Genomic DNA, 288,358 nt, shown 5'->3' on the forward strand with positions numbered 1-288,358 from the left:
CCATTTTGTCCTCATAACCTAACTTGTTCATTTTAAAACTACATTACATGACAGAATTTCCCAGCACATCTAATACAATAGACAAAGACTGTATTCTCTATAAAGACATGATTAACTCAGGAACTGCTGACTTTACTGACTTTCCCCTAACTTGCAACATAGTATAATTTGAAGGCCACGAGAACACAGTAGTAATGAAATGTTCTATTCATAAGAGACCTTGCACCTGGACATGAGGCCCGATATCACTGACTGTGTAAAATGACGCTCAAGCCCCCCTTTCCACCGAGTAAACCTCATGCTGGGAAAGATGGCGCCTGAGCCTTCTGTCCACACCCTTGTCCAGAACAATACCACCTCCCGGTGGGAGGACACCTAGCTGGTCACTCAAACCCCTGAGCCAATTAATAATATTGGTGGGTGGACACGAAGTTAGTCACATAATGTTTAATCCAATCAATGATGTTTATTTGTTATTATCTGATATTCAATGATGATGTCATTTTGCTTTTAAAAAGATCTGCACAACTGTTTTCCAACCAGATTGTATTAAATTTTCTGAAGTGCTTTTAACCTGAACTCCATGTGTCAGTGTGAGCTTACTTCTGCGTATACGCAATTTAATCATCTCAGATTTGGACAGGAACAGATAGACATTTAAACATATTTGTTTATTTCTAAATTAATCCACATCAATTTGGCGCATCCAACGTGGGGCATCGGGCTATGTCTGGCCGGTGAGCCGTCCTAAGGAAGATGCTGTTGGACGGGGGAATCCTGGGGGTAGGAAGGGAGACTGATCACCTCCAAGTACACGGTAGAGACTTCTGCAGAGCCACCGGTATGTTCCGGCCCCTTTGATTGACCCGTCCACGTGTCTGTGACTGCTTCCCGGGAGGACATCAAAGACAGGTAATATCTTGCCCGGTGTCTCGTTACTCATTTGTTTACCTGCATTTTAGTCTATCTGTTGCCTGGGTGTGTTTGAATTGTTTGCCTGTTTCCCCATTTTGAGATAAAGGGGGGGTGGACCTGCAGGGGATTTGCCTGGGGTTCTGTCTTGCTTGTTTTCCCCTTTTTGGGATAAAGGGGGGTGGACCTGAGGGGACTTGCCTGGGTCTTCGGTTTGTCTGTTTATCTGTTTGTATTTTACCTCTTTTGGGATAAAGGGGGGTGGACCTGAGGGGATTTGCCTAGGTCTTCTGTTGCCTGTTTTACCTCTTTTAGGAACCACGGTGCTGTGGTTGTAAGGAAAAAGGGGGGTTGACCCGTGGATGTGTTCCTGGGGGGTCTTCTTTGCCTGTTTACTTCTTTTAGGAGCCTCGTGGCTGTGGCTGTAAGGAAAAAGAAGTTTGTGGAACTGTGGGATCTGTGTAGAATCATAGTTTCCTGTGATCCAATTTTGTGTCACTTTGATAGCCTAGCTAGCTTCACTGTGCGCGTTCGGACTATCCAGCTCTAGTTGAGTTGGGGACGTCCTGACCCGGACCCTTCGGCTCTAGTTGAGCTGAAGGTCCACTGATTATTTAATTGTGGTAGGAGACTTAGCCTTGTGGCAGGGGACTTTGTTTCCTGGGGGAATTCAGGCAGGCATTGCTTGTTTTTCGCATCACGTGGTAGTGAGACTTATAAAGTGGGTTTTATAGGGGCACTACGGGAGTGAGGATAGACGTGGCCACATTCTTGTGGACTGCAGATTAGAGGGAGGCTGACGGAACTCGGACCGGTGTCAGTTGTTTTCCGTGGCCGCTGGTAGTGAGACTTATGAAAGTCGTTCTCCGAGCGGGGACACTACGAGGTTGAGAAAGGTGACTTTGGAGTAAGCACATGTAGAAGGAAAGGGATTATTGTTGATTTCATTTGAACTGTAATGCATGCACTGTATTTCAATTGTATTGTTGTCTTGTCTGTTTTATTAGGAGTCTCATGAACTCCTGTGTCTGTCTCTAAGGATTTTTCCTTGCCTTTTCCCTTTTCTATACTTCCTATATTATTATTCTATCCTCTCCTATTTCTATTGTGAGAGAAGTGATTGGTCACACACTTCTCACCTCCAATTAGTGACTAGTCTACGTTTTGGGAAGACGCACTGGGGGGGACCCACCCCTCTCGAGTGTCAGTCCACCATTGTAGACACTGTTTAAAACCTTTTCCCCCTATATCTGGGACGCCTGTATAGGAGGGGAATGGAACAGGGTTAGAAAAGCCCAATAAGGGCTGGCTAGCGCGTGTGATCTAGTTGAAGATAGAGATTGCTAAAGTGTGTAAAATTGCTGTGCCTTCATGTGGTAGATTACTGACAGAGAAGAAAGCAAGCTTACTGGTACAGAGTAACAATGCTATTCAGCAGGAAGGTAGGGTTGAGGAAGAACTAGATCACAAAGGGTTAAGAATGTATGTATATTATAATAATTGTTTTTGTATTTTGTGTTAGCCATTACCCTGGTAGAGGGTGGGGGTTTTGTATTGAGTTTCACTGAAGAGTATTAAATGTTGTGTTTTTGTGTCTCTTTGCTTTTGCAATAATTGTAACGTAACTGTCTTTCCAGCGCTGACATGGTTAAAAAACTTCATGCTGGCTCTCTCCTTGCCTTCTGTGAGACGCGAGGGGGGGAGAGGGAGGGGTGACATTCCTGGTTTTTCAGTTCTGCGTTCAGTAAAATTATTCAGAAACTAATAAGATTTAGCAATGGGACAAAGTATTTTCTCCAAGACTGTTGTATAAGATAAGGAGTCAGGGATGTAGCTCAGTGTTTATTACAAAGGTTAGGAAAGTGAATCTGATGCAGGAATAGAGAATTATTTGGACGAGTTAAAAATGTAAAGGCAAGTGTGATTTGTTGCATTGCTATGCAATGTGGATAGAGGGAATATGCAAAGTTGTTAAGCTAGATTGTGAAGAGGAAAAGTGATTAATGGCTGTAGGTATATTGTTTGCATTCCGTGAGTTTATTTATTTATTTTATTTATTTATTTATTTTCCGCCCGTGTATTGTGTCATGCTCATCCTATCTTAAAGACATGCTGTCTTCCTTAATTCCCATATATTATGAACAAAAAGGTTACGGTTACTAGGATTATCCTGCTATTAGTTTCCCTGTGTCAGGAAGGTGTCTGTGACAAGTATTGGTTAATATGTAGATAGAATATATATGTCTATCGTTTCACGTATATGTAACAAGTGTGTTTTAGCTTTGTGTACAAAGATTGATAACATGCTGAAAGAAGGGTTATCTTAAAGAACATTTACTAAAAGAAAGTTCTAATAAACCAAGATTTCTTGAACAAATGAATAAGCCAAGTTTAAAGACTGACTAACATAATTTTTGTTGTAAGCCCAGATATTTTATTATTGCATATGCATAGGAATTGAGACTTTGGGCATTATAGTATATTAATTCTAGATCTGTTACTAGCAGCAAGTGCTTAGCCTTATGCCTATCCCACGCATGCTTAAAACACTTCTACTGAGTTAACCTCTACCACTCCAGTTGGAAGGCTATTCCATGCATCCACTACCCTCTCAGTAATGTAATACTTCCTGATATTATTTTTAAACCTTGGTCCCTCTATTTTTGAGACTATGTCCTCTTGTTATGGTAGTTTTCCTTCTTTTAAATATAGTCTCCACTTTTACTGTGTTGTTTCCCTTTATGTATTTAAAAATGCTTTTATCATATTTCCCCTGTCTCGTCTTTTCACCAAGCTATACCTGTCAAGATCCTTTAACCTTTCCTGGTGAATTTTACCCTGCAATCCATGAACCAGTTTAGTAGCCCTTCTTTGAACTCTCTCTAAGGTATCCATATCCTTCTGAAGATATGGTCTCCAGTACTGTATCCAGTACTCTAAGTGAGGTCCCACCAGTGTTCTGTACAATGGCATGAGCATTTCCCTCTTCCTACTGCTAATACCTCTCCCTATGCAACCAAGCATTCTACTAGCATTTTCCGCTGCTCTATTACATTGTACATTGTCATCAACAGCCAGAAACTGGAGAACAAGAAATGTGAATTAATGTATAGCCATTTATAAGCTTAACAAAATCTCCATTATCTTTTCCATTTATTTTGCAGAAGGCAATGTTATTTGTCTATTTTGTATGTTTTAAAAATACATTATCAGTGAAGAGTAGAATAAATTTTATCCCATTTACGAGACATAAAATTGTGATAATGTATATTTGTGATATAAGTAGAAATTACATTTTGAGATGTTAGATATAAATTATTAAATTAAGAACTAGAGTCAGGGATAGCGTCTGTCTCCGCGGGCACAAGACCCCGTGTGGAGAAGTGGTGGGCAAGCCATCATGGGCCACCCATGGGAGTGAAACGTTCGAGGCTTGTGGAGACAAGATGAGCATGTTAGCCTTTTATTATTTTTCTCTAGGGAAAGCATAGGGCCAGTTAATAGTTGTTGTACATGGGCTATTTGCAGCCTCCATTGCATTTCTACCTAGTCTTGATTTCTGATGTCTCCTCCATTGCTACATCACCTGTCTGCTCCCTTACCTGCCCACCCCCGCTTATTCCTCCCACCGATCCCTCCCCTTCATCTGCAGTCCCCCACTTTCTCCTCCTACTCCTCCCTCTACTCCACCTTCTCCTCCTCCTACTCCTCCTTCCTGCTCTTACTCCTCCCCCTCTTCCTACTCCTTTCTCTACTCCACTTTCTCCTCCTACCCCTTCCTCTACTCCACCTTCTCCTCTCTCCTCCTACTTCTCCTCTTCTCCTCCTCCTACTCCTTCCTCTACTCCACCTTCTCCTCTCTCCTCCTACTTCTCCTCTACTCCTCCTCCTACTCCTCCCTCTACTCCACCTTCTCCTCTCTCCTCCTACTTCTCCTCTACTCCTCCTCCTACTCCTCCCTCTACTCCACCTTCTCCTACTCCTTCTTCCTGCTCTTACTCCTCCTTCTTCTTCCTACTCCTCCCTCTACTCCACCTTCTCCTCCTCCTACTCCTTCTTCCTGCTCTTACTCCTCCTTCTTCTTCCTACTCCTCCCTCTACTCCACTTTCTCCTCCTACTCCTCCCTCTACTCCACCTTCTCCTCTCTCCTCCTACTTCCCCTCTACTCCTCCTCCTACTCCTCCCTCTACTCCACTTTCTCCTTACACTCCACCTTCTCCTCTCTCCTCCTACTTCTCCTCTACTCCTCCTTCTCCTCCTCCTACTCCACCTTCTTCCCTCTCACTCTATCCGCTACTCATTCTTCCATCTCCCCACCACCATATCTGTATCCTTTATATGCTTCCTCCCTTCTTATTCCTTACCAATTTCCTCCACTCATAGACGACTCTGCCTCTACCTGACAACATTATATTTTGAAGAAAAGTTGCTCTGGCCACTCTTCCGCCACTTCCCAGGGGGGAATACCACACTAACGAAAAATTAAAATTATTCAGACATGAAAGAACTGTTTTGGGCACTCTCAAGGAAATAGTGCGGTCCTGACCCAGATTCCCATGGAAGTAAGACACCTGTAAGGGAGGTGGCTGTCCCTCATGTTTTTTCTACACTAAGTCCCCAGAAATCTCATGAAAGGAACCTGACTCATTAGAACAAAACATGAACATTCAACTTACAGATCTCTACAGAGGGGGGTCAGCAAGAGAACTGTGAATAGAAAGACAAATACCCCCCCAATCTCACACAGAAATAGGTGAGGAAACCTCTTCTACTGCTCCTTATGGTTGCTTTGAACAGATGAAAGAAGAAACAAGACACCTTTCAACAGAGCATGCAGTAGCTTTACCAGATCCTGACTCCACTCTGTTTGCGGATAAAGAGGAAAGGTACCATACTGGATTTGCTGTTGCTACAGAAGATCAGGTACGTCAAGCACCTTCACTTTCCTCACTCACATCTGCTCAAGACGCTGAATTGACAGCCTTCTCAGTGGCATACAAAATGCCTGAAGGAAGACATGCCAATATCTACACTGACTCAAGACATGCCCTGGGTGCAGCACATTATTTTGGATCAATCTGGAAGATAAGAAGCACCACTCAGCTGACTAAAAACTGCCAACCAAGCCACAAGTGCACCAAGGGAAGTGGACGGAAGGGTGTCCGCTAAAGAAACTTCTATACTCACCATGTAGATCCTACCCACAGATTTCAAGCTTCTGAAAGAATGACAAGCAGCTGCTGACCCTGAAGAAATACAAAGCTGGAAAAACAGAAAGGGGCAACCCTTGAAGACGGGCTGTACTCCAACGCTCTTAAGCTCTGTTTACCCAAAAACATGTACTGGGCAGTGAGCCCATGGAACTTTATACCTATCCAAGACCCTCATGAACTCTTTGATCTCTAAAATACCCCTAAGCACCTAGCTAACTCTCAATATCCCTTTCAAGAATCCAGATGACAAAGAGCTACTGGGTCAAATATGCACTAGTTATCATAGACATTTTGTCAGGATGGCCAGAAGCCTAGCCGGTCATCAATGTGACAACCAAGACCATATACCCAATAGTGCATTGTGAAAGTTGCAGAGATCACTCAGTGGATTCATTGTTCCAGATTCAAGACTCTCTCTGCAACATGAGAAGTGACATTTGTTGATTTTGACACACTTTTGACTCTAAAGAAAAAAATGACTTGTTAAATAAAAAGATACCAGCAAGTAGGTGTTTGATGGCCATAATAATGCCTGACCACCTGCCATCGATGGAAAGCCGAGGACCCCAAAAGGAGACCTCGTGAAGCTGAAGGGATCCAAATGCCAAGCTTCCTCAGGATTATTTGCCCATCCTGAGTTTGTGGTGATATTAATATTGACTAAATGATCCGAGTCCACCTACGCTGATGTAGCGTGGGACAGGTTTAATACTACACCCTAGCCAAGGTTATTATGTCAATACACATAATACATGACAAGGTACTCTTGACACACCACATTCATGCTTCAGAACATAAAAAGGAGCACCCCTCTAAAGGGAAAGTTTGATTGATATATATATATATATATATTGATGCCATAGGTGTGCCAAGGGGGGTACCAGATGATTTTGCAGTAAAAGGAAAGTTTGAGTCCATTTTCCCAACCGTCACTGCTAATAATAATAATAATATTTTGATTTGCATTTATTATACCTATTGCAACCAACAACGTTTACCTGTCACCATGACTACTTGTGCCTATATTCCAGATAACACAAGTCCATATGGTAATGTAAGCTTGTCTATTTATGATGTCCCTCTGAAGAACTAAGAAGACTTTAAGAACCGTTACTTCATAGGGTTTCTGTGCCTTGGGTTAACACGTCTTCCTGATACTAACTTAATAAAGTTTTTATCTCTTAGAATATTAACATTTCATAGGGGGGACTGATGTAGAATTATTAAAAATCTTTATTGAACTTGTATTGAATTATTGTACTAACTCCATTTTAACTGCATACTGTGAATCCTCCATTTTGTCCTCCTAACCTGACTTCTTCAATCCTCCATTTTGTCCTCATAACCTAACTTGTTCATTTTAAAACTACATTACATGACAGAATTTCCCAGCACATCTAATACAATAGACAAAGACTGTATTCTCTATAAAGACATGATTAACTCAGGAACTGCTGACTTTACTGACTTTCCCCTAACTTGCAACATAGTATAATTTGAAGGCCACGAGAACACAGTAGTAATGAAATGTTCTATTCATAAGAGACCTTGCACCTGGACATGAGGCCCGATATCACTGACTGTGTAAAATGACGCTCAAGCCCCCCTTTCCACCGAGTAAACCTCATGCTGGGAAAGATGGCGCCTGAGCCTTCTGTCCACACCCTTGTCCAGAACAATACCACCTCCCGGTGGGAGGACACCTAGCTGGTCACTCAAACCCCTGAGCCAATTAATAATATTGGTGGGTGGACACGAAGTTAGTCACATAATGTTTAATCCAATCAATGATGTTTATTTGTTATTATCTGATATTCAATGATGATGTCATTTTGCTTTTAAAAAGATCTGCACAACTGTTTTCCAACCAGATTGTATTAAATTTTCTGAAGTGCTTTTAACCTGAACTCCATGTGTCAGTGTGAGCTTACTTCTGCGTATACGCAATTTAATCATCTCAGATTTGGACAGGAACAGATAGACATTTAAACATATTTGTTTATTTCTAAATTAATCCACATCAGCAGTACCGAATGATTTGTGGATGGAGATCGTCTATACCATTCTAAAACGGTCAACACTGAAGGATCTTCTGGAGGTGAGAAGGATAGCGGCACGTAACAAGAAAAAAGTTACCCTTTTGCCAAACTGATATATGAGAACCGAACTGGCAGCACTTTGGATAAACCTGCAAGCGAAATGAGCAAATTCGAAAGGGAACTACAGTTTTAGCTACCCTTCTATGGAGAGAACCCTTTGACAGAAATTCTTACATGAACCACGTAAGAAGTCCAGGGATTTGAACTAAAAAGACCGAACAATGACACATGAAAGGACCCAGGCAGTAACCACCGCTCAAGAAGCATTATGGGGCGTTCAAGAGTTACGTGGAGGCAGAGAAAGACAACAATGCCTTCCTCCAAAACTTTGAGATATAATGTAACTTACACCGGATCAGCCCTGAGGATTGGGTTACGCTTCTGGCAGGCAGACTGTCGGCTAGAGCAGTCAAAGCATACCGAACAGTCCCAGGACATTCAGGACTATGTTTGCATTAAGGCGGTTATACTAGACAGGTATGCCATCACTCTGGAGGCATACCACAGGCGGTTCAGAGAACTCAATAAAAGCAAAGAAGGACTCTCATGTTGTGTGGGCATGCTGGCTACACAGAGCCCCCCGGGTATGGGTACGAGCCCACCAAGAGATCACCATGGAGGAACTTTTGCAGCTGGTGCTACTGGAGCAATTTTTCAATGGACTGGCTCCAGAGATCCAGGAATTGATACAGGATTGCAACGCCACCAACATTACTGAAGCAGAGAGGTGGGCAGACGAATGCCTAAATGCCCAGCCAAGGATCTATTCTCAACCAGCTTTACCCACTCCAGGACTGAAGATGCAACCCAGAAGAGAGGTACCTTCTTAGTCATTGAACACCTGGAACTCTTTTCAACCACACAATCTCACAAAATCCGGCAAAGATGGTACCGTTGCCTGTCCCACTTCCCTACCAACTAGACGAATGGCGTTTGGGAGATAGATCTACTGACTGGGGGTAGCAGTCTCTCCCTAAAAACCAGGGGAAGCATTTGTCGGTGTTCGCACAGGAACCCCCAAAAGTTGACCGGCCCTTGCCCTCATTTCTCTGGAACTGTTTTGGGACATTATCTCGTGGCAGATCAAAACTTTACCCAAATGGCGTTTCCATTCTACCAAATGAATATGAGTGCTATTTGGACAACTTGGGAACTCCGATCCGAGCTATTTGGGGATATAAAACTTGTGGGGTTCCTGTGAATTATGAATATGTTTTTGGGGTGTTTTATTTATTTTTCCTTTAGTTTCCTGTAACTGAGAAATAATTGAGTTACCGAGTTTTGACTCAATTATCTCCCAGACACTGGGACACCTGGTAGGGGCTTGTGTATATTTTTGTTTGTGCTGAATAAATCTATTATACTCCGAGAACTGTGTGTCGTCCAGTTACTGGGGAGTAGTGATGTGCATGGGCAAAAAAATTGGTTTGGTTTGGTTTTGAAATTCGGTTAAGTAAAAAAAATGAGTCTGTTTTGGCAATTCGGACCAATGGCATTCGGTTTGGCACTTTGGAACGTAAGTATCCTAATGGCATGAAATTCATACAAATGTACATTCAGAACTAAATGAATTGCACATGTCTATTGCTCATTTCATTGGACAGGGAATAGTGAAACCGGATTTGGCAAGCAAGCATTACATTGCAAAAAAGGAATTAGCTTGTTGGTCAAGATTATTGTCATCATTCACGTAATTTTCCCTCCCTCTCTCTTGTTTTGCCACTCTTTAGAAATCACTTTGCCACTTCGGAGCTTCGGCACTTCCAAATTACCGAACATTGTCACTTCGGAACTTCGGCAAATTGCACGTCTACTGGGGTGGAAGAGAGCTATTCACTTCACAGCGCCTTATTTCAAAGTTACGGTCTTCACAGATCCACCGGAGGAAAAGTACTTGTCAGGACTAGCGCACCGCTACATAAACCCCCATTATTTTTGCCTAGATTAGGTGTTTAAAAAAAACCTAAAAAAATGAAGACAATCTGTGAGCTTTAAAGTTGCTGTTTAGTGGATGAGTGAGTGCGCTGGATCTTGTTTATTTTATAAATTGGCTCCAGCAGCACCCCATTTATGCATGCTTAGCTGAGGGCAGCCCCCCCCCCCCCCCGGTTTTACACATTTAAATAATAAAAAAAAAAAATATATATATATATACACACATTACACACGATCCAGCGCACTCCCTCATCCACTAGACTAAAAAAAACTAATATAATCTGTGAGCTTTGAAGTTGCTGTTAAGTGGATGAGTGAGTGTGCTGGATCTTGTGTATTGTATGAATTGGCCCCAGCAGCACCCCATGTATGCGTGTTCAGGTGAGTGCAGCCCCCTGGTTTCATATATATATATATATAGATATATATATATAGATATATATATATAGATATATATATAGATATATATATATAGATATATAGATAGATAGATAGATAGATAGATAGATAGATAGATAGATAGAAAGGCTGAGCCTGTGGGCGGGGATATTGCTATAAATACACAGGTCGCTCCGTCCTCTCGGCTGAGACTGTCTGGTTCACCCCACCCACGACTCCCTTTATTAAACCATTTAAATTGGTGGGCCCTCTTTTTACAGGCCTACCCGAATGTCGGTTTCAGCACACCACAACCGACTTGTGCACCACTAACATAACTTGGCTTATTGTCCTCGACCAAAAATATATATAGCACTCCTACTCACAGTCTTATCACCCGGTGCTCAATAGCGCTAAAACGTATACTAGATAAGAAAAATCAGCACTCCCAGAGTTTCATAAAAAAAGGATTACTGTACTTGAAGTAAAGAAGAATCTTTTTTGGAATCCTATGGTGCTGGCATTTCTTTCTATTTTGTGTTGCTGAACACAAGGTATTTATTATTATATTTAAGAAGGAGTGCAAAGCTGAAAAGACTGTTAAACAAATATATATTATATTTATGTATAAACATTATTTATATATAATTTTATTTATTATATATTAGGGGACTGACTGACAACTCTGGCAGAAATACCAGATCATTTAATGTTAAATCCCTATATTTGCCTCTGTAGCTTTCCAAAACCCACATAAAACATGTACATGGGGGCGGGAGGGGGGGATACTGTTGTAAAACAGAAACTTCACTGAAAATAAATACAAGTGATTTAAAACAGTAAAACATATGACGATGATATCATCAGTGAAAGTGCATCTTTTGTGTAAAAAATGCAAAACAAATATATGGACACTAAATTTGGCCAGGATTTGTGACTAAGTGGCTACTAAAAAATATGTGCATGCCTGATTTTGAATATCATGGGTTGTATACCCTTGTAAATAGTATGCAATTACAGTGGTAATTTTCATTTATGGGCTGTCATATGGTCTCTAAGGGAATATAGGCCCAGCAAACAAATCTGGAAATTGCAAGTGTAAAAATTGTAATGGGCACTGTGACAGTAGTCACAGTCCCTGAGATTGGAAGATAGACAATATATGTAGGTCCCCATCTTCCTCTTGTGTTTTGGTCACCCTGTGCCCAGTATTAGTGCAGGGTATGCTTAATGTATTGCTTGTCTGTGCCTCACCCCCTCCCCCTTTCTCCTGTCCCATTGTTTCTCCAGCAGGGCGTGGTCCCAGGGACACTGCCAGACTAGTTTAAACTAGCTGCTTTGTCCCACCTCAATCTCCCATCGGGCCTTGCTATTGTCTGACCCCACCCTTTCTTGTACTTCATGCACCCTATTGTTTGTAAATGAGGCTGTTGGGGGCTTAAAATGTGTGTGCTATGTCTAGTAAAGGAGTTGCTGTGTTAACCTTCACCATGTGTCGTCTGGTGTTTGGGGAAAGGCATATAATCTGCTGATGGAAAGGTTGTCCAGGGCTACATACACAGTAGCCTGGTCCAGGGTGGAAAAGGCCCTCAGTGATCCCAGATAAGCCTCTGTGACTGGATCTGAAGTGCTCCAAGGTCCCTGATAAATAAGAGGTAACAGACTTGGCGGAGGTACTCGGTTGGAGTACTGGAGCTCCGTTACAGGCACGTTTTTTATTTGACCTGGTAAATTTCCAAAGCACCATGAAACATGTACATGGCGGGCATCATTGTACTCATGGGACCTCACAGCATACAAATATGTATGTTTTATTGCAGTAAAAGCCAACAGTATTATAGCATTTGCTGTTAAAATGCCATGCAGAACAAAATGTCATAATTTCTAACACATTTTCTATAGTTTATTCACATTAAATTATATATCATACATAAATATTTAATGTGTAATGAAATCCATGATTCTCCTGAACAAAATTATATATAATAAGTGTGGGTACACTTTATATGAAAGAGGTACATTATGATTAAACAGACATCTAGCTCAAATTCTAGGTTTTGCTTTGGTCAGAACTTTTCCTCCGTCCATAAAGGGTTACATCCTAAATGGCAGAGAATTGAGCAGTGAGACTGCAGATGCATTATCTATACACACAAACTGCTTCACTATGCTAAATTGTTTTGGTGACAATAGTGTCCCTTTAATGTTCACTCTCGGTAGATGGAGTAGGCTGTGACTATTTCCTAATGTTTTTGTTTCTGTATTTCTCTTTCATTTCTCCCTCACTTATGGTCCTTTTATCAGGCTGGTTATTTGTTGATATTCTCCATTAGAATAATAGCAATGTAAATAATTATCTTGATATGTCCCAATAAAAATAAATATACTTATATATCTATACTAATAAAATACTGACAGCCACATGTGTCCCTGCAAGCTTACTAGCAGACTAGACGAGGGGCAGATACCAACATCAGTCATAATAACAAAAATACCAAAATACCCAACATAGATATAAATAAATAAACCGCAACAAGATATTGGCCGGGACTGTTTGATCTCACCACTACGGAACTAACTCCTTGCGACTCTCCAAATAATTTAGCAATTTTGCCTAACCTGACAACTTTTATTTCTTTTTGCTTATCTTTGTGTTTCTAATTGTTCACGTACCAGTAAATGTCACTAGCTAACTACCTGTCAGACACACACAAGATCTTCCCATCAGGTTACATACCTCACTCCTTCCCCCCCCCCCCCCCCCAGTCTGCCCTAAGCGGAAACAAGATGGCACATCACCTTAAACGGCAGACAGACGGGGTTACAACACACCCATTACCTAGATACCTCCCAAGCTATATAACTATCTAACGATAACAGAGGGAAGAGAACACCGCAGAACGATACACTGCATTACTTAGCCCAACACCTCTGGGAAAAGCTGATTAAAGCATAGGCGGATTAACCCCACAGCACACATACTAACAGAGCAGACAACACCAACTAGCTTGACACACGCCAGGTATCATAAGGCCCCTCCACAGCCATTGTCAGGAGCGTATCTTTAGTACACATTGGCCACTCTACGGCTATTATCATTACCCTGCTACAACATGTGTACCTATTTCATGTAGTTAACTTAATGATGGTTAGCATATTATACTTAACAAATAATAAATGTGCAACCTCTCAGATATGCCACTGAATGTTTTGAAATTGCTCACAGTCGCTGTCGTGGCACTGCAAGCATGTATGTAACCAAATGCACAAGAAAAATAAAGAATTAAAAAATATATATATATATATATATAATAAATAAATACATATACATTACTGCTTGTCCTCCTTGTTTCTCTATTGGATACTTTTTCTCACTTGATCTGTGAACAGTGTGGTGGGCAAATGCACCAGTGTACTGCAACATAGAAACATAGAATGCCCATCTAGTCTGGCCAATATTTAAAAATACTTTTAATTAGTCCCTGGCCTTATCTTAAGTCTAGGATAGCCTTATGCCTATCTCACGCATGCTTAAACTCCCTCACTGTGTTAACCTCTATACTTCAGCTGGAAGGCTATTCCATGCATCCACTACCCTCTCAGTAAAGTAATGCTTCCTATTAAACCTTTGCCCCTCTAATTTAAGACTATGTCCTCTTGTTGTGGTAGTTGTTCTTCTTTTAAATATAGTCTCCTCCTTTACTGTGTTGATTCCCTTTATGTATTTAAATGTATCTATCATATCCCCCTGTCTCCTCTTTCCTCCAAGCTATACAAGTTAAGATCCTTTAACCTTTCCTGGTAAGTTTTAGCCTGCAATCCATGAACCAGCTTAGTAGCCCTTCTCTGAACTCTTTCTAGAGTATCAATATCTTTCTGAAGATATGGTCTCCAGTACTGCGTACAATACTTCAAGTGAGGTCTCATCAGTGTTCTGTACAATGGCATGAGCACTTCTCTCTTTCTACTGCTAATACCTCTCCCTATACAATCAATCATTCTGCTAGCATTTCAAGCTGCTCTATTACATTGTATTCCTACCTTTAAGTCATCTGAAACAATTACTCCTAAATCTCTTTCTTCAGATGTTGAGGTTAGTAGGGTATCAAATACTTTGCCGTTGGGTATTTATGTCCAAGGTGCATTATCTTGCACTTCTCCACATTAAATGTCAGTTGCCACAGCGCTAACCATTTTTCTATTTTTCTAACCATTTTTCTAGTTTACCTAAATCATTTGCCATTTGGCTTATCCCTTCTGGAACATCAACCCTGTTACATATCTTAGTATCATCAACAACAAAAAATACCTTACCATCAAGACCTTCTGCAATATCACTAATAAAAATATTAAAGTACAGATCCCTGAGGCACCCCACTGGTAACTAGACCTTGCTTCGAATATACTCTGTTGACAACAACCCTCTTTTGCCTGTCATTTAGCCACTGCCTAACCAATTCAACAATATTGGAATCCAAACTTAAAGATTACAGTTTATTGATGAGCCTTCTATGTGGAACAGTGTCAAAGGTCTAACTGAAATCTAGGTAGTTACCCAATCAAAAAAATCAATAAGATTAGTTTGGCATGATCTCCCTTAGAAAGATGTTGTCTCTGATCTTGAAATCCATGTGATTTTAGATGTTCAACAATCCTATCTTTTAACATGGTTTACATCACTATCCCCACTACTGAAGTAAGGCTTACTGGCGTATAGTTGCCCAGACCCCAGAGGAGTCGTTGCTCCTCCCTACTACCTTTCTTGTGAACATTCGCTAATTTCCAATCTTCTGGGTCTACTCCTGTTAACAATAATTGGTTAAATATAACCGTTAATGGTTTTGCTAGTACACCACTAAGCTCTTTTAATAACTTTGTGTGTATCGCATCAGGCCCCATCAACTTATTTATCTTTACTTTTGACAGTTGAAATAGAACCTCTTCCTCTTTAAACTCACATGGAACAAATGACTAAGTTGTCCTTTTTCCTAACTGAGGTTTCTTTCCTTCATTTTCATCTGTAAATACTGAACAAAAATATTCATTGAGGCAATCAGCAAGACCTTTATCCTCTTCTACATACCTTCCTTCTTTTGTTTTTAATCTAACTAATCCTTGTTTTACTTTCCTTTTCTCATTTATGTATCTAAAAATATGTTATATCTCCCTTTTTTTACGGACTGTGCTATTTTCTCTTCTGTGTGTGCTTTAGAGGCTCTTATAACTTGCTTAGCCTCTTTCTGCCTAATCTCATAGATCTGTCTGTCTTCCACAGGGATATGTCTCTGGCTAACATAGTGTTGCTCCTGAAACCTGGCAAAGATCCACTGCTCCCTAACATTACAGACCCATATCACGCATTAACCACGATGTGAAGATATTCGCAAAAATCCTGGCAGATAGACTGAACACCCTACTAGCAAAACTAATAAATGCTGACCAAGGTGGCTTTATACCGGACAGGCAACTGTTCGAAAAGGGGTTGCCCACAGTCACCCCTTCTGTTCGTCCTATCCTTAGGACCCCTCTTACAGGCTTTACACAAACACCCGAATGTTCAGGGGGTAGTAGTTTGTGGCCAGGATTTTCTAGTCTCAGCGTACGCTGATGATGTACTGTTGACCTTGACGAAACAGAGTACCTCCATGGAGGCAGTCATGGATATTCTCACTCGATTTGGACTATATCTGGGTACAAAACGAACATGACCAAATCTAGCGCTCTCCCGATAGGGATGTCTGCAGAGGACACGGCATCTTTGCACGAGGCTCACTCTATACAGATAGCCAAAAGATCGATCTCATACCTGGGAACCCAACTGATGGCCACACCCCACTGAATTATATGAATTAAACTACCCCCTTCTATAGAAAGTCCAACTAGGGACATGGAGAATTGGATGGAGAAGCCTATCTCTTGGATTGGCTTAATCCATTCCATTAAAATGAACATATTACTGAGATTACTTCACCAATTCCAAGCTTTACCTCTACCAGTGCTAAAGCTGGGTTGGCACCCCTTAAAAAAGCGATCTGCATATTTATCTGGCATAACAAGAGACACAGGGTGTCGCGAAATGTATTGTACAGTCCGAAACGACTGGGAAGTCTGGGATTGCCAAATTTATACTTCTATTATTTGGCAGCACAATTAGAACAAGTAGCCATGTGCACGCCCCCTTGGAGGGAAGTGGGTAGATCTCGAGTCACTTCTGATGGTAGCAGACCTTATGTGGGTACCAAAAGGAATTCTGGCCTATGATATGGACAACTTGCCCAGCCATATTAAACTCCCTTCGGCTGTCGGATGCTTCAGCTCAGTAATATAGCCTGACCTCCTCTCCCTCAGATGTTTTTGACCTTACATCCCCTTAGTGTATGACTGGCATTAAAGAAACATTCTAAGAACCATAACCACTACAAATTGCAGTACAGGTTATTGTGCCAGAAATGCCCTGGTACATTCATTGTGGGTAGTCAAATTGTTTTGGAATGGTTTGACTTCTTATCAGGGGTCTTTCATTTGCCATTCCCCACCACCACTACCAACGTGGTAGAGCTGGAAGTTGATGCACTATACTCTTTAGCTGCATAGCAGTGGTGAGCTTGCAACAATGAGTTAGCTACTGCAGGGCCTAGCTCTGGCGAGTAAGTTAATATTCCTGCTTGAAACAGGGACCAGTGGACACCAGTTAACAGGTTCTAAAATATGTCGACTACTAACCAAAGGAGTGCCAAAGCACACTTGGCACAATACCCACTACAGCAGGCTGTATTGGCCATTGTGCCTAGAATGTTGCTATAATATTTGCTGAACAATCATTTTTATTTTTTTATAAGAAGATTAATCCGGCTTCATTTCTGTACAATACACACAGTTTGGGATCAGGTTTGAAGGACAGTTTTTCAATACAGAAGTCAAATGAGAGATTAGGATCTAATCAAATATAGAAATAATTATATGAAATCACCGTGACTACAGTGATTTACTAGTTTAAGCATTTTGAGCTGTGAACAGAATAACATTGTAAACGGTTTTGTCATTATTTACAAAAATCTTTACATTTAAATTTAAATAATCGATCTTTCAGCCTTGAGAAATCATCCTTCATGTTGTGAGAACTTCAAGAACTTGCATCGATGATGGTGTCATCTGTGTCCATGTGAACAGTAGCTAAATATATACAATGCATATATAGGTCCCCCTAGGCCCCTAGGGAAGGGGGAGCATGACTAATGCCCATGTATTGTGGGCTGTAATTATGTGGTACACAATGCTGCAAGTTTGGGAAGGAATTTAAGTCCAATTTGAATTGGTTGGGACTGAGATGGTAATATGGGTCAGCAGTGAAGTGGAGCTAATGACAGGAATGTTTGCAACTTGGTTTCTGTCTTCTTGGACACGTTCTAGGTTTAAAATAATCCCTAGTCTCATCAGCATTGTAGCTGTGAAGCTACTTGGATTTAGCATGGAAGTACCTATTGTAGTGTAATCAAACATTGTATGCCTCATAAAAGCAAATTAAACAAAATGGCTGGGACAATGCATACAAATTCAATACAGACCTTTCCCACTCAGAGGTGATGATGGAGGCATCAGAAAACTGAATCTTGGGCAGTAAAACCCTGAATCATTATAATTATTAGCCACAAATCTCTCAGGCACTTTTAAACTGCATCCGACCATGTATACCATTTAGGTGAGCAACAGCTTTTAGCAGCCTGCACACAAGGTTACTGATTCAGCATGTGCAGTGTCTGATGAGGGTCATGACCTGACGTCAACATAAGTTTATCAGAACAGAGAGAAACACCCGAGGAGGGCTAACTGCAGACAGGAGGGACTTAAAAGAGCCAGCAGGCAGTAGGAAGCCCTGGAGGAGGGTGTCAGTTTGCAGTTGAAGATGAGCCTGGTTTATTGTGTAAGTATCGAGCTAGAAATATGCATCCTTTGTCACATTGTAAAACAAGGCAGATGGGGGTCTTAAAAGTGTGACTTTCTTTGTCACTAAGAAATAACATTTATCTGAGTGTTTAAATTATGGTGTTAATATGTGATTGATTATGTACTCTCTGTGTGTATCTGAGATTATATGCCTATATGTATATGTGCGGTAATTTGCCCGTGTGTCTCTGTGTAAGATTTTGAATGTGTATGTCTGTGTATACAGTTGTGCTCAAAAGTTTGCATACCCTTGGAGAAATTGTACAGAAAACCTGAGTGAGCAGGCAAAACACATTTCTTTCATTTCTTATGGGATTCATATTTAACTGTAGGTTATAACAGAATGGCACAATCATAAAACAAAACATGACAATAAAGGAAAAAAATGAATTGACCCCTGTTCAAAAGTCTGCATACCCTTAGTTCTTAATGCTGTGTATTGCCCCCTTAAGCACCAATGACAGCATTCAGTTTTTTTTAAAAGTTGTCTATGAGGCCCCTAATTCTTACAGGTGGTATAGCTGCCCATTCGCCTTGGCAAAATGTCATCAGGTCATACAGTCTTTGGTCGTCTTGCAGGAACTGCACGTTTGAGATCTCTGCAGAGTGGCTAGATAATGATGATATTAAGGTCAGGAGACTGTGATGGCCACTTCAGAACAATCACTTTTTTCCTGCTGTAACCAATGGAGGGTCAACTTGGCCTTGTGCTTAGGGTCATTGTCATGCTTGAAAGTCCAAGAGTGTCCCATATGCAGCTTTCGTGCAGAAGAATGCAGATTGCCTGCCGGTATTTTCTGATTACATGCTGCATTCATCTTGCCATCAATTTTCACAAGATTCCCCGTGTCTTTAGAGCTCACACACTCCCAAAACATCAATGAGTCACCACCATGCTTCACAGTGGGGATGATATTATTTTTACTATAGACCTTGCTCATCCCTCTCCAAACATAGCGCTTATGGTTGTGACCATAAAGCTCTATTTTGGTCTCGTCACTCCAAATAACAGTGTGCCAAAGGCTGTGAGACGTTTCAAGGTGTTGTCGGGCATATTGTAACTGGACTTTTTTGTGGCATCAACCCAGGGAGCTGGCAACTCGACCATGCAGCTCATTTTTTGTTCAGTTATCGTTTTATTGTGCTTCTTTTAAAAAAAAAAAACAAACAAAAAAAAAACAGTCTTTTTCCAGAGCAGCCTGTATTTATCTTGAGGTTACTTGTGGGTTTTTCTTTGTATCCTGAATAATTATTCTGGCAGTTGTGGCTGAAATCTTTCTTGGTCTACTTGACCTTGGCTTGGTATCAAGAGATCCCCAAATCTTCCACTTCCCAAATCTTCCACTTCTTAATAAGTGATTGCATTTTCAAGGCTTTGAATATCTTTTTATATCTTTTTCCTTCTTTATAAAGTTCAATTACCTTGTTACGCAGGTCCTTTGACAGTTCTTTTCTGCTCCCCATGGCTCAGTATCTAGCCTGCTCAGTGCATCCACGTGAGCGTTAACAAAATCATTAACTGTTTATACACCGACACGAAGTGCAATTTATAAAGCCACAGGTGTGGGCAATTAACCTTTAATTTCTATTTTAACCTGTGTGTCACCTTGTGTGTCTGAAACAATGCCAAACATTCAAGGGTATGTTTGGGTGCTTTCTGTAATCATTATGATTTAAAAAGGAGCCAAACAACTATGTGATAATAAATGGCTTCATATGATCACTATCCTTCATTAAAATATAATTTTTTGCATGATCAGTCATATTTTCAAAATCTGTGCCAAAATGTCACAATTTCTGCCATAGTATGTAAACTTTAAAGCACAACTATATCTTTATGTGTCTATTATATATTTCTGTTTGAATATTTTTGTGAATGTGTTTCCTTAATCACTTATACTGAACCATTTTCCTTCTGCCGTAAATGTACTAATTTCAATACTGAGTAATCATTTAAATATTTTTTTCCATTTTTAAAAATATATTCTATATAAAGCCTTTAAATTTGAGTCATATTAAATCTGGAGTGGCCTTTTTACAATGGAAAGTGGTGCATAATCTTGATCAGTGGTGACCCTAGGACGAATACATGGGGGCACATAAGATACCACAGTCAAAACTGGGGGGCACAAATTATTTCCACAATTAAATTATATAAGTAGTGGTTGCAGGGGTAATAGCGGCTGTAGTTGGTAAAGGGGAGGGATATGTGCTGTAGTGGGTCACAGGGACAATCCTGGGGTCACGGACTCCTGGATGCAAGAATATTTTTGGCTCCCCCGGTGGGTGTGGCTATATTGCTAATTCCTCCCCTTCACAAACATAACACGTCTAACTACACCCATTTTCCAATGAAACCACTCCACCTCTTTGGGCCTCCCAACTTCACTAGGTCACATGTCATCCCATTCCTACAGTTCCAGCTTTGCCCCCCAAAAGCTTATCAATGCCATATTTGTGCCCAGCTTCCTAGTGCCATCTTTGTCTCAAAATAGCTTATTCATGCCATATGTGTAACAAAATAGCTAATCGGTGTCATCTCTCTGTCCCAATATAGCTAATCAGTGGAATTTGCATGCCCCACTGCATAAGGTGAGAGTAAAGGGGGCACATATGAATTGGATCACAGCTGACCTCATTAAAATGTACCAGTTTCGGGATTCACTGTGGTCAAAGTTCAAGCTTACTGGCTCTATGAACGATCACTATGCATATATACAATGGCAAAATATATGCACAAAACAAGCAAAATTGGCCAAGGCCCAATATTTCTGTGAAAATATGAATAACAACATATCAAACCCAAGAAACCTTTAGAAAGTCAGAAATAAATTACAAACTCCCCAAATATATTCCCTCCACTGTTAAAGTGGATAACCAAACCCTGCAACTAATCTTAGATGTAGCAAATGCCTTTAACAATTATTTTGTCGGATGCTCCACCACCCTGATTGCCAAGCTAATAAATGACACACATCCTGAAACTACAAATGTGGATCAGGCCCCACTAAATTTGCAAAGACCCAATATAGAGAAGTTCAATTTTAGACCTGTACATATTAGTGTCATTAAGAAACACCTTAATAATCTAAAAATTAAAAACCAGTCTGGACCTGATCAAATACCAGCAATGCTATTAAAACTCAGTGCGCCGGTAATTGCTAAACCCGTCAAAACCCTAATTAACGATTCCTTGGTGTCTGGATGAGAGAAGTGTCTATCTATAAAAGTGGTGACACTATTTTGGTTTCTTAATATAGCCCAATATCATTGCCCCCAGTATTGTCAAAAATCTTAGAAAAATGCGTCCATACGCAACTATGTGAGAATTACAAAAATCACAAAATAACAAAAATCAAACTATCTGACCCTGGATCACTCAGGTTTTCCCCGGATCACTACTCTACAACTGCCCTCTTAAAATATGCAATGACATCCAAACTGGCAAGAACAACGAGCCCTAACTGGAGCTATTTTACTTGATTTTGCAAAAGCCTTTGACAAAGTAGATCACAACCAGTGATGTCCCGAACGGTTCGCTGGCGAATAGTTCGTGGCGAACATAGCGTGTTCGCGTTCGCCACGGACGGCGAACATATACGATGTTCGGTCCGCCCCCTATTAGTCATCATTGAGTAAACTTTGACCCTGTACCTCACAGTCAGCAGACACATTCCAGCCAATCAGCAGCAGACCCTCCCTCCCACCTCCTAGACAGCATACAATTTAGATTAATTCTGAAGCTGCATTTTTTTTTCTTATTTTTTTTTGTGTTTGTGTTTATTATACATTATCCTCCATAGCCAGTAACCTGTGTTTATTATACATTATCCCCCATAGCCAGTAACCTGTGTTTATTATACATTATCCCCCCATAGCCAGTAACTTGTGTTTATTATACATTATCCCCCATAGCCAGTAACCTGTGTTTATTATACATTATCCCCATAGCCAGTAACCTGTGTTTATTATACATTATCCCCCATAGCCAGTAACCTGTGTTTATTATACATTATCCCCCATAGCCAGTAATCTGTGTTTATTATACATTATCCCCCCATAGCCAGTAACCTGTGTTTATTATACATTATCCCCCATAGCCAGTAACCTGTGTGTATTATACATTATCCCCCATAGCCAGTAACCTGTGTTTATTATACATTATCCCCCATAGCCAGTAACCTGTGTTTATTATACATTATCCCCCCATAGCCAGTAACCGGTGTTTATTATACATTATCCCCGCATAGCCAGTAACCTGTGTTTATTATACATTATCCCCCCATAGCCAGTAACCTGTGTTTATTATACATTATCCCCCATAGCCAGTAACCTGTGTTTATTATACATTATCCTCCCATAGTCAGTAACCTGTGTTTATTATACATTATCCTCCCCATAGCCAGTAACCTGGGTTTATAATACATTATCCCTCCATAGCCAGTAACCTGTGTTTACTATACATTATACCCCCATAGCCAGTAACCTGTGTTTATTATACATTATCCCCCATAGTCATTTATCGTTGGACCTAGGCAGCATGATGTCTTAGGCCGGCCCAGATAGTGAGTGAATAATATAATGTATATGTTCAGAAACATATTAGTAATATATGTAAATCGGGTTCATGCAAAGAGGGTGAAAATGTATTAAAGAAAAACACACTTATTGCATCAAATTTACAAAGCCAAACTTTTAAAAGCTTTCCTCATTTCTTTCTCGGGATGAGGAATATATCGGTTGTAGACTGAGGATTTCCATCTGCCCAATCTTTTAATAATATGCACTGGAGTGTCAGTGTTGAAGGAGACCGAAGCTGCCCCTATTCTAAATGAAAGACCCGAGACATGGATACAACCCAATATTAGGAGTAGTGTTCTGATGTAGAAGATGAATTTAGCCGTAGTCAGAGGGATTCAGTGAGAGTAGTGGTGAAATGTGTGTGGCATGACTGAGTGTGGGTAAGTACGAGTCAAGTATTTTAACTGGGCACTAGTTCTAGGTGGGATAAAGTGGTATAGCAGATGGATGAGTAGTTTGGTTCGTTTTAGAGGTTTGTAGAAAAAGTGTATAGTGATCATGATTTTAGCAGTGTAGCTGCTGCGAATTTAATAGGGAAATCGATAGCTAGGCTAGTGTATTCAGTGTCCACTACAGTCCTGAAGGACTCATCTGATCTCTGCTGTAAGGACAGCACCCCAAAAAGCCCTTTTTAGGGCTAGAACATCAGTCTGCTTTTTTTTTTTCTGTGTAATCTAATTTCAGTTGCCTGCCTGCCAGCGTGTGTGTCAGGCTCACAGCGTATACTGTGCCCACTTGCCCAGTGCCACCACTCATATCTGGTGTCACAATAGCTTGCATTTAAAAAAAAACAAAACTTTTTTGACTGTAATATAATAGCAGTCAGTTTCCTTCACACGTGTGCGTTTCAGGGCCTGCCAGGGCACAGTGTCACACCAGTGCAACTCATATCTGGTGTAACAGTAGTGTACATTTAAAAAAAAATAAAAATACAGGGGGCTTGTTGTCACCTTTCGGGAACCCTTGGTGTTGTACGTGGCTGGGTGGAGGAAGAGACCTTCAATGACATCAGTGAGGACAAGGAACGGGACATGGCTAGCTTGGTATCCAACCTTGTGCAAATGGGGAGTTTGCGGTTGTGCAAATGGACTGTTTGCGGTTGTTTGGGGTGCGTTAAACGGGGAGTTTGGTCTGTCACTGTGAAGCGGGCGTAACCCTTACACTACCTGATCGATACAACATCATACCTGATGTTTAAAGCACGTTATTCCAAACAATTTAGGAATGTTAGGTGATTTATGCCCTTTATGGATTAAAACCAGACTCTGCATCAACTATGTAATTTTCCATGGGAGTTTTGCCATGGATCCCCCTCCGGCATGCCACAGTCCAGGTGTTAGTCCCCTTGAAACAACTTTTCCATCACTATTGTGGCCAAAAAGAGTCCCTGTGGGTTTTAAAATTCGCGTGCCTATTGAAGTCTATGGCGGTTCGCCCGGTTCGCAAACATTTGTGGAAGTTCGCGTTCGCCATTCGCGAACGGAAAATTTTATGTTCGCGACATCACTAACCACAACATTCTACTGCACAAACTAAAAAAAATCACGTATTGGTGATTGTCCGCTAACCTGGTTTCGGTCATACGAATCAGATCGCTTACAGTATGTGTCCATTTCTGACAGCCACTCCCTCCCTCTCCCCATACTATTCACATTATTTATAAATAGAGATGTCCCGAACAGTTCGCCAGGAACTGTTCGCCAGCGAACATAGCTTGTTCGCAGTCGCTGTGGCGGGCGAACATATGTGATGTTTGGTCCGCCCCCTATTCGTCATGGAGGTGGAAGGGTCTGGGAGGGAGGGTCTGCTGCTGATTGGCTGGAATGTGTCTGCTGACTGTGAGGTACAGGGTCAAAGTTTACTCAATGATGACGAATAGGGGGCGAACTGAACATTGCATATGTTCGCCCGCCGCGGCGACCGCGAACAAGCTATGTTCGTGTCAGGGTACCTGAGGCCTCTACCTCTAAGGGAGGTAGAGACTTGGTGGTTTATCCGTCCAGGCGAGCTGTTTCCTCCGTTCCTCGCGGTTCATCCAGTCACTTAAACACCGGCCGCGAGGAATCCACGTCCTTTTCTAGCAGGACGCTCAATACGTGACGTCATGACGCTATCACGAGCGACCTGTCACTCAAGTGTCCGATATCCAATCGGTACTTGTCAGAGGCGTGATTACCATCCAGAGCCAGGGTATTTAAGCTTACTTCTCACTTCAGCTCATTGCCCTGTCGTGGTTCTAGCTTGTCTAGTCACTCAGTGCTCTGGTATTCTAGTTTGCTCTATTGGTTTTGACTCGGCTCGTTGTACTTCCCTGCTTCTCTGTTTTCCCTTGACCCGGCTTGTCTCTCGCTTATCTGTCTTCTCGTTCCCTCGACCTCGGCTTGTCTCTGACTATTCTTTATTACTCTCGGTACGTTAGTCCGGCCATTCTAAGGCCCGGTATACGTACCTTTCCACTCTTTGTACTCTGCGTGTTGGATCCCTGTCCCGATCCTGACATTACGACAGGGCCAATGGATCCTGCAGGTACAAACAGTCAGCTTGGTTCTTCGGATCCCAGGTTTGACGCCATGGAGCATAGGATGGATCAGATGGCTTTGGCACTACAGGCACTTTTGTCTCGTGCTAGTAATCCACCTGAGGAGACACGTACTCCTTCTATTTCTCCTGCAGTCTCAGGTCTAGAGGTAGCCACTGTAGGTGCTTCTTCCCGTATTACCCCACCAGTACGTTATGGCGGGTCACCGGAGAAGTGTCGTGGTTTTCTAAACCAGATTAGCATCCATTTCGAATTACAACCCCGCTCTTATCCTACAGATAGAGCGAAGGTTGGATTTATTATTACTCTACTCATTGAAAAAGCTTTGAGATGGGCCAATCCTTTATGGGAGAATGATAATCCACTAGTCTATAATTATAATGCCTTTGTAGCTGCGTTTAGAAGAACTTTTGACCCTCCTGGTAGAAAGGTCAATGCAGCTAGATTACTGTTGCGCCTTAGACAGGACAATCGAACACTTGTGGATTATTCACTAGAGTTCAGGTCCTTGGCGGCAGAAATTAAGTGGAACGAACAGGCTTATATAGATGTGTTTCTGAATGGGTTATCAGATGTAATTCTTGACGAGGTTGCTACTAGAGAACTCCCTGAAAATTTGGAGGATTTAATTTCTTTTATATCTCGTATTGATGAACGCTTAAGAGAGAGGCAGAACACTCGAGATAGGACCCGTAGACCCTCCTTTAAACTAGCGCCTACCTTTCAAATTTCTGAGTTCGAGGACTCACGTATTCCTGAACCTATGCAGATAGGCAGTACTCATCTCACAGAGAGGGAGAGACAGTACAGGAGAAGGGAGGGTTTATGTATGTATTGTGGAGTCAGGGGTCATTTACGCCTAAATTGTCCCAATCGTTCGGGAAACGCTCGCACCTAAGTTCCTCTAGAGGACAGGCCTTGGGTGTTTCTACTTTGTCCTCTATTCACAACTACAAAGAGCTCAGGCTTCTGTTACCCGTTTCTTTAAAGTGGGAGAAGGGAGTAGTTAAGACTATGGCACTAATCGATTCTGGAGCTGCTGAGAGCTTTATAGATCAGGGTTTTGCTGCCAAGCATGCTATTCCATCCCAGTTAAAAGAGACACCACTGGCCGTTGAGGCCATCGATGGTAGACCGTTACTTGAGCCTGTTATTTTCCATGAGACCATACCGATTAACTTAACTGTTGGCATCCTACATAGAGAAGACATATCCTTACTGCTCATTTCTTCTCCGTCTATTCCCATAGTTCTGGGGTACTCCTGGTTGAGGAGACATAACCCTATTATTAATTGGGAGTCAGGGGAGATAGTTTCGTGGGGACAGAATTGTCAAGAGAAATGCTTGCGGAAAGTCTCACCTCTCGGCTTAACCAATACATCGGCTAACTCTGACAATCCTACAGAGACACAAATTCCGTCTCAGTACCTAGATTTAAAGGCTGTATTTGACAAAAAGAAAGCCGATACCTTACCCCCACACAGGTCCTTTGATTGCAAAATTAACCTACTCCCTGGTACCATGCCGCCCAGAGGTCATGTATACCCGTTATCTACGAAAGAGAACTCAGTTCTAGAGGAGTATATTCACGAAAATTTAGACAAGGGATTCATTAGAAGGTCCTCCTCCCCTGCCGGGGCTGGATTTTTTTTTGTTAAAAAGAAGGATGGTTCTTTGAGACCTTGTATTGATTATCGAGGCCTAAATAAGATAACCATTAAAAATGCCTACCCGATCCCCTTGATTACCGAACTCTTCGATCGTTTGAAGGGCTCTACAATTTTCACCAAGTTAGACCTCAGAGGGGCATATAACTTGGTGAGAATCCAGCAGGGACATGAGTGGATGACGGCATTCAATACTCGATATGGTCACTATGAATATACTGTTATGCCTTTTGGGTTATGCAATGCACCAGCTGTATTCCAGGATCTGATAAATGAGGTTCTTAGGGAATTTCAGCAAGATTGCGTCATTGTATACCTAGATGATATACTCATTCATTCTAGTGACATTGAGATTCATCACAAGCAAGTCAGGAGGGTTTTGCACAAGCTCCTCCAGCATGGCTTGTACTGCAAGTTGGAGAAATGTAGCTTTGATCAAACCCAGGTAACCTTTCTCGGCTATGTGATCTCTGGGGAGGGATTTAAGATGGATCCGGATAAGCTCCAATCCATCCTAGAGTGGCCTTTACCCAAAGGTCTTAAAGCCGTACAGAGATTTATTGGTTTTTCTAATTATTATAGGCGCTTTATTAAGGGCTATTCTTCCATTATCGCACCTATCACTAACATGACCAAACAGGGGGCTGATACTAAGAATTGGACTACTGAAGCTCTCCTGGCGTTCAAAACTCTCAAGGAGCTTTTCGCTTCCGCTCCAATTTTAGTTCACCCCGACACTTCTCTGCCTTTTTTACTTGAGGTAGACGCATCAGAGACTGGTTTAGGTGCTGTCCTATCTCAAAGGTTGGGTATTGATAAACCATTACATCCATGTGGATTTTTCTCTAAAAAATTGACCGGTACTGAGAGCAGGTATGACATTGGTGACAGAGAATTACTAGCGGTTATCAAGGCTTTGAAAGAGTGGAGACATTTATTGGAAGGTACTTTACATCCTGTTACCATTCTGACAGACCACAAAAACTTGTCTTATATCGGAGAGGCCAAGCGTCTGTCCTCCAGGCAGGCTCGTTGGTCGTTGTTTCTTACCCATTTCAATTACGTTCTGACTTACAGACCTGGGTCTAAGAATTCTAAAGCCGATGCGCTATCTCGCCAATATGAGCCCTCTGCCTCAGTTGAACCACTGTTGTCCTCCATTGTACCCAAATGCAATATTATTGCTAATACCAGTCTCAAAATTCATTCTCCGCTACTTGACCAGATCTTGAAGTCACAACATCTAGCTCCCGGAAACACTCCTGAGGGAAGAAACTTTGTTCCTCCTGAACTTCAACTGGAGCTCTTACAATGCTTTCACGAAAGTAAAATAGCTGGTCATCCTGGTATTCGCAAGACATACTCTCTGATATCCAAGGATTTCTGGTGGCCTTCACTTCGAAAAGATATTGAGGAGTTCGTCGCAGCTTGTGAGACTTGTGCCAAGACTAAACTACCTCATGCATCTCCATGTGGCCTGTTACACCCCTTGGACATTCCTGAGAAACCTTGGTCCTGTTTGTCCATAGACTTTATCGTTGATTTGCCTGCTTCCAAGAGACAGACTGTTATTCTCACGGTGGTGGATAGATTTACTAAGATGGCCCATTTCGTGCCATTACCTAAACTTCCGACTTCTCCTGAATTGGCGGAGATTTTTGCGAGAGAGGTTTTTCGCCTACATGGGATTCCTTCGGAGATTGTTTCTGATAGAGGTTCTCAATTTGTCTCACGTTTCTGGAGATCCTTTTGTTCTCAAATGGGTATCAAATTGAACTTCTCCTCTGCCTATCACCCTCAGTCTAACGGAGCTGCTGAACGTACTAATCAAAAGATCGAACAGTATCTGCGTTGCTTTGTTTCCGAACACCAGGACGATTGGGTCGGTCTGATTCCTTGGGCAGAGTTCGCACACAATAACCTTGTTTGCGATTCAACTCGCTCTAGCCCTTTCTTCATGAACTATGGCTTTCATCCTTCGATTTTTCCTTCGGTTTCCTCTTCTCAGGGGATACCGTCGGTTGATGATCATGTCGCCAACCTGAAGAAATTATGGGATCAGACTCGGCAAATTCTATTACATAGTTCCTCGCTGTTCAAGAAACACGCTGACAAGCATAGAAGAGCGGCTCCTGTTTTTGTTCCTGGGGATAGGGTATGGTTGAGTACTAAGAATATTCGCCTAAAAGTTCCATCTATGAAATTTGCTCCTCGCTACATAGGCCCTTACAGGGTTCTCACTCGTATCAATCCGGTTGCGTATCGCCTTGCTCTGCCACCTGCCTTACGCATTCCTAACTCCTTTCATGTCTCCTTGTTGAAACCTCTTATTTGCAACAAATTCTCCTCTAAGGTCTCCTCACCTCGTCCTGTTCAGGTGGAGGGTCGGGAGGAGTACGAGGTCAGCTCCATCATTGACTCCAGAATTTCAAGGGGAAAATTGCAATATCTGGTCAACTGGAGGGGATATGGTCCTGAGGAGAGGAGTTGGGTACCTCAGGAGGACGTTCATGCTTCTCGCCTTCGCAGAGCATTTCACCTCCGCTTCCCATCTCGCCCCGGTTCATTCCGCCCGGTGGGCGTATCTGAGAGGGGGGGTACTGTCAGGGTACCTGAGGCCTCTACCTCTAAGGGAGGTAGAGACTTGGTGGTTTATCCGTCCAGGCGAGCTGTTTCCTCCGTTCCTCGCGGTTCATCCAGTCACTTAAACACCGGCCGCGAGGAATCCACGTCCTTTTCTAGCAGGACGCTCAATACGTGACGTCATGACGCTATCACGAGCGACCTGTCACTCAAGTGTCCGATATCCAATCGGTACTTGTCAGAGGCGTGATTACCATCCAGAGCCAGGGTATTTAAGCTTACTTCTCACTTCAGCTCATTGCCCTGTCGTGGTTCTAGCTTGTCTAGTCACTCAGTGCTCTGGTATTCTAGTTTGCTCTATTGGTTTTGACTCGGCTCGTTGTACTTCCCTGCTTCTCTGTTTTCCCTTGACCCGGCTTGTCTCTCGCTTATCTGTCTTCTCGTTCCCTCGACCTCGGCTTGTCTCTGACTATTCTTTATTACTCTCGGTACGTTAGTCCGGCCATTCTAAGGCCCGGTATACGTACCTTTCCACTCTTTGTACTCTGCGTGTTGGATCCCTGTCCCGATCCTGACAGTTCGCTGGCGAACAGTTCCCGGCGAACTGTTCGGGACATCTCTATTTATAAATGATCTGCCTAATGTCTGCAAATCTTCACATGTACGCTTAAAATACAGTAATCTATGCAAGCAAATCCGATCTACCCCAGCTTGAGGCTGTGCTCCAAGACCAGTTCACAGAGGTAGAAAAGTGAAAACCTCTTCCTAAACACTGACAAAATTGTCACAATGATCTTTGAACAGTATGTCAGGATTCCAAACTGACAACCAAAATATTGTTCCTTTTATTCTTTTTTAATTGTACAATACCAGTTTTTGAACACTTGTGGCCTCTCTAACCACTAGTCTAACAGTTTCCCTCACCGGCATAGCATGATTATTACTAATGCTATAAGAGGCCACACCCTGCTTCACAAAGTTGACCTTACATTGATTGAAGTTTGTGTTCTCATGCTGACAATACTTCTGATTCTGGCTCCTACTGTGAGATCCTGCTATACTCTGATTACCATTGAACCATCCTGATTTATCCTACTAACCTGCTTTGTTTCCAGTCTACTCTTTTCCATGAAGCTTGGCAACAAAACCTGATCATCAATACCAACCTGCTTTATTCCATCCTGGACTTGTAGCAAACCTACTTTACAATTACCGGAATCTACAAAACCAACTTGGATAAAACACATTTCCCTATAATTTACATCTATCCTAAATAACCCTGTTAGAACTATCTGATAACTGCATTACTGTCTTCAAACAAAATAGACTTATCACCTAAAAGTCTAACTAACCTGCACTCCTAATTCCTTTATAATCTGTTTATTTCTGTCATTTTATATTATATTATATTATATTTGCCTGTAACCTATAATTTCCCTTATACGTTTTCCTTATCTTGACTTACCTGTAATCTCAATTATAGGTTTCCCTGTCACCTAATAACCGGCTTGGGGCAAATTGCCTAACTCTTTATTTCTGATCTTTTCTTATAGGTCAGTGATGGCGAACCTTTTTGAGCACGAGTGCCCAAACTGCAATACATGACAACTTTTTTTTCCTTAAAGTGCCAACACGGCAATTGCGTGTGTGTGTGGGGGTTGCGTGTGTGGGGGGTGCATGTGTGTGGGGGGTGCGTGTGTGGGGTGTGCATGTGTGTGTGGGGGTGCTGTGTGTGTGTGGGGGGGTGTTGTGTGTGTGTATGAGGGGTGCTGTGTGTGTGTGTGTGTGTGAGGGGTGCTGTGTAAGTGTGTGGCGGGTGCTGTGTAAGAGTTTGGGGGGTGCTGTGTGTGGGGGGGTGGGGGGGTGCTGTGTGTGTGGGGGGGGGGGCTGTATGTGTGTGGGGGGGTGCTGTGGGGGGGTGGGGGTGCTGTGTGTGTGTGTGTGTGTGAGAGGGGTGCTGTATGTGTGTGTGTATGAGGGGTAATGTGTGTGTGAGAGGGGTGCTGTGTGGGGGGTAGGGATGCTGGGCGGGAGTAAGGGTGCTGTGGGGATGGTAGGAGTGCTGGGCGGGGGTAGGGGTGCTGTGGGGGGTACGGGTGCTGTGGGGGGGTAGGGGTGCTGTGGGGGGGTAGGGGTGCTGTGGGGGGTAGGGGTGCTGTGGGGGGTAGGGGTATTTCTGGGGGGGTAGGGGTACTGCTGGGGGGTAGGGGTACTGCTGGGGGGTAGGGGTACTGTGTGGGGGGGTAGGGGTGCTGTGGGGGGGTAGGGGTGCTGTGGGGGGTAGGGGTACTTCTGGGGGGGTAGGGGTACTGCTGGGGGGTAGGGGTACTGTGTGGGGGGGTAGGGGTACTGCTGGGGGAAGGGGTGCTGCTGGGGGGAAGGGGTACTGCTGGAGGATAGGGGTACTGCTGGAGGATAGGGGTGCTGGCGGAGGTAGGGGTATTGCTGGGGGGTAGGGGTACTTCTGGGGGGGTAGGGGTACTGCTGAGGGGAAGGGGTGCTGCTGAGGGGAAGGGGTACTGCTGGGGGTAGGGGTACTGCTGGGGGTGGTAGGGGTGCTGCTCGGGGGAGTAGGGGTACTGCTGGGGGATATTGGTGCTGGCGGAGGTAGGGGTACTGATGGGGGGTAAGGGTACTTCTGGGGGGTAAGGGTACTTATGGGGGATAGGGGTACTGCTGGGGGGATAGGGGTGCTGGAGGGGTAGGGGTACTGTTGTGGGGGTAGGGGTACTGCTGTGGGGGGAAGGGGTACTGCTGGGGGGAAGGGGTACTGCTGGGGGTGGTTGGGGTGCTGGGGGGTAAGGGTACTGTTGTGGAGGGTAGGGGTACTGCTGGGGGTGGTAGGGATACTGCTGTGGAGGAGGAGGAGTAGGGGTACTGCTGTGGGGGGAGGGGTACTGCTGGGGGGATAGGGGTACTGCTGGGGGGGTAGGGGTGCGGGTGCTGTGTGTCAGTATCCCCCCCTCCCTCCTTCTTATCTTTAATGAAGTAGGGGGGCGGCACAGCCATCCCTGGTGGTCCGGTGGTGGTAAGCACTGCAGGGGGAGGGATCTGTGAATCAGCTCCCCTGTCGTCTCGCACGATGCTGTGTGGAGCGTTGCCATGGTAACGCTCGGCAACGCTCCACACAGCATCGCGTGGGAGGACAGGGAAGCTGCATCACAGATCCCTCCCCCTGCCTCCCGACCCGGAAACAGAGTAGGCGCCTGCTGTTTCGGGCAGGCAGGTGCCTACTCTGCATTGATGGTGAACCTATGGCCGCGTGCCCACAGAGAGGGCCCGGTGTGCCACCTGTGGCACGCGTGCCATAGGTTCGCCATCACTGTTATAGGTTCTTGTGACAAAACCCACTATTTTGCCTACCCCGGGGCTGTTCTCTTCCCCAGCCCAAGGACGGGTTCCTAGACTTCATTTATGCTTTCTCTGTATTCGGTATAATAAACTACCGAACACTGACCACCCCCTGGCTCATTGAGTACAAAGAAATCGCAGAATTAAGTGCTCTCTCTGTGTGGCTGCTGTTCGTATAACCTAACACCACGTGGTGGAGAAAACAGCAGCCATCTTGTTGCATGAACGCAGGCAGCGAGAACTGGTTGTCGAGTGTCTGGAACTCTAAGACAGACACTCGACGGCCAGAACACTGGTGAAATCCTATGAACGCCTGCTTCTTTCCACGACAAGCAAGGAGAGCGATGTTCGGTAGGTTTGTTCATATGGACCAAACGAACAAACGCTATCTATGAGTCAGGGGAACTGCTTGCCTTTTTGTGCATTTAGAAACTCCCAAAATTGACCGCCTGCTACGGTACTAAAACTATGGTACTACTTAGGGCAGGCGCCTAGTGAGCGGTCGGTCAAAACAATACCCCAGTGGCGATTCGGCTGTGTTAGTGGGATCTGAGCGCTATTTGGACAATGTCACAGTACCTAAATTACACAATTCCCATCTATCCATTAAAACAAAATCAAATAGCACACTGATTGCAGCCCACTCTTTCAAATACTTGGGCATGTTATTAGACCCCAATCTATGTTTTGGCCTCCACATAGAAACACTTGCATCTAAACGTTATCCAAAACTAGGTGCCCTGTAGAGAAACAAAGCCCTACAGTAAAGGAAAAGATTGTCCAGCAAATGCTGATGCCAATCATTGATTATGGGGATGTAGTATAAATAAACTCAATACATTGTATAACTCGTTCTGCCGCTTTATGCTACAATATAATTACATGACCTACCATTGTGACATGCTAAAATAACTAAACTGTTGCTGGAATCCAGACACACCCTTCATCTTTCCAGCCTTGTGTTTAATCCCACTCTACCTGAGCAGAATGCTCTCCCTAGCTGTTCCCACCTCCTATAATATCCGGTACTAGCACTTTATTTAGTCTACCTCAATACAAAAAGAAAGCAGCCAGATCCTCCTTTTTTTTACAGAGCACCACAATTATGGAACAACCTCCCGCACACTTTCAAATCTTGCCCAGGCCTAAAATCCTTTAAGAGATCCCTCTCCACCTATCTCAAAACAGAATGCACATGGCATGGTTGATTATATATTCCCTACCTGTTCTATGTTAAATTTTGTATACATTGTGTATTAATATTGTTTTTGTATTTTATTGTACCTTATTGTATTATTGCAATGTTTTGTGGACCCAGGACATACTTCTCGATGTATCCTTCCTGGTAAAATATTTCATAAATAAATATCTGTCCCAATATAGCTAATCACTGCCACCTCTGTCCCTATATAACTAATCACTGCCATCTCTGTCCAGATATAGCTAATCAGTGCCATCATGGTATTAAAATAGCTCATTCTCTCTGAAAAGGCAGTGTTTGCATGAATATGCCTTAAGACAGGGGTGGGCAATCTGCGGCCCTCCAGATGTTTTGGAATACATCTCCCATAATGCCAATAGTGCCATAATGCTAGCAAAGCATCAAGGGAGATGTAGTCCAAAACATCTGGAGGGCCACAGATTGCCCACCCCTGCCTTAAGGCATATTCAAGGCATATTCATGCAAACACTGCCTTACAGCACTACGGAATGTGATGGCGCAATATAAATAATAATAATTATAATTATACTCACCAGAACAATTACATTAAGCGGTATAGCATAGTATCCCCTTAATAGTACAATTTTTGTGCCAAAATAGCTTATCAGTCCATTGTTATCCCAAAATTGCTACACAGACACACAGGGGCATACCTAGTGCATGTGACTCCTGGGGTGGATCCTATATTTGCCCTCCCTCCAACTTTAAAATGTAAAAAACATCCACAGTGTTTTCAAGAATATTCATTGCACAAATATGTAAATTGTATGATAGAAAGATCCCCTCCAGGCCCCATTAGAAACAATGGAGTCTAACACTCTAGCCCCCATTCACAATATAGTAACATAGCATAGCTCTCTGATACCCAGCTCAAGTTGTCTCTTCTCACCTTAATTACTGTTTCTGGCTGTCTGTTGTGGCCGGCTGGCAGGCTGACTGACTGCTTTGGCCAGATGACAGGTTGAGGTGCTGAGGCTGGCTAACAGGCAGGCCTCTTTCTTCCTCCAGCAGACATCTTTTTGTGTGTCTGCTCATCCCCTCAGTCCTTCTGTGTGCCACTTTGCCCCCCAGACCCTTTGTGTGTCTCTTTCTTCCCCCAGCCCTTTTGTGCTTCTGTTTCTCTCCCAACCTCTGTGTGTGTGTGTGTATCTTTTCCCCCTTCCCATGCCCCTCTGTGTGTTTCTTAGCCCCGTAATGCTTCCATGTTCCACTTTGTCTCAAAAGCCATTCTGTGTGTCGCTTTGTGCCCCCAGCCCCTCTGTGTGTCTCTTTGTCCACCCTCAGCCCCTCTACCTTCAGCCCCTCTGTATGTGTCTCTGTCCTACCTCAGACCCTCTTTATGTATTTTTGCCCCCAGACCCTCTTTGTGCCCCTCAGACCCGTGTGCCTTCTACACCCAGAACCACTGTGTGTCTTCATGTACTTCCTACTCTTTTGCCCTTCTTATTCCCCCTCCCCTCCTGTGCCTTTTTTGCCACATCTCCTCCTGTGCCTTTCTTTTGATCAATCCCCTCCTGTGTCTTTTTTTAACCCCTTCTCCTCCTGTGCCGTTTTTTTGCCCCATCTCCTCCTGTGCCCTCTTTAGTCCCCCTAACCTTCTGTGCTCTTCTTTTGTTCCCATCCCCTCCTGTGCCCTCTTTTGCCCCCTGCACCTTCTGTGCCCTTCTTTTCCCACCTCCCCTCCTGTATGCTCTTTAGACCCTTGCTCAGGAGCCCTCTTTTCCATCCTCCCCTCTTGTGCACTTCTTTTGCTCTCCTCCTGTGCCTAGATTTCCCACCTGGACAGTATTTTACTGGCACAGCAGGTTTTTAAGGTTTCCTGGCCGGTGTTGGTATTGCAATATTACTGGCAATACAAATCACTGTGTGGAGAGAGGCAGGGATAGGAAGCTACATCATTTCCCTCCCTGCTTCTCTCTACTTACTGAATCCACAGGGGAGCAGCTCTGCACTAAAAGTCCAGTCAGCAGCTCAGGTAAGTGAGGGATGAGGGGAGACAAATAGGAGGACAGGCTGTATGGGGACACTGGGATAGATAGGGGCACTAGGAGAGATGGAGAGATGGAAATACCGGTTGAGCTGGGAACACTATGTGCTACTAGAAGACATGGCAATAATGGAAGACATTGGTATTTAGTGATACTGGGAGGCATTGTGGACACTGGGTGACAAAGGGGACACTGGGAGAAATATGGATACTGGTAGACATGTGTAGCTTTTGAGGGGAAATTGTCTCTAGTGTGTACAGGGAGTAGGTTCTGTAGTAGAAGCAGTTGTAATAGGGGCTGGTATAAGTTACTTAGATCAGAGCAAAGAAGCAGTATAGGTGGACAGGAATGCAGACACAGAACATCTAAGAGTGTGTGAATAATGCAAGCTGACGCCAAATTTAAATATGGGCTTTAGAGACTTCAATGAAGCCCTATTAGAAAGACTAGGATAGGGTTGAAACGCGTTAGTGCGGACTTTTGTGGACCTATTTCTTATTAATTTTCTTATATATGTTTGCAATTAAAAGTGTGCAATAAAATTTGGATTATTTATACTTGAAGCTGTCCCTGACCTCTGTTTGGATATAGCAGCCTTACCACCAGTGAAGTGGCAAGCGAGGGAAGACCCTGGAGTATACAGAGGAGCATTCCATTTGAGCCTTTAAGTTTAAGTCAACTGTAAGTGGCTCAGCAGTATATTGTTAAGTTTCATGTTCCCAGTGTTTTATTGTGAAAGGTATTTATTGTGTAATGATCTGTGGAGATATACCTGCATATATCTTTATTGTTCGCACTGCAATTATTAGTTGTGTGGAGTGACACATCAGCAGGGGACTTTGTTTGCACTCCGGCCTCACGTATTAGCAGCTTTTATCTCTATACACTGTTTTCTTGTTTTATACTAGAAGGACGGAGACCAAGTTCTCCCTCCTCCCACCTGGCATCAGTGCATGATAGCCATTGAGAGAGATCTCGATGAAGATTCTGGGTTGGCATGGCACAATCAAAGGGGAGTGATCTCCCCTTTGCCCTCCTGTAGAGAGACTTTATAATCTTATTACTTCCTTTAGGACTCAACCACTGTGCAAATACCACTCCTCTAAGTTCCTCATGAGCCCCAGTCAAAAGTGGCAAGCCTAGTGTATACAAGGAGTAAGGTCCAAAGAGCTATTGAGGGTCAGCAGTGAGAAATTGAATCAGAGAGAATAAAAGCGAAGGACAGGAGATGTGGAAGTGATAGCAGGTGCAGTGGGAGCATGAGAAGGAGCATTGAGGGTTAAAAGGAGCAGTGGGAGGGTGAGAAGGATCATTTGAGACTGATCAAACCGGAGTTTGGGAGTGGACTTTGGAGAGGGTCATTCAATTTTATTTGGGCTCAAACCCCAGATATATTTTGGAACTAGCAATGCCACTCACTGGCCTTAGCAAGCCCTTAGCAAGATGGTGATTGTGTCACGCTCACATAGATTGAGATGGAGCTCAACTGCAGATTTCAATGTAAATAATTGAGGATTCAGAATTAAAGACTATAATATAAGAAATGACAATTCAATATAGAATTTGCTGGTACTGTGTCTTTAATTATTGATTGAAGAAAACATAGGTGCTGTATCTTTAATTGCTCCAATATTTATGAGCGGTTTCTTATTGCCACTTGTACAATTTGAATTGCAATAATTAAAGTAAATGAAGGAATTATAATGAAGATTTAACCAGCAGTGATTTGTTTTAGCTTTATAGTAGGATCCGAAATCAGCTGGAGCCTTAATGGTTAATGAGCGGGTTTACAGCACTAAAGATAGGAGAACTTGAGAGCAGACCGAAGAATGATTGTTTAAGAATCTGAGGTAAAGTTCGTATAAATGATAACTTGGCTTCCAGAGGTTGACGTTGATCCCAGAGTCCCCTCTGGGGAGGTTCCGTGGAAGATAGGTCGAGAGGAGTCCAGGTACTAGCCGTGGTCGAGGGAAGGAGAAGGAGGTTAGTCGAGTATCAGTCCGGTTCGGTACACAGGTAAGTTGCAGAGAAAGGTGGCAGCCGGTTAAATTCCGCGGTACGCTGTTCATTAATCCAGCGTCTGGTGTCTGGCGCGGTCGCATTATGCAGCGTGATGAGACCGCGTCAGAGAGGGGGTGGGGCTACAGTCCGTCAACCCGGAAGAGACAGGAATTACTGGTAACGGTCATGACAGATTGTATTTGGACATTGTTTCCTGCGTTGTTGTCTAGAACTTTTCTTAAATTCTTCTTATATTGTGTTCCCTAAATCACGACCATTTAGGGCAGAGGTAGGCAACCTTTGGCCTACAGGATGTTGTGGACTATTTCTCCTATAATGCGCTTACAGCCATATTGCTGACAAAGTAGTCTATAACATCTGCAGTGCTAAAGGTTGACTACAGCTGATTTAGGGTGTAAGTTGCTTGTGCATTCTTTAACCTAAAGTTCATGACTTTGCATTAATGTACAATAAATGCCATCTGCCATTTGAGTGCCCAGTCCCCCAATCTATCTTAATCTTTCTGCAACAAAATAATATCTTGTTCACAATACCTTACATTGTTTTTTGTCTACTGAAAACACTGACACATGATTTCCAATGCCTATTTCAAGTTAGTTTATAAATAGGTTTACTTAAAGTGGTACCAGAACAGACCACTGAAGGACACCACTATCTTGAAATTGCATGATAACTCTGTAGTTTATATTTAAGACATTATTCTAATTTCTTTTAATTTGGATGCCAGCCTATTGAGTAGAACCATATCATGTGCCTTGGCAAAGTTCAAATAGATACACCGTGCTCCAGCAGAGTACACAAATTATTGCAGATGTATTACTATAAACAGCTGCATGAGGAACTCCACCACAAGGGGGGGCCAAAGCCTATGAGTAAGGACCTCTGGGTCTTAAACACATTAGGCTTTGGCTCTCCCCTGTAGTGCAGTTCCTTATGCCGATGTTGTTTATACTAATAAAGCTGCAATGATTTGTGTAATCTGCTGGAGCATGCTGTTTTTGTGAAAACTCGTCAAGCGTATTCTACGTGTAGAGATTTTTCTATGATTTCTGGCCAGCAGCAGTCATTTGATGAGCATCTCCATTTTTTCTTAATTGAGTTTTTTTGATTTATCCTTTTTTTAAACTCCAAATAGATCACATCGACTGCAACAGCCTGATCTATACCTCTACTTACTTCTTTGTAGAATGCAATTTAGTTAGTTTGACATGATATATGTTTCATAAAACCATGTGGATTTCTGCTATAGACATTGTTGTTTCCAATGAATTCCTGAATATTATTACTTTATAATCTTTAAAATTACTTTCCTAGCCACAGAAGTTAAGCTCACAGGTCTAATATTGCCAGGGAGAGATTTTTAATATAGAAACCACATCGGTCTTTCTCCAATATTCCTATCCAGAAAGAATCCAGAAAGATTAAAAACTGAGGTGCTCTTATTTCTACACTTAGATCTGTAAGTACTCATGGGTTAATGCATTCAGGCCCTGGGGCTTTGTTTACATTAACTTTCTGTTGTTGCTACAGCACCTTTTCTTTTTTTCCCAATTACATTTTTTCTTTACGTTTTTTTGCAGCAATCATATGCATTTATCTTGTAATATAGGTTCCTTCATTATGTATACTGAAAAGAAAAAACTAAAACAAATTAAAATATCTGCATTTTCCTGAATTTCATTTACTAACACACATATCTCTGATTTTAGCGAACCTACACTTTTATCTATGTGGTTGTTTTTTATTTTTTTTATATTTATTGTGACCTTTCAGGTTAGCGTAATACTCCTCCCATGGGCAAAGAAAAAAAATTGTCCTCAGGTACAGGACAACTGTCTCTTATGCAAAAACAGGTGTGGATTATTTACACTGTGCACAAAATCCAAGCAGCAATCAGTTTGGTCATAAATGCAACAAAACAGACATGAAAAGCTACAAACAAAATCCTAGCTCAAATGTGGGAACTTACTACACATAAATAATGTCCCTTACTATTCCAGGGAAATAATCTAACAAAAGCATCAAAATAAACATGGGTTTCACCAACCTTTAGAACTTTAACAAGTGTGCTGCTCTGCACAGCCCTGCTCCCAGCTAATTAGGGCAGGTGAAGGAGTACAGGCTGTGGAGGATTCTGGGTCCTAGATACCTTTCATCTACTACCCTCCCATAGACTCTGTCACATTATGTACTTAGAAAATGTTTAGTGGTTTGTAATGCTCTCTTTAATTATCACATCCATTAGTTGTCCAGAGCTAAGCTTTGCAATGCTTTGCAGCTAGTTGGATCATCGCCTGATCATTTGCAGTCTATGAGTTAAAGTGCCACTGTCACCTTTCACTGAAATTCCAACTCGGTCATGAGATATACAGAGTCAAAGTAGAGGCCTTTTTTTCTCCATCTCAAGGTGGAATCCAAGAGTCAATTCCAACAGCCTGACGGCTACAGGAAATTAGCTGTGTCTATGGAGGATCTCGCGATCTTGTGGGATCCCCCAGAGACCTCAATGCTTTACTCTAATGCATGTGTGAGAGAACAGCAAGGACATCGGATTCTGGTGTTAAAGCTACAGAATTTGAATGCAGCACAAAAAAAGATGTTGGTGCCTGCGAAGGACAGGTTTAGGTAAGTAATCTCAACTTTACCTGCCTCCATTGCCACCGGACCACCAGTGGCGATGTCACCATCAGGGTAAAGTTTCTAGATGGTGACAGTGCCGTTTTAAGCCCTGCACACCTGGACACAGCTCAGATAGAAATCTTCTGGCTCTTCATAAGAAGCAGTGGAGGAGGAGAGCATTGCCCAACAAACACCAGCTAAAATGTCAACCGATTCTAAAACAGTTTGATTTGTTACAATGGACACTCCTGGCACCATAACCACTACAGTGAGTTTAAAGTATATATATATATATATATATATATATATATATATATATAGGATATAAATAAATGTTTACAAATATTATAACATCAACTTTTATTTTGTGCTGACACTGTGACAGCTCTTGCTGAAGTTGTAATGCATGCATAATACTCTTCTATATTTATTTGACCTAAGGTTAAGGTGCCAAGAAAGTTAAGGAAAAGTGCATTTATATTATGCTGATTAAATTAGAAAACCTTAATACAGACAAAAATGAGTAAGAGTAGAGATGAGCTTGGAACTAAACTTTCTTTAGCATAACACATTTATTATTTGTTTATGTTATTTGTTTTTATGTATCGTGCCACCAATGCTTGCAGCATGGTTGTCCTGTAAATCTATGCAGAACCTAAAAATGTCTCTGTTTATCAGAAGAAATACAGGTAATAACTATACCAATATAATTACCAAAATTGTTTTGAAAGCATACTTTCGGAGCCTGTCTAGACAAACATGATTTTATTTCTAAAAGGTAAGCTCTAGTAGGTATAAATAATGGAAAATAAATGGCATACACTTGATGCATACTTTATTTTTGAGATCATTATGAACCTTGTACAAGTGTTCTTTTTGTGACCATTGTAAGGAAGTTGTGCAGAATACTTTGGTTGTATGCATTTGATTGTGTTTATTGTGTTTTTTAAGTATATATTTTTCCCTCTCCGCAGAATGATTACATATTGATTGTAGATGGCCCATTTTTGCTTTTATGTACTATTTCACAACATTTACAGATTTGGTATCATTTGGTTTTATAGCTGAATTATATGTCTAGCATTAAGCTCTGCCATTGTCAAAATTGCCAGTACATTGTCAGCTTTGTGAAACATTTTTTAAACAGATGGGATTTTAATTTGTTTGATTGCTTCTATCTACAAGAGATTTATTTGTACAACAGTCACATTAGATCTGGGAAAATTATGTGAAGCAAGGTTGAAACTATGAAGGAAAAGATGATAACTCTGGTAAAATAAAGTTGCAGGATCTCCCTAATTTCTATACCAATCTATATATTATATTTATACATAGACAGACATACATAGAGATTTATGGTTTGGTTTGGTCAGGTTCCAGAAAAAAATGACATAGAAACATAGAATGTGACGGCAGATAAGAACCATTCGGCCCAATTTTCTAAATACTTTCATTAGTCCCTGGCCTTATCTTATAGTTAGGATAGCCTTATGACTATCCCACACCTGCTTAAACTCCCTCACTGTGTTAACCTCTACCACTTCAGCCGGAAGGCTATTCTATGCATCCACTACCCTCTCGGTAAAGTAATACTTCCTGATATTATTTTTAAACATTTGCCCTTTTTATTTAAGACTATGTCCTCTTGTTGTGGTAGTTTTTCTTATTTTAAATGTAGTCACCTCCTTTACTGTGTTGATTCCCTTTATGTATTTAAATGTTTCTATCATTTCCCCCCTGTCTCGTCTTTCCTCCAAGCTATACATGTTAAGATCCTTTAACCATTCCTGGTAGGTTTCACCTAGCAATCCATGAACTCGTTTAGTAGCCTCTCTCTGAACTCTCTTCAAAGTATCAATATCATTTTGCAGATACAATCTCCAGTACTGCGTACAATACTCCAAGTGAGGTCTCACCAGTGTTCTGTACATGAGCACTTCTCTCTCTCTACTGCTAATACATCTCCCTATACAACCAAGCATTCTGCTAGCATTTACTCCAGCAATATTAAATTTTCTGCCTACCTTTAAGTCATCTGAAATAATTACACCTACATCTATTTCCTCAGATGTTAAGGTTAGTACTGTATCAAATATTCTATACTCTGCCCTTACATTTTTATGTCCAAGATGCATTATCTTGCACTTATCCACATTGAATGTCAGTTGCCAGAGCTCTGATCAGTTTTCCACAACTCTAAATCATTTGCCATTTGGCTTATCCCTCCTGGAACATCAACCCTGTTGCACATTTTTGTATAATCAGCAAGACAACATTCCTTACCATCAAGACCTTCTGCAATATCACTAATAAAAATATTGAAGATAATGGGTCCAAGTATATCTACCTGAGGTACCCCACTGGTGACAAGCCCATGCTTTGAATATACTCCATTACCTACAACCATCTGTTGTCTGCCACTCAGCTACTGCCTTACCCATTCAACAATATTGGAATCCAGGTCCAATATTGCAATTTATTGATAAGCCTTCTATTTGGAACAGTGTCAAAAGCCTTACTGACATCTAGGTAAGCAATATCTACTGCACCACCCTGATCTATTATTTTAGTTACCCAATCAAAAAAAATCAATGCAATTAGTTTGGCATGATCTCCCTGAAGTAAACCCATGTTGTCTCTGATCTTGAAATCCATGTCATTTTACATGTTCAATAATAGATCAGGGTGGATTTCAAGACAAGGACAACATGGGTTTACTTCAGGGAGATCATTCCAAACTAATCTTCCTGTTTGTGGTGTAATCACATTGAACGCTACACCAGACATGTGCGCAGTGTTCATATCCACAAGTGGTGAGATGAACTGAGGGGAGCAGTCAAGGGGAATGACAAGGGTGTGGACTCAAGAAAACATCATGTAGGGAGCTAAAAAGGGATGGAGGGACAAGGGGAGGGGAATCGAAGTATCATATAGGGAGACAGATGGATACACACAAATCACTACAGGCTTTACCACGCAGGCACACTCACAATGCTGCCTAAAACGGAAGGAGCTGAATATGTCCATTGTCAGTGATCAGTGACAATGAACATAGTTTTTGCACAGATTTAACATTAGTCATACCGTAATGGAGTTCTAAGCTGGGTAATTAAACACTTGCACGGAATATCAGATTTCTACCTAAAGGCAGTGTGCTTGCACCATACAGATTACTTTTACCATGACCACTTTTAAGCAGACGTGGTCATAGTGGTTGAAGTACTGCTTTATCCTTGAGAAATCCATAGATTTCCTTCATGCACACACTTTTAAGGTTTTTGCAAGAAATCTGTATTTTTTTATTCTGGACACAGAGATGTATCACACAAAGCAGTTTCACTGGTGTAGATTTTTGGTACCCACACACACCTTCTGTGTCAAAATGATGTGGGTGACATCTTCTGCATCTCTCGAGGTTGCCATGTCTGGCAAGGGAGCATGTTTAAGAACATTACTCTTAAAGGGAAATTACAAGCACCATAACATTTTATATGCATTTTATATCTAATGTAAATGATTGCATGCTTTTAGATGCTCACATTTGTATAGTTTTTGCAAATAAATGCTTTGCATGCTTTGTAATGGATATGTTATGATATGGCTCATTTTCTGTCCCTCTCGGTTGTTTATTACATTATAAATGACAGCAAACATTTCTGTGATTTTTAGTTCAGCTAACAGGTTTCATAGGCAAAAATGACTAAGCTATAATTCCTACAAACCACCGATATGTCCATAAAGTTTGGTAGTGCAGAGATTCATGGAATAAAGTTAGCAATTCCAATTCCAAATCCAATTTAAAAAAAGTATCCTGATTGTCAGAAAATAATCCTGATTTTAACATGCTGTTAAAAGCCTCAAATTAGCTTGCAGATACGAGTTAAAATGTGAGTATATTTTTAATTTGTTTTTTTTTAATTTTTTATTATTTCAGATTGTATGTTTTATGGAAAACATCACAAAAATATATATATACTTTAGAGTGGAAGGATCATGTGCTACTTTTATATACATTTTGTGACTAGGCAGGAGGCCCACAATCTTAATGTTCTCAGTTATGGACTACAGTATTTTGAGCCGACCAGGCTGGCAGATTAAAATGAGTAAACATGATGCCGTAGGCAGTGCCCCATAAGCATGTATAGATCTCTGTGAAGGTGGCCAGACCTATACAGGTATTGTACCTTTTCTTTTCAAAAGTATGCTAACCAGTGCTGCATTTTTCATTGAAATTACATTTAAACTTAATTTTTCATGCAAAAAATAATCACTATAAGGTTGCATTACATTATTGTATCAGTATGTCTGGATTCATACATTTTATGAACTGATAATTTTTTTTTTTTTAAACTATAGAATATGTGTTTACTATCCTTAATTAGAAGTGATGTGAGCTGCATCCATCATCCTATTTATTTATAAGTGCATCCTGAGTGAGCAACTGAAACAGATGTGCTCAATCCTAATAAGATTGTACGTATCTTTTTATATAATGTATTAGCCGTAAACTGCTGAGGTTAAACCCATTTGATTTCTGTCCAGAATCAATATAAATTCAGAAGTATTCAGCCTTTTTTACAGTGAATGGTAATATTTCAGGAGGGATCAGAAGAAATAAAAATGCAGATTTTAATCATTGAAGATAATGTTCTAAGTGGAATACAGGAATGTATGGTCATTTATAACAGTAATAGTGCAAAAAACAATATCACTTCATCACATTATATTACATATACGTTATATATAGACATATACATGGCTGTGTAGGGGTGTTTTTTTAGAATGCAATATATCCAAATATGAACAAATTATCTAGATAAACTACTAAAAACACAAATAAAGAAATTAAAAAGAAGTAATGTGGAATGTGTGTGTCCTCAGGGTAAAATTAATTAAATAACCAGCACCAGAAAATAAAAGGATTAACTAATAGGATTCACATCACCACATAATTTTCATGCTTTATGCAACTGAATGCAGGATTTTAACATTGCTAACTTTTTATATACTATTACGTGAAAACTGTATAAAGAATTAAAGACATCAATTGCCTTGCATTTCTATGGCTGCTGATGACATACACTGAATTAAATTATAAATGCAACACTTTGGTTTTTGCCCCTATTTTTTATGAGCTGTACTCCAAGATCTAAGACTTTTTCTATGTACACAAAAGGCCCATTTCTGTCAAATATTGTTCACAAATCTGTCTAAATATGTGTTAGTGAGCACTTCTCGTTTGCTGAGATAATCCATCCACCTCACAGTTTTGCCATATCAAGATGCTGATTAGACAGCATGATTATTGCAAAGGTGTGCCTTAGGCTGGCCACAATAAAAGGCCACTCTAAAATGTGCAGTTTTATCACACAGCACAATGCCACAGATGTTGCAAGTTTTGAGGGAGCACGCAATGGGCATGCTAATTGCAGGAATGTCCACCAGAGCTATTGCCAGTGAATTGAATGTTCATTTCTCTACCATAAGCCATCTCCAAAGGCGTTCAAGAGAATTTGGCAGTACATCCAACTGGCCTCACAACCGCAGACCACGTGTAACCATACCAGCCCAGGACCTCCACATCCAGCATCTTCCCCTCCAAGATCATGTGAGACCAGTCACCCGGAACGATTCTGCAACAAACGGTTTGCATAACCAAAGAATTTCTGCACAAACTGTGAGAAACCATCTCAGGGAAGCTCATCTGCATGCTCGTCATCCTCAGCGGGGTCTCAACCTGACTGCAGTTCGTCATTGTAACTGACTTGAGTGGGAAAATGCTCACATTCGATGGTGTCTGGCACTTTGGAGAAGTGTTCTCTTCATGTATGAATCCCGGTATTCACTGTACATGGCAGATGGCAGACGTTGTGGATCGAGTAGCCCATGGTGACGGTGAGGTTATGGTATGGGTAGGCGTATGTTATGGGCAACGAACACAGGTGCATTTTATTGATGACATTTTGAATGCACAGAGATACCGTGACAAGATCCTGAAGCCCATTGTTGTGCCATTCATCCACGACCATCACCTCATGTTGCAGCATGATAATGCACGGACCCATGTTGCAAGGATCTGTACACAGTTCCTGGAAGCTGAATACATCCCAGTTCTTGCATGGCCAGTATACTCACCGGACATGTTACCCATTGAACATGTTTGGGATGCTCTGGATCCAGCAACTTCGCACAGCCATTAAAGAAGAGTGGACCAACATTCCACAGGCCACAGTCAACAACCTGATCAACTCTATGTGAAGGAGATGTGTTGCACTCCGTGATATATGTGTGCTGCTTTGCACTCCTCCAGCAAAAAAAAAATATATACTTTGCATGGGTGCAGTCCCGCGTTGAATATATTAAAAAATGAAATATAGGGAGCAATCACAGGTTTCAAAACTTGTGTAAACTCATGACCCAATAAATACAACATTTGCACGGGTTTGGAGATCTGTGAGTGCTCCCTATATTTCATTGTTGTATATATTCAAAGCGGGGATTGCACCCAGGCAAAGTATATATTGGTTTTTTTGCTGGAGGAGTGCCAAGCAGCACACATATATCACGCAGTGCAACACATCTCCTTCGCATAGAGTTGATCAGGCTATAAATATATTTTTTTACTCTTTTCATGCAGCCATTTTACCACCAATTTATGCCAAAAAAATGTTGACAGCTCAGACAGTCCCCCTGCTGGCAGCTCCTAGATTCCTATTGCGGCTATGTGACCATGGTGATCACATGGGCCTGGAGGGCCGGGGTGGCCGGAGCTGCTGCTGAGGGACTGCTGGGGTCTCCGGCAGTCCCCTCCCGACCGTGATCGCCGTGGATCACTGGTCCAGGTAAGTCCAAGGCTCCTATTTGCCGAGGTCATACTAGGTACATCCGTGGTCCTTAAAAAAAGTTTTTTTTGCTGGACATACGTAGTACGTCCACGGTCGTTAAGGTGATATACATAGATATATATATATTTTCATTCTAAGTGGATTTTGATATATATATATATATATATATATGTATATATATATATATATATATATGTATATATATATATATATATAGATAGATATATATCTAAATATACAGTTAGAATAAAATTACATATATATATATATATATATATATACAGTTGTTTTTATTTATTTTTAATTATTTTTGTCTGCCTCTCTGTCATTATAAGATGGAGCGTCTGTCCAAATCTCTCCTCTCTGTGTTAACATTTAAAAGGTACACATATTTATACCTTAGGTGTCTTCATTTTAGGGTTACCGTAGTTCATATATGAAAAAGTAACTTCTTTTACTTTTATTCATTTTAGGACCTCCATTAACTTGGCAAAAATACAAGGCCATAACTAAAGCGTGTACATGTCATGGAAAATTCCCTGACTTAGGACAAGATGGCATCTTAAAGTCTGAACATCTTTATCTATTTAGGTTACCGCAGTATATTATGTACTGAAAGAGTCGTAGCATAGCCTTGAAGCTTGTTTATGCATTATTGTTATTGTATTTCGTCTGGGACAAAATGGCGTAAACATATGATGCACTGAAAGTAGGTAAAAGGTTATTGCTTAAAGAAACATGTATGAAAAACAATATGTTCCATTTCTAACACCTTGTCAGTTTGCAATATCTCTGAAAGACAAAGTACACAGTTTGAGAAATACAATATTTGCATTTGCCCATAACAATATATACACAATATATATAGTTATTATATATATATATATATATATATATATATATATATATATATATATATATAAATGAATGTAGGAACTGCTGGTGGACCCAAGCCCAATGCGAAAAAAGGGGGCTCAGGGGCACCAAGGAAGATTCTATGAGTTTACTTATATGAAAAAAAAAAAAAAAATAAAAAAAAAAAAAAAACACCTTTATTATAGGGTACACATTCCCCAAACGAAATAAAGGAAACTTATAAATGAAGCTAACACATCTACAAAATATATATAAATCGAGGGAGGTAGTAATATATATCAATGAGACAGGAGAGAGTGATCAAGTACCTAAGACCCTTAAACCAGGGGTAACTTATGTATCTGAGAGGTCTGTGCAAAATATAGACACAGCTTGTTGGGGGCTGGAGAAAAAAGCCCTTAGAAGAAATAGTATATACAACTATAACGTTATCAACACTCGATACATTTAGGTAATAAGACTAAGAACATTGTATCAATTGTGTCCAGGACTAGAAAAGTCTTGTTGGATTGATTGCTCAATGTTTTAGTTGTTGGTATCTAGCTCGACTAGCGTGTAACACCACTGTAGTGCCCATTAGAGATCATCAGTCTTATACTGGTGCCAAAAATACACCATATAGACACACTCTTGCTCTTGACTACAGAGTTATTCAACCTGTATCTGCAGATTTGTGTAGAATTATCTACAGACGAGGTAAAAACCAAGTTGCTCAATACAAGGTTGTCTATCCGCTAGAAATCTTATGCAGGTATCATTAGTTCTTATGCAGGCATAATTAAGCTATTGTCTTTCCAGCTTGACTAGCGTGTAACCCCACTGTCGTTCTGATTAGAGATAATAAGTTTTATATTAGTACCAAGAAAGCACCATACAGACACACTATTATTCTTAACCAAAGGGCTATTAAACCTATATCTGCAAATCTGTGTAGAATTATCTACAGACGGGGTCAAAAACCCCAAGTTGCTTAATAAAAGGTTGTCTGTCCGCTGGAAATCTTATGCCGGTATCAATATAACTAATGCAGTCATTATTAAACTATTAAATCTCCAGGGGATTGCAGCACACCCTAGGAATAGTTGCGCTCACACTGGTACTTATGAAGCCAAAGTGCTAAATAGTAGTGCTGAACCTGAAAGAACACGGCCACGAAAATCGAAGACCAGAATCACTCTTAAACTGATATAATCGTCAGACTCCTACATACTCATCTACCTCCCCCCACCTGGTGAACACACACAAAAGTGCTCGGTGATAATTAAAAAAGCATTAACCTAACGCACGTTTCGGCGCTATGCAAGCGCCTTTCTCAAAGGTAAAGGAGACACTGCCGTCGGCTCGTTTTTATAACACATTACTTTCGTCATGTAGCCAATCGGTGGGCGCCCCTATGGGGATACTCTCGCGCCAGAATTCTGATGGGCGGTCTATGTGTTGTAGCTCCGCCTATCCACGTCTTTGTGGGCGTGTGTGAGACTATCGCCCATGTGATCCGAAATTAGCATAACCTAAAAAGGTACATGGGGACGAAATATTTGTGTAGTGTATTGTCTCGATCCTAGAGATCGATCTTAGCCGCTAATTACTACCTCAGCAGATTATAGAGAGGGAGTATACGGGTATTGTTGTCCTTATTGCCCTGCTGTACCCACATTTATGTCTTCAAGTTTTCCCATGTTCCAGGGAACAATATGCTTTCTCGAATGTGGATATGATTAGGGTGCAGTTTACTCTATTAGTAGTAGATGAGACATCCTGACAGAGATACTACTAGGGCATACAACACCATACGATGTACATCTCCCGATATAGAGGTTAATAGATGCTCACTTAAGGAGGATATGATATTAAGTTCGGTCGAGGTGTATAACGGTACCAGAAGCCATCACCATATATGGTTTGAATAGTTCTGTTATCCTCATCTCAGACTCTTATTGTTAGGATAGTATATCTCCATCCTATATGGTCTGTATCTGTATTTATCCTTGGTGATCATCATTGGTCCATCTGCCTCCATTATTAAGTGATGGGAAGTGAATGTACTGGGCTAGTGTCACTTTATGAGTTAGCTTTATGTTAAATAATAGAACCCTGTTGTATCTTAGGTGTTACATGGGTCAAGGGTAAACAAATTCTTATATACATATATACATATTTACAGCAATGGATTTATAAGGGTCATTAGCTAATGAAGGGTGTAAATGTGAAGCCCTCATTAAGTCCTTTTGGAGACAGGGTATCCAGTTTATGGATCCAGTAGCACTCCCTTCTTTTGAGTGCCTGGTCCAGATCACCCCCTCTCCTACCCATAAGAACCTTCTCAATGCCCGCAAATTTGATGCAGCGGGGTGTGTCACTGTGGTGAGATCTCACATGTCTGGCTACTGGAGTGTCTCTATTTGTTGTCACTGAGTGTACGTGTTCCATGATTCTTTTCTTGAATGGGCGTATGGTTTTACCGACATACTTCAACCCGCATTTGCATGTTAGAAGGTATACCATTCCTGACGTATTACAGTTAAAAAACTGTTTTATGGGGATAGTGGTGGTGGCAGTTGAGTCCATGATCGTTTTGGACCCCTTAGCAATAAAGCTGCACGCGACACACCTCCCACACTGATATGTGCCTTGCACCGTAAGCCAATTTTTTGATGTTTGTCTAGATGTGGATAGATGGCTGGGTACCAGTATGTCTTTTATATTTTTCCCCCTTCTGGCCGTGACCGATACTCTAGAGGGGATAATGTCCCTTAGGTGTGGATCTTGTGTCAAGAGTGGCCAGAATCTGCTTAGGATCTTTTTTGCTTCCTCCCAGCCGGCATCATAGGTAGCTATACACCTAATTTGTTTGTCTGTGTCCTTCTTACTTTTCTGTAAAAGAGTTTCTCGGTCACTTTCCAGTGCCCTTTGGTAGGCTTGTTTGAGGCATCTTATAGGGTACCCTCGTTCCCTGAATCTTTCCCTTAGTACCTTGGCTTTAGTCTTGAAATCATCCGTTGATGAACAATTTCTTCTCAGCCTGAGGTATTGTCCCACTGGGATACCTCTTTTCAGAGGGATCGGATGATAACTCTCCCATCTGAGCATATTATTTGTGGAAGTGGGTTTACGGAAGAGGGTAGTGTTGATCTTCAAGGATTTAGTTATTGAGAATGTACAGTCAAGGAAGTTGAGGGCTTGATCACCAAATTCCATGGTGAATTTCAAGTTTATTTTGTTTACATTTAATGTTGTTACAAAGTCCTCAAAGCATTGCTTGGTACCTGTCCATATCACTAGAATATCATCTATGTAACGTTTCCATGCATAGATGAAGTCTGTATATTGTGAGTTTTGTACCGAGAATACCACCTCCTTCTCCCACCAACCCAGGTGCAGGTTGGCATATGCCGGGGCACAAGATGTCCCCATAGCAGTCCCCTGCACCTGGTGGTAGTACTTATCCTTGAATATGAAAAAGTTGTGAGTCAATATGAATCTCAAGAGATTAAGTACAAACTTGGTATGGGTGTCATGTTCGGGACCCCTTTTTTCCAGGAAATAGCCTACATGGTCTAGCCCACTTGAGTGTGGGATAGATGAATATAGGCTCTCTACGTCCAGACTGCAGAGTATAGACCCTCTTGGTACAGTCAATGATTGCAGATATTTCAGGGTATCCTTTGTGTCCTTGAGATACGAGGGTAAGGTTTCTACATATGGTCGTAGGATTTTGTCTACGTATATGCTTCCCTTACTGGTCAGATTGTTCGAGCCTGAAACGATAGGTCTAGCAGTGAGTGTTGCATATTGTTTGTGAATCTTGGGAAGTCCATAGAAGGTTGAAGTTGTTGGATACTTTAAAAAGATGCTACAGTGTTCCTCTTTTGTCAGGATACCATCATCATACGCTTGGTCAAGGAGTTGCTTATACTCCATTTGATATTTGGTTGATGGGTCATTGGAGAGTACTCTGTAGGTCTTCTTGTCTAGGAGAATGTTTTCTATTGTCTGTATGTAATGTGGTTTATTCATTACCACAATATTGCCGCCTTTATCCGCTGGCTTAATAATTATGTTCTCATTCTCTTTTAGGCTGCAGAGTGCCCTCCATTCTGTCCTGGATAGGTTCCCTTTGGGTTGCATCGTGAGCATATCTGTATTGATTGTTTTTATCAAATTTGTGGTAGATTCTACAAACATATCGATATTTTTGTATTCCCTTAGGTTGGGGGTAAATTTGCTTCTGGGTCGCAGGTTTGTATAAGGGGTGGATATGGTGGTATCGTCGTTCTCTTCTAGTAGGGTAACCAGTTCCTGTAGGCATTGGTACTCCCTTAGGTTAAAGCCTAATTCTTTCGCCTTTTTTTCATCTTTGATTTTAAAGAATTTGTGTAGGGCTAGTCTCCTGCCGAACAGATTGACATCTTTTATCCATTCAAAATGATTGAATGGAGGGATCGGCACAAAAGACAGTCCTCTCAACAGTACTTCTGTTTGGGTAGAGGTAAGGGCGATATCTGACAGGTTAACTATTCTCATATCCTTTTTTAGTATCTCCTGCGTGCCCTTCCCCTGTTTCTTGTCAATCTGTAGTTTTGTGTTTCCCCCTCTCGGGGGGGCTGCCCTAAAAAAGTCACGCCTTTTTTGAGGATTCCTTTATTGCCCTGTTGTCTCCTATTGCCACTGGTGGAAGGGGTTGGTTCGCTGTCTGTGTCAGACGTTTCGTATTCAGATGTCTCATAGTTGTCAGAGTCCATCCGTATAGTTTTTTTGAAGCGTCTATACACATTGCCTTTTTTATAATCATCATTATCACGGATGAATTTCCCGTGTTTGCGGCTTTTTATATTTCCCTGATATTTCTTCAGATTTTGTTCTAATCTCTGTTCCTGTGTGCTAAAGGAGGGATCATCTTTGCAGCTTTGTATATCCTCTATAGCGGTCTTTACTTTTTCATTGACCGTTTTTAATCTAGCTGCCTCAAATCTTTGCAGGATATCCATGAATTTCTTAGAACAAGTATCAGCCGCTTCCTCCCATTCTTTTAATAGGGCCGGGTCATCCATTTCTATATTTGGTGTGGTCTGTATTCTTAGTCCCCTCGGTATCATGGACTTACTTTGATATTTTTGTAAAGAGGTTATTTCCCACCCCAGCCTTATCTGTTGTTTACACATATTCGATAAGTTCCTGAATTTTGAGTTTATATTGTCATGTTCAGGCAGGTATGTTACATCTTTATCTGAAAAGACTGATTCCACATCTGTACACCATTGATTCGGTTCTTTGAGTTGAGACAAAAAGTTTGCCATTGCCATATATCATGTACTTAAGAGTTGACACACTGTAGTGGTATTGAAACCTCTATTGGATAGAACGAGTAGTTATAATTGTAAAGAGATAAGCTCCCTGATCAAACAGGGTCTTATTGTGTGTCCATAGAATCTTATGTAGGGGTTAACCCTTAATATCGAAATGAATGTAGGAACTGCTGGTGGACCCAAGCCCAATGCGAAAAAAGGGGGCTCAGGGGCACCAAGGAAGATTCTATGAGTTTACTTATATGAAAATAAAAAACACCTTTATTATAGGGTACACATTCCCCAAACGAAATAAAGGAAACTTATAAATGAAGCTAACACATCTACAAAATATATATAAATCGAGGGAGGTAGTAATATATATCAATGAGACAGGAGAGAGTGATCAAGTACCTAAGACCCTTAAACCAGGGGTAACTTATGTATCTGAGAGGTCTGTGCAAAATATAGACACAGCTTGTTGGGGGCTGGAGAAAAAAGCCCTTAGAAGAAATAGTATATACAACTATAACGTTATCAACACTCGATACATTTAGGTAATAAGACTAAGAACATTGTATCAATTGTGTCCAGGACTAGAAAAGTCTTGTTGGATTGATTGCTCAATGTTTTAGTTGTTGGTATCTAGCTCGACTAGCGTGTAACACCACTGTAGTGCCCATTAGAGATCATCAGTCTTATACTGGTGCCAAAAATACACCATATAGACACACTCTTGCTCTTGACTACAGAGTTATTCAACCTGTATCTGCAGATTTGTGTAGAATTATCTACAGACGAGGTAAAAACCAAGTTGCTCAATACAAGGTTGTCTATCCGCTAGAAATCTTATGCAGGTATCATTAGTTCTTATGCAGGCATAATTAAGCTATTGTCTTTCCAGCTTGACTAGCGTGTAACCCCACTGTCGTTCTGATTAGAGATAATAAGTTTTATATTAGTACCAAGAAAGCACCATACAGACACACTATTATTCTTAACCAAAGGGCTATTAAACCTATATCTGCAAATCTGTGTAGAATTATCTACAGACGGGGTCAAAAACCCCAAGTTGCTTAATAAAAGGTTGTCTGTCCGCTGGAAATCTTATGCCGGTATCAATATAACTAATGCAGTCATTATTAAACTATTAAATCTCCAGGGGATTGCAGCACACCCTAGGAATAGTTGCGCTCACACTGGTACTTATGAAGCCAAAGTGCTAAATAGTAGTGCTGAACCTGAAAGAACACGGCCACGAAAATCGAAGACCAGAATCACTCTTAAACTGATATAATCGTCAGACTCCTACATACTCATCTACCTCCCCCCACCTGGTGAACACACACAAAAGTGCTCGGTGATAATTAAAAAAGCATTAACCTAACGCACGTTTCGGCGCTATGCAAGCGCCTTTCTCAAAGGTAAAGGAGACACTGCCGTCGGCTCGTTTTTATAACACATTACTTTCGTCATGTAGCCAATCGGTGGGCGCCCCTGTGGGGATACTCTCGCGCCAGAATTCTGATGGGCGGTCTATGTGTTGTAGCTCCGCCTATCCACGTCTTTGTGGGCGTGTGTTAGACTATCGCCCATGTGATCCGAAATTAGCATAACCTAAAAAGGTACATGGGGACGAAATATTTGTGTAGTGTATTGTCTCGATCCTAGAGATCGATCTTAGCCGCTAATTACTACCTCAGCAGATTATAGAGAGGGAGTATACGGGTATTGTTGTCCTTATTGCCCTGCTGTACCCACATTTATGTCTTCAAGTTTTCCCATGTTCCAGGGAACAATATGCTTTCTCGAATGTGGATATGATTAGGGTGCAGTTTACTCTATTAGTAGTAGATGAGACATCCTGACAGAGATACTACTAGGGCATACAACACCATACGATGTACATCTCCCGATATAGAGGTTAATAGATGCTCACTTAAGGAGGATATGATATTAAGTTCGGTCGAGGTGTATAACGGTACCAGAAGCCATCACCATATATGGTTTGAATAGTTCTGTTATCCTCATCTCAGACTCTTATTGTTAGGATAGTATATCTCCATCCTATATGGTCTGTATCTGTATTTATCCTTGGTGATCATCATTGGTCCATCTGCCTCCATTATTAAGTGATGGGAAGTGAATGTACTGGGCTAGTGTCACTTTATGAGTTAGCTTTATGTTAAATAATAGAACCCTGTTGTATCTTAGGTGTTACATGGGTCAAGGGTAAACAAATTCTTATATACATATATACATATTTACAGCAATGGATTTATAAGGGTCATTAGCTAATGAAGGGTGTAAATGTGAAGCCCTCATTAAGTCCTTTTGGAGACAGGGTATCCAGTTTATGGATCCAGTAGCACTCCCTTCTTTTGAGTGCCTGGTCCAGATCACCCCCTCTCCTACCCATAAGAACCTTCTCAATGCCCGCAAATTTGATGCAGCGGGGTGTGTCACTGTGGTGAGATCTCACATGTCTGGCTACTGGAGTGTCTCTATTTGTTGTCACTGAGTGTACGTGTTCCATGATTCTTTTCTTGAATGGGCGTATGGTTTTACCGACATACTTCAACCCGCATTTGCATGTTAGAAGGTATACCATTCCTGACGTATTACAGTTAAAAAACTGTTTTATGGGGATAGTGGTGGTGGCAGTTGAGTCCATGATCGTTTTGGACCCCTTAGCAATAAAGCTGCACGCGACACACCTCCCACACTGATATGTGCCTTGCACCGTAAGCCAATTTTTTGATGTTTGTCTAGATGTGGATAGATGGCTGGGTACCAGTATGTCTTTTATATTTTTCCCCCTTCTGGCCGTGACCGATACTCTAGAGGGGATAATGTCCCTTAGGTGTGGATCTTGTGTCAAGAGTGGCCAGAATCTGCTTAGGATCTTTTTTGCTTCCTCCCAGCCGGCATCATAGGTAGCTATACACCTAATTTGTTTGTCTGTGTCCTTCTTACTTTTCTGTAAAAGAGTTTCTCGGTCACTTTCCAGTGCCCTTTGGTAGGCTTGTTTGAGGCATCTTATAGGGTACCCTCGTTCCCTGAATCTTTCCCTTAGTACCTTGGCTTTAGTCTTGAAATCATCCGTTGATGAACAATTTCTTCTCAGCCTGAGGTATTGTCCCACTGGGATACCTCTTTTCAGAGGGATCGGATGATAACTCTCCCATCTGAGCATATTATTTGTGGAAGTGGGTTTACGGAAGAGGGTAGTGTTGATCTTCAAGGATTTAGTTATTGAGAATGTACAGTCAAGGAAGTTGAGGGCTTGATCACCAAATTCCATGGTGAATTTCAAGTTTATTTTGTTTACATTTAATGTTGTTACAAAGTCCTCAAAGCATTGCTTGGTACCTGTCCATATCACTAGAATATCATCTATGTAACGTTTCCATGCATAGATGAAGTCTGTATATTGTGAGTTTTGTACCGAGAATACCACCTCCTTCTCCCACCAACCCAGGTGCAGGTTGGCATATGCCGGGGCACAAGATGTCCCCATAGCAGTCCCCTGCACCTGGTGGTAGTACTTATCCTTGAATATGAAAAAGTTGTGAGTCAATATGAATCTCAAGAGATTAAGTACAAACTTGGTATGGGTGTCATGTTCGGGACCCCTTTTTTCCAGGAAATAGCCTACATGGTCTAGCCCACTTGAGTGTGGGATAGATGAATATAGGCTCTCTACGTCCAGACTGCAGAGTATAGACCCTCTTGGTACAGTCAATGATTGCAGATATTTCAGGGTATCCTTTGTGTCCTTGAGATACGAGGGTAAGGTTTCTACATATGGTCGTACGATTTTGTCTACGTATATGCTTCCCTTACTGGTCAGATTGTTCGAGCCTGAAACGATAGGTCTAGCAGTGAGTGTTGCATATTGTTTGTGAATCTTGGGAAGTCCATAGAAGGTTGAAGTTGTTGGATACTTTAAAAAGATGCTACAGTGTTCCTCTTTTGTCAGGATACCATCATCATACGCTTGGTCAAGGAGTTGCTTATACTCCATTTGATATTTGGTTGATGGGTCATTGGAGAGTACTCTGTAGGTCTTCTTGTCTAGGAGAATGTTTTCTATTGTCTGTATGTAATGTGGTTTATTCATTACCACAATATTGCCGCCTTTATCCGCTGGCTTAATAATTATGTTCTCATTCTCTTTTAGGCTGCAGAGTGCCCTCCATTCTGTCCTGGATAGGTTCCCTTTGGGTTGCATCGTGAGCATATCTGTATTGATTGTTTTTATCAAATTTGTGGTAGATTCTACAAACATATCGATATTTTTGTATTCCCTTAGGTTGGGGGTAAATTTGCTTCTGGGTCGCAGGTTTGTATAAGGGGTGGATATGGTGGTATCGTCGTTCTCTTCTAGTAGGGTAACCAGTTCCTGTAGGCATTGGTACTCCCTTAGGTTAAAGCCTAATTCTTTCGCCTTTTTTTCATCTTTGATTTTAAAGAATTTGTGTAGGGCTAGTCTCCTGCCGAACAGATTGACATCTTTTATCCATTCAAAATGATTGAATGGAGGGATCGGCACAAAAGACAGTCCTCTCAACAGTACTTCTGTTTGGGTAGAGGTAAGGGCGATATCTGACAGGTTAACTATTCTCATATCCTTTTTTAGTATCTCCTGCGTGCCCTTCCCCTGTTTCTTGTCAATCTGTAGTTTTGTGTTTCCCCCTCTCGGGGGGGCTGCCCTAAAAAAGTCACGCCTTTTTTGAGGATTCCTTTATTGCCCTGTTGTCTCCTATTGCCACTGGTGGAAGGGGTTGGTTCGCTGTCTGTGTCAGACGTTTCGTATTCAGATGTCTCATAGTTGTCAGAGTCCATCCGTATAGTTTTTTTGAAGCGTCTATACACATTGCCTTTTTTATAATCATCATTATCACGGATGAATTTCCCGTGTTTGCGGCTTTTTATATTTCCCTGATATTTCTTCAGATTTTGTTCTAATCTCTGTTCCTGTGTGCTAAAGGAGGGATCATCTTTGCAGCTTTGTATATCCTCTATAGCGGTCTTTACTTTTTCATTGACCGTTTTTAATCTAGCTGCCTCAAATCTTTGCAGGATATCCATGAATTTCTTAGAACAAGTATCAGCCGCTTCCTCCCATTCTTTTAATAGGGCCGGGTCATCCATTTCTATATTTGGTGTGGTCTGTATTCTTAGTCCCCTCGGTATCATGGACTTACTTTGATATTTTTGTAAAGAGGTTATTTCCCACCCCAGCCTTATCTGTTGTTTACACATATTCGATAAGTTCCTGAATTTTGAGTTTATATTGTCATGTTCAGGCAGGTATGTTACATCTTTATCTGAAAAGACTGATTCCACATCTGTACACCATTGATTCGGTTCTTTGAGTTGAGACAAAAAGTTTGCCATTGCCATATATCATGTACTTAAGAGTTGACACACTGTAGTGGTATTGAAACCTCTATTGGATAGAACGAGTAGTTATAATTGTAAAGAGATAAGCTCCCTGATCAAACAGGGTCTTATTGTGTGTCCATAGAATCTTATGTAGGGGTTAACCCTTAATATCGAAATGAATGTAGGAACTGCTGGTGGACCCAAGCCCAATGCGAAAAAAGGGGGCTCAGGGGCACCAAGGAAGATTCTATGAGTTTACTTATATGAAAATAAAAAACACCTTTATTATAGGGTACACTTTCCCCAAACGAAATAAAGGAAACTTATAAATGAAGCTAACACATCTACAAAATATATATAAATCGAGGGAGGTAGTAATATATATCAATGAGACAGGAGAGAGTGATCAAGTACCTAAGACCCTTAAACCAGGGGTAACTTATGTATCTGAGAGGTCTGTGCAAAATATAGACACAGCTTGTTGGGGGCTGGAGAAAAAAGCCCTTAGAAGAAATAGTATATACAACTATAACGTTATCAACACTCGATACATTTAGGTAATAAGACTAAGAACATTGTATCAATTGTGTCCAGGACTAGAAAAGTCTTGTTGGATTGATTGCTCAATGTTTTAGTTGTTGGTATCTAGCTCGACTAGCGTGTAACACCACTGTAGTGCCCATTAGAGATCATCAGTCTTATACTGGTGCCAAAAATACACCATATAGACACACTCTTGCTCTTGACTACAGAGTTATTCAACCTGTATCTGCAGATTTGTGTAGAATTATCTACAGACGAGGTAAAAACCAAGTTGCTCAATACAAGGTTGTCTATCCGCTAGAAATCTTATGCAGGTATCATTAGTTCTTATGCAGGCATAATTAAGCTATTGTCTTTCCAGCTTGACTAGCGTGTAACCCCACTGTCGTTCTGATTAGAGATAATAAGTTTTATATTAGTACCAAGAAAGCACCATACAGACACACTATTATTCTTAACCAAAGGGCTATTAAACCTATATCTGCAAATCTGTGTAGAATTATCTACAGACGGGGTCAAAAACCCCAAGTTGCTTAATAAAAGGTTGTCTGTCCGCTGGAAATCTTATGCCGGTATCAATATAACTAATGCAGTCATTATTAAACTATTAAATCTCCAGGGGATTGCAGCACACCCTAGGAATAGTTGCGCTCACACTGGTACTTATGAAGCCAAAGTGCTAAATAGTAGTGCTGAACCTGAAAGAACACGGCCACGAAAATCGAAGACCAGAATCACTCTTAAACTGATATAATCGTCAGACTCCTACATACTCATCTACCTCCCCCCACCTGGTGAACACACACAAAAGTGCTCGGTGATAATTAAAAAAGCATTAACCTAACGCACGTTTCGGCGCTATGCAAGCGCCTTTCTCAAAGGTAAAGGAGACACTGCCGTCGGCTCGTTTTTATAACACATTACTTTCGTCATGTAGCCAATCGGTGGGCGCCCCTATGGGGATACTCTCGCGCCAGAATTCTGATGGGCGGTCTATGTGTTGTAGCTCCGCCTATCCACGTCTTTGTGGGCGTGTGTGAGACTATCGCCCATGTGATCCGAAATTAGCATAACCTAAAAAGGTACATGGGGACGAAATATTTGTGTAGTGTATTGTCTCGATCCTAGAGATCGATCTTAGCCGCTAATTACTACCTCAGCAGATTATAGAGAGGAAGTATACGGGTATTGTTGTCCTTATTGCCCTGCTGTACCCACATTTATGTCTTCAAGTTTTCCCATGTTCCAGGGAACAATATGCTTTCTCGAATGTGGATATGATTAGGGTGCAGTTTACTCTATTAGTAGTAGATGAGACATCCTGACAGAGATACTACTAGGGCATACAACACCATACGATGTACATCTCCCGATATAGAGGTTAATAGATGCTCACTTAAGGAGGATATGATATTAAGTTCGGTCGAGGTGTATAACGGTACCAGAAGCCATCACCATATATGGTTTGAATAGTTCTGTTATCCTCATCTCAGACTCTTATTGTTAGGATAGTATAATCTGCTGAGGTAGTAATTAGCGGCTAAGATCGATCTCTAGGATCGAGACAATACACTACACAAATATTTCGTCCCCATGTACCTTTTTAGGTTATGCTAATTTCGGATCACATGGGCGATAGTCTAACACACGCCCACAAAGACGTGGATAGGCGGAGCTACAACACATAGACCGCCCATCAGAATTCTGGCGCGAGAGTATCCCCATAGGGGCGCCCACCGATTGGCTACATGACGAAAGTAATGTGTTATAAAAACGAGCCGACGGCAGTGTCTCCTTTACCTTTGAGAAAGGCGCTTGCATAGCGCCGAAACGTGCGTTAGGTTAATGCTTTTTTAGTTATCACCGAGCACTTTTGTGTGTGTTCACCAGGTGGGGGGAGGTAGATGAGTATGTAGGAGTCTGACGATTATATCAGTTTAAGAGTGATTCTGGTCTTCGATTTTCGTGGCCGTGTTCTTTCAGGTTCAGCACTACTATTTAGCACTTTGGCTTCATAAGTACCAGTGTGAGCGCAACTATTCCTAGGGTGTGCTGCAATCCCCTGGAGATTTAATAGTTTAATAATGACTGCATTAGTTATATTGATACCGGCATAAGATTTCCAGCGGACAGACAACCTTTTATTAAGCAACTTGGGGTTTTTGACCCCGTCTGTAGATAATTCTACACAGATTTGCAGATATAGGTTTAATAGCCCTTTGGTTAAGAATAATAGTGTGTCTGTATGGTGCTTTCTTGGTACTAATATAAAACTTATTATCTCTAATCAGAACGACAGTGGGGTTACACGCTAGTCAAGCTGGAAAGACAATAGCTTAATTATGCCTGCATAAGAACTAATGATACCTGCATAAGATTTCTAGCGGATAGACAACCTTGTATTGAGCAACTTGGTTTTTACCTCGTCTGTAGATAATTCTACACAAATCTGCAGATACAGGTTGAATAACTCTGTAGTCAAGAGCAAGAGTGTGTCTATATGGTGTATTTTTGGCACCAGTATAAGACTGATGATCTCTAATGGGCACTACAGTGGTGTTACACGCTAGTCGAGCTAGATACCAACAACTAAAACATTGAGCAATCAATCCAACAAGACTTTTCTAGTCCTGGACACAATTGATACAATGTTCTTAGTCTTATTACCTAAATGTATCGAGTGTTGATAACGTTATAGTTGTATATACTATTTCTTCTAAGGGCTTTTTTCTCCAGCCCCCAACAAGCTGTGTCTATATTTTGCACAGACCTCTCAGATACATAAGTTACCCCTGGTTTAAGGGTCTTAGGTACTTGATCACTCTCTCCTGTCTCATTGATATATATTACTACCTCCCTCGATTTATATATATTTTGTAGATGTGTTAGCTTCATTTATAAGTTTCCTTTATTTCGTTTGGGGAATGTGTACCCTATAATAAAGGTGTTTTTTATTTTCATATAAGTAAACTCATAGAATCTTCCTTGGTGCCCCTGAGCCCCCTTTTTTCGCATTGGGCTTGGGTCCACCAGCAGTTCCTACATTCATTTCGATATTAAGGGTTAACCCCTACATAAGATTCTATGGACACACAATAAGACCCTGTTTGATCAGGGAGCTTATCTCTTTACAATTATAACTACTCGTTCTATCCAATAGAGGTTTCAATACCACTACAGTGTGTCAACTCTTAAGTACATGATATATGGCAATGGCAAACTTTTTGTCTCAACTCAAAGAACCGAATCAATGGTGTACAGATGTGGAATCAGTCTTTTCAGATAAAGATGTAACATACCTGCCTGAACATGACAATATAAACTCAAAATTCAGGAACTTATCGAATATGTGTAAACAACAGATAAGGCTGGGGTGGGAAATAACCTCTTTACAAAAATATCAAAGTAAGTCCATGATACCGAGGGGACTAAGAATACAGACCACACCAAATATAGAAATGGATGACCCGGCCCTATTAAAAGAATGGGAGGAAGCGGCTGATACTTGTTCTAAGAAATTCATGGATATCCTGCAAAGATTTGAGGCAGCTAGATTAAAAACGGTCAATGAAAAAGTAAAGACCGCTATAGAGGATATACAAAGCTGCAAAGATGATCCCTCCTTTAGCACACAGGAACAGAGATTAGAACAAAATCTGAAGAAATATCAGGGAAATATAAAAAGCCGCAAACACGGGAAATTCATCCGTGATAATGATGATTATAAAAAAGGCAATGTGTATAGACGCTTCAAAAAAACTATACGGATGGACTCTGACAACTATGAGACATCTGAATACGAAACGTCTGACACAGACAGCGAACCAACCCCTTCCACCAGTGGCAATAGGAGACAACAGGGCAATAAAGGAATTCTCAAATAAGGCGTGACTTTTTTAGGGCAGCCCCCCCGAGAGGGGGAAACACAAAACTACAGATTGACAAGAAACAGGGGAAGGGCACGCAGGAGATACTAAAAAAGGATATGAGAATAGTTAACCTGTCAGATATCGCCCTTACCTCTACCCAAACAGAAGTACTGTTGAGAGGACTGTCTTTTGTGCCGATCCCTCCATTCAATCATTTTGAATGGATAAAAGATGTCAATCTGTTCGGCAGGAGACTAGCCCTACACAAATTCTTTAAAATCAAAGATGAAAAAAAGGCGAAAGAATTAGGCTTTAACCTAAGGGAGTACCAATGCCTACAGGAACTGGTTACCCTACTAGAAGAGAACGACGATACCACCATATCCACCCCTTATACAAACCTGCGACCCAGAAGCAAATTTACCCCCAACCTAAGGGAATACAAAAATATCGATATGTTTGTAGAATCTACCACAAATTTGATAAAAACAATCAATACAGATATGCTCACGATGCAACCCAAAGGGAACCTATCCAGGACAGAATGGAGGGCACTCTGCAGCCTAAAAGAGAATGAGAACATCATTATTAAGCCAGCGGATAAAGGCGGCAATATTGTGGTAATGAATAAACCACATTACATACAGACAATAGAAAACATTCTCCTAGACAAGAAGACCTACAGAGTACTCTCCAATGACCCATCAACCAAATATCAAATGGAGTATAAGCAACTCCTTGACCAAGCGTATGATGATGGTATCCTGACAAAAGAGGAACACTGTAGCATCTTTTTAAAGTATCCAACAACTTCAACCTTCTATGGACTTCCCAAGATTCACAAACAATATGCAACACTCACTGCTAGACCTATCGTTTCAGGCTCGAACAATCTGACCAGTAAGGGAAGCATATACGTAGACAAAATCCTACGACCATATGTAGAAACCTTACCCTCGTATCTCAAGGACACAAAGGATACCCTGAAATATCTGCAATCATTGACTGTACCAAGAGGGTCTATACTCTGCAGTCTGGACGTAGAGAGCCTATATTCATCTATCCCACACTCAAGTGGGCTAGACCATGTAGGCTATTTCCTGGAAAAAAGGGGTCCCGAACATGACACCCATACCAAGTTTGTACTTAATCTCTTGAGATTCATATTGACTCACAACTTTTTCATATTCAAGGATAAGTACTACCACCAGGTGCAGGGGACTGCTATGGGGACATCTTGTGCCCCGGCATATGCCAACCTGCACCTGGGTTGGTGGGAGAAGGAGGTGGTATTCTCGGTACAAAACTCACAATATACAGACTTCATCTATGCATGGAAACGTTACATAGATGATATTCTAGTGATATGGACAGGTACCAAGCAATGCTTTGAGGACTTTGTAACAACATTAAATGTAAACAAAATAAACTTGAAATTCACCATGGAATTTGGTGATCAAGCCCTCAACTTCCTTGACTGTACATTCTCAATAACTAAATCCTTGAAGATCAACACTACCCTCTTCCATAAACCCACTTCCACAAATAATATGCTCAGATGGGAGAGTTATCATCCGATCCCTCTGAAAAGAGGTATCCCAGTGGGACAATACCTCAGGCTGAGAAGAAATTGTTCATCAACGGATGATTTCAAGACTAAAGCCAAGGTACTAAGGGAAAGATTCAGGGAACGAGGGTACCCTATAAGATGCCTCAAACAAGCCTACCAAAGGGCACTGGAAAGTGACCGAGAAACTCTTTTACAGAAAAGTAAGAAGGACACAGACAAACAAATTAGGTGTATAGCTACCTATGATGCCGGCTGGGAGGAAGCAAAAAAGATCCTAAGCAGATTCTGGCCACTCTTGACACAAGATCCACACCTAAGGGACATTATCCCCTCTAGAGTATCGGTCACGGCCAGAAGGGGGAAAAATATAAAAGACATACTGGTACCCAGCCATCTATCCACATCTAGACAAACATCAAAAAATTGGCTTACGGTGCAAGGCACATATCAGTGTGGGAGGTGTGTCGCGTGCAGCTTTATTGCTAAGGGGTCCAAAACGATCATGGACTCAACTGCCACCACCACTATCCCCATAAAACAGTTTTTTAACTGTAATACGTCAGGAATGGTATACCTTCTAACATGCAAATGCGGGTTGAAGTATGTCGGTAAAACCATACGCCCATTCAAGAAAAGAATCATGGAACACGTACACTCAGTGACAACAAATAGAGACACTCCAGTAGCCAGACATGTGAGATCTCACCACAGTGACACACCCCGCTGCATCAAATTTGCGGGCATTGAGAAGGTTCTTATGGGTAGGAGAGGGGGTGATCTGGACCAGGCACTCAAAAGAAGGGAGTGCTACTGGATCCATAAACTGGATACCCTGTCTCCAAAAGGACTTAATGAGGGCTTCACATTTACACCCTTCATTAGCTAATGACCCTTATAAATCCATTGCTGTAAATATGTATATATGTATATAAGAATTTGTTTACCCTTGACCCATGTAACACCTAAGATACAACAGGGTTCTATTATTTAACATAAAGCTAACTCATAAAGTGACACTAGCCCAGTACATTCACTTCCCATCACTTAATAATGGAGGCAGATGGACCAATGATGATCACCAAGGATAAATACAGATACAGACCATATAGGATGGAGATATACTATCCTAACAATAAGAGTCTGAGATGAGGATAACAGAACTATTCAAACCATATATGGTGATGGCTTCTGGTACCGTTATACACCTCGACCGAACTTAATATCATATCCTCCTTAAGTGAGCATCTATTAACCTCTATATCGGGAGATGTACATCGTATGGTGTTGTATGCCCTAGTAGTATCTCTGTCAGGATGTCTCATCTACTACTAATAGAGTAAACTGCACCCTAATCATATCCACATTCGAGAAAGCATATTGTTCCCTGGAACATGGGAAAACTTGAAGACATAAATGTGGGTACAGCAGGGCAATAAGGACAACAATACCCGTATACTCCCTCTCTATAATCTGCTGAGGTAGTAATTAGCGGCTAAGATCGATCTCTAGGATCGAGACAATACACTACACAAATATTTCGTCCCCATGTACCTTTTTAGGTTATGCTAATTTCGGATCACATGGGCGATAGTCTCACACACGCCCACAAAGACGTGGATAGGCGGAGCTACAACACATAGACCGCCCATCAGAATTCTGGCGCGAGAGTATCCCCATAGGGGCGCCCACCGATTGGCTACATGACGAAAGTAATGTGTTATAAAAACGAGCCGACGGCAGTGTCTCCTTTACCTTTGAGAAAGGCGCTTGCATAGCGCCGAAACGTGCGTTAGGTTAATGCTTTTTTAATTATCACCGAGCACTTTTGTGTGTGTTCACCAGGTGGGGGGAGGTAGATGAGTATGTAGGAGTCTGACGATTATATCAGTTTAAGAGTGATTCTGGTCTTCGATTTTCGTGGCCGTGTTCTTTCAGGTTCAGCACTACTATTTAGCACTTTGGCTTCATAAGTACCAGTGTGAGCGCAACTATTCCTAGGGTGTGCTGCAATCCCCTGGAGATTTAATAGTTTAATAATGACTGCATTAGTTATATTGATACCGGCATAAGATTTCCAGCGGACAGACAACCTTTTATTAAGCAACTTGGGGTTTTTGACCCCGTCTGTAGATAATTCTACACAGATTTGCAGATATAGGTTTAATAGCCCTTTGGTTAAGAATAATAGTGTGTCTGTATGGTGCTTTCTTGGTACTAATATAAAACTTATTATCTCTAATCAGAACGACAGTGGGGTTACACGCTAGTCAAGCTGGAAAGACAATAGCTTAATTATGCCTGCATAAGAACTAATGATACCTGCATAAGATTTCTAGCGGATAGACAACCTTGTATTGAGCAACTTGGTTTTTACCTCGTCTGTAGATAATTCTACACAAATCTGCAGATACAGGTTGAATAACTCTGTAGTCAAGAGCAAGAGTGTGTCTATATGGTGTATTTTTGGCACCAGTATAAGACTGATGATCTCTAATGGGCACTACAGTGGTGTTACACGCTAGTCGAGCTAGATACCAACAACTAAAACATTGAGCAATCAATCCAACAAGACTTTTCTAGTCCTGGACACAATTGATACAATGTTCTTAGTCTTATTACCTAAATGTATCGAGTGTTGATAACGTTATAGTTGTATATACTATTTCTTCTAAGGGCTTTTTTCTCCAGCCCCCAACAAGCTGTGTCTATATTTTGCACAGACCTCTCAGATACATAAGTTACCCCTGGTTTAAGGGTCTTAGGTACTTGATCACTCTCTCCTGTCTCATTGATATATATTACTACCTCCCTCGATTTATATATATTTTGTAGATGTGTTAGCTTCATTTATAAGTTTCCTTTATTTCGTTTGGGGAATGTGTACCCTATAATAAAGGTGTTTTTTATTTTCATATAAGTAAACTCATAGAATCTTCCTTGGTGCCCCTGAGCCCCCTTTTTTCGCATTGGGCTTGGGTCCACCAGCAGTTCCTACATTCATTTCGATATTAAGGGTTAACCCCTACATAAGATTCTATGGACACACAATAAGACCCTGTTTGATCAGGGAGCTTATCTCTTTACAATTATAACTACTCGTTCTATCCAATAGAGGTTTCAATACCACTACAGTGTGTCAACTCTTAAGTACATGATATATGGCAATGGCAAACTTTTTGTCTCAACTCAAAGAACCGAATCAATGGTGTACAGATGTGGAATCAGTCTTTTCAGATAAAGATGTAACATACCTGCCTGAACATGACAATATAAACTCAAAATTCAGGAACTTATCGAATATGTGTAAACAACAGATAAGGCTGGGGTGGGAAATAACCTCTTTACAAAAATATCAAAGTAAGTCCATGATACCGAGGGGACTAAGAATACAGACCACACCAAATATAGAAATGGATGACCCGGCCCTATTAAAAGAATGGGAGGAAGCGGCTGATACTTGTTCTAAGAAATTCATGGATATCCTGCAAAGATTTGAGGCAGCTAGATTAAAAACGGTCAATGAAAAAGTAAAGACCGCTATAGAGGATATACAAAGCTGCAAAGATGATCCCTCCTTTAGCACACAGGAACAGAGATTAGAACAAAATCTGAAGAAATATCAGGGAAATATAAAAAGCCGCAAACACGGGAAATTCATCCGTGATAATGATGATTATAAAAAAGGCAATGTGTATAGACGCTTCAAAAAAACTATACGGATGGACTCTGACAACTATGAGACATCTGAATACGAAACGTCTGACACAGACAGCGAACCAACCCCTTCCACCAGTGGCAATAGGAGACAACAGGGCAATAAAGGAATCCTCAAAAAAGGCGTGACTTTTTTAGGGCAGCCCCCCCGAGAGGGGGAAACACAAAACTACAGATTGACAAGAAACAGGGGAAGGGCACGCAGGAGATACTAAAAAAGGATATGAGAATAGTTAACCTGTCAGATATCGCCCTTACCTCTACCCAAACAGAAGTACTGTTGAGAGGACTGTCTTTTGTGCCGATCCCTCCATTCAATCATTTTGAATGGATAAAAGATGTCAATCTGTTCGGCAGGAGACTAGCCCTACACAAATTCTTTAAAATCAAAGATGAAAAAAAGGCGAAAGAATTAGGCTTTAACCTAAGGGAGTACCAATGCCTACAGGAACTGGTTACCCTACTAGAAGAGAACGACGATACCACCATATCCACCCCTTATACAAACCTGCGACCCAGAAGCAAATTTACCCCCAACCTAAGGGAATACAAAAATATCGATATGTTTGTAGAATCTACCACAAATTTGATAAAAACAATCAATACAGATATGCTCACGATGCAACCCAAAGGGAACCTATCCAGGACAGAATGGAGGGCACTCTGCAGCCTAAAAGAGAATGAGAACATCATTATTAAGCCAGCGGATAAAGGCGGCAATATTGTGGTAATGAATAAACCACATTACATACAGACAATAGAAAACATTCTCCTAGACAAGAAGACCTACAGAGTACTCTCCAATGACCCATCAACCAAATATCAAATGGAGTATAAGCAACTTCTTGACCAAGCGTATGATGATGGTATCCTGACAAAAGAGGAACACTGTAGCATCTTTTTAAAGTATCCAACAACTTCAACCTTCTATGGACTTCCCAAGATTCACAAACAATATGCAACACTCACTGCTAGACCTATCGTTTCAGGCTCGAACAATCTGACCAGTAAGGGAAGCATATACGTAGACAAAATCCTACGACCATATGTAGAAACCTTACCCTCGTATCTCAAGGACACAAAGGATACCCTGAAATATCTGCAATCATTGACTGTACCAAGAGGGTCTATACTCTGCAGTCTGGACGTAGAGAGCCTATATTCATCTATCCCACACTCAAGTGGGCTAGACCATGTAGGCTATTTCCTGGAAAAAAGGGGTCCCGAACATGACACCCATACCAAGTTTGTACTTAATCTCTTGAGATTCATATTGACTCACAACTTTTTCATATTCAAGGATAAGTACTACCACCAGGTGCAGGGGACTGCTATGGGGACATCTTGTGCCCCGGCATATGCCAACCTGCACCTGGGTTGGTGGGAGAAGGAGGTGGTATTCTCGGTACAAAACTCACAATATACAGACTTCATCTATGCATGGAAACGTTACATAGATGATATTCTAGTGATATGGACAGGTACCAAGCAATGCTTTGAGGACTTTGTAACAACATTAAATGTAAACAAAATAAACTTGAAATTCACCATGGAATTTGGTGATCAAGCCCTCAACTTCCTTGACTGTACATTCTCAATAACTAAATCCTTGAAGATCAACACTACCCTCTTCCGTAAACCCACTTCCACAAATAATATGCTCAGATGGGAGAGTTATCATCCGATCCCTCTGAAAAGAGGTATCCCAGTGGGACAATACCTCAGGCTGAGAAGAAATTGTTCATCAACGGATGATTTCAAGACTAAAGCCAAGGTACTAAGGGAAAGATTCAGGGAACGAGGGTACCCTATAAGATGCCTCAAACAAGCCTACCAAAGGGCACTGGAAAGTGACCGAGAAACTCTTTTACAGAAAAGTAAGAAGGACACAGACAAACAAATTAGGTGTATAGCTACCTATGATGCCGGCTGGGAGGAAGCAAAAAAGATCCTAAGCAGATTCTGGCCACTCTTGACACAAGATCCACACCTAAGGGACATTATCCCCTCTAGAGTATCGGTCACGGCCAGAAGGGGGAAAAATATAAAAGACATACTGGTACCCAGCCATCTATCCACATCTAGACAAACATCAAAAAATTGGCTTACGGTGCAAGGCACATATCAGTGTGGGAGGTGTGTCGCGTGCAGCTTTATTGCTAAGGGGTCCAAAACGATCATGGACTCAACTGCCACCACCACTATCCCCATAAAACAGTTTTTTAACTGTAATACGTCAGGAATGGTATACCTTCTAACATGCAAATGCGGGTTGAAGTATGTCGGTAAAACCATACGCCCATTCAAGAAAAGAATCATGGAACACGTACACTCAGTGACAACAAATAGAGACACTCCAGTAGCCAGACATGTGAGATCTCACCACAGTGACACACCCCGCTGCATCAAATTTGCGGGCATTGAGAAGGTTCTTATGGGTAGGAGAGGGGGTGATCTGGACCAGGCACTCAAAAGAAGGGAGTGCTACTGGATCCATAAACTGGATACCCTGTCTCCAAAAGGACTTAATGAGGGCTTCACATTTACACCCTTCATTAGCTAATGACCCTTATAAATCCATTGCTGTAAATATGTATATATGTATATAAGAATTTGTTTACCCTTGACCCATGTAACACCTAAGATACAACAGGGTTCTATTATTTAACATAAAGCTAACTCATAAAGTGACACTAGCCCAGTACATTCACTTCCCATCACTTAATAATGGAGGCAGATGGACCAATGATGATCACCAAGGATAAATACAGATACAGACCATATAGGATGGAGATATACTATCCTAACAATAAGAGTCTGAGATGAGGATAACAGAACTATTCAAACCATATATGGTGATGGCTTCTGGTACCGTTATACACCTCGACCGAACTTAATATCATATCCTCCTTAAGTGAGCATCTATTAACCTCTATATCGGGAGATGTACATCGTATGGTGTTGTATGCCCTAGTAGTATCTCTGTCAGGATGTCTCATCTACTACTAATAGAGTAAACTGCACCCTAATCATATCCACATTCGAGAAAGCATATTGTTCCCTGGAACATGGGAAAACTTGAAGACATAAATGTGGGTACAGCAGGGCAATAAGGACAACAATACCCGTATACTCCCTCTCTATAATCTGCTGAGGTAGTAATTAGCGGCTAAGATCGATCTCTAGGATCGAGACAATACACTACACAAATATTTCGTCCCCATGTACCTTTTTAGGTTATGCTAATTTCGGATCACATGGGCGATAGTCTCACACACGCCCACAAAGACGTGGATAGGCGGAGCTACAACACATAGACCGCCCATCAGAATTCTGGCGCGAGAGTATCCCCATAGGGGCGCCCACCGATTGGCTACATGACGAAAGTAATGTGTTATAAAAACGAGCCGACGGCAGTGTCTCCTTTACCTTTGAGAAAGGCGCTTGCATAGCGCCGAAACGTGCGTTAGGTTAATGCTTTTTTAATTATCACCGAGCACTTTTGTGTGTGTTCACCAGGTGGGGGGAGGTAGATGAGTATGTAGGAGTCTGACGATTATATCAGTTTAAGAGTGATTCTGGTCTTCGATTTTCGTGGCCGTGTTCTTTCAGGTTCAGCACTACTATTTAGCACTTTGGCTTCATAAGTACCAGTGTGAGCGCAACTATTCCTAGGGTGTGCTGCAATCCCCTGGAGATTTAATAGTTTAATAATGACTGCATTAGTTATATTGATACCGGCATAAGATTTCCAGCGGACAGACAACCTTTTATTAAGCAACTTGGGGTTTTTGACCCCGTCTGTAGATAATTCTACACAGATTTGCAGATATAGGTTTAATAGCCCTTTGGTTAAGAATAATAGTGTGTCTGTATGGTGCTTTCTTGGTACTAATATAAAACTTATTATCTCTAATCAGAACGACAGTGGGGTTACACGCTAGTCAAGCTGGAAAGACAATAGCTTAATTATGCCTGCATAAGAACTAATGATACCTGCATAAGATTTCTAGCGGATAGACAACCTTGTATTGAGCAACTTGGTTTTTACCTCGTCTGTAGATAATTCTACACAAATCTGCAGATACAGGTTGAATAACTCTGTAGTCAAGAGCAAGAGTGTGTCTATATGGTGTATTTTTGGCACCAGTATAAGACTGATGATCTCTAATGGGCACTACAGTGGTGTTACACGCTAGTCGAGCTAGATACCAACAACTAAAACATTGAGCAATCAATCCAACAAGACTTTTCTAGTCCTGGACACAATTGATACAATGTTCTTAGTCTTATTACCTAAATGTATCGAGTGTTGATAACGTTATAGTTGTATATACTATTTCTTCTAAGGGCTTTTTTCTCCAGCCCCCAACAAGCTGTGTCTATATTTTGCACAGACCTCTCAGATACATAAGTTACCCCTGGTTTAAGGGTCTTAGGTACTTGATCACTCTCTCCTGTCTCATTGATATATATTACTACCTCCCTCGATTTATATATATTTTGTAGATGTGTTAGCTTCATTTATAAGTTTCCTTTATTTCGTTTGGGGAATGTGTACCCTATAATAAAGGTGTTTTTTATTTTCATATAAGTAAACTCATAGAATCTTCCTTGGTGCCCCTGAGCCCCCTTTTTTCGCATTGGGCTTGGGTCCACCAGCAGTTCCTACATTCATTTCGATATTAAGGGTTAACCCCTACATAAGATTCTATGGACACACAATAAGACCCTGTTTGATCAGGGAGCTTATCTCTTTACAATTATAACTATATATATATATATAAAAAAAAAAACAGAAAGTATATATATCCTTAGACGGGATTGTACCGTCCACGCGTTATACAGCAGAGCTCTAATAAGCTCTAGCGTATGTGAGTGGTTTTCCTATAGTTATAACTTATTTTATATTGACTGTACCATACTGTATTGCACTATTATTTGTCTTTCTTTTTTTCCCCTGAGGTTTACTACATTTCCTCGAAGGTTTATGTATGTATAAATTTTAAGGCGCAGTATACGCTACATTTTATCCCATATATATATTTTTTATATATATATATATATATATATATATATATATATATATATATATGTGTGTGTCATTTTATTCTACGTGTATTTTTATATTAATATATTTATATATTAATTAAAAAAATATACTTAGTATGACGTAGTATAGTTATAATATATGTATATATATTTTTTTTAATTTATTAACTATATATTTTTTTTCTTTTACTTTCTTAAAACTTTTTTTTAACTATTTCCACCAGCAGGGGGAATGCCTGTCAGTTCTTTTAGAGCAGTCACATGGCCCCTGGGGGTCCTATATTGGTGATTGGTGTCTAAGAAGAAGATCAATCGCCGGCGGCGATTGGTAAGTACATGGGGAGGGAGAGGAAGGGAGGGTATAGGGTTAATTAAAAAAAAAAAGTTTTGAATTATCTTTTTTTTTCATTTTTTTTTTTACTATTACTGAGTGCCTTGACCCCCTCGAGGCACTCAGTACAGACAAAGCATCGGAAGCTTGCCTGATGGCTTCCGATGCTCTGCCTCACTGCTGGGCTCCACGTGGAGCAACCCGGGGGGAGCGACCACCCATTGTTCTTCCGCGGCTTTAAGGCAGTGAGGGAGATATTGCAGCGATGCCTCAACATTGAGGCATCACTGCAATACCATTAGAGCTGCTGGAAGCGATCATGACACACACACACACAGCACCCTCACACTCACAGCATCCATCACACACACTGCACCCCTCTTATACACGCACTGCACACCTCTCTCACACACACTGCACCCCTCACACACACACAGTGCACCCCTCATGCACACACATACTGCACCACTCACATACACACTACACTCCTCACACACACCCACTGCACCCTTCACTCAGACACCCACTGCACCCCTCACACACACACACACACACACACACACACACACACTACTTTGAAACATATATATATATATATGTATGTATGTATGTATGTATACACTACAGCACCCCTGAAACCAGCACTGCACCCCTCACACACATACTGCATCCCCTGTACATACACTCTCTACAGCCCCTAGCCACACATGCATTACATTACACCACAAACACAAAACAACTTAAACCAACCTTATTACACAATACCACACCACAATCAGCTCACTCTACACACACGCAACCCCACAAGCAAACACATGCACAATACTCTTTTCTGGCCCTTTTGTCTCCTGGTATCCCATTTATAGAGACACCAGAGACAAGTTGCAAGGAAACACAGCGGAAGCATGTTATTAAATTTGCTTGCACTGTGCAGAACAAATACAGGGCCTTTTTCTCATGCTAGAGCTCTTCAGCAGAGCTCTGCGCATGGTCTGCCCTGGAAGAGAATTGAACCAACATGCTCACTTTGAGAGGGGGCGTGCTTGTCATTGGTGCTGACAAAATACTCCCTCTCTGCTCCACCCCCTTGATAGTGGGCCACTGTGATTAAAAAATGCCCGGGCCTAATTTTTTACCCAGTCCGGCCCTGCTGCACATCCAAAGTTATTGGTAATTGTATGCTGAGGTCAAGTTGCACCGTCGGCACATGTGACTTGGCTACGTAATGTGAATTTTGTGTATGTTGAATTCTGTAGTCACCGTGCCTAGAGAACTTCTGACAGACGTAACTGCTTTTCTCTTCAGGCTGAGCTATTTTTTCACCTCTCTCATACACAGAGGTTAGCCCTGCCTCCTCCCAATGCCATCCAATATATTTTAAATACCACACCCTCCATTCCCCTTTATTTCCAACCTTGCTTTCCCCCTCCCCTTGTGGTCTCAAAACATACCCATATGCTATGTGCCCTTTAAATCCTCCAATAAACGGATTCTCTATGAGAAGCCTTTGACTGGACCTTGGCAGGGCTCTGGTACTTGGCGCTCAGCGCTGGATTGAGGTAAGTACATTTTCTTTTAAAACTTTCTGTGAGCGTTTATTATGGGTGACATATTGAATAATGCCATTAGGGCATTATTCTATTTATTACAAAATTGGGTTGGAGAAACACTGTACTAAATCTCCCCATTGGTGTTACTATTTGTTATGTAAATTAAAAACAGGGCAACTCAGTTGTGATCTACATCATATGTGCAGACAGCTAACCAAGGCATTTTAAAGTGCATTTTGTATTTATAAGCAATAATGACATACTTCTAAAGTGATGTTTCGTAATTTCACAGATAAGAGAATGCATTATGCTTCAACTGTAAAACAGATATAAGGAACAAACTTTGTTAAACTGCTATTCCTGTTTGTTCACAGCATGACTTGCTTAGGCCTTAATGTACATTTAATTGCTAATGAAATAGCAATGTATTCTGCTGTACTACTGAGTAGTTTAATGAACAAGCGCAGACAGAATGTAATATCAAACAAGACTTGTGTAATCCAGAGATTAATTTTGTCAATTACTCACTTTTTAATTAAAGGGATACTCTATCTAAGCACCAAAACAACTTTAGCTTTAGAAGTGATTTTTGTGGATAGATCATGTGGTCTAACTGCTAAATTATCTGATGTTTAGGATTTAAATCACTTTGTTTATTCAATCCTAGCCACATCTCCCCTGGCACACACAGCATACCTCCCAAATGTCCATAATTAGGAGAAACACTGGGCCCAAATCTGTCTGTCCCTCTTTTCTTTTCTAACCTCCTTCTTTTGTCAGAGCGCAGTAAATACACAGCAGAAATACTCGCATTATTGTGTCTTAAATTAACAATACATGTGTTTAGAAATCATTCATGTGTACATTGTTCTTATTCTAAATTACAGTTTAATAGCATAAATCATCATTAGTAAATCACCTAAAATTTGTAACAACCTTGCCCTTAGTCACACCTCCAGCCACACACCTAATATTCAAGTGTCCCTCTTTGTCCATTTGAAATCTTGGAAGGAAGAACACAGTCCCTGGCTTCCTTACAGCTCTCTTATTGGTGGTGCTTTATTTTATGTCACACAGCACAGACCTAAGTGGAACTGAGAAGGGGACTTTACATGTCTCTTCTTCTCAGGAGCCCTTTCAAGAACTGCATAATCATTTATGGTGTGGAAATTGTGGAGTAAGAAATAAGTAATAAATGCAGTTTATATGTTATGTGGCTTAGGCAGGGAATGTAGGCATGGGATAGGTAGATGGGAAGTAAAATAGTTTGTAAGTGGGAGCATGCAACGGTTAGCGAGAGTTTCATAGTAGGTGGCAATGGGAAGAGTTAGATGACATAAGACTGATGTCAGGAGATGGTTATATGGTAGGAAGATATGAGGAGCGGCATGTGATCACTAGCTAGGGGGATACTTTACTGGTTGAGAAAGTGTCTATGATAACAAGATTAATATCATTTTTGGCAAGGAGGCAACCAATTAATAGCCAAGGTAGTGGGGTATGAAATGAATGAGCGTACCTAAGGCAGACAGCAATGTACATGGAATTGATAGGGATTTATTCACCGAACAGAGAACTGTAGTGAATAGACAAAGAAATTATAAAATGTATTGCTAAATTGCTGAACAATAATAGATGAACTAGGAAGTGCATGTGATCAGAAAAGGAAGCAGCGTTAACGGAATCAGTCAGTTCTGCAGCTAATGCAAGATAAGTACTGCATATGCAGGACATTATAAAAATAAATTCATATTTTTATATTTAAATGCGTTATACATGTGCTATACACAAATATGCATTTAGTATCCAGTTAGTTTATTTAACACTTACTTGTAAATTTGAAGATTTTTATGTGTCAAAGCTCTTTTCCTCATGGTGGAATGTAGAATTGTATTTCAAGCCTGATATACTGTATGTCCGATATCCAGATACAGTCACATAGATAAGATCTTGATTAAGCTTTTTTTTTAAAGAGATGACTAGGGGCTTGGGGACTACTACCTACCTGGAAGGGGGAAGGGGGCTTGTAGCAGACACAGCTGATATTACAATTGTACAACTGTCTATGTTGGCTGAGATGAATCTAAAGCAGTTACAGATTGACTTAGAGATGGTTGACAAAATGTAGGAGGCAAGGGCACACTATAGGTCAGATAAAATACTAAGCTGATGCATGTCCTCTCCAGGGGAAATAGGGTAATGGATTTGGTCCAAAGACATGCTGTGCGTTCCAGTGGTAGAATGCATAGTATCTAGAACTATAAACATTGTAGCAGGGGCGTTTTAGCCGCAAGGCAAACAAGGCATTTGCCTTGGGCGGCATTTTCCAGGGGGCGGCAAAAAACGCCGCCCCCAAACGCCCAGGGCAAATGCCTTGTTAACCTTGCGGCTAACTGGGCTGCTGGTCGGGCTGATGGGCTGGGCGGGCGGCTGGCGAGGGAGCTCTTCCTCTGAGCGCTCTGCTCAGCTCCCTCGCGCGCCGCAGAGTGAGGCTGGGAGCCAGAATATGACGTCATCTTCCGGCTCCGAGCCTCACTCTGCTGCGCGCGAGGGAGCTGAGCAGAGAGCTCAGAGGAAGAGCTCCCTCGCCAGCCGCCTACCCGTCAACACACGCCCGGCCGGCAGCCACTGGACCACCAGGGAGAAAGAGACCTCCCCCCAGCATTCCCAAAGGTAAGGAGGCTGGGGGGTAGGTTAAATTAATTATATTATATATTATAAATTATTATATTATAATAATATATATATATAATATTATATTATAATATTATATATAATAATATATATATAATATTATATATATCTATAATATAATATTATATATATAATATAATATAATATATTATATATAATATATATATAATATAATATATATATAATATAATATTATATATATATTATATATAATATTATTTTATATATATATATATATATATATATTATAATATTATTTATAATATTATTTTAATATTAATATATTATATATAATATATATATAATATAATATTATATATAATATATATATATAATATTATATATAATATATATATATATATATATAATATTATATTATATATAATATATTATATATAATATTATATTATACATTATTATATTATATATAATATTATATTATATATATTATATATAATATATATATATATATATATATATATATATATATATATATTATATTATATATATTATTATATATTATTATATTATATATATTATATTATATATATTATTATATTATATATAATATATATAATAATATATATAATATAATATATAATATATAATATAATATAATAATATATATAATATATTATATTATATATAATATTATATTATATATATTATTATATTATATATATTATACTATATATATTATATTATATATTATATATATGAGTGTCTGTGTCTGACAGAGAGTGTGTGTGTCTGTTAGTGAGTGTGTGTGTGTGTCTGCTAGTGAGTGTGTGTGTCTGTTAGCTAGTGTATGCGTATCTGTCAGTGAATTTGTGTGTGTGTATTTAGAAGGCGGGACGGGGGGGAAGGGTTGGGTGAGGATGTCACGGGGGGGGGGGGGGGGGGGAGAGGGGCGCCTGAGTTTTGTCCTGCCTAGGGCAGCCTCGCCAGTCCGGCGGCACTCCTTTCACTAATGCAGACTCGCTGAAGGCTGATGGAGGAGGGAGGAGCATGTCTCTGTACCATGCTCCCTCGCGGTTCCCACAATTGCCAGCACAGGAACCGCGAGGGAGCATGGTACAGAGACATGCTCCTCCCTCCTCCATCAGCCTTCAGCGAGTCTGCATTAGTGAAAGGAGTGCCGCCGGTCCGGCGGCTCCAGCGCGGAATGCGGCCGGCCCCAGCCCCACAAGGGGAGGTGGGAAATAAAGAGACACAAGGGGAGGGGGGAAATAAAGAGACACAAGGTGAGGGGGGAAATAAAGAGACACAAGGGGAGGGGGAAATAAAACAGAGGGACACAGGGAAAGGATGGGGGAAAGAGACAGAGGGGGGATAGAGAGATGGTGGAGGGAGGAAAAAGAGACAGGGAGAGAGAGAGAGGAAGGGGGAGAGAGAGGAAGGGGGAGAGAGAGGAAGAGAGACAAAGGGAAAGGGTGGAGAAAGAGACAGAGGGGAAGAGAGAGACAGAGGGAGAAAGGAGAGAGACACACAAGGGGAGGGGAAGAGAGAAACAGAGGGGGAAGGAGAGGGGAACCCCTCTCCCCTGCCAGACAATCTCCCTCCCCCTTCCACAGGCACCGTGCGGGCAGCCGGCAGGGGAGGGAGGGAGAGAAGACCCGGGAGGTCAGCCTGCAGCTCCTCTGCGGCCTTCTCGCACGAGCACAAAGCGTTGCCGCGGTTACCATGGCAATGCTCCGGCTCTCACGAGAGTGAACTCTAGCCCTAGAGCTATGGGCTAGAGTTCACTCTCACCACGAATTCCTGGTGGTCGCAGTGTTGAGAGTGAACTCTAGCCCCATAGACACACTGCCCCCACACACACACCATACACATTTACACACTGCCCCCCATACACACACTGCCCCCACACACACCATACACATTCACACATTGCTTCATACACACACACTGCCTCTATACACACTGCCCCCATGCACACATTGCCCCCCATACACACACACACACATTCACAGCCCCCCATACACACATTTCCCCACACACGCTACGCATTCACACACTACACCCCCCACACACACATACACTGAACCTTTCACACACACTGCACCCCTCACACATTGTACCACTGCTCCTATACCCTACTACAGCCCCATATCCCAGCAAACCCCAGGTAAGTTGTCAAACTGTTCTTAAACGGTTTGACTACTTACTCTGTGAGGGGGTCCCGGCACTCCTTGCACCATAACCACACAGAGAAATGTCATTAATATGTACCATATGTAATGAGCAGATATTGGCCCAGTCTTGTTGCTAGGAAGGTGCATACTCCAGCACAATAACATATTTAAAGTGAAGAGCGCACCCACAGGACTTCAAAGTAAACAAGATAACGTCAATTTTTTACAGTTGTACCCAACATACATTCACCATTTCAGTCCCATTACCAAGCTTTCCTTAATATGTCATGGTAGTTGGACTGAAACATTGATTACATGCAAAGGCACATCTGCTTAAAATAAATCAGCACTTTTGTTTATTTTGAAGCATGAGTGCTTTTTTTAACGTTGGAGTAATAATTTTTAATTTTAAGTTCTCTTTTCTAACTCTGTATTTGCACACTATGCTGGCGCGACGCAATATGGGGCTGGTAAAAAAAAATTTCCAGGGCTGCTTTTAATGCCCAGTCCGGCCCTGGCTTTCGAATTTGTATGTGAAAGGAGTGTCATAATCAGTATCAATATCTCCATTTATTTAAGGATCTAATACTATTTTGTAAACCAGAAGAACTACCAGAACAGAGGTACAGGAGTACAAAATTGACATGTCTTGAATTACCAAGGGTAGCTGGGAAGTACCCTAATTAGTATTACTGAATCATCAGTGGGATTTTTACATTACATATAGTAAATAGTTTGTGGTATCACATGTGTTACATTACACTTATTAAGGTAGATTATATGATCTGTTGCTGAAAGATCTATTATAAAATGGGTCTAGAACTAATTGTCGCTACCATCTAAAATATCAGAATACACAACTATTTTGGTTCTATCAGATACATCAGATACTCTGTTTTTCCCATACTACACTATTAAAGATTTAAAGGGTTTTTCACTAAAGTAAGAATTGTCAGGAATTAAAAAAGTGAATTTCCAATTTAAGGCCAAAGTAGCTAAAGTGGAAATATTTTACAAGTCAGTTATGGTTCCACTTTGAGTACTTTGGCCTCAAATTTGAAATTCACTTTGAATTCATGACCAGTTATCACTTTATTGAATTATCCTATTTATTAATTTGTCTGTTTCTCCATTTACTTATTGCTTGTTTGCACCACTAGTCTTTGCTTGGACTCATGCCCACTATTTGAGGAAAGACAAGGTGGATAATGCCCCAAATGACTAATCCATCAACTAACTTACATTTTTCAGAGTAGTAGCTATTGCAGAGAATGTTCTCTCATAAGCCCAGACATCGTAACTCGATTTTAATAAGCAATCTGTATTTCTGACTCATCAAGTGACCCCAAGGAACAAGCAAAGTAGATGAAACAAATGTATGTCCTATCTCTGATTTCTTCATCTCTCATTGGCCATTTATTTCACATGAGACTGGAAGGATGTATGTAAGGTAACATAAGGTGAGTTAAGGCAGGGGTAAGGCTAATCTCTATTTCTCACCTATGTTAAAAATCTGAACAAGAGCAGATACAGAGCTGAAATATTTGCCTCATGGTGGGCGTAATAATAATGGGATAACTTATTGCAAAAGTAATATAGTCAAACATAAGTTACCTGCAGAAAAAAAAAACAGTGCTCCTACCGTATATACTCGTGTATAAGTCGATCTCATGTATAAGTCGAGTGCAGTTTTGTGACCAACAATTGTGAAATATGCTATGCCTCGTGGATAAGTCGAGGGTAAAACTTGGGGCTATGAAATTCTGTGATTTTTATAATTATATACACACACACTCATACAAACACACACTCTGCATTATATACACACACACTCATACAAACACACACACACTCTGCATTATATAAACACTGTGTGTTTGTGTGAATGCAGAGTGTGTGTTTGTATGAGTGTGTGTGTGTGTGTGTGTGTGTGTATATATAATGCAGAGTGTGTGTGTAGTGTGTGGGGAGGGCATTTTTATTATTTTTAATTTTTTTATTTAAATATTCTAATTTTTTATTTTAATATTATATTTTTTTATTAAATTTTTTTTATTATTCACATTTTTTTTTTTATTCACATTTCTTTTTTTTTGTCCCTGGTGGTCCAGTGGTGTGTAATGTGCAGGAGGGGGGCTGGCAGGAAGCGTTTACTTATCTTTCCTGCAGCTCCTGTCAGCTCCCTTCTCCTGCGTTCTGGTCAGCTCCCCTGTAAGTCTCGCGGTCTGCGTGCCGCGTTGCCACGGTAACCCGTGGCAACGCTCTGACGCCGCGGCTCTTGCGAGATTTACAAGGGAGCTGACCAGAACGCAGGAGAAGGGAGCTGCAAGAAAGGTAAGTAAACGCTTCCTGCCAGCCCCCAACAGGACCGCCGGGCTTGTAATGAGCCCGGCGGTCCTGGTCTGTATTATGGCAATGTAAGTTGCCATAATACAGACATTAACTCAAGTATAAGTCGAGTGGGGGTTTTTCAGCACAAAAAATGTGCGGAAAAACTAGACTTATACTCGAGTATATATGGTACTTAAAGTCAGGAGAAATGCATTCTATATATTACATTTGAAATAAATGTTACACTAAATAAAAATAAATAAGTCATACATCGCAAAATAAAATATATTAAGTGTAAATTGTGTTTATTGTTATGAGACATGGAACATGTAATGCAATTTAATTCAGATTAAAGTGAAAGATCAACTATACTTGGCATTTAATCTAATCTTTCAATTACACATACATGTTTGTCTTACAAAGGTTAACAACTGCAAAGTTGTATCCAATTAGTCACATTTTCAGTTTGTGTTGCATTAGATAAACATGTATTGTGATAGTTTTCATTTTTTAATTTGAAAATAAGCAGTTGTATCATGTAAGATAAACCTTATATCTGTATGGTTCTGACTATCATATATTTTGATGGTAACTCTTGTGGAAACCTTAGTGAATTTAACTTAACAAAATAAACACAAAGTCCTGGTGTGTAGCCCAAAAAAATCCCAACACACTCTAAAACCTGTGTGGTATCCTCTTTGCCCACACAAATATAAGCTATATATATATACAATAGGTGGAGTTGGTTGGTTCTTGGGTAGATGGTACTAGATGATATAGAAATATCTAGTGATGCAAGCTGAAAAAAACAATGGGGATAACCAAATCCTAGTGCAATATTGTCAAATACAGAAATATGAGTAAAGAAGCAATCTCTAGTCTTGTACTCACAAGAATGGAGCCAGTATCACTAGGCTCAATGTGTAGGCATGTGGGGATATTTGTGGGGATACCATTCCCTTTCTGTGCATCTGTTGGTTTCACACCCTCGGGTCCACCTCACAGATCTACTGGACGTCAAGTGAAGTGCAAAAACTATTTTATTGATAACAAAATAAAACAAATAGATAAAATCAATATAAAGTCAGTTTCTGGTAATGAAAGGCGAGTTTTGGCTATCTTAGGCTTCCTCAGATTCTTTTTTCGGACTTCCGTCTTCTCCATATGACGTCAGTCATCGCGGTGGCTCCGTTTGTTCCCATGTCCCTAACTGCCTCCCATTCTTGTGAGTACAAGACTAGAGATTGCTTATTTACTCATATTTCTGTATTTGACAACATTGCACTAGGATTTGGTTATCCACCTTGTTTTTTTCAGCTTGCATCGCTATATATTTCTATATCATCTAGTACCATCTACCCAAGAACCAACCAACTCCGCCTATTGAATGTATGTATATTTCATGAATATACTGAAATTTTGTCACTGGTTGTACACTGAATACAAGTAAAAAACAATCTTACAAACCACTATCTGCAAGCCCAGTAGTAAAATAGAACTCAAAGGTCATATATTTTCTTAATGTAATGATACCTCTAAAGCCAGATTTTATTTGGCTTCAGAATACCCATTTATTTATATGTAAATAGTATGTTCTGGTGAACTGAAAATGGGATTAAAAATTTAGACTATGAATGACAAGTTGACAAATAGGTAAACTAGATGATTTCCCAGCTATTGTATGAAAATCTTTTAATTTGTGAATCATCACTATTCCCTGTTTAATAATGAAACTCATATAGTGTTTTACCCTTAAGCCCGAATGTAAGCTTAAACAAACTGTTGGTTAAAAAAGCTGTTGGTAATATAGTGAAGGTAAGATGATCACATTATATGAAAAGTGTTTATTAAATGGCTAGCATCATATATTTTTAGTAATTTTTCATCACATTTTGGAGTTTGTTTTTTCTGCAAACATGTATAATTGTATTTTTGATGCTAACCATACTACAGTTACTTAAATAGTTACCACATTCTACAAGGTAGCTTTCAAATTAACTGAGAGATATCTGATTTCATTTAGACCCACTTTTTAGAAATAACTTAAAGCCAACATGATAAGTACTGTCTATATATTTTTATATCTTACATTAATAGTACACCTACTACCTCAAAAACTATAATCTGCTATAAATATAAGATGCTGTTTTCAGCATCCACATTTTGCTGAATTGTAAGTGACTCTACACAACATAACTAGTACAGCTAATTGTAGAGGAAATTGCACTAGGGGTCTTTGTCCAAAGTCCCTTCAGCATATGGCAAGCTGTTAAAGAGAAGTTATGCAAAAACTCTTATTAATAAGGACCTGGAATCAAAGCCCTCGCCACTGCTACCACCTTGATAATGAGGAATTTCCACTTCTTCGATATCCATACAAAAGAATGACAATGTGAGCACTGGTCTGAACTGTCCCGAATGCTCACAGAATATTAACTGCTGTCCACATTTGCTATATTACATGATGTGCTTGTTGTTTCACACTGTGCACGGTCTCTAATTCTCACTGCAGCACTAGAACATATAACTTGCGCTGCCTCTGATTGATGGAAGTCACTCTCCTGGTATACAATGTATGGCTTGTGGCTTCCATTAGCAATTTGATTTTCACATATGGGAGGATCAGGACTCTCTTGTTCAAACCTTGCACATTTTTTTCTTTCAAAAATAACAGCTGAATTGCCACTGGAAAATAAATTCAAAAATATGAATTTGGAAAGGTGTCAAAATGTAAATGCATTATATACAAGAGCAAACATAAAAAAAACTGGAACAAGAATAAAATATATAAATTTGTATACAATGGAAGAAATATTTACATAATGCCTGAACAGTCCATAGTCTTGAATAGATAGAAAAGTTCACTACAGATGTAATGCTTCTAGTCTTTTTGCATTAATATGAAAATAAAGATTTTTAAAGTTTAAATTCCCAAAGAAAGCTGTGCAAGATTCACTTATGGACCAGATATATGCCTTGGAGTACGATAATGCTCAGATTTTTTTGACTTCCGTTCCTGTGGGTTTCCATATTTCAATTTGTTTGGTGACATTTTTTGTCTTTTTCTTTTTTTATCTGTGCACCACACTCTTTCACAGTATTCTTCTACCTTCTGAAAATTACTGTACCCAATAAGTTGTAGAAACTCCTTATACCATGGTTTAGAGATATGTGGGATGTTGGTTTGAACTTGACAAGGTATCTTCTGTCCAGTTTCCTCATCCTCTTCTTTATTAAACAGATCATCCACTCGATCTTCTTCCACAACCTCAAGGGTTATTTTTCGAATGATATGTACAAACGTATGTTCAATGGTTTGACAAAAATACACCCCAGCATCTGCCCGATGGAGCTTTAGAAACAGAAGTCCATATTCTGTTTTGATAATTCTCTCATCTGTTTTAACCTAAAATAAATCACAGTAAACTATTAAAAATGATTTCATGCATTGTTAGACACTTAAGACTCAACAAGACAACCTTTACTTCATTATCCATATGACAATATACGCATAAGCTACCCTTTAATAAAATATTAAGAAAATAGTTAATTAAAATTAACTCCTTCTACAACTAGACCTCACTGCTCTGTAGCTAATAAGCCTGTGATCAAACATATTTTTTAACCACCAAATATAAGTTAATTATGGGGTGCAGAACCTAGCTGTTGAATGGACTAGATGCATCTTGACAAGCAGAATTCACCCTTTTACCACACAAAATTGATTATCCACTGCTTACAGCATTATTGCATTTTTGGAAGAACCAGTATTTACAATTTTGGAGTAGCTCTGTTCACATTTGGCAGTTCTGGATTGTGACAGGTCAGTGGCCTACTCAACATTGGTGAGAGGGAGGTGGCCGATCCCTCTGCCCTTGAAATTCCGGATACCTGCAAAATCCACTATAGTTTACACTTGCCTCCCCCACCGGTGAGGATTATCCTGGTAGATATTGCTGGTGTTGATGTGCCCAGCAATCCGTACCATTGACCAAGTTATAGTTGGGAGTGGCAACTACTATATCCTGGCGAACACCAATTGCCACCAGTACTCTGGAAGCTAGCAGTCTTCTGTTCTGATTGGCTAGACTGACTGTTTGCAGACTTTTCCATCACAGTAATGGATACTGGAGGCCGCTTCTGAGCAAAATAAGAGGTATATCCACTCGAGGACAGGTGTGCAAATTTTATGTCATCCAGGAGGACGCAGAAATTGATGCCCCTACTACTATTTAGAGCCGAACTCTCACATCACTGTAGGATCCACATCAGGTGATCAGAGTCTTGCTGATGCAGCAGTTGCCAAAGTAGCCAACAACCCTGACTGACTGGACAGTTACCTACAAATAAGACTGTGGTCATTTGGCTTCTCACTTGATGGGAATTGATTAACCAGAGATCCGTGCCCAGGTCTGAATCTCAGACACATCATTGCTGGAACCTGTCTCCACTGGGCCACACACCAGTAGCCAAGTTAATCAGATTTGCTAATAATTGATGTTGTTTGAAACAGATTAAGACAAAATCATTGCTTAAAGCACAAAACCAAATCAATCTTATAACGGCACTGTCACGAAGAACTATTGAACCACTTTACAAAATATAGAGGCATATAGTAGGTAGCATTTTTATGTTATACTGATTCATTCTTCATTTTTTTTTTGGTGACGGATCCATTTTAAACTATATCGAAATGACTCAAAGCATGAATCACCAACTATGACATTCACTCATTCTGTGGGTGTTTTGCAGAACATTATTTGATTAAAATAACTGCATCAGAGTGTAAAAGAGAGACATATTCTCTGTATTTAATTTTTTTTTTAGCTTTATTTGCTGTTTTCTACATAGTTTTAACTGGTTTCTAAGTGTAAGCTATTGAATGTGATAAAATACCCCTTTGCTTTTACAGTATAAGATAATATGCATTTGTAACACTTATAAAATTAATGCTAATCTGGCTTTATCAATGCTCACCAGGTAAATAAGAGTTGGGTTTCTTAAAGGATCACTATAGGGTCAGGAACACAAACATGTATTCCTGACCCTAAAGTGTTAAAACCACCATCTAGCCCCCCTGGGCCCCTCATGCCTCCATAAATATAGCAACATCTTACTGTATTCAAGCCAGAAGATGTAACTCTGCATGCTGTTTACCTAACAAAAAAAACAAGTTGTCTGCTGATATCATCAGAAGTGGTAGCCTGATCCAATCACAGTGCTTCCCCATAGGATTGGCTGAGACTGACAAGGAGGCAGATCAGGGGCAGGGCCAGCACAATTCAAACACAGCCCTGGCCAATCAGCATCTCCTCATAGAGATTAATTGAATCAATTAATCTCTATGAGGAACGTTCAGTGTCTGCATGCAGAGGGAGGAGATACTGAATGTTTGGATGCATTTTAGGCAGCCATGACCCAGGAAGGATCTCTAACAGCTATCTGAGGAGTGGCCAGTGAAGTTATCACTAGGCTGTAATGTAAACACAGCATTTTCACTAAAAAGACAGTGTTTACAGCAAAAAGCCTGAAGGTAATGTTTCTACTCACCAGAACAAATTCAATAAGCTGTAGTTGTTCTGGTGACTATAATGTCCCTTTAATTTCACATTTAAGAATAGATATTCATTTTAATTAACAGCTACATTAGACAATTTGTATTGTATCCCGTGAACCTGTGTTACATTGTTAGTTTCAGTACTTGCAGAGAAAGGAAACCAAACCAAAATGAAATAGTGCTATATTTTCGACTAGATTGTAGAATTGGTCCAGATAAGAGGTCCTATGCAATATAACTCAGAAAACGGCCATATAATGTAAAAGTCACCATGGTATAATGAGGTCTGTAACATGATTTAAATATATATTATATTGTTACTATATTTTTATTCTGAAATTCTGAAACAGGAAACTAACACATGAATTCACTAACGTGTGAATTGTCAGGAATTCAAAGTGATTTCAGATTGAATTTTAACTTTTAGGTCAAACGATAAAAATAAAAATACATTTCTCATATCTCATATTCTGCTATCAGCTATGCCCTTAGTAAGGCTTATTTGAAATTCACTTTGAATTAATGCAATTTCCCGCTGAAGCTAATAAACCCTGCAAATGTAAAAGCTTTTGGAATAAACAGCACTTCCAAGGAAAAACATATACAATTTTGTACAATGCTAACATAAACATAGAGCTCAGATACAAAAGGACAATCTTGACAGATCAAATATTTCCTTTTGAACCATATGTGGCTGTTTGTTTCAAATAACTAAAAGTTAAGTTCTTTTACCTCTTCTCTTCTTGTTTCATGTGCTTTCTGTACGACCCAGATGACTTTAGACTGTAAGGAGCGCGGCATGCATTCCAAAAGAGTGCTGTTGTGTTCTACACCATATACATTGTGTTCTTCGGTCTTCTCAAAAGTCTCTCCTAAACACAAGTGATTATTAATTTAAACAGACTGCGAGATATAAACATTCAACTTATAAATATGTGCACATTAGATTCAGGAGTTAAAGATAGAGGTAAATGGCTCATTTTTATTTATGTATCAAAGAAAATACGATGCATATGATGCTCACTGCAAGAGTGACCTGGTCATTACTGGCATGGCTGACTGATTACACACATCTTAATAGCACCTTACCATGAAATGGTTGCCCAGAGCACTGTTGCACTGCATTCCCATGACGAACATCTTGTCTTCTAAATCGCCTGTTAAAATTATAAAGGAACACTTTGTTGATCCATACATTTAATTATTGGTCATCGTGTCAAGTGGGGTCAGCACACCAACTGATTTCGCTATCAGTTGGTGTTTAAAAGTAAATGTCAATTGTTAATAGCAGAGTAATTCTAATGCACATAGAAAGTGACAACATCAATCAAACTAAACAAATGCAAACATAACAAGACTCATGCACATATAAATGGTATTTAATTCCCAGAATATCATAATTCAACACTAAAATGCTTTTAACCCTCATGTTTTTGCATTGTTTGTCTTCCTGAATGCATTATTTTGTAAATTAAGGCATACTTATTTCTAGAAATGTTCTTAATAGACTCAATTACAATAACTAAATCTTTAAATAATGTGGTGTAATTTAATGTTTCCTAAAGGATCCACTCAGGCTATAATACCATTATTTTGTACCTAGTGAACAGGATTCACAGAAGATGCATTTTTAAGCCTTATTTTCTTAGCTCTCTCCAATAACATGATTTAACACATTTAATTGATTGTGCTTCCAATCAATAGGCATCTTCATTTAATTAACTGATTGTATGAATACTGTCTGTGGAACCAAGTGTCAAAAACAGAATGTCAGGAACATCTTCTCTTTTATAGACAAATGTAATCCCACATTCACAGGTTTCAGATCAATAAAACAGTAGAAAAGAAAAAAGCATTCACATGGAACAATGGAAATGCTCATCCTCTGACAGATACGCAGAGTCATTTCAGTACGGTAAATAATATTTTGTATTGTGATTGGTATATATATATATATATATATATATATATATATAAATCAGTGTAAATATATTTAATGTAATCAACTGTTTTCAAGTTCTATATAGGCTGGGGTGACATTATATATATATAAATATATATTTGTGGTCATTTACAATAAGCCGTGTTATAGTAATGGTGTAAGTCGGTTGTGGTGTGCTGGAACTGATGTTCAGGTAGGCCTATAAAAGAGGGCCCACCAAGAAGTCTGTGTATTTATATTCCGGGTAACTCCTCCACAATTACAGGCTTTGGCTAATGGCTCAGCCTTCTCATTTGTGGACGTATACAATAAGCCGAGTTATAGTTATGGTGTAAGTCGGTTGTGGTGTGCCGGAAACCGACGTTTGGTAGGCCTGTAAAAGAGGGCAAAATGTTTAACAGTTTAACACTGAATACCTGTTGACATTACATAACCAATACTTAAATGCATGTCTCAATTCCCTCTCAGGTTGAGGGATATATATGGCATATGCAGATGACTCTACCATCCATTAGATGATATGTACTGGGATATTACTAGAGGTAGTAGGAACAGCACATATTCTTTTAGAATGACCTGAAAATGTTAACGGTTGCATTCGAGTAACTTATATATATATAATGTCACCCCAGACTATATAGGACTTGAATACAATTGATTACATTAAATATATTTACACTGATTCACTTACAGGGTTATTTACTAAAGTGAGAATTAACAGGAGTCAATGTCAATTCAAAATGAATTTCAAATTTAAGACCAAAATTGCTGATATGGAAGCATAGCTGACAAGGAGATATTTTTTTCAATTCCATTGCTCTGGCCTTGAATTAGCAATTACCTAACTCACTTTATTTAATAACCCCGTTAGAGTCATAAAGAGACGTGCTGGTGTTCATTAGATATTGTTAGCTTGAACTAATTTTAAAGATTGGTGGTATTCGTCGTGCTCACAGGCTGGCTTCTAAGCATAACTGGATTCAGACAGAGGACTTTTTTTTCCCAGCATAAATGCAAGCTATGTTCGACACTAGGAAAATAGTAGGCATAGATCTGTGAATTTGTGCTGCACACAATAACTCTTTGTCGCTGTTAACAGCTACAAATAGTACAAACAGTAAAATAAATAAAAAATAATACATGTTGGGATATGTGACACCTATAGCATGTATACACATGCAAAGCGTTTAACCCACCCAGTGAAGCAGCTGAGAGAACTGAAAGGGAAAGTAAATGAATAAAGTAGATCAAATTAATAAAGTAAGTTAGATCCTGCTCCTACTATTGCCCTTATGTTGGAAAAAGCTACACTGTTTTTAGTAATTTGTACTTTGACTTTTTATATCCCCATTCAGATGTAATTTTGAAAATGTATTTATATCCAATGCTATGCAAATCACAAAAATAAAATAAAAACAGCGGGAAACTAGAAATCTAACATCTGTATGGCGTTCTCACCTTTTAGATGGTGCTGCCGATGGATAATACCTTGTACAGGAGAGCCCATCCCAAGCACAATAAGAATCTCGAGCTAGACAGCAATCTGCACATGCTGTGCCATACATCTCACAATGATGGATCTTTACTTGCACAACACTAGATCTGGATCCAATGTAAAGTTGTTGCTGTTTAGACAAAAGCATAAACAGTTAAACAGTTAAAAAACAAAAACTTCAATATTTTATTTTCTAGTTAATTGTCTACTGTCTAGTTGTCAAATAAAACTTTTTTTCTTTAGCTTTTCACTATTATTATTATTTATAAATCTCCAGCAAATTCTGCAGTGCAGTACAACAAAAAAACAAGTTGGACGCAATGGAGTGAATTTACACAAGAGGTAGCCAACAAGTAGTTACGACAAGACAAACTGAATGTACAGGAACAAATGCTTCTCAGTACAGAAAATTACTAGTTTAACATTTCTGTTGCAAAAACATTATATACTTTTAGAAATTCACAAGTTATATTCCTGAATACGACTTTTGAGGTAGTGATACTTATCAGTATTCTGTACTGCCAGTTAGTTTGTAAAGTAACAATATATTAAAGTTGTCCTTTAATTGAATAAACCACTGACTAGTATATTAGCCATAAAAGAAAGAGCAAGGGAGTCATTCATAGGAATATATGATGAGTACAATCCACAGTATTCATTTTTTTGGTCAGGGGAGCTGCTGGTTCATTGTGCATGCTAAGTCTTGAATTATGTGCAGATTTATGGCACTAAGAATACAAGCTGAATCATTTTGGTTGATTTATGGATTCGTTTTCTTTTATTTTACCATCTGCTGAGATCCATTTTGTGCAATCATCTGGAGGGATTTAATACTTAGCTTTTGAATGACCTACACAGGGCAGTTTTTTTCCTTTCTTTCCTTTTTTATATATATAATTGAGAACAATAAAATAAACAAAAAATGTATATATATATATATATATATATATATATATATATATAGTACTAGTGCAGTTTTTATGCTAGTGAAAGTATTGTTAATCTTTATCATCTAATATAAGCTAAAAACTAAAACATGTACTTACTCTTTTTGTTGATATTTCCATTGTAATAATAGGAGATGGCTCCTGAAGAAAACAGATAAAATATAGACGAAGAATAATATTTAAAGTGATTTAACAGTAAACAATATTTATAAAATTGGCAGACTAGATGGGCCCAAATGGTTCTTATCTGCCGTCACATTCAATGTTTCTATGTAACAATATATATTTATATATATATTTTAGTTAGTACAATCTAGTTCACTACTCAACAGTAAATGCATATTTGAAATCTCAACACTGTCTATGTTAGTTAACAGACATGTAGACAGTGGGAAAAAAAAACTTTGGCCAAACTATTTTATTGGAAAATAAAAATGTTGGTTTGGTTCGGTTTGTTCAAATTTCATTAACAAAAAAAGATTCAGAAAATCAACTGAACTAAAAGGGCAGAAATATAAATACTATGTACACAACACTGATTTGACATTTGTGGTTAATTTTGAATTCACTTTTATGGTTGTGTACTATAAGGAAAATTGTCAGAAATCCAAAGTAAATTTCAAATGATTATAGAATTAATATAGAATATTCCAGTTGTCACCATCCCAATTGGCTTAATAATATACCAAAAGGCCAACAAATGGAGACTTTTAAGAAACTGCACAAATATGACAGATTTTAAAGAACAAGTACATTTTTAAATAAGAAATTTGAAAACAGACATTACCCTCCTCAATTACTTAATTATTCTGAAGAACAGGTAGAGAGGATAGATAGAACCAAAATTTTACAGAATAACGGAAAAGCTCAAAAAAAGATCAATAAGGATTTTAGCATTTAATTTTTAATGAAATAAAACAATAAGGCACATCTTATTGAGATAATGGTAAGGAAATATTGGACCATTTTAAAACAAGACCAATTTTTAAAAAACATTTTACCGAATAATAGAGATGTCGCGAACATAAAATTTTCCGTTCGCAAATGGCGAACGCAAATTTTTGCAAATGTTCGCGAATGGACGAACCGGGCGAACCGCCATAGACTTCAATGGGCAGGCGAATTTTAAAACCCACAGGGACTTTTTCTGGCCACAATAGTGATGGAAAAGTTGTTTCAAGGGGACTAACACCTGGACTGTGGCATGCCGGAGGGGGATCCATGGCAAAACTCCCATGGAAAATTACATAGTTGATGCAGAGTCTAGTTTTAATCCAAAAAGGGCATAAATCACCTAACATTCCTAAATTGTTTGGAATAAGGTTCTTTAAAACATCAGGTATGATGTTGTATCGATCAGGTAGTGTAAGGGTTACGCCCGCTTCACAGTGACAGACCAAACTCCCCGTTTAACGCACCGCAAATACCAAAAACTGTTGTCAGAGTCAGACACACCAAAAAAATGCCACACTGCTGAGCTCTGCAATGACGGCATTCTGGTGGTGGCAACAGCATGCGTTGATTGGCGTGCTGTCTGGCTGACCCCGGGTGCCGATGCATGCTGTCTGACTGTGCCACTAGCTCCTTGCGACGACCTCCCCCTGCTTCCAACTCATCTCCTCCTCCTCTCTGTCTCCCCATCTGAACTTTCCCCCTGTTCTTCTTCTCTTCTAGCGGGCACCCACGTGACATCCACGGACGCATCGTCATCATCAACCGCTTCACTTGTATCTGACAACTCAGCAAAGGAAGCAGCAGCGTGTACAACATCCTCATCACACTGTACATCCATGTGTGTAATGCTGCCTGACTGAGACATATCCCTGTTATCTACATCCTCTGGCAATAATGCTTGCGCATCACTCATTTCTTCCAACTGATGTGTAAATAACTCCTCTGAGAGATCAAGTGAAGCGGCTGTGGTGCTAGTGTTGGTGGTGGCACAGCCGCCCAGGCTGACATACTCATCTGCGACTCTCCCAATATGGCGGCAGCCGCGTGTCCTCCTGGTACCAACAAAGCATGGCAGGATATTGAGTCTAAGCTGGACAGACTCTTTAATCAATTTTGGAAGCAAATAACAAGCAGGAAGCCCCAACAAGCTCCACCACAGCCACAACAAGCTCCACCACAGCTAAGCAAAGCAGTCCCCATTAAAATCCACCAACGCAAAAGGCGTCGAAAACGGGACCGGAGGCCCCGAAATGCAGAGGCCCAAACAGAAATGCAGAGCCTGCACCATGTCAAGCACTCGCCTCCACCTTAAGCCACCACAATCCCGCAACGGATGTGAAGCACCACCGAGACAGATCCGACCACCCGACAAAACAAGCTTCCACCACCTCAAGCCGCGAACCCGGCACTCAGCCAGAGACTTGCCTTTGTTGTTCCAGGTATCAGGGACTCCCAGGGTCTGCACCTGGCGCCCAGAAGGGATCGGATGAGCACAAGCAGTAAACAGCAGCCTGCCAAGCATGTCCCACTATAGCTGATCCTCCACACCATGCCTTTGATCACATGAACTGCTCTCTGCACATTAACTAATCGTAAAGTAGCAAGCATTTAAACATGTCATTATTTCACCTCCTAAAGAGTTTATTGTCGTAGTTCCTTACATGCCTTTACCTTAACCATTCATGTATTATGTTATTCACTAGTCTCATCTCATGGGGCGACTCACACTTGATTTATAACTAGTGGTGGAGCTGCTGATATAAATACACAGTTGATAACGTGCAAGCTACACCCTAAACATGACAGCCATCTTTCACAACAATGTACTGCTATATACTCATACCCTCAGTGCAACTAGCCATGATATACGCACGTTCAGCCTAGCATGCTCAAATATAACACACTTCTGTCTAAAAAAAAATAAAAAATAAAATAAAAGAATGCAGCTTCCGAATGAATCTAAAATGGATGCTGTCCAGGAGGTGGGAGGGTCTGGTAGGGAGGGTCTGCTGATGATTGGCTGGAATGTGTCTGCTGACTGTGAGGTACAGGGTCAAAGTTTACTCAATGATGAAAAATAGGGGGCGGACCGAACATCGCATATGTTCGCCATCCGTGGCGAACGCGAACAAGCTATGTTCTCCGGGAACTATTCGCCAGCGAACTATTCGGGACATCTCTACTGAATAAACCTCAGATTATTTATAAGAAAACACAAAATCTAAAATCCACCTTAGCCCCTAGCACTTTACCACGTATTAGATCCTCTAAAGAAACATTACTGTAGGTAATAACATTAGTAGTTTTTAAGTGCGGACATTGTAGTACGTGTAAGTTTCAGAAACAAAAAGTAATAGAGTTTGAAAGCACTATTACGAAGGAAGTTTTTAAAATTAAACACTTTATAAACTGTCAAACTAAAAATGTTATTTATTTGCTTGAATGCAAGTGTGGAATACAGTACGTGGGATGCATGATTAGGAAACTACACATCAGGCTTTTAGAACACTTCAATGGCATCAAAAGAATGAATTTAAAACACAGTGTTCCTAAACATTGTATAAGATGTACCCTATGATTTCCAGGATTTTATGTGCATAGGAATTGATGCAATAACCCCCCATTGGAGAGGAGGGGATATAAAAAAAGTTTTGGTCATGAAAGAAACAGAGTGTATTTATAGACTGAAAACCACCTCTCATTTGGGTCTTAATGTGGATTTAGATTTGTTGGTATATATGGATTGAGCTTTTATGTTTATTTATATTTAACAATTTTACTTGTTTTATCACCCTATTTTAGATCATGATGCAGCCTCTTTATTTATTATTTTCATTTTTACATTTGTAATCATTTTTAAAATGATTTGTTTGGAGTTTTAAATTTCTGAAGTCTTTTAATTTTTCCATTGTGATAATTTTTATTTTAAACCTATTTCCCCCCCATTTTTTTAGATTCATATTCGATTTCACATTGTATTTTTTGGATCTGTATGTTTGCTCAGTGGGGTTGTCGCTATGCTTGCCAGTGTACTCATTTACCCACTACAGTAGTTCTTACCGACAATTTGTTTCCTATTATATTGCTATACCAGATGTATTCATGTGGTTTTTCGACTTATGTAAATATTAGAAATTGTACGGTTATGGTGTGTTACTTATACACCTGTTTGCCATCTTATCATCACTATTTGGGGCTGAACTTTAACGCAAAGGGGTCTTAGCCCAGCAGTGGCTGACAAGCTTTCCAACACAATCAGAAGTATTTCTCTTTGTGCCACTACTTTTGTGAGTGTATTAATTGTATTTTATCTGTTTTACTGTGTTATCATATACTTCACTATGTATATATTTTCTTTTTTCTCCATACATGCTTAATTTGAATGTACATATGGTAACTATATACACACATTTGTGACTGTGGCGCCCTCACTGGTATATGTTTTTAACTATACTATTTGTACACTATATTATTGGAATGCATATCTATTAGATTAACAAATGAGAAAACAGCATTAACAATAATTTTATTTTCTGTCATGCTTTTACAATTTACAGAAAAGGGGCAGTACTCCAACATTTTAACTTAAAATGTTATTCCTCAAAAACCTCAAAATAACTAGAGGTTTGTTGACAATGTTGATAAAGATTGACGAATATATTTTACCTTAAAAACTTGAAGTTCTTCAAGGATAACTTCTTCCATTGTCTCAGTGTCTTTATTATAAATAGTGATAACTTTCAGTACTGTACCTTGGTCTAGTAGAAAATAAATTAGGTTGAATGAATACAAGCGAAGGAATGAATTAAGCACACATGTGATACAATTTAGTGCACTTGTGTGGTAAATTTCACCGACATAAAAATAGAACTATTATCTATCATGCATTACATATACAATATGTAAAATGTGATTAAATATAAAACAAAAGGAAAAACACATTAGAGTAATTTATAATTTCAAGTTGCCAGCTGTTCTCTTTGCGTGTGTAGCTCATTGTGTTCTATGACTGTAGTTCTCTATGTACATAACGTTATTTCATAACATGGAATTCAACTAACAGCTGTAACTAAGTTTTACATAATATACCAATACAATTGGTCCTATTCTTAGTCCATTCCAAAATGTAATGATTTTATTTACATTTTCTTAACAAAATCCTTTTGAATATATATTTATATATATATATATATATGTTTAGATATATAATAATTAAACCCTTTTGAGCATTGTGGTTATTCTTTTCCTCACTATCTTCTATGCGTATAAATACTATTAACATTTTAGAGTCCCTGAATATTTTTAGGTTAAAAAAAGCAACCTGAATACATATATATATATATATATATATATATATATATATTCCAAATTTTAACAGATGTTATGACAACATGCATAATACATTTATACAGGTATGATTTAATACATTTTTAATATTTAATTGTTAATACCTCATTCTCATTGACAAATTAGTATAGAAATAGAAAATATTAAATCTAACAAAGTCTATTTTAAATTCCTAGACAGAATAAAATCAAAGAGCTTTCTTGATTTAAAATTTAAAATATCCATATTAATCTGTTCTAATCATACATGAAATTTATTTGAGCATCAGAAACAGCTTTGCTTCACCTAGAAAATATTGATTCTATGAATTTACTGGGTATTGATTACGAGTAAAATTATAGGAGAAAAAGAAGAAAAAGTAAAACTGATATCTGACCAGGGATTTGCAAATTTAAGATTAAAATTTGTTGCTTAATAGTTCCAATTTTGCCTTTAAATTTGCAATATTATTTTTTAAAATTCCCCATATAATGGAGATGTCCAAATGTTTCACAGAATACACAGAATGCGTAAAATTGATACCTGTTCCAAGGAAGAGAACATTGTATGGACCATCTTCAGCCTCAACCCTATCAACCACAATTTTTTTCAGGTTGTACTTTCCATCTGCTTTGACAAGAATCGGTCTTCTATGAACAGGCTTAATAGACTCGTACATGAGTGGATGGCTTCTAGCAAAGCGCAGTGCTTCGTCTGGATAATCTTTTGTAGTACCATAGTGGCCTCCATTCACCTTGCTGGCACACTTAACAAACAAACAATTGAATGTTAGTATTTATACCTTGGATTTCAATGCAAATCTTATGTAAAATAAATAAATAAATAAGAGATCGTTTTGTTTTAGGATAACAATATGTTTACAGTTATGTAAGGGGATATGCAAAATACACTGATTTAGTAGACTACTAACTAAAATGTCTCATAAGTACCCACACAAGAGGAAAAATAATGGAGTTTGTGTCCCCCAGCCCAGGAGGTAACCAGGGGCTGAGGGCCAACAGCACCAAGGTCACCTGTAGTGACCCCTTGGAAAACAGGGAAACCTGAAGGAAGGGATGATAAAGGGAATGATAAAAATAATGTAAGTCCTAACCTTTATTAGTAACTATGAGTAATATTGAAAAAGAATGACTTGTAAAGAATCAATACAATGGATATCAAAGGGATGATATAAGTTTCATAGGAGAGGAGGCTGTGGTAGTCATCCCCTAATTAGAGTAGGGTAAATTATTCACAAAGTGCTACCCAATTGTGATTTATACAATTCCTATAGGGTACAAAAGGGGAACATGAAGGTTGTTACTAGGGAGATTTGAGGTCATCCCTTATTTGTACTCTAAATCCCAGACTGGTAGGAATACCTTGAGGACTGGTTTGGAAACCACTGCTCTATAGGTATAAGTACTATTAGCATATGAAAATCACTGAATGTATTCAAGGTTAAAATAGCAACCTAAGGGTTTTGAACCACTAAACCACTTTCTTTCTCTGCCAGTAGCGCAGTTAAGAAACATATTTATTTTTTTAATTTATTTTTTAACTCAGATATTATATTTTCACATCTAAGTACAAATGGTTTTCTCAAAACTAAAATAATTTCCTGAATATTTAAGGCACTACAGAGGCTCATCAATCAGAAAATGGTCCACAATCAATGGGTGTTTTACAAATGATCCATGTGGTATATATATTTTTTTAATAAATAGTTTGACTTAAGTGTTGTTCTACTGTACATTTACGTATCAACGCTGCATTTATCTAAGCAAGTTACTGTGTTGTACACTGCTCCTTTTGTTTTTGTCTTTCTTTCTACATGGCTACAAAAACTCATCAATGAGCCTTTACATCAAGATCATTCTTAACTTGGTACTCTTTGTAGCCATGTAATTTTAGATTCATTATTTTAAATATAAAAATGGGTGATACTAGGGTGTGATTATCAGAGAAAATACAAATTATGCAAAGCCTTTTCAGAGCTTATGAATTAATTCTACTGACATCCAGACTGATGTACATGGAGATCTCATAGATTAAAACAATCAACCATCATATGGAACTTGATTGCCTTTTGGCATTGTATTAGCTCAATTTGTCATTCCATTCTACTCTGAATCATTTAGCTCAGCTGATGAAGCAAAGAACTAGCATAAAATAATTGCAGGAAGCCAGCTGTTATGTTTTGACAGATTGCACATTTCTTGTAAATTTAGCATGCGATCTGTGGAACAAAGTTGAAAAACACCAACTTACAGAGCCTGGCCTTGGGTAAGGTACTTTTCGCTCATACTTTGTCCAATGGTATTCGGGGCCTTCCTTGTGAGCATAAGGGCCATTAAATGCTTCCCTGATACTGCTCATATGATACACACATATTGCATATCCTTTAAAAATATTGCTGAAAAGACACATTAACGTTGTTTTCATTATTAATGCATATTAATTATGTACACATCAAATGGCATATAACACTTAACATCAATGGTAGTCAAAATAACTAATGAAAGATAGATAAAAGTTCTCTTTACTAACACATTAAGTGATTATGGAGATGACTTACTGATTATGCCAGGCGACAGGATGTTTTTTTTATTTTAGAGTAACAGACATGTCCACACTGCCAGATTTGTTTTTTGTTTTCAAAAAAAGAATTTCTAAAATATTGCTACCTCCATCATATTGCAAGTTGCAGTCACTTTTAAAGTTTTAATATGCAATTATATTAATTAATGGATATGATCCGGTTGATGACAACTTTCTCACAAGGTTAACAATTACCCAATTAGATTTAATGTTGCCTATTACTGCTAGTTGCCAAAGTAATAATACATTTCAACAGGTTCAGAACCCAACTAATCTACTTAAAGGGACAGTATAGTCGCCAGAACAACTACAGCTTAATGGGTCTATAGTATGTTCCCGCAGGCATTGTAATGTAAACACTGCCTTTTTAAAGAAAAGACACTCAAATGGCCACTAGAGGTGCTTCCTGTGTCAGTGTTGCACAATGTTCAGCGTCTCCACACTCTGCATGAAGTAGCTGAACATTCCCCATAGAGATGCATTGATTCAATGTGTCTCTATGAAGAGATGCTAATTGGATAGCACAGTGTTTTGCCTCACATGTGTGATAGTCTCCCAGTGCTTTTCTTTGGAAAAGCTTTGCATTGGCTGAGATTGTCAGTTCTGATAATCTCAGCCAAGGAGGCGGATCGGGGGCAGAGCCAGCACCAATGGACCTGCACTGCACTGGAATAAAGGTAAGTAAATTTACCTTTTACATTAGTGACAAGGGGGTAGGGGCTAAATAGTTATATTACAGTATAGTGACAGTAAAACTTGTTTGTATTCCTGTCACTTTAGTGTTACTTTAATTATATGCACACAAGAATGACAGCCACGGTTCATCAAAAATGTGAGTTGCACAATATGCATGTATTAATGAATGTATATTTTTACTGATATGTACTTTATGTTACTGATAAAACGATATGCATATCATTAAAGTAACACTTCAAGCACCATAATCACTACAGCATCCAGTAGTGCCCTGAACTTCCCTCTCCTCCCTGTTGTAAGAAGTCAAACTATTTTAGAATGCGTTGACTTCTTACCTGAGGCCTGTCAAGCATAGCTTCCTGTCTGCTAGCAGGACATCCTGTTAGTTCTCCTGAGCTAGGACCTGTAGTGCTGATTGCTCTTAGCCAATTAAGTTAAGCCCTGCACCATCAGTTGTGTGTGGAGCAGTGCCAGGCAGAGCCAAAGTAAGAAATTAAACCTTTCTAAAACAGATTGACTACTTACAATGGGTAGGTGCCAGGGCTGTAGTGGTTATCGTGCATAGAGTGTTCCATTAAGGCTATGGTGATAACAGGAAAAATCAGTAGAGTTTCCTTAAAGTTAGATTGTCACATATGCAATATGATAGGACATGTGCACAGAAAGTATTTATATGTTTTATGCTATGTTATCAAGCACGTAGTGATAAAGAACACCATGTGCGATCATGTAAGCATATATATTACCTAATATTTGTTTGTACTTCAGAATTTCTACAGATGTCTAATTTAAAGTGTGCACAGTGATTTTTACCCTGCTAAAAATCAGGCCAAGAATAAAGCCTGCAGGATTTGTAAATCCTTAAGGATCAAATGAAACACTAAGCTACTGTAACCAAATGGTCCCTAACTCATTTGTATCAATGGGGAACCTTCTTATTCAGTATCAATAGTTATTTAAACCATATTGTGCAATAAGTAAGTAAATTAAATATAGTCAATTTTAGGAATAGGATCATTAAAAACTGAATTGTTGTGATGACATTGAGCATAAAAGGCCCTCTAAGGATTAATACATATTTTCGTATACATTATTGGGAACAGGATTGTTATTAGCATACATAGTATAGATAATTTTATAAAATAAAACATGGTAATTTTGAATAAAAATAGAGCTAGGAATTTCAAGCCCATTTTTAATCTTCAGGATTTGAGAATTAGTGTTAAAGTAGCTTGCAGCAGTGGTTATGGTCTATTCATCTAAGCATGCCGATACAGGAACACACTCATTGGTTGGAAGTGCTCCTCTAATGCTCTCAGCCAATTAGCATGCTAACTGGTTTTACATGGCCCAGTACAGCTAAACTAATTGCAAGTGGGTATGCCTGGTGGGATCTAGATAAGTTGTCAAACTATACTATATAGTGGTTATGTTGCTTGGAGAGGACTAGCTTAATGGAGGTTTAGTAAATTAAGTTTAGTGATAGGTGAATAAGGGTTCAAGTTTATGGTTAGGAAATTTGGGTAAGAGCAGTGGTTCCCACACCAGTCCTCAAAGACACCCCTACCAGTCCAGGATTCAGGTGTTTTGTTTTGTTTTCAAAACATTAGACACAACTGGGTAATCCCTAAATCCTGAACTGATAAAGGTGTTTTAAGGACTGGTTTGGGAACAATTGGTTTAGAGAATAAGGTTTAGAAAGGATAGGGACTCCAGATCAATATCCCTTCCCCTTCATATCATGGATGCTGTTACAATATGCCCCAAGAAAGAAGAGTTGATGCAGGGTGCAATGTACTCCATAAATCCTGTAATAATGCTAAATGATGCATTACAACAAAAACAATTATATATAACATAAAAAGAATACAAAAACTAAAACTAAAATGTTTTTATAAACACACTACTATATTTGTCTTGTTAACAATATATATTTTTAAGACACAAACACAAGTAAAGATGTATTGTAATTGTAATTCTCATAACATTCAAGTTAAATTAGTACATTGTGGTTTTCAGAGTTCAGGTGCTAGAATTTATGGTTAAACTACCGGTAGGATTTGCTTAACATGACAATTTTAGCAGAACATCTTGTGTTCATGTGGTAAAAGGCAAAACATATATTTTAGCTTCAAATATTTTATTTGAAGGCCCCTCGTGCCTTTAAACTATTTTATTTTAACTTTAATTATGTACATAAATCCATGGCTCCCACAGACAGGAGATATTAAAGCTAAATTAAATGTCATGTTTGTGAAATAGGACTTTCCACAGTTAATTCACAGATCAATTTCACTGCATCTAAGCGTCGCACTACCCGATCTAATAAATAATATGTGAATAACAAAAATTACATACTAGATATTTGTAAGCTAATTTATCATTTAATTAAAAAAAAAAAAAAGCAAACAGAAATTGTATAAACACACACACACACACACTTGATTGTAACACTTACAGGAAGAGTAATTTAAACTCCAAATGGCCCTGTATCAAAAAGGGTAAAACCAGGGCTGGACTGAGAAGAAAAAAAAAGTGCACGCATGAGGGGTGCAGTATGTGAGGGGATACGGTGTGTGTGTGTGGGAGTAAACAAATTTAAATTTAACAAACTGTATATCCCCCTCCCTTCTAACCTTTGGTCCAGGAGAGGGAACATTACAAGGCAAGTCGTGGTGGTCTGGTGGTGAGTGAACTATATTTGCATATAACATTTTATAGTGAGCACTCACCTTAATAAGGGTAGTGGTATGATAGGAAAAGATTGGGTGCTATATGGAGAAATCTGTTCCACCAGATTCATTAATACATTATTGAAAAAAACAACAAAGCACATTGCACAAAAAAAAAGTATTAAGTAGAAATTTGATAAAAGTAGTACAAGTTAAGTGCAAACAGTATATAAGGCATGCAAATAAAGAATAACATACCTATTGTACATATCAAATTCAAAAATAAGTGCTCAATGAAATAACCCACATTCCCACAATAACATAGGCATACTAACCCAAAGCAGGAGATACAGCAACTCCGACGTTTCGGCAAACAGCCTTCCTCAAGGGGGATGCCTATGTTATTGTGGGTATGTGGGTTATTTCATTGAGCCCTTATTTTTATTTTGATATGTACAATAGGTATGTTATTCTTCATTAGCATGCCTTATATACTGTTCGCACTTTACTTGTACTACTTTTATCAAATTTCTACTTAATAAAATATTTTTTTATGTGCAAGGTTAACTTGGTGTGCTTTGGGTTTTTTCCAATACTGGTGAGTGAACTATAGCCTGCAACTCCTTGGATCTGGTCATAGAATTGCCATGGCAACCCGGAAGCTCCCGTGTCCTCCTCTCTTAATTTCACTGGCTGTGGGCGGTGATGGAGATCTTTGATCTCTCCACCAACACTTATGGTAAACTGCAGAGTCAGCGATTGCATAGTGCCAGCTCTGCATGGGCCAGCAATGGAGATCCTCTGATCTCTCCTGTCAGCTATGGCCCATGACTATCGTGGCCCACCGGGCATATTTTTTTAGCAACACTAACATGGTCATATAGTAAAGTGAGAATTCAAAATGAAAAGCTGAGTTACAGAATTTGTCCGTTTGGCTATTTTGGCCTTAAATTTGAAAGTTACTTGAATTCTCACTTAAGTGAATAACCCTGTGAGAATCATCCCCCTGCTCTGTATTTTTAATGTTATTCTACTGTTACTGTTACTGCACCTATTTGCAATTTATTCACAAACTACAGAAAATAATGACACCCAATAACTTACCTTGTAGTGCTGAATAGAGCAAATATCTTGGGATTCTTACTATCTCTGGTCTGCAGCAAGAAAACATCTTCTGCATTGGGGAAAAAATGAATATGTATTTTATAGACATCCAGGTGTACAAAAAAAATCAAGCCTTTCTTGGAGTCTTAGAATTAGATAGCTGGTTAATTTAGTGATTTAGCATTTATGTCAGAGGTTGAATGATTAGTAAGAGCAGTGCTTCATTGAGAAATGCCATCATTTTCATTAAATCCATTAGCAATGAACCAGACAAGAATTGCTTTAATTATACCAGGGATATTTTCACTAAGTGTATAGTACACCGAGTAAACATTGCTTTGTAGATATATTTTCTATGATGTTTCAAAAATCCAAATACTAATTTACATTAGCCTTGTTTTAATAATTTTGCATAAGCCTTTCAAATGATCATAATCACAAACTTATCAACTTATTTATCCAGGGCTCAACATTTCCACTCACATTCTCACATTTTACGAGTTGAAATTGAGCCCAGACAGGGAGTATGACATGAGCTGTCAGAAGATTTAGTGCAGCCAGGGGGAGCAGGCGCAGATAGTGGCTCTTCTACCTTTCTGCCTGCAGGTTTACAATATTTTTATCGGCCAATGCTGCTGTGAGGGGCTGGCATTGGATTACACACTGACTGCCTTCCAGCATGGCTCCTCACAGTCACAGCACAGGAGAAATCAACAGTATGTGGAGGCTGCTCTGACTCCTGAACTAAGTTAGGGAAGTTAAATTATATGTGTCCAAGTGTATGTGACATATAACCTAGCCCACATATATTTAAATGCATGCACACTGGCACGCACATCAAAATACAAGAACCCTGACACACAAATATTTACATACAAACACACATTTTACATCTGCACACTGATCTTTCACACATATACACTGTTGCAATCAAAAATTACATTCGCCAAGTACACAACTCCAATAATACACGTGCCGAGACTCCATTCTGCAGACAAAATGGGATCTAAAATACATATGTGCTTGTGATGGCAAGTAACTGTAAAGCCTGGCTGGTAGGTCAAGATGTAAAATTTTAAGCCCTGATTTAATAAAAACAAAAAAACAAAACAAAAAAAAAACATGGACCTTAATGGTGACTTTTGCAGATAAATAATTTGAAAAGATTTTCTAACAGATTGTGATCATTTAAAAAGCTTATTCAAAAATATAAAACTTTGACCTTGGAGAACAATCTCAAGGGAATCCTCATATGACAGATCCCAGAAAAATATTCTAATCATATTATTAAAAACAAATGTGTATAGCTTCAACATACACTTGTTAAATGAAGTACAAATTGTTCTAAATCAATTTAGCAAATAATATGTAACTTTTATAAATAGAAAAATTGTCCTATTTATTTAAAGTGACATTCTAAGCAAAATATTCACTAGAGCTCAGTGTAGTGGTTATGCTGCCAAAAGTCTATGGATCATGTTCCCCAGTTTTCTGTTAAACTGTTAGAAAGCATTTTGACAAAAACTAAGACTCCCTCCAGCACCCACAGACTGCGCGCTCTCCACTTCCAAACTATCAATATCAATTATGTCCAAATTGACTGAGAGTTTGGGATGTGTTGGATGTCTGGATGTAGAGTGCATTGGAGCATGTACTGCTTGAACATTTTATATATGTGTGTGCTTGTGTGTGTGTCGATTTTTTACAGGTGTATATACACATAAACATATATGTTAATTTCCTGATGTATCACCTTTTATGTCATACGACACTTACTGATTAAAGAACTGCAAGCGATTTCAACTCATCAAAAAAAAAGTGTAAATGTGTAAAAATACTGTATAGCAAGTCTATGGGGTCTATTCAAAAATGTTAAATTTGCTATAGATAATAAAATAACCTTAATGTGGTATTAATTGTTTTAATTAAAAGTTAATTTTGTTCAATCAATCAAACTAAAAAAAACATTCTAAGTACAATGTGTTTTAAATGTATCTCACTGCAAGAATGAGAATTGTTTACCTAGGGATGTGTAAACAAAGTGTTTTAACTCAGAAATGGCAGAGAAATGAGCAGTGAAACTGGAAGGACATGATCTATATGCCAAAACTACTTCATTAAACTAAAGTTGTTTTGATGACCATAGTGTCCCTTTAAATCAAGTTGTACAGCAGCTGAATTGTAACTGAATGGTTACTGACTGACAGCTACACTTACACAGATCCACTGTAATAAGAAAGGAAGGATATAAATGTATCATATGTAAAAGTTATCAGTGGGTCATAGGTTGGAAAAACCTTATAGCATAAGGGGTGTTGGGGTAATATTTGGTGTAAACTGCTGAATTCAGGCAACTGGACATTGACCGCCTTTCTGTGTGTTTTTATAATACAATATGCTAATATGCTAGATTTGTTTTGTTCAGCTTTTAATAGCAGATATCATCTTTAACACACTACATTATCTTGTATCTTACTGCAACTTTAAGAAGAGATGTATCAGGAAACGCTGAATATGCGCAGTTCATGTAGAAGGGGTTATGCATTTCAGAAAGTATGTGTGACATGCAGAATATTCAATATCAAGAAACAAAGTTAGGTATGTATTATATTGTGTGGTAAACGAACATGTAAGAGAGAGCCTCATGCAAGACACTGATCATAATCTCCTGCATGAGAACAATGAGAAGTGTAATAAGTTTTAATAAAATATATTATCTTTAAAATCATGCAGAAACACAAAAGGGATGCATATATTTCATCTATAATCTCTATTTTGGGGTGATAAAAATGAGCAATAATTAAAAAGATTTTTTCTTACCAAGTTCATCAAAATGTGTATCAATTCCATTTTGTCCTGGAACTGAACAAATTAGTCTAGATTTCAGAAAGGTACTCCACCTATTCACCATCATTCTCTTTCCTCCAACATCATTCTGTAAACACAAACATTATAAGCATAAACAAGAATTGCCATCATTACTTTCATGATATGCTTCTCTACTTATTTAACACACACACACACACACGCTCTGTTAATCTATAAAAACATATGCATTTATTTCTGTCTATTTACAAGGTGTATTCATTCAATTTAGAATACACAAGGTAAATTGTTCCCTCACATCTGTCTTCTACCAGTTCAATGGTGCCACCATTAACTCCATCCCACAGACTTGCTGCTTTGTCATTCTCTTTGATTCTTCTTTACTCCGCTCATTCTTTCAATCTACAAATGATGTTGTTTCTATGTCAAAACCGCAGTTGTAAGTAAAGTGCTCATCCATGATAAAATGATATCCTTCCTTTACTACTACAATCCGCTGCTCATTGACTATTTACAAACGTATTGACCGTTTACAAACTCTAATGAATGTTGCTGCTGTTGACTTGTCTTCCTGATCTTCTATTTCTACAGAACCTCATCCCACTGCCAGTCCTTATATTGATTTCACACTAGGGCTTACCTGCAAAACTATTCACAACATGCCACTTTCTACATATCCTCACTAAAAAATGTGTCCCATCATGGCTCTTCATACATTTACTCCTATCTTGTGTTCTCACTCATACTGGGCTAGTTTCTTTTTTTATTGGTAAAAGAAAAAAAACACACAAAGATTGTAAGCATTGAAAATAACAACAGCAGCCAAAAACTTTTACACACTTTTCTATGGTGAACACTTTTTTGTTCGATGCCTGCATACTACTCATTCTTGCTTATGCTTACCACCAGTTACCATTTTGCAAACCTGGACAAGAAATGTCAAGAAGGTGACATACTACACTGCCATAGCAACTCCACCATGATAATGTAAAAGGCTAACTTAGCACATGGCTATTTTAATTGTGATTGTATGAGCAAGCTGCTTTAGAGTTTATCCACACCTCACTAGCCGAATTTCTCTAACAAAAAGCCCTATATACACCATACATATAAATCAGCTTAAAGTGACACTTTAGTCACCACAACAACTAAAGCTTAATGTCCCTGGTAGCATTTTCACGTAAACACTGCCTTTTCAGATAAAATGCTTACATTGCTCCCTAGGGAGTCACTATCTCACTCTTCATGAAGATGCAGAATTTTCCCCATAGAGATGCACTAATTCAATGCATCTCTATGCATTTGGCTCTGCCACCCATCCTACCTCATTGGCTAAGATTATCAGAATTGCTGATCATGATGATGTCAGCATTTGGCTCTGCCACCCATCCTACCTCATTGGCTAAGATTATCAGAATTGCTGATCTTGATGATGTCAGCCAAGGAGGTGGATTGGCCCCGCACGGCGCTGAAATAAAGGTGAGTTTTATTACCTTTTAAGGTGATTTTGTTTGTGTTCCTGACCCTACAGTGCTTCTTTAAATCTACTAAACCATAAATATATTTTCAATATAGGATGTTTATATGTAGAGTTTGCAGTTATTTACTTGTATTTTCTTCTTTATACTTTAATGAGACAGAAGTACTTTTTATTCAGACAGCACGTTTATCATCTACATCTAGGTGATGAACAATGTTTGGAATCTCAAATTAATCTCCATGAGACATCTTGACAGATGCTTGTTAATACATGTTTAATGTTAAGTATTATAGCATGGAAACTGTCAACAGGACTACATTTGTCAACAGTCATAATAGGCAATTACTGCAAGCACCTTTCTACAAGGATCACTTCTGCTAAGTTTAATTGTGCATTATTTTCTTTAGTTAAGGTTTTATATACTTTTTCTTTTTCTGCATGACATTTGCCTCTTTTTGTTTGCCAAAGGATGAAGTGAAAAATATAATTCCTGACTGTCTTGCGTGTTCTGTAATTCATGGAACAGGCAATGGGGAAAGACATATTTTAGGGGAGTTAGGGGCACCTGAGAGTTTTGCATTAAAGGAACATAAGGAAGGTATTGTTATGGAAGAATCTAACATATCAGGCAACATCAATCAGGAACAAGAATCATAGCACTAAAATCATGAAATAAAACGTATCATTGCATCAGGTAGTGCATCAAAATGGTTACAATACATTTTATGTATAAATTAAAACATAAAAATGATGGACTTGAATGTATGTAAAATATCTCTACATATCAAGTAGAAATATACTTTGTCCTAAATTACATGTTTTCTAATTAAAATATTGAAGAATGATGGGTAAGTAGGAAGAAGACCTTAAAATCTGTTTAAAAGAAATAAAATTAAATTAGCTATTTAATGTTTTACTTACTGCACAGACCCTCCCCACTCTGGAATAAATAGCATGAACTCCATCTCCTTCGACAGCCTTCTCAGTATAAAAGAAGTACACTTTATTGTCATCATTGTCATCATTATCTGGTATCATGTAGGAGCCTACAAACTTTGGTTCTGGGGAAGGAAAATCAGAATCAGATTACTGAACATTGTTATTTGAAACATTTTATTGTTTTTTAAACAAATTTAAAAAAACACAATAGGTGATTACGTAACAAAGCAGGCTAAAACAATATTTCCAAGTTCAAGATCATGAACAGAAATGAAAATAAAATTAATCAAACAAAACATCCAATATTATAAAATAGTCATAATCAGATCCACATAAAACCATAAAGTACATATCAGTTAGTAAATTGAAATTAATGAAAAACAATAGCTTTGTTTTGCATACCTGTAAGGCCACAATGTTGAAAAGAATTTTAAACTTAATTTTCCTTGAATTTGGAGGCCTCAACACTGTCCACTTTAAACATATAGACTAATTTTATTTGGCATAGTGCCAGGTTTAGTTCAGATGAAATCCAGTAATGGTTTCTCTGGAAGCTGAAAATACTATTTGTACGAACCTAGAATGTTTTCAAGGGAATGCAAGGGAAAATATCAGAGATGAACAGCCCTAGGGACAGTCGCACTCATGAAAATAAGTTAGTATCAAGGCAATTTTGTATCTCTTCCTAAAACCCCTTTAACCCCTTAAGGACACATGACGTGTGACATGTCATGATTCCCTTTTATTCCAGAAGTTTGGTCCTTAGGGGTTAATTGAAAATACCCCAAAACCAAAATATAAGTCAGCTCCTTCTCTGCACATATCAAGTAAGTAGAGAAATCCACCAAATCTGTCAGTTAGTTTAGTTAAAGTAGTTTATTTGTCACAGTAAGAATGTCATTTGTCAAAGGGGAGGACAGAGATGTAGTCCATTTGTAAACATTGCTAGTTGGAAGAGCAGGGTACAGGACCAGTCTAATACACACATAAAGTAGGCTGATAGAACAGTTGGCTTAGAAAGTGTTCCAAGCAAGAGAATCCAGTGGATTCCACCTGTCCACCTGCCCATCTGTCTGGGAATAATGACTCCTAAATATTTGATATAATTGACAGAATACTGAAGGTAATTTGTGTTGTAATCGTTGGGCAATAATTGTGTAAATCTTGCTTGAGTGATAGGACAGTAAGAGTCGACCAATTCTGTTTTTTTCCCTGGGTTTGGAAGTAATTTAGTACAGACTTAAGACAAGTTGCTCACTGGAATCTGTTTTGTAGCATTAAAGAGTGCTTTAAGAAAAAGAAGTCGCTTAATATCTTCTGTTATTTAGCACTAAGGCCATCCATGCTGGGTGTTTCCCAAAAAAGATAACCCAACTAATTTCCCTCTCTGTAATCAGGACATTAAGTCGGCCCCTTTTTGATAAACAGGATAGATTTACATCCTGCAACCACTGGACATCCACCTGAGGTCATCCTGTTCCGCTTGGTTATGATTATTGTAATAGAAATGAAAACGTTTTAAGATGTCTAATGTAGCAAAGCAATCATAAGTTCCCACGATTTTGGTAATTTGGAAACTACAAGATTTAAGAGGGGTCAGGCACATTATCAGTTTACTAGTTCTGTTACCCAGTGGTAAAGATTATTTTTTGAATATTATGTATTATTTTTTTCTCTTTCCAAAGAATATGTGTTGAAAGGCCCGTTGGTTTCTAGCTAATGTGTTTTGGTCTCCAGTGATATTACACTTTAACATTTACGTTACCAAACAATTTAATACTTTTTTAATATTATTTGCAAAACTAGGAAATAAAGTCTTTATTTCTAATTTAAATTAAAAAAAATCATCAGATAATATAGAAAATATTAGTATACAATATTAATTGATTAAATAAATATTAATGTTCAATATTGATTGACAAATTAGTTATAATGCATTCCTTTGGCAAACTACTTTTACTGATTAAAACAAAAAAGAAAAACACAGTGGGAGAAATTCAATAATATTCAATAGTCACCTTTTAGAATATGATCTTCATCGTAATCTGTTCGAATCTGTGGTAAATGTCCCATACTTCTAAAAAGAGTGGCATCCTTTCCCCAGAAATCGTTGTAGAGACCACAAAATAACTCCCCACCTAAGAGATAACATTCAGTTAAATGTTCAAATGGAATTTGTTTGGACTCTACATTTGTTCTAGTATAATGTGCACAAATATTTAGCATATTCATTAAGCAGTGTTTTATCCGTCTTTTAACTATAACTATGATTGATCACTAGATGGCAGCCTTGCATTGTTTCCAGTAGCAGAATGCTTCCAAATTAAAAGTGAGCCAAGTCAAATACATACTTAATGTTTATTTTCTCCTCAATGTTATCATTCAAAATATATAATACATTTACCAATAATGCAGATACAATTAAAATTCAAACATATTGAATTTTCACTGATTATCTGTCGTTGTGTGGCAAGTTTTCATTTAAGCAAGTTAAGCTAAAATGAAAGTCATTTTTGGACAAATGACACAATTAAAAAATACATTTAATGTTTTTATTATAATAAATGTTACAATAATGTATATACAGTAACAATGAAACCAATGTATTGATTTTGTTAGTGATTCTGTCTTTGATAATAGTTTTCATTTAAAGTTGTGATACTACACTGCGTGCAGAATTATTAGGCAAATGAGTATTTTGACCACATCATCCTCTTTATGCATGTTGTCTTACTCCAAGCTGTATAGGCTCGAAAGCCTACTACCAATTAAGCATATTAGGTGATGTGCATCTCTGTAATGAGAAGGGGTGTGGTCTAATGACATCAACACCCTATATCAGGTGTGCATAATTATTAGGCAACTTCCTTTCCTTTGGCAAAATGGGTCAAAAGAAGGACTTGACAGGCTCAGAAAAGTCAAAAATAGTGAGATATCTTGCAGAGGGATGCAGCACTCTTAAAATTGCAAAGCTTCTGAAGCGTGATCATCGAACAATCAAGCGTTTCATTCAAAATAGTCAACAGGGTCGCAAGAAGCGTGTGGAGAAACCAAGGCGCAAAATAACTGCCCATGAACTGAGAAAAGTCAAGCGTGCAGCTGCCAAGATGCCACTTGCCACCAGTCTGGCCATATTTCAGAGCTGCAACATCACTAGAGTGCCCGAAAGCACAAGGTGTGCAATACTCAGAGACATGGTCAAGGTAAGAAAGGCTGAAAGACGACCACCACTGAACAAGACACACAAGCTGAAACGTCAAGACTGGGCCAAGAAATATCTCAAGACTGATTTTTCTAAGGTTTTATGGACTGATGAAATGAGAGTGAGTCTTGATGGGCCAGATGGATGGATTGGTAAAGGGCAGAGAGCTCCAGTCTGACTCAGACGCCAGCAAGGTGGAGGTGGAGTACTGGTTTGGGCTGGTATCATCAAAGATGAGCTTGTGGGGCCTTTTCGGGTTGAGGATGGAGTCAAGCTCAACTCCCAGTTTCTGGAAGACACCTTCTTCAAGCAGTGGTACAGGAAGAAGTCTGCATCCTTCAAGAAAAACATCAACATCGTCAAGAGACAATGCTCCATCACACGCGTCCAAGTACTCCACAGCGTGGCTGGCAAGAAAGGGTATAAAAGAAGAAAATCTAATGACATGGCCTCCTTGTACACCTGATCTGAACCCCATTGAGAACCTGTGGTCCATCATCAAATGTGAGATTTACAAGGAGGGAAAACAGTACACCTCTCTGAACAGTGTCTGGGAGGCTGTGGTTGCTGCTGCACGCAATGTTGATGGTGAACAGATCAAAACACTGACAGAATCCATGGATGGCAGGCTTTTGAGTGTCCTTGCAAAGAAAGGTGGCTATATTGGTCACTGATTTGTTTTTGTTATGTTTTTGAATGTCAGAAATGTATATTTGTGAATGTTGAGATGTTATATTGGTTTCACTGGTAAAAATAAATAATTGAAATGGGTATATATTTGTTTTTTGTTAAGTTGCCTAATAATTATGCACAGTAATAGTCACCTGCACACACAGATATCCCCCTAAAATAGCTATAACTAAAAACAAACTAAAAACTACTTCCAAAAATATTCAGCTTTGATATTAATGAGTTTTTTGGGTTCATTGAGAACATGGTTGTTGTTCAATAATAAAATTAATCCTCAAAAATACAACTTGCCTAATAATTCTGCGCTCCCTGTATAGCAGTAATTTCACTAATTTTAAGTACATGTTATTTATCGTATATACCCCTATTTAATTATTTCAATTTCAAAATTCCAAATGTCATAGGTCCATGGTAGGCAAATCGATAATTAAATGTCAATCCAGTCAGGGATGATAGGCATTATTATTATTACTGATTTTTGAAACAACGCTACTCACATTTGTTGTGATAGAAAGTGTATAACAATAACATAAATCTAGAGTTGATGCAATTTTGTATTGCTACCATAAATAAAAAAAAATAAAACACCACTATCAATATCAGGTGTGATATTGATGCTCCACCCCACGGCTCTTTAAGAACAATATCATTGAAAAAAATAAACAATTTATTTTGTTTTTTACTTTCATTTTTTTAATGTCTAAATAAAATAATTTCCTGGCCATATCCATTGCAGCGCAACAATTATTCCTCCTTATTCCTATTAGACAGGAACATAAATAAAAGAAAATGTACCTGTTCTACACCTGCCAGCCTTAGTCTTTTTGTTCCTGTCCAATCCCATTTTCTGACTATTTATACTGTTTATATTGACTTATCTGAGGGTCGGGTCGGGTCGTTATCCTCTGCCCCAAGAAAGTTCATCCTCTCTTCCTTGGGAAGTTTCCATATAGGGCTCCGCGCAAATGTGTACCCCTGAAGAATTCTGACCTTGATTTTTTCTTTGTAAGCCTCCTTCTGTTGCAGACGATTTTGCAACATTTTTTATTCATTTTTTTTTTCTCCTTTACAGCAGTATTAATTATTTCCTTGGTGGTCCTGGCTGCGCATGTGTGGACCGAACAAAAGTGTCATGCCATGTCACGCATGTGCAATTTTTCCCAGTGCATATATTTTAAGTTTTATTTTTCTCCTCTGAGCATGATGATGTCCTCTATGACATACTAGTATGCTTTTTAAGTGTCAAATTAGCATTTTTCCTTGTTGGTGTTATTTTTAGCTTTTATGAATACATTTTGGAAGGGTTTTGTTATATTTTGAAGATGTTTTTGTCTTTTATGCTGGTTTTATCGGTTTTAAAGGAGTAGTGTATTTAAAAGCATATTTTTTAACTTTTTTGATTTTGGACCCTTTTAAAGCAGCTGATTTTATCCTTAAACTTTTTATTATCAGGCGTGCAGATATGAGTTAAATTAATTGGCTTGAACAAATGGTCACAATATGTCATATGTCATATGTCTTTTTCATTAAGAGAGTTATTTCTAGAACCTGTATTTTCAATTGGTCCAAAGCAGTTGTTTAGTGGATATAACTTTTTTTTTTACTTTTATTTAGGATTATCGATCTATAGCCCTTATTGTTTATAGTTGCTTTCCTAGGCAAAGGTTTTTTTTCCCCCTTCCCAGGGTAGAACAGTGGTTTCTGCAGTTTACAATCACTGCGCTGTATGCATGTTTTCAGGTTGGTGTTTATTTGGAGCTTTGATCTATCTGCCATTTTAATAAAGATAATTAATAGTTTAAGCCTTACCTTTGTAACAGACATTTAGTGTCTATTTGACTCATTTTAAGGTTATAACAATCTACAACGAGATATGTGGAATAAAAATGATGTTTTAAAAGGTAAGACAACTGAATGCTTGGAAAATTCAAACTATTATTCAGTGTTATGTGAGAGAAATGGCATTGTGCATTCAGAAAATATTAAAAACAGTAAACATAAATAACAACTTTGTGTGTGCAAACTTGAGATATTACATGCCATCTAACATATTACCCTGCAAAATCTTGATTATTTATGAAAAAAAAATACTTCATTACCAGTAAAGGTCGAAACAACTGAAGAGTCTGGATCATAAGGGCATCTCCCACGTCCTCTCTCTGTTTTCTGTGGCTCAAGATGAAATATGTGCTCCTGCAAACATTACAAGCATATTATTATAAAAACATTCTATCAATCCACTTATTTAATATGTGTGAGGTTTTCCAAGCAAATTGAATTACATCATATGTGGCAAAGTACTCAGTGTAAAGAACCACAACAGGAAAAAGGAAATAAAATATTTGACTAGGGCAGGAAACACATCAGGGGAGATGATGCAAAAGAGACATTGAAGCCAAATAGTGCATATTTTTCAGTTTATTGGAAAACAGGCAAATCATTTTGTTGGGCTTCTAAATTTCTTCAACCCTGCTTACTTGTTTATTAAAAAAAAAAAAAAAAAAAAAAAAAAAGAATATAAACTGGATCCAAAAGAAACGGAATGCAATTGCAATTCTTTACTTCACACTGTTTTGGGTGTCAATGAACAAACATTGCCCAGAATTGTGCTCCATTCTGGAACTCCAGATAACAGATGGTTAGGTCATTACTAGGACTTTTGAATAGCAACATCACATGACTTTTTGACAGCAGGGATTTACAAGAAATAAGTAAATGGTAATTATGTCCTGTAGTATATTACGATCAGGTTTTTGTGTATATTTTACAATGTTCTAGTTTTCATGTATATTAAAGTTATTGTGGATAGGAAAATCTTTGCCTGTAATCCTTCCCCTTGTTTTTTAAAGTTAAAAAAAAAAAATTGAAAAGAAACCAAACCGAAATCAGGAGTTAAATTTTAAAATTCAATTTGGCATGAGGGACATTCAAAAAGGATTAAAACAACATTGATAGGAGCAAATGTAAAATTATGATCAATTACAGCTACAGACTGTAATGAATGCTGCAGCTAGACTGATTTTCCTCTCCTGTCGCTCCTTTCACACCTCTCCCCTCTGTCAGTCCTTACATTGGCTTCCTATAGGAGTCAATTCAAGGTACTAATCCACACCTATAAAGCACTGACCAATTCTAGCCCCTCCTAGATCTCTTCACTGATCCGCAGGTATGCCCCTTCTCGGTTTCTCTGCTCTGCCCGTGACCTTCTCCTGGCCAACTCACGCTTGCAGGATTTGCGTGTGGCTTCTTGTGGGTGGCACCTTTCCTTTGGAATAGCCTGCCTATGACCATCAAGCTCTCCCCTAGTTTTCAATCAAACCTCCCAGAGTCACCTCTACCTCACAAACCTGTCTCTTGCTCTCTCCTAAAAGGCAGCACTCTACTCTCTCCTCCAGCTCTGCTTCACTCCACTCCACCTTGTTTGATTGCTACCTCCTGTCCTGTTGTGTTTTACAACCCACCTCCTATAGACTGTAAGCTCGTTTGAGCAGGGTCCTCTTCAACCTATTGTTCCTGTAAGTTTTTGTAATTGTCTCATTTATTGTTCAATCTCCCCCTTTGATAATATTATAAAGTGCTACGTAATATGCTGGCACTATATAAATACCAGTAATAATAATAATAATAATCTGAATAATAACACAAACATTAGAAATACATCAGTATCTTAACTTCTATATCAGTCTATTATTAGAGATGTGGCTTACCTGTGAACCTTGCATATAATATTTAGGCTATCCTAGCTATAAGATAAGACCAGGGACTAATGAAAATATGGGCAGACTAGATGGGCTGATTGGTTTGTATCTGCCATCACATTCTATGTTTTTAGGTTACTTTAATAACTATGTTTAATAATTTTGGTAATTTGATAAGTCATTTTGAACAAGTACTTTTACTTTTGCACATTTATTGATTAACACAAACTGCACATTTAATTGATACTTGATGCTTTCTTACATAAAATTAACTTTGAATTCATACAACAAAGGAATAAAAGAGTAAGAGTGTTTTTAAAGGCACACTCTGTTCATATGCATTGCTGGGGGCAGGAAGCTTTTGGGGCTGCAGCCCTGCATGTGGGACTCTTTAGCCCTGGATAGACGGGGGCAGCAGGATATTAGCAAGCAGCTGTTTCTCAGTCATTGATATCCTGGAGATCATCACAGATAAAAAGAAGGGGTTAGAGAGAAGTGTGTATGTGTTATGACTTATTCTCATATCTCTGTTAAGTTAGGCTTTTTACTTTGGCCCCAGTTATTTTTTAGAACCTAGCAATGCCCCTGACTCCAGTACCAATGCAACCAGTTTTGGCTTTATTAACATGCTATTTTTTTGTAATGTTAAAATCTGTATAGTTTTTGCACAAAATGTTTTGTGGAATGTTGCACTAGAAGCCTTTCTCTGTAGTCACATCCTCACATGCCAGAGAGATTGCCTGGGTTGTCAGGCAGTCTCCCAAACAGGATCGCTGAATAGTGTAAGTACCTATAGGCTCAGTTGCTCAAAACCATTACAGCGTTCTATGCCACTGCAACGGCTTTTAAGTCCATTTAACGCGGGATGGCATAGAATGCCATAACAGTGTTAAGGGGTCAATAAGGCCAATGTATCAAAAATATTAAAGTTGTATTCGTGCCTGGAGTGTCCCTTTAAGATCTGTCCTTCTAATTCATTTTGGGAGATAGGTTAGAGTATAGGTGAAAACAATTATGGAATAAGGTGTGCATAATGTATGAAAACTGCCCCTACAAACGAAAAGTTTAATTTCATAAAATGATTGCAGATGCAAGTAAATATGATGCAACGCTTGTATGACAGATAATTTTGCAGATGTAATTAACCAAAAACAGCTTGTGACTGCTGCAAGCAGTTTTGGTTTAGGTTAAGTCATTTTATTTCACGTGTGCAATCTGTTCTTATCCACATGTTGGCAATTCAAATTGAACTGAAGGGGAATTATAGTTATGTGATAATATCTATGAGATAACATTATAATTTTGCAGCATTAGATATTTTGGCATTGAAGTCTCCTATGATTACATAACAAAGAGGACATTGTTAACCCATTGAATAAGGTTGATCTAGAGATTAAAAGGATTAAATAACACTCGTAAGATTTACACAACAAAAAATTGAATAAAATCTGCATGGGTTTTTGGTGTAACATTAATATAAGTATGTAAAAAATTAAACTTGAAGTTATGGATAATTATTGGCAAATAAGATACAATCGCACATAAAAAGTTATTTATAGTTTAGGGAGAATAAATCATTGTCCTTCCACTACAAAATCTGAAATAAATAGAAACATGGTTTTTCACGAAAGTGTGAATTGCCTAAAATTGAATGTGAATTTCAAATATCAGGCCAAAATAACCAAACCAAAAAAAAATAGTTGACTCTTTTTTTCAATTCAACTATGCTTCCCTAAAGTGTAATATTCACTTTGAAATCCCAACAATTCATACTTTTGTGACATTCTTTTATTTTGGTGTGCATGGTAAAACAGACAAGTTTGCATAGACATTTTAACACGTGTATAAATGACACAATTAAAGATATGGATGTTACTTATAACATCGATTAGAATGCAGATTTGTATATTAGAAAGAACACGACTAACGGGATAGTCAAGACAGGTACTAAAAATATATTTCTAAATGAATAAACAAAAGTATAGACTTGCTTAACAACTATTATATCACAAAGTGGTCCATCCTAGATATCTCCCTAGGTGTCATAGAACTGACCAAATAAAATAAATAAAAGGGAACAGCAAAATCAAAGGCAATTGTCGTGTGGTGATGTTAGATGCTGCTGAATTCCTGGTAAACCATCCAGCCTATGTCCATTACAGGCTGAACACTGTCCGCTGAGATTGTGGAAATTGTCAGGAGTAGTGGCATAAGTACAGGCAAAAGGCCCAGTGTAGGTTGTTGGTGTTACCCCTCCCAACTCATCTAGCTGTAATGTCGCCATGCTTGTCTTAGGAGCATGTAGGCATGATGCTGGTTTGGAGATCACCTTTCTAAGGGTCTGTCTGCCTATATATATACTATTTTTTTCTATTACTCAGACTCCTTTTTTCCCTCTAAGTTTACTTCTCCTAACTTGATCGGCGGACTAAATTGTGGGAAAATGTACCTCACAGTGTACTGCAAAATATGCAAATAATATAAATATTATGTATATATTTTGCAGTACACTGACTGGCCCACCTTTTGTTTCACCCAAATCATTTTTCCAAAATGTTTGCATGGATAAAACTCATCCAAACCGAAATACTACATAGACAAATCTCATATCAACTGGCACAAAAAAATTTCAGGACAAAATCCTTGAACTGAAACACAATGTTTCACAGATGAAACGTACTTTCAAACATGTTGATATTGCACAAAACTGAAAATGTGTAGCACTATAGAGAACCAGGATATGTGTTCCATATAAATTACGGTGGAGTCAATTATACCTAAATAAAACACAGTACATTTAAATTTATTTAACTCCCCTTAAATTCTAGAATCATGTATATGTGATTTCATGTATCCATGCGAGGAATTGGAGGGTATGTATGGTCTTGATTGAGAAGGGGTACAAAGAGGTGTTTTTGTCTGTATGTGCTTGCATGTGCTTCTGTATGTGCATGTACCAGTGTCTGTATGTCCAAAGGAGCAATTTAGCTACAATGTGAGAGTAATATGGGCAATGTCATGGTAATGTCACAACATATACATGGGGCATAATTGAAAGATCCTGTTTTTCTATCTGTAATGTCATTATTCACTAAATGTTTTTAAACCATTTTCTGTACAATAAAAATAAACATTTTGTTTCCATAAAATCCATAAAATAATGTACTAGTGTGCTATCTAGTCATAGTGATAAAAAATAGTGATGTCGCGAACATGAAATTTTCCATTCGCGAATGGTGAACGCTAACTTCCGCAAATGTCGCGAACGGGCGAACCTGGCGAACCGCCATAGACTTCAATAGGCAGGCGAATTTTAAAACCCACAGGGACTCTTTCTGGCCACAATAGTGATGGAAAAGTTGTTTCAAGGGGATTAACACCTGGACTGTGGCATGCCGGAGGGGGATCCATGGCAAAACTCCCATGGAAAATTACATAGTTGATGCAGAGTCTGGTTTTAATCCATTAAGGGCATAAATCACCTAACATTACTAAATTGTTTGGAATAACGTGCTTTAAAACATCAGGTATGATGTTGTATCGATCAGGTAGTGTAAGGGTTACGCCCGCTTCACAGTGACAGATCAAACTCCCCGTTTAACGCACCGCAAACAACCGCAAACAGTCCATTTGCACAATCGCAAACTCCCCATTTGCACAAGGTTGGATACCAAGCTAGCCATGTCCCGTTCCTTGTCCTCACTGATGTCATTGAAGGTCTCTTCCTCCACCCAGCCACGTACAACACCAAGGGTCCCCGAAAGGTGACAACAAGCCCCCTGTATTTTTTTTTTAAATGTACACTACTGTTACACCAGAAAAAAAAAAAAGCAGACTGATGTTCTAGCCATAAAAAGGGCTTTTTGGAGTGCTGTCCTTACAGCAGAGATCAGATGAGTCCTTCAGGACTGTATTGGACACTGAAACACTAGCCTAGCTATCAATTTCCCTATTAAATCAGCAGCAGCTACACTGTCCCTCCTCTCACTAAGAATGCAGCTTCCGGGGGGCGGGGCCTAGCTGTCATGGAGGAAAGACGCACTTCATGTGAGCTCCCTCAATATCTCACTTTCAGCAGCTATCAACAAGCGAATTTCACCCCAGAAGGGGATGACCCAGCAATGTTGCTCCTACCTGACCGACCCGACATGCTTAATAGCGGTCAGCAACTCAACAGAGTCTTACTTACCTCCGCGTGGCAAGTGTGGCCTGGTGCTCAATGTTTACTCAATGATGACGAATAGGGGGCGGACCGAACATCGCATATGTTCGCCACGTACAACACCAAGGGTCCCTGAAAGGTGACAACAAGCCCCTGTATTTTTTTTTTAAATGTACACTACTGTTACACCAGATATGTGTTGCACTGGTGTGACACTGTGCCCTGGCAGGCCCTGAAACGCACACGTGTGAAGGAAACTGACTGCTATTATATTACAGTGAAAAACGTTTGTTTGTTTTTAAATGCAAGCTATTGTGACACCAGATATGAGTGGTGGCACTGGGACCACCTTAAAAATATTGGATATCGCTAAAAATCATGATCACTATATACTTTTTCTACAAACCTCTAAAACGAACCAAACTACTCATCCATCTGCTATGCCACTTTATCCCACCTAGAACTAGTGCCCAGTTAAAATACTTGACTCTTACTTACCCACACTCAGTCATGCCACACACATTTCACCACTACTCTCACTGAATCCCTCTGACTACGGCTAAATTCATCTTCTACATCAGAACACTACTCCTAATATTGGGTTGTATCCATGTCTCGGGTCTTTCATTTAGAATAGGGGCAACTTCGGTCTCCTTCAACACTGACACTCCAGTGCATATTATTAAAAGATTGGGTAGATGGCAATCCTTAGTCTACAACCGATATATTCCTCATCCCGAGAAAGAAATGAGGAAAGCTTTTAAAAGTTTGGCTTTGTAAATTTGATGCAATAAGTGTGTTTTTCTTTAATACCTTTTCACCCTCTTTGCATGAACCCGATTTACATATATTACTAATATGTTTCTGAACATATATATTATATTATTCACTCACTCACTCACTCTCTGGGCCGGCCTAAGACATCATGCTTCCTAGGTCCAACGATAAATGACTATGGGGGATAATGTATAATAAACACAGGTTACTGGCTATGGGGGGGGTAATGTATAATAAACACATGTTACTGGTTGTGGGGGATAATGTATAATAAACACAGGTTACTGGCTATGGGGGAGATAATGTATAATAAGCACAGGTTACTGACTATGGGGGGGATAATGTATAATAAGCACAGGTTACTGGCTATGGGGGGATAATATATAATAAACACAGGTTACTGGTTGTGGGGGGATAATGTATAATAAACACAGGTTACTGGCTATGGGAGGATAATGTATAATAAACACAGTTTACTGGCTATGGGGGGATAATGTATAATAAACACAAGTTACTGGCTATGGGGGGATAATGTATAATAAACACAGGTTACTGGCTATAGGGGAAAATGTATAATAAACACAGGTTACTGGCTATGGAGGATAATGTATAGTAAACACAAAAAAAAAAATAATACCAAAAAAAAATGAATGCAGCTTCAGAATTAATCTAAATTGTATGCTGTTTAGGAGGTAGGAGGGTCTTGGAGGGAGGGTCTGCTGCTGATTGGCTGGAATGTGTCTGCTGACTGTGAGGTACAGGGTCAAAGTTTACTCAATGAGGACGAATAGGGGGCGGACCGAACATCGCATATGTTTGCCAGAAACTATTCGCCAGCGAACCGTTCGGGACATCTCTAATAAAAAACAAACATGTTAATACAGTAGTTTTTAAAATACTTATTGAAAATGTTTTAACATTTGCGGGTGCAGGGGTTAAAAATACACACCTTGTACATGTCTGCAAATAAGTATTTACTTTCAGTTAGCTTGATAATTTGCCTCTGGGGGTTGAAGGTCAAGTATTGGCTTAAAGAACATTGTTTCCACTCAAAACACTGGCTTAATGCTCACAAATTCAAGAAGTGGTAGAGTCATACATGTTACTCCAATATGATATGAGAGAGCATTCCCCAACACTTAAATGTTAAGTCTAATATTTGACTCTTTGTAAGTACTCTTCTTGAAGAGGTATATGGCAGCATCACCGCCTTTAGACTAGTGATCAGAACTGACCAAATTATTGTCATTGAACAAATGGTACACATATATGGATATGTAAGGGAGTCTTTCAAATATTAAAACTGATTTTATATATAACTTGCCAAGATAATCTTGTTTCCTGTTTTAATATTTTATAACTGTTTCAGTGTAGCTTTTAGAGTAGGGATACTCTAAACGCAAAAACAACTTTAGCATAATGAAGCAGTATTGGTGTATATGTCATATCTCACTGATCAATTCTCTGCCATTTATGAGTTCAGTCAATTTTGCTTCTGATTATGCAGCCCTTATCACACCTCCCCTAACTGTGACTCACAGTCTCCATGACAAAATGGTTTCATTTTCAATCAGAACTGAAAGAACAGTGTGCTTACTTTTTATTTTTTAATCTCCTGCTCTTTTCATTAAACTTTAACCACACACTGAAGACTAAAGGAGACTCTGATAGGCTATTAGTAGAATTGAAATTAAGAGAATCTAAATTAAGCAGGCTGTGAAATAAAAGTTTAAAAATCAGATCTCTTTTACAGGAAATGTTTAGTCAGACTGTCTAAGTCACATGCAGGGAGGTGTGACTAGGGCTGTAAAACACAACGCATACATCAACACAACTCAATTATGCTAAAGTTGTTTTGGTGCTTATAGTGTCTTTTTAAGATAAAAATGTATCTGAAATGATATTGTACATATTCAGTTTAAGTCTATGCATACAGTAATAGTTATAAATATGGCAAAAGGTAGATCAACATCCCTTTAGCATGGCAAAGCATCATGGAAATTGCAGTTCTGGCAATCTGTCATTCACCATCATCCTGTCACCATCTTACTTACAATGCCATTAGCAAATTTGTTTCAGCTTACTACGACAAGATAATTAAGATAAAATTATACCATGTATTTATTCCAGCTTCAATTTGCAAAACAGATAATCCTACAATAATTTGTTAGGAATTCCCCTCAAGAGTTAAAAATAAATAATGAAGAATTCTTGTCTGCTGTGTAATCGCACATGTAAACTGACAGTTTATTTTATGTGCATCTCCAAGGAATGTCATAAAAAAAATTCTGAGCAAACAGCTTTAACCTGCCATGCTATTAGCACCAACCTTGTAACGTTAAAACTGTCATATTCAAGGAAGAAACAAATTGGAAACATTTATAATTTTAAAATCTTTTAAAAGTCATATTCATAAAATGTGTTGCCAGTAACGATATTTCTACATTTCTTAATGTTAATAGAATTAGAATTGGAACTTTTTTATGTTTCAAAACTTTAAAATATGTTTTTAAAATTCTACAAACACACTAAGAATGTCAGAAAACACATCTGAAGTCTGAAGCTGCGTAAGGTATTTGGCTTCAATTAAAATAATATCAAGCATTCCTGTTTTTCTGGCTAAGTGGCTGTCCAAAAGCAGCAAAGAAAATGCTTTAATGATGTAATTCTTGAAAAATGTTCAAGTAACGCCCTGCAGTAAACCATTTAAATGAGGTGCTGATAGAAATAACAATATTTCTTCACTTTATCTTGCTTGTGGTTTACCAGTGCAAATCTTGAAACATTTATTGACAACATTGAAAATATTTATTTAGACTGTTTTATATTGTAGGCTCACGTAGACAGGACCCTTTTCACCTACTGTTTCTGTTTCTCAAACATATTTTGTTAGGAATAATTGTTTGTCTTCTTTTACCTGATGTACTGTATTGTGGAATATGTTGGCACTATTTAGATAATTAAAATTGTAATTGTAGTGATAATATTTACTATAGTAACACATGTCTTCAATTTAATATTTTTGGATAAGTTTAGAATGATTTAATATTTATGGATTACAATTTAAAATTATTATTTTTTCAAAATAATATATCAAAAATATGAATATATCAAAATATTAAAACATGTTTTAAAATATCTGACCATTTGAAAGGTTTATCCAAAAATATTAAATTGGGGACTTAGTTGCTTGAAATGGTCACCTACCTATCTTGTAAGTCACAACTACTTTTTTTTGTTAGCAGCTTATAAATATCACAGTTACTTGCAGTCTTACTAGGGAAATATTCATGCTTTTAGCCTTAGTAGTTTGAATTGCCAAATGCAAGTTCCAATTTTATTGGTGAAAAAAAAAAAAATAAGAACAAAATTCGGCTTATTACAGCTCAGAAGTCAATATGTTCACACTTTGAGATGGCTTGAGGCACCCTGGTTGAAAACCGCCGATATGTAAAACTGAGGTAGATGATCATTCTCTTCAAGCAGCACCATATATTACTAAATTGCTTTTATCACATTCCATTTATATATTTATTTATGTTTGTGATGGAGTAGTAACCCCCTTTTTTTTATACACTACGCCATTCATTTGAAAAAGGAAATGTATTTGTATAGATTGTACACTCAAAGACATTCCGGCTTTGGTAATAATCTTTTAAAATATAATGTTTTCAATAACTAATTTTGTTCCTAAAGTCAGCCATCGTCAAATAAAGAAGGGCACAAGGTGGAATATTTAATGGAAAAGGTGTGATTTCTAAGTCTAATGAATTAGGGAATCATATGTACCCAGCACTCATTTGTACCCCAAAAAAACTTGTGTAGATAAAAAAGTACATCATTGGAATTCAGACGAAATGGTAGAATAAGTTAGGAATATGAAATCCTATATGAAATAACTATAGTCTACTCCATACAAATAATTTGACAGCTTAAATGCCACATGCATTCATTTTTTTTGTTTGTTTTTTATAACAGTTGGTCTCCTTTCAAGGGAGAAGTCTAGCTGATTAGGCCCATTTCAGTTAGAAATTATTTACTTTTATCTACCAGTGCAATCTGCATAGTATTGTAGGTCCTTAAGTGTCATTACCTTAAATTTCATTTTTTATTTTTTTACCATTCAGGAGTGAATTATATAATTATGTCCTCTTAACTATCCTCTTGATTTCATTAAATCTTTTTTTTTCTGCCCATTAATAGGAGTTGAAGCGGCCTTATTTTGGCATTATCAGTTCCGAATTGTTCTCCTACTTATCTTTTTTGTGCTTAGATATATTGAGGAAGAAACTGGTTAAAAAATATGTTTTTGTCTTTTTCTTCTCTGTTTCTCCATTTCTACTTTTATACACATATGATGTGTTCTGGTATCAATTTATTTTGCACATAAACATAGTGTAACTCACTACTGAGTGGCAACACTACTACAATAATAATGAATCTCTTTATAATCTGTTTTTCTTTTTAATGTAATGATAAAAGTTACGTTTAAGGATTTTTCCAACTTTATAATCCGCCATCATTTGAAAGATCACCAACAACAAGCATGCTATGTCTATCCTTCTGTGGTATCTAGTTGGATGGACTTTAATTGCAATTCAGATGGTTTCCAAGAGGAATTCACCATTTCGGACCATCAATGAAGAAAGTGCTCACCATATCTGGTTATGTCTCTTCAGCCACAATACTTGAGGACAGTGATGTGCATGCTGCACAGCAGAGGTATCATCTCCATCCCCACTATTAATCAGGACATAAGATTATCAGGAGAATATAGAGACCGTGTCCAGATTAATACTGGAGTCTGTTTTTTATTATGGTACTTTCAATTAAAATAAGATAATTAAGAGCATATAAAAGAGTTTGGTCCTCATCTTTTTACATGTTGGATACTCATGGGCAGAGACATGTATTTTACAGGTTTACTTTACCACTCAGCATCCAGAGAGAAACAGCAATGTACGGTTCATTTCACAGTGCTGTAAATTGTCAGTGTAAAAATGGTAACCTGACAAGCATCACATCATGGATAATGACCTTATGTCTGTTCTCACTAGGAGTGCAAAAACCAGCCTTTTGTACAAATATCCTAATTATTATAATCTAATATTGATTACAACATATTAGCCTGTTTAAACCCTTGTTAAGCTTTAGATTATAATGAGTATAATGTTTATTGGAGGCATTGTAGGGTCAGACATTGTCGGCAAGGCATTTTGTATCTATTGAATTGCTTTACATTTTCTGTGGTTACATTTTCTCTTTTGAGCATTACAGCTGAATAACACCTCCTAATAGTAACCAAGTAAGTGCCATATTGGTGAAACCAAAGTAACAGTGGTGTTCTAGTATATCAAGACATATATCTACCCTGAAGCATGTTCTTAGTAAATAACCAAATTGATTATCCTGAAAACTTTAAAAGCTAACTTACTATATACTTGGTGCCTGAGGCATTATCGAGTCGTGAATAGCAATAGGTTACCTTACTATCTTTTACTTTATGTTTGTATAATGAGTATACTTAGAGCTTGTGGTTACACATTTTTATAAAAAACAATATCATGAACACTTGCAAAATAATTAATATACATTAAATTCCAATAAACAAGACTTTGTTACAATGTTCTCTCTATCTATCTATCTATCTATATATATATATATGTATATATATATATATATATATATATATATATATATATATATATATTAATCATAAAATTGTGCAATGTATTTTGATCACTAAATGAAAAAAATATATAAAATAAGATGTTAATCAAATTTGACAAATAAAAACACAACAGGTATGGCATCTTCAATTATATAAACATTAAGGTGAGTAAAGAGGAATTTTGTGATTTCAAAATAAAGCATTAATAAGGTCACTTATGATATAAAAAAATAAAATAAGAATGTCACTGCATCCCAGTCAAGTAAATGAGCACTTGAATAAAACAATATTTATTTTTGTGTCAGTGACAGGTGATATCTTCATTACTTGTATCATATTTGTTGCATTTTGATCATCTGTCATTAATTACCATCAATTGAACCTGTTATGATAGATAATGCCTTCCAGATGTACAATGTCAGACTCTAAAATGCTTCCAATAAACACCATAATCATTATAATCCAAAGCCTATCAGGAGTTTAGACAGGCTAATATATTATTGCAGCATTATTTTATTAATATAATTAGGATATTTGACATTTCAGTCAAAAAGTATAACTTGACAGCTGGTTAATTCACTCATTGATGGTCCATTTGACCAAAGGTTACTTCTTCTTAATGTTACTATGCCAAGTTTCAGAAAAGGCCTAAAAAGCCTACTTTTTGGATACTAAATCTACTTCTTTAATATGTGACACCATGTTTAGGTGCTCACAACATAATAAAAGCAAGCTTGTCATTGTGTTATCCAATGAGGTTTTGGAGCATGTATACACTTTGGAACATGTATAGACCTTCTTTATATATTCCTAAGTAAACTTCAACAAAATTAAACAAATTTTAATACAATTACTTAATTAATTCATTAACGATGGGAGCACAAAATTCAAAATACAATAATATAATAAAAATTACTCACACTGGGAACTTACAGCAATTTAATAGGAACAGAAGGCAAAGGTCTGTATGCACACTACAGCATTATAATACAATCAATACCAATGAACTAAATAACTAGTTTGTGGTGCAATTAATTTAATTAAATATAAAAATGCATTTGGTTGATGTCATAGTCCAGATAAATCCTACCTACCCACAAGTCAAGTGGTTTACATTTTCACTACCAAGTTCATCTTGCAATAAATAAATTGGCATAATATCAAATTGAAAAGTGTGATACAGGTGGTCCTCATTTTGCGACCTACTTGTTTTATGATGGCTCACATTTATGACCAAGGGTAAGTGCGAGCCGTTGTGGGGATTTCCTCTTCTGGTGTGTTAGTCTATGTTCGAGGGAGACTTCCCTCAATGCAGCAGAGCAATGAATCCCACTTATCTATGTTCGGGGAAACTTCCCTGAACATAGATGAACGCACCAGAGCAGGGAATCCCTTAACTCCTCACTTACCGACCAATTCGTTCTACGACCGGGTCGTAGGAACGGAACCCGGTCAGTAAGTAAGGAGTGTCTTTACATACAGTGGCTACAACATACACATAGATTAAAACAGCAAATTTTACATAAATGCGGTTTATGGAAAAATTATATAAATTGACATTGTTTACTTTTTATTTCTTTGTTTAAGCTTAGTGGAAATGTTAGTGTGATAAAATCAGACTATCAGATTGAAACAGGGAATATTTAAAACATAACAGACTATCAAATTATGTTTTTAGTTCTCACTGATAAAAAAAATTCTGGTGCTTCTGCAAATGTATTTTACATTTCTATTTACTTTTATACAGAACATGTGACAACAATTGGCAAATGTCCTGTTTGAAGTGAATTCTATAGGGTGTCCAGGAATTCAAGTTTCCTGAAAATGCCTCTACTTCCTGGATGTAGTACCATCAGCAAAACTTGATTTCATCATTAATAGTACATTCTTAATACATTTTTACTTCAGTATTAATGTGGCGGAGAAGGGAAAAATTTGCCAAAAGATCGGGAATGTAATCTATGCACTAGTAGTGAAAAATACCAAAAAAAAATACATCTATTCAGAGTGGGCATGGTAAACATTTTCTAGATGACAGATTTTTGTAAGAGAAACTTAACTATTCTGATTGATGTAATGACTTTTCTTAAGTCAACAAATTAACATACATTCATTTCTATATAAATTTTAAAACAAAACAAGGCATACAATACATAGATAATCTCCCAAATGTTTGATATCTTTCAAATATACCAATATACTGTAATATATATATATGCCATTTTATATATAAACAAAAATGGCATGCATGACAGTATGGCAGGCTTATTCAATGTATGCTATTTTTTCACTAAACTCCCCCTGTCTCACCTAAGTAAAGCATTTTTTAAATTTTAGAAGCTACTTTTTGTATACACAAAAGTATACAGATCAGTACCACTGGTAGCAAGTCAATTATAACTATAATCAATATAGTTTAATTTTATTATTTTTTTTTATCAGTCAACTGTTGAAACGTAAAGTTAACCAACCTCAATTGGTTGTCTATTCCTTTGCTTACATTTATGTCAAATATGTAGAATGCATCAATCATGTTGTTTGTAGCTACAGCTGCACTATTTGTAGATTTAAATCTGGTAGTACCTTTCTACACAACTTATTTTGAAAATATGTAGCTCAACAAGCACATTACACAATCATTGACAAGGCCACTGCAACTGACAAACGGGACAAAAAATAAACAGAACAAGTCTATTTTAACAATGTATATCCACTTTCTTATACATGCACTATATGACTGATGATGTGAAGCTTAAAACTGAAACATTAAAACACTTAAAGGGACACTATAGTCACCAAAACAACTTCAGGTTAATGAATCAGTTTCTGTGTATAAATCATGCCTCTGAAGTTTCACTGCTCAATTATCTGCCATTTAGGAGTGAAATCACGTTGCTTCTGTTAATTCAGCCCTACCCACACCTCCCCTCAGTCACAGCCTACATGAAACCAAAATGGTTCACTTACTTCAGAACATTTTTAACTCCTGCTCTGTAAATTGAACTTTAATCACACACAGCAGGCATCTGCAAAGTCTAGCAAGCTATTAATAGAGCAGTAAATATGAAATTATAAATGAAACAGAATTTTAAGTAAAGGCAGGGTAAACATTAGATGACTCTTTACAGAAAGTGTTTAGGAAGGCTGTGTTAGTCACATGCAGGGAGGTGTGGCTAGGACTGCATAAAGAAAGCAATTTAACTCCTAAATGGCAGAAAATTAAACAATGAGACTGCAGGAAAATGATCTATACACCAAACTTGCTTCATTAAGCTAAAGTAGTTTTGGTAACTATAGTGTCCCTTTAACACTTCCACCCCATAACAACTTCTGCACATTGAGGTTTTTATGGAGGCAGGAGTATCTGGGTGTTGTCTACAAGGGTTAAAGCACTCTGCAATGTTTTAACCCTAAAACAAGCTTCCTTCATCTCTGCAATATAATAAAGGATTACCAGGGCAGTTGATTATAGGCTGAGAATGTCTGCTGGTGCTCTCAGCCTAGCACTGGCCATACTGCTAAACTGTCCTCTTACAGCAGCACAGAGAAAACAGAAGCTGGGGGGAGGGACAGCAAAGAAGACCCAACTTTGAGCTTAAACTATTGAAAACCAAGGTATGATGTGCCCAAACATTCCTGTCCTTATAACAACTATGAGCTGAAGTTGTGATAAGGGTGTGAGTGATCCTTTAAAATGAAAACCATTAAATTATCATAGACAATTAATAGGAAATGTAAAATCAATCAGAAATATGTCCCCCCATAATGAATACCTGAAAACGTAGTCCAACTCTTAAAAATGCACACACTGGATCAAAGGCTCCTGTTCCACATGCCAGAAGATGGGTTTTATTATAATACTGAATAACACGGATAAAATTTGAACATTCACTCTGTAAAAAAAAAAAAAAAGAAAAAAACAACAATAATTCATGAAAATATTCAAGACAGAAAAAAAACCTTTAAAACTCTTAGTCTGGCTTTAAGTCTAAATTAATCCAGTTTTTTTGTTATCCTTTATTGTAAAATGAATACTGGAGAGTCACAATTATCACCCTAATGCTTTCTAATTCATTCCTAAGATAAAGAAATTCAAAATATGCATGAAAAATATACCTTTGTCTCTTAGGAAGCAAAATTCCAGTTTAAAGACTGTTCAGAAGAAATACTGTGCAAATACTAATAGCAAAGCAGGGAAAACTAATATTGACTTAATCCAACTTGAAAAAAACTTGGCTTAGGCTGTCTAAATTATCAATTTAAAACATCAGTTTAAGCTATCTTGAAATGACCTTTATCACCCTTTTGATGGTGCTTGGCTGTCAAGTATTGCCCTTTGACAGCTGATGTTCTGTAATAATGAATAAGAAAAAGTGACTCTCTACCTTTCTCTTTCATGGTTCTTGTATAGTACTCTTATATCCAATTACATCAACAATTAGATGGTTCACTGCTTTCCTGTTACAAACTATAATGAATTTAGATTTTCATAAAAGCACCAATATGATATATGAGGGATGCATATTAGGGTGACCCTTAAAAAGCAAGAAAAAAAACCAAACTGAAATATTGCACTCCACCAAAGAGTTAAGACAAAATATCTTCTCTTTATTAAGTGCCAAAATTGAATCTCACAACATAAAAATAGAGAAAGAAATACAGAAATACAGTTGTTATAAAGTTGTTACTTTTTTCCGGTGCTTGGAAGATGCCGTTAAAGGAGTAATCACAAAAAGCATTTTAGCTTGCCGATTTTTCACTGGTCATTGTTGCAATTAAGTAACTATATATATATATATATAAAATTTTGGAATGACACGCTTTTGGGAGAAAGGGAAGTTCCCCCGAAAGCTTGTCCTTACAAAATTCTGTTAGTCCAATAAAAAAGGTATTACAAGTTACAAATGTTATTCTTTTTTTTTCTTTTTTTACATCTACATCACTGGACTAATACGGTTACACTCTCTACTTTAATATCTATAAAATCCAAATATAAAATATTTTTTGAAAATTATAATTGTGAAATAATTACCTGTTCTCTTCCTTTATTGTAGCACTCAGTTATTTGTTGTTCAGTACTTGGCCAGTGTATCTAAAAAATAAATAAAAAATATGTTTTAAAAAAATACCTAAAATTAATATGCTTTCTTTGGTTAAATAAAATATATGTATTTATTTTACACACATACGGGACAAATTACTAGAGCCGTGTTTATTAACAAAAAAAAACAGTGTCAGAGTAAAGTTGTGCTATAATGGTCCTAACCATGTACCAACATACTAATAGAAATCACACCACTGAAACACCCATTTACACCAAGTTAAAACACATAAATGGTATATTTACTAAACGGAAAAATGGAGCAAACTGAAAATTGAATAGCAACATTTGGTCAACAAGAGCAAAGGTGTGACTATAGTTGAGTTGGAGATACTTTCAAAATGAGTTACACTGCTTTCTATTTGTTCCTTATCTACGTTTAATGAATACACCAAACTTGCTCGTGATCAAAACTGAAACAATTAACATTACCATTTACTGGAACACACATCAGAATTATGTATAGACTGGTGGACTTTCAATTGTTTGGAAATGGCCTTATGACCCTTCCCAGTTTGATGGTCAGCACAGCAACAGTTACTTCTCTAAGATTATTGCTGATGACGTTCCTCTTTGGCATTGTGTTAACACACAACTGAATCCAATACCAGCAAACTCTTAAAACTTAAACTTTTATAAAGATGGTCACACTTAGTGATGATCAGTTTAATCTAGGGCATTTGATTAGCAGCACCTGTCTACTACTTAGACTCTTAATTGCTATGGAAGCAGTAAGGGTGCACTTAATTTTTCACACATGGCTTCTCCATTTTGGCTTTATTTTTGTTAAATAAATCATGACAATGTAATATGTCATGTGTTGTTGTTCATCTGAGGTTATATTTCAACTACTTTTATTGCATGCTTTGAATGGTTTCAACTGCTTTTATTGCAGCAGTATAACTACAAAAACAACAAAAGCCGACGTTTTAGTTTAACCCCTTAAGGACCAAACTTCTGGAATAAAAGGGAATCATGACGTGTCAGACATGTCATGTGTCCTTAAGGGGTTAAACAGGACTTTGCTGAAGACAGCATTGAGAAAAGTCCTATGTGGACCAAACTGTACATATTTGTTTGTTTTTTTTAATTATACTACTGCAATAAGAACAGTTGAAATCATTAATGATTGAGACTCTCGAGTAAGCGTCTTCATTTGTTCATTTGTATTTGATTTTTTGATAAGAGCCTACCACCAGTTAGGGCATTTGTTTGGAACTGACCGGAGTACAGAGCTCCTACTTTATATATATATACATATATATATATATATATATATATATATATATATATATATATATACACATTATTATTATTATTATTATTGCCATTTATATAGCACCAACAGATTCCGTAGCGCTTTACAATATCATGAGAGGGGATTTAGATATAAATAGGACAATTACAAATAAACTTACAGGAACAATAGGTTGAAGAGGACCCTGCTCAATTGAGTTTACATTCTATAGTTGTATTGATAAAAATACAGCTACTGATATCATACCTTGCCTGTGTTCACACATTCTTTGCACTGAACCACAAGGCTGAGGAGTGATGGTTATCAAAAAGAAAGCATTAGGTGATATGGCTACAGGTGATATTTAATTTGGATATTTATATATGTACAGAAAAAGAGCGTGTGAACACAGGCAAGGTATGATATCAGTAGCTGGATTCTTACAACGGTCTCTTAATTGTAAATTTGAAACAGCATGTTTTATGGTGCAGTTTATTTTAAAACACTGTTTTCCTTTGATGAAGAACCAACAACAATAAATGTAGACACATCTCCTTTAACCACGAGCTTGAAAGCCTTATGCAGGGAAATTATTTATGCTGGAGCTGCCAAATTGGGTAAGTTTCTTTAGCTACACGTCTCACTAGTAAATTGCACAGACCTTTTAGAGATCCACGTGTAAGTAGTTTTTGGAGTGCACTCTAGTAAATAGACGTAATGGAGCAAAAGCTATACTTCACTAATAGATAATATAATAAAAATTAAGGTAAATACGTATTTAAGTCAAAATAAATAACCAACTAAATGCATTGTTGTAAGCCCAGTAAAATATAAATTTTGTAACTAGAACACAGGTCTCTATAATAAACAATGACTGGGAAAAAAAAGTTGATGTGAAGGAGTTAGAATATAAATCACATCTTTCATCAGTGCATTCACTATGCTTACACTTTCTCTAATTAGCTTGTTTGTGGGTTTAGCGCCACATTTAAAATTCAATTGATAAGTTATTTAAGCACATAATGATAGATTAATGTTGTTTATATTGCATATTATTTTACATAGCTTGCAGGCAAATCAGAATATCCTAACACAAACCACACCTAGCTCACTGAACATAGATTGCCAGAGCTATCCATCATTCTAGCTAACACCCCCCATTAGAGTATAGATTACAATTTCAGGAATTACCGGTTTCGAGATAATTGTTAGAACAAAACCAAGTATCAAGTGCATATCTGTATTGTTTTAGACCAAGCGTATGTTAAGAATGGAAGTGTTTTGCCAGAAATGAAGTAATTCTATCTATTTAAGTGCAATAACTTTAACCAAACTAAAAGGTATTCAGACTCAAATTCCTCTAATTAATGATGCATTAGGCTTAAATTAAATAAAAGGCCAGCCCTTGACTAAATATGTACTTGTCATAAACAGAGTATAAAGCAATGCTATTAATGTAGTAATAGTTGGAAACTAAATGGCTCAATTATTTTCGAGACACATTCTAGAAAGTGCAAAAAAGAACAACTTCACATTAGTATGTACTAATGCAGTCTGAATTCTCTTAGCAGAATAGCATTTTACTCTGTATACTGATTAGCAATTCCTGTACACTTAAATGGAGGGGTTGCTTATCAGAGAGCAAAGTAAACTTTCTTTGATTAGAGAATCCAACCAAATATGTACTTTATTAGGACATACTTATGTAAATTCTAGCAGGACATTCCTGACTCTGTATAAACAATTCTAAGACAAATTATCATTATTATTATTTTATTATTTATATAGCGCCAGCAAATTCCGTAGCGCTGTACAATGGGATAGATTGATAGAGTGATTGCCAATATAGTATTGTTATTATTCCTGCAGAGGAGATTACAGAATGATTTGCAACAAATATTTATATAATGCTACAACGAAACATTATGGGCAGAAAGCCCCAGTGCTAACAGGCAAATGTAGTTCAGAAATATTTATTTATTTATTTTTGATGAATAATACCATTGTTCAAACTGGGTTACATTCCATTACTTTGAGCAAACAATTGTGAAAGAAAAAAAATATCATCATGTTTTACTCCTGTGATGAACATTAAAACATGGGTATCTGCCAGCAAACATATTATGATTAGGGTATTTCTGGAAAGGAGAACAATTTTCTGATAACATAAAATTGAAAGTAGAATAGCATACAATGCATCTTTGTTTGGAGCAATGAATATAGAAATACAGTGCTTTGCATAAAAAAAGAATTGCCTTTTATATTTCAATAATTTTGCTTGGGTTTCCATCTCAAATTTTAATTGCTTTAATTGGGATTTTTACCATTTGTTTTATACAGTATGTCTACTTTAATGAGATGATGCTTAGTAGAACCAACTTTTGGGGTAAGGCTATACAACTTTGGATCCTGCAAATTTCCACCATTATTTTTAGTAAAATTGTTCAATCCTTGGTTAGGTTGGATTGAACGCTTGCCATTGGCTGGACCATTCTTAAGATTCTTGGTTTTAAATTACTGCAGTGAGCAATTGTCTGATAATGAGATTAGGGTCATTATCCTTCTGTAAAGTGAACTCTTTTCTAGTTGGAGGTGTTCTGCGTATTGAAACAGGCCTGCCTTTAAAATAGACATGCATTTAGGTCAGTTTTCTTAAAGCTCCAATACATGATGGTAGCGGAAATATTGTTCACATTGGGGATGGGGTGTTCAGGGCAATTAGAATTGTTGGCTTGATACAACACAAAAAAAAAATCAAGAAGGCAAATTTTTCTAGGGCCAGAAACACACAAGGAAAGGCCCAGCCAAAGCCAAATCACAATGGAAGACCAAGAGCTGATATGCAGATCCTCGATCGTCCATGCCATTTACACAGGGGATACTGCAGGCTATGCTGGATGCTATGTCTGACAAATTGCTGCAGGAATTGCAAAAATTAGCTGGAGATATCCTCAAAAATTATACGGAATCTGGGCACCAGACCTTGCATGTAGTGGCCCAATTGGATGAGTTTGCAGAGGTACATAATAGCCATCACCCAGAGGCCAAACTGGAGGAGTATAGGCCAAAATGTATTTACAAACTCTGGACATCCCAGGGTTGCACTCACTTATATCACATGTATAAATGAAGGTGTTGAGACCCTTTGCTGAGTTACAAACGTCTTCTCTCCATTTAAAAATGGAATATGCTTTCAAATGTACTCATAATGGTATTTTCCACCTGCTATGAGTATATAAACAGGAATGCACCCACTGACACTCTTGGGTTTATGAAGGTGTGGCACAAAGACCTGGGAATATATTATACACCAAGATAAATCCTTTAGTGTTTACGAAGGACTTACAGCCAGCTCTTCACATTTACAATTGTTGTGAAAAATACAAAACAGACTGTATCTTGTTCCTTCCAGATTGTCTTACATTATTCCAAACTGCTCTAACACTTGCTGGAGATGCCAATAAGCCATAGGTCTTAGCCAGGGTCATGCCCATTAATGGTAGGAAAAATCATCACTGCTTAGCATAAACTTTAGTCCCTCAATGGAAAATTGTTTAAAAATCAAAAATCTATTTCAGGTCTTGATAACAGCACTCTAAGAGACTGCTGAAGGAAATCCACCCAAACTCCACTAGAAAGTGAACTTATCACAAAAAATTCTCTTAATTGGTCATACACAAAAATAGCAAATATGCAGATTGACATGGGCACATCCTCAGAGAAAATCAGCGAGATATGGGATGAATTCCTGGATTAAAGGGAGAGGATTTTGAATTTGTATACAAAGACCAGCACCTTTAAAGATGCTGAAGAATAGTTAATTCCGTATGGCAGCATAGTAATTGTTGTTTGTACATACCAATTCGCCAACCGGTCAAATATTGTTTTTATACACAAAAAACAAGTAAAAAGTAGGCGCTCGTAAAATACTAGTCTCCAATCAATGTAATCTACCTTAAAATGAAGCTGCACCAAAAAATAAGTGTAAAAACTTCTCAAAACACTCTTGTGAATACAAAATCATGATAAGGTGCGCTGTGTCTTTAAGACCCAAGTGATACAAAGTGCAACTAGTGCAATATATTATAATAAAGTGCAAAGTGTTTTAAGTGCATTCAGATGTGTAAACAAATGTTATACATACATATGTCCTCTCGAATTATACATAAAGGAAAAAGAGAGACATAAAAAACACAATAGTGTAAAATCGTTTTAAAAAATATATATAAATAATAAATGCCAGAAGGGTGCACTCACAAACATAGAGCAGAAAGAGCCTGCTCTAGCTTTAACTGCTTCTTCAGATATAGGACTGCATAAACGGAGATACTTCAAAATATTTATTTGCCCAGCACAGCATAGAATAGTCACCTTCCTTCACATCCAAATTTCAAATAAATACAAAGTTCGGTAAAGTGCAGCTTCAGGGTGTCGACTGTTCCCTTTGTTGTGTTTGCTGCTGTGGTTACCGTCTGTATCCGAAAAAACTTCCGGGAGGAGGGACTTCCTTGTATGCGTGACGTAAGGTGCGTAGCTTTGCGTGATGACGCATTTCGCCGTATTCACGGCTTCATCAGATCTGCCTATACATGTCCTATTCGTTCTTTTATACCCATCTCAATGGGTAAACACAGATGGTTGGCAATCAAAGTCCATTACCTTAGCGTTAGTATCAATTAAATACATATATACAAAAAAAACAAATCGTACTTTATTATGTAAAACTTCTTAATTAAAAGTATCTTTATATTACTATACTTGCTTAAAAAAAAACCTTCATAGGTATCATAAAAACCTTATGAACATATTAGAAATGTATTAAAAAACAGGAAAAATTTATATGTTGTTACAAATCACATAATTTCCTAAAGGAATATATTTCAATAGACATGCTTCAAAATGTCTCTTTAAGTATGTCTATTGAAATATATTCCTTTAGGAAATTATGTGATTTGTAACAACATATACATTTTTCCTGTTTTTTAATACATTTCTAATATGTTCATAAGGTTTTTATGATACCTATGAAGGTTTTTTTTTTAAGCAAGTATAGTAATATAAAGATACTTTTAATTAAGAAGTTTTTCATAATAAAGTACGATTAGTTTTTTTTGTATATATGTATTTAATTGATACTAACGCTAAGGTAATGGACTTTGATTGCCAACCATCTGTGTTTACCCATTGAGATGGGTATAAAAGAACGAATAGGACATGTATGGGCAGATCTGATGAAGCCGTGAATACGGTCAAATATTGTTTTTGTCTACTGTGTACATTCTGTTATACCCACCAAAACGCAATAAAAATTGTCAAATTGAAAAAAAAAACAAGTAAAACAAAAAGTATAAAACACACACATAAACTGTCAGCTTCACATTAAACTAAGATTCCAAGAGGATTTGTGCTTTTTAGAAGAATATATTTAGGTAGCACATTGTTTTATTGAAGCTTTTGGTACTTGGCAAAAATTGATGAATATCTTCAATTCTTGTGATTTTTCTACAAGGAGTCCCATGCCAACGCCATTCAAGATGAGACACTTTAGACAGCCAAGACTGTTTAGAAGATTATATTTAGGTAGCACATTGTTTTATTGAAGCTACTGGGACTTGGCAAAAATTGCTGAACATCTTCAATCCTTGTGCTTTTTCTGTGCCATGAGTCCTGTTCCGACCTCATGCAACATGAGCCACTATAGTCAGCCAAACTCCAAGACTAGTCTCCAGGAGCCCATGCTTTAGAGGTTTGAGGCTCCCACTATTTCTTCCCTCTTCAGCATGCCAAGACCACACAACTGGTTCAGATACACAGCTGGTGTATCTTCCGCCACTGCATCAACTGTACTTCAACATGATTCTACGTCCAAAGAACAGAGGACCCAGAAGATCTTCTGGAAGAGGTGGAGGCCAAAATGTGTTTTTGCTTATGGTGGTGTTTGCAAATATGGACTGGTTCAGGAGGATGTCACCTAAACTTTCTGAATAACTAAATATTTCCATTTAACACAAATTGTACTAAATGTTTTAGCTGTAGGTTTCAGTTATTGCATACCTCTTGCATCTCTCACTTTAACTTGTTTATTGTTTTTAAGTAAAAGGTTTGCGAATTTAATACTATTGCCTCAAATAATATCTGAACTTATAAAACATATGCAATTTTGTTAAAAAATACAGTAACATACCATGCAATTATTCATTTATAGATCTCAATTATTTTCGCTACTGTAAAATTCTTCTGAAGACGTCAATGATTGTAACATCTGTTGCACAATTATTGAAATTTGATAACCTCTGACTCATAAAACACTCTTTAAACTGTGAGAGATTAAACATGTTCTACTTCATAGTAAAATCAATACTCTAGAGAAAAGACCTTTACACGAATATTAAAAGGAATGTTTAACTGGACGCCAGAAGAATATGATTAATACGCCTCTAGGTGAGTTAAACGTAATAATTTTCAGTTTTGACATTACCATAATATTAGTATATAACAATACATTTTAATATATTTGAAACAGATGTGCTAATATGTAAAAAGCACATAAAGAATGAAATGTTTCATCATTTTTTTACACCTATAATTGAACATTTTACACAAAATTAATTTGTGCTTTGACATTTCTATTGATTATTAGTGTACAGTTTATTAGTTTTAATGGTTATTGAATATTTAGGCAAACAGACAGGCAGAGAGAGATACATATACTGGCTCCGGCATCAGTATGCGGCGCGTGAGGGAGCTGAAGAGGAAGCACTCAGGGGACAGTGCTCCCTCGCGCGCCGCCTGCCTGCCCGGCGGGTGACATCACTGGACCCCAGGGAATCCCCTCTAAAAAAAATATGTGTGTTAGTGTGAGTGTGTGTGTTAGTGTGAGTATGTGTGTGTGTTAGTGTGAGTGTGTGTGTGTGTGTGTGTTAGTGTTAAAGTGTGTGTGTGTATTAGAGTGTGTGTGTGTGTTAGTGTTAGAGTGTGTGTGTGTGTGTGTGTTAGAGTGTGTGTGTGTGTGTGTGTGTGTGTGTGTGTGTGTTAGTGTTAGAGTGTGTTCTAGTGTTAGAGTGTGTGTGTTTGTTTTAGAGAGTGTGTGTGTTAGTGTTAGAGTGTGTGTGTGTTAGAGTGTGTGTGTTAGAGTGTGTGTGTTAGAGTGTGTGTTAGTGTCAGTGTGTGTGTTAGTGTTATAGTGTGTGTTAGTGTTATAGTGTGTGTTGGTGTTAGAGTGTGTAAGTGAGTGTGTTACTGTGTGTGTCTGTTACTGAGTGTGTTAGTTTGTGTGCGTCTGTTAGTGAGTGTGTGTTTTGTGAGTGTGTATGTGTCTGTCTGTCTGTCAGTGAGTGTGTATGTATGTCTGTCAATGAGTGTGTGTCTGTCAGTAAATGTGTGTGTCTGTTAGCTAGTGTGTTTGCATCTGTTCATGAGAGTGTGTGTGTGTGTCTTAAGTAGTGATGTCACAAACATAAAATTTTCCGTTCGCGAACGGCGAATGCGAACTTCCGCAAATGTTCGCGAACGGGCGAACCGGGCGAACCACCATAGACTTCAATAGGCAGGCGAATTTTAAAACCCACAGGGACTCTTTCTGGCCACAATAGTGATGGAAAAGTTGTTTCAAGGGGACTAACACCTGGACTGTGGCATGTCGGAGGGGGATCCATGGCAAAATTCCCATGTAAAATTACATAGTTGATGCAGAGTCTGGTTTTAATCCGTAAAGGGCACAAATCACCTAACATTCCTAAATTGTTTGGAATAACGTGCTTTAAAACATCAAGTATGATGTTGTATCGATCAGGTAGTGTAAGGGTTACGCCCGCTTCACAGTGACAGACCAAACTCCCCGTTTAACGCACCGCAAACTACCGCAAACAGTCCATTTGCACAACCACAAACTCCCCATTTGCACAAGGTTGGATACCAAGCTAGCCATGTCCCGTTCCTTGTCCTCACTGATGTAATTGAAGGCCTCTTCCTCCACCCAGCCACGTACAACACCAAGGGTCCCCAAAAGGTGACAACAAGCCCCCTGTATTTATTTTTTTAAATGTACACTACTGTTACACCAGAATATAAAAAAAGCAGACTGATGTTCTAGCCCTAAAAAGGGCTTTTTGGGGTGCTGTCCTTACAGCAGAGATCAGATGAGTCCTTCAGGACTGTAGTGGACACTGAATACACTAGCCTAGCTATTGATTTCCCTATTAAATCAGCAGCAGCTACAATGTCCCTCCTCTCACTAAGAATGCAGCTTCCGGGGGGCGGGGCCTAGCTGTCATGGAGGAAAGAAGCACTTTGTGTGAGCTCCCTCAAAATCTCACTTTAAGCAGCTATCAACAAGCGAATTTCACCCCAGAAGGGGAGGACCCAGCTCCTACCTGACGACCCGACATGCTTAATAGTGGTCAGCAACTCGACAGAGTCTTACTTACCTCCGCGTGGTAAGTGTGGCCTGGTGCTCACCGGGCGGGAAAGGCGGCCTATCTCCCGATCCTGGGATGCCCAGGAGCAGCTACTTCCCGGCAGGAGCTCCGTTACCCCCACCCTCGGACCGATGGGGGTTATCCCGGTCCACCCCTGAGAGGCTCTCTGGAGCTAATGGACGCACAGAGCACAGCCGCCCAGGCTGACATACTCATCTGCGACTCTCCCAATATGGCGGCAGCCGCGTGTCCTCCTGGTACCAGCAAAGCATGGCAGGATATTGAGTCTAAGCTGGACAGACTCTTTAATCAATTTTGGAAGCAAATAACAAGCAGGGAGCCCCAACAAGCTCCACCACAGCCCCAACAAGCTCCACCACAGCTAAGCGAAGCAGTCCCCATTAAAATCCACCAACACATAAGGCGTCGAAGACGGGACCGGAGGCACAAACAGAAATGCAGAGCCTGCCCCACGTCAAGCACTCGCCTCTACCTTAAGCCACCACAATCCCCCAATGGACGTGAAGCACCACCGGGACAGTTCCGACCACCCGACAAAACAAGCTTCCAGCACCTCAAGCCGCGAACCCGGCACTCAGCCAGAGACTTGCCTTTGTTGTTCCAGGTATCAAGGACTTCCAGGGTCTGCACCTGGCTCCCATAAGGGATCGGATGAGCACAAGCAGTAAACAGCAGCCTGACAAGCATGTCCCACTATAGCCGATCCTCCACACCATGCCTTTGATCACATGAACTGCTCTCTGCACCTTAACTAATCGTAAAGTAGCAAGCGTTTAACCCCTTAAGGACCAAACTTCTGGACAAAAAGGGAATCATGACATGTCACACATGTCATGTGTCCTTAAGGGGTTAAACATGTTATTATTTCACCTCCTAAAGAGTTTATTGTCGTAGTTCCTTACATGCCTTTACCTTAACCGTTCATGTATTATGTTATTCACTAGTCTCATCTCATGGGGCGACTCACACTTGATTTATAACTAGTGGTGGAGCTGCTGATATAAATACAGAGTTGATAACGTGCAAGCTACACCCTAAACGTGACAGCCATCTTTCACAACAATGTACTGCTATATACTCATACCCTCAGTGCAACTAGCCATGATATACGCACGTTCAGCCTAGCATGAAAAAAAATTATAATAAAAAAAAAAATTGCAGCTTCCAAATGAATCTAAAATGGATGCTGTCCAGGAGGTGGGAGGGTCTGCTGCTGATTGGCTGGAATGTGTCTGCTGACTGTGAGGTACAGGGTCAAAGTTTACTCAATGATGACGAATAGGGGGCGGATGGAACATCGCATATGTTCGCCATCCGTGGCGAACGCGAACAAGCTATGTTCGCCAGGAACTATTCGCCAGCGAACCGCTCGGGACATCACTAGTCTTAAGCACTTACGTTTCTCCAGCGCCGAACTCCCTTGGCACTGTGGATCTCTCTGCCCCGATCCGCCTCTCAGCTCCGAATGCGTGGCAAGAGCCACGCGCGCATTCAAACCGCCCATAGGAAAGCATTACTCGATGTTTTCCTATGGACGTTCAGCATCTTCTCACTATGATTTTCACAGTGAGAATCGCGGAAGCTCCTCTAGCGGCTGTCAATGAGACAGCCACTAGAGGCTGGATTAACCCTCAGTGAAACATAGCAGTTTCTCTGAAACTGCTATGTTTTTAGCTGCAAGGTTAAAACTAGAGGGACCTGGCATCCAGACCACTTGATTGAGCTGATGTGATCTAGGTGTCTGTAGTGGTCCTTTAAGTGTATGTGTACCTGCATGCACTGGCGTACATACTGCGGTCGCAGGGGTCGCAGCCCTGCGACCCCTGCAACCAGGTGCCTGCCGCCATGTGTTGCGGCCCCAACCCGCACAGAGTAAGCGCGCAGGGGCCCACGGATCAGTTTTCGCACCGGGGCCCCATGGGTTGTGTGTACGCCACTGAGCATGGGCTATGATCCAAAAGGATCAGAGACCAGAAGCCATGAACTTCATTTTCGACTTTGTGATTCTCATGGCGCTGGTTCTGGTCTGGAAGATAAACTAATAAAGCCCCCCAAAATCTGCTACGCATCTGCTCTGATTGCAAAATACTACCTAACTCAGCACTTCTAAGCTGCTTATCACATTGACTGCTTTCTTCGAGCTTCACTTAATAGAAGGTTTCAATGCCATATAATTTCTAACTCTCCAAACACAAATCATCATCACATCCTTATTCACAATTCAGATTTTTAGTATGTAGTCAAAGAGCTGTGCTGCACTCAGAGAAATCCCTGGAGCACCATCATTCTGCAGGTCCACCTCCCTGCCACACTAACTATACAAAGAATGAAGAAAAGACTTTACAAGATAATGTACAACATTACTCCATCTTTATTAAAACCCCCAAAGGCTCTGGAGCATAGAAAAAGTTACAACATTTTGGCTATATAAGCCTTACTCATGTAAACATACGAGCTTACATCCAACATATTTAAATACCATCACATATTTCTATTGGTCAGAACACGTGTCTAACATCTTTATGTATTTAAATACACAGGTGTACACACAAGTAACCAAAATACATGTATATCTAAATGACAACAGAGATGGAGTAATTTTGCACATCACCTCGTGGAGCCTGTTCTTCATACTTTGTATTGCTTTGTATTGTTTCTTGGCATATGATGTTTGTTTTAAAGGGACTCTATAGTCACCATATAAAAGCAAGAAACACAGGTCCCCCAGCCTTCCTTCTTGCTTTTATATGAACTTTCATTCATTAAAAAAAAAAAATCGGTGTTTTTATATTAAAAACTTACCTCCGTTCCAGCGCCGAGCTCCCCGCTAGGCCGCGCCCCCTTTTTCGTCAAAATGACGAAATCGCGGGGCCCAATGGGACGGCTTCGCGCTGGACCAATCGCGTTCTTCATAGAGCGGCATTGAATGCCGCCCTATGAAGAACCTGAGCGCTTTACCGCGCATGTGCGCGGAATGCGCGTTCGCGAGCTGAGCTGTCTGACTGACAGCTCAGCTCGCTTTCTAAAATTATCAATAATAATTTAGGGCCCCCACCCGCCCTGTGCGGCGGGTGGGGGCCCTAAAATTATCAATGAGGGGGGGACCTACTGTCCCCACCCCGGCCCCCACCCCTGTGCGGCGGGTGGGGGCCCTAAAATTATCAATGAGGGGGGGACCTACTGTCCCCCCCCGGCCCCCACCCCTGTGCGGCGGGTGGGGGCCCTAAAATTATCAATGAGGGGGGGACCTACTGTCCCCCCCCGGCCCCCACCCCTGTGCGGCGGGTGGGGGCCCTAAAATTATCAATGAGGGGGGGGACCTACTGTCCCCCCCCCCGGCCCCCACCCCTGTGCGGCGGGTGGGGGCCCTAAAATTATCAATGAGGGGGGGACCTACTGTCCCCCCCCGGCCCCCACCCCTGAGCGGCGGGTGGGGGCCCTACAATTATCAATAAGGGGGGGGACCTACTGTCCCCCCCCGGCCCCCACCCCTGTGCGGCGGGTGGGGGCCCTAAAATTATCAATGAGGGGGGGGACCTACTGCCCCCCCCCCCGGCCCCCACCCCTGAGCGGCGGGTGGGGGCCCTAAAATGATCAGTAAGGGGGGGGGACCTACTGTCCCCCCCCGGCCCCCACCCCTGAGCGGCGGGTGGGGGCCCTAAAATGATCAATAAGGGGGGGGGACCTACTGTCCCCCCCCCGGCCCCCACCCCTGAGCGGCGGGTGGGGGCCCTAAAATTATCAATAAGGGGGGGGACCTATTGTCCCCCCCCGGCCCCCACCCCTGAGCGGTGGGTGGGGGCCCTAAATACAAAGGGGGGGGGGGGACCCTAGTTAACCCTCCCCCCCCCCCAAAAAAATATCTCCCTACCTACCCCCCTCACCCTAAAAATAATGAGGGGGGACCATTAACTAAAAACCTGTAAAAAAATGAGATAAAATCAACTTACCATTCGATGTTTTCTTTCTTCTAAAATCTTCTTTCTTCAGCCCCAAAAAAGGCCAAATAAAAATCCATAATAACCGACGCAATTAAAAAAAAAAAAAAAAAAAACCGAGCGCAAAAAAAAATAATCCATCTTCACCCATGGAGGGCTCCGCGCAGACTGAGCTCCGCAGGGCGGGGGAAGGCTTATAAAGCCTTGCCCCGCCCTGCAATTAGGCTAAGAACACTCTGATTGGTGGGTTTAAGCCAATCAGAGTGCTCTTTGTCATTTTACAAGCGTGGGAAAGTTCTTTGGAATTTTCCCACGCTTGTAAAATGACACAGAGCAATGTGATTGGATGGCTTGAAATCCATCCAATCACAGTGCTCTGTGTCATTTTACAAGCGTGGGAAAATTCCAAAGAACTTTCCCACGCTTGTAAAATGACAAAGAGCACTGTGATTGGATGGATTTCAAGCCATCCAATCACAGTGCTCTGTGTCATTTTACAAGCGTGGGAAAATTCCAAAGAACTTTCCCACGCTTGTAAAATGACAAAGAGCACTCTGATTGGCTTAAACCCACCAATCAGAGTGTTCTTAGCCTAATTGCAGGGCGGGGCAAGGCTTTATAAGCCTTCCCCCGCCCTGCGGAGCTCAGTCTGCGCGGAGCCCTCCATGGGTGAAGATGGATTATTTTTTTTGCGCTCGGGTTTTTTTTTTTTTTTTTTTTTTTATTGCGTCGGTTATTATGGATTTTTATTTGGCCTTTTTTGGGGCTGAAGAAAGAAGATTTTAGAAGAAAGAAAACATCGAATGGTAAGTTGATTTTATCTCATTTTTTTTACAGGTTTTTAGTTAATGGTCCCCTCTCATTATTTTTAGGGTGAGGGGGGTAGGTAGGGAGATAAGTTTTTTTTTTTTGGGGGGGGGGGTGGGGAGAGGGTTAACTAGGGTCCCCACCCCCTTTGTATTTAGGGCCCCCACCCACCGCTCAGGGGTGGGGGCCGGGGGGGGGCAGTAGGTCCCCCCCCTTATTGTGAATTTTAGGGCCCCCACCCACCGCTCAGGGGTGGGGGCCGGGGGGGGGGGGGCAGTAGGTCCCCCCCCTTATTGTGAATTTTAGGGCCCCCACCCGCCGCACAGGGGTGGGGGCCGGGGGGGGACAGTAGGTCCCCCCCCTATTGTGAATTTTAGGGCCCCCACCCACCGCTCAGGGGTGGGGGCCGGGGGGGGGGCAGTAGGCCCCCCCCCCCTTATTGTTAATTTTAGGGCCCCCACCCGCCGCACAGGGGTGGGGGCCGGGGGGGGGGCCAGTATGTCCCCCCCCTTATTTTTTATTTTAAGGCCCCCACCCACCGCACAGGGGTGGGGGCCGGGGGAGGACAATAGGTCCCCCCTTATTGATAATTTTAGTGCCCCCACCGGCCGCACAGGGGTGGGGGCCGGGGGGGCAGTATGTGCCACCCTTATTTTTAGGGCCCCCACTCACCGCTCAGGGGTGGGGGCCGGGGGGGGGGGGAGGAGAGTCGGTCCGTTCCCCCCCCCCCCCCCCCCCCTTCAACCACTTTTGTGGCCTGACAGCATCCCTGTGGGTTCGGGCTTCAGCTGTCAGCTGAAGCCACGCCCACAGCAGTGCTGACAGGCTGTCAGCACACAAAGCGCGTTCACAGTGCTTTGTGTGCTGATAGCCCGTCTGATGCATTCACCCAGAATGCATCGGACGAGAGGCCTTTTTAGGGCCTCTGAACTCGGAAGTCCCTCTGGTGGCCGTCTGATTGACTGCAACAAGAGGTGTTCCAAGCTTCCAATGTAAACACTGCATTTTCTCAGAAAATACAGTGCTTACAAGAAAAAGGCTCCGGGTAGCTGTAGCACTCACCTAAACAACCTCATTAAGCTGAAGTTGTTCAGGTGACTATAGTGTCCCTTTAACAATGCTTTGTCAATGCTTATCCCATTGACCCTTAGGTTGCAATTTTGTCACCAAGAGTCTCGAAATAAGCCTTATTAGTATGTTCCTGTATGTTGGTAAAACCTTTGCATAATGCATCTACTGATGTGAAACTTGTTGGTACTAAATAAATACATACAAATATATATATATATATATATATATATATATATATATATATATATATATATATATATTTTTTTTTTTTTTTTTTTTTTATTTACTGCTGTATATATTTGTTTGTTTGATTTTGTTTTTCTTCTGCTGGTGATACAGATTACACATATAGAAAATATTTCAGTGATTTATTAATAACTGAAACTCAATATTGCATATACAATGAAAACACTTATTTGTATGATACATACTTTACAAACTGAAAATGCATGCAAATATTTTCACTATGAGAGGAGATTGGCACCAGAATCATACCCATTATTTTGGCATGTTCAAACATCTTTCCAATTCTTTACAGTTCCAACTACTTGTCAATACATTATCTACACAATAATCATGAATAAAGAAGTACTGTCTGATTTATTCAAATCCAAAGGGGAATACAGAATATGCCATTTTAAGCACGCACAGCCATTATTTATTGTATCTGGAAAATGTTACAAAGTAAGCTGAGAAATAAAATGTATTCATATTACATGCTATCATATATTATTTGTTGGTTGGCCTTGAAGTGCCATTAAAATAAGATCTCTAACTGAAAAAGAATCATTTAACTGGACCTCCTCAGTTCATCAGCATTATTCTTTGTAAGACGTAAGGTCAAACAAAAATATGCCAGAAAAATAATAAAAAGGGTTCTTAACAAGTGATGTGAAAATAGTCAACGTATTAAGATACAGGAAAAAATAAGATTCTTCCAATAAGTAGGTAACAATCAATATTACTCAAAATATATTGAAAATATATCTTAATTCACAGGATATGCTTTCACTAAGCAAATCTTACCTGTCTGTAGTTATCACTGACTTGCTCCAAGCTCAGAGAGTACACAAAATCTTTTCCTCCAACAAACAATCTTTCTTGATATTCATCCAAATTCATGATTCGAAGGTCAAGAAATGGATTTTGGAAAATTGATGTCCTGTTTAAGTCCCAGAGCTCTGAAATACAACCATCACATAAAAACACATTAATATTAAAATGAACGTTACATAACAGCAAATGGATCCAAATAATTTTAAAGAAAAACTGCAAGTTCCACAACCACAGCATCCTATGTTTCTGGAGGTTTGTTGGTGCAATCCTTGTGGTTTGTTTTGTCAAACCTTTTGTGAGCACTCACTTAGGACCAATGACCTCCTCCACTATCGATAATGAGAAAATTAATGTATTTACTAACCATCCACATCTGCATTGCAATGAAAGGTTGTGAGATGTAGGGTGGTTAAGACCAGCATTTGCTGGCAAATGCTTTAAACTTGATAAAGGGAGGAACTCTCAAACGTGTATAAACTTTTTGTTAGTCCAATAAAACCAGTGTTAAAGAAACTGCAATACTTCATTATTTGAATTTTTTTATGTTAGACTAATATGGCAATTAGATAAATAGATAGATAGATAGATATCTATCTATATATCTATATATATATATATATATATATATATATATATATATATATATAGTGTTCAAGTAGAGATTGCAACCATATTAGTCCAGTGCTGAAGATGTAAAAAACAGATACAATTTGTATCTTGTAATACCATTTTATTGGACTAATAAAGAATTTTTTAATGACAAGCTTTTGGGAGAACCTCCCTTTCTCAAGTCTAAAGCATTTCTGAGCAAGACGACACATAGAATTCAAAGACAGTTCATTAACAGATCAAGGAATCTGTTAATGAACTATTTAGGCTCTGTAGTAACCTTCTCTAATATTGTTTTTGCATTTCATTTTCATCCAAATGACCCTGACCAACAAAGCTCTAACTAAAGCCATTCCATTACCTATCCTCACTAATGGCCAAATATACTCCTGCCCACCCCCAAAGATCTAACAATGACCTGCTACTTGCATCTCCTATTCTCACCTCTTCCTAGTCTATACTGCAGGACTTCTCTCGTCCAGCATCAACCCATACTTTCCCCTAGTTTGCCTTCCTTTAAACACTACCTAAAGAAATTTTTGTTCAAATAAGCCTATAACTCAACTCAACTAATGCTCTCCACTTGCCCAATAAATGCCCTCATCTTACTTTATATTAACATCATTCTCACCTTTTTAGCCCCACCTCTTAATAAAACTAATCATTTATTTGCTGTGACCCTTTATAAACAAACTTCTTACAATGTATTGTTTCATTGTATTTTTAAATGTTAATCAAAGCATAGTGAATTTACTGAATTATTCAAAGCATAGCAAATGACCTTGAAAGCATTAATGTTAGTCTAATAACTTCCTTAAGAAAACAGAGCTTTGTGTAAATAAAATATTTGAATTCTGAAGTAACCAGGTTTCAAAGTGGCATTTAAAATTGTTAGATTAACATTGGAAATGGCAAGCATGCTAAATAAATGACCAACTCCAAATAAAACTGCACTCCCCGGTTTCCTTGATTCAATGGCTCATTCTTAAATAATATTATTGTAAGCTTATACTGTGCAATAACTATGTGACTGGACACATAGTTTTAAGGGGACCTTAAATTATAGGTCAGCAAATGCTTTGACAAGGTTAATACCTCAATCTACCCAATCCATTGTATTTAGGTACGCCTAGATGGCTCTTTTTTGTCTTTGATCATCTAAAATAATTAATAATTCTAATGATGCTCAGATGCATGGATAGGTATAGCTCAATGCTTGATGTTTAATTCACTATTGTGCTTCATAAATAATAAAATAATAATGAAAAAATAACAAATAAACAGCATTAATAGTAGATTTTTGTTAAATTGATAACTGGGTTGCAATAGTTAAAATTAAATAGAGTAGTTGGAAAGAAAATATACAATTTGTTATTTTCACTTAAAATTTGGAAATCTTATGTCAACTCAATGATTAGTAATTAACACCAACGCAAGTATTTATTTATTTATTATTTTTGTTTAGTAATATTCTACATTCCAGTGTTGCAAAGCTTCAAAAGCTGAAAAAAAATAAACTGCATATACTTGTCCAGACTCACTGCTTGAGGGTAAGAGACAAACCAGGTTTTCATGGTAATACTTGCTTAGTGACCCACAATTCTACAGATGTAATATATTTCAATGATGTAAACATGTCTCTACTGGTTCTTAAATATATTGAATGAAAAAAAAGTCTCACAATTTTTTTCATACAATCATGAAAACAGACATTCGTGACCCAAGATGACATACACATTCCTGTATGTACTGTAGTGTTCAACTTAGTCATGCTTACTAAACCTTTAATGGATGTTAGCATTAGCCTGCAGTAGCCAGATGTAGCTGCGTTTTGACTGAAGATTCAGTGCAGAACTAGGGTGTTTAGCACTGTAGTTCATTGTAACAGCCATCCTTATCTGAAGATCGGGCCTTTTTAGTAATGGCTGGCTCTTAAAACCAGATGTCTAAAATAATCATCATTATGTTACTGGCATGACTAACAGGTACTTCAGTCAGACAAGAGACAAGAAGAACTAGTTAGTAACAAATCAATTAAGTTCTAGATAGTCATACAGACATCAGGAAGGAGAGCAAAACTGTAAGCAGCCATATTGCAATAGAAAAGCATGATAGTTCAGCAGCCATCAATCATCAAAAGACAAAGATTAAGTAGTATAGACATAAACAAGCCAATATTATAGCCCAATAACAATCTCAGCAGACAGAAGTTTAGAAAGGTAGAGAATCAACAGCCATCTGACTGTAGACATATCTTGTGGACAGGCTACAAAGATAACTTCTGAAGAAAAATGCCTTCCATTTTGTATGCATGATGAGTAATCCTAGTAAGTACACTATGCCTTTACAATCTTCCCTCAGAGCAGTATTAAAAATAAGGTGATATAAGTAGTGTTTAAACCAATTTAGCATTCCTATAAGAAGAATGAAAGTGGAGCTCCATTCCTGTATCCTGCCTAGAGCCCTGTGGAATCTTAATAATTTTCGGTCTTCAATGTCCACTTATGTGCCATACATTCCAGATGCAATGTGAAAAAATGGTAGGTTGTTGTTCAGATGAGGGAGGTCAGCAGAAAGCAGCCATGGTAAGTGAGACAGTGTAGCACTGTCACTGCACGGGCAGTAGTAAAATACTTTTATATATAACATGAATTAAGGCTAAGGAGGAAATCAAATAATTAGTACACTTGTGTATAGTGAGATTTCTCAGGTTCAGCCAAAGAAAATTTTGTTTAGAAGAGCCAACATTCAGCAAGCTAGGGGCTTAATTCATGTGGAATTTAGTCATGAAACTGAAATTTGGCTGTACTGAACACCTCGGCAGCACAAGGGTTAATCATGGAGTAGCTGACCAGACTATTATCCTTGAATGCAGTCGTTAAGAGACTAGTATGTGACATTTCTTTTCATCTTGCATTGCACAGCTGTACCTGTTCCCCATTAGTCTGTCACTGCATCTTCTATAGAAATATATCAACACATGAGAGTAGCACTGTAATTTGATTTTGTTTCAGAACAATGCATTATGTAACTTTTTTGATTCCTTAAGATAATTAATGCATAATGTCAACAATGATATTCCTAATAACAAATGGAATTTGTTATCTCCTTAAGCTCCGTAATCTCACCCCTGGTCACACCCCATAGTTACAGTAAAGAAAGTTTCAATGGGTCATATTATTATTATTATTATTGCAATTTATATAGCGCCAACAGATTCCGTAGTGCTTTACAATATTATGAGAGGGGGGATTTAACTATAAATAGGACTATTACAAGAAAACTTACAGAAACAATAGATTGAAAAATGCTCAAATGAGCTTACAGTCATTTCATTCCTGCAGTCAAAGTGGGGGGTAGGGGAGGAGTGAATGAACGCTACTATCTCACTGTTATCTTACATTAGCATTCCAGAGACTGATACAGATTACTATAGCAGTTTTAAATAATTTTATTTTAGAAATACATGATTTTGTAATACTAAGTGTATTGGGTAATTATGCTCAAAGGCAGATATTTTTTTTATGTGACACACAAGATTACAGGAAAAGGGCTGCACCAATTAGATAAGCAGTACAAATACTAATAGCAATAATAATAATAATACAATACTTTGTATCAACAGGTAGGACAATACAGTGTATAAGGGTCTCACTGAAACAGTGAAAATAACCATAACGCGTTTTGTCTCATCAGACTTTCTCAAATGGTATGTGAAAGTCTGATGAGACGAATCGCTTTATGGTTATTTTGATTGTGTATTTTATTCAATAGAAGGTTTTTTGGTTACAATTTTGTGAAAATTATCTTTTCAATACACATTTATATTTGGAATTTTTACCTGGCTTCCTTTTATCCTCAAGTGACTCCAAGTATATCCTAGGTGGGGATCATACCACCAACGCTGATATCATAGTGCAGTAGACCTGCAGTTTACTTGTGAGCACTTTTTTATTCTGGGTTCATTGCATATTTTATTTTACTGAGAGCACTATTAGTTGTCCTTTTTATATCTTACTCCTGAGTGTTGGACACCATCCCTCTGGAGGACTCCCACCACATATCCTTTAAAGCGGAGATTATACAGCTGTATTCTCTCCACACCAGAGTTAGCTATAGCTCTTTAAAATGTGAGTTGATTGCACATATTTGTTTATTTTGTCCATATTGGCTTGTACATACTGCACCATTGGTTTCCCTTGCTTTTGTTCTACATACAAACGGAATGGTCGGACCACTAAAGGCACTGAGGACTCTACACCCAAAATAAGCACCTTATAAGACATTATTTCTGAGTGAGACTTGAATATTTAGGATTTTTCCTTTCTGTGATCCTATTAGAATCCCACTGTTTCAGTGAGCCCTCATACACTGCATTGTCCACCCTGTTGATACAAAGTATTGTATTATTATTATTATTATTATTATTGCTATTATTATTTTTACTGTTTATCTAATAGGCACATCCATTTTCCTGTAATCTTTTGTGTCACAAGTTCTCTTTTCAGAGGGTTTGAGTGTTACCTTCTGTTGGGCCGCTGCCTACTACACTTTTATTTTATTAGCGCTGACCCTTTTCCATTTTTTCCATCCAGATAATCGTTTTATATTTCATTGCCATTTTCAGTAAAATGCAATGCTTGCAATACCTTCGGGGTCCTTGCAAATACATACAAGCCACTTATATAACCTTTTTTCATTATCTTTTTTGTTACACCAAGAGTAGGTGAGAACAATTGCATTTTTGTTTTTAAAAAGTTGTCTGTACTTCTCCTTAGTTCATATATGTACGTTTTTGTGAAAAACACTGTGCATTGTGCATTCAGGGCCAGCCTTATGGGTGTGCGAGCTGTGGGCAGGCACAGGGCACCATGGAACAGGGAGCGCCATGTGGCCTACACAGTTCGCACATGGCCAGATGACAGGAGGGCAGGGGAGCTTAAACAGGTACCCGGGTGGAGGATTTCCTTATTCTCCACTTAGGTCTATAAAAAAAAAAATTGCGGCAGCAGGGGGGTGGGGGGCTTACCAAGCGACGGGGGCTGGGCTTACGGCTAGGCGAAGATGGGGCTAATACCTACCCGAAGCCCTTGGTAACTGCTGCACAGGAAGAGGGAAGAAGGAAGAAGTCCCTGCTTCCCCAACAACCAACTGCAACTGCCTGTGTGTATGTAACTGAAGCTAAAGTAGAGACTATGTTGTCAAGAAAGACTCAGTGGTGGTAGTGGGGAGAAAAGCAGGGGGTAACCCCTAATAAATTGTAGATATAAGGTAAAGAGATGATAAAGAAAAGTGGAAAATAAAAAACAAAACAAAACACTACAAGCAGGTGTCACCAAAGAGATAAATAGGTAAGTAGTATCTAAGTGGAGTCTTAAACTATTGCATGTGGTTATTAAAACTTAACTTTTAATGTTGCAATATAAAAGTGCACAAAAAGATTTATAGAAATAAAGAAAAATAATTAAAACCAGGAAAAACAGTCCTTATTGAGTATGGGCTTAATAAAATAAGCACCAACAAGGAATATTATAATAACACCGCAGTGGAATCAAGGCAAACCGTATTTCAATCTCCCTCTCGATTGCCACATTAATATGCTCAGATATTTACCTGGCCACCTGTAATCGTTAGAGCTGATGCTGTACTAGCACAGCATACACTAAATTCCTGTCCTAATGTGTTTTACACCCCACCTCCTATAGAATGTAAGCTCGATTGAGCAGGGTCCTCTTCAACCTATTGTTCCCGTAAGTTTATTTGTAATTGTCCTATTTATAGTTAAATCCCCTCTCATAATATTGTAAAGCGCTACGGAATCTGTTGGTGCTATATAAATGGCAATAATAATAATAATAATAATAATAATAATACACTACCATACTCAATAAGGACTGCTCATCCTGGTTTTAATTATTTTTCTTTATTTCTATATATGTTTTTGTGCACGTTTATATTGCAACATTAAAAGTTAAGTTTTAATAACCACATGCAATAGTTTAAGACTCCACTTAGATACTACTTACCTATTTAGCTCTTTGGCGACACCTGCTGGTAGTGTTTGTTTTTGTTTTTTTATTTTCCCCTTTTCTTTATCAGCTCTTTACCTTATATTTTCTGCTTGTGTGTGACAGTCTGCCTGTGTGTGTGACTGTATGCCTGTGTATGACTGTAACTGTGTTTGACTCCAATTGTGTGTGTCGCTGTAGCTGTGCCGTTGTGTGTACCTGATCCTGTATGTGTGACTAGCTACCTTTAACCCCTTAAGGAAACATGACATGTGTTTATTCCAGAAGTTTGGTCCTTAAGGGGTTAACTGAGTGTGTGTGTGCCTATCAGCGTGCGTGAGTGTCTGCATGCCTGTAACCGAGTGTGTATGACTGTCTGCTTGTAATGGAGTATGTGTGGCTGTCTGCTTGTGACTGTGTGTGTGACTGTGAGCCTGTAACTGTTTGAGACTGTCTGCGTTTAACTATGTGTTTGGCTCTGTGACTGTCTGCCTGTAACTGAGCATGTGTGACTGTCTGCTTGTAACTGTTTGTGTGACTGTCTGCCTGTGCCTGTGTGTGTGACTGTATACAGGCAACTTTGTGGGGGGAGGGCGCCGTGAAGACTTTTGACATAGGGTGCATAATGGACTAAGGCCAGCCCTGTGTGCATTCATGTATAAATATAATAAAGATTACGTAATATACTTATAAGTTGAACTATATTCAATTTATTTGAACAATTTGCTTTTGAGGCTTCCCTGACTCAATTTATATCAGTTATTACTCATTAATCACAAAGCAATACCTGTAGCAAACAGGATTCTAAGATTTCAGTCCTCCTGTGTCTGGATTAATGGCAAAGTATCCATTTACTACATCTCTCAGCAACTCTGTAAGTGCATTTAAATAAAAATGTATTACAGTTCCTGTGTTGCAGTCACCACTCATCAACAGATTTTTCCATGGATGACTTAATAGAGCCTCAGGAAAAATGTATTATGGTACGTAATCAACAGTACCTAATCGCTATACCCTGTATAAGTGCCCAATACATCACAGAGGTTTTATAATTAACATAAAATAAAACATATGCATTATCTGTTAAAAACACAAAGTGCAAGCAAGAACATGCATAATAAGTACTCAAAAACAGTACAATATTTAATTTCAATTTAGTGCAATAGCTTCTTTTTTTGTTTTAAATCTTTCTGCTTTTTTTAAGGTATATAGAAGGAGTACAGCACAAGCATAAAGATAGATATAACATTGGTTTACCTAGGTTTCAAAGTGTGCTATAATAAAATACAGTACCAGAGATAAACCAAAGATAGTATAAAGCTAGACTGGCTGAGATTAGCAACCACTCATTGTGTGTTAATGTAGCAGGCATAGTAAATGTGATTGTTTACAACGGAAAAAGAAAGATAAAATAAACATGCAATATACAGGTAGAAGACAAATTCATGCTTAGTAGTTATAAGAGAAGGTGCTTATTTGTTCACCACATGAAGGTTGTCCAGATCTTGTAGAAATTACCCTCAACAAAGAGGCATACACAGTAAGATGCAAGTAAAAACTACAAAGACGGATAAGAAAAGGATGGCCCTAGAGTTGGAGATTGTTCCCATAGTTTGCTATCACCTTATTCCCACACAGGGTAAAGTTGTGGAGATTGCCCAGATTTTGCTGATGGAGGCAAGGAGACAATGCTGGTAACCCAGTGTCTCATCACTCCAGTCCCAGGCCTGATATGGAGCCTTCACCAATGCGCCACTACGTGGATTATATGTAACAGCCAAGTCCCTTTAGATTTATTTGCTGTGGTCTGGTCCATGTTGTGGGTGATGTGATGGGGATGTTCAACTACTACATCTCAGCTCAGGAGGCCCGACTTCTGAGAGGTTATTAAGGATACAGCAGGTTTGCTCTGCGTTGGTTCCTGTGGACTCCTGCCTCATAGCTGCTGATCTCTAATTTGATTGTGTTTATGGCATAGCTTCTGCGATGCTCTCTTGTACAATGTTGCCCGGAACCTATTACAGAGTTGGTCAAATTTAGACAGGATATCCCATTGAAGTATGTTAGGTATTGCTCCACATGGCTGCTTGGCCATTTTGCAGAAATTGAGTACATATTTGATGGAGAGAATGGTCCTTCAATAGGGTTATTGAGGTTAGGGCAGACTCCACTGTGGGTACTGGATATCCCCAATTGGTCCAGGGGGTACAATGGCTTAATTTCAATTTCAGCTGCTTTAATTCGATCTGAGGATCGGTTGCCTACTCCGCCAGTACAGGTGACCAGGCTGCAGTTGCTGACCCACTGAAAATAGGTGAGAAGATGAATATCAACAGGCATTGACGTACCAGAGTGTTTCCATGAGACGGGTCCTGAAAGAAGGCTGTTTATGAGCGTAAAAATAGTATATTAAAGTTTTGCTTAGAGGGCTCAAAATAAATGTGTGTGCTCAGCATGGCAGTAAGGCCCCACCACCGGTTTAAGTTTCCAAGTAGTGTACAATATCAGAGAAAAACAAAACATACAATATTTATTTGCAGTAGGTTTTGCTATCTTGTAACTTCTAGTTTCCAGCTATGTCATTTGCAAAACAGAATATTGAAAATTCCCCCCCCCCCCCCCCCCCCAAATATTTTCAAGAAAAAGAGAAGGCCACAAGACTTAAAAGCTTAAAGAAGAATCATTGGTAAGAATTATATTAATCAATATATTATTCCCCAAGAGATCATCAGGTGACTGTGAACTCTTATTAACAAACTCAAGCAAACTGAGTTTTAAAATAATTCACTGTAAAATTAATTACTAATACATATTAACCTAAAATATTAGGAACATTCAAAAACATTGTCATTTATTGCTTTTCTCAAGTTACTGATAAAAATATGTATTTAAAAGATATTTATGCTTATCAATACATATATCTGTATGCAAACTAAGCTATACTATATAGATAAAACACTTTGCACAGTTTGTGTACTCAGATGGAATCAATAACATGAATAATTGGTAAAAGATCTTTTAAACAAATTACTGTAAAAATATAAATCATCATTATTTCAGATCCCACACACAAAAATTTCCAAACAATTTCAAAGTATTCTTTTTTTTCTTTTGCCAACGTACAGTGAATCAAACAATGAAAAATGCAATTCATTTGCAGACAATTGAAGCCATATAACAAAATGTAAAAAGTGATCCAAAAATGCAGATGAAAAATATAAAAGTATTCTAATGCTTTTATAAAATAAATATGGTATACATATGTAGCAACAGTGTTACAAAATCATTTATATTGTTATGCACTAAAGAAATATATTACTATAATAGTATAATATACACTTTGGTTGCGCAATTATGATACATATATCATAATTTATATTAAGACAAATATTTCAGATTTTCATTTTCTCCTGCATTTTACTCAGTAAAATATGAACTTAAAAAAAGATGCATTGAGAATATTGTCCCTTAGATGCCATTTTCTGCATTTGCACATCCACCTTTTGGACAGCAATGACAGGCTAGACACTCTGCAGCAGAATATTGGACGAATGAATACAGAAGTTCACTTCTGCATTAACCAGGAGGCATGTAAGAGGCTATATTTAAGCACTGAGAGCTCCCCATTTTTTTTTAAAATCACTCAAAAGCAGTTTGACAAAGAAAATGGAGATTGCACAAAGAGACTCTTTGTACCTTAATCATTCCAACAAATCTGTTGTGGTTATATGGCATAACATGCTTATTTTGCCCAAGGGAAGAGATAATTGAAACAATTTCTTTAAAACCACAGTTAATATGCATGATATTGGTAGAAAACACAAAAAGTTAATCACACCTCAAAACTTCCTTAACTATTATTGTTATTATTATTGGTTATTATTTATATAGCGACAGCTTATTCTGCAGCTCTTTACAATAAACTAAAGTGTTATTCCCATAAATAACTGCTTTTGTGAAAATAATGTAGGTTAAAGGATAAGGTCCCAATATGTTTCAAGAGCTCTGTAGCTGGAGGAGAAATTAGTTAGCCTCCATCTATCTCAATTTTGCTAACTTATTTGCGGATGATAAGGGCTTTAATTGAAGAAAACATTCACACCAGGATTTTAGTCAGGGGAGGTCCAGTTAAAATGTCTATTTGTGGGTTGCTGACCATGATGTACTGCACATTTCTGGTTAAATTAAAGTCACTTGCATTTAAGACAGCTGTCTCATTCCAACGCTTGCCTTCGAATGAGACTGTTGTCTCACACTACAGACTGAAAAAACAAGGTAAATATGTTTTTTATTTTCTTATTTACCAGTTTATTCTTTCTTGTGTTTTCCACACCCACCCCATGGTGGACTGTAATCTAACAAATCAATGTATTATTCTTAACAATTATGGAACAGTGCACTGGGCATGCCTGACAGATTTAAACATGTGTAGTTGGAAGATATCACCTTGCAAAATCCTGACAGGGGGAGAAGTGATGGAGTCTGGTTTCTCTCTCCTGCTGCTGCACAATGATGTTCTGTTTCTGTCATTAGTAGACTGGTGCCTACTAAAGTCTTCTGCGGGTATGAGGAAGGGGAGAGACTGAAGAAACTTCCCTAGCTAAGAGGCGTGCCCAACAACGCAATCTGCCCAAGTTTGTAGTAAGTTTATAAACGTTTATTACATACTTTTCAAAGATTTTCTTGCTTTCCATTGGTTTGTATTTTTGTTCAAAATGGTTTGCTTGTTGGTTTAAAAACAAATTGTGAAGCAATGCAATTTTGATGCTTTATTTTATTTTAACCATGGAACTTTCTTTGCTCCAAACATAAAAGTAGCTTTCCTAGGTCAAGTAAATTAAAAAACAAAATTTTATTTTTCTCTTTTCTTATTCAATTTATTTGACCACTTTGGATTTTTGCTGTCTACTTCTTGCTCAATAATTTTATTCAAATTGTTGCCGAGGTATTTAGAATACGTTGAATAATCCAATTCAGTTTACAGGTTATGGGCATCATTAAGAACCACAGATTATATTGAAGCAAAAAGGCAATATCTAAAAAAAAAAAAAAATACGTGAAGTATGATAATGTGGTCAATTTTCAATCACAGGCAGTTAAAGTATCAAGTCACATTTGTTATGAAATGTAAGGGAAATATATGATTTTCATCCTTTATCTCTCTGCCAATATCTCTCTCCAAATAGTTGAGGGAAATAAATGAAAGCCATTCTTACAGATACCAAGCTTTGCAGCAATAAAAAAAGGAAACAATACTCCCATTATTAACCAACTGTATCTAGTGAGGAGCTCCAGAGGAATGAGATAAAGTGAGCCAAAGGTCAACAATTTTTGACTCTCTTTTTTATGATACTGCTTCTGAAAATTTACACAATATATTACTTTACATCATATTACATGAGATACTACTACTACAACGACTACAACTATTATTAATAATAATAATAATAATAATAATAATAATAATAATAATAATAATTCGAGATGTGTGCACAGATGTAAAATGTATACAAGTATGCATAATTATTGTTTTCAAAATAAATTAATAGCTATTAAAATGTAAAGAGTAAATAGAATAGAAATGTGCTCCATAAACATGTACTCTTAATTATAACATATTCATCACAGAAAGTTCAACTTCTCTACTTATTTGTTATGGAGCTCCAAGCAAAGTCCCAGACAAATCCAACAGGCTGGCTTGCTTGGGTAATCATTATATTTGGGAGTTGACTTCGTTTAGTGAAAAGTAGACCCTATAAACTAGATTTGTTGCTTGATAACTACTTTGTGAACCAGTGTTGTAATGGTTTCTTAATCATAATGCTGTGTATAGTGTCCATTAATATTTGATTTAGGGTAGGTGATCGGTTCCTCACCAGATGATAAGGAGAGAATTGGCAGTTTTTGTCTTTGTGAGGACTCCCACGCACCTTTATAAAGGCTTCAGATAATTTTTTGAGGATGTTTTAAATGTATTTATTGTTAAATAACCTCTATAGGCACCCAGACCACCTCAGCTCAATGAAGTGGTCTGGGTGCCAGGTCCCCCCTAGTTTTAACCCTGCAGCTGAAAACATAGCAGTTTCAGGAAAAACTGCTTTGTTTACACTGCACGGTTAATCCAGCCTCTAGTGGCTGTCTCCATGACAGTGTCACGGTAGTGGACCCCAACAAGATTTAGTCCAACATGAGACAAGATAAAGCAGATACATCTTACCGGGCCTTACAATGGCCGGACTCGACGTAGTACAGAGAAGTGACAGAGTCAGGAACGAGCCGAGGTCAAGGAAACAGAGAGACAGCGAAAACAAGAACTAGCCAAGGTCTGGTACACAGGAGTCAGGAAGCCGGCAAACAAGACAAAGCAGGGATAAAGAGAAAAACTGAGTCAGATACAAATCCAAGGTCAAGCACGAAAAAAACACTACTGAACGATACAAGCACTAAAGTGAACTGAAACAGAAACCGTGATAAGGCAGGGAGCTAAGGGAAAGGTGAGTATAAATACCCTAGTGTTCAATTTGATTGGCCCCTGTCATATCCACGCCCCCAAAACGTGAGTGTATGGGGAATGTGGAATGGCATGGGCCAATGGGAGACCGTTTCACATTTCGGCTCCCACTGTCCCTTGAAGAGCGCACCCGAGACGTGCGGCACGCTCTTAGAGCCAGACGGGGCATGTGACCGTCTCTCGCGGTCAGTGCCCGCCTTCCTGTAAACTCCGTCGGATGAGCCGCGCGCAGCTCGTGCAGATGCAGGACCGCACGCGGCGGGAACAGAGGACCTCGGCCGGGAAAAGTCTTATTCCAGAATAAGTTATTTTCAAACATATTTTGTGCTTCTTGGTTACATCATTAGAGAACTTAAGATCCAATATATTTTCTAATTTTATGAATGAGTTGGTGAATAGAAATAAGAATATGAAGTGTGACATTAACGGAATATTAACAACTGAAATAATTTTACTCACAATGAAGAAATGTAGGGCTTCTAGACAACTCAGCCTTAACAAGTTAGGCAGGCATTTTTCTTTTCAGTTTTATGCGTAACAGTGGTTTGAGACATAAATATAAATTATAGTTTTCAAATGCTTAAATCACAGAAATCCATATAGTCTGCTGTGGTCTCAAAAGGCAGTGCAGGATGTTGTGTTTAGACTTTTAGACCTCTTGTATATACATCACATATACGATATTTCGTTAAAAGACAATTCAACATAAAATATGCTTCAATGGATTTTTAAATGGATTTATCTAAACTGCATGCAGCTGTCACCATTTAACCATTTAATCTTCAGCAATTTCATTTCTTGTCTTTAAATACTTTAATTTTTTTTTTACAAATATATAAATCAATGCTTTCCTATGGGATTTTAGCTGACGCTGGATGTACTCATGCAGAGTAAAAGGTTGCCTAATGAAGTGGAAGCACCTCTAGTGGCTATCTTATAGGCAGTCACTACAGGTGGAGCTAGTCCTGCAATGTAATTATTGCAGTTAATCAATAACTGCAATGAGTACAATTGAAGGGTTAGGTGTACAGGGACACAGCACCCTGACCACTTCAATGAGATGAAGTGGTCTGAGTGCCTACAGTGTCCTTTTAAGTCAGTGTATTATTGGTACCCACCACCCTACAAGACTGGTGATGTAAAACAAGAGCTTCTGCCCTCATATATCCTTCCCCCCATTTTAGAGCAAGCGGAGTGATTTCCCAAACCAACTTGTTAACCTTGTGGTATAATGGACCCCATTCAAATTTTAATAGGGTTATGAATGGATCAGTTTTCTTTCTGGTATCTTACTAAGATGACAGTGAGTAAAAGGCAGATGCAACTGAAAAAGTCAAAATGCTGTATCAGAAGAAATATATATTTTTAAATATTATAGTGTGGGGTGCATTCTTTTCTGTTTCCCCTCCCTCATTGGTTTATAACTGCAGCCATTCGCAAAACTCACTGGAGCTATAAAACTATCCCGGAACTTTACTTTGTAGTATACAGCAAGCACAACATGAAGGGAAATCTCTACTCTGCTCCTGCTTCCTTCCTTATCTTTTTATTGTTTTTGAAGCAAGGCCAATTAAAGTTAAAGATCCCATCCATGTCATAATTGCCTCATTACAATGATTATAATGTTAAGCATTATCATAGACCTAACATTTTTATTAAATACATGACTCAAAATGTCAATGTTAACATGTATAAATCCAAGTTCATAAGTATTTAAGTAGACTTAAAGTGTATATGATGTTATGTGCATGCATACAGGATTGTGTTTGTATGGAGAGTAAATTGTACAGTTGTGGAGTGAACACAGACTTGTACTTACACATGCTAACCGGCCATGAAAATATGCCTCAGTGTAATTTAAATCTTGACATTTTGTATATATTTTAGGCCTGGTTAATGTATGTAGCATAGAATCCTAGTCATGATGATTCACTAATTATGTCAGAAATTCAAAGTGAGTTTAACATTTTAGACAAAAATAGCCTAACTGAAAGCATAGCTGGCTTGAAAAATATGTCCAGTTTTGATTTTTCTATTTTGACATAAAATTTCAATTCACTTTGCACTCATGCATTTCACATTTTAGTTTATAATCCTAGAAATGTGTGACTGTTGAGTATATATATTTTGCCAACTCTAGGGCAATAGTAATATTTGACAAGAGGTACCCAGGTAAGAAGTCAAACCATTCTATAACTATTTGACTACTTATAATGGGGGATGGCACCAGGGCACTCTGGGCACCATGACCACTACAACTCACTATAGTGGCTATAGGCTTGGAGTTCAATATATACTGGGTTAAGAAAGATAATGAGTTATTTAACACATTAGAAAATGGTAAGTGAAGCCAGGTCCAGAAAATAAGTTTGCCACTGTAAAATTGCCATGTAGGAAAAGTAAACAGACTGGCAATAGCAAAGCCCTGACAATGGTTTCACTGGTCAGACAGCTCGTCAAGGGGGGCAGAAGCTGGAACAAATTCAATATTAAACAAGGACACCCCACAGACAACACCCCCCACCCCCCTCCCCATGTTGATAGGAGGATTTGTACTCAAATTGAAAGTGGATAAATTAATATTTTAACTACACACACACTCAAGGTATAATGATATTCAATGAAGTGGACAATCGTCAACGTAAAAATCAAGCCACATGAGGCATATTCTACTGTGAATTGGGACCACAGTATTATCTGGGTCCAGAGTATTAAATGGTTAGCATCTTTTAATGCCTCTGTACAACCCAATAATTAACACATCATACCTTCTAACATTTCAAATAGATTAAGAGGGCCACTTTAGTTTTAGGAGTGAAGGACATTTAAGTGATTTATGTGATTTTAAGGGATTTTTCAGAACAAATTAATTTTTGTTTAAATCGATATTACAGCAGAAATGTTGACCAAGAAGATATACGGTAATAGTGTTTAGTTTGATCTGCTAGGTTTTTATTTCCTATGAAGATCATATAGCTCTGGAATCAATTCCTTATAATTTGTTATAGCTATAATGGTGGGTAATTGATTCTGCTTCAGTTCCATTTCCTGTGAATACATTTGTATCTTCTACACATAATAGAAGCTATTCATATGGTGTGAATTAGCTGTGGCTTAATGGTCAACATTCCAATATTCTCCACCTAAAACTGACTATTAATTCCATAAACATATTTGAACAGGCTGAGGGATATTTAGTCATGGAGGCACTATTGAGACTTGCTCGAATTGCAGTTTTACAGTCATTGGACAACTCAATACACATGTCACAGGGTGGATGTTTTTTAGGTTTGATATGGGCTTGTTAGATGTTTCCTTTGGGTATTTAGGGAATGACTATTTTTGCTCTGTAATTTATATGTCAATTTGAAGGTTTTATTCTCTATGTTTCCTCGGGACATTCCAGGAATTACTATTACAATATTTCACTCTGTTCCACATTCAGCTTTCATGAGGTTATATCTTTTACGTTTCCCTGGATTTTAAAAATCTCTTTATAAATATATTGTCAGTATGTTATGCTTACAGTTGGGTGGAATATTTTTATTGTATGTTTTTATTTATCAGAGCAATTACTATTATATATTTTTAAAATATTATAGCGAAAACTAAAATTAATGTGTTGATTTGCCTTCTTGGTCTTGCAATATTTGCAGATAGACAAGTAGTTTGGGAATATTTCATACAACCAGTATACGGTCATTTTACAAATAAGGCAGCAGATACTCTCCAGCCATTCTGCTTAGATAGTTGATTGCTAGATTCACATTCAGCAGCACACCTGACAGTGAATACTTGAGTGCTTTCTTTTCCAGACAACAATCTCCAACTTACAAACATCATCTCAGCTTACATTTAGTGTGATATGTTGTTTTATTTGTTTTTGTTCTTCAACATGAGTACCAGCCACTCACACATCACACAAATATTTTTGGTATTGTTTAAAAAAAATCACTTTCAATATTCCGAGCCTACAGTGAAATATCTGGGTTTTCTATGCTTCACACATTTTTGGGACATTTTGGGACATTTTTTTCTAGCTAAAACCAACAGCTTGCAGTGTTTCACAGGGTAATGTCCATTCCCGAGAACAACTTTTGATGCACAAACATTGATAGGGATAGAATAACCTTTATCTAGAATATGGTTTTCAGAGACTGGGGAGTTTTAGGAAATGAGTCCATTAGTACCACCTTTAGATTTCTGCTTTCATCTCATACCATATATTTTCAGCTTGATTTATTTACAGTGAACCCCATAAAAATGCATGTTGAGACTTTATCTAAAACAAAATAATTGTACTGCCAAACTTTTAGCTGTTCCATCTGCTTATACTTAGCTACTAAGTATTTGATGATACTGGTGTATAGCAAGAGAAATAGTTAAGAGAGATTTAAATAACATATTTTTCTATGTATAAGACTATGTTTTTTTCTAAATTGCATGTGGCTGCCGGCTGGAGCTCCTTTAAAAATCTAATTATTAAGCCAAATACTTACTGTACTTACTCATCACAATTTGAGCACAAAACTTGGCTTCTCGCTGACAGAACACTCAGCTGACTGTTGGGTTCGCTCCTGCAGCATAGGCATAGGCTGTGTTGTACACTTCTGCAACCTGCTGACATACTTAAAGCAGAGGAGGCGCTTCACCATGAATTTGATCAATTGTGACCTCACAGCTACGGACTACAGATAGGAGCCGTAGGGTCAGGCCTTGCCTGGACATCCCACCATAGGGTACTGTGGGCAGAGGGCATCATTGCTGCCAACAGCCAGACCTTGGGAGCGGCCTACCTGAGTGTGAGGGGGCCAGGGACTGTTGGGGACCTCAGTGCTATAGATGTTTAAAATGTGGATTTCTTAATTATGGGCTAAAAAAATATGGGTTGTCTTATACATGGGGGCGTCTTATACACGAAAAAAAATGGTAACTAGCTATTCAAGGCAGTTTAAATAGGGTTCAATACGGTTCAATACGTGACTCTGCAACCAATTAAATTAGGGAATAGATTCTATGAGTTAAATGAGTAAGATAAAAAGATGATAAGCTCAACTTTTAAGGGATAGGACCTTTAGTATTATTACTATTTTCAGACATTATCCTATAAATCAGGCCACCCACGCCACATCAGGTGAAAATATAAGAGACATAAATGTGTTCATTGAAAGAGCTTATTATATTTTTGTTATTCAAGTTTTACCGAGGAGTCTCAGAAGACCTTATCCAGGTGGAATATATATTTGGCTGATATTTAAGAGTCAAGGATTTTTCATACCTTTCAACACTATCCCTTGAACATGCTAAAAGGTGACAAGCTTCTTGCCAACACATCAATATAAAGGGAATATAATTGCTACATCTGGATTTGTTTAGGCTGATTAGAGTAATGCTATGTTAAAATATATGCATTTTGTTAAATATAACCAAAACACCCATAAAGAAACTGGCAGAATTATTTTATGAGTCTACTCTGCTTATTAAATAGCAGTTTTACCATAGACATCAATGAAGGGATTGCTATTCAGTATGCAAAGTAAATCTCTTCTCTGCTAACAGAATCCAGACCATTTTCCAGAAGAAATGCATACTTCCCAAGTGTCCCTATTTCGGAGGGATAGTCCCTGTTGTGGGCCCAGTTCCTTCTTACCCTCTTTTCTTTCTTGGAGCATTTCATTACGGGAGCTCCATATTGTGTCTGAGCTCCACATTAATAATACTCATATGTCTTTAAAACTGCAATACATGTGTTTATAAATCTGTCTGTGTAAATAAGGTACATTTTAGTTGCTTAACCCCTTAAGGACACATGACGTGTGTGACATGGCATGATTCCCTTTTATTCCACAAGTTTGGTCCTTAAGGGGTTAAATTGTTCTTAGTAAGCCACTTAAAATTTCTCAGAATAACCCCACCTCTGGTCAAACCTCCACTCACACTACTAAAATTAAAGTGTCTCTCTTTGTCCATTTGAAATGTTGGGAGGTATGGAAATGTTATTATCTGTAATAATTTTTATGCTCTGTATCCTCTTAGCAGATTAAGAGTTTACTGTACTTACTGAATAGAAATTCCTCCATGGTAGTTTGTGGGAAAACTGCTATTTAAGAGAATCCAGCCCTATATGTTGGGCCACTATGGCCCCAATTTAATATTTTTGGATAAGCTTTTTAAATTATTTAATATTTTATCTTTAATATGGATCATTATATTGAAATATTTTTGATAAATCCCAGCACTCGATGTTCCCGGTCTTTTTGTGCTCCGGTGCACAATCTCCAACCAAAATATATATAGCTAGTAGAGAGCACTATGGAGTCTTGGTAAAGTAAATTCAAACTGCTGCTTTATTAGGCAAACACAGTGATAAACACAATAGTTGACGTTTCAGTCTATGCAGACTTTTTTTTTTTCAAGAAACGTCGACTATTGTGTTTATCACTGTGTTTGCTTAATAAAGCAGCAGTTTGAATCAATTTTACCAAGACTCCAGAGTGCTCTCTACTAGCTATATATATTTTGGTTGGAGATTGTGCACCGGAGCACAAAAAGACCGGGAACATCGAGTGCTGGGACCTGGAAATATATATATATATATATATATATATATATACACACACACATACATACATATATATAAAAATAAATTGTGTTGTATTAAAAGTTTTTGAATACAACACGATTCATTTTTTCAAAAAATCCACTGAGTGCTCTTATTTTTTCTATTTTCTGTATCATCTTATGCTGTGCAGCACCGTAGTTTACTGGATTCTTACTACATTAAAGTAGAGTGACAGATTCCTAATCTTTTTGGTAAATATATATATATATATATATATATATATATATTTGTGTTCGGGCACAAAGGCCGAATAGAGTGATAGAGAGAAAAATAGGAATAGCGTAATACAGAATGGAAAAAGTCGGTTGAGTTGTGCCCAAACCAACAATGCTGGTAGGCCTGTAAAATAAAGAGGGCCCACCCTTAGGGTGTAAAGAAAGGTAGATTCAGTGAATAGAGGGAGTAAAGGGAGGGGACATGCAAAAAGCTAGACCAGGAACAATACAGGGGATGGTGAGGAGTCCCTTTAAAAGGTAAATAAACCCCTCCTACAATTCCAGGCAAAGCCTTAATGCATATATTTCTTTTTTTATATGACATATTTTGGATATTTATATATTTTAAAAAATATATTTTAAAAGTTTCTATTACAAATATAAAGTAATTCTTTAGTGAAGGAAATGCTTAACAAACTAAATGCAGTTCTTTAACACAAAATAAGAGGTATGAGCGATAAACGTGATAATCCTCTGTTTCATATTTTGATAGAAAGTACAGACAGTACAGTAAGTATTTACTCAGTATTTTCTCAGAGTTAAAAACCATAAATAAGTAACAAATGGATACATTTTTGTTATATAGTGTATTAAGGTTGAGATCTGCTTTGAAGGTTCCCCTTTGCAATTCTCAGTAAATTAATGCTATGTCAAGACAGTATGTTATGCATGAATAATCAGAGAACTCTCGATTTCTGTCACAGACCATTTGTTATTTATAAATCATCTACTTACTGAAATAAAGTATTACAATGGTAACTTGTTTTAGCACAATATACTTATAAAAACATCCCCAGAGTATTACTCTCCATAAACGTGCATAATTTTAGAATCTTGATCTTAGTCAGAATAAAATAAATTGTATAAAAATGTATGAAAATGTAAAATGATATGTAAAGGATCCCACGCTGTCTGTGCATATCTAATATTGTCATTATTTGCAAATGCTTTGACAATGAAACTTAGAAAGACTATATCATCCATTCTTCATGGCACTCTATAAAATGTAACATGATTTCCAACTGAACACATTTGTTAAATTACCACTCTACACCCATAAAGCACGTCAACTTGATGAAATAATGTCTGGGTGTAAAGCATCCCATTTAAAAGGCAGGTGGGTGAATGTACGGAGGATACCTTCACATGCTCTACACGAGACATGTGCATGCACAACCAGGCGTGCACAAGGACACCTTCCGATTGTTTTTTTTAATAGGAAGGTCTCTTCAGGGGAAAAAGGAGAGCGCTTGCAAAGGCTGCAGTTCGTAAGAACCACAGCTTTTGCAAGCTCTTTTAAAATATCCACCCAGTGAATACATACATGAAAAATGCATGCATGTATTCATTTGGGGTACATCTACTAAATAGTGATTTAAAATGATTGAAGTGTGGAGTGGTCCTTTAGAGTATTTGTCATAATAGTACCATTATAAAGGTCATTAGGTCGTGCGTGTTATATAATGGTTGTTGCATGCCATGCCAGGAGACTGACTATGCACTGGTATGCGTTATTATTAGAGAGTTATATACTAGGGATATTGTAATTTCACAGTATGGGAATACTATTTGATATAAGGTCCAATGCCAGGTTTAAGTATAAGCAAAATTATTTTACATGTACAACACCTGGACTTTCCAGAGCATGGTATGGAAGGGTCCTGAGGCTCCCTCCATGTATATAGGGGTCCATTGTTTCACAATATTTCACTAGTAATCTATCACAGCAGATCCTGGAGCCTACACTACATAATATGTTCCTGATCTATGAAACGTATCACAGCTCTCTTCTTAAATCAGTAGTTTGTATAAACTAGTTATATATAACTAGTCCTACAATTTGTTCATCATCGCTTAGTGTTTTTTGACACTTAAAATGTAATTCAGCATGAATTTCATTATGGATTTTGTCAATGCAATCATGAGAGCACATCAGCAAGATATAATGAAAAGGTATTTTGTGACAACTCTTTTTTCATATTTATTATCAGTGTCGGGGTGGCTACTGACAAAGAGCACCACTCTCCTGACCACAAGAAAACCTCATCTCCCCCTTGCAAAGATGGCCCCTGTGGTAAATAATCGCTGCTGAACTTTACAAGGACACTATAAACCTGAAATAGAATAAATTACTTACCTTAAATTGTTTCTATATGCACTGAATAGACCATATATCATTTATTCAATGTAAACTAAAAAGATTTACTTGCTTTTCCTCCATTTCAACGCTGCTTCAAAGGTATTACTTTTCCTGTAACACCAACCTTCTTGCTGTCCTCTGCTTTGCCAGTGCCCCACCTCTTTTCTTCATTGTTTTGCCCTTCTTGGGATACATTCCCAAGAAGGGCAAATCTCGTCAATGACATTGGCACACTGGTTCCGTTGACAGTGTCCAAACAGAGTGATTTCGCTCCATTCCTATACTCCCTAGTTAGTGCTAGAAGTGCTGGCTTTGAAGTGTCAATAGCAGCCCAGCACATGCACTGTGATTGTTATGGGAGGAATGCAGAGGTACCTCCTGTGGGAGATGTTTTCTGCTCTCCCTTCCCAGCCAATTCCTTTGCATGCTGTGGCTTTGACTGACAGCTATTTTTAAATAGGTTTCTCTCCTAATCTATACATTTGCTAGCAAAGCTGCTAGAACAATGTATAGATAAAATATTCTGCTCAATCTAATGAGAATGAGAAATAAGTTATTTGGGGCATGACAGGTGCCCTTCAAGGTCTTGGGGGAGAGTATAGACCATCTGGAGGATGAATTATGCTTAGCACACAATTAACTCATTAACCATTTTGCTGCCTGGGAAGAGGAAAGTTCAGGCATGAAGGAAAAATTAGCAGACTTAGAAGATAAGAGCAGCAGGAATAATGTGACAACTTTTTTAGGTGAATAACAGAAGGAGGCTCTCATAACGTTTTTGGTATGAGTACACTGATTATTAAAACCCCTGTCTAATATTATGTAGGTTTCCTTTATGGTGCTAAAACAACTCTGATTCGTCAAGGCGTGGACATATCCTGTTGTGTGTGTCACCAAGATAATAGCAACAGAGCCAGTAAGTTCTGCAAGTTGCGAGGTGGAGCCTCCATGGATCAGATTTGTTGTTCCAGCACATCCCACATATGTTTAATTGGATTGATATCTGGGGAATTTGGAGGACAAGGAAACATCATGACAAGGTAACACAATGAACTCTGTCATGTTACTTAAAGGGAAGCTCCAGTGCCAGGAAAACGATCCGTTTTCCTGGCACTGGAGGGTCCCTCTCCCTCCCACCCACCAATCCCTGGTTACTGAAGGGGTGAAAACCCCTTCAGTCACTTACCTGAGGCAGCGGCGATGTCCCTCGCCGCTGTCTCCTCCTCCGCGACGCTCCTCCCTGTTCTTCCGTCGGCCGGTGGGCGAGACTGATCCCGCCCACCGGCCGAGGAGCCCTAATGCGCATGCGTGGCATTGCCACGCATGCGCATTACGTCTCCCCATAGGAAAGCATTGAAAACGAATTTCAATGCTTTCCTATGGGGATTTGAGCGACGCTGGAGGACCTCACACAGCGTGAGGACGTCCAGCAACGATCTAGCACAGATAATCTGTGCTATAGAGCAGGAAGTTCCCTCTAGTGGCTGTCTAATAGACAGCCACTAGAGGTGGAGTTAACCCTGCAAGGTAACTATTGCAGTTTATAAAAATCTGCAATAATTACACTTTCAGGGTTAGGAGTAGTGGGAGTTGGCACCCAGACCACTCCAATGAGCAGAAGTGGTCTGGGTGCCTGGAGTGTCCCATTAACTAATTTCTGGAGCATGGCAGGGTGCATTATCCTGCTGAAAGAGGCTACTACCATTGCCATGATGTACATGGTCTGCAAAAAATTCTAGATAGTTGGTACATGCAAAAGTATCATCCACATGAATGCCAAGACCTAAGGTTTGCCAGCATGACACTGCCTCTGCTGGCCTGCCTTCTTCCCATTGTGCATCCTCCTGCTGACAATTTTTTTCCCAGGTAAATGACACACATGCAACCAGCAATTCATCTGATCTAAAAGAAAACATGATTCATCAGACCAGGAAGTGTTCTATTGCTCCATGGTCCAATTCTGATGCTCACGTCCCCATTGAAGACACATTTAGTGATAGACAGGGGTCATCATAGACACTCTGACCAGCCTACAGCTACGCAGCCCCATAAGCAGCAAACTGTGATGCACTGTGTGTTCTGACACCTTTATATCATGGCCAGCATTAACTTTTTCAGCAATTTGAGCTACAGTATTCTGTGTGATTGGACCAGGTTAGCTAGCCTTCGCTCCCCAAATGGATCAATGAGTCTTGAGCACCCATGAGCCTGACGCCATTGACCGGTTGTCCTTCTTTCCACCACTTTTGGTAGGTACTAATTGCTGCATACTGGAAACACCCCACAAGACTTGCCCTTTTAAAGATGCTCTGACCCAGGTGTCTAGCCTTCACTATTTGGCCCTTGTCTAAGTTACTCTTTTTGCTTGCCCATATTTCAAGTATACTACATTCACTTCACTTTCTTCCATCAGGTCAGGTGTCAGGTGTCCTTGTAACAATATAATAAATGTTATTAACTGCACCTGTCAGTGGTTTTAAAGCTATGGCTGATCAGCGTACATTTATACACAAAAAAACAGTATGTACCCCAAGAAAATATTTAGGTGTCATAAAAGGTTTAGCTATGGATATGTTAGGGGTCTATGAAGTGTGCATAGTTAGTCAGTTGGTAAACAAAAAGGTATGAAAAATTGATAATAAACTAAATAAATAATATTTAATAATAAACCTAATATCAGCTATAGAAATAATAGCAGTGATGAGCCTTTTAAACACACTCTTGCCTTAGGCCTATTCACATTAAATATAGCTCTGTGAATACAAACACACCCTAAATCTGTTTTGATCTATTTTCACAATTTACCCAGGGTCAGAATATATACATAAACATTCTCTACATATAGAATATGTTAAACCAATAACTCATTATTTAAACATAGACTTAATCAAAACATGCATAGTTGATACAAACAAAACCGTATACGGTTTGTACATAGCTTTAGAAAACTGACTGAAAGAGATAACAACCTGCAAAAGCCAGATGCTGATCCTGCCACTCATGCATTGGCTGAGAGTGTAAGCTGAGAACTCTTGGTCAATGAATGTCTGTGCACAGAAACATGCACATGATTGACATTAGTCAACTTCCATAGTTATGTTACCTCATGCTAATATACACATACTGCAGCTACCATACTCAGCACAACATAAAAGTCTGTATATTCAATGAGGAATCATAGCAACAGACATAAGCACTGTCAAGACATGCAGACATGTTTTTACTGGCTCAATCATCAGTCCTGCAGTATACCTACTTGATATTTGTAATTAGACACAAAAAAATATATATTTCTACAATGTTGTCAGCAAAAACCACCTACCTCAACAATATACTCATGAGTTGAATATGTGTTAATTGTAAAACAAAAAAGGATATTTGTTTAATTTTATGGCAACCTTTTACATTGGTAATAGAACTGGGTAATGCAAATTAAATGCAAAAGAAATAAACTCTCATAAGGAATGTATTTTCATCTATGTCTTTATTATTTATACTATCTATATCTCTTTCAATATTGAAAGGAAAGAAATGGATTAAAGGGACACTCCAGGCACCCAGACCACTTCTGCTCATTGGAGTGGTCTGGGTGCCAACTCCCACTACCCTTAACCCTGCAAGTGTAATTATTGCAGTTTTTTGTAAACTGCAATAATTACATTGCAGGGTTAACTCCTCCCCTAGTGGCTGTCTATTAGACAGCCACTAGAGGGAACTTCCTGGTCCCTAGCACAGGTTTTCTGTGCTAGAGCGTCGCTGGACGTCCTCACGCTGTGTGAGGACCTCCAGCATCGCTCTATTCCCCATAGGGAAGCATTGAAATTCATTTTCAATGCTTTCCTATGGGGTGTGCTAATGCGCATGCGCAGCATTGCCGCACATGCGCATTAGGTCTCCTCGGCCGGCGGGCGAGTTCAGTCTCGCCCACCGGCCGACGTGAGCAGAAGGAGGAGCGGCGGGGGAGGAGGAAGCAGCGACGTGGGACCTGTCGCTGCCTCTGGTAAGTCACTGAAGGGGTTTTCACCCCTTCAGCAACTGGGGATTGGGGGGTGGGAAGGAAAGGGACCCTCCAGTGCGAGGAAAACGGATCGTTTTCCTGGCACTGGAGTTTCCCTTTAAGGCAATGTAAGTATTGTTATATATGTCTTAACTTTATAAATAATACATGTTGTGGGATATTTATCAAGTCAAAATATGTGTAACTTTTGTGCAAAGTGCTGAATGTTGGGATACATTATATTAGATTACTCAATTTTGATTTAGTGAATTTTAAAAAGTTAGAAAGCTGTATGGGCAGTTCTAATTCTGCTGTGTGGGAGATTATTCTGAGTGATAAAACTATGTGATAAGTGATAAGCCTGTGGTTGTCTTTTCTACTATTTGTTTTATTCTAAAATTTAAGAACATTGGCTTGCTTATAATAACAGTATGATTTCATAAACATACATGTGTCCAAAACCTAATGAATTTAGCATGCATTCTTCACGTATATTTATTGTTATTATTATTATTTATTATTATTTATAAAGTGCCAGCAAAATTCCATACTAACAGACACGTAATTGTAACCAGACAAATGGACGGAAAGCAACAGAGGGGTTGCGGGCCCTGCTCAATGAGCTTACGTGCTAAAAGGAGTGGGGTACAGTGACACAAAGGGCATAAGTAGGGGTAATGAAATAGGTTCCTAGAAAAGAAATCACTGAGAACTTAGTAGGCTATTTTTGATAGTTGCAGATGAGGAGAAGGAAAGGGAGCTCCACAAAAAAGGTGCAGCCCTGGAGAAGTCTTGGAGGTGAGCATCAGATGTGGGAGCATGGACAGAGGATACACGTAGGTCTTCGGCAGAGCGCTGGGGCCTCGTTGGGACATACTTGTGTATTAGGGATGATAGGTAGGTTAGAGCAGCATTATGTAGGGACTTGTAAGCAAGCACCAGAATCTTAAATTGAGCCCTATAGTAGTAGTCAAGACGAGAAAGAACAACGGCATGGACCAGCACCTTAGAGTCTCAATTTAATTTGAATACATTTGCCATGTAATTAGCAAGTGAATAGTATAAAATACACACAATATACACTTAAACTGCTGATGTTTCCTAAGTTTTTGAATGTTTTACTAAAGCATCCTCTATGTAATTACCTCCAGTATTGACATGCAGACAATCATAGCATTCAGTGTAAACAGTATGTGTTCTGAATGTCAACAGACAGTCAAACTTGTTTCAAAAATTGAATTCCCAGGAGCATTCTGCAACAGGAAGGCTAGGTTTAACGAAAACTTTATTAAGAAAGAAAAATAAACAGTGCTTGCAGTGTTGTGCAGCATATGTATTCTTTTACAAGACATTGAATTCAACCACAAACAGTGATAGCTACAATAGGAACGCTAAATAGGAAGGAAGAAGTTCGGTAAGACACAAATGTTTTGGAAGAAATCTGCATGGTGAAAAAGTTTTCCAACATAACATTTATTACTCAGTGTCCAAGTAGTTGATACAAAAAACTAAATAATAATAATAATAACATATCATACAAAAAGACCAGGCAGGTGCTAGTTGTGTTTCATCAATTGATACATTAAATAGGTTTATAAAGCCAAATTCTTGCAAAATTATCAAAGTCCAAATAAAGTGTGTATCTCCCAGTAAGTCTTTCCCACTTTTCACTGGAAAGTTTTTCACTAGGCTTTTGCAATGTCAATGAAAAGTTACAAACAAATGGATTAAAGAAAACACATTAAGGAAATACAATTGTAAATTAGGCTTCTCCTAAGGGGAATATATTTATCCATGCATGTAACGTCAATATTAGACAAGTTTGCTCATTAATTAATTAGACATGATTCGTGGTTCAATCTAATTGTCCTTTATCATATGTAACGCAATTAAATAATAAACTAAACAGTGTTTAAGAACAGCTAATTTATTTAACCCCTTAAGGACCAAACTTCTGGAATAAAAGGGAATCATGCCATGTCACACATGTCATGTGTCCTTAAGGGGTTAAACTTACACTCAGAATAAAAAATATTTTTTCATCTAATATTAAAGAAACAACAATAACATTATTCGTAATGCTACAGTTTTAATCCAACTGTAGTAATGTCCCCCTGCCTTGGGAGGGCTTGATAGCTAAGATTTAATTACATTTCAGCCTTCACTGTGATGGTTTCCCTGCTGGCATGCCTTCTTGGTAAGATCATCAATCTTGATAACCTCAGTCAATTCAATGCTTTCTCAGGAAGGCATTGGAAGGCTAGTGTGCACTTGTGACAAAACGTTGAACTACCCCAATCAGATGTTCTCTATAATACCATATGATTGACATAGCTAAGTTTTACTCGGCTATTTCGGCAAAAGCACCTCCTCTGACAGCCACCAGAGGCATTTAAACCCTGTAATGTAAACATTGTAATTCCTGGCAGGATTAAGTCTACAGGGATATAGCACCCAGACCACTTAAATAAGATGTCAAATATACTAAGAACACTTTAAGGGACCGTTAGTATATTTTATATTTTCTAAAGTGTAAGTGTTTTGGTGAAAGAAAACCTGCATTTCACTATATTTATATAATTGATGGAGGTATTTATCCAAAGTTTACTTAATTTTGAATGCATTCCTAATGACTTATTGCTGTCATGCCTTCAAATTATGTATGTTGTCATATGCCATCTGGTTTGCTAAGCTGTGAGCAGACACACACTGATGAAATTTAAGATCTATGTTTTAAGATAACATTTTTATAATCTCCACCTTTTGGGTCATATCATATTTATGAAATATCAGCTAGGAAAGAAAAATGTATAATATATGTATATAATCTTATTATCCCAGCATGTTTAAATATACTCTGCTGTAAATACTACACATTCAGATTCAGTTTAACTATGTCCAGTTATGTACAGTGCATTATTTATGTTTTTATTTATATTAGAAGTGGCCAAGTAGTTGGTAAAATAAACAAAAGAAATACAATCACAGTATTGCTTAGGAAAAAGAGACAGCGTAGGTGCTATTTGTGTTTCATAAATACAGTGTCCTCCATTAATATTACCATCCTTGGTAAATATAAGCCAAGAAGACAAAATTGTCTTCCTTAACCATTTGAACATGGTTGTTAAAAAAAATATATACAAAAATGATCTGCTCTGATGGATATCAAACAACTGCAAGCATAACATAGGTTTATCCAAAATAATATATTTATATATATTTCTTAAATACATGTGTGGGACAAGAAAAATATATCTCTGATATTTTACATTTTTTAGTACACTTGGGTCAGTAGGAACAGATATTGTTTAACCATGACTTCCAGTTTCACAGAGATATATGAGGGAACACATAGATCAAATTCCCTTAGTCATTCATCACAATAGATAAGACCATGGAATATAGCTCTGGTGTGCGGCAAAAGGTTGTTGAGCTTCAAAAAAATGGGAAGTGGCTAGAATATAGCAAAAGCATTGAAAATTTCTACCATCAGGGTCATAATTAAGAAGTTCCAGTCAACTTTAATGTTAAGAATAAACCTAGAAGAGGATGGTTAAAGTGGCCATAAAAATATCCAAGGATCGCAGCTGGAGAATTGCAGAAATTAATTGCGTCTTGGTGTCATAAAGTCTCCAAAACTACAATCTGATATTACTTATGTCACCACAAATTTGGAAGGGTTTCAAGACAAAAGTTTCTACTCTCATCCCAAAACAAACTCAAGCGTCTTCAGTTTGCCAGACACTACTGGAACTTCAAATGGGATCAGGTTTTATGATCAGATGAAACCAAAATAGAGGTTTTGGTAATAAACGCCAGAGGTGGTTTGGCACACACAGAAAGGTAGCCATAGCCGTAGCCATGACTGTGGCATGTTTCAGGGCTGTTTTTCGGACTGAGAACCTGGATATTTTGTTACAATATATGGCATCACAGCTCTATCAAATATCCATAGATATTAATGACTGCCTCTGACAGAAAGTTTAAAATGGGACATGATTGAATCTTCAAGAAGGACAACAATCTAAAACATACATCAACATCAATACAAAAATGTTTTACTATAGACCAATCATAAATTGTAATCATAACCTTTTCTCAAAAATGTTAGTTTCTGATCAGTTAGGGTTAATACCCCCCAAGAGAGGCAAAAGATAACATCACAGAATCATTAATATCTTTCACCAAAATTTACTATGGTATTATGCAGAAAATGTTTTTACAGGGTGGGCTAGATCCTTCTACTTGAAACATGAAGGGTGATGGGCTTTGGATCTACATGGCTGTAATGGATTAAATACTCATTCTACACCTTCTGCACAAATCAATGCAAAATGATAACTTTCCTGTATGTAACAGCAGAAAACAGTGGGGCACACTTTCACCACTACTTTTTGTACTAACGTTAAAGCCCCTTTTAAAGGCAAATTGGAAAAATGGACATTTACTGGGTGTGGACGTGGTGAGCCAATCATTTATCATTACGGAGTTCGCCGACGATTTTCCGTTAACACATCGAGCCATTTCACACTCCCACTTAGTAGATGAGCTTAAAACAGATAGTTCCAAATCCAATTTTAAAATGAATAGTGGTGATAGGAGTAAACTCCTAAACCAAAATATATCCAAATCTCACCCCCCTAGACTGAAGAAAGCCTTATAATTCTTCTGGGTGAGATCCACTATTAAATACTTGGGAATTTATCTCTCGGTTACTAATAAGCTATACACAGGCAATTATACTTCCCTTTTACAATGCATAGTAGTTGACCTCAAAACGTGGAATCCACCCCAATTACTATGAACTTTCTGCCCTGTCTCCCTTACATACTGCAAACTCTTACTATAAATATCCCCCCAATTTTGTAAAAAAAAAATGTATTACCTTTAACCCCTTAAGGACACATGACATGTGTGACACGTCATGATCCCCTTTTATTCCAGAAGTTTGGTCCTTAAGGGGTTAAAAGAGTTCTTACGGAATTTGTATGAGCTTTTAAAAAAAACAAAAACAAGAACAACTAATTTTTTACTGACTAGACTATCAAGGAGGAACTGGTTTACCAGACATCTACCATTACTAACTTGCTACACATTATAGAAGAAGACTCAGAGCTGTTATCTTGGGTGGTAGCACAAAGTACTGACTAAAAAGGTGCCCATAATTGTGCTATACACACATTTCAAGGGACTCTCAAGTGCCAGGAAAATAATCAGTTTTCCTGGAACTGCAGGCCCCCTCTCACTCCCACCTCCCATCTCCGGTTGCTGAAGGGGTGAAAACCCCCTTCAGTGACTTACCAGAGGCAGCGACATGTCCCACGTCTCTGCTTCTTCCTCCGCTCATGCTCCTCCCCTTCATCACGTCAGCCGGCGGGGGAGACTGGTCACGCCCGCCGGCGGGGGAGACCTAATGCACATGCGCGGCAATGCCGCACAGGCGCATTAGACCTCTCCATATGAAAGCATTGAACATGCTGTTCAATGCTTTCCTATGGGGATTTTAGCGACGATGGAGGTCCTCACAGAGCGTGAGGACGTCCAGCGACGCTATAGCACAGAAAACCTGTGCTATAGACCAGGAAGTGCCATCTAGTGGCTGTCTAGTAGACATCTACTAGAGGAGGAGTTAACCCTGGAAGGTAATTATTGCAGTTTATAAAAACTGCAATAATTACACTTGCAGGGTTAAGGGTAGTGGGAGTTGGCACCCAGACCACTCCAATGGGCAGAATTGGTCTGGGTACCTGGAGTGTCCTTTTAACAAATATTTTTATTTTCTCTTATAAACATGTGTTTGCATTTGTGTAATATCAATAAGAGCATAGGATTTTTGAGTATTTTTTATACAAAAGATCAAAAGGTTAAACAATACAGACACGTTTTCACAGCCTTCTTTGCTTATATTTACCAAGTGTGCCATTATTAGCAAAGGTCCCTATTGATACATTAAATAATTAACCTATTTATGAAATAAGCACTTCAACTGGTATATAATGGCAGTCAGTGGCAAAAGTTAGATCAATCCAGGCACAAAAACCATTTTATGTCAAATTGTATTAGTGCCTACTTTGAAGTGTTAAATCATAATTGAATGGTTGAATCCAGCTTCCTCTTCTTTTGCTCTAAAATCTGAAAGCCTTTGCTTGAACAGCAGGGATACAATGTGAGCATCAGCTGATGCCTGCCGCTGGCCAACTATAGCGAGTAATGCTGTAGAAATGTGAGTATATTTCTGAAGCACTGCTCGTAACGTGCCTTCAGTGATTGTCTTCACCTTTTGAAAGAAGCAGATTAAAATAATTTAGACTAACACCTGAGGTATACAACTAAAGAGTTAAACCATTCAAAAATGGCACAATGCTTAAAGGTAAAAAAAAAAAGATTTGGAGGACTCCAGGACTCATAACCACTTTATGGACCAGAAGTGGTTTCAGTGCCCAGTGTGTGTGTCCTTTTACTGTGGTATTACACTTTAACATTAGCTGAACTGGGTTTAGAGTTTTTCATAAAGATTAGCTGTCCTGTAACACAAACATAACAATGACATTCTCTAGTAAGAAAATCAAACTCATCACGAGAGATCTATTTTCCTCTGTAATTACTTGGGCAATCCTTTTGTATAAAGACAATATAAATATTGGTAACATAAAGCACCTCAACGACTCTAATGGAATGAGCTAAAGAAAATATTTTATAATATGGATATGCAACACCTGAGTTGTAGTTGCTTTCAACCCAGAAGAATGAGTGAGATGATTAAAAAGAGAGGTGTAATTATGAGGTACTGTAATTCCAAAATGAAATCATACATTACTGTAGGGTTAATTAAGCATCCGCAAGATATTATTTACAGGTTTGATTCTGCAGGCATCTAACATCTCTAATATGGAATCAGGGTTTCAAAAATGTTTAGAAACTAATGTCTTCCCTCAAGAACTTTGTATAAAATTTCCAGTGTCTTTAGAAGCAAACCCCCTTTGTTATTTATGATGGGAGTGAAGTCTTTCTCCCTAATGAGAGAAACTGTTACAAAATATTTGGGAATTTTCATCTGCACATTTTCACCATTTAGTAAGTGTGATCCTACTCACAGCTGAATTATGTAATAATAATAATAATCTGTAGCGTGTGTGCTCCAGTTACTTTTAAGAAATTTACACATTAAGAAAATATCATCAGCAAATAAACATAGCAAATATTGAATTTACTTGTTAATGCTTTTGTTTAAAAACAAATGATGAAAATACTTATATTCATGGTCAAAATACTGAATACAATATAAAAGTAATGAACGCTGTATTTTGATGGTAAATACATTTTAATAAATGTCTGCCATAAAAGAACATCTATAATGATAATCACAATAACAAGTACTGACAGAATCTGTTAAAAGTCACTGAAATGGAGTTGAAGCCATGGCAAGTCACTGATTGTAAAATAGATCCAGATGGTTTATGCATGCAATGAAAGGTGGTAACAAGTCTGTTTGGATTCAGTTGGACTGTCTAAATTCCAGTTACAACTGTTAATACTCCAAGGATTACCATAACTAGGCTGATGGGAGTTTAATCAACAAATCACACATGCTTTGCTTATAGCAGTTCCTCCCTCGGAGTAAATTCCACCAGTCTTGGGAAGGTAGGCATATGGATAGGCATCTAATTTCAATTAATAAAAAAAAAAAATATATATATATATATATATATATATATATATATATATATATATGAAGAAAAAAACACTTGCTTTGCAAAAATTTGATATTTTGAACTTACCACATATAGTAGTAACCGATTCCTGTGTTTTGGAATCAATATATAAATAGAAGTCTTTCTAGTCCAGTGAAAATATATATATATTTTTTTAAATCATGCATCCCAAAGAACAATACAATAAAATAAATGTATCTGCATTGGCTGGTGTCCTTTGGCTGCTGCATTGGCCCACATTATGAACTCCAGCTATATATGTGCAAGGTATTATATATATGATAGAAACCCCTTACACCAACACTATATGTTTGGGAAAGTCAGGTATTGAAATTTTATATTTTTAACATTATTACATACACAACATCTTTACTTATGAATGTCTCTGGTGTTATGGTTTTCCCACAAATTAGAAGTGCTCATTTTTAATACACAGAAATCATTCACCCTGTAGGTATCCATCAATTCAATACTATGTCTATGGTAATACCTAGGTGTGCCTTAGCATTTATGGCAGTGGAATTCACACACATTTGAGCAATAGGTGTGAAAATGTATGCAGTTACTTCAATGGCATGACTTCTGGGTATACTGCATGTACAGTATGTTCAATGGCATGACTTCTGGGTATACAGCATATAAAAACCCTATTGTTTGTAGCAATCTGCTTTTATTTAGATATTTCTGTTTAACACCTTAAAGGAACACTATAGCCACCTAAATTACTGTAGCTAAATAAAGCAGTTTTAGTGTATAGATCATTCCCCTGCATTTTCACTGCTCAATTCACTGTCATTTAGGAGTTAAATCACTTTGTTTCTGTTTATGCAGCCCTAGCCACACCTCCCCTGGCTATGATTGACAGAGCCTGCATGAAAAAAAAACTGGTTTCACTTTCAAACAGATGTAATGTACCTTAAATAATTGTATCTAAATCACTAAATTGAACTTTAATCACATACAGGAGGCTCTTGCAGGGTCTAGCAAGCTATTAACATAGCAGGGATAAGAAAAGCTTAATTAAACAGAACTTGCAATAAAGAAAGCCTAAATAGGGCTCTCTTTACAGGAAGTGTTTATGGAAGGCTGTTCAAGTCACATGCAGGGAGGTGTGACTACGGTTCATAAACAAAGGGATCTAACTCCTAAATGGCAGAGGATTGAGCAGTGAGGCTGCAGGGGCATGTTATATACACCAACTGCTTCATTAAGCTAAAGTTGTTCAGGTGACTATAGTATTCCTTTAAGGACACATGACATGTATGACATGTCATGATTACCTTTTATTCCAGAAGTTTGGTCCTTAAGGGGTTAAGCAGAAAAAAGGAGCAATTGCACTACATCCATTTAGTATTAAAAAAAATATTTTTTTTTATTTATTTACATTTAACCAAGCATGCCATACACATCAGTGTATGAGGCCTTTTTCTTTAACCCCTTAAGGACGGACGACGGTTCAGGACCGTCATCGTCATTTTTCCATTGCCGACCGACGACGGTCCTGAACCGTCCTAAATTTAAGATGTACTTACCCGATCGCCGTCGTTCCCCCGGCGGCGATCGGCGGTGCTCCCGTTGTGGGGAGACTGCCTGCAGCCCAGACAGTCTCCCCATGGCGAATTAGGACCCCTGTGGCCATGTGATCGCCCAACAGGGCGACCACATGGTCACAATAGGTGTCCATGTGTCTGCCTGCAGGGGGACTGTCTGTGCTGACAGGCAGTCTCCCTGCTGCTGTAAAATCATAAAAAAAATTAAAGTTAAAGTTAATAAAAAAAATTATTATTATATATGTGTATATATATATATGATATATAGACATATATTATACCTATATAATATATGTCTATATATCATATATATATATATAATGTCATACTAAGTGTATTTTTATATTAATATGTACATATATTAATATAAAAATACACTTATAATTAAATTACACACGTATATATATAATATATATAGTAACTATATATATTGTATATATATATATTATTATAAAATACAAATAATAAGTAATTTAAATTAAATTAAACATGTAAAAATAATAATAAAAATAAAAAAAATTATATCTATACGAAATTTTATTCTAACTGTATTTTGATATTAATATATATATATATTTATATCAAAATACACTTAGAATGAAATTGTATATATATCTATGTATATATAAATAAATAAAAAGAATACAAACTATTCATATGTCCATATACAAAATTACATAAATAATTATATAAATATACACGTAGACTTCAAATATATAAATATGCATATATATTTAAATTCTACGTGCGTATTTATGTAATATTTTTACATAATTAAGTTATTTTATTGATTGCAATTTAAGGGACCTGCCTGCCAACCCAGGCCGAAAGTCCGGAGAATTTAATTTGCTATCACTGTATTTTACCCTGTAACGTTCTACGACACCCTAAAATCTGTACATGGGGGGTACTGTTTTACTCGGGAGACTTCGCTGAACACAAATATTAGTGATTCAAAACAGTAAAACATATCACAGCGATGATATTGTCAGTGAAAGTGACTTTTTATGATATAATTGTTGTGATACATTTTCCAGTTTTGAAACACTAATATTTGTCTCTGAGTATAACAGTACCCCCCATGTACAGGTTTTATAGCGTTTTTGAAAGTTACAGGGTCAAATATATGGGTCAAATATTTTTACATTGAAAATGGCCAGGTTGGTTACGTTGCCTTTGAGAGCGTATGGTAGCCCAGGAATGAGAATTACCCCCATGATGGCATACCATTTGCAAAAGAAGACAACCCAAGGTATTGCAAATGGGGTATGTCCAGTCTTTTTTTAGAAACCACTTAGCCAAACACTGGCCAAAATTAGCGTTCAATTTAGTTTTTTACTTTTTTCACACACAAACAAATATGAACGCTAACTTTGGCCAGTGTTTGCGACTAAGTGGCTACTAAAAAAGTCTGGACATACCCCATATTGAATACCCTGGGTTGTCTACTTTAAAAAAAATATGTACATGTGGGGTGTTATTCAGCGATTTATGACAGATAATAGTGTTACAATGTCACTATTAATACATTTTAAAAATGTATGTTTTGAAACCGCAATATCCTACTTGTACTTATAGCCCTATAACATGCAAAAAAATAGCAAAAAGCATGTATACACTGGGTATTTTTAAACTCAGGACAACATTTTGAATCTATTTAGCAGTTTTTTTCATTCGCTTTTGTAGAGGAGTAAAAGATTTTTCACATAAAAGTCAAAAAACATGTATTTTTTTAAATTTTTCATCATATTTTTTCATTTTTTAAAAATTAAATTACATGAGATTATATAAATAATGGTATGTAAAGAAAGCCCCTTTTGTCCTGAAAAAAACAATATATAATTTGTATGGGAACAGTAAATGAGAGAGCGGAAAATTACAGCTAAACACAAACAACACAAAAGTGTAAAAAGATGCCTGGTCGCAAATGTACAACATTGCAAAAACAGTCCGGTCCTTAAGGGGTTAAGGTTAGGCAGTTGGAACATAATTTCTCATGCTTATATAAACTGGTTGTGAAGCCAGCCTGTCAGCATCATGAAGGAGGACTGCTCTGCTTGTTCAGAGGTGCAATATCGAGGTGGCACTTGAGGGTACAAATAAATAATAGGATAATGAACCCCAAAAACTGTAATACTTAGCACAATAGGTAGAACACAGCTCAAATGGAGCAATATACAAAAGATAAATATGAAAACACATAGTGCTCACTGTATATACAAAAACATACATAGAATAGGTGGAATAAAACTCACACAGCAAAAAAACTTATCAGACTCTATAGAAGAGGCTCCAGGGTGCCTGTATAGGCTTGGACGTTAGGGTGGTGTTACAGTAGTTTAATATATATTGAGCTCTGAGAATAGGGCCCTGCAGCGAGGGGTAGATGGTAAGTAAAGCTATAATATTACCAAAGCTAACTTATACAGTTGCAAGAAAAAGTATGTGAACCCTTTGGAATGATATGGATTTCTGCACAAATTGGTCGTAAAATGGGGGTGGGGCCGGACCGCCAAGATGGACGGTCGCAGGGATGCTCAGCTCCTGCAAAATTACACCAATTGTGTGGAGTGTGGAGTAACAGACCGGAGCAGCACACCTTGTCATCGACAGCAGCCAACGGCTAGACGACAATCAAGGGCCCCCACAAGATACTTGCCTCCTGAGGCGGGCGGAGGTGGAGGAGGGAAACCTAAGCTTCCTAAGCTTACTTGATACACTCTATGTACTAACTTACTCAATCTTATATGTACATTCTCATGCACAAGCCATGCTCTCATCCTATGTATCTCCTCTACCTATTTCTCCATGACGTGCATTATGCTAACATATTCAAAACCAAACACAAACCTAAACTACTGTTCTAGAGATCATATTAATATTATAGAAAATGTGCCTGTATATCAAATGCCATAACATGTAATACCAATGTTCACCTATTCTACCGGATGTCGCTGTTGTGGCGCAAGCCGGCTGTTTGTTCATCCTGTGCACAACCAAAATAAAGAATTTAAAAAAAAAAAATTGGTCATAAAATGTGATCTGATCATCATCTAAGTCACAACAATAGACAATCACAGTCTGCTTAAACTAATAACACACAAAGAATGAAATGTTGCCATGTTTGTATTGAACACACCATGTAAACATTCACAGTGCAGGTGGAAAAAGTATGTGAACCCTTGGATTTAATAACTGGTTGAACCTCCTTTGGCAGCAATAACTTCAACCAAACGTTTCCTGTAGTTGCAGATCAGACGTGCACAACGGTCAGGAGTAATTCTTGACCATTCCTCTTTACAGAACTGTTTCAGTTCAGCAGTATTCTTGGGATGTCTGGTGTGAATCGCTTTCTTGAGGTCATGACACAGCATCTCAATCGGGTTGAGGTCAGGACTCTGACTGGGCCACTTCAGAAGGCGTATTTTCTTCTGTTTAAGCCATTCCGTTGTTGATTTACATCTATGCTTTGGGTCATTGTCCTGTTGCAACACCCATCTTCTGTTGAGCTTCAGCTGGTAGACAGATGGCCTTAAGTTCTCCTGCAAAATGTCTTGATAAACTTGGGAATTCATTTTTCCTTCGATGATAGCAATCCGTCTAGGCCCTGACGCAGCAAAGCAGCCCCAAAACATGATGCCCCCACCACCATACTTCACAGTTGGGATGAGGTTTTGATGTTGGTGTGCTGTGCCTCTTTTTTGCCACACATAGTGTTGTGTGTTTCTTCCAAACAACTCAACTTTGGTTTCATCTGTCCACAGAATATTTTGCCAGTACTGCTGTGGAACATCCAGGTGCTCTTGTGCAAACTGTAAACGTGCAGCAATGTTTTGTTTGGACAGCAGTGGCTTCCTCTGTGGTATCCTCCCTTGAAATCCATTCTTGTTTAGTGTTTTACATATTGTAGATTCGCTAACAGGGATGTTAGCATTTGCCAGTGACTTTTGTAAGTATTTAGCTGACACTCTAGGATTCTTCTTCACCTCATTGAGCAGTCTGCGCTGTGCTCTTGCAGTCATCTTTACAGGATGGCCACTCCTAGGGAGAGTGGCAGCAGTGCTGAACTTTCTCTATTTATAGACAATTTGCCTTACCGTGGACTGATGAACAGCAAGGCTTTTGGAGATACCTTTATAACCCTTTCCAGCTTTATGCAAGTCAACAATTCTTAATCGTAGGTCTTCTGAGAGCTCTTTTGTGCGAGGCATCATTCACATCAGGCAATGCTTCTTGTGAAAAGCAAACCCAGAACTGGTGTGTGTTTTTTATAGGGCAGGGCAGCTGTAACCAACACCTCCAATCTCATCTCATTGATTGGACTCCAGTTGGCTGACATCTCACTCCAATTAGCTCTTGGAGATGGAATACTTTTTCCACCTGCACTGTGAATGTTTACATGGTGTGTTCAATAAAAACATGGCAACATTTCATTCTTTGTGTGTTATTAGTTTAAGCAGACTGTGATTGTCTATTGTTGTGACTAAGATGATGATCAGATCACATTTTATGACCAATTTGTGCAGAAATCCATATCATTCCAAAGGGTTCACATATTTTTTCTTGCACTTGTATATCAGTTAACAAATTAGGAGTTGTTAGATGCAGTGGCGTACTAATGGGGGGGCGGGGGGGGCGGTCCGCCCCGGGTGCCACTCAGCAGGGGGGGTGCCAGGCTCTGTACCTCCTGCTCTCCCGCAGCTCCAGCAGACCGGCGCTCAGTTTGTGAGTCAGAGCACAAGGAGGGGATTCCCAGCCTGTGTTCTGACTCACACTGAGCTGCAGGGAGGCTATTTCGGAGTGTACCAGCAGGGGGCGCAGAGCCAGGTTTCTCCCCCGTGGAACAGATCCCCTGCACCTGCTGCCTGCCTGGGAAGGAGCTGCTGCCCCTGCACCCTTCTAAATGGTAAGTAACTATTATACCCCCCCATTATACCACCCCCCTCCCTGCCCTACACCCCACTGCCATTATAACCCCCCTGCCCTATACCTGCCATTATATCACCCCCCTGCCATTATATCACCACCCCCCTGCCCTATACCCCCCTGCCATTATAACCCCCCTCCCTGCCCTGTACCCCCTGCCATTATAACCCCCCCTCCCTGCCCTGTACCCCCCTGCCATTATAACCCCCCCTCCCTGCCCTATACCCTCCTGCCATTATATCACCCCCCTGCCCTACACCCCCTGCCATTATAACCCCCCTTCCCTGCCCTGTACCCCCCTGCCATTATAACCCCCCCTCCCAGCCCTATAACCTCCTGCCATTATATCACCCCCTGCCCTATACCCCCTGCCATTATATCACCCCCCCTGCCCTATACCCCCTGCCATTATATCACCCCCCTGCCCTACACCCCCTGCCATTATACTACCACCCTCCCTGCCCTGTACCCCCCTGTCATTATAACCCCCCCTCCCTGCCCTATACCCTCCTGCCATTATATCACCCCCCCTGCCATTATATCACCACCCCCTGCCCTATACCCCCTGCCATTATAACCCCCCTTCCCTGCCCTGTACCCCCCTGCCATTATATCCCCCCTCCCTGCCCTATACCCTCCTGCCATTATATCACCCCCTGCCCTATACCCCCTGCCATTATATCACCCCCCTGCCATTATATCACCCCCCCTGCCCTACACCCCCTGCCATTATACTACCACCCTCCCTGCCCTGTACCCCCTGCCATTATACCACCACCCTCCCTGCCCTGTACCCCCCTGCCATTATACCACCACCCTCCCTGCCCTGTACCTCCCTGCCATTATACCACCCTCCCTGCCCTATAACCCCCCCTGCCATTATACCACCACCCTCCCTGCCCTATACCCCCTTGCCAATATATCACCCCCCGCCATTATACCACCACCCTCCCTGCCCTATACCCCCACCCTCTCTGCCCTATACCCCCCGCCATTATACCACCACCCTCCCTGCCCTATACCCCACCCCCGTGCCCTATACCCCCTGCCATTATATTACCACCCTCCCTGCCCTATACCCCACCACCCCTGCCCTATACCCCCTGCCATTATACCACCACCCTCCCTGCCCTATACCCCACCCCCCACTGCCATTATACCCCACGCTCCCTGGCATTAAAAACCCCCTGCCATGCCCTATACCCCCCTGCCCTATACCCCCTGCCATTATTTCACCACCCTCCCTGCCCTATACCACCACCCTCCCTGCCCTATACCCCCCTGCCATTATATCACCACCCTCCCTGCCCTATACCCCCCTGCCATTATATCACCACCCTCCCTGCCCTATATCCCCTGCCATTATACCACCACCCTATCTGCCCTATACCCCCCGCCATTATACCACCACCCTCCCTGCCCTATACCCCACCCCGTGCCCTATACCCCCCTGCCATTATATCACCAACCTCCCTGCCCTATACTCCACCACCCCTGCCCTATACCCCCTGCCATTGTACCACCACCCTCCCTGTCCTATACCCCACCCCCTGCCATTATACCACCACTCTCCCTGCCCTATACCCCACCCCCCACGGCCATTATACCCCCACCCTCCCTGCCATTATAATCCCCCCCTGCCATTATAATCCCTCCTGCCCTATACCCCCTCCATTATACTCCCACCCCTTTATCCCCACACCCCCTGCCCTATACTCCCACCTCACTGCCATTATAACCCCCCTGCCATTATACTCCCACCCCTCCTGCCCTATACCCCACCTCACTGCCATTATAACCCCAGAGCAGCCACCAAATGGTGAAACAGACCCTGCTGATCCTGCACCCTCCTAAATGGTAAGGTACTACTATACCCCCCCCCCGCCCTATAACCCCCCTGCCATTATAACCCCACCCCCTGCCCTATATCCCCCACCCTCCGTGCCATTATACCTTCACCCTCCCTGTCATTATACCCTCACCCTCCCTGTCCTATTCCCCCCATGCAATATCACACACAAAGTCCCAGACCCCAATCTACTCCGACCCACCCAGGCACATACAACTGTTCCCCTACTGTCACATAGACACATTACACACAGGCTCACATTCACAAATTACATATGCAGTCACACACAATGCACATACATACGCTGTCACAAACACATTTTTTTACACAAGGGACAAGGACATATATATTCTGGGAGGCAGTGAGGTTAGTGCGCGCCCTGCAGTGAACCGGCAGCTGGGATAAGATGGAATCGTCATCACTACTGGGAGCACAAGTGAGCTGTGCAGGAAGAGTGCCTAGCAGCAACCGTTAATCACCATGGGAAAGATCCAAGAGCAAGGTAGGGAAGCTGGGTGGACATCTTAATTAATAAATGTGTGTAAGAATGTGATTTTTGTGTGTGTATCTCTGTCGTTAAGTGTGTGTTTATTGTGATTGTGTGTCTGTGATTAGGTGTATGTCTGGGATTGTGTGTGTATTTATATACACACACAACCACAGATGTACAAGTCTGTGTGTATATAAATGTGCATGTGTTTAGTAGATAGCTCCCTTATTTGGTGTCCTTAAATATGTCAATCCCACATAAGGATAACAAATACGGGAGTTATCTACTAAACAACTGAAAGATTAAAATTAAGTAAAAGGCTTTTAAATTTTGATCTTTTAGCAGTTTAGTAGATAATTCCCTAAATTAATGCTCTTATGTGAGATTTCCATATTTAAATATGCCAAATTAGGGTGCTCTTTAGATCTAAATATCGCAATCTCACATAGGGATATCAAATAGAGGAGTTATCTGCTAAACAAAGATCGAAGTTTAGAGGTGTCAGCCAGCGCAGAACAGGAAATCTGGGTGGCTAGTATGAATTCTATGCAAATGTGTTGTCTGATTGTGTGTATATATTTGTGTATGTGTATATATCTTAGCATTTTGCCAACACTACACACAAGCACAACACTACAAACAAACACACCTTTAAAACATCACCATGTTTTTGATATAACCACACCACTGCCCTATACTGCCAACACTACACACAAATGCATGCCTGAATTCAAACGCCAACACTACACACCCCTACATTCACTCACACATTTTCCATACAAAAACCCATGCTTACATTTAGATGCACAAACACTGCTCAGTGCTACATTCATTGTAAAAAAAAATGTGGGTGTTTTTTTACATTTCAGGGGGGTGGGGGGGTGCCATAAGGAGGATCCGCCCCGGGTGCCAAATGCTCTAGGTACGCCCCTGGTTAGATGGTAAGGTTAACCTGTCAATATAAGTTAATTTAAGTGTTATATAGTATTGCAGATAAAAACCATGTAATGTGTATATTTACAATCATAGCATCTCAGATAAAGTATGAGCTGATCATGTACAGAAATGTTTAAACACTATGGTGTACATTTGACCTTTGGAAAAGACCAAATGTAAAAAAGACCCGCAATGACTGAAAAAACAGCTAAATTCTGAGAATGAGAGTTTTGGGAGTATTTATATACTACTCTCATCACCTCTCACCATATCTTTATTACCAGATACCCACACATAAGGAGCATAAGTCTGTAACTATCAAAGTATGACGGCAGTAATGTGCAAATACTGCTGTCATGTATCTGATGAGATTTGGGGAATTAACCCTTAAAGTTCACCCTTCAACAGTATCTATGACCACTGCATGGTATTCTTAGATCTGTTCAGAATGCTGAACTATAGTGAACTAGATCGATTACGATGTAAGACAAATACGTAAAACGACCTTGGAAAATGTCCATGACAATTCACATTCAATTTGCATATTGCATTTTTCTACCTTAAGTTAACATACAGAAGTAATCGCTGGGGACTGTATTTGGATGAACTGAAAATAGTGAAAATAAATATAATCTACAGTAATCCTAGGTTGCAGTTGAAATATGTGAGGCTACTTATTGAATAATGCAATATACATGTTTGAATGCAATGTATAAAATATCAACCAGCCTACATTCACATTATTCAAAGGTCAACCATAGCCACATCCTTATGCAAGAACACAAATAAAGTAGTTTATTGTTTTTCGACAAAGTACATCACTATACAAGTAGGCAGTAACACATAACTGATGTACTTGTTAAATCTATTTTTATACTATCAGTGCCGAGAATCACGTTATTATATGAATGGGTAATTGTTTTGTTTTTAAAAAGGTCAATAAATGGAGAGTAGAATTTAAACGTCTGGGAACTGGGATACATCTCATTAATGGTAATTAATATAGCATGTTATGTTATATATTTTATTAGCCATCCACTTTGCAATTCAAATGCCTTCCTTTATGTCTTCTTTAACTGAACATAAATGTGAAAGTGAATAACATGAAGTCTTGTGGAAACTTGGTTTTAATATAGGTTTCATAATACCACAGACATCCTATCAAATTGTTTATTAGGGTCAATTGTGCAAACGCAAGGCATACTATGGGCTTGTTTTCACACTTGTTAAAAAGTAACCTTTGGCATTGCAAATACCAACAGCTAGTAAAATATGCCACAAGGTTTAATTGGTTATATGTCTGCACACTACTCATGTTTGACCCCACTGACCACTACTAAGCATTAACCATTTTGCTGCTGGATATGCATAAATCAAAATATTTTCCAATGCATTGTCATAGCAACTCCAATATAAAAGGTTTGTTCAGCTCATGCACAGTTCAGTTGTAATCGTCTGAGAAAATTGTCCTTAGTATTTCTAAATATACCTGACTTGCCAATTTTAGATATATTTCATGAAAACTATATGCATCTAGTTTAGAGACATATTTAAATACTTAAATGTATCTAAAAATATAATAATTATGTTTTCTTTGTGATGTATTGGTATTGTAACTGGTTCTTTTCTCGTTATACTTACGTTAGGCTAGTGTATTATTTCATCAAACAGTGGCAGGTGGTCATTTATACTATCCAGCATTTAGCATTCCCTACTAATCCATATGATAACTATTAAAGCTTTCTGAAGCCCCTAATAACATGTAACACAGTAAAGGAGTTTAAGCATGCTTGGGATAGGCATAAGGCTATCCTAACTATAAGATAAGGCCAGGGACTAATGAAAGTATTAAGAAAATTGGTTTCTATATTTCTATGTTTCTATGTTACTAATTGGTTACTCTAACCCTTTTGGAGGCAAGGGACCTTTTATGCCCTATTGGGAACTATGGACCCTCACCAATGTGAAAGGCCTCACATGGTCCAATCACAAGCTTCCCATAGTGAAGCCTGTGCTTGGTCCGTTTTGCTGGTCCAGAGAGCATACTTGTGCTCTGGGATGGCAAGGGGAGTAAGTGGAGAGGGAAGGGTTAGATACAAATTACTTAGGGCAACAGTTGGAGGCGGGAGCACCCAGTGGGTGAGAGATCCTCTTCAGAGCTGACGTCACTGCAAGACCGCAGGATCCTCCACTGCAGAATTCTCCACCATTTAGACTCCACCCTGAATCTAGGAAGTCAGGTGTAGCAAAAATAAAGTGACAGAGTATTTTTGTTCAAAAGAAAAAAATAACATAAACAAAGATTGGTCTCATATAGTGTAATTTTACAATTAGGGCATAACCCTGTAAATAATCATGAAGTAGAAAGGAGAAACTTTAGTTCCTATCCGCATAGATATAGGAATCAAGGTTATAGAAATACCCTTAAAGGTTGATGTAATAATAGATATTGACACAGGTCTAGGTATGTGAATGTTAAAACCACACTATAGTATTAGTGAGAAAACCACCGAACACATAGCCTCTAAAATATCTGGGAAATTCCTTTGTTAAGTACTCAGGCTGATTTCTAGTGGTCCATAAACTAAATGGTTAAAACATATAGGAAATAAAGACTAACATCAGAAACAGAGTGAAATGAGGTATTGTGCTAATAGACAGAGCCCTACAGGAGACTTGAGATTCTAGACATTGTAACCCCAGAGAAATTGTAACATAAAGCGCAGCTGTAAGATTGTTAAAGCTATAAAAATAAGTAGCTAATCATAATGTAGCACAAATATTCACTCATGGCCAGCAGTATCTGTCCATACGAGAAAAGGGTACTAAGGGACAGGGAGCAATGATCACTTGATCAATATATACAGTATAGTCCAAACAATAAATAATTAAATCCTAGGCTGTATCTAATAGGGGTAAACGTCCCCACCAATATGTGTATAAGAAGTTAACTCCTAGTGATTCTAGATCAAGATATATAATCCTGGTACAGTCAAAAGTCAAAGGATATACAGAAGGGCTAGAAAAGACCACATACGGCAACTGATCCTACGAGGTAAGAAAAACCTCCTTCCTCCAAGTACCTGCCTATCACATAGGTAAGAAAAGCTTACTAAACTGAGCAATCGAGCCTTGTGGAGAATCCTTAAACCTGTATGGACAAAATAACTCCTTACTGGTATTAAACATGTCTACCACATTGGTAAGAGAAACATACTGAACCAGGCTCTTGAGCCTCGTGGAGAATCCTAAACCTAACGTGGACGGCAGGAACTTCAAACTCTTCTCTTGTGTAAACTAGAAAACCAAAAATCCCATAACTAGTGCTCCCCGAAATAAAGTGAACAAACTGAACTAAAATCCATGTGAACTAGTTACTAGGTAAATAATTCCCTAAAAACACGCCCGACACGCGTTTAGACTCTAAGATACTGCACCTTCGTCTGAGGCTAGCATAGAAATTACCTCCCGTGTTCAATTTCTTAAATACTGCAAAAATGCGCCAAAAAGTAAAATGAATGACACACCTCTAAATTACTTGGCCAATCAACTTTGTCAAGGGGACAAACCTTTCCAAGGTTTACTCCTCTTTATTATAATGAGGGGTTGGACTTTGAAACGAGTGACTACAATACCAATACATATGTGGAGAGAGTACGCCCTCTTTTTCTCGTAACATGCCCACTAAGCTCCAGAAATTTTATTGTTATATTTATCTTTAATTTATCCATTTACTACATCTTTTAATATGAAGCTGACTTTAGATCAGTACAATAAGTAAATAACAACAGAATATAAAAAGCTTAGAATGTACTATTCAGTTTAGTTTTCTAAAGGTAGATCACGTTATTCAGAGATAAAAACGGCTTTCTAGGGGACCATATATAAAAGTGATATTGTCCTAACCTATATATATATATCTATAGTAGTGATGTCCCGAATGGTTCGATGGCGAATAGTTCCTGGCGAACATAGCTTGTTCGCGTTCGCCATGGATGGCGAACATATGCAATGTTCGGTCCGCCCCCTATTCGTCATCATTGAGTAAACTTTGACCCTGTACCTCACAGTCAGCAGACACATTCCAGCCAATTAGCAGCAGACCCTCCTTCCCAGACCCTCCCACCTCCTAGACAGCATACAATTTAGATTAATTCTGAAGCTGCATTCTTTTTTTTTTGACAGAATTGTGTTATATTTGAGCATGCTAGGCTGAACGTGCGTATATCATGGCTAGTTGCACTGAGGGTATGAGTATATAGCAGTACATTGTTGTGAAAGATGGCTGTCATGTTTAGGTAGTAGCTTGCACGTCAGAGGCGGCTCTCTAATTGTGTGGTTTAGGCGGCCGCCTAAGGCTTTGCGCTGGCTGGGGCCTCGCGGTCACCTAAACCGCCTGTGGGCCGACCGTGTCAGGTCCTCGGTCACAGACCGAGGACCTGACACCAGGAGGGGGCCCGGCGGCTTGCCCGGTATGCCTCCGGGTGCGAGGCCCCTCCTGGCTGCCCGGCCAGCCTCCGCAGACACCGGTCTGCAGCTCCGCAGTGAGCAGAGCTGCAGACCATGTGTCTCGCGAAAACCGGACAATCAGAGCGTTGCCACGGGTTACCGCGGAAACGCTATGATGGTCTCGCGAGATTACAGAGCAGAGCTCTGCATTGCAGAGCTGCAGACCGGGAGCAGTGGCCACCGGACCACCAGGGAGCCCACTGGACCACCAGGGACTAAAGGTACGCTCTCTCACCCCACCACCACACTCAGCCTCCCTACCACCCTCCCCACCACCCTCAGCCTCATCACCCTCCCTACCAACCTCAGCCAGCCTCCCCACCCTCCCCACCACCCTCAGCCTCACCACCCTCCCCACCACCCTCAGCCTCCTCACCCTCCCTACCACCCTAAGCCTCACCACCCTCCTCACCACCCTCCCCACCACCCTCAGCTTCACCATCCTCAGCCTCCCTACCACCTTCAGCCCCACCACTCCCCACCACCCTCAGCCTCACCACCCCCACCACCCTCAGCACCCCACAACCCTCAGCCTCAGCAACCCCCAATACCCTCAGCCTCACCACCCTCCACACCACCCTCAGCCTCACCACCCCACCAGCCTCAGCACCCCCCTCACCCTCAGCCTCAGCACCCCCCACCACCCTAAGCCTCAGCACCCTCAGCCTCACCACCACCCTCAGCCTCACCACCCCCACCACCCTCAGCCTCACCACCCCACACCACACTCAGCCTCACCACCCCACCTCCCTCAGCATCACCCTCCCTCACCACCCTCAGCATCACCACCCTCACCACCCTCAGCATAACCCCCTCACCATCCTCACCACCCTCAGCATCACCCCCGCACCCCAACCACCTGCAGCATCACCCCCTCACCATCAACCCCCACCCCCCTCAGCCTCACCCCCTCAGCCTCACCCCCTCACCACCCTCAGCCTCACCCCCTCACCCCCTCACCATCAACCCCCCTCCTTCTCACATCACCCCCTTCCTTCTCACATCACATCACCCCCCTCACTCTCACATCACCCCCCTCACTCTCACATCACCCCCTCACTCTCACATCACCCCTCCTCACTATCACATCAACCCCCCTCACTCTCACATCAACCCCCCCTCCTTCTTACATCACCCCCGCTCACTCTCACCATCACCCCGCTCTGCCTCTCACCATCACCCCCCTTTCCCTCTCACCATCACCCGCCATACACACAACACACTTCAGTCTCAGACAAAAACGCAAACATGCTCACAGAGACATACATTCTCACACACAATGATACTCTCTGTCAGACACACTCTCAGGCACATACACAGGTAAACTGTGCATCAATGTTTATATGTGACACTTTTTTGTTAGTGGGGCCTCATGTTTGAGTTTCGTCTAAGGCATCATAAAGTCTAGAGCAGCCTCTGTTGCATGTTACCAACTGTGTATTTATATCAGCAGCCCCACCACTAGTTATAAATCAAGTGTAGTCGCCCCATGAGATGAGACTAGTGAATAACATAATACATGAACGGTTAAGGTAAAGGCATGTAAGGAACACGACAATAAACTCTTTAGGAGGTGAAATAATGACATGTTTAAACGCTTGCTACTTTACGATTAGTTAATGTGCAAAGAGCAGTTCATGTGATCAAAGGCATGGTGTGGAGGATCGGCTATAGTGGGACATGCTTGGCAGGCTGCTGTTTACTGCTTGTGCTCATCCGATCCCTTCTGGGCGCCAGGTGCAGACCCTGGGAGTCCCTGATACCTGGAACAACAAAGGCAAGTCTCTGGCTGAGTGCCGGGTTCGCGGCTTGAGGTGGTGGAAGCTTGTTTTGTCGGGTGGTCGGATCTGTCCCGGTGGTGCTTCACATCAGTTGCGGGATTGTGGTGGCTTAGGGTGGAGGCGAGTGCTTGACGTGGGGCAGGCTCTGCATTTCTGTTTGTGCCTCCGGTCCCGTCTTCAACGCCTTTTGAGTTGGTGGATTTTAATGGGGACTGCTTCGCTTAGCTGTGGTGGAGCTTGTTTGGGCTGTGGTGGAGCTTGTTGGGGCTTCCTGCTTGTTATTTGCTTCCAAAATTGATTAAAGAGTCTGTCCAGGTTAGACTCAATATCCTGCCATGCTTTGCTGGTATCAGGAGGACACGCGGCTGCCGCCATATTGGGAGAGTTGCAGATGAGTATGTCAGCCTGGGCGGCTGTGCTCTGTGCGTCCATTAGCTCCAGACAGCCTCTCAGGGGTGGACCGGGATAACCCCCACCGGTCCGAGGGGGGGGGGGTAACGGAGCTCCTGCTGGGAAGTAGCTGCTCCTGGGCATCCCACTATCGGGAGATCGGCCGCCTCTCCGCCCGGTGAGCACCAGGCCACACTTGCCACGCGGAGGTAAGTAATACTCTGTCGAGTTGCTGACCGCTATTAAGCATGTTGGGTCGGTCAGGTAGGAGCAACATTGCTGGGTAATCCCCTTCTGAGGTGAAATTCGTTGTTGATAGCTGCTTAATTGAGGGAGCTCACACGAAGTGCGCCTTTCCTCCATGACAGCTAGGCCCCGCCCCCCGGAAACTGCATTCTTAGTGAGAGGAGGGACAGTGTAGCTGCTGCTGATTTAATAGGGAAATCGATAGCTAGGTATTCAGTGTCCACTACAGTCCTGAAGGACTCATCTGATCTCTGCTGTAAGGACAGCACCCCAAAAAAGCCCTTTTTAGGGCTAGAACATCAGTCTGCTTTTTTTTTTTTTTTCTGTGTAGTCTAATTGCAGTTGCCTGCCTGCCAGCGTGTGTGTCAGGCTCACAGCGTATGCTGTGCCCACTTGCCCAGTGCCACCACTCATATCTGGTGTCACAATAGCTTGCATTTAAAAAAAAAAAAAACTTTTTTGACTGTAATATAATAGCAGTCAGTTTCCTTCACACGTGTGCGTTTCAGGGCCTGCCAGGGCACAGTGCCACACCAGTGCAACTCATATCTGGTGTAACAGTAGTGTACATTTAAAAAAAAAAATACAGGGGGGCTTGTTGTCACCTTTCAGGGACCCTTGGTGTTGTACGTGGCTGGGTGGAGGAAGAGACCTTCAATGATACCTTAAATAATTGTATCTCAATCTCTAAATTGAACTTTAATCACATACAGGAGGCTCTTGCAGGGTCTAGCAAGCTATTAACATAGCAGGGGATAAGAAAATCTTAATTAAACAGAACTTGAAATAAAGAAAGCCTAAATAGGGCTCTCTTTACAGGAAGTGTTTATGGAAGGCTGTGCAAGTCACATGCAGGGAGGTGTGACTAGGGTTCATAAACAAAGGGATCTCACTCCTAAATGGCAGAGGATTGAGCAGTGAGGCTGCAGGGGCATGTTCTATACACCAAAAGTGGTTCATTAAGCTAAACTTGTTCAGGTGACTATAGTGTCCCTTTAATAAACTAAAAAAGTAAAACAATAACCTTAATATTACATGTATTTTTTTATTGTTAATTTTTTTTAAATCTATTTTGAAACGTTATTTTTAGATTCTCTTTTAACAGGAATGTTATTATTTTCCTCATACTTGTATTTGTTCACATTTTTATGTTAGTCATAGAAACATAAATAAACCTTCTGTTTATATAGGATAGTAGAAGGTGACATGGCGTTCAGCTATTTGGGATTTGTTTCTTTACCATATTTGCTTATCTTAAAACTACATCCACTATGAAAAGAATGCTGAATCAATATATTTGTATAACTTTGTTGATTTAACCCCCTGAACAGCTTGAGAACAAACATATTACTAATCTTGAGTGAAAATATAACCATGCTAACATAATGAATTAGACAGTGAAGATTATCTGATATTTTCATCATTTACAGATTAACACTATGTAACAAACAAAATAAGAAAACATAAATGAAAAGACAATATGCCATGCCCATGCCAATTATGACAAACATTTTAGACATAGAACATAACTAGCACTAAAATAGTTTTTATGATGTTTATGTCATTGATTCTCATCATCTAAGGTTATGGGAAGAATGTTAAATAGCCACCTAGGCTGAAAAGAGACATTCGTCCATACCCCAAAGTGCATAACTTTGCATTCATCTACATTAAATTTAATCTGCCATTTGAGTGTCCAGTGGATTACTTTGCATTTTTCTTTATTAAATGTCATTTGCCATTTGAGTCCCCCAATCTATCTTAATCCATCTGCAGAAAAGTAATATCATTCTTACATTGTATTACATTCCAGGATTTTGTGTCATCTGTAAACACTAAAACATGATTTTAAATGCCTTTTTCAAGATCATTTATAAATATGTTAGATAGATGCAGTCCCAGAATAGAACCCTGAGTGACACTACTTACCATTTTTGTCCAGCTTGGAAATATACCACTAATGAGTTAATGAAAACTCTCTGTACTCTATCTTTAAGCCAATGTGCTATCTAAAAACAAGAATTTCCATCTAGACCAATTTCGCTTAGTTTGAACAACCTATTGTGTGGAACTGCATTGAACAGCTTGGCGATATCCAAATAGATCACATCAACTGCAACACCCTGACCTATACTTCTACTTACTTCTTTGTATAATTTAATTAAGTTAATTGACGTGGCCTATGTTTAATAAAACTATGCTGATTTTTGTTAATAACAATGTTCTTCCCAATGAATTGCTAAATATTATCCTGTAATAACCCTTCAAATACTTCCCTAGTCACAGAAATTAAGCTCACAGAGCTATCATTTCTAGGCAAATATGTTTAACACTTTTTGAATACAGAAAACACATCTGTTATTCCTCCAATCCTGAATCGAGTACAATTCCCGATAGAAAATAATCCTGAAAGATTAAAAATAGAAGTTCACTTTTTTTCCATGCTATAGGCACCCAGACTACTTCAGCTCATTGAAGTGGTCTGGGTGCAGTGTCCTATCACCCTTAACCCTGAGCATGTAATTATTGCATTTTATAGTTTTTTTTTTTATTCTTTATTTTATTGAGGCATGTGATTATGGTGGTAAAGAAAAAAAGGGAGATTTGCAAGAGTTGTACAGGTTAGGGTCATCGTAACAGGCTACAGAAATCTCCTAGGATTGTCGACCTCATTTTATATTATATTAACAAGCTTAAACAAGCTTAAACCAAAGATAGATATCAGGTAGGGTATTCGCTAGGCAATGCACATTTTTGATATAATAGGTACATAGATAGGGCTACATGCAGGCACTATATCCTGTTCGCTTTTTACTGGATACATGCTTTAAGTACTTGCACAATTGGTATGTTTAAATAATAGGAATAGCATGCTTCGACATAGTGGGTAGATACGCTAGTTTATATCAAACACATCCTATTGTGATTTGTGGTTAGTAGGGCAGCAGGCTATGATTCACTAGTAGTGAGTAATAGTGAAGACTAGGCTAGACGTGTATATAACAGTGGGGGTTGTACTTAAGGTTGAAGCTGTATGGCTTTGCGTTCTCTAAATAATAAACATTTGTACTTCACTAAATAGGTTAAACATAACAACCCTGCACTTTGCAAGTATTAGGAACTGCTAGCAAGGGGGTAGACGTAAGAATACACATTGTGGATTGAGAAATTAAGCTGGTGAACTCCACTGGGTTACCGCCGGTAATCCCTCACGCTCCATGGGTCCTGCCCGCCGGGTCGCCGGAGGCAATAGACTGCCAGGAATGCTGAGTCTTCCGGGCCTGTGATTTCCTCACCTCCGACCCAGGTGGAGAGTTAACGCCACGTTAGCTGTATCAAGCACATCATAGTGATGTTTCGCTGTGAAGGAGGATCTGGCATATACCACGCAGCCGGCCCAGGCTCCACATGAGCCGACCATCTGTGCCCACGGTTACGGTTCCATGGATGGTGAGTGTGGTGAGTCCAGGTGTTGGGCTTTGGTTTGAGGAGTGCCCTCAGGGGCTCAAGGCCCAGAAAGGCTGTCGTGGAGGCCAGATCCAAGGGGTGCAGAGGCTCGACAGTTCAGTTTTACTGCAGAGGTGTGATGGGTGTGCCCTCCAGTGTGGTCCCGAGTCGGGGATGAATGCTTCTATTCGCAGTGCTGCCCGGGGATGGTGAGTGTAGTTGGGCTTTGAGGCCTCCATCTTGCAGGCAGGGCACGCTTGTTCCGGCGCCTCGTGTGTTCCGCTGGAGAGCTTGTGGAGGGTCGGCCTTGCCAGGGGGGACCGGATAACCCCCCCGGTCCAAGGGGGGGGAGCGGGGCCTGTGAGGCACGTCACAGGGTACTGGCTCAGCGGTCAGGTTTGCTGGCTGGGCAGCGGCCATCCGCCCCGCGGTTCACCTGTGCAGGCCGCAGGCTCCAAAGTTTCGTGCCACGTGGTCCCCGAAACTCCCGATCTCGGAGTCCGCTGTGGCACCCACCAGTTCCCGTGCACATTAGTGGTTTTCTTCACCCCATTGTCTGTGGTGTGAGGCCATTATTTCCTCTAGGTTAGAGGCAGCAGGAGCCTCTGTAGCATGCGACCGGACAGCATGGCGGTCAGGCCCCGTCCCCGCATTTTATAGTTTTTAACATTTTTTTTTTGTAATTATGTACTTCCTTTTTGCATGCATTACTGGCTTTCTTGTATCTTATATAGAACGACTGATTTTTCTGATTTAAATGCTGTAAATGCCCTTATCATATTTTGAATTTGTTGATTTACCTTCCCACTAAGCCATATTGGTTTCAATTTGTTTCTTTTATATTTAATTCCTGTATGGCACCTACTGAGAATTGTACCTTTCTAATATTTGTTTGAGGATATCCTATTTATCCTCAGTGTTTTTTTTCACTAAATAGTTTATGCCAGTCAATATATTGTAACATTGCCCTAATCTTACAAAAAATTAGCATTCCCCATATGCATTTGCTTTTTTGAGATTATTTCAAAGTACACCATATTGAGATCACTATTTGCCAAGTGCTCCCTTACTTGAATGTTGGTCAACAGATCAACATTGTTTGTTATAACCAGATCCAGACAAGCGTCCATATCACCAATTGTGATATGAAAGTCTCATTTAAAAAGGTTAAAACACGTTTCCCTTTGCTGAACTACTAGTCCCTCAATCCCAATGTATGTTTGTGAAATTAAAATATCCAGGAATTAATGTTACCCAGATCTAACAGCTGTCCTTCCTAATTAATTTAAAAAGAGACAAATGCCAGTATGACTAAGGATGAGATGGAAGGAAATAGGTATAAACTGGTACTCTGCTCAGACAGCCTAGGTATCTGTCTACAGGTACATGTCCTGAAGGGGGTGCATGTTTTCAGCACTTATAATGTACATTTTTGATGCATAACTGGGCTGGTGGGGAGAATATACATTACGAGCCCTGTAGACCAGGTAGCTTGTATTGCTGTAGAAACTGTTATAGAGTGTGTAAAACTCAGAGCTCTGGAAGCTTCACCAGTATTTGTGCATGTGTCTGGGCAGGAAGTGGAAGGTGTTATCTCTGATCTGACCACTAACAGCTTCTCACACATACAGTGCCTTGCAGGAGGAGCAGGGACAGCAGTGATGAACACTATGAAACAACTAATGCAGTTCTATAAGTTTTTGGAAGGTGAATTTACATGCACTGAACACCCATTTTATCAAACCCCCTCATCCAATGCATAAATAAATCCTTTCATTGGTCCTAAATTTAAAGGGACACTATAGTCACCCAGACCACTTCAACTCAATTAAGTGGTCTGGGTGCCAGGTCCCTCAGATTCTAACCCTTCACATGTAAACATAGCAGGGTTAATCCAACCCAGGGGCGTACCTAGAGCATTTGGCACCCGGGGCGGGTCCTATTTTTGGCACCCCCCTGCCCCCCCCCCCCCCCCCCCCCCCCCCCCCCCCAAATTTAAATATAAAAACAACCAAATTTTTTTTTATGTATTTAGCACTAAGCAGTGTTTGTGTGTTTGAATGTATGCATGTTTTTGTATGGAGTATATGTGAGTGAATGTAGCGGTGTGTTTGTATGTAGTGTTGGCGTTTGCATGCAAGCATGCATTTGTGTGTTGTGTGGTATTTGAATGCAGTGGTATGGTTATATATAATGGTGGGGTGTGTATGTAGTTTTGACGTTGAAATGCATGAGTGTATTTGTGTGTAGTGTTGGCGAGATTGTTAGATGTCTGCACATATACACATATACGGACATACACACATGCAGATACATATACACACAAACACAGTCACACACAGATACACATTGACACACATGCAGACATCGTGGCGACTCTAGGAACAATATATATGGGGGGGGCACATAAGATACCACAGTCAAAACAGGAGGGGGAGGGGGAGCAGTAAAACTTCTCACTAGGGGATGGGGTAATATGCTGCCATTGGCTGTCTGATGCCAGCATGCTGTGTTCTGCATGCTGGCATCTGACTACACATTTGCATATTATTCACATTAGCCACCCAGATTTCTTGTTGTGGGCTGGCTGGCAACTCTTAATTTCAATCTTTGTTTAGCAGATAACTCCTATTTGCTATCCTTTGTGGGATTGCCATATTTAAGGACACCAAATAAGGTGCTATCTGCTAAACTGCACCCTCATTTAGTATCTTTAAATATGGAAATCTCACATACGGGCACCAATTCAGGGAATGATCTACTAAACAGATAAAGGATAACAAAATGCCCTTTTCTTATTTTCAGTTGTTTAGCAGATAAATCCCTTATTTGTTATCCTTATGTGGGATTGCAATATTTAAGGACAGGAAATAAGGGAGCTATCTACTATACACATACGCAGAGATACACACAATCACACATAATCACAGATTTACACAAACACAATCACTGACCCACAATCACATACACACACACAAATATTACATACATACACACATTTAATCATTAAGAGGTCCACCCTGCCTCCCTACCTTGCTCTAGAAGGGCTGGAGTGGATCCTCAGTCCCTGGTGGTCAGTGGTTGCTGCTGGGATCTCTGTGCTCTTTCTGCACAGGTCCATCGCACGCCCTGTAATGATGCAGAGGCCGCGATGACATCATATCCTGGCTGCCGGCTCACTGCAGGGCGAAGACCGTCAGACACAGTCACTCACACACAGTTACAGGCAGACAGTCAAACACGCAGGCAATCACACAGGCAGACAGTCACACATACACACACAGATTCACAGACAGTCACACCCACAATCACAGGCAGACAGTCACACATACACACAACACAGTCACAGGCAGTCACTCACACACACACACACACACACAGTCACAGACAGTCACTCACACACACACGCACACACACACAGTCACAGACAGTCACTCACACACACACGCACGCACACACACACAAAATCACAGGCAGACAGTCACACACAGTCACACAGACAATCACAGTCAGACAGTCACACACACAGTGGCACACACACACACACACACACACAGTCACAGTCACACACACAATCAGAGGCAGACAATCACACAGGCAGACAGTCACACATACACACAACATAATCACAGACAGTCACACACACACAATCAAAGACGGTCACAATCACAGTTACACACTCACACACAGTCAAAGACAGTCACAATCACAATTACACACTCACACACAGTCAAAGACAGTCACAATCACAGTTACACACAGCACACACAGTCAAAGACAGTCACAATCACAGTTACACACTCACACACAGTCAGACAGTCACAATCACAGTTACACACAGCACACACAGTCAAAGACAGTCACAATCAAGGTTACACACAGCACACACAGTCAAAGACAGTCACAATCACAGTTACACACAGCACACACAGTCAAAGACAGTCACAATCACAGTTACACACAGCACACACAGTCAGACAGTCACAATCACAGTTACACACAGCACACACAGTCAAAGACAGTCACAATCACAGTTACACACTCACACACAGTCAGACAGTCACAATCACAGATACACACAGCACACACAGTCAAAGACAGTCACAATCACAGTTACACACAGCACACACAGTCAAAGACAGTCACAATCACAGTTACACACAGCACACACAGTCAAAGACAGTCACAATCACAGTTACACACAGCACACACAGTCAAAGACAGTCCCAATCACAGTTACACACAGCACACACTCTCTCACTTACAGTAAGATTGGGATGGAGGAGGAGTGGATCCAGTCCCTCCTGTGCTGTAGTTGGGGAAGCAGGGACTCCTTCCTGCTTCCCCTCTCTCTGTGTGCAGCAGTATGAGGCTGCATTTAGCTCCGCCCCCGCATCCGGCTTGGCTCCGCCCCCACGGCCGTTTTAGCTCCGCCCCCAAATCTCCGTGCAGGTTTCCTGCTTCCAGCCCCTGCGTGTGAGCTGTGTCGGCTGCCCGGCGCACTGCTGCTACGGCACCCGGTGCAGCCACACAGCTCACAGAATAGCAAGCCTGGCCAGCCCTGGTGGCACCCCCTGCCTGATGGTACCCGGGGCGGACCGCCCCCCCCGCCCCCCCCTTAGTACGCCACTGATCCAACCTCTAGTGGCTGTCTTACGGACAGCCGCTAGAGGCGCTTCTGCGACGCTGGATGTGAAATCCGTATCCAGCGTGCAGAACGTCCATAGGAAAGCATTAAGAAATGCTTTCCTATGTACTGTTAGAATGCGCACGCGGCACTTGCCGCGCATGCGCATTCGGCTCCACTTGGGCGCTGGATTAAGGTAAACTGCTGAAGGGGTTTTAACCCCTACAGTGCCACAGGAGTGGGACCCTGAGGGTGAGGGTCCCCAAAGATGACATAGTGTCAGGAAAACAGGTTTGTTTTCCTGACACTATAGTGATGCTTTAATCACTCAATGCCTATTATGGGGCAAAAAAACGCTTTACCTTATTCCTAGGCTTAAAAAAAAAAACAAAACAACGAATACTACTTAAAACGTTAACCCAACTCTAACCCTAAGCTCATTAAAAATAAACACTCCTGTACCCAAATACTAAATTTAACCCAACTTTAACCCTAAACCAAATAATACTAAACACCCCTTATACCACAACTATAACCTTTCTAAAATGTAGTTAAAGGGACACTATAGTCACTAGAACACCTACAGCTTAATGTAGTTATTCTGGTGAGTATAATAGCTCCCTTCAGGCATTTTCATGTAAACCCTGCATTTTCAAAATGCAGAGTTTACATTGCCCCTAGGGACACCTCCAAGTGGTCACTCCTTAGATGGCAACTGGAGGGGCTTCCTGGCTCAGGACTGAATTTTCCTCATAGAGATGCATTGGCCCCGCCACGTGCTGATTTGAGCCAATCCAATGCTTTCCCATTGGGTAAATTTCAAAAGTATTATATAACATAATAATTTTGAAGAATTTGGAGAGAAAGGAAAGGGGTAGTTTCAGAAATGTCACATATAATTACATTTATCTACTATTAAGAGATAAATATTACTTGAATTCATAACATTTTATAAATTATCATTAAGACAATTATATTTATATATTAAAACAGCATTTGGCCCTGCCCCATGCTGATTTTAGCCGATCCAATGCTTTCACTATGGGAAAGCATTGAATTCGCTAAAAATCACCCATTTCGATGATGTCACAAAGGGGACGGAGCCAGTGCTGGCAGACTTGCACAGGTCTGGCAATAAGGTGAGTTTTATACATTTATAGGGAGGCTAAGGGGGGGGGGGGCAAGACACCTAAATGGTGGATTAACCACTATAGGGTTAAGAATACGTTTGTGTTCCTGACCCTAAAGTGATCCTTTAATTAATTCATAGTGGAACACCAGACATACAGAATACAGGCACCATGACAACATAAAAGCCAGCCAGGTTTCTCACAGGTTGCACACCAGAGGAGGGATGGCAACTTTGGTCTGTGGTACAAATAGCACAAATGAATGGCTTTTTTTTAGATGTGTGAAGTCATATAGCCCTGCAATTTAAGTAAGACCTGCACAGCATGAAGGCACATTCAGATTATTCTTAGCATAACTAAGTAACAAATATTTTTTCCTGAAACACCATTGCCACTCTCGACAAATGCTGTATGATATAAATGTCATGAACAAATTCTGATCTCAACCTGCAGTCACTTGTAAACACCTACTGAACATTATACATACTCCCCAATCTCTGGCAGCCCAGATCAGGGCCGGCGCTACCATTAAGGCGGACTAGGCAGCCTTGGGAAGGGGCGCCGCCAGGAGCGCCGGCCCCCCTAATGCTGCAGCCGCCCGAGCGCTCTGTAGAGCGCCTCAGGTGGCTGCAGCTTCGCCCGGGCTGGTGCGTCCATGAGGGCGCACCGCCCGGGTGCAGCATGAGTAGAGGGGCTGACAGGAGGGAAGCGCTCAGCTCTCCCTCCTGTCACTCCCTCACTGTAGCGTGGCCAAGCCCTGTATGATCTGCCGGTACAGGGAGCATTTGTCTCCTGTACCCGGACGGACTAACAGGAAGTAAACACTGAGTGTTCACTTCCTTTTAGTCCGGCCGGGTACAGGAAACAAAAGCTCCCTGTACCCGCGGACAGTACAGAGCTCGGCCACGCTACAGCATAGGTAGGGGAGGGTGGGGGGAATAAAGGGAGGGGGGGAGAAATAAATGGAGAGGGAGGGAGGGGGGGAGAAATAAATGGAGAGGGGAGGAATAAATGGAGAGGATGGGGGGGAATAAATGGAGAGGGGGGGCAGGAGAAATAAATGGAGAGGGAGGGGGGGAAATAAATGGAGAGGGAGGGGGGAGGAGAAATAAATGGAGAGGGAGGGGGGAAAAAATGGACAGGGAGAATAAATGGACAGGGGGGGAATAAATGGACAGGGAGGGGGGAATAAATGGACAGGGAGGGGGGGATAAATGGACAGGGAGGGGGGATAAGTGGACAGGGAGGGGGGATAAATGGACAGGGAGGGTGGGGGAATAAATGGACAGGCAGGGTGGTGGGGATAAATTGAAAGGGAGTGGAATTGACGGGGTTAGGAGGGGGAATGAGAGTGGGGAGGGGAGAAGAGAGTGACAAGGGAGGGGGAGAAGAGAGGGACACGCAGGGGAGAAGAGAGTGACAAGGGAGGGGGGAGAAGAGAGGGACAAGAGGGGGGAGAAGAGAGGGACAAGGGGGGAGAAGAGAGGGACAAGGGGGGAGAAGAGAGGGACAAGGGGGGGAGAGAAGAGAGGGACAAGGGGGAGAGAAGAGAGTGACGAGGGGGGGAGAGAAGAGAGTGACGAGGGGGGGTGAGAAGAGAGTGACGAGGGGGGAGAGAAGAGAGTGACGAGGGGGGGAGAGAAGAGAGTGACGATGGCGGGGGGAGAGAAGAGAGTGACGAGGGAGGGAGAGGGGGAGAAGAGAGTGACAAGGGAGGGGGGGAGAGATTGACATCCATCACACACACACAATGCACCCCTTGCACACAGAAAAACACACAATGCATTACACACACAGACACACACACACAAGCAATTCAAACCTTACATACAATGCATCCCTTACACACACAGAAACACACAATTCATTCCTTACACACACTCAATGCACCCCTTACACACACTCAATGCACCCCTTACACACACTCAATGCACCCCTTGCAGACGCACACACTGCATCCCGTACATACACAGAAACACACATTGCAGCCCTTACACATACAAACACAGATTCACACAATGCATTCCTTACACACATATCAGGACATCCCCTACTCCTGTGAACAAACTATTTGGTGGAACATGAAGGTGGACCCTGGGGCCCAGACCATGAGCTGTGTAAAGGGCCTTTAAAAAAATGGAGCTGCTTTCCGTTCTCCCAGAACACAAACAGCCTCCAGAGAGCCTGTTCTACACCAGACGAGTGGAGCCAGACTGCAGCTAGAGCCCATCACCATCCTCATCTGATTGTAAGTAGGCAATCTAGTATATTATTCGTGGCACTAATCTCTAATTTACCTCACATTAAAGGGACACTTTAGTCCCCAGAACCACTGCAGCTTAATGTAGTGGTTCTGGTGTCTATAGCCTGTCTCTGCAGGCCTTTTAATGTAAACACGGCGGCACTGCAGCACTTGCGTTAGTTAACATGGGGCATTGTGATGTCATATGGGGGGGGGGCGGCAAACTTTACTTTTGCCTAGGGCGGCAAGAATCCTTGCACCGGCCCTGGCCCAGATGCTGCAGTGCACATGGAAATATCCCAGAAGTCCAGTCCAGATCTGGAGCATGTTGAGACTATGTGTCACCAGCCCATACGTAAATACACACAATGCTGGCTGGGCTAGCAAAAGTTCTTCTTCTTGAGATGTGCAGTACTGTGTTCACAGGCATCCCACCACATCCCTTTCTACTTTGAGTGGTGTGAGGCTGTATGCAAGTGGTCAAGGGGGCATTTTACCCTGTGCCCACATTGTCAGCCCTTCTAGGTAAAAGTGTTATTTAAAACTAAGTGTGACACAATAATAGAGAGGAAATGAGGAGAAATGAGAACATTATTGAAGAGTAAAGCAGAACATGAGTGTGAAAAAGCCCATTTAAAGACAGGATAAGGCAGGGATCGACAAATCCAGGCGCCTGGAATTTGTGAGCCCGTTCTGCCCCTCCCCCCAGCTGAATACATGGGGAGCATTAAGCTGCATGGAGACGCTGAACGTAGATGCTGCAAGCTGTGCAGCACTGACCCAGGAAGCACCTCTAGAGGCCGTCTTAGTGATTGTCACTAGAGTTGTAACTAGGCAGCAATGTAAACACTTCCTTATGTCTGAAAAGCTAGTTCATACGTAGAAAAGCATGCAGGGACAGGCTATAGACTTCAGAACAATTACATTGAGCTGTAGTGGTTCTGGTGACTGTAGTGTTGCTTTAAGAATTGTTTTTTTTATGTTGAAAAACCTATCTCCATGATAAGGGGAGCACAGTAAAAAGAGTAGACAAGAAAATAACAATAATTGTACCCCAGTAATAAAATATTAAATGATAATACCATGGCAAAAAACATTGTCAAATAGTATAAATAATTTACAACCCAAAGACTGCTATGATATAAAGAATTTTAAAATTTGTACCAACAATATTTTTTCTTATAAATCAATAAAACCATACCGATGTGTTATATTAAATCATGTGCCTAAATACAGATATCTATTCAAGGATTTCAGAAAAATATGTGAAGAGGACAAATTCTAGACAAGAGTTTGAAAACTGACTTTGAAAACTAAGGTGATTGCAATGTAAGGAATGTTATGAATTATTATAATTGAATACAAATGTAAGGTTAATGGATCAAATACGTTCCTCATCTTCAGAGACCTGAGGAACATTTGTTAGCAATGTGTTCACCCAAACGATTTATATACTGAATGCTAAACTGTAAAACTGAGCCTTAAACTGTTACAGACATTATGAGCATTGCAAAGGTATATTTTGCTTCACACAACTGCATCTGGGATATTTAACCAAACATTTAGAAGATTACATATCATCTTAAAAATGAATGTCTAGTAGATGTCCATTAAATGAACTTCCTTAGAGATAGCTTAGAGTGATGTGTATACACATAGTCAACTTTCTCCTGATACAAAGCAGTATGATCTCTGGGTAGTAGCTGACTGTCCTCTAGTTCAAAGCACTTACATTTTGGCAATGCAGAACAAGCCATCTAGGTTTAAAGGCCTTTCACCAATTTAGCAACATCCTCATTGAAAAGGAAAACATTTACTTTAGAAGGGATCTCTTTGTGATGTACAGAATAGCTCTGCAGTAACAGTATGTTCTTGGAACAACTAAATAAAGGCATTACTATGATTATCACATACACATGCAAACACACACATTTCTGTGTATATATATATTATACAAACACAAATAAAAGCTCTACTTGTCTGAACAATCCACAAAGTTTCAGGACTTGTAGGCTACATTCTTGAGACATGCTTAACTACTATTTACTATATGTACGCTTATGACTTTATCACCATATAGTACATATAGTTAATGAAAAATAGCCAAGGGTTATTTTGTACCTTTTACTCTAGTGTTTAGTCACCATAATAGCAATATTTACCGGTGATTGACAACTTACATTAATGTAGGAAGTTTTCTTCCTCTTCGAAAGTAGGTGAAGTCATCTATAGAAGAATGGAGTTCCATGCAGGAAGGACAATACAATAAAATGGAATTCTGACAAATAAAAGTCAAATGCACAAAGCATGCCTTGTTGTGAATTTGGTCTGCTTGGCGATTCTGCCTCCCAAAATTTAAATTCCTGGCGCCACAAGAACAAATTTGGAAGACACAGTAATGCTTAACTGGCTGCACTAGTTTTCTTATTACGGCAAGTAGCTACTAGTTCCTCGCTTTGTAGCAGACATGCCCCCACTTGCAGCTGACATACTTTATGCCCACCAGCCTTCCCTTCCCCACATACCTACAATACATTTCCTAATCCACTCCTATATGTTAGCTGGTGGACTGCTTGTTAGTGGCGGGATAAGCTGTCTTTCAGCTCAGCTCGCTGCTCAGGAACGCAGGTTGTCAAGTTTACTATTTCTGATGGAAAGCATTACATTCAATGCTTTTCTGTCAGAATAATCTGATTGGCTGTCGCGATAATTGCCGTGAATGCATCTGAGGTCCAACAATGTGTATTCGTGATTAGTATTTGATTGAACCTCAGACAAAAAATCAGTGATGCAAGATGACGCGGATGTAGGTGGCGAGCGCATCATGGAGAACGTGGTCCCTCTTTAATTAAAAAAAAGAGGGAATAGTGATTTGCTAATTCTTACAGTACAAATTGAGCATTAACGCATAAAAAAGGCTGTTTCTTACATTAACTTTTTACAAACCTGTTATTTTCAGATATGTTGAACAATAGACTTCAAACGGTTATGATAAATATTATAAAAACGTATTTTATGTCATAAAAGGACACAAAAATTACCTTCAGCCCCCATTACTAATCTAGTTAAAAATTAAAAAGATAAGATCAGGTGCATGGTGGGAATTATTCAGTTCTAGAAAAATAATGTATGGGTTTGTGTAAATTTCAAAAGTAACAAGGGAGTATTATATAACATAACAATTTTTAAAAATTTGGAGAGAAAGTAAAGGTGGAGGTTTAGAAATGTCACATATAATTACATTTATCTACTATTAATAGATATATATTACTTGAATTCATAATATTATATAAATTATCATTAAGAAAATTATATTTATCTATTAAAATTAATTATGTGTATTTATTAAAATTTACCGTATATACTCGGGTATAAGCCGAGTTTTTTAGCACATTTTTTGTGCTAAAAAACCCCAACTCGGCTTATACTCGAGTCAATTGTCTGTATTATGGCAATTTGCATTGCCATAATACAGACTGGGGGAGAGGGGGGCTGGCAGAGCTGTACTTACCTCTCCTGCAGCTCCTGTCAGCTCTCTCCTCCTCTGCGCCGTCCATTCAGCACCTCGGTCAGCTCCCAGTGTAAATCTCGCGAGAGCCGCGGCTCTCGCGAGACTTACACTGTGAGCTGACAGAGGGAGCTGCACAGACCGCGCGAGGAGGGGAGAGCTGATAGGAGCTGCAGGAGAGGTAAGTACAGCTCTGCCAGCACCCCTCTCCCCCCACTGAACTACCAATGCTGGACCACCAGGGAAGGAGCCCCCCTCCCTGCCATATATCAAGCAGGGAGGGGGGACGAAAAAAAAATTATGAATAATAAAAAAAAAAAAATAATTAAATAATAAAAAAATAATACAATAATAATAATAATAATAATTAAATAAATAAAAATAATAATTAATAATAATAACAAAAATGTTTAAATAATACAAATTTAAATAATAATAAAAAAACCACCCACCCCCACCAAGGCTCTGCAACTCTCACACTCACACACTCTCACACTCACACACTCACACTCTCACACTCACACACTCACACTCACTCACACACTCACACACTCACACTCACACACTCATACACACTCACACTCATACACACTCACACTCATACACACGCTGCACTCATACACTCACGCTGCACTCATACACTCACGCTGCACTCATACACTCACGCTGCACTCATACACACGCTGCACTCATACACACGCTGCACTCATACACTCACACTGCATTCATACACACACACACACTGCATTCATTATACACACACACACTGCATTCATTATACACACACTGTAAATAAATATTCAATTAATATATTTTTTTTAGGATCTAATTTTATTTAGAAATTTACCAGTAGCTGCTGCATTTCTCACCCTAGTCTTATACTCGAGTCAATAAGTTTTCCCAGTTTTTTTGGGTAAAATTAGGGGCCTCGGCTTATATTCGGGTCGGCTTATACTCGAGTATATACGGTAGATTTAGGTGTTAAGAAAGTATGATCATGTATAAACCGGAAAATCTACATCTTAAGCAAGAAATGTATCAAACAGAGCATAACGTACCTCTGAGGTAACATGAACAAGTAAAACATGAAAATATATATACATATCCTTATTATATATGTTTTTCTACAATCAGGAATATTCATAACCAGAATTCAGAGCTCTGGGGATTGGTGTAAAAGGTACCGCAAAACGTATTAAATTATTAATTGCAGTCCCCTTTACACCAATCCCCATTATCAATCATTGCTGTACCGTTCAATACATTTTTTTATTAAAATCACAGAATTTTGAAATATGAACTTTTGAGTGATCCTTTCACAGCTTTAAAGCACTCTGTCCAGAAAAAAACTGAATTACTTAAATACAAAAATAATTATCTCCCATAATCTTGCCATAGTTTATGCTCCCTCTGAATGCCACTACAGGACACATATTGATGCATTGCATCATTCTGGCATTCTTTCTAATGCAGACTTATCCACTACAGTGGCACCTTACACCCTTCATGACTTGCAAAATTTTTTGAAGTCACAGCGGTCTGTGTCAGTTCGGTGACACCAATTGCTGACATTTTGGAGTCGTATTTTGACGCTGCACAATAGAACATGTTATTAAGCCAATTAAGACAGCTCCTAAGTTTGTCCATTGCCGTTTAATTGTCTCAGCTACATGAGAGTGTGTTCCTTATCATCTACATGGTTATTCTTATTGATTTTCCTGACTTCTGTGATACTTGACCTTGGCTTGTTTTTCCATTTCTAAGTATTTCTATGATCCATGATCTTGGCTAGTCTATATTTACCCCTTGTCTATTTGCAGACTGCTTTTTTTACCTTTGTATTTTAAAACTCAGTCACAGTACTATGGACCAGTAAAACATTACTATTCATATGGTTTGTCTTAGGTTTACGTGTTAGGGTATACACACCTTGATCATACCTGCCAATCACATTTACCTTTTTTTCACACTGCATGTTGGCTATTGGAGTTCTGGTTAAACACATTTATATAGACATGATGGTTGGTGCTATGTGTTGCATGTATACATTACCTTTTAATGCTGTTAAAGGGATACTCCCTGCCCAAATAAAACTACAAATCATTGTTTAGTAAATAAACCCCATATCAAAATGCGTGTATTCAATTATACATTTTTTATTAGGGGTATGTCTAGAAAAAGTTTGCTGCCTTTGCAAACCCTCTTTTTCTTCCCCAACCCATACTTCCTGTGACTGTCCAATCACAGACTTCCCACTGCAGCTCAATGAGAAGTCTTTGCAAGGCAGGTGTTCTGGGTAATTAAAGAAATAAGGTCCAAATGAATGGACCTAAGAACTGGGTAATTGCCTGCATAATTTCAGACTACGCAAGCAATTCTTCTTTCACGTGAATTGATACAGATGGTTCAAATTGAATTTAGCATACACGAGTCTACATTATATTATAGTCATATTAGGGTGATAGCAACATTTCACAATATATTTGGTTGTAGAAAATAAAGGGACATTAGAAGCACAAGAACAAGTTTAGCTTTATAGAGTGGTTATGGTGTATAGACCATGTCTATGCAGTCTAGCTACTCAATTCTCTAACATTTAGGAGTTAAGTCACTTTTGTTTATGCAGCCACAGTCACACATTCCCTGCATGTGACTTACCTAGACTCCCTACATATTTCCTGCGAAGAGAGATCTAATGTTGAAACTTCCTTTATTGCACAGTCTTTTTAACTTAAAATAGTTTATCCTCTGCTCTGTTTATAGACTAATGGAGCCTACAGGAGCATTGTGTGTATGATTAAAGTTCAATTAACAGAGCAGGAGATAAAAACTTCTAAAGTAAACACACTGTACTGGTTGCAAATTAAACCAATTTATCCAGACAGGATATGTGGATCACAGATAGGGATGCATTAACAGAAATAAAAGTGATTTAACTCCTAAATGGCAGAGCAATGAGTAGTTAGACTTTAGAGGCAAGGTCTATACACCAAATCCACTCAATTAAGTGAGACTGCAGTGGAATGATTGATACACTAAAACGGCTTCATTAAGCAAAAGCTTTTTTGGGTGTCTATAATAACTGTTTAAGTAATAGAATGTATCTATATCATAGTTGGGGTCATGTACCTCATTCTGCATCACAGATGAGAATCTTGAAGGTCAAATCCCAAATTTATTTTTCCAATGCCCAAATCCCGTGAGCTATCCCACAAATGGAATTTATAACATAATCAAAGACCCCCTGCATATGTTGGGCCTTTCTAACTTATTGAAAACAATTGCAGTTTTCTTCAGGCTGGCCTTGCGATTGCCTCTTAACATGGTTCATGACCATGAGCTGGGATTTGTGTTAAATTCCTTTCCAATGAATAAATCTTTTCCCTGGAGTAAGAGTTAAGGAAATCATTACATAAGTATGTTTTATCTTCAGTATAAGCTTCCAACTCACCACATGTAAACAGTCAATTCACTTGGGAGTCAAATATCCTGACCTTTGGGCAAGTGCACTCCCTCCCTGAGTTAAGCCTGGAGGATAAGGCAATGATCCTACATAGCATTCATGAAGTCCCAAATGCAGTAACTTGTCTGACCTGCCTCTTAAAATTTCATTTGAGAATAATCCCTGTTCAGTATCAGTAAACCTTAAGTGGGTTCTATTTTTCATGTGGTTTCATAAGTGCAACAGAAATAGTTAACCTTGAGGTGAATGCCTACTTTACAGCTCTTCTGTTACACTTATTAAACAAATGACAACTAATCTGTATGTTAACATTTATCATATTTATTGTATCCTATTTTACTGAAGTTATTCAGAATGAATTTAAAAGCTTTTTATATCTACTGAATATTACATTAAATATACATACTATGTACATATAAAATACCCATGTCCAGGTGGATATGCAATTAACTGCACTTAAAAGATTTCACATAAACATTTACAAGGTTGATGTACCTAACTATGTTCTTCACCAGTCAAAGGTTTGCATGTGCTGATCACTAGTTAAAAGATGCTATCCCACCCCTGAAAAATGAAATATTTACAGCAGTGTGCACATCTGCCCCTTCTAGTTCTTGCATTAATTAGCATCTGATAGAAATATATATTTGGACATTTTGCAGCATTTTATTGAAAATCAATGTTCATGGCTTTCGACTAATACTCTATCTTTCTAGAGTTACTAAACACATCCATTTTTGATCAAAGGAAGTACATTTGCCTCTACACCTACCTCAAGCTTAATTTAATTGGCTATCGATTGCAGTAGAGTGGCATGTAATAGAAATTCAGCTCTCTCCAGGACAGAAAGAGGACCTAATCATTATTTATTATGAATTATCAAAGACTCTGCACTATTCCAAACATTTTTAAATATATGCTAAAAAAGATAAGCATGACCATATAACATTCTTTACTAGATATTTGCTGAGATATGTTTACCAAAATCATTTAGGAATACTTAATCATATTACGTCACTTGCACACAGAGTACAGATTAGTGTTAATGTGTTTTACTTTATGGTTTCAGATACTCCACCTAAAAGAACAACTCCCAGCTAGGTTACATTTGTTAACTTTGTTATGACGTACACAACAGTACATCATTTATATTAAAGGGACACTATAGTCACCTGAACAACTTTAGCTTAATGAAGCAGTTTTGGTGTATAGAACATGCCCCTGCAGCCTCACTGCTCAATACTCTGCCATTTAGGAGTTAAATCCCTTTGTTTACGAACCCTAGTCACACCTCCCTGCATGTGACTTGCACAGCCTTCCATAAACACTTCCTGTAAAGAGAGCCCTATTTAGTCTTTCTTTATTGCAAATTCTGTTTAATTAAGATTTTATTATCCCCTGCTCTGTTAATAGCTTGTTAGACCCTGCAAGAGCCTCCTGTATGTGATTAAAGTTCAATTTAGATATTGAGATACAATTATTTATGGTAAATTACATCTGTTTGAAAGTGAAACCAGTTTTTTGCAGGGGAATGATCTATACACTAAAACTGCTTTATTTAGCTAAAGTAATTTAGTGTTCCTTTAAATTGTAATCGGCCAGAGATGTGCTACACGCTCACCCAAGCTGTATGCAAATTTAATGTAACAAGGCAGTCACAGAAATTCTAGTAACACAGAAGTAATCCCACAGAAATAATAAACATTAAAATTGAGACTTGGCAGAAAAGAATACACACATTTGGAGAGAAAATTTCAGGAAACACATCTTCATATAATTTATTCTCCAGGAGCTCTGTAGCCACATAAAGCCAAGAACTGAAACCGTTCCTAACAAAGATACACCTGTATGACTATAAATTGTCTGATATGTCCGTTAGCAATAACAGTGCATTTATATACACATATGGACCTACTTAACATTCATATGTGTTTCGTAGCTTATAATATAGTAAGACCTATATGACAACAGAACACACATGCACACAATACTTAACACACCGTTTAATGCATTAAACTTCCTTACAATCAACTAATTAACAGGGCAAAAAATTGCATCTCTATACTAATTAATTGTTTTTACTGTACCAGGAAATGTAAAAAATATAAACTTTTAGCACTGAAAGCTGTGATTAGTCTACAAATGTTACAATGGACATAAGAAGGAACAAAATTGCTTGCCAAATAATTCACAGCTTTTAATACATGTTTCTGGAGAAAATGCAAAAAATGCTTACTATACACATTAAAAAACAAGAAGATCAGAATAGGTTTACAGCCCATTAACTTAATTATGTATTATACAATTGCATTCATATTGAAAAGCTGAAATTGCACTTGTCCTGTTTTATTACATGCGTTTATTTAAAACACATGTAACACAAGTTGACTTCTTGGGTGTTGTTAAAAGCATGTGTCCAGATGTATAGATATATGGATTTCCCAATGTTTATCTTCAGCTGACACATTCAGAGTATATAGTTTATCAATGTGTATACTCACAGTGTTATTCAATAACATGTGAACTGTCTGGAATTCAAAATTAATTAAAAGTAAAGATTTTAAAAAGCTAAATGAGAACATGTTTTCCAAATGGCTATATTTTCAGTTTACCTACTTTGACATAAAACTTTAAATTCACTTTGAATTCACTTGTAATTACTGCCGATTCATACTTTAGTAACTAACCTTCCCAATGATTTTCTCCCAATATTATATAGAATAGAGGCGATTTAAGATATGGAACATAATAAAAGGCAAATTGCAATTTGTATATTTAAAGGACCACTGTCACCTCAAAAATAATGTTTAATGCAATAATCCTTTCATCACGTAATTAAAGGAAATATACATTTTTAAATTAAGTATATGCAAAAAAAAAAGAGAAACACCTCTTCATCCATGTGCATGCACCTTGGATGTAGTAGGGTTTCAATACTTACAGTGTCTTCCATGCTTCATTCCCTGCAATAAAGCAGGGAAGACCACAGTTACTGTCTGTTTTCAAACACTGCCTCACTCAAAGTACACGTATATGGCTGAAGGTTCCTGTCATATACTAAGGGTAGGGATTTTTAATTTATTGTTTTTTTTACAAATAATTAAATAAAAATAGAAAAAAGTAGAAAAATATATATCCTTTCAAAATTTGATGAACGGATGATTATATTAATTAGTTTGAGACAGTTGTCCTTTAAATATGTATCGTTCTGTAAAACAGATCAGATGATACTGAATACTTCAAGCACCATGTCCACTACAGTTTGCTCCCAATGCAGAGCTTAGTTTGGGAGAGCTAACATAAGTCCATGCTTAGGAACCCCCAGTTCTTCAGCATTAGTAGTGAAGATGGAATGTGGCTCCCGGCAGACCCCAGGTAAGATGTCAAACCATTCATAAACTATCTGACTAAATATAACGGGGGCACTAAGGCACAATTTGACTTTCTCACTCACTGAGAAGGAATGGATCCTTAGTTCACATATTAATTTACATCAGGTGGTAAGGTTCTCTAACGTAGGTAAAATGTCACCCTATTTCTATAAAAAGCTTTCAGACATATTCTGTTTAGAATATAAACCTAGATTATTTTGTTATCGTTTTTAATACATTTTGTTCCCTCAAGCTCCTGTCTCCTTAAGCTGAATAATTTATCTGTATCTTTGTAAGAATAACAAAAACTTTGGCTAGCAGGAGTTTGTGTGCACGTCAGTATGATGTATAACAGAGTTCATCTTAACTGTGCCTTAGTCTAAAATGAACAAGTTGATTTTTTTTCAAAATACTAGTTACAATCATAATTATAACTGCTGTTTGCTATTGAGGCGAGACCTGCAATTAGATAGATAATTGGGTGGATTGGGTACTTTGGAACATTGGTCATAGACTAAGGCAAAGGGATGTCAGGAAAGAAGCTTTGGGCAGCTGGTGAGAAAATAGGAACTCACAATCTGCCCTGTCACTATTTAATTTAATTTATGGGGCCAACAAAATGGTAACTATCAGTTATAGTTCTTGGGTACCCATTACATGAAGTGTCTCCAGTTATAGCTGTAGCGTGACTGAGGTAGAGAATTCCACCAGATGTCTTAATTATAGATCTACCATGCAGTAGTGGAAATGTGTGTATTAGAACATAGATATCAACAGTCCCAATTTGGCTGGTACAGTCCTTGTTTGGTCTCCTGACAAAATGAGTAGCTAGAAAAATGTGTTTTCTTTCTTTATTTATGTGTGAAACAATCTGTCAGAGTGTGTGTGTTTCTGTGTATTTATATGTTGTAGTCTGTGTGTTATCTGTGTGTATCAGTATTTATGTATCTCTTTAAGTGTATTTGTGTGTGCACTAGGCTGCTCGCTGGGATCCTATGAAAAAAATATATATATATTTATTACGTGTTCACTAAGTAAATTGCCCAAATTATAAATGATAGATTTAGAGCTTCTCATAAACACAATACCCAAAGTCAAACACTTTGTTGTGGACATTTTTATGAGGCAAGACATGCATCAAACCAGATGCCCTTTCATGTGCTTGATGCTTCCCAATACGGTGACAACAAAACAAGTGTTGGATTTTTAGATTAGAAGTGTAGCTGGATGACATAACTAGACATATGGGATCTGGAAATGATAAATGAATCACTGACTAAGTAATCAAATCCATAGTATAACTTTGAAGGGATCTTTATCTCTTTTGAGATAAATAACAACCTTTGATGTTACATATAAAGGATTTATGTAAGTCACAAGCATAGTGCAAGCATACCAATGCTAGAATATAATTTAGGATTTAGAAAATAGAATTTAATATACCCCTAGTTGTTTTATATCATTCTTTTCAAAGAGAAGGGCAAATAAACATATACACAGACAAATGCATACACAACTGTCTTTTTTGTTCAAATTCTGATGTTCTCTTTTCTGTTTATAGATATTAGCTCACATACAATATTTTAAAGTTTTAATTGCACTGTATACATATATGAATAAACAGTTTGGGGATTATGTATTAAATGATGGTAAATTGCATATCCCAATTCAAAATTTAGACTAAATTGGTTAAAATGTGACTACAGCCAATATGGAGATTTGCTCAGAAACAGATATTTTGGCATACATTTTGCTATTTGATTTACAATTCACCACAATACAAGTGAACCACCATAAATCTGGAACTCTGTTAATAATCTTCTGCACTTACAGGAAATGTTTTAGTAAAAATAAATATATTGTATTTAAAGAAAATTATAGTTGTCATTGCTCTGCTATTGTTAAGAAAATAACAACATAATATTACAGTTATCGCTTAAATTATTATTATTATTATTATTATTATTATTATTATTGCAATTTATATAGCGCCAACAGATTCCGTAGCGCTTTACAATATTATGAGAGGGGATTTAACTATAAATAGGACAATTACAAATAAACTTACAGGAAACAATAGGTTGAACAGGACCCTGCTCGATATTGCCAACGTATTATAGAAGCACTTTACAATTTATCAGTGGGAACATAAAACAGCAACAAAAAAAAAAGACAAATATGTGAATGGAAACGAGGTGAATATGAGCTGCTAATATGTCAAATTGGGAAATATATAAATCAGATTAGCAATATAGCTTTTTTGATGTAGACATTTTTATGGTAAAACATATTTTTAATTGTATTGTTCCTTCAAGAGTTATGAGACCTGTCTTCCAAATATTCGTTGCAAAATAACTTAAATTAGCAATGCTACATGTGTTTTTTTAGACCCTGGAATTTTAGCCCTAGGATTGAAAATCACTTCCTAGCTCATTCAACAAGAAGTAAAGTCTTGGCAAGTTGTTGAAAAACCTATATAGCAAGTTTGCTACTTGTGCAACAAAAGAATATTATCAGCTAACATTGCTGAGATGAACATTCTCTTGATGACTGCCTTTGAATTACAAATTTACTTTCGTAAGACAGGAATCCCATATTCTTAAAATGAGATTGATATATCTTAACCAGGGTATATAGGTCTAGGTTCCTTTATATTGCTCTCAACCAGGATTAGACAGAAAGGAGAACGTGAACGAATAAGCTATGGGTATGATTCCCATGTGCTGAGATGTCTATTCATTGCATTCAAAGAATGGTAAAGGAAATACAGAAGTCAATTGTCTCACATTTCTACATAGATATGTCTCTTTTTGCTATTGATTGAAGCATCCACTGTGCTGAATATTATAGAAAAGATAGAAAAGACATGGGTATATTCAGACATACTGTGTTGGCAATAGACTGGTACAAAGCAATTGCCAAAAAAAAACAGACATTATTACAGGAATCTACATTGAACAGAGGAATCTAGTTATTTATATAGAATCCATAATGTGCAACATGGACATGTCAACACATGACCAGACAATATTCTTAATAGATATGTGCATTCGTTATCAGACAAATATGATTTTGTCCGAATTTTCAGACTTTTTCTTGTTCGTTTACTATAACATAAACCAAAGTCCTACATACGAAATATATATGAAACAAAAGGGCAAATGCCGAATGCATTACCTTTTCGTTTCAGTTCTTTCGTTTAATAGACTTTGTGCTGCAGGAGAATTTACCCCCACAGCACTGAGGAGAAACGAAAAAACCTGGATCTCCCTGCAGCAGGAGACTTCACCCGTGCATGTAAGAGTCTTGTGGCAGAACTCATTCGTATGTTTTCCCCTTTATTACATATGTTTTATACTTTTTCCGTTCAGGAGTACTTCATACAAATAGAATCCTTTCGTCTCCTGAACGAGGACCACCCCTGTACCCCATTAGAACACTAATACCAGCAACTTAAGTACAAAACCGCAAGGGAAGTAATTAATGAATTCATATAACCGAGCACGTGGCAGACAAAAGAATGGTGGCCATCTTGTCTCCTGAATGTGGGCAGCGGTACTTGGTCATTGAGTGCCTGGAACTATTTTCGGCTAGGCACTCGAGCGAACACCGGTAAAACTTAGACCACTGTCCATTCTATTTCCCAACCACCTATACGAACGATGTTTGGGAGATATGAACTACTGAACAGAGTGAGCATCCGTATCCTAAAATAAAGGGATTCCCTTACATGGTGTTCACAGAGGACTCTCACGAACAGAGAGCGGCCAGGACACCTCTTTTCAGGGAACTGTTTTGGGCTAGCGCCTCATGTCTGGCCGGTCAAAACTTTACCTCTATGGCATTCCTGTTTCAGCTAACCTATCTGAGTGATTATAAACTCAGATCGGCGCTATTGGGGAATGTACTTTTTGTGGGTTTCCTGAGTATGGTGGGGACACATTTGGGATACTGTGTATTTTGTTTGTTTTTTCTGTACCTGAGAGATAATAGATTAGAGGGTTTTTCTCACGCAATTATCTCTCAGGCACAGAGGATCCTGGGATTGAAACCCATGTGTTTTATTGTACTGTGAACCCCATGTAGGGGACTGGGCATAAAAGCCGTGTGTCGTCTGAATAAACTCAGTTGACTCCCAGAACTATGTTTTGTCTGGTTACTGGGGAAATGGATGTCTGCTGGTGTTAATGGTTCCAGAGTGGCTGAAGGAAGGAATTGGCGGAGGTAACCAGTTGGGTTACCCGTGGTCCGCTACAAGTCTCCCGGCAGCCCTGCATGGGTTAAATCTTCCCACACTGGTGGCTAATGCTATTAGTAGCTCTCCCTGCACCGGGAGACTTCACTGCCGGTGCACTCCATGCTGCGGGAGAATTATCCTCCACAGCACGGAGGAGAAACAAAAAACGCCCCCGTTTTAGTTATTTGGGTTCCCCACCATAGGGGTCAGGGGGATCTGTGCCAGGTCTCCCCTTATTGCACTAGCGACTGGACAGCAATAGCTACCAGTTTTAAATGACAGGGAGCAGCCATTGGCTGCTCGCTGTTTATGCGACATGCCCCTACTCGCGGCATGCAAGAGGATTTAACCTCCCTTTTATTAAAATGAGGGTCATAGCTCCCTTTTTGCTTTTTTTTTTGGCGCATGCGCAGTGTTATTTTCACCCTAATGGACGAAAACAACTTACTTTTTACCGTATTTTCTCAGAAAAACTAACGTTTTATGGACAAATTTGGAATGGACGAATGACATTTTTATTTATTTTTATTTAGTATGAATTCATTCATCTGAAACGAAAATTTCACTGGTGCACGTCTAATTCTTATTAAAAACTATGACTGTCAGCAATAATAACACAACTGTAGGGCAAGTTACTATTAACTTATTATATGTAATGATCAAAGCAATATATTATTATCTTTACTTGTATTAATATTTAATATTTCTATAGCATCAATATATCCCACAGCAATGCTGATGAGAGGGAATGTAGACAAATAAAGAACACATGCTGATACAACAGGTACAGAACCTACAAATAAGCTTAGAGTTCACCAAATACAGTACTTATGCAACATGCTTAGCAAGGTAACTTGTGAATTTACAATCTAAGGGTAATAATGGGGTGCTGACACAATATGGTTGCAGGGGTAATTGATATAATGGCCATAGTTCAAAACATTTGAATTTGTTACTTAGGGAATCAGAATGGTGAATCCAGAAATTTAACTACCGTATTTATCGGCGTATAACACGCGCCGGCGTATAACACGCACCTCATTTTCAGAAGGAAATTCCAGGAAATTTCCCCCCCTCCCATAGTATTCCCCCCCTCATCCCATAGTGTCCCCCCCCTTTCCATAGTATTCTCCACCCCCTCCCATAGTATTCTCCACCCCCTCCCATAGTATTCTCCACCCCCTCCCATAGTGTTCCCCCCCTTTCCATAGTATTCTCCCCCCCTCCCATAGTATTCTCTACCCCCTCCCATAGTGTTCCCCCCTCATCCCATAGTGTTCCCCCCCTTTCCATAGTATTCTTCCCCCCCTCCCATAGTATTCTCCACCCTCTCCCATAGTGTTCCCCCCCTCATCCCATAGTGTCCCCCCCCTTTCCATAGTATTCTTCCCCCCCCCCATAGTATTGTTCCCCCCCCTCCCATAGTATTCTCCCCCACCCCTCCCATAGTGTCCCCTAGTGCACTTTCCCTCTTGTCCCATATTTACTTACCTGTCTTGAAGCGTGGGCCGGCTTCACAGCGCGCACCGCGGTACTGGAACTGAAATTGAAGTTCCAGTACCGCGGTGCGCGCTGAACACCGGCCCACGCTTCAAGACAGGTAAGTAAATATGGGATATCGGCGTATAACACGCACCCATCATTTTCCCCCTATTTTCAGGGAGAAAAAGTGCGTGTTATACGCCGATAAATACGGTAATTCTGAGAGCAGGCAACAGACTTTTCTGCACATAGGTAGGGAGTAGCAGTGTGTGGGGATGGAGAGGGGGATATATGGAGTTAAATTATGTTGACGCACAAATTATCTCTAAAACGAATTAAGCATCTACAGGTTCATGAAATAGACACAAGAGCTATAGTAACATATTTTTTCTTAATTAACTTTAATAATGCACAAAACATTGTGAAATTTCAGAATAAGCTGCAAAACATTTAACATGTTTGCTGGGGTAATTAGGATGGTGAATCTTAAGATACAGAATATGCTGTAAAACCTTTGAATTGTTTGCTCGGGGCAGGGAGTAAAAAAATGGAATCTTTCTTGCCTGCAAAATATGCTGCAAAACTTTCAAATTGAAGGAAATGAAAGGCAATGGCATTGAAGCAGGTATATAACTGACAATAAGGAACAACTGGGGCAGGATTTACATCCCATGAATAATTTACAACTGGCAATGCTTTATAATGCATAACAATATTTCCCCAATTGGGCTACTTAGTGGGAAATGGCCACATCATTCATAGACATTCATGCCCTAATGGCGGCCATGTTATATAGTGATTCTGTGTGTGTCATATATCTCTGTGAAATCATTTTTGAGCAACTCTTCTGCATTTGCCTAAACAGGACTTCCGCAATACTCTATCCGACTTTGGATGTCAATGTTGGACTGAGAGTGCTGAGGCTGTAGCAATCACAGTTTATTATTGCTACCCAAATTTGGAAGCTTTAATGCAGATGTCTAATTCCACATATGTTGAGCTGTAGCAGAATGTAAACTGATCAGCCACAACATTAAAACCACTGACAGGTGAAGTGAATAACATGGGTTACACCGTTACAATGGCATCTGTGAAGGGGTGGGATATATTGGGCAGCAAGTGAACAGTCAGTTCTTGAATTTCATTTGTTGCAAGCAGGAAAAACAGGCAAGAGAAAAGATCTGAGTGACTTTGAGAAGTGCCAAAAGTGATGGCTAGACAAAAAGAGCATCTCCAAAACAGTCTTGAGGGGTGTTACCGGTATGCAGTGGTTAGTACCTACCAAATGTGGTGCAAAGAAGGGCAACCAGTGACCCGGTGTCAGGGTTATGGACACCCAAGGCTAATTGATGCATGTGGGGAGCAAAGGCTAGCCACACACTGCATCTACTACATCCACTACACACACACTGCATCCACTATATACATTGCATCTAGTACACACTTACACGCTGCATCCATTACACACACTGCATTCACTATAAACACACACACTGCATCAACTACACACACTCTGCATCTACTACACACACACACACACACTGCATCCAGTACACACATAGACACTTCATCCACTATACACACCCTCGGACTTGGGGGTGGGCCCCGTGGGTGTACTCAAGGGTGGGCTGCAAGATTACAGACCTTGAGATGTGTAAGGGGCCCCAATAGATTATTTTTAATAGCATTTTGCAAATTTAGATTTATTTTGCTTGATTAATATACAAATATTTGCAACTGACAATGCCAATGCTGTTGGAAAAATAATAATTTCATCAACATTTCTTCAACATAATTTGCATTATGGCAAAAAACTAATGCTTTCAGAATGAAAAATTTAGCTGCAGTATAAACCATTCTAAATTTGTGTTTGTGCACAGATACATGCTGTGTCATTGTAGTTTATTATTAAATCTTGGACTTATGTTGCAGTGTCTTATAAAAAGGGTTCTGTTAAGGTCATGTAGCCATTTTTTCCTAGATGAATTATTAAAGTTACAATGTCCTTTGCCAAACGATGCCAAGGCATATATTGAGGTTTCTTTTTCCTTCATAAACAGCTCAACACAATTATGTTTTATTTTTTCTTATAAAACATGTATAATAGATTAAATATAAAGTAAATCTATTCCCTGCAGTTCTATATGACTTACAGAAATGTTATATTACATAGTAAAATGTGCAAGAATATGTTACATATCAGATTTACAAGAGCACACATCCTCTAAAAGTAAGTAGTGCACTTTTATCTAAAGCTTAAGTTCAGCAACAGATAACATAAATGTCTTGAAAATTCTCAATGTGTCTACTTGTGCCTATTAAAAGTAGTGCTGATATGCTGCCATCTATTGGTAAAAAAGTGCAAGTATTTGCAAAATGGTATGCCTTGACTGATCCTTCTGTAGAATAACCAGTGTGTACTAGTAGCTATATGTGTTCGCTCAATCTATGGAGCTGTATTCTAGGGTGTGAAAAGGTGTTACAGAATACATACTCATATACATGCTTGAATATATAAACGCAAACATATATATAATGAAATAGAAGCAAGTAAACAAATAAATTATAAAGTAGACATAGTGAAAAAAAACACAAAATAAGTTATGGGCCATGCTATTATTGGGTTACCGTCTAAACAAACTGAATCCAAATACTCAAAATGTAAAATGCAGTGTATTTTGGACAAAATAACAAAAAATGGACTTAATGTCATCATATGTGTGTAGGACAAGAGATATATGAAAAATGTGGACGAGAGAAAAAAGATAAAATCGAAAAATGGCTAAGAGATACAACTGACTAGTTCACATATTAAAACGGCTTTCAGTAAAGGCAGTAAAGGATATATACATTTTCAAAAAAGTGAAATGCTTTGACTAAAGGTCACTCATTAAAAGTAAATAGTGAAATGTTTGAAAGTAATATGAGAATGTCTAGTGGATATATGGAAGGTGCTTCCAGCAGTGTTGGTAGTGGTTAACAGAGTACACAAAATTAAACAGGTATGTAGTTGGAATGCAGTTATCATAGGCAGGAGGCATAATTAGGGAGGGAATATGAATAATACATCTGGCAGTTACTCAAAGTATCTCAATACTTTATATCATTGCTCTGTATTTATAAATTGCATTAATTCCTAGTGTAACTGATGTATTGTTTATAGTACAATCATGTCAATCACATTTAGCATTTGCCCATTTCCCCCTACTCTCCTTTTCATGTTAGTTTACTTAATATTTTCACCATTGGCAAAAGTAGATCAAAATGCTTAGAGCACATGCTTGAAACCAAATGTATTTATTTTAAATTCTTACACAGCAACGTTTTGTTTGCATTCTGGATCTCATATGGTTGAAGAACAGCCTAAATCTATATTTTTAAAATATGTGTTCTTTGTTATATCATATGTTGAAAAAGTAAAGACCAACGTGAGTCCCCAGAGTGGAAATAAACAGAAGTCTAACCATCCATGAATGGGATCATTGACTTTAGGATGTGGTGTAGAACAGTTGATGTGAAACAAATCTTCAGACCCAACAATGAATGGATTCAAATTGTGTCACCGGAACCCCCCTGGGTAGCAGGAGGCTTAAACATAATGTTATCACAATGCTGTGGATTGATGCATCCAATGTTTGATGGAAATAGGCACTGGCATATTTACCCAGATCAAACGATGTATCAGTCTGACACCAGTCAGTGGACTGAATATTAATGTGGCCAAAAATGTCATGGCATTAATATGAGCCTTACTACAGCTCAATGAACGTACTACTAGTAGAGGCAATACAAACTCATTCATTGCCATAGACCTAAGCATAAACATATTTTTGTTTCCTCTATGACACAAATGTTATCACCCTATCTGCTTATGCTTTCCTTTAAGATTTCGAGGGTTTAATCAATAAACTGGAACATTTAAAGAACTGACAAAGGAAAATCAATGTTTATGCCAAACATTGCAGAGCAAGTAAATAGCACAGCTGGATATTTTGTTATATTCAATGTGTAATTCCTTTGGCAATTCTTCTTAAGTCTCATTTTAGTGACCCTCTAGAGCAGGCTTCCCCAAACTCCGGCCCTCCAGATATTGCTGAACTATAACTCCCATGAGTCTATGAATTTAATAAACAGGCTGAGAATCATGGGAGTTTTAGTTCAGCAACATCTGGAGGGTCGGTGTTTGGGGAAGCCTGCTCTAGAGTTTGTCAATGTGTTCAGAATATAGCTGTGTTTAATGGCATGGTTAAAAGGGAAATCTAAGACTTAGAATCTGTACATCTTGCATACTGGTTGTGTTGCATCGAGTAGTTGTCAATTTGTCATCTCCCCTTCTTATGTGAAACTGTTTAGAAGTGGTTTGACAAAAAACAGCATTCTCTGCAGCACTTTGAGAGCGCTTCTTCTTCAGCCTTATTGATAATGAAGAATTAACACTTCTACATTTTCATGCACAGTTATTATATAAATTGTATAAATGTATTCTAACCTGAATGATAGTGATTGGCTGAGAAAGCTATGGCAGAGTTAGCTTAGCCTTGGTTTATCAATGTAATCCAGGTTGGATTTGCCTCTGGAGGCAGTGGGTGCTTTATTTTTTTTTATTTTATTTTTTTTGTTAAACCACTTCTAAATGAGATTTTAGGCAGTGTAACCCTTTCACTGGGCTGTAGTGGTTATGCTGCACATAGTGAACCTTTAATTTGTGCAGCAAGAGAATTAATACACATGCAATGTGCTGTTTACTAGTTTATTGTGGATTATTGTTCCTCCTCTGTCATGCTCATTTACATGTGGTAAAATGTAAACTGAGCAAGACTCTCCTATTCTATGGAATGCGGGTCAATGACTTATCCAAGATGTTGTGACCACATTTTTAGTTCATGAATTCTGTTATATGTATATTATTAATGAACCCCACCTAGGTCAATGTGAGTCCAGAACAGAAACACCCATGGGATGTTAGTTTAGCAGAAAAAAAATACTCAATTGTGATATCATTACAAGCATTGCAGGAACCGTTTGAGCATTTCTTATGTCAGTTATACAAGAAAGAAACATGCAGTGCAATGTTTACTTAAAAGGATAATTAAGATTGAATTATAATATTATATAAAGCAAAAGGGCAGCTGGCTTCCTGTATGTTGTGCTAAATACTCTAGCTATAGTTTTAAACCAATGATTTATGTGTCTGCAGTAAGTTGTATTAATTAATGGAACTCTCCTTATACTTTGAAATTGTTAAACATACTATTTGAGGCTGCATCCTTTACTGTGGATGCAACTGTTTCACTAGGACTAGATGCACACTTTGCTGGACTTGCCATTAATTCTGGAACACAAAAAGTAGAAAGTGTTGCTGCTCAGTGAAATTTTACTGAAGCTACTAGTTACAGAGTTACAGATAGCCTGCACGCAGTAGTCTTTATGATGCTTTTTGCCAGCTTGGAGATTATGAATTGTAATTTGTAATAGCTGATGTGTAATACCCAACAGAGCTATTTACTAAAATGCACATTTTCAGGCAAAACTGAGAATATTATCCAAGTCATCTATGCTTCCATTTCAGCTACTTTAGCTTTAAATTTGAAATTCACTTTGATTCCTGAAAATGTACGCTTTACTAATAACCCTGCATGTCTGCACTATTCCAGTAAGGCAATGCACAGTGATCAAAGGAATTAAATACACTATGATGCAGGTTTGTGCGGTTCATAACCCACACAAAACCCATCAATATTAATTGCAAGCTGCTTCAGAAATTAAAGTGGATTGCTTTTTTTTTTTTTTTTTTATTGTTTTTTGTAATAATACTTTTAAAAAATTGCCTTACCAAATAATGTATATCTGTTTATGAACATTTGTATGTTTTGATTTAGCTAGCTATGCTTATATAAACAGAAAGTTGCTCATGTAATTGGCAATGCCAAGATGTACTTTTAAACTGAAAGAAATGTGTAGACCTTCACAGGTACTGTCTGGCAATAGATGAAACATGTCTCACAATAATCTGCAAGCTGAAAGGCCACAGGCTACACAGTGTAAGATGAAGAATCAATAAATTTATTGTGGGGCAAAAGGACAAAAGAGAGAGACGTTTTGACCGTACGCCTAGGGTCAGCTACAAAGTAATTACCAATAAATGGCACAGCATTCATTTAAAGGGTATGTTCTCTCTGCAAAGTCATTTCATGTCACATAAACTATCAGTCTCGTCTCTTTTTTACATGAAGTTAAGAGGTGGAAATAAAGAGCATGCTTTTTGTATTATTATTTGTTTTAACTTAGTTGTTTTTTCCCCACAACAGTACTGAGAAATGATTCTGTATCATAAAAGAATCATGTCTTACTTCTAAATGTTTTCCATGAAACACGGCAAGGGACCTGAGGAAGGATGAGTAAAAGTTTAAAGTTTATTGTTTTTTTTTTAAATGCTTTTGACATTTACAGATAAAATAAAATGGTTTGTATAGAAGTTGTAACCAACGTTTAGAACATATATGGACCATATGACCTTTTTCAGTAGATGGAGTAAGACATATGTGACACATTCATCATGAATTTACATTGTTGCAATGCAGGATTAAGAGCAGTATGGACCTGAAGCTGATCACAAATACAAAATTAATCCATTCTTTAGGTAATGGGACACAGACGTTCTGTGTGCAATGAAATTGGAGAAGAGATAAGCCATTTCAATAAACAATGGGTCTAGGGCCTTTCCAGTTTTTAGTGAAGGCTCAGATCAGGTAAATACTATAGCTACTTCTACTTCAGAGAAAAGGCAGTGTTTACATTACTGCCTAGGAACACCTCTAGTGGCAGATACTCAGACGGCCATTAGAGGTGCTTCTTAGTCCAAATGCAGCACTGGCATTCAACATCTCCAGACTCTGCATGGAGATGTTAACCATAAATGCATTGATTCAATGAGGAGATGCTGGTTGGAGCAGCGCTGCATTTTGCCATGCATGTTCAACAGCCTCCCAATTCTTTCCTATGGGAAAGCATTGAATTGGCTGAGATCACAAGCCATAAAGGCAGAGCCAGTCACAGTGAGATCGGCATGGCGTGGGATAAAAGGTATGTTTAAAACTTTTTCAGAGCGATATGAGGGGTTCAATAGAGCTTACTGGTTTAACACTATAGTGCTAGGAATAAGTTTGCATTCCTGACACTATAGGGTTCCTTTAAAATCGTATCCAGCATTTCATGGCAGCAGCAGATCACAACCCCGAAAATCAAATGTCTTGAGCCTATTGCAAAGCATGGGCCTTTACATTCATCTGGCCGTGTATTGTTGAAAAAGCAAATTGAAAACACACAAACTCAACCAAACATCTAAACAGATGCATTTATATTGTGTCCCTAAGTGTATGATTTATTACCCGTGTGTATTACATACAATCTCTTCTTGTTTTGGCTCCAAGATATGAGATAATAACATATGATGAGGAACTTTAGGTAACCAGGTAAAGTATATAACAATCTGAAACAGCAAGCACCAAGGGAGTTTCTCATTAATATACAACAAATTGTACGTAATTAAGAATCTTGTTTTTGAAAGTTAAACGCGAAAATCTAAAAAGTCTCCACCTCACCTATAGCCTCACCAAATCTGCATGCAACGCTATGTAGTAAACTGCATGATGTAGCAACCTAGGCTGAAATATCCAACTGCATAGCTAACTTGAAAGATTTTTCCACATTTTGCACAAATTTTACATTTGAGATTCAAATCTATCACAGTTTTAAGTTCAGTAAATAAATGTCAGACTTGGAATCACCAAAGACATTGTTTAATGAATAACCATTTTATTGCAGTGTAACACTATTTTAATTATATTTCATCATATTTGGGTTAAAAAAAACACCTTTGCTATTTCAAAGCACAGAACAGTAAACTACACATATTCACACAGCTATTACTAATGAACAAACTTTTCTTACCACAACTAGTTTAGGAATGTTATAAATGTAATGAGGACTCGAATAAGTAAACAGTAGGACCATGAGGCATTTAAGGTAGACTTGCTAAGCGCATACCACTTCAATTAGAATAAACAGAGCAGCCATTAAAGATGAACAGATTCACTGCTCCAACATTTACTGCAGCCAAAAGATACACAAAGTGTTCACTAATTCACTTTTAATAGCAATCAAATTCACATTGCACGTTGTATGTATGCGAGTTCAAAATGTGTGTGACATAATTATTTCCCATTATGTTGGATTATAATCTGACAAATATTTTATTGCCAGTGATGAAATCCAAAGGACCATTTGTACTGAATCAAGGGCTGTTTTAAATACAAACAAGCAGGATGTCAGAGCAAATCTCTGCTCACTTCCTCAAAATATACCTAAGTACATGTGATCATACGAGTAGAACCGCTGTTGCTTAGTTTGTAGTCTCCTAGTTGCAAAATAATTACCTCAGAAAGTCACCGAGACTGGTTTTTTTTTCCCACTAATTGGAATTAATTCCCAAATGACACACCATACATAAATCTGAGTAATAGTTCCTATTTATATCTGAGGTGTAGCTTAATTCACAAAGTAGGTAACAGATACAGCTAGAATTACCGAGCTCTGGTTATTCACCACATTATTGACTGATTTGACAAGGGACATTTTCTTGGTACCTGTTTAGATACAGCCCATGATTAGTACAAATAAATGAACGTCTGCTTCCTGTTGCTTCACTAAAAGAAACACAAATTACCTGGTCCTGCACTAGACAGCTGCATTCCATTTCATTCAAGGTTTTGTTTAGCATTTGCACGGCCACTTGGCCAGGTGTTTTGCAATATCTGTCACATATCATAAAAGAAGCAAAATGTTTTGTTAATGTTGCTTGTAATCCTGTTAGTCTTGAGGGAGCCTGCAACACATCACTGAGCCCTGACCCCTCATGCACCCAAGAGCACATGCAATCTAACTACATCCTGCAAACTATTTTCTTTTAATAGAGCAAAAGCACATCACATACACGATTATGGGTGGAAACATTATCTTTTCAGATTTCATTATTTAAAAAGAAAAACATTGTTTTACTACTTTTAGCGCAAGCCTGGATTGGAAAGGGTTAACCCCCGATGTGTAGATGCAATACATGGTTTACGATTTCCAGTAAAATTTCGTAACACTCATACACCCTTAAGGGGGAAAAACATACTAGCATGCTGTAATAACCAGTTCTTAAAAATGATAATTTCACAATGATATCAGTTTAATCCCTGTCCTATTAAGCATTGTATGTTCTTCCTGTGGCATTACAAACAGCAGGTTGTGAGTTAAAGAGATATAGTTTGTAATTTTCTTACCTTTATATGATGCTCGAAGTCTTGGCTGCCTTGTGTCTAATGCCATAGAGGCCATTACATGAAGTCCATAGGTAAGCAATGCAGTGATCATGGTATATGCCATGGCTTCAAAACAGTTGGATGACTTCTTCTGCAACAGTTTTTACCTCCTCTGGTTGAGTTTAGAGAACAACTCTCTTTTCAGTTCTTTGGGAATTCCTTAGAGGAATCCGTCCCTTTTACATCCCAGCACACATTTCCTATTTGTCATGCTTCATTACAATATGTAAGCCAGAGCTAGTCTTACAATGATATTGGCTTATGGACTGTTAGTGCCCTGTCATTCCACAGTCTCACTGCCTGGTGATGTGTCTCCAGTGTTACGATGATCTTTTAGTAATGCAGTTTGCTTAGCAATACCAAGCACTCTCTCCACAGTCCACAGTCAGTTCAGAAAGCAATCTATTAAATGGAAAGAAAGGAAAAAAAACCTCCTCCTTCACTCTTAGGAAATCAGTCCCTGCTAAGACTTGCCAGACAGCCAGTTTTAATTCACCTTTCACCTTCGATAATTAGAAGCAAAAAGTAGCATTTCTGTTTAAAGTTGTTAAATCCACACAGCGGGGATGCTGGACTGTCAGGTCTGCAGGGTTTGTAGCTCTGAAGGATTAGGAAATGTTTTTACTACTTACAGTATGAGCCTGACAATTTCTCCTCCTTCAATCAGATGATGTACCTGGATCATTAACTGTTAGTGGTAAGAGCTTTACCTGGGCAAAGATTGTCAGAACAAAGTGTTTTGTAGATAAACATTAAAGATTGGGCATTGTTTTACTTACTTTGAAGTTACTTTGAAGTGTTCTGTGTTTGGGAAAATCATCTTCCCCTAATTACAGAGAGGTTGGGAGCATATGAGGACAGGAGTTATGGTGGTGGTTTGGTGGTTCATTTCCAGTTGCTGCTATATGCAGAAGATGTAGCAGTAGCATAAATAAACACACATGCATATATATATATATATATATATATATATATATATATATATATTTTTTTTTTTTTTTTTACCAAAAGTGATTTGCACCCAGGCAAGGACAAGACCAGGAGAGTGAGTGCTGGATCCACATGTACAGTGGCGTACTAAGGAGGGGCCTATCCGCCCCGGGTGCCACTCACTAGGGGGTTGGACGGGGCAGACTGTGTCGGGTCCTGGGTCACTGCCAGGTGCGATGACCCTCCTGTGCCCATCGCAGACACCAGTCTGTAGCTCCACAGTGTGCAGAGCTGCAGATCATGTGTCTAGCGAGATCTGATCAATTAGAGCAATGCCACGTGTTACCACGGCAACACTCTGACTGGGTCTTGCAAGATTCATGGTCTACAGCTCTGCAGAGTTGCAGGCCGGATTTTATGGCCACCAGACCACTAGGGAGCCCACCAGACCACCAGTGAATTGAGGTATTTAGTCAGTTCCCCCCTCTCCCCATCCCTCACACAATCATCACCCTCTCTCTCTCACATCACCCACCTCCCTCTCATCATAACCCCCCTTTTTTAATCATCACCCCCCATCCCTCACATCACCCCCTACCCTCTCATTATCACCCCCTCCCTCACACTATTATCCACTATAAAAGCACACACACTGCATCCACACACTGCATGCAATATACAAATCCACACTGCATTCACTATACAAACACACTACATACACTATACAAACACACACAGACACACACTTATACATGTGTGTTTGTGTATCTGTATGTGTCAGTGTGTGTATGTGTATCTGTTTGTCTGTGTATCTGTTTGTGTATCTGTATCAATGTGTCTGTATGTGTGTGTTTCTATCTGTATGTGTGTCTGTGCTTGTGTGTCTCTCTCGGTGTGTCTGTATGTGTGTGTGTCAGTGTCTGTATCTGTGTATGACTGTGTTTCTATGTAACTGCATGTGTGTACCTATGTGTCTGTAAATGTGTGCCAGTGTGTGTATATGTGAGTATATGTGTATATATGCATACATCTCAGCATTTTACCTATACTACATACAAATACAACCCTGCATCCAAATGTCAACACTTCATAAATACACACCACCATATTCAAAAACCACACTACAGAAAAATGCAATCAAATGCCAATACATGCAAACACACCCGTACATTCACTCGCACATACTCCATTCAAAAACATGCTTACATTCAAAGACACAAACACTGCTTGGTGCTAAATGCATTTAAAAAAAATACAAACACTGCCTGATGCTAAATACATTTTTTTTTTTTTTGAGCTGGGGGGGAGGGAGTGCCAAATATAGGATCTGCCTGGGTGCCAAAAGTTCCAGGTACGCCCCTGCACATTTACATATACAGGGATGCCATCGGACATTTTGGGGCCCAAGACGCGGCCCACCTCTGAGCACACATATGGGCCTGCCCACATGGCCCGTCCCCGAGTCCGCCTACATGGCTGCCTCCGAGCTCCCCCACAGGGACCATCCTAAGTCCACCCACAAGGATGAAGTGTGCGCACTGAATTTGGTGTGCGTATAGTGGATGTAGAATGTGTGTAGTGGATGCAAAGTGCTTGAGTAAAGTGTATGTGGTGTGTATGTTGTGGATGCAGTGGTTATAGTGGATGCAGATGTATGTTTGTGTTTATTAGATGCAGAGTGTGTTGTGTAGTGGGTAGAGGGCATGTTTGTATAGTGGATGTAGTGTGTATAGTGAATGCAGAGTGTGTGTTTGTGTAGTGGATGTATCCACTGGCATACATACCGCGGTTGCAGGGGTCACAGCTGCAACCGGGCCTGTCACTCCAGGGTGCCCAGCCGCCCTGCAGACCCCTTGTGACCCCTTGCGACCGGCTACGCGCCGTCATCTTTTGCGGCCCCTGGCCCGCACGGCAAACCGCTGGGGCCGCCGTCCAAGGGGTCCATCGGGTAGCCCATGCTGTTAGGGCCACCAGATGAAGATGGATTGTCAGGGGGCCTGGTCAGCGCTGCAGCGCTTCAACAGCACAACCGGGCCCCCTGTGATTACATCACACGCTGGGAGGAAGTGACTGCCCCAGTCACTCCTCCCAGCATACACAGAGCCCGCGTGGGAGGAAGCAGAGGAGGTAGTCAGAGTTGGAACTCTGATACCCATCAACCTGAGCCACCACTGGACTCCATGGAAAGTCACCCTCCTAGTACCTAAAAGGTAGAAAACAGAAGGGTGACTTAAACATTTTATGTGTGTGTTTGTTTGTATGTGTGTATGTGTTTTTGTATGTGTTTGTGTCTGTATGTATGTGTCTGTCTGTTTGTATGTGTCTGTCTGTTTGTCTGTCTGTATGTTTATGTGTATGTGTGTGTGTGTCTGTCTGTCTGTCTGTATGTGTGTATGTGTCTGTCTGTATGTAGAAACATAGAAACATAGAATGTGACGGCAGATAAGAACCATTTGGCCCATCTAGTCTGCCCAATTTTCTAAATACTTTCATTAGTCTCTGGCCTTATCTTATAGTTAGGATAGCCTTATGCCTATCCCACGCATGCTTAAACTCCTTTACTGTGTTAACCTCTACCGTGGGAAGGGCCCACAGATATGTATGTGTCTGTCTGTGTGTCTGTATGTATGTATGTGTGCCTGTCTGTTTGTATGTATGTATGTGTGTCATGTGTGTGTGTCTGTCTGTGTGTATGTGTATCTGTATGTATCTGTCTCTCTGTATGTGTCTATGTGTGTGTGTGTCTCTATGTATGTATGTGTGTGTATTTATGTGTGTGTGTCTGTCGGGGGGGAGTGGGGAGAAAAGGGCCCACGGATCAGTTTAGCACCGGGGCCCCATGGGTTGAGTGTATGCCACTGGATGTAATGTGTGTGTATAGTCAATGCAGAGTGCGTGTTTGTGTAGTGGATGTAGTGTGTTTATAGTAAATGCAGAGTGCGTGTTTGTGTAGTGGATGTAACGTGTGTATAGTGAATACAGAGTGCGTGTTTGTGTAGTGGATGAAGTGTGGGTATAGTGAATGCAGAGTGTGTGTTTGTGTAGTGGATGTAGAGTGTGTATAGTGACTACAGTGTATAGTGACTGCACAGTGTGTGTTTGTGTGGTGGATGCAGTGTGTATAGTGAATTTGGTGTGTGTGTTTGTGTGGTGAATGCAGTTTGTGTGTTTGTGTAGTAGATACTGTGTGTGTTTGTATGGTAAAATGCAGTTTGTTAGTTATTGTTAGTTATTGCTTGTGGCGGGACCGCTGCCTGTTCGTGAATTGCTATGTGTGATTCCCTGTGTTTCCACTGCGTTGTGTTATATTCCTGTGTTTTACCTGCTCCCCGTTCGGGAGAGCCAATACGAACAAGTTCCATTCGCCTCCTGAATGGGGACCACCACAAAACCTAATTTAGAATGTTGTCTTAGAACGTTCACACTTCGTAACGAGGTGTCAACACCACAAACCGCAAGGGAAGCCTCAGCGTGTGCTGACCCTGGGTGGCGGCCTGTTCGTTAAACGAACGCCATCTAGGGGGAGCATTTGTGGATTGCACATCCCCAGTGACCCTTGTAGTGTTCACACCAATCAATTAGAACATTGGCAACATAAGTGTGAAACCGCAAGGAAAGTAATTAATGAGTGCTTCCCTGGGTGGCCGCCGTTCTAATAAATGAACGGTGGCCAGGGGGAGCATTTATGTGGCAAAAGGAGACACTTCCCTTTCACCCAGGGACCCCACTAGCGGAAACGGTTACCGTTCTGGGGATCCCTGAGATTGGTGGGGACATTCTCTTGGGAACAATGGCAGTTTGGCAGGCTTTCTGCAGCTGGGAGTCACAAAGGCGGGAAACTTTCCCATGCTGGGACTCCCAGGTACAGAGGCCCATGGGATAAAGAGCCCCTGGTCCCTGGAGGTGGGAAACCCTGAGGATGGGTGGTGTGAACTGGGGACAAAGGGAGTGGAGTTCCTGTCAGACGCACAGGCCCCTGGGAGGGGGAGGACCCTGGGAGAAGGCATGGAGTGGCGGGAACAGGAGACAAAGGGATTGGGGTTTCCGGTTCCGCTATGCGACCCCCATCATGGTTGTCACAGCCTGATGTCAGCCCCGTATATATGTATCTCTGTATGCGGTGAACATTACCTCAGTGCTTAAACTTCTGTGTCAAAATATAAATGTACATTAACCTAAAAAAAAACATTATTTATTGATGAATAGGTTTTAAGTTTTCCTATTTTGAACTGCAGCCTGTATTTTTTTACATCTTTTTATCTGTATTACCTCTCCCCCTTTTTTTTTTTCTTCTCTTCTCCACATGCACAACACTTTATTTCCTTATTGAAAATAGTGTTTCACATCCGGATGAAAGATCCACGAGTGCACTTCATCATATATGATTTTATTCACAAATGTATTCTCTTTTTATGTTAAAATAAAAATAAAATTGAAATATCACATTGACATATGCAGACTCATAACTCAGTTCTTAGCTGAAGCACTTTTGGCAATGTCTTTTTAGGTATGATTCAACACGCTATGCATTACTGAATAGGTTCTACCATTTATCTCTGCAGATCTCCTCAAGCTCTGTCAGGTTGGATGGAGACCGTTCATAGACTGTTATTTTCAGATCTCTCCAGAGATATTTGATTGGTTTCAAGTCCAGGCTCTGGCTGAGCCACTCAAGGACATCCACAGAGTTGTCCCTAAGCCACTCTTGCATTGTCTTGGCTTTATGCTTAATGTCATTGTCCTGTTGGAAGGAGAATCTTTAGCCCAGTCTGAGGTTCTGAGCACTCTGGACCAGGATTTCTTTAAGGACATACATTTATTTTTCTGCATTCCGCTTTTCCTCAACTGTTTCCTCCCAGGCTTCCAGTCTTTACTTCTGAAATAAACCTATAAAGCATTATGATACCATCACCTTGCTTCACTTTAGAGATGGTGTTGCACAGGTTATATTTTAACACATTTGAAGCTTTCATGTGTCTTATAGTGAAGAGAGATTTCCATCTGGCTAATCTGCTATAAAAGCCAGATCAAAGGCATGTTACAATGTTAGTTGTCCTTCAGCAAGCTTCTCCCATCTCCACATTTGATCTCTGTAGGCCACCTAGAGTGAACACATGTTTTTGGTCACCTTTCTTTCAAAGGCCCCTCTTCCTCGATAGCTTAGTTTGGCTGGGCAGCCAGCACTAGGGAGTGTCCTGGTTGTTCCAAACTTATTCCATTTAAGAATTATGTGCAAAACGCCATTGTGCTCTTGGGAACCTTCAATGCAGCCAAAATGTTTTGTGGCTTTCCCCAAATCTGTGCATCAACACAACCATGTCTCAGAGTTCTTCAGGCAACTTATATGACCTCATGGCTTGACTTTTACTCCGATAAGCATTCACAACTATTAGACCTTACATAGACAGGTGTGTGCCTTTTCAAGATCATGTCCAATCCATTGAATGTGTCACATGTGGACTCCAATCAAATATCTCAAACATCTGAACTAAATTAATTTTTTTTTTCTTTTTACATTTGCAAAGTTTTTGAAATACAGTTTTGTGCTTTGTCCTCATGGGATATTGAGTGGTGTGGAAAATATGTATTTAACCCCTTAAGGACCAAACTTCTGGAATAAAAGGGAATCATGACATGTCACACATGTCATGTGTCCTTAAGGGGTTAAAGCAATGCAGCATAAGGGATAAACAGCACAGACTGTAATGTATCTTTTTATATCATAATATGTCATAATTATTTTTAATTAATCTCAGATTGGAGCCCCCTCCTGTCTGTGGTGTTTGTGTGTTGTCTGTGGTATGGTGGATGAGTGCTGAATGTGTGACTGAGTGTTGTGTGTGTGTAGAGGGAAGTTTGATTGTGTTTCAGTCTTGTGTGTGTTGGTAGGTTGTGTTTGAATTTTTTGTGTGTTTGGGGAATGGAGTTGAGTATGTTTGGTGAAGTCCCTATTTTCCTTTGCCTCTCCCTATCCTCCCCCCTCCCCCTGTTATCTTTTGAATGTTATAATCCCTGGTAGTCCAGTGAAGGACATGCTAGAGTGCAAGATACCTGGTGGTTCAGTGAAGGAGCATTATTGTCTACAACTCCAGGTGCAGGTCACTTTAAGAGATCCTTTTCACTCCTAGTCAATGACTCAGAGTGCTGTCTGTGGTGCTCTGAGTCATTGAGAAATGTTGGGACCATGAGGGAGTTCTCACCCAATAAAAGTACAAACCACAAAGCTCCCTCGAGGTAGTGAGGAGATGCAGGGCTGAGCAGGGAGTTCTAAAGTTCCCTCAAAGACAGAGCTTTGGGCCTCTGCCTGAGCCCAGGCCCTAGGAAGTTGTCTCTTCTTACAGCAGAGTCAAGATATATATGCCTGGTGGGATTTACACTCCATGATGGCAGCTGCTATTTCCTCTATTAAGTCAACTTATTCAGATAGTAGAGGACACGCTAAGGCAACATTTTGCTGCTTCTGTTTCCTCAGCTCCTTCCTAGCAAATATTATAAGAAGTGGGTTTAATAAAAATAGCAACAGATGCCCATAGTAGCTGCTACTCAACTGACCAATTCCCACTAATCATAGTTTATATAATGATGGCAAACTGTATTAACCCTAAGAACGTGCAAGTAATCCATTTCTGCATAATTGTTAGTGTTTCTTTGGAAAATAAAATATGGCCCTATCAGGTTTACCTGTGTTAAATATAAATAGCAAAAGCATGTCCAGTTGCCAGTCAGTATGTGTTAAATATATCCATTAAGCACAGAACACCACAAACCAACATCATATGGGAAACGTGTTTTTATTATTGTTAAAAACATAGTGATCAAAAGTATTTGCATGCCTACTTAAAGGAACACTATAGTCACCTAAATTACTTTAGCTAAATAAAGCAGTTTTAGTGTATAGATCATTCCCCTGCAATTTCACTGCTCAATTCACTGTCATTTAGGAGTTAAATAAATGTTTCGGTTTATGCAGCCCTAGCCACACCTCCCCTGGCTATGATTAACAGAGCCTGCATGAAAAAAAACTGGTTTCACTTTCAAACAGATGTAGTGTTAAATAATTGTATCTCAATCTCTAAATTGAACTTTAATCACATCAGTCATAGCCAGGGGAGGTGTGGCTAGGGCTGCATAAACAGAAACAAAGTGATTTAACTCCTAAATGACAGTGAATTGAGCAGTGAAATTGCAGGGGAATGATCTATACAGGCAGTGCAGAATTATTAGGCAAGTTGTATTTTTGAGGATTAATTTTATTATTGAACAACAACCATGTTCTCAATGAACCCAAAAAACTCATTAATATCAAAGCTGAATATTTTTGGAAGTAGTTTTTAGTTTGTTTTTAGTTTTAGCTATTTTAGGGGGATATCTGTGTGTGCAGGTCAGGGCCGGCGCTACCATAAGGCGGCCCAGACGGCCGCCTTAGGGCGCACCGGCCCTGGGGGCGCAAAATCAGGGTGACCGGAAGGAGGGAAGCGCACTGCGCTCCCCTCCAACCGACGACCTATTGTAGCGTGGCCGAGCGCCCGGTTCTGCGGGCGCGCGAGGGAGCACTCTCCCATGTGTGCTTCCTCTTCAGCTCCCTCGCGCGCCGCATACTGATACCGGAGCCGGAAGATGACGTCATCTTCCGGCGCCGGCATCCCTGCGCGGTGCGCGAGGGAGCTGAAGAGGAAGCACACATTGGAGAGTGCTCCCTCGCGCCCGCCAGCCAGCCTGCCTACCCGCCAGCCAGCCAGCCTGCCTACCCGCCCGCCCGCCAGCCAGCCTGCCTACCCGCCCAGGAGCCCAGCAGCACCACTGGACCCCAGGGAATCCCTTCAGCACTCCAAAAAGGTAAGGAGGCTGGGGGATTAAATAAAAAAAAAAAACGTGTTAGTGTGAGTGTTAGTGTGTGTCTGCTAGTGAGTGTCAGTGAGTGTGTCTGCTAGTGAGTGTCAGTGAGTGTGTTTGCTAGTGAGTGTCAGTGAGTGTGTTTGCTAGTGAGCGTCAGTGTGTGGGTCTGCTAGTGAGTGTCAGTGAGTGTGTCTGCTAGTGTCAGTGAGTGTGTCTGCTAGTGTCAGTGAGTGTGTCTGCTAGTGAGTGTCAGTGAGTGGGTCTGCTAGTGAGTGTCAGTGAGTGTGTTTGCTAGTGAGCGTCAGTGTGTGGGTCTGCTAGTGAGCGTCAGTGTGTGGGTCTGCTAGTGAGCGTCAGTGTGTGGGTCTGCTAGTGAGCGTCAGTGTGTGGGTCTGCTAGTGAGCGTCAGTGTGTGTGTCTGCTAGTGAGCGTCATTGTGTGTGTCTGCTAGTGAGCGTCAGTGAGTGTGTCTGCTAGTGAGCGTAAGTGAGTGTGTCTGCTAGTGAGCGTCAGTGTGTGTGTCTGCTAGTGAGCATCAGTGTGTGTGTCTGCTAGTGAGCGTCAGTGTGTGTGTCTGCTAGTGAGTGTCAGTGTGTGTCTGCTAGTGAGCGTAAGTGAGTGTGTCTGCTAGTGAGCGTCAGTGTGTGTGTCTTCTAGTGAGCATCAGTGTGTGTGTCTGCTAGTGAGCGTCAGTGTGTGTGTCTGCTAGTGAGTGTCAGTGTGTGTCTGCTAGTGAGCGTCAGTGAGTGTGTCTGCTAGTGAGCGTCAGTGAGTGTGTCTGCTAGTGAGCGTCAGTGAGTGTGTCTGCTAGTGAGCGTCAGTGAGTGTGTCTGGTAGTGAGCGTCAGTGAGTGTGTCTGCGAGTGTGTCTGCTAGTGAGTGTCAGTGTGTGTGTCTGCTAGTGAGTGTCAGTGAGTGTGTCTGCTAGTGTCAGTGAGTGTGTCTGCTAGTGTCAGTGAGTGTGTCTGCTCGTGTCAGTGAGTGTGTCTGCTAGTGTCAGTGAGTGTGTCTGCTAGTGTCAGTGAGTGTCTGCTAGTGTCAGTGAGTGTGTCAGTGAGTGTCTGCTAGTGTCAGTGTGTGTGTCTGCTAGTGAGTGTCAGTGTGTGTGTCTGCTAGTGAGTGTCAGTGTGTGTCTGCTAGTGAGTGTCAGTGTGTGTCTGCTAGTGAGTGTCAGTGTGTGTCTGCTAGTGTGTGTCAGTGAGTGTGTCTGCTAGTGAGTCTCTTACTGAGTGTTTGTGTGTGTATTAGTGAGTCTGTTTGATGTCTGTTAGTGAGTGTGTGTTTGTCAGTGAGAGTGTATATTTTGTAAGTGAGTGTGTGTGTATGTCTGTCGCTGAGTGTGTCTGTCAGTAAATGTGTGTCCGTTAGCTGGTGTGTATGCATCTGTTCGTGAGAGTGTGTGTGTGTCTTCAGCACTTACCTTTCTCCCTTGGCGCTGGGGATTCCTCCGCCTCTCAGCTCCGAATGCTCTTGCCGCGCACGCATTCAAACCGCCCATAGGAAAGCATTACTCAATGCTTTCCTATGGACGTTCAGAGTTTTAGAATAGCGGAAGCTCCTCTAGTGGCTGTCAGTGAGACATCCACTAGAGGCTGAATTAACCCTCGGTGAAACATAGCAGTTTCTTTGAAACTGCTATGTTTTCAGCTGCAGGGTTAAAACTAGAGGGACCTGACACCCAGACCACTTCATTGAGCTGATGTGATCTGGGTGTCTGTAGTGGTCCTTTAAGTGTGTGTGCATCTGCATGCACTGGCGTACATACCGGGGTCGCAGGGGTCACAGCCCTGCAACCCCTGCGACCAGGTGCCCGCCGCCATGTGTTGCGGCCCCGGCCCGCGCAGAGTAAGCGCGAGGGGGGGCACGGATCAATTTGCGCACTGGGGCCCCATGGGTCATGTGTACGCCACTGCACCTACCCTGGTGTCTGCCGCAGGCTGTGTGGAGGGGGCAAGGATATGAATGACATCATATCCCTGCTCCCTGTGTACCACACAGCGTGGCTGGCGCCCTGTGATGGGGCTGGGCTGCAGGACAGGACTCCAAGGAGCCAGACAGCATGCATCCAGGGGACAAGATTGAACTGATGTAAGTATGTAATTGTGTATGTATGTATGTCTCTGTATGTATGTATGTATGTATGTCTCTGTATGTATGTAGGTCTCTGTATGCCTGTATGTCTTTGTATGTATGTTTCTGTATGCCTGTATGTCTCTGTATGCCTGTATGTCTCTGTATGCCTGTATGTCTGTACAAAATGTATGTGTCTGTATGTTTCTGTATGCCTGTATGTCTCTGTATGTACAAATGTATGTGTCCGTATGCCTGTATGTCTCTGTATGTACAAATGTATGTGTCTGTATGCCTGTATGTCTTTGTATGTATGTGTCTGTATGCCTGTATGTCTCTGTATACCTGTATATATGTATGTGTCTGTATGACGGTATGTCTCTGTATGCGTGTATGTCTTTGTATGCCTGTATGTATGTGTCTGTATGCCTGGATGTCTCTGTATGTATGTTTCTGTATGTCTATGTATGTATGTATGTGTCTGTATGACGGTATGCCTCTGTATGTATGTCTTTATATGCCTGCATGTCTCTGTATGCATGTATGTCTCTGTCTGTATGTCTCTGTATGATTATTTCTGTGTTTGTATGAACCTTATTTTAAACGAGGGTGGGGGGCACCAAAATGCATCTTCGCCTGTGTAACTAAAAATCCTAGCACCGGTCCTGGTGCAGGTGACTATTACTGTGCATAATTATTAGGCAACTTAACAAAAAACAAATATATACCCATTTCAATTATTTATTTTTACCAGTCAAACCAATATAACATCTCAACATTCACAAATATACATTTCTGACATTCAAAAACAAAACAAAAACAAATCAGTGACCAATATAGCCACCTTTCTTTGCAAGGACACTCAAAAGCCTGCCATCCATGGATTCTGTCAGTGTTTTGATCTGTTCACCATCAACATTGCGTGCAGAAGCAACCACAGCCTCCCAGACACTGTTCAGAGAGGTGTACTGTTTTCCCTCCTTGTAAATCTCACATTTGATGATGGACCACAGGTTCTCAATGGGGTTCAGATCAGGTGAACAAGGAGGCCATGTCATTAGATTTTCTTCTTTTATACCCTTTCTTGCCACATCATCCTCTTTATGCATGTTGTCTTACTCCAAGCTGTATAGGCTCGAAAGCCTACTACCAATTAAGCATATTAGGTGATGTGCATATCTGTAATGAGAAGGGGTGTGGTCTAATTACATCAACACCCTATATCAGGTGTGCATAATTATTAGGCAACTTCCTTTCCTTTGGAAAAATGGGTCAAAAGAAGGACTTGACAGGCTCAGAAAAGTCAAAAATAGTGAGATATCTTGCAGAGGGATGCAGCACTCTTAAAATTGCAAAGCTTCTGAAGCGTGATCATCGAACAATCAAGCGTTTCATTCAAAATAGTCAACAGGGTCGCAAAAATAACTGCCCATGAACTGAGAAAAGTCAAGCGTGCAGCTGCCAAGATGCCACTTGCCACCAGTTTGGCCATATTTCAGAGCTGCAACATCACTGGAGTGCCCAAAGCACAAGGTGTGCAATACTCAGAGACATGGCCAAGGTAAGAAAGGCTGAAAGACGACCACCACTGAACAAGACACGCAAGCTGAAACGTCAAGACTGGGCCAAGAAATATCTCAAGACTGATTTTTCTAAGGTTTTATGGACTGATGAAATGAGAGTGAGTCTTGATGGGCCAGATGGATGGGCCCGTGGCTGGATTGGTAAAGGGCAGAGAGCTCCAGTCCGACTCAGACGCCAGCAAGGTGGAGGTGGAGTACTGGTTTGGGCTGGTATCATCAAAGATGAGCTTGTGGGGCCTTTTCGGGTTGAGGATGGAGTCAAGCTCAACTCCCAGTCCTACTGCCAGTTTCTGGAAGACACCTTCTTCAACCAGTGGTACAGGAAGAAGTCTGCATCCTTCAAGAAAAACATGATTTTCATGCAGGACAATGCTCCATCACACGCGTCCAAGTACTCCACAGCGTGGCTGGCAAGAAAGGGTATAAAAGAAGAAAATCTAATGACATGGCCTCCTTGTTCACCTGATCTGAACCCCATTGAGAACCTGTGGTCCATCATCAAATGTGAGATTTACCAGGAGGGAAAACAGTACACCTCTCTGAACAGTGTCTGGGAGGCTGTGGTTGCTTCTGCACGCAATGTTGATGGTGAACAGATCAAAACACTGACAGAATCCATGGATGGCAGGCTTTTGAGTGTCCTTGCAAAGAAAGGTGGCTATATTGGTCACTGATTTGTTTTTGTTTTGTTTTTGAATGTCAGAAATGTATATTTGTGAATGTTGAGATGTTATATTGGTTTCACTGGTAAAAATAAATAATTGAAATGGGTATATATTTGTTTTTTGTTAAGTTGCCTAATAATTATGCACAGTAATAGTCACCTGCACACACAGATATCCCCCTAAAATAGCTAAAACTAAAAACAAACTAAAAACTACTTCCAAAAATATTCAGCTTTGATATTAATGAGTTTTTTGGGTTCATTGAGAACATGGTTGTTGTTCAATAATAAAATTAATCCTCAAAAATACAACTTGCCTAATAATTCTGCACTGCCTGTATAGATCATTCCCCTGCAATTTCACTGCTCAATTCACTGTCATTTAGGAGTTAAATCACTTTGTTTCTGTTTATGCAGCCCTAGCCACACCTCCCCTGGCTATGACTGATGTGATTAAAGTTCAATTTAGAGATTGAGATACAATTATTTAACACTACATCTGTTTGAAAGTGAAACCAGTTTTTTTTCATGCAGGCTCTGTTAATCATAGCCAGGGGAGGTGTGGCTAGGGCTGCATAAACCGAAACATTTATTTAACTCCTAAATGACAGTGAATTGAGCAGTGAAATTGCAGGGGAATGATCTATACACTAAAACTGCTTTATTTAGCTAAAGTAATTTAGGTGACTATAGTGTTCCTTTAAAAAAAATAGACAGTTTGACCCTCTTTCCAGTATTGCAGCAAACCAGAAAAAAATATTCCTTCTCGACTGCAAAATGTCAGTCAACCCTCCTCCCTCCTTGGATCTTTATACAGAAAAACAATAGAAAAGGCACAGTAAGGAATATTTTGACACTAATAGGAATATCACTAAAACAGCAAAAAGCACAACACTTCTTATACATAACTCCCTATATTCAGTGATATGTATATGTGTGTAACTCTGGAAAGGAAGTATTCAAGTAATATCTATCATCATGGTTCAAGTCAGAGAGAACTCCAATGGATGCAAGAAAGAGGTCATTAATCTCAACAAGATGATGATGGCTAAAATAAATGCAGAAGGTTCCACTGAGGTGTTTATCAATGGAAAATGTAAGGCTAAGTGCTTCCTGTAACTTTTAAGTTCATATGAACACGGACTATTATACACTGCATTCTTCAGTATCTTCATTTCCCCCTCAAATAGGATGTGTGTGTATGTCTATATCTATGTATGTCTGCATGTCCATAGATATCAGTGACAAAGTGATCCAGTGTACATGCGGGACAGATTACCCAAGATTATTTTGTGGGAGAATGAAAGGTGTATGGTCCCCTAATCATGGTGGTGTAGCTTATAAGATCAAATACTTTATTGTTTGAAAAGGAGTATGAAAAAAGTTATACTTTTTTAAGTGTGTTTCTTTCTTCCCCAGGCAGGGGCCTAAGGTCCTTTTCACCAAATATTGTTTGATACCAGGATCTTAGAGAAATTATTATATAGGTGTGTTTATATTTTGCCACTTGGGTTCAAATGAGGGAAAGCTTCTATCTTTAGAGGCTTTTGTACGTGGTTGTATTAATTCAGACTTTTTAAATATGGTTATCTGTATCACTTAGGTAGCCCCTTGCCATCCCCTCAGCCAATTGAATTCCATATTTGTATTTTGTAATTTGCTTATATGTCCTGTTTTCTTATTTAAACTTTATTGTATCCCTTTTTACTTAGTGTTGTATTCTTTCCTGTTTAGAATTGCCCTGTATTACACTTATACTTGACTGCCATTTTTTTACAACTATATATGGTATTTTTGGGCCCTTTTTGGCTTCTGTAATCTAGCAGCATTATTAATTGGCCTGTGTTTACTCGCCTCCTAGCAACTGGACCAAGCAACACGTGATGTGACATGTGACATCATCATGCATCACTTAATCACACCAGACCATACCAGGGACCAGGAGAATGCCCAAGATGGGAGAAGGACGCCGAACCACGCCAGAGACCAGAAGAACGCCCGAGCTGATGGAAGGACTGTATGGAGAAGGGGAGGTGCTGGATATTATGGTCTGTATATAATGGTGAATGCACCTTTATTATGTAAGGACATGCATTGAGAAAGAGTAAAACCCGAAACATTTGCAATACTGTCCTTCAAATAAATCTTATTGTAGCACTTGGTGTGCACAACTGCAATTTGTAGCGCTGACATCATTATTTTCTTTATTTTGTGCATTGTTATACCCTGCTTAGAGCTGCACAGGGAGGTGCATGCAGCACAATAGTAACTTACTTTTTATTTTTGCATAACTTTGGCTACTGCAGTAACTCACACCTCAGTTTCGTAGAAATAAGGCAAGGAAGAGAAACAACCTAAAAAAAAAAAAAAATATATATATATATATATATATATATATATGTATTTATCCACTCTCCAACATAAGAACAATCCTTGAGTATATGTTATTAAGTAAAAAAGATAACCTGTTGAGAGCATGTGCCAATCAGAACCTGAAAGTCAAATAAATAAGCTGTTTAAACTGGCATTTCACTGTCAGAAAATAATTTTTGACCAGAATGATGAAATGATTTCCATCTGTGCCTTTTGATTTTCAGTTTTAATACAAGGGATAAAGATGTAAAGCAGTTAAAAAACATTGCAAGAATATTTATAATGGCAGAGTTACTTTACTCTGTTATTAATGACATACTGAAGAAAATGTTATTAAAGGAAACATCCCCAGTATAAACATCTACCTCCTGAACAAAGGCCACGATCTGGAATTGTTCTTCTAGCTAAAATATAAGATGCATTTGTAATGTATTTATATTTATGAAGTTTGCATGTTTTGTATTTAGTATGCAATGTCTTAAGCAATATTTTATGATCATAAGTTCTGATGTTTTTACATCATGCTACTCACTCTGGACATTTGAGCTGGGTTATTATGCTCCCTAATCATATTTGAGGACAGACTAATGTGATTTATCTTTGTTATGAAGATGAAAGGATCAGGTAGTTCAATCTTTTTTTAAAGCCGATAAATATTTCATTGAGGCATCAATAGGGGATAGTTCAGATCCAATAGCAATAGCAATCTCATTCAAGGAAGAAAACATTAAAGATGAAAATGAAACTGGATCTTCTCTGAGAATGATAAAATCAAACATCTAAACAAAGACAGAGCTTGGTTTTTAGCAACCTGGAGGCAAACTTTATAGTCAGTGATGAACAAGTTAGCTAAAAGCTAACATTTGTGTTTTTATAATATTGTACACTGAACTGGCATATTGTTTACATTAAAATTTCCCACAGGAATATGGAATGGTAAATCTATTACTGGCTTTTGATGTTAGCCACTGTGAGGTTGTCTTAATGCCTTGGGGGGGAGAGGGGATAGCTCGTAATTTATCTGTCTATCACCCACTCTTGCCGCAATATGACTGAAGGTAGAAGACTACTGTGTACCTACTCGCTCGAAGATCGGTCATATAATATTTCACTCTGGGAAAACATTGCATTACTTGTGTACAGATCTCTGTTCCCTAACGACCAGAGCATTAGTGGGAGAAAACCATATCAATACTTGAACAAAACCACTGTAGTAGATATGGTTCTTGGATAGTTATTTTAAAAAACAGGGTGGGTGCACGCAATGTTTTCATGGGGAAAATGACAGTTCGGTCACAGACACAAAGGCAACAAACTTGCAAGGATCGGCTCATAGGTGTACCATCTACTTTCTGGGAGAGTGACAGAGGAGAATTAATTTTACAAGTTCAGATTTATAAATGATGAGTTTTGGGAAAATAAGAAGACATTCACTTAAAAAACAGTTTTATAAGAGGCAGCTGCTGCTGGATTCAAGAGGGGTGGGAGAGAGATCGGGGAGGAGTTATATTTCTGGGGGTCATTGTCATAGATGTTACTGGAATACAAATTAACTAATAAATTTGCCAAATGGCAAGCGGTAGTATACAGATAACACAGAAGGGGAACAAGGACAGAGCCTTGAGGGACTTCATCTGACACAGGTTATTCTATGTATTGGGCTGATGCGTAGTATAGTCATTAATGCTGCCCAGGAATAGTGAAAGTCTGAATGCAAGACTTAATTTTGTGTATAATTGTTTTGCTGTTTTAAGTATTTTCACCTTCACACAATCTCTTTCTTCATTTTAGTAGCCCTTTTGTTAGTTGAAAGTGAGGCAAATATGAAATAAAATAAAGTTGAGGGGAGGTATTGTCTTCTCATGTTCCCACTGTGGGGTTCTAAAATAAATACATAATGCGGGTGGACATAGTGTCCCCCTATGCCACTACTTGTGGCCTTTTTTTTCCATAAATGTATCCTTTATTTACAACACATTTTTGAACAACAGCTACACTAATAGGAACATACAGCAGCTACAATTATATTAACATACAGCAGTAACAAATACAAGGTGAATCTCGCTGGATCCACAATGCATCTAAAAGAAATGTGAGACACGGAGGTCTCAAATCCATACAATAAAACCCCCGAAAACTTAAGATGAGTCTGACAGTAGATAACAACTACATTAACTTTTTATTATTTTATGCTGCTGAACAAAAGTTCAAATTTCATATGTTTAATGTTATAACTGCGCATGAAATTACAGGGCTCAACATGCAATAGTAAAGAAAATAAATAAATAAAAGGGGGGAGGGAAAGAGGAGTGAAAGGGGTGATTGTCTAGGGCTCTGATCGATATCACAATCAAAGCTGCTTTGAAAAACTTGCACTCATCATTAGCATAGATCTCTGTTACAATACATAGAGTTGAAACAAATAGAATGTATTATATCCAATTCAAGGAAAAAAAGGGAGTGGAAAAGGGGAATCCACCTGTTAAAAAACAGGTGAAAAACTCCAAACCACTAAAAAATACCTCCTTAAGTAGAATGTCACAGAAATTGGGTAATATAACCTTTATTAACACTTAGATACACCAAATAAAAGTGTATAGAAATAGTGGAAAAAGGAAAATAAATAAATAAAAACCAACACCTAATAAAAATCTGGGCACACTAGAGTTCAGGGCTGCTTAACTGTGAGGTGAAACAAAGTAATCTATCTGATTCCCCTTTTCCACTCCCTTTTTCCTTTACATTCAGGGTTAAGCCCTTCATACCTCCTGTAACCTATTTAAGGGGTGTAGGGGTGGTTTTTCCACCACCTAACTTTCCTTTCTTTTGTTTTTTTCTATATCCAATTCAATATTTGCCCAATATCTACTCTAGCTAATTCGTGCTTGTAATTAGTGCATTTCTTGAACTGAGAAACCCAAGTTTGAATTTTAAACATCTACAAATGATTCTGTATGCATTTTTTTTGTAGTATTCAGAATTTTTTTGCAAATAATTATATTTTAATATTGGTGTGTGTGTGTGTGTGTGTGCGTGCCAAAGCCATATTCACACTATTTGCAATTATCCATAAGAAACTTTTATATATAAAATAAAAAATATTTACCAAGATAATTTATTTACTCGAATCTAATGCACTCCTTTATTCACTCTTTTACTCTCCAAAATTTGTCCCATTAAATTCGATGGACTATTAGATTCGATGGTCCATTAGATTCGAGAATGAACACTGTATTAGATATAACAGCGCAAATTCACACAGAACTTCACATTCGCATCGTTGGGACAGGGATTTGAGACTTGTTTTCTGTGTACAGTAAAGCTGTACCTCGCGTCTTTGTCGCAATGCAAATCTGAAATTTTCAGAGAGTGATCCTTGCTTATCAACCTATATGTCGTATAATAGTATATTCTTGTACGAATGCGCATTACATTCACCAGGGAAAACGTTTTTCGGCTCACAGGTTTCAAAAATTAAATGTGCATTTGATTCAACGACGAATTAGATTCAATAAGGAATATTTCATTCTTTCCCAAAGGCAAATTGTTTGATTGTTCCTATAAAATGTAAGATTCAGTATTGCTATAATTGCATCTAGGCCTCATTTTACTTTCAAGAGAAAGGTATCCCATTCATGCTATAATTGGCAGATCATTGTCAGCATTAGTTCTGTTTCTCTTTTCTCTAAAGGTCAGTTTTGCCACATGTGGCTGGATTTTCTTAGCAAAATAGAGGTTTACTTTCCTTTATCATATAATTCCACTTTTTACAGACTCAATTATACAATAATTATTGTTATGGTTTATTCACATAGTCAGCCCTATTAATTATCAAAATAGTAGCTTATTTATTATTTCCTTCTACAGCTAATTTTCTTTATTAGTAATGTTGTTTTCCATTACAGTGTTTTTAAAGCACATTTTCAATAGCAATAAAGAGTTTTAGTGATAAACAATAGTAATCAACGAGCAAATATTGATTTAAACATGTGTCTTCTTCATAATGATTACTTAGATTATTCTTTTGCAGAAAAACTGAATCTAAGAAGCAATATAAAATAAATAATTGTTGATATCCTTGAAAACATTTTAGTCTAATCACGGTCATTACTAAATAGTTTTATGAAAATACCAATACTTTGATCTCATCCTGAATAGAATGTTACTTTAAGTAAACGCCTGCTTTTTGTCTTTTGATTTTTGACACATTTTTATTGAAGCGTCTTACTTAAGCTAGATTTCACATTTCATTCATTTTGTAAACAATAACCTATTGCTGTCAAATGCATTGAAAACAAATGTCTCTCCTTCTGCATCCTTGACCCATGAAGAAGAACGTAAAAACCTACAAGAAAGAAACCCATATTGACTATCTCTTAAATGGATGTCAGAGAAGACCTCAATGAATGCTTTTCATGTAATCTACTGATCAAGTGATTGTTTAAATAAAACATGGACAGGCACCAAAAAAATGTTACTAGTACCGAGACAGTTTTTTTAGAGGTTGTATCAACTATTTTCATGTCTTAAAGAGAGTACACTTTTTAAACGTATGGATGACGGAATGTTGTCTCGCTTATTATAACAGAACTTTTCTTTTTAATTTTAAATTTGACCTGTGCCTCTGAACATGATCTCATGATTTGGTGTGATGGGAAGATTGCAATATGTTATGATATGATTATGTTCCAATAGAAAGGTCAAATCTGTGTCCTGTCCTTTGACATTTGAGAATTTGATTTGTAATTACATCACTGTAACACAATAATGTTACAATTGCTAGAGTTCGAGAGGGGGGGTAAATACATTTATGACATCAACATTTACGCAGTAGATTGTAAAACATGATCTAGACATTAAAAATACGATCATATCATATATAAACATTTCTTTGAATAAGTAAATTTTTGAACTATTCTGTTTTGGATATTATGAAAAACTTGATTAGACTAACCCAGATCTGAAAAAAATGTCTGAAATATTGTATTGTTAATCAGTGGCACCTACTTCAGGGTTTTTATCCATTAGGTATTTTTTTCTCTCTGACAATATATTTCTTCTTATTATTATCCTTATTATTAATAAAGTGTCAATCAGTTCCTCAGCACTGTATAACAGATGGACTAACAAACAAGCAAACACAACAAGACAGGTTATACTTAAATAACAGAGTGTGCTGAGGGCCCTGCAGGGCCTGACTGGGAATGAAAACCAGCCCTGGAAATAATTGCATACCAGCCCAACAGCATACAATTTCATACACTGCCCCCCTCCTCCCAATTTAATACACTGCACTCCCTCCCCACAATTTAATACACTGCCCCCTCCTCCCTATTCAATACACTGTCTCCCTCCCCGAATTTAATACACTGCCCTCCCCTTCCATCCCCCCAATTTAATACACTGCCCCCTCCTCCCAATTTAATACACTGCTCACCCCTCCCCATAATTTAATACACTGCCCACCCTCATCCCAATTTAATACACTGCCCTCCCTCCCCACAATTTAATACATTGCCCCCTCCTCCCTATCTCCCCACAATTTAATACTGCCCCCCACCCCACAATGTAATACTGCCCCCATTTCCACAATTTAATACTGCACTCCCCAGAATGTAATACTGCCCTCCCAACAATTTAATACTGCCCTCCCTATAATTTAATACTGCCCTCCCCACAATTGAATACACTGCCCCCCTCCTCACAAGTTAATACTGCCCTCCCCATGATTTAATACACTGCCCTCTGTCCCCATAATTTAATGTACTACAGCTCATCTTCCCCTACCTCAAGATGAGCTATCCACCAGTTCCAGCCCTGCCTGCACAATCTCTTCTCTGCTCAAGCAGGTACTGTGAGCAGGAGGGAAGGAGGAGTGAGTGGCTGGCCAGGTCTGCAGGCAGCCAGCCACTCTGTGCACTAAAGTGTTGCTGCCATGCAGCCACCAGTTATGACATCATATGCTGTTCATATCCGGCGGCCAGCGTGGACAAATACTTTATGCTCTTGCAGCCGTAGCTGGTCGCAAAAGCACGCGATCGGCAGCGGCAGCGGCCCACGGGAGCAAAAACTGTCTTGAGGCTGATCGCAGCACACAGCGGCCCCCTGGGCAGGCGGCCTACTGGGAAATCTCCCAGTATCTCGGTAGGCCAGTCCGGGCCTGGGGCCCTGCTCAAATGAGCTTACATTCTAAGAGGAATGGGATAAAATGACACTAGTGGTAATAGTACGATGTATTTTGATGGAAAGCTGTTTTCATTGGTTTTTGTGAAGGAATGAAGACTGGGTGAGAGTCTAATAGAAGCTCCAAAGAAGTTCCAAAGAAGTGCTGCAGCCCTAGAGAAGTCTTGAGAGTATGAACAGAGGTTAAACACAGATCTTTGGCAGAATGTAGAGGAATATGGAGGACATACTTGAGTATTAGCGATGATAGGTAGATAGGAGCAGTGTTAGGAAGAGATTTGTAATCAAGAACCAGAATTTTACATTGAGTCCTATATTTTGCATGACCACAGTAAGGACTGACATTGGGAGGAGGTGTGGGAGGTGCAAGGTGACATGAATATGAATCTTGCTGGGCATTTATTATAGGCTGCAATGGGATGAGATGGGAGTATGTAAGACCAATGTCTTACATTAAGAGGTACCATGTTGTCAAGTTGAGAGGATATTGTGGAGTTATAGAGGGGTTGCAGAACTAGGGTAGGTGAGATTTGAGATGGGTAAAATGAGAGTTTGGAGAATGGTGAATAATTGCTGTAGGCCAACACATTTGAAGTTTCTGCAAGAGTGGTGTACATTGGGTGTTATAAGTTGGGTATGAGGTAACAGATGATGGTCAGATACAGGAAATAGAACATTAGAGAGCTTAGTGTCAGGATCGGGACAGGGATCCAACACGCAGAGTACAAACAGTAGCCAGATACGTATACCGGACCTTAGAATGGCCGGACTAACGTAAGTAGTACAGTATAGAATGGTCAAAGACAAGCCGAGGTCGAGGGTAACAGAAGACAGGTAAGCGAGAGACAAGCCGAATCAAGGGTAACAGAGATAAGCAGAGTAAGGTAAACAAGCCGGGTCAAAACCAATAGGGATAATAGAATACACAAGCACTGAGTGACTAGAACAAGCTAGAACCACGACAGGGCAATGAGCTAATGAAAGAAGCTCTGTTAAATACCCTGTTCAGAGCAGTAACCATGCCTCCAAGGCGTCCTGATTGGTCCTGCAGCCATTGACTGACAGGTTGTTCCGGGGGAGTGTCCTGATGACTACTTCCTGCCTAGATGCTGTAAAAGGCAGTCACTCCCTCGCGGCCGGCCTAGCATGACCGGATAGACCGCGGGGAAGGGAGCCATCAGACCGTCTGGATGGAGGAACAGCTAAGTCTCTACCTCTTTCGGAGGTAGAGACCACAGGTACCCTGACAGTACCCCCCCTCTCAGATACGCCCACCGGGCGGAATGAACCGGGACGAGATGGGAAGCGAGAGTGATACGCCCTGCGGAGACGGGGAGCATGAACATCCTCCTGAGAAACCCAACTCCTCTCCTCAGGACCATATCCCTTCCAATCAACCAGATATTGTACTCTCCCCCGGGAGATTTGAGAATCAATAATAGAGTTAACCTCATACTCCTCCTGACCCTCCACCTGAACGGGGCGAGGAGGGGCTATTGTGGAGGAAAATCTGTTACATATGAGTGGTTTCAGCAATGAAACGTGAAACGAGTTCGGGATGCGTAAGGTATTAGGAAGAGCTAAACAATACGCAACTGGATTGATACGGGTCAGCACCCTGTAGGGTCCAATATAACGAGGAGCGAACTTCATGGAGGGCACTTTTAAACGGATGTTCCTCGTGCTCAGCCATACCCTATCACCTGGAACAAAGACCGGAGCCGCCCTTCTATGTTTATCAGCGTGTTTCTTGACCAACATAGAGTTGTGCACAAGGATTTGTCGAGTTTGATCCCACAACTTCCTCAAATTGGCAACATGAACATCAACCGACGGCACCCCCTGGGAAGGGGAATCCGAAGGAAGAATAGACGGATAAAAACCATAATTCATGAAGAAGGGGCTTGAATGAGTAGAATCGCAAACGAGATTGTTGTGTGCAAACTCCGCCCAAGGAATCAAACCGACCCAATCATCCTGGTGTTCAGAAACAAAGCATCGTAAATATTGTTCGATTTTCTGGTTGGTACGTTCAGCAGCTCCGTTAGACTGAGGATGATAGGCAGAAGAAAAGTTTAATTTAATACCAAGTTGAGAGCAGAAGGACCTCCAAAAGCGGGAAACAAATTGGGAGCCTCTGTCCGATACAATTTGAGAGGGTATCCCATGTAGGCGAAAAATCTCCTTAGCGAATATCTCTGCCAATTCGGGAGAAGACGGGAGTTTAGGCAGGGGAATGAAGTGTGCCATCTTAGTAAACCTGTCAACCACGTTGAGGATAACAGTCTGTCTTTTAGAGATAGGTAGATCGACAATAAAGTCCATGGCCAAACAGGACCATGGTTGTTCTGGAACCTCCAAGGGGTGCAGGAATCCACATGGAAGCGTATGGGGTTGTTTGGTTTTAGTACAAACTTCACATGCAGCGATGAACTCCTCAATATCCCTCCGTAAAGCAGGCCACCAGAAGTCCTTAGAGATCAACGCGTAAGTTTTGCGAATACCAGGATGTCCCGCCATCTTGCTATTATGTAAACACTGTAAAAGTTCCAGTTGAAGAGCAGGAGGAACGAAATGACGGCCCGCAGGAGTCTGTTTAGGTGCTAGATGTTGCAACTTAATGATCTCGGCCAGTAAATGGAGAATGAATCCTGAGATTCGTATTAGCAATGATATTGCATTTCGGAACTATAGAAGAAAGAACTGGTTCAGGTACAGTAGAAGGTTCATATTGGCGAGATAATTCATCGGCTTTAGAGTTTTTAGAACTAGGTCTGTAAGTCAGTACATAATTGAAGTGAGTCAGGAATAAGGACCAACGAGCTTGTCTAGAGGATAAGCGCTTAGCCTCCCCAATATAGGACAAGTTTTTGTGGTCCGTCAAAATCGTAATAGGGTGTAGGGTCCCCTCCAACAAATGTCTCCACTCCTTTAAGGCTTTAATGACTGCTAACAGTTCCCTTTCCCCGATGTCATATCTGCTCTCAGGCCCAGAAAATTTCTTAGAGAAAAAACCACAAGGGTGTAACGGTTTATCCACCCCTAACCTTTGAGACAGAACAGCCCCAACTGCTGTCTCAGAGGCATCGACCTCGAGCAAGAAAGGCAGAGTCGTATCAGGATGGACTAGAATGGGAGCCGAGGCAAAAAGTTCCTTGAGAGTCTTGAAAGCACCAAGAGCTTCCTTAGACCAGAACTTAGTATCAGCCCCTTGTTTGGTCATATTGGTAATAGGCGCAATGATAGAGGAGTATCCTTTAATGAAGCGCCTATAGTAGTTGGAAAAACCAATAAACCTTTGGATAGCCTTGAGTCCTTTGGGCAAGGGCCAGTCTAAAATAGATTGGAGTTTTACAGGATCCATTTTAAAACCCTCCCCAGAAATCACGTATCCAAGAAAGTCTACCTGAGACTGATCAAAACTGCACTTTTCCAATTTGCAATATAGACCATGTTGCAGCAGCTTGTGTAATACCTTTCTGACCTGTCTATGGTGAGTCTCAATCTCCTTAGAGTGTATTAGTATGTCGTCCAGGTAAACAATAACACAATCATGCTGAAACTCCCTAAGTACCTCATTAATCAAATCTTGAAATACTGCAGGAGCATTGCATAGTCCAAATGGCATAACAGTGTATTCGTAATGGCCATACCGGGTATTGAATGCCGTCATCCACTCGTGACCTTGCTGGATTCTCACCAAATTGTAAGCCCCTCTGAGATCTAACTTGGTGAAGATTTTGGAGCCCTTAAGACGATCAAATAACTCGGTAATCAGTGGGATAGGATAGGCATTTCTGACAGTTATTTTATTCAAGCCTCGGTAATCGATACAAGGTCTCAGCGTGCCATCCTTCTTCTTAATGAAAAAGAACCCAGCCCCGGCCAGAGAAGAAGACCTCCTGATGAATCCCTTTTCTAAATTCTCCCGAATATACTCCTCTAGAACCGAGTTTTCCTGAACAGACAAAGGATATACATGGCCCCTCGGAGGCATAGTGCCGGGTAGCAGCTTAATCTTACAGTCAAATGACCTGTGTGGAGGCAAAGAATCGGCATTCTTCTTGTCAAACACTGCCCTTAAGTCTAGGTAAAGGTCTGGTATTTGTCTTTCTGTGGACTGAGTAGGATTCTCAGGTATGTTAATATTAGCTAATGGAGAAACCTTGCACAAACACCGATCCTGGCAGCCCTGGCCCCACGAGAGTATCTCTCCTAACTCCCAATCGATAATAGGGTTATGTTTTTTCAGCCATGGGTACCCCAGAACTATGGGAACGTAAGGAGACGAAATGAGCAGAAGAGATAAATTCTCCACATGTAGGATACCAACATTTAAATCAATGGGTACGGTCTCACGAAAGATAACAGGGTCTAGTAGTGGTCTACCATCTATGGCCTCAACGGCCAAAGGTGTCTCCCTTAGCTGGGATGGAAAATTGTTCTTACTAGCAAAGGCTTGGTCGATAAAATTCTCAGCAGCACCGGAATCTATCAATGCCATAGCCCTTACTACTTCTTTCCCCCAAGTTAAGGAAACTGGTAGCAGAAGCCTGTGATCCTTATAATTAGGAGTAGAGGACAAAATAGAAACACCCAAGGCCTGTCCTCTAGAGTGACTTAGGTGCGAGCGTTTCCCGGGCGGTTAGAACAGTTCGAGAGTAAATGACCCTTGGCTCCACAATACATACACAAACCCTCTCTTCTCCTGTGCTGTCTTTCCTCCTCAGAGAGGCGGGTATACCCTATCTGCATAGGTTCAGTAAGCAAAGATATCGTGGAGTCAGGACTTGGAAAAGCAAGAGCTAACCTAAAAGAAGGTCTCTGGTTCCTCTCTCGAGTGTTCTGTCTCTCTCTTAGACGTTCATCTATACGAGAGATGAACGAAATTAAATCCTCTAAATTTTCATGGAGTTCTCTGGTAGCAACCTCATCAAGGATTACATCAGATAGGCCATTCAAAAATACATCCATATACGCCTGCTCATTCCACTTGATTTCTGCCGCCAGAGACCTGAACTCTAGTGCATAATCCACCAGTGTTCGGTTCTCCTGTCTCAGGCGCAACAGTAATCTGGCTGCATTAACCTTTCTACCTGGAGGGTCAAATGTTCTTCTAAAAGCAGCTACAAATGCGTTATAGTTATAAACTAATGGGTTATCGTTCTCCCATAGTGGGTTGGCCCATCTCAGAGCTTTCTCAATGAGTAGGGTGATAATAAATCCTACTTTTGCCCTATCTGTAGGATAAGAGCGAGGTTGCAATTCAAAGTGGATACTAATTTGGTTTAAAAAACCACGACACTTCTCAGGAGCCCCACCATAGCGTACTGGGGGGGTAATGCGAGAAGAAGCACCCACTGTGGTTACCTCTAGACCTGAACAGACAGGAGAAACAGGGGTATTACGTATCTCCTCTGGTGGGTTATTGGCACAAGCTAATAGAGCCTGTAGCGCAAGCGCCATCTGATCCATTCTGTGATCCATGGCTTCAAACCTAGGATCAGGAGCAGCCAGCTGACTGTTTGTACTTGCAGGATCCATTGGCCCTGTCGTAATGTCAGGATCGGGACAGGGATCCAACACGCAGAGTACAAACAGTAGCCAGATACGTATACCGGACCTTAGAATGGCCGGACTAACGTAAGTAGTACAGTATAGAATGGTCAAAGACAAGCCGAGGTCGAGGGTAACAGAAGACAGGTAAGCGAGAGACAAGCCGAATCAAGGGTAACAGAGATAAGCAGCGTAAGGTAAACAAGCCGGGTCAAAACCAAAAGGGATAATAGAATACACAAGCACTGAGTGACTAGAACAAGCTAGAACCACGACAGGGCAATGAGCTAATGAAAGAAGCTCTGTTAAATACCCTGTTCAGAGCAGTAACCACGCCTCCAAGGCGTCCTGATTGGTCCTGCAGCCATTGACTGACAGGTTGTTCCGGGGGAGTGTCCTGATGACTACTTCCTGCCTAGATGCTGTAAAAGGCAGTCACTCCCTCGCGGCCGGCCTAGCATGACCGGATAGACCGCGGGGAAGGGAGCCATCAGACCGTCTGGATGGAGGAACAGCTAAGTCTCTACCTCTTTCGGAGGTAGAGACCACAGGTACCCTGACACTTAGAGGTCATGCAAAGAAGAAGTCAAGAGTGTTTCCAGCTTTATCAGTTGACAAATCAGTCTATTCATCAGAGGTTACAGAGAGGAGTCGGGAGGCATTCAGGGTGTTGATTGGTAGAATAAAGTCTCCAAGGATTAGAGAATGAGTGCTAGGAGAAAAGAAATAGGGGGGCCAGGATAAAAAGTATGCCCTTGTGGGCTATAAATGGAAGAAGTGGGTTTAAATAGGTGGATAGTGTGAACTGCAAACGAGGTAAAAGATAGGGAAGGGAAGATTGACTGGAAGGTACTGTGGGGAGAGAAAGCCTATATCTCCTTCTTTATAGTCGTTAGGGAGTGTAGGGGAGTTGTAGACCACCAAAGCATAACAAAGCAGGAATAGGAGGTTCAGAGAAGGACAGCCAGGTCTCAATGAGCGCCAGTAGGATGAAAGTGTTTGAAATTAAGAGGTCATGTATAGCTACAGCTTTCAATTTGCTGCAGACAGAATGGGTATTCCAGAGTTCACACAGAACAGTGGTAGATGAGGTGAAATGACACATTTTGGAATGTGGTTGATATGATTTCTAAATAGCTTAGTGTGAGCAGTAAAGAGGTGAAGTGTTGGAAGAGATATCAACAGCTGCTAGAAGCAGTTGGAGAGACAGTGAAAGGAGGTGAGAGTGGGTTTTGTGGGGATGCGATCAAGGCTGCAAAAAGAAAAGGGAAATAAGTGCTCAGCATGAGATGAGATAAGAGAGTGTCACAGAGATGGGAAAATATGGAGATTGTGTAATGATGCTGTAAGTGGGTGCAAAGAGTGCTTTTGACACAGAGAGAGGAGAGGGACAAAAAGAATAGGAAAACAAGAACAATTATTATATGAGCAATGCAGACTTTCAGAAAGGTATGGAAAAAGGAGGGTTAGATCAGGAATCACAAGGAGTTGAGATGCAGTTGTGTGGTGTTGAGAGGGAGTATAAAGCATACCTCAACATTTCAAAGTGATAAAACCTTCAATATATGTTGTATCACATTGCATCACATTTTATTTTGTCTGTTTTTATGGTATAGTTTGGCATAGCAGTACCTGGGATATCAAATCAGTTTTGTGATTTAGTAAGAATTTTAAGTGTCATAGTGTGTTTTATTCTAATTTAATATAATTTTTAAAAAGGTGTTTATTGTTTTTAGCATTGTAACATTTTGAATGTAGCTTAGAAGACAGAGGCTTGGAATAAAGTATGAAAAATATATATACTCTTAGACCATGCCTGTTTACAACAATCATCTGGATATGTGTCTCGGTAGCCTCCACCAACTATGCAGCCATAATTGGACACCTGCAATTTTGTGCCACTTATAAGTAACTCACAGGTACATTTTTATAACCGTGTGTGCACTTAATGTTCTCAATTTTATTGAAATTATTATGAAAGTAATTCCATGTCAGAATTGGAAACGGAGCTGCTATCAGAACTTGTGGGGGCCCTAACACAGCCCAAGGCCTGGACGCCCAGTGCGCCCACAGGGCCCACCCACAAGTCAGCCCACAAGGATAAGTAAAGTTGATGCATTGTGTGTTTATAGTAGATACAGTGTGTGTGTGTGTCTGTATGTGTGTGTGTGTATATACAGTTGTGCTCAAAAGTTTGCATAACCTGGCAGAAATTGTGAAATGTTGGCATTGATTTTGAAAATATGACTGATTATGCACATTTTTTTTTATTTTATTGAAGCATAGTGATCATTTGAAGCCATTTATTATCACATAGTTTCACTCCTTTTTAAATCATAATGATAACAGAAATCACACAAATGGCCCTCAGTTGATCAAAAGTTTACCTACCCCTTAATGTTTGGCCTTGTTACAGACACACAAGGTGACACACACAGGTTAAAATGGCAATTAAAAGTTAATTTCCTGTACCTATGGCTTTTTGAATTGTAATTAGTGTCTGTGTATAAATACTCAATGAGTTTGCTAGCTCTCACGTGGATGCACTGAGCAGGCTAGATATTGAGCCATGGGGAACAGAAAAGAACTGTTAAAAGACCTGCATAACAAGGTAATAAAACTTTATAAAGACGGAAAAGGATATCCAAAGATATCCAAAGCTGTTAAAATGCCAGTCAGTACTGTTCAATCACCTTTTAAGAAGTGGAAAATTCATGGATTTCTTGATACCTAGCCAAGGTCAGGTAGACCAAAAAAATATTCAGCCACAACTGCCAGTAGAATTGTTCAGGAAACAAAGAAAAAACAACTGGTAAACTGAGGAGACATACAGGCTGCTCTGGAAAAAGACAGTGTGGTTGTTTCAAGGAGCACAATATGACGATGCTTGAAAAAAATGAGCTGCATGGTCAAGTTGCCAGAAAGAAACCTTTACTGCACCAATGCCACAAAAAAAAAGCCAGGTTACAATATACCCGACAACACATGCTTCTGGAAGTGACGAATTTGGAGTCACAAAATTTTGAATTTGGAGTGACAAGACCAAAACAAAGCTTTATGGTAATATCCATAAGCGCTATGTTTGGAGAGCGGTCAACAAGACCTATAGTGCAAAGAATACCATCCCTACTGTGAAGCATGGTGTTGGCTCACTGAGGTTTTGTGGGGGTGTGAGTTCCAAAGCACGGGGAATCTTGTGAAAATTGATGGCAAGATGAATGCAGCATGTTATCAGAAATTGATGGCAAGATGACCAAAGACTTTGCATGACCTGGAGGCATTTTGCCAAGACAAATGGGCAGCTATTCCACCTGCAAGAGATAGGGGCCTCATAGACAACTATTACAAAAGACTGCACGATGTCATTGATGCTAAAAGGGGCAGTGCACAGTATTAAGAACTAAGGGTATGCAGACTTTTGAACAGGAGTAATTTCATTTTTTTCTTCTTTGCCATGTTTTATTTTATGATTGTGACATTCTGTTATAACCTACAGTTAAATATGATTCCCATAAGAAATAAAAGAAATGTGTTTTACCTTCTCACTCATGTTTTCTTTGAAAATGATACAGATATTACCAATTCTACAAGGGTATGCAAACTGTAAAGTAGATGTAAAATAACAGATACAATTTGTATCTTGTAATACTTTTTTATTTAACTAAGAATTTTGTAATGAAAATTCTGTTAGTCCAATAAAAAAGCTCTTACAAGATACAAATTGTATCTGTTATTTTACATCTGTATCACTGGACTAATATGGCTGCAATCTCTACTTTATATATACACCTTACTCTATAAGGTGTGTATGTGTGTGTGTAGTGAATGCCGACTGTGTGAGGAAAGTGAATGAAGTGTGTGTATAAGTAGCAATAAATAAGGATTTGGTAAAACACACTACAAAATATGGTGCTACTATCACCTATGTGGGTCACTCAACAACACATACGAAAGTGTAACACAAACAAACTATATAAATTGCTGAGAGCACAGAAACAAACATTACCACATGTAGAGTCAGGAATAATCCTGTAACAAAAAGAGGAACAGAAAAACCATAGGGTAATATAGTTTAACCCCTTAAGGACCAAACTTCTGGAATAAAAGGGAATCATGACGTGTCACACACGTCATGTGTCCTTAAGGGGTTAAACAAGTGAAGCAGGTTATAATTAGTCTCACTCACATGCTGCTGAGTTACTTAAATAAGCTGGCTCAGACTAAGGACCTTGAATGGAAAGGTAAAGGTGATCTCAGGATTGGTTACTACAGCTTCCTTGTTGTTCTTTTGGTCATATTCTCTCTAAAAGAATCCAGGATGCAGGATACAGAGAAATTCAAATGTATTGAACAAATAAACGAAAAAATGGACAGCAAAAAAACAAAAACAAATAAAGAGTCCACCTAAACAAAATATACTTAACGCGTTTCGGCTCCTGCCTTTTTCAAAAGTGCCTTTCCATTCTGGGCGATTTTTAAATAAGCCCAACATTGGTGTGCTTTTCCTGCCAATACAAGGCTCCTCCCATTTCCGTTTCAGACATCAGGACGTACTCCACAACTGCATCCTCACGTCCTCATATCCCCTTCGTGCAATCTCCTTCCGTCCACCTTCCACTACTTGCGTACTCGTGTTACGGCGTGAGCATACCTGAAAAGACTCATCGGTCTGCAGGGCGGATGTGCCCATAAACTAGATGGCGTTTCCATAGTCACAAAGGGCATAATAATATATAATAACATCTTGTTCAAATAAACAAATGGTAATACATAATATTAAGAACATTTACTAATAATCTGGGAATTTTAATTAATATATTTGTGGCGGGACGCCGCCACTAAATACCATGTCCACTGAGTATTCAGATGTTTTGGTTTTGTATATTGTGTCCCCAATGTGTATTCTCATGATTTTCCCTTGTTGAATGTGGTTCCCCATGTATCTTTATGTAATTGTAAAGGATTTGTGTGTTTTACCTGCTCCTTGTTCGTGAGATCTCATACGAATGGGTTCTGTTTGGCTCCCGAATGGGGACCACCCCGATACCCTATTTCCAATGGTTAGTTAGAACGTTCACACCTCACTAACGAGGCGTGAAAACCGCAAACATCAAGGGAAACAAGCAGCGCGTGCGTATCCACTGGCCACTGGTTCGTATCACTGAACGCCACCCAGGGGGAAGCATTTGTAATCCCGAACCGGCTTGCGCACATGGTCTCAGATCCCCGTGTCGGGGATCGTCCTACTTGCTCCCAACGGAGCTATAATAATTTTCTACCCCTCCCCCCCTTGCCTGGGAGGTACGAGGCTAGGCTCATGGCTGCCCAGGAGAGCGCTCCCTCTGGTGGACACCTGCTTGGGGATATCCATCGGAGAGAGGGATGCACTCCAGCAGGGGAAATCTCTGGAGCTGTGAGTCGGTCTCATGGCCGCACAGTCCCGCTGGCCACATGGAAGTCCGTGCCGACCAATGGGAGAAGGAGCGCCCATTCAAAAGTGAATTTGTGCCATTTTCCCGGTTGGTCGGCATGAGTGAGCACTGATTGGTCACTGCGGGATGCAGGCAACCAATCAGAGAAGGAGTATCCCAAAGTGTACCCCCCTGAATGTAATGTGTTTTCATGTGTATCCCTGTGTACTGTTGGTATCTCCCAGGGCGAGAAATGGCTATCTGTAACCCAGCCCCCTCCTGTCTGAGACTAAGGGAAGTGTATTGTGTGGAATGGAAACCCCCTGCAGTGGTCTGTGCATAAAAGAAGCCTGTTTTCATTAAAGATTGACAGAGTTCAGTGTTTTAACCTCCAAAACTGTGTGTCATCTGGTTATTGGAGAAAGGAAGATTTAACGCCTGTGTCTGCTGTTCCAGCTTGCAGGGAATGCAATGGGGAAAAGTCCTTGTAAAGATTGAGTGCTTACAGGGCTGAGTGTCATCTCTGCCTGGGAGCGCATAGAGCTAAGTCCCCTAGCCATGCAACCGATAGGTTGAAAGAAGGGAACTAGCAGGGGTAACCGGTCGGGTTACCGAGGCGTCCCGTTACAATATTTACATAAAAAGTCACCTTTAAAAGACAATCAATGCATATAAATGGAGACTAGATAAAAACTCAACTTTAGTCTTAAATATAAAGAAAATGTTTAAAAGGAGGGAGAAAAGAATGGCAATCTTATTTAATAAATAAGGGAGAATAAATCTTACTATTAAAAAACATACTTATAAGCATATATGCATGTCTACATTTGTATGTAAAATATATTCATTTGCATAAATAAATACATACAAAGATGAATTAAAAGGAAAGAGAAGAGAAATCAAGTTAGTTTAATATATATGAACTCATTTCGAAATCAACATTTAAGCCTTGGGATTAGAGTGTCCATATTAAATATCCACCTCTTCTCTGTTTTACTAAGAAGGTTATTCTTTTATGTGTAGTGGATGTAGTGTCTGTGTAGTGAAGTCAGTGTGTGTGTTTGTGTAGTCAATGCAGTGTGGAAAGTGTACGCAGTGTTGGTCTAGTGGATGCAGTGTCTGTGTAATGGATGCTGTGTGCATAGTGAATGCACTGTGTGTTAGTGTAGTGGATGTGTCTTTGTGTTGGACAAGAGTTGTGGGTTTTTCGGTGGCCAGGGAGGGGGGACACTTACTTGTTGCCAGGAAAGGGGGACGCTGGATTCCCTGGTGGTCCAGTGGCTCAGCTGGTTGTACAGCAAAGAAAGACCCAGCAATCTCCATCTCCACCCTCTGACAGCCAGTCTTTTCCTTTTGTGCAAACCCAGCATGCATTGTGTGCCACGTGGAGCAACCCATGGCAATGCTTTACAGTTGAGGCTCGCAAGAGTCCCATAGGGGGAGCTCATTGGGTGACGAGCAGGGCCCAGGCACAGAGAGGATTACAAGAGCAGAGATGAGGCATTCGGGTCCCTATAATGCACTATATAAGCACCACAATGTAGCAGTTATGGTGCTTTAATAAGGTTAGCAACTGTTTTTCTAAGACAATCTCTGTTTTTCAACATGTCTAACCTATTGTCAAGATTTAGTAAAACAATCAAATAAAGGTATGAATTACAAATGTAAATACTATATTTTCTTTTTAAAGTCTCAGTAGTGATCTCCTGATTTTTACAAAATGCTTAACCCATGCATATATTATTTATCAGATATAGCATTTAACGTTTTCTAGATTTTTACAAATAGAGCTTACCAAATTCTATATTCTAACAGATATATGAATCTCTTTTTTGCTAGTTGCAACCACTTTAGTTTTACCTCATCCTAAAATCACGCATCTTTCAATTACTTGATGATTGTCTCTATTAGAAAACTGTTTCATACATCTACTACTGAATAGGATGACAAGTTTTCTTTGAGATTACCCCCTCTATCTTCAAAGTGACCTCTTGTGACCTTTCGTCTGGTTCTTTCTTTTAGTTTTGATCTGTTGTCTTTTTATTATGCCTTTCATGCATTTAGGGTCTCTGTTAATCACTTCTCCCATTCTCTCTAGCCATCCTCAGGGCATTTACTAAGATCTTTTGTATGACTTTAAATAGCAGGTCTTTTTATGGAATTCCATTAGGTTAAAATAAGACCAATGTGCTTATTCTCCTGGGTGTGATATTATGATTGTCTTTTTGTTTGCTTTTAATTATGAAAAAATATTTTTATGCTTTTAATCTATGAACACTCCTCCATACATATTGATTTAAAAAAAAATAAAAATATATATATATATATATATATATATTATTTTCTAACTCTATTCCACATCTTACCCCTTTGTATGTCTCAGATGAACATTTCGTAAAATATACAATTTATATAGAATTTAATATAGAATTTAAAATTGGTTTTGATTTGTTTTCAAATCAACTATGTTCCCAAAACACTGTTTTATTTTTTAATTGTTTTCTTTTAGTGGAACGGCTACAATGCTAGGAAGCTGCCCCTACCTTTTAAATCCTCAAACTTTTCCTAATTTTCACTTTCATCTCTGATATTCTGGCTCTACCACTCTCTACTAGGATCATGTGAGGAAATCTAGCTGCCTCATTCAGCCAATTTACATGAGTGCACACTCACAGCAAAGCTCTTGCAAGTGAAGGAGACATGAACGTGAGATAGACTTTCTCATATGATGTAAGTGGGTTGTTTCATCCAATCCTAAGAATATAACATTTAATATTAGTATTGTAGAAATATTAGAAATATTATAGCATTCTAAGTCCAAAACGGCAGATAATTTAGCAAAAAGGGACACTCCAGACCCCTACAGCACCCTAACTTGCTAAAATGCTTTATGTGTGTAGAGTTTTCCTATTTTTTTTCATTTTACAAAAAGTGCAGATTTCAATAGAAATTGGCACTTTTATAAATTAACCTTGTTACAACCTCCGTGGCTGTCAGACAACCAGTCACTTGCTGTTTTATTAGCTCAGAGCAAGTGCCTTACAAAAACTTCTTATTGCCATATAAGCTTATGGAGCTGTGATTGGACAGCCATAAAAAGTTTGGACTGGGAAAGAAGGGCAGGACTTGCAAAGGCTTAAGACAAGAGATCTGCAGTTTTTGCAAGCTATTTTTAGGTACATTCCAGTTATAAAATGCATAATTAAAAACATACATGTTTTCATTTGGAGTATTTCTACTAAAGAGTGATATTAATTTTATTTGGGCATTGGAGTGTCCCTTTCAAGTGTCCGTTTAAATCACCTTACTACATAGGCCCCACAAATAATATTCAGATTGAAAGCCTTTCCACACAGAAAGGGTAAATAATATAACTTTTTTGTTTTCAAAATATTAATGTACTTTGTGACAGTATTTAATGTCTGTGCCCTGTGATACATAATTTACATAATTAGAAAGTGTGTATTTTGTAAAACTCAAAGTCTTGAATAAAATGTAGTGCATTTGTGTATATAACCAACTGTTTTGTAATTGTAATATGTGTACTGAAAATGTACGAAGCAAAAATAAACACAGAAGAATAAAAAGTAAAAATGTAAAAAAATCCATAATCATTTTTATGGACAACTAAATGGCAATTGTGATGATAAGAGAGAGAATGGCTCTGGGGCTGTTAAAACTCTTTGAAATAACTGATCGTAAAATAACTAATCACCTCCATATTATGAGTATGTCAGGCTGACACTGGAAAGTCACACTCATAAACATAAGACACCCCCTCTGCAGTTATAGTTATATATCAAGTTGACATTGAAAAATCACAATGGTGGTCAACTGCATGAATGAATGTGGGAACCCATGTAATCCTACTTAATTAGTCTGAATTTAAGGAGTTTAGATGTGTAAAACATGAATTGTGTGGCCAATTATACCTGCTGACAGTTGGTATGTAAACGGACAAAACCAGTGTCTTATCAGTAAGCACTTTGGTACCCAACCCTTTCCAAACGAAATTCTGGATTTATTTAATTTATTTAGAAATACATTGTGACACACAGATAATAGCACAAATATGTGTGTATTTGCCATTTTTGTGACATTTTTGTAGCTGCAGTGTACGCATGCATAATACCAATGACAAACAAAAAGACTTATTCAGATGTGTTTATTTTTATTTATTCATAAATAAAAATGCAAAGCCCTAAACAAAACAAAACTGTACAAGAATAAGTAATACAAAATCTCACATATGTGAGACATATTTCAAAATATATCGCTAATGGGTATATTTTACATTTTACCCATAAATGTGTGGTACTGTTTAGTTTGACATTTCAACAATCTATACAATAGAGTAGAGTAACAGGATCACACTGACTGATATTGGACTACACTTTCCAACATATACAAGACATATTAACAGTGTTGTTCACTAAAGTGAAAATTGAAAGTAAATTCAAGGATAATTTAAAATTTTAGGTAAATTTTAGGTCAAAGCAGCCGAACTTTTAGGTCAAGGCATCCGAACGGTAAGCAGAGCTTACTTAGAGAATTATTGCAATTTGGCTATATTCATCTAAACTTTAAAATTCACGTTGAATTATTATTATTATTATTTTTTATATAGCGCCAGCAAATTCCTTAGAGTTGTTCACTTTGAATCCTCACTGTACATGTGTGCTTTGAGATTTAGTGCAACAGTACCCAGAGAGCTAATGTTGCCCATCCCAGAACTGCAAGCACCTGGTGTATGTTTTTTTTATTTTTATTTTCAGTCTGGAAAACCTAATTATATGGATTAAGGTTTTAGAAAATTCACTTTAATTAAGGCTACACTTAACAAGACATATGATTACATAACTACTATGTGATGATGCATTTCCTTCCATTGATGTGAAGTCAATTTTGCTGGGGCAGTTCATCCAAAACGGATCCCTGGGATCCTTATGTTGATATAGAATAAAGTAGCAGTAGAATAGTCTATTAACCCCTTAAGGACTGAGCCAAATGTACACGTTTTGATCAAAATAAAACGTAAACAAAACTTTGAACTCTGACTATATGTCTGTTCAACCGTAATTTTCCTCTTTCATATTAAGTGCATCCACACTTATTATATATCATTTTATTCAGGAGAAATAGGGCCTTCACTTAACATCATAAAAAGTCACTTTCACTGATGATATCATCATTGTAATACATTTTACTGTTTTGAAACACTAATATTTGTGTTCAGCAAAGTATACCAAGTAAAACAGTACCCCCCCATGTACAGGTTTTATGGTGTCTACAGGGTTAATATATAGTGCTAGCAAATTAAATTCTCTGGACTTTCTGCCTATATATAATTTTTAATTTTGTATTTATATATAGGTATTTATATAGTGATATATACATATATATATATATATAAATGATCTAAGTATATATTGTTTTATTTTACACTGTTTGAACTTTATTTCATTTTATTTCCGGCAGCAGGGGGGGCTACATGTCATTCCAGGCACTTCCCCTGCTGGCACTGCTATGGGCGACTATTCCGTCCATGTGATCGTGAGGTCCTCGCAAGGACCTCATGATCACATGGCCCAGGAGGGCCGGATTGATAGCAGGGGGACTCCTTGGGATGCCAGGTAAGTCCCCCCATTGCTATCACTGCCGTGTGATCGCCAGCGAGCAGGTAAGTGGAAAGGATGGCGTGGACATGCTATGCCGCCCATCTGTGTTTAAAGCATGCCCGCCATCCTTAATGGGTTAAATCTTATCCTGTATCGGGGAATGTTTTTTTTGTAGTTTAAAATAGCCACTCACTGTAATAAATGTTTCAGTTCATTACCATTCATAGTTTAGTAAACAAAATTCCTCTGTCATTAGTAGAAACATTTTTTATCCCTCAACTAACCATCATCACCACATACACTTGCATTTACTTAGTTAAGTCTGAATAGTTGGGATTTTCAAAATGGCAGAAATTAAACACATCTCCAAACCATCTGCTTTTTGTTTGTCTTTTTTTGGTATTTAATTTGAAATTCAGTTTTAAATCTCCACAATTCACACTTTAGAGTTATTTGCTAAAATGAGAATTCAAACTTAACAACTGACTTCAGTAAGAGTGAACGATCAATGCCATATGTTGCAGCACTCTTACTGAAATCAGATTGTTATCCAGGGCCAGGTTAACATAGGGGCTGATGGAGCTGCAGCTCCTGACCCATGCACATGGCATATGCTCATTGATTTAAAAAATTACACACAGCTCTTAGGGTTGCTACCTGGCGGATATTTATTTGAGGCTATCTGGCCTGTGTCGATATCAGGGCCGGACTGGGCATTAAAAGCAGCCCTGGAAATTTTTTTTTACCAGCCCCATAATGCGTTGCGCCAGCATAGTGTGCAGATACAGAGTTAGAAAAGAGAACTTAAAATTAAAAATTATTACTCCAACGTAAAAAAAAGCACTCATATGCTTCAAAATAAACAAAAGTGCTGATTTATTTTAAGAAGACGTGCCTTTGCATGTAATCAATGTTTCAGTCCAACTACCATGACATATTAAGGAAAGCTTGGTAATGGAACTGAAATGGTGAATATATGTTGGGCACAACTGTAAAAAATTGACGTTATCTTGTTTACTTTGAAGTCCTGTGGGTGCGCTCTTCACTTTAAATATGTTATTGTGCTGGAGTATGCACCTACCTAGCAACAAGACGGGGCCAATATCTGCTCATTACATATGGTCCACATTAATGAAATTTCTCTGTGTATTATGCATATATAAATGTACATTAATATATGTGTAAATATAATAGACATAATTTTTTATATATATATTATATATAACTAATACAGTTATATATATATAACTAATACACACATTCATATACATGTCATATACCAGTGGAGGATCCAGAGCCTGATCCAGGGAGGGGCACTTGTAGTTTATTTAAAGAACAAATCCATGCACAATAACCACTACTGCTCTGTGTAGTGGTTATGGTGCAAGGAGTGCCGGGACCCCCTCACAGAGTAAGTAGTCAAACTGTTTAAGAACAGTTTGACAACTTACCTGGGGTTTGCTGGGATATGGGGCTGTAGTAGGGTATAGGAGCAGTGGTACAATGTGTGAGGGGTGCAGTGTGTGTGTGAAAGGTTCAGTGTATGTGTGTGTGGGTGGGGTGTAGTGTGTGAATGCGTAGCGTGTGTGGGGAAATGTGTGTGTGTGTGTGTATGGGGGGCAATGTGTGCATGGGGGCAGTGTGTATGGTGTGTGTGGAGGCAGTGTGTGTGTGTGTGTGTGTATATATGAGGCAATGTGTGAATGTGTATGGTGTGTGTGTGGGGGCAGTATGTGTATGGGGGCAGTGTGTTAATGTGTATGGTGTGTGTGTGGGGGCAGTGTGTGTGGGGGCAGTGTGTGAATGTGTATGGTGTGTGTGGGGGCAGTGTGTCTATGGGGCTAGAGTTCACTCTCAACACTGCGACCACCAGGAATTTGTGGTGAGAGTGAACTCTAGCCCATAGCTCCAGGGCTAGAGTTCACTCTCGTGAGAGCCGAAGCATTGCCGTGGTAACCGCGGCAACGCTTTGTGCTCGTGCGAGAAGGACGCAGAGGAGCTGCAGGCTGACCTCCTGGGTCCTCTCTCCCTCCCTCCCTCCCCTACCGGCTGCCCGCAAGGTGCCTGTGGAAGGGGGAGGGAGATCGTCTGGCAGGGGGAGGGGGGGTTTACCCTCTCCTTCCCAGTCTCTCTCTTTCCCCTCTGTTTCTCTCTTCCCCTCTCCTTGTGTGTCTCTCTCCTTTCTCCCTCTGTCTCTCTCTTCCCCTCTGTCTCTCTCTCCCCCCTCTCTCTCTCTCGCCCCCTCTCTTTTTCCTCCCTCCACCATCTCTCTATCCCCCCTCTGTCTCTTTCCCCCATCCTTTCCATGTGCCCCTCTGTTTTATTTGCCCCCCTATCATTTTGTCTCTTTTTCCCCCCTCCACATCTCTCTATCCCCCCTCTGTCTCTTTCCCCCATCCTTTCCATGTGCCCCTCTGTTTTATTTGCCCCCCCCTATCATTGTGTCTCTTTTTCCCCCTCCACATCTCTCTATCCCCCCTCTGTCTCTTTCCCCCATCCTTTCCATGTGCCCCTCTGTTTTATTTGCCCCCTATCATTGTGTCTCTTTTTCCCCCTCCACATCTCTCTAACCCCCCTCTGTCTCTTTCCCCCATCCTTTCCATGTGCCCCTCTGTTTTATTTGCCCCCCCTATCATTGTGTCTCTTTTTCCCCCCTCCACATCTCTCTATCCCCCCTCTGTCTCTTTCCCCCATCCTTTCCATGTGCCCCTCTGTTTTATTTGCCCCCCCTATCATTGTGTCTCTTTTTCCCCCTCCACATCTCTCTATCCCCCCTCTGTCTCTTTCCCCCATCCTTTCCATGTGCCCCTCTGTTTTATTTGCCCCCCTATCATTGTGTCTCCTTTTCCCCCCTCCACATCTCTCTATGCCCCCTCTGTCTCTTTCCCCCATCCTTTCCATGTGCCCATCTGTTTTATTTGCCCCCCCTATCATTGTGTCTCTTTTCCCCCGCTCCACATCTCTCTATCCCCCCTCTGTCTCTTTCCCCCATCCTTTCCATGTGCCCCTCTGTTTTATTTGCCCCCCTATCATTGTGTCTCTTTTTCCCCCCTCCACATCTCTCTATCCCCCATCCTTTCCATGTGCCCCTCTGTTTTATTTCCCCCCTCTCCTCCCCTCCCATTTACCTGAGTAGTGAGTGGGGCTGGGGCCGGCCGCATTCCGCGCTGGAGCCGCCGGACCGGGTGGCAGCCTCGCCGGTCCGGCGGCACTGCTTTCACTAATGCAGACTCGCTGAAGGCTGATGGAGGAGGGAGGAGGAGCATGTCTCTGTACCATGCTCCCTCGCGGTTCCCACAATTCCCAGCACAGGAACCGCGAGGGAGCATGGTACAGAGACATGCTCCTCCTCCCTCCTCCATCAGCCTTCAGCGAGTCTGCATTAGTGAAAGCAGTGCCGCCGGACCGGCGAGGCTGCCACCCAGTCCGGCGGCTCCAGCGTGGAATGCGGCCGGCCCCCTCAGATTGTGTGCCACCGGACCGGCCACCCGGTGGCACATACTTGCTCACAGCAGCCCCCAGGTGCCGCGGCCCACCGGGAAAATTCCCGGTATCCCGGTGGGCCAGTCCGGCCCTGGTCGATATTGCAGTAATACCGGCAATACAAATACCGATATTTTCCTCAGTATAAACAGAGATTACTCTGTAATACCAACACCGTCCAGTAGGGGTCACTGTGTGTGTGGAGAGAGGCAGGGATAGGAAGTTACAGCATATATATCTGCATCTCTCTACTCACTGATCTGCTGGGGAGTAGCTACACAGCACAGAGAGTCCAGACAACAGCTCCCAGCCTGCAGAGACAGCTCAGGGAAGTGAGGGGTGGGGTAAAGGCTTCAGGGAGAGATGGAGACACTGAGACACTAGGGGACACCGTAAGACATGGGGACACAGGGAGACCTCAGGGGATGCTGAGACAATTGGGGACACTTGGAGATATGGGGACACAAACACACATGGGGACACTTGGGGACACTGAGACACTAGGGGATGTTGGGAGACTTGGGGACACATGGGGACACTTGGGGACACTGAGACATGGGTAAACAGACACACATGGGGACACTGAGTCATGGGGAAACTGAGACAATTGTGGACACTGAGAGACATGAGGACACTGAGACATTAGGAACACAATGTCCCCAAGTGTCTCTGTGTCTCCATGTCTCCCAGAAGTGCCCCTACTGTCTCAGTGTCCCTAGTGTCTCAGTGTTCCCATGTCTCCAAGTGCCCTTAGTATCTGTGTGCCCATGTCTCCCATTGTCCATATTGTCTCAGTGTCCCCATGTCTCCCAGTGTCCCTAGTGTCTCAGGGTCCCCATGTCTCCCAGTGTCCCTAGTGTCTCAGTGTCCCCATGTCTCCCAGGGTCCACATGTCTCCCAGTGTCTGTGTCCCCATGTCTCTCAGTGTTCCCTAGTGACATTGGGAGACCTGGGGACACATACACTAGGGGACAATTGGCGACATGGGGACACTGGGCAACATGGGGACACAGAGACATGGGGACACTGGGAGACATGGGGCACTGATACACTGTGATATATAGGGACACTGTGATACATAGGGGCACTGTGATACATAGTCTCAGTGTCCCCCAGTGTCCCCAAGTCTCCCAGTGTCCTCAAGTGTCTCAGTGTCCCCATGTCTCACAGTGTCCCCTAGTGGCATGGGGACACTGGGAGACATGGGGACACAGACATTAGGGAACACTGGGTAACATGGGGATGCTGGGAGACATGGAGACACTTGGAAGCAATCCATCTATACAGCAGAATCAAACTGTAAGTAGTTTTTTGGTGATTTTACAGAATTTTCTCTTATGTTACTCCTTGTGATTTACATCATGTGATGTCACGCATACATAATTAGCTATGCAAATTAGTAAGGCCTGTATTTGTTTTTTCCAAGAAAGGTGGCAACCCTAACTACTCTTTACATATTCTTGCTTAAGTATGGAAACTTAAGAGGGATATATGGAAACAAAACATGTGTGGACTAGCTGAAATTAAATTTGTTAAGGTAATGCTGACTTTGGTCTCTCCTACACTGTGGCATGTTCCCTTTCTTCTACTCTCACTACATCCACCTTTTCTCTGTCTCAGACTGTATACTAGGAACTTCTGCCTGCTTGTAAGAAGGTAAGGAGACAAGTGGACATGTGAGTGATAGGGGACAGTCCTTAGAAAGCATGGAGTGAGCGCATCATTAGACGCATTTATGCCAAGCTCAGGATGCTGTTGGCCTTTCAATTCTTTGGGCAGACACACCTCCTTTTTGGCATGTTTGTCCCTTTCGGGAGTTCTGGTTATATGATCCGCGCCAGTGGCCCACCCTTTTACACCACCCATTGACTTCCTGCTTCACCTGACACTGCTGTTAGGGTATGGATTAACTTGAAAGATGAAAGCATGATTTAGAGGGAGGTTAGCATTTTTTAAGAGAATCTGAGTTTTCTTATAGCTGCATCCTATGAGTTTCCCTCCAGCAACATCTCCACCAGATGCATGTGCTTGAGAGGTATGACTGTTTTAGTGTTTTTGGTTGATAAGATTCTGTACTTAGGCCCCTCATAATTGTAAGCACCAGGCCCACTGGGCTCTTAATCTGGCCCTGTTGTTATCCCCCGTATATTGTTTTTTTTTTTTACACAGTTTCATCAGGTGACCATCCCCCTCTAACAAAATAATTGCTGTTAACCTCGGACCTGGTGATTTATCCATAGGCCTATTTTTGCAGGTCACCTCACTTGGGTTAATACCTATGCTGGGATACATTTACCATCAGTCTGAGTAGAAATACTTTGTTTAGCCTATGGTCCCTTTTTTTGTACTGTATTCCTCCGTTTGGATTAGAAAGTTACCTTTGTTACCCTGACCACTAGAGGGCACATTCTAAACCTTTTCACTAGATTATATCCAGTATGTTGAGACATATATAGGGCACTGTATAGTGAATTATCCTCTATATTCAGACTGTGACTCTTCCCAAAGGTTTTACATTTCTTTGGGGTATGTAGGGTGGTGGCAACACATTTTGGAATGTTTTAAGCTCATTTTATATTAAAAGTTATGTTTTAAACTCTTAGTAGTTTTTTTTTTGTTCCATTCTTGAGGGTAACTATCTACACTCTTTCCCACTGCTCCTGACAGTTTTGTTTTTCTAGTTTGGTTCTATTGGTGGATACTATTCACTAGGGGTTACTCATTTAGAAGTTTCATATATACTAATTTTCAACTATAGTTTACTGAGAATTCAAAGTGAATTCAAAATGTAAGGCCACTGTAGTTAAAGGGATCCTATAGTGCCAGAAAAACAAACCTGTTTTCCTGGCACTAGGCTCCTGGAGCGCCCCCCTCCCTCGGGGCCCCCTCCCGTGGGGCGGAAGGGGTTGAAACCCCTTCAGCCACTTTCCTGAATCCAGCGCCGATGTTCTTCGGTGCTGGGTCAGGCTCCGCCCACACTCCTCCCCTCTGATGTCAGCCAGCGTGGGAGACCTAATGAGCATGCGCAGCAATGACCATGCGAGCATTAGACCTCCCCATAGGAAAGCATTATTCTATGCTTTCCTATAGGCAAAATCTGACGCTGGAGGTCCGTGAGGACGTCCAGTGTCAGATAACGGACCAAAAGTCCATTTGGATTCCGGAAGCTTTCTAGTGGTAGTCTGGTAGACAGCCACTAGAAGGCAGACTTAGAGCTGCAATGTAAACAACGAAGTTTCTCTGGAACTGCAATGTTTTACATTGCAGCACTAAGTGCAAAAAGGTCACAGCGCCAAGATTACTTCAATTAGCTGAAGTGGTCTGGGTGCCTACAGTGTCCCTTTAAACTGGAAGCTTAGCTTTACAAATTCATACTGTATTCCAATTTATTTACAGTAACAATGGATTGCACAATAGATAGGGTCCACAGTGCTCTCCTCCCCTGCAAAGTCTTAATTCAAAACAAACCCAAGCAATTATGTTACTTTGTACATGGAAGTTATTGGCAGCCCTCCAACCAAAAATGGTTAACAGGATAATATTTTAGTATACAGAGTAATATTCTTCACACTGTAGTTTTATGCAAGTCACTATGCCAGTATTTATATTTATATAAGTGTCAATTGCAACTATGGCAACTGCCCACATAAATATAAAAACAATGCAATAATGCACTGAAATAATTTCATTTGAATGTAGTTGTATTTTCATTTAGTGCATCCACAATATATATACATATGCATACCTCCCAATATTTCATAAGGACAAATAGGGTCCCTTTAATTTTAGGGTATGCTTGGGGGTGTGGCCATGGGCAAGGAAGTTCAGGGAAATTTGAGGTTACTATATAATTTTTTTTAATCTAATAACAATATAATTTAGATCAATAACAATGTAGCTTATGTATAGAGACTGATTTCTAAACACATTTATTGTTGTTTAAAGACACATTACTGTGAGTATTTTTGCTGAGGAGCTCTGTTATACACTTAGGCACACCAACAATATGGAGTGCGAAGACGAGAGGGATCTTAGGACAGTAAAGAGGGATAGAGAGATTAGGGTCCAAATGAGGAACTGTCCCTCATATATAAGGATCATTTAGAAGTATGAATATGTATTATGCAAGCTATTTTTTCTAATGCGTGTACCCATATGACAAGATCTTGGTTCAGTGTGCATTTTCCTCACTTGTGCAGTCATAGACTAATAATAATGCATATAAAACACTATAATGCACATATGCAATAGGATATGATTTTCATGCATTTATATATTGTTTCTGCTATTTTTACGTTATACAAAGTATGCAGTTAACTATTAATGTAGTTAACCAGTCAAACCCTGAAATCTGTATATCATTTTTCATATTTATATAGATAAAAAAAATAGAAAGAAAAAAAGGAAGAAAGAAAGAAAAATAATATTAATATAAATAGATCTTTATCCAAAACCATGTCCAGATTTTTTTTAAACATATACAGTCATTGAATATTCTCTATATTGCACATCATTTAATCTATTAAACTATATTAGAATTAAGGTTAAGAGCCATTAATTTGTCACCTCCCCTCCTAACCACAAGTCTTGAGCCTGTCACTAAAATTAGGGTTGGAAGAATACAGCTGCCGATTTGGTTAATTACGAGAGCGTGCGGTGAAAATCGCTTTGAGTCCCACTGGAAGAAAGGCGCTATATAAATACTAGTTATTATTATTATAAGATACCCTTGTTTTTCATGCTTAAATGGGTTTATTTAAATATTTATAAACTGTGAGATAATCATACATAATTCTTAGCATTTAAGACTGGACTTTAATTGTGAGTGGGCTCAATCAAATACGTTACAGTTTAAGGATCTCTCTATAATGGCACAAATAAGTATGGCCAGATTTACATCATGAGTGTCTGTACACCCTTACATACTAAAAAAATTTAAAATAAAAATGTGACCAAATGCTGTATATATACAAACAACTGCACTATTATGTATGTAGTTCAGCAACTTTAAACCTTTTTTGTGGATTATCCAGCATTTCTGACCAGTTTCTGAATAATTTTCACACAAAAAAAAAAAAAAATTGGACATCAATCACCTGAAATTACTTTTATCAGGATTTCCTTGAAACAAATCCCAGTACTTACCAGGGACAGAAGACTAATGCATTTTTTAAACACTGCAGACTTCCAAGTACTATTAAAAAGAGGTACTTGGTGAGGTCAGGCTTGTTAGAGATAAAATCTGTCATTAAATGTATAAATTTTAAAGTCAAGTATTTGCGTAGATGTTTGGGTTTGCTTGTTTGTTTAAAAAGTTCTAACCTCAGCAAGGCAATATCAACTACAAGAACAAGTTTAAACCAACAAAACAGACATGACCAATGTAATAGAAGCATTGTATGAAAAGTAGAAGTCACAGTATTGCAAACTAGCAAAATAACCAGATCTATAAACTCGTGTAGTGCAAGCGTTTACATGAGTTTTAACATCAAGACTTTGTGGGACGTTTTGCACTTTTTTGAAGTGGGCCACGTCTGCATGGGATGTCAGGTTACAGAGAGACCCCTGTTTCTAGAAGCACAGTCATCACTACCTGATTACTACATTGTAATCTGTATTCCTATGTAATTATTTTATGCAATAAATGTTGACAGGGATTATAATGTTTTCTCTTTGTGATGAACAGAAATGCTGAAAATTGTTTAGAAAGCATATTCATTCTCTTAGACAAGAGTCTATCTGGGATATGATGGGTTACTAAGAGTCTAATGCAGGGGTCCCCCCAGTTGTTACTGAAATACAACTCCCATGGTTCTCTGGCTATCTATGTAATTCAAAGAATCATGGTTGTAGTTTAGCTAAATCTGGGGGGGGGGGGGGGGGCGGAGTTTGAGAACCCCTGGTCTAAGGCCTCTAGATGCACCTTAACATTGTTACATCCCCCCCCCAGCTGTCAATCACACAACCCGTCTTGTTACATCCTGTTGTTTAGCTCGGGAGATCTAACCTCAAGATTTAAGCAATTGCTCTGAGCGCCTGCCTTCCAAAGACTTCCATTGAGTTGCACTGGGAAGTCTGTGATTGGACAGTCACAGAAAGTCTGGGGAGGCTGGAGGGTGGGTTGCAAAGGCTTCATACAAGAAGTCTGCAGCTTTTAGAAGCTGTTTTTAGATTATTATTATTATTTATAAGGCGCCAAGAAATTACGCAGCGCTGTACAATGGCTGTACCCCTGATGAAAAATCCATAATTAAACGCATACGTGCTTTCATTAAAGGTGTATCTACTAAAATTGCTATCTTTTATGGGGGGGAGGCGGAGGACAGGTGCAGTGAAGTTTTCTTTTAATGAAAGCAGGTAGAAGGAGTGGCCATCTGACGACATACATATATAGTTATTAAACAATTTTTGGAATGGCTAAATTATAAAGTGATCAAATTCTAAATGACAGAGCATGTAATAAGCAGAACAAATGGACTATTCTACAAGGATTCATTCTTTTTAGTTTTTTTAGACTGGATGGCAAGAGGAAATATTTTATGGAGGAATCAGCCTTCTGTTTGTGAAGCATAGCTGATAATACGGAGTAGGGTTTGCTATTTCCATAGTAGGATTATTTTGTTAAGTTTCAATGTCTTTTTCATATTTAAGAAAAGTGAGATGACTCTTACGCATTGCTTTATGTGTCTGCCGGATAAATTAAAGTGATGGAACCTCAAATATGTTTTCTTTATTATTATTATTTAATGCCAAGGTCTTACCTTTAAGATCAGAATTATGCAACAACGGATCTTTCAGCGGTCAAAATGTAAACCCAGCAAACTGCTAAGATCCCATACCGGCAAACCCCAGAATATCAGCTAATTCCTCTTAGCAAATTAATAATGTCTCTGCTCAGTATGACTTGATGTGCTACCTCAGACATATGAGGTTCCGCTTTATCAGAACAACTCTTACACCAAGGACCACAGGTGTCTGACAAGTGACAGATAAGTATCAAACTATTCTTTTTTGACAGTTTGCTAACAAATGACACCAAGGGATCATTTGTAACATAACCACTACAGCTCCTGGATGAGGTAGGTCAGAGAAGTTATGGCTTAGAGGCAGATTACTTCAAAACATTTTTTTTTTTAATTTAAATACGGGCAATTATGTAGGCCAAAAGCTATAAAACACAAGCTGTGTTGGTGCCAAGAATGACTTTTGAGGGCAGTGAAGGAGGAGAAATTTTCTTGGGGATTTATGCCCTTTAGCAATTGGAAAGAAACATTGTCATATATTAAATGAAAATGCCTCAAGATTTAGAGGGGGAAATTGTCTGATACACTGCATTAAAACATTGTTCTTTTTTTTATCCAGGTGCTAGTTGATTTCCTTTCCATGAGATGCATCTCTGTGGCTTATGGCATGTGCCACCACTTACATGGATTTGCACATTGTTTATTCAATTTAGGCCATAGTTCTGACAGGCAAGTTTCATATATCTGGAAACATGCATGGAAAAATTCACAGGCGAGTCTGGAGATAAGTAAGACTTGCCTCTCAGAGGGTACTGTTATTTGGGGGTGGCCAGAGGCTTAAGGACCCCTAGGCACTTGGGGTGTGTACAATGTTTAATTTTAGCCCCCACCTACTGCTAGGGTGTGGGTGTGCGCTGAGGGAACATATTAATAAAAATATTAGTTCCTCCATGTTAACTTAATAGAAGGGTGGCTGTTGGGGGGACAATAGTTCCTTCCATTCATGATAACTAGAGCCCTCACCAGCTGATTATAGGTGGGGGTTGTGAGGGACAATGCCCCAACTCATGGCTTTGCAAGTGGGGATATGGGGGAGGTTTTATTTTTATTTTTTAACAATTTGACAGCTTCTTTGTAATTTATGTGGCTGTTAATATTTTCAAGGCCATAATCCTTAATAAAGGACACTGATTCAACAAAACTGAATGCTAAGTATTATAATGATTTTTAAATATTTTGAACATTATTTGAAGTAATTTCTTTACTTAATTTTCCTTAAACAGCTGATGTTAAACTGATGCAAATCAATAAAGGCTTATCGGGAGCCGATAAATTAATGATACATGTAATCAGCTAATATGCATCAAAGCCTTAGTGAGATGATTTTTTTAATAGCCTTCTTAAATAACAGAGGAGTATGACATTCATATCTGTTCAGTGAAACAAGCATAATAAAATAGTTGAAACTAATTAATGTTTCTTAAGGGTAAAGTGCCTTACGCTCTATTTAAAGGGACACTATACTCACTATAACAACTTTATTTAATTGGAGTTGTAATAGTGCTTACACTAGATCCCTACTTCTAAGTGTCACCATAAAATTCTTTTTTAAATATAGAAGGCTTGAAAGCATGGTTTAAAGCAACACCTCCAAGGCCTCTGGCTTTCATACCCAGGCATATGATGACATTGCGCTTGCATGCACGGTGTATGCATGGTGCCGACATGGTTTGTCACAGAGAATCAATGCATACAGTGATTCTCTATGATAGAATTAATGGCGGAAAGCTGCGAAAGCCATGCATGTTCTGTCGTGAAAGGAGGAGAGAACAGCAGCACAAGGGAAATACGGCTCTGGATGAAAGGTGAGTAAATGTATTTCTTTTATATTTTTTAATCTGCACTGGGGAGAGGAGAAG

General features: G+C 39.5%; 1 protein-coding gene across 1 annotated transcript; it reads right to left on the reverse strand.

Moving 5' to 3' along the window:
- Positions 1 to 85,737: 85,737 nt before the first annotated feature.
- On the reverse strand, positions 85,738 to 238,573 carry SEMA3E (semaphorin 3E). Its single transcript, XM_063448190.1, has 17 exons — positions 237,952 to 238,573; positions 150,598 to 150,752; positions 134,012 to 134,071; positions 132,753 to 132,872; positions 116,771 to 116,864; positions 112,798 to 112,917; positions 110,762 to 110,901; positions 108,355 to 108,469; positions 105,535 to 105,604; positions 100,733 to 100,877; positions 99,005 to 99,227; positions 97,802 to 97,893; positions 93,281 to 93,322; positions 92,198 to 92,364; positions 89,887 to 89,954; positions 89,530 to 89,669; positions 85,738 to 86,646 (listed from the first exon to the last, which is right to left on the reverse strand). Exons 1-17 carry the CDS (start codon positions 238,052 to 238,054, stop codon positions 86,197 to 86,199), a joined length of 2,304 nt encoding a protein of 767 aa, XP_063304260.1. The 5' UTR covers positions 238,055 to 238,573; the 3' UTR covers positions 85,738 to 86,196.
- Between the last annotated feature and the right edge of the window lie 49,785 nt (positions 238,574 to 288,358).

Source organism: Pelobates fuscus, chromosome 3 (genome assembly GCF_036172605.1).
Source record: "Pelobates fuscus isolate aPelFus1 chromosome 3, aPelFus1.pri, whole genome shotgun sequence".
NCBI classification, from domain to species: Eukaryota; Metazoa; Chordata; class Amphibia; order Anura; family Pelobatidae; genus Pelobates; species Pelobates fuscus.

Coding starts and splice junctions, on each gene's coding strand:
- SEMA3E (XM_063448190.1), bottom strand. CDS start 238,054: ATGGCATATACCATGATCACTGCATTGCTTACCTATGGACTTCATGTA. Junction 150,753..237,951: donor ACTTCGAGCATCATATAAAG/GTAAGAAAATTA, acceptor GTTGTATTTCAG/AGCTCTGGGACTTAAACAGG. Junction 134,072..150,597: donor TCAGTGATAACTACAGACAG/GTAAGATTTGCT, acceptor TTTATTTTTTAG/ATACACTGGCCAAGTACTGA.